Here is a 255,700-nt window from a genome sequence, read left to right as displayed (position 1 = left end):
AGGTCAAATTACTGTTTTTTGTTTTTGTTTTTGATTTTTGCTTTGTTTTGTGTCTTTAAGACAGGGTTTCAATGTGTAGCCCTGACTATCCTAGAAGTTTCTCTTTCTCTGTAGTCCAGGTTGGCCCTAAACTCACAGAGATCTGCCTGACTCTGTCTTCTGCATGCTGGGATTAAAGGCATGTGCCATCACCACCCAGCTTTTCCTTTTTCTATTATTGGCTTGTTTGCTCAATCATGAAAATAATCTTGTACAGGGGCTGGGCATGGTGGTGCATTCCTTTAATCCCAGCACCTGGGGAGAGCATGTAGGTGGATCTCTATGAATACAAGGCTAGCCGGTCATACATAGTGAGTTTCAGGCTAGCCAGAGCTACACAGTGAGACCCCGTCTCAAACAAACAAACCAATCAATTATCCAAAACAGCTCCAGAGCTGTGCTGCTGGCAAAGGCACAGATGAGTCAGGCAGAGGGCATGAGAGGAGGAGAGCTGTCCCAGGCCCTCACCTGCTGCAGCACTTGAGAGTGTGGGCCCCCTGTACCTTGACTGGGCAACACAGAGGAACTGGCTTAGGAGGCGTGGCTGCAGCTGAGCAAGCCCCAGGATACAAAGGCAGAAGGCAGGAGAGCTGGTCCTGCCTCCTGTCAAAGGCAGCATTGTATGATCTAGCCTGGGCAGTGCTGGAGAGGTTGCCCTGGTGGTGCTAAGGGTGCATTGAGCCCATATCTAGGGCTCTGAGATGGCCCACCCCCAAAATCTATATCATCTGTGAATGGTTGGGACAGGTAAGGGGCAGTCCTGCTATTCCACAGCTGCAGGATCTCCTTGTCACAGGACAACAACGGGATAACTGGGAGGAGTCCTGATGAGGATGCAGTATTGATGGTGTCACAGAAGCCAGAAGCCTGAACCAGAGGAATGACACATTGGAGGAACATTTGCAAGTAAAGATGTGGGGACAGACAGATATACTGTGGGATCACACTGTGACTTGCTACAGCTTCCACACTGAGATGTTTTTTGCTTTGGTGTGTGTGTGTGTGTGTGTTTATTTTGGGGAGTGAAGGGTAGATATGAGAAGATGGGGAGGTGGAATGGGACCGGGGTGCATGATGTGAAACTCACAAAGAATCAATAAAAGTTAAAGACAACCAACAAAGCTGTGACAAAAAGCCCAGACTTCCCCTAACAGGAAGTCCTTGTTGCCTGTTGCTTAGTGTTCTCATTGCTGATTGGATCTGACTTAAAACCCCAACTGTTTTCTTCAGAATACATAGAAGATAGGTTCTGAAAGAGTTTGCCACCTTGTTCTGACAAAATACTTATCGGCTGGCATATTTAGCAAGCGAGGAGAGGGGTGGAGCGTGTAGGATGATGGCTATCCACCAGTTGAAGGGGTTGGTAAGCCATGTTTGTGCCAGCACACTGCCGTGGATTCCTTTCCCTGTGCAGTGGGAGTACTGAGGGGGCGAGTTCTGGCTGGTTGCTCGATGTCTCCTCATAGAGATGATAAACTCGGCGTCATGCCCTAACCATGTGCATTTACACAGAATACCCTCGTTCCCAGCTTCCCCTCTGGCTCGTCTTAAATAAGCAATTTATTCTCAGCAGTTTTAGATTTAAAATCAATATTTCTAATAAAATAGTTCTACACTTTTCATCTTTATGTATGGTCATGCGCTGGAAGAGAATCCAAATGAGTTTAAATTTAAAGATGAAACTATTAATAGAAACAATTCCGGGGATTGGGTTTATAGACTAGTGAAACTTTCCTTTCATTGTCTAGATTTTAAGTAGCAAGCTTGCTTTCAGGGAAAGAAAGCAAACCAACTGGTCACACGAAAAAAGGCATTTGGAAGCTGAGGAGATGTCTCAGTGGGTAAAGGCAGTCGCCTCCAAGCCCAACCTTGAACTCAACAACTGGAGTCCAGAAAACAGAAAGAGAATAGACTCATAAAAGTTGTTCTCTGATCTCCACAGGAACTCTGTGGCACTTGCCCCCGTCCCCAATAAATAAAATGTTACATAAAAACATTTTTAAAAAGAATGTGGTCATTGGCAAATAGTTTGAACAGTTTGATGTTTTTAACACAAATACTGACTGCTGGTGTATATGTGTGTGCAGGTATGCATGTGTGTGTGAGTGTGTGCATGAGTGTATGTGTGCATGTGTGTGTGTGTATATACACGCCTAGGGCTCTATGCAGTCTAAACACATACTCTGCCACTGCTTAACACCCAACATGGAGCCCCAACGCTGATAGCTCTGTTCATGGCCTGCTTCAGTAGAACAGAGGCTAAGAAACTTAAGCTGTGGAGAACAGAATGCAGGCATCCACCCTCTTCACACTGCTCAAATGCTTGCAATGAGCCATCATGCAGATTATTTTCTATTGATGTGGAGAAATGGGATGGTGGATTCTTGAAAACACAAAAATTGTAACGGCTTACAGAAGTGATGGTATGGAGTTTATTGGCCTTTTCAGTGGGTTACAAAAATTTAAAGAACTGACTCAAAAGATTGTGAAACTTAGGCTACATTCACACCGGTGTCTTTATCCCGGTCCTCCCACACTCTCACTTGACTTTGTTGACCGTATTGCCTTCACTGTTCCCCTGTGCAAACACAAGCTCTAGGGTCATGTGTTCAATTTGTCTTCTCTCATGTAGCAAAGAAGAGCATGCTGTCTTGGTTCACGTGTGCTGCCTCAGAGTCTGCACTCATGTGTGTATGTGCAGGTGGCTGCAGAGGCCAGGCAAGCGAGTTCAGGGATCTTCCCAAGCGGGAGTCACAGGCACTTGTGAACTGCCTGATGTAAGTGCTGAGAAATAGCTGGCATCCTCCGGAAGAGCCTCTAGAATCCTAAATCAAGGTGCTGCTAGTGAACACCTGGGTCCTAGGCTTCTGTTCTTGAATGATGGAAAGCAGAGAGAAGTGGGGTTGTATCTGAAGTCTCTCATATAAGGCATGAATCCTACCCAGGAGAACATGGTCCTTTTGTCACAGTCTTTTCTTAAAGGCCTTGCATCTGATTGCAGTGATGCTCAAGCTTATAAGCCTTAAAGAGGATACAAGCATCCAAGCACAGCACAAACTATGACATCACTCTTTATGCACTTATTTTTTTCTCTCTGAACAGTGTATCCTGGTCAAATTTCCAAATAGGTTTGCAAGATCATCCCCACCCTTGTCTTTGTCACCTTTCCCCCCACTTTTGTATATGATTATGTAGTACACCATTTTGTGAATTTACTACTGCTTATTTAACACATTTTCTCCTAGTGGATACTAGGACTGCTTCTAAACTTTAAATATTGTAATATAAACTTATTATGTATGTGCAATTTCTCATTTTTGTAGGCTTGCCTATAACATGCATACTTGGACTAAAACCTAAAACAAATACATGATTTTTACATGAGTAATTTGGGAAATAGTAAAACATATCCTTCTGTTACAGAATAGTTGAACCTGTTTCCAGTTAGGGTGTGGTTCAGCCCTTAGCACACACCTTTAATCCCTCTGGCTGGAATATAGACACACCTTTCTTTAGGAGTCACTTTTAATCCCAAATGATGAAGGGAAAGTTAAAAGCACACATTTGAAAGTGATGTCTAGTTGAGTGGCAGACAAAGTGATGAATCAGAGAAAGATTTGACAGACTAGACTATGTCCAACTCCCACGAGAAGAGAGAGGAAAGGGAAGCTACTTAAGGGACAGACTGACAGTACAGGAGAAGCGAGGACAGAACAGGATACAGTAGAGTTCATGAAGAACAGTAGAGCTGAGACAGTGAGTAGAGCATAACAAGAGGAGAGAGGCACTTTTACTGGGACAGTTGTACAGAGCCAGGTTGCAGGGAGAGAGAGATAGAGATAGAGATAGAGATAGAGATAGAGATAGAGATAGAGATAGAGATAGAGATAGAGATAGAGAGAGAGAGAGAGAGAGAGAGAGAGAGAGAGAGAGAGAGAGAACAAGCTAGACACAGGTGAAGACCAAATGAGCTAGAGAATGAGAAGGAATCAGCAGATTAGAATAGATCAGAGTTGATATGAGACCAAGCAGAGCAATTCAGGAGAGGCTGAGAAGGGGAGAGAGAAGCAAGCTTGAATCAGTCATCATGGAGAATTTCGAGCCAGAACAGCTGAGTTGACCAGCCAGGGAGAGATTGGAAAGAACTAGGAAGGGATGAGGATGAGCTTATTAAGCAGCAGGTCTCAGAGAAAGAAAACATTCTAGGCCTGGGTAGGATTGTATGGAGCCTAGAAACTGCCAGGACTAGGCCTAGGTTAGCAGACTGAGGCAGTAAGCCTTAGAAACAACAATTAAATCAGGTGAATTGTTGGGGTCTGAGAGTCACTCAACAAACCACACATCTGTGTCAGTCAGACAGGGATAGTTTATCAAATGCACACCCTTATACTGACCGGATCAGGGATGACAAACATCTCAGGGCAGGCTTATAAAGGAAAAAAAACCACAAAACCCACAATGAACTCATACTCAGGTACAGGAAGTGTTGCCTGGTGGTCAGCTCTGACTCAAGATATTTTAACTAGCTAGTTAGAACAGTTCCAACTGACACTTATTTATTCTGACTGGCCCTAAGTGGAGCTTATGGTTGTAGATTTTTTCTTTTAAGATTATCAAACCTCAGAACTTACAGAACATAACAGGGAATGTGGTCAGCATGACCCTGCCCTGAGTCAAGTTATTTCTCTGTGCCAATGACTGGCAGGCATGTTACAGCAACAATATGAAATAGCTGACAGGTATGGAACAAAATGGCTACAGCTATGCTGGGGCGGGGTAAGCCTGGACAGAATAAAAAGTGACTTTTACACTTTACATGAAAGAAGAAGGAACAGGAAGTAATAACAAAAAATCCACAGGTTGCTATGTATTCTAGAGGTTTTCCAGATATGGCCCACAGATCCTTAGGTGTCTTAAGAGGGACTTTCAGATAGTTGGTGTGGTCAAGTTCATTTTTATAGCTGTATGAAAATATCACTGTTATTTACTGTGATGATACTTGTACCAATGATGCCAAAAGAATGATGGAAAAAACTGTGGGCAGATGGCAATAATCAGGGTTAGGCACCTTAAACTGCTTGGTGGTGTAGTGGTGAACGTGGCTGCCTTCCTCGCTGTTTGTAGGCAAAACCTCTTCCTTGCCTTGTACTCAAGATAATCAAAGAACCCAGTTACAAGAAAATGTGAAAAACAATGGATTTTGACCAAATCTGAACTCTTGAATTCACTTGACAGTGTGTGCTGTGTGGTAAAATGGGGGTCTGCAGCGAGCACCCCTGCACCAGGAAGCCGAGCGGCAGTCTGAGCTGTATGCATGCTGCGCTGATCACCTTTGTTTCCCGTTTTACTTCAAAGAATGAGGAGCAGACTGTGTGTGGCAGATGCTTCCTTCAAAATGAACAAAGTGATCTTGTCACTTCAAGAAAATCAGTTATCTTCTTTTTCTTTTGCCAGTAATAATTTGAGTTTTCAAATGAAAAAAAAATCAGAATTTTGGAAAACCGTTTTCTTTCATCTTGAGCTTGCAAGCTTCGGAGCACTTTCTGATGAGGTTGGTAGTGATGTTATTGAATGCAATTAAAAATAGCGTGTAAAGAAGCTGGTCAACATTTGAAAGAGCTGCGTAAGTTTTTGAGTCAATATTTTCAAAAGGATCAATGCTTGATGTTGTAAAAATCGTGCGTGGCTGGGCTGGGATGTAGCTCAGCGGGAGGAGTGCTTTCCTTACACACAGCACTTCCTGAGTGGGACTGAGTCCCAGGTGCCACATAAACTCAGTGTGCTGTTGGATGAATGTCTGTAATCCCAGCATTCAGGATACAGAGGTGGGAAGATTAGAAGGTCAAGCCATCCTCTACTACTTAGGAAGTTCTCATCTAGCCTGGGAGAGACCCTGTCTGAAGTAAACAAACAAACAAACAAACAAACAAACAAACAACCTATTATGCCTGGCTTAAATGCAAAGTAAACAGGAAAAGTTTACTGCTGTGGCTTCAAATTTTATTTTGCAACCAACATTTAAGAAATTATCACTCATTAAGTTTTGGGGCTGTATTGAAGGAGATGGTCAGCAGCTTTTGAAAAAGCTTTTAAATAACCCACCCTTCTCCAACTGCTAATGCTCCCTTTTCCAGCTGCCAGTACTCCCTTCTCCAGCTGCCAGTGCTCCCTTCTCCAGATGCCAGTGTCCCCTTCTCTGGCTGCCAGTGCTCCCTTCTCTGGCTGCTAGTGCTCCCTTCTCCCTTCTCCTCTAGGAGCCAGTGCTCCTGAGGCTGCATTTTCTTCACAATAATCCACCGTGAGCAATCCTTTACAGGAGTGATTTTAGACAAGTCTGGCCTTGAACTCACAGACATCCTCCTACCTCTGAAGTAGTGACTTTTATTCTTACATTTAGGATCCACCAGGAAGCATTTTTTTTTTGGCAGTTCCTTAGGAGTGCTCTTCCAGTGGGGAATGCTGCAAGTGGCAGTGCGTTACAGGTGAGAATAACTGTCCTTGTCAGTAACAGCAAGGACAGCCAGAACACTGTCCACAAGGACGTTAGCTCACCTCGCCTCTCTTTGCTTTAGATACATACAAAGGAAAAATTGCAGATGAGAAGTAGATGCGGGTGGATATGGACACGGCATTGGATTCTGTGCAGGAGGCAGATGTATGCTTCCTGTTAAGAATATGCCTTAGCATCTCTGTGAGTTTGAGGCCAGCCTGGTCTACAGAGGGAGTTCCAGGACAGCAAGGTTGTTACACGAAGAAACCTGTCTTAAAAAACAAAACAAAACAAAAACAAAACAAGCAAACAACCCTCCCCAAACAATAATAAAGACACCCTACCCCCCCCCCAAAAAAAAGCAAAAAGAAGAAAAAAAGAGAAGAAAAGAAAGGAAAAGAAAATATGACTTAATTTTATATTAGTTTTCTGTCTCAGTTAGGGTTTTACTGCTGTGAACAGACACCATGACCAAGGCAACTCTTGTTTTTTCTTTAAATTTTTTTATTAGATATTTTCTTCATTTACATTTCAAATGATATCCTAAAAGTATCCCTATACCCTCCCCCTGCCCTGCTCCCCTACCCACTCACTCCCCTTCTTGGCCCTGGTGTTCAGGGCAACTCTTCTAAGGACAACATTTAATTGAGGTGGCTTACAGGTTCAGAGGTTCAGTCCATTATAATCAAGGTGAGAACATGGCAGTTTCCAGGCAGGCATGGTGCAGGCAGTGAGGAGAGATCTACATCTTCATCTGAAAGCTGTTAGAAGGCTGGCTTCCAGGCAGCTAGGATGAGGGTCTTAAAGCCCACACCCACAGTGACACACCTACTCCAACAAGGCTACACCTCCAAATCGTGCCACTCCTTGGACCAAGCATATTCAAATCACCACATTTCCATATTGGGATTTTATTTATTTATTTATTTGTCCTTGTTTTAAAGCTATGGTTTTGGGAGGCTGACTGGACAAAGGGCTACTTTAGCTGACATCCACCGACATTTTGCAGAGCCTGTGGTATAAGTGAGACGCTCACGGTCTCCCTGAATCCATGCCAGCAGCACAACAGAAGCGTACGTTGTGCGTTGTTGAGCTGAATAGTCATTATCAAATAGAAATTTGCGTTCTCTGTGTACTGCGTAAGGAAAAGCATCTCAGTATGTTTCTAATGTTGGAAGAGGAATGCAAGCATTATAAGAATAAAATGCAACAATAATTTTTGTTTGTACGTTTGTAGCTTGCTCTACAAAGCGATTTGGCCTTTCAAATTATAAAGGAAGAAGGTAGTAAATTAAAAGTAAAGGCTAACATTCACAGAGCATATGTTAGGTAACTTACATATTATCATGTGGATATTTATACATTAAAAGTAAGACAACACACAAATGCAGAGGCATTTGCAATGATTAAGCTTAGTGCTTAGACTTACAGTGAGAACATCTAGTTACTAAAGGAAATAGCCTTTAGAACTGTACTTATAATTTCAGAGAAAATGATTTAATTCTATTTAGCTTATAAGCCACTCCCCCTCTCCCCCAGGACCCCTGTCTCAGCAGCCCTGGTTGCCTAGAACTCACTGTGTAGAGAACCGCCTGCTTCTGCCTCCCCAGTGCTAGGATTAAAGCTTTGCACCACCATGCTCAGCTAACTCATGCATTTTCACTCTAAAGGTCTCTTGGAGTTTTGTTTCTTATTTGGAAGCATGAATAAAAAGCAAACTGTCAACTTTGGCCTGTTAGACTTTCCCATGGCACTGGGCGGTGGCAGCTCAGGCCTTTAATCCTAGAACTTGAGATTGTTCAGCACACAGTACCATTCCAGTACGATGGACATTTATGTCAATCTAGCTACATAATTACTTCAATCCCTGTGAGGTTGGGGGCCAGCCTGGTCTACAGATGAAGTTCCAAGGCAGCTAGGGCTACACAGTGAAATCCTGTCTCGAAAAAAATTTTTTTCCCTATGTCAAGGAAACATCTCAAACCATGTACAACATCATCTGTGATAAATCACCTTTGATCTAGATATTAGACAGAATATAAAGAATAAGAACAGGAAAGGGAAGCAAAACTATGGCATCATACTGTATCAATCTCATGACAAAGGCTGATGTGTGTGTGTGTGTGTAAGAGAGAGAGAGAGACAGAGAGAGAATATGTGTGTGTGCATGTGTGTGTATGAGTGCGTGTGTGTATGTGTGTGAGTGTGTGTATGCACGTGTGCATGTGCGTGTGCATGTGCGTGTGTGCATTTGTGAGTATGTGTGTGTGTACATGTGCATGTGTGTATGTGTGTGTGTGTGAGTGTGTGGGTTTGTGTGTGTCTGGAGAGGGTTGGTGCCAGTTGGAGTGGGGATAGCTGTTTGTTAAAGGACACAAAATTTCAGTTAACTAAGAGGAATGAGATCAAGAGAAGTATTTTGCACTTCAATGTCTATAACTGGGAACAACATGTGTACTTGAAAATGTCTGAGTGGATTGTGTTTCCTCCATGAACAGCACATATGCTGCAGAGCTTGATGGACATCTCACAAGGCACACATGTATCCAAACTGGTGTGGTATCCTATACAGAAACACACTTGCATCTGCTAATTCAGGACAAAAAAGATGTTGGCATTTACTTGAATAATTTTCTTCTTGAAGAATTCACTAAAAAGTGTATCAACCGAGTCTTGTATGGCCTAGAATGTTGTCACTCATTCAGGCTGAGGCAGGAGGACAATGAATTGAAGGCTAGCTTGGTCCTCTAAATAGAGACAAACCCATAAATTTTGAAACAACAACAACAAAAAAACCTCTCATGATAGCCTGGAGCTAATTTGTTTTATATATTATTTCTCATAAAACATGCAATTATCTTTCAAAGATTGTAATTTAGTCACAACAAAGATACTTTGACTTTGAGGCTAACATGAAAGAAGTTCAACCAAAAAGGAATGAAATTATTAAGACAAAATTATAAAAAAGAATGTCTTCTGAATAGAGACTGGAGAATGTGGATTTCTGTTCTGCATTGAAGTCATTCTTGTCACACCTGGGAGCCAGAGGCAGCAGAGTCTCAGGTTTGGTGACAACTTGAGATATAAATTGAATTCAAGGCCAGGTTGGGCTACATAGCAAAATTCTGTGTGAAAAACAAGTCAACAAATAAACCAACAATTAATATCCCCCAAATTCTTTATTATGTATTTTATTTGCTGTTTGGAGCTATTTGCCTTGAGAAGTTAGGCATAAAATATGTGCCTAAAAAAACAAAACAAAACAACAAGAAAACCCCCACAGTCCCCCCCCCAAAACACTGACAACAAACAAAACACAAGATGTCTGAAAAAAGTATTTCTTAAAAATGACTTTTTATTTTTATTTTATGTACATATCAACACATCCCCTGAAAATGGAGTTATAAACAGTTGTGAGCTGCCATCCAGGGACTGGGAATTTAACCTGGGTCCTCTGGAAGAACAATCAATGCTCTTAATTGTGAGCCATCTCTCCAGCTCTGGAGAAAAAGTAATTTTAAATTAGTTAATTAGTTAAAAAGTTATTTTGAGAGAGGGTCTCACTGTTTAGTCCTACCTGGCCCCATTTTCTAGAAGGATTAACTGAGTGGGAAAATCCTTTCCTGAGTGGGCAGTGCCTCTAACAACAGACAGGCTCTACAAAGACCTGAGAGAAGGCACTGTTGGTTTTGCCTGCTCTCCTTCACTCCTTGCTGGTAAGCACATCTTCCCTATGGTTTCTATTGCTTCCTGGAGCACAGCTTCTTCAGCCTTCCTTCACGAATGGAAGACCAGTGACTTTCCAGGCCTCTAACACCAGATTGGGACTGCTGAGGTGGCTAGCCTAGTGGACTAAGTCGCAACCAGGTTTTCGGTGTCACCAACATGCAGACAGCCATGTTGAACTACCTAACTTGTATCATTCCCACTAATCCAATACATCTCCTTTATAATATATGTTATATTAGTTCTTGCTTTTTAGGGAACCTTAATATGCTGGATCTTCACATTTTAACATTTCTTTTCCTAGAAAATCTTACTTTCAGAGTTACGATTTGAAGTTAGGGCTGAGCACATCCTGTACCACTCCACAACTCCAGAGCCCATGGTTGTCTTTTTTCTTTTTCAAGAGCTGGGGACAGATCATGTTTGGTAAGCACTTCAACCCTGAAATCAATGCAATCTGTTTGCAGCTTGGTATGTCCTCTGCTGGCTTGGATTTGAAGTGCTTCCCAAAAGCCTGTAGACTAAATGATTAAGCTTAGCCTGTGATAACATTGGGTGTCCTTGTGACCACCCACCTTCTTTGAGGTAGGCTCTCTCCAATGGGTCAGTAAGCTATGCTATCTGGCCTGGGGATCCTTCTGTTTCTGGCTCTCTAATGTTGGGAATACAAGCACATAACACCATGCCTGTTTATTTTCACATGGGTTCTGGGAACTGAATTCAGGTTGGATCACTAGCTGAGCTATCCCACTAGCCTTAAACCAGGAAGAAGGAATGAGGTGTTTGTAATGTAAATTATTATTAAAAAGCTTTATAAAAAGGTAGAATTCTTTGTTTTTTAAAATAACTTTTGTTATGTATTATTTACAAATATACACACATATTGGCATGCATGCAGAAAAATTTTTAAAAATACAAATATATAACCAAATAAATTTCTAGAGATATGCAAAGTTCATAATTGGATTTGGGTCATTAAAAACCTCTTTTTAGAATAAGTATGGTGGTGGACACCTTTAATCTCAGGGAGGCAGAGGCAAGAGAATCTCTGTGAGACTGAAGCCATTTTGGTCCACATAATAAGTTCCAGGCCAGCCTGAGCACACAGCAAGAGCCTGCTTCAAAAACAAGAAAATATTTAAAAGCTGTTATTTAATTTATTGTTATCACTGCCACCATGACGGTCATCACCACCATCATCAGTGTGTGCACATGTGCACATGCATGTGTGATTGCAGGTGTGCATGGGCCACAGTATATCTGACCACTGGTTCTTTCCTGCCATAGTGTGGTCCAGGAATCATACTCAGGACCTCTGCTTCACACAGCAAATGCTTCTATGGTACTGAAGCATCTTGCTGGCCCTCAGAATCTTTTTGTTGCCTTAATACGTGTAAACGTTTATGAATAAATAAATAAATAAATAAATAAATAACCACAAACACAAATCTATATTTGGTATCCATTGGACTGAGCTGAACCTACCCTGCGGTCACACACCCAGTTTTGCTTTATTTTAAAGTCAGGTTTTCTGACTTATAATTTGCATAGTAAAAGACACCCTCTTGCATCTGCGTAGAATTTGATCAGACTTGACAAATGTCCAGGCCTGGTAGCCGCCATTCTGCCTGTCCTGCCCTCCACCCCTCCTCTGCTAGCTACAGGTCTCATGGATTTGCGTTTCATAGTTTGTCCTTTCTAGAAGACTTTAGAAGTAAACACTTTTGTGACTGGCTTCTATTACTTGGCTTGGAGCTTTGGGGTTCATCCTGTTTTGTTCATCTGTGGCTTCTTTCATTTTTACTGTGGTTTTGGTTTTATTTTGTTTTATGAATGTATACCAATGTGATTTCTTGTAAGCTGGACAGTTAGTTTCAGATTTTAGTTATTATGAATAAAACACTACAGATATTCACATAGAGGTCTTGGTTGTAGGTGTGTGTGTCTCCATTCCTTTTGTGGAAATATCTTGAGTGGGGCTTGCTGGGCCACAGACACGTGCTTAGGCTGTAAGGAATCACTGGAGAGTTTTCAATGGGAATGGGTCATTCTGCTTCTGACCCTCTACTTTGCGAGCAGCCCGGTCTGCTACAGGCCCTGGTCAGCACTTGGTGGCTAGCTGTTTGTTTAGCCTTTTAAAGGGATCTTGAGCAACGGCTCACTGTGGACACTTACCTAGTGCCTAAGAGTGATGCTGCATAGGTCTCCATGGGCTTGGTTGCCATAGAGGTATGTTCTGCACTGAAATGGTACTCAGACTTTTCCCTTGTCCCTTAGGTTATGGCTTTTCTTATTGTTGGATTATAAGAAGTCATTATATATTCTCAATTCTAGTTCTTTATCCAATGGATGCTACAAATGACTTTTTTAAAAAAAAATCAACGTCACCATGTCTTTTTCTTCATTTTTTTCATTTTATCTTTTCTGTGTTGTTTTTCTCTTCCTTTCTTTCCCTCACTTCCCCGTCTCTCTTTTACCTTATCCTTCCTTCTTTCCCCTTCTCTCACCCTCCCTTTCTTCTTCCTTCTCTTCCCTCTCTCTTTTCTCTCTTTCCTCTCTCATCCCTTTATTTTAATTCCTTTGAATATATAGATGTGGATTTTTGGATCACATGACAATCACACACACACACACACACACACACACACACACACACACACACACAGGAGTACCTGCCATACTGTTTTCTCTTGATGTCTCTGTCCCATGTCACTAGCCACACACAGGTGGCTAGCTTGGCTCCTGTTTCCTGTGAGTTTTACCAACTGTATTTTCTTTCTTCTTTGAGTCATGCCTATTCATTGTCTTTTTTCCTATTAGATTATATTTCTTGTCATTTCTTTTGTTATCTTTATTAAATTATAATTATTGTAAATATTTGTGTTTTTATACACATAATCCCTTTGCTGTTGTAACCTTGTCTCCCACTCTGTTGTTGGTCTTTTAATTTTATTTTTTTAAAGTTATTTGTTTATGACTTTGAAAACAGGGCCTCACACTAAGCATTTTAGTGCAGACACCGACTGGTCTGCACCCCACGGTTGCTGAATCCACCCCTCTGGGCTGATGGTAGCACTTTGCACACCCAAACACTCTCTGAACACTACAGTGTCCCAGGGTTAGTCTCTGCTCTGCAATTGCAGAAATGAAATGAAAATAACCTGGCTGCATTGAAAAGGAAGAAAGTCTTTATTCTTGGTAATGTACTACCCTTATGGATTCACGGGAGGAGTTCCAGAGGTTTCAGAGGGAAGCTGCGGTCTTTCAGTTGCAAGCAAACCAGCAAAGGTTCCTGAGACTGAAGGATTTCCCCCCTGCCTCGAGGCACGTGGGTATGTTAGGCTGTGTCCTGTCAGCTAAGCGTGCCATGAATTTAAGTTTCTACACATAAAGCAAATTTAGCAGTGCTTAGCAATACAAGCACAGACTGCTCATGGCCCTTTGTGTCTGCTGAGGTTTCCCTGAGATTTTAGCAGATTATCATGCAGTGTGAAAGATGTCTTTAACTCGTAAACATTTTGCAATCAGAAACAGTTCAGATTTAAACTCCTGGAGTTCTTGTGGAGTAGCATGTAGGAGGGGACATTCTAAAGTTTATCTTATGAGTAAGTGCTGATCGTTCTAACCATCTAAGCTGTACTTCATCTTCATAAGCTTGCCATAGTTACGGCAGCACAAAATTCAATAAAGACAACTGTAATCTTCTTTTTACAACTCCCTATCAGCTGTTACGTGCTCCTGTCTAATGAGGTCTAAGGCTATGTGCTAAGTTTCTTCCTGCTTTGACGTTGAGCCACTTCAGTTCCGTGTTATTGATTTTCTGGAGACCTGAAATAAAATAAGCAATAACATTGACGTTTGCATTGTGATAGAAAGTATAAAACAACTCGCTTTGAAAGAGATGTTTACATCCTGTGTTTATAAACATTCCTTAAAGATGAAAATTTCTTAAAGTATATATTTAGAGCGAGTCTGGTGGCTTAGGAGCAGTGCTTCAGCGCTAGCTTAGCGAGCACTAAGTAACGTGTAATTGTTGTTAGGAATAGACTGTGTCTGCGGACAGGGCAAGTGGCTCAGCCGTTGAGAACATTATAGAAGACCTAGGCTTGGTTCTGCGCACCCACATGCTGGCTTACAATTGCATATTACTCCAGTTCTAGAGGATATGATGCCTTCCTTAGGCCTGCTAGGGCATCAGGCATACTCGTGGTGTACAAACATACATCCAGACAAAACATTGACACACACAGAAACAAAACAATATATATATATATATATATATATATATATATATATATATATATATAAAGATAATGTTCAGTATCCTGCAAAAGTTGGAACTTCATAGAAATTACCTTCTTGTTTCTTCCTCAGCATCTGGGAGTTGATATATGTTATCTTCTGTGGCTCTTCTAGACTCTCCTAAAGGAAAAAGAAAACAGATTCAAAGCTCTATCCTGAAGAGTTTCTAATTATTGCGAGCTGGTGCTAATCCCACCGAAGGAGAGTGAAGGCTACTGACTCAAGTATTTCGGTCAAATTCAGCTTTGTTTTCTTTCAGACAGGGCTATGTTCCTAGAGTGGGCTTTGAGAGAACAGTCCTGAACTCGGGAGAAGTGGTATTTTTAATGTCCACAAAAACACAAAGCTAGGGGGTTTCTAAAGGTTTTTGTTATGTAGGAACTTTTTTGAGATGTCAGAACATCTCAAAATTATTTGGCAGAAAATCTGAAGGTGGAGGGCAGGTTACAGAATGTGGGGCATGTCAAACTTCAGAAAATGGGTCAAGACATGGTGAAACAAGCTTTACAGAAAACATGAATGAACTTATTTTGACCTTGTAACAAGAAGGCTTCTAAACTTAAGATGCAGGCAGGGTGGTCCTTCACTGGAAATGTCTTTTCAGTGAATATAATCCTTAGCACTTAAATAATAAGGGTGTAGGTATCACTGGCTAGATGGGCCAATGATACCCATAGCCCCCATTCAACAATCCTACAGCGTGACCTTGTCAATACCCCTCCAAGAAACACAATTTCTTTTCTCTTCTTCTGAAATCAAACTATTCTTTATTCATATATAATATAAAATTATACATATATGTATATGAATAACTTTATGTGAGTGTACTGTTGGGAGTCTTCAGCCACACCAGAAGAGGGCATCAGATCTCATTATAGATGGTTGTGAGCCACCATGTGGTTGCTGGGAATTGAACTCAGGACCTCTAGAAGAGCAGTTAGTGTTCTAAATGCTGAGCCACCTCCCCAGCACCCCTTCGGGTTTTTAAAAACCAACAGTTTTTAGGAGAGGCTGTGTGCACGGCTTCCAAGGCTAGCTCAGGAGAGGCCTTGCAGCTTTAACCTGCCTGTCTTAGAATGCTGCTTTCAGAGAAAGCAAATTTAACATATGAGATGTTCTTTCACCTTGAGACCGCTTTGGTGGGCATGGTGGGTGAGTTCTCTAGCAAAGAGTCCCAGATAGGCCCAGTCTCCTTGCTGACCACACAGTTCAGGTATACGAACAACCAATCCTTGTTTGACCCTTCAAATCCACCCGTTTCTCATTGTGGGATACAATAACACTGGCTGGGCTACTGTTGTTGGTAAGATGACTTGTCAAAATGATACTAAAATACTATTAATTTAGAGAAAAATGTAAATTACTCAAATAATGAGGTCAAATATGGCACGTCTGCCTGTGTTTCAGCCTGCCTATCTATGTCAGTTGCCTACCTTACTTCCATACTTTTTCCTTTTCTTTTGACTTGAATCCATTGGGATAAACTCAGAAAGATGCCCCATCCTTGCCTGTGAGTGTTTTCAGGAGGCCCCCGTTTCCTATAATCTATTTTCGAATGTGGGGAATGTGAAGCTTGGTACCCCACTTTCTGTCTTCCCCCTGCTGCCTGAAGTCCCCTTTGGGTTTTGTCTGCAAAGTCCAGAGACTGTTTTTTTTTTGTCCCCCAGTTCTTGCTGCTGACCCTGGAGATGAATGTACGTCTCCATGGCTCACCTTTCCTTTACACACTTGTCCTCTTTCTTTTCCTTCTTCACCTTCTTGTTGTTATATTGCACAGCACCATGACCACTCATGCTCCTCTCCGCCTGTGAGTAGGATGGTTTGCACTCGTGGGTTACTGCACTCTGGGTGGGAGCTCTTCAGTTTCCTGATCGCTTGGCTCCCACCCTTTCTTCACCGCAGCCATTGTCTCCCTTGTTCATATGTAGAACAAGCTCTTCCGGGTCTCAATTTCTTGCATCAGTGACTTAGCTTCCATCTTTATCTTTCCAGGCTTTCTTTCACACTCTTTTGTAAGTTGTATTACTTGCTTCTTTCCCTACAGCTCTTCATTCCTTGTCCACACAAAACGTGGCTCCCACAATCCCTTCTGCTTCCTACCCTGAAGGCTACTTTTTGTATACGGTCTGATACCTGACAATCTTACGAAAGAATACAGCTTGCCATGGGGTTGAAGGCAGGGAGGGGAGGTGAATTGTAGTCAGGAAGCAAAGCAGACCGGAAGTGGGGCTGGGTTATTATTCCTGAAGGCCCGCCCACAGGAAGTGGGGCTGGGTTATTACACCTGAAGGCCCGCCCTTAGTGACTCACTTCCCCCAGCAAGGCTCCCATTCCTAAAGGTTCAATTACCTTCCCAAACAGCACAAGCCACCCATAGGAGCAAGTGTGCCAACCAGAGCCTAACAGGGACACATCATACTCAGATCACGATGCTCAGCTTTCTCATAGGTCTTTTCTATCGGCGGATAAATATGCAATAGAGTTTAGGTCTCTAGGCTTGCAGGCACAGACATAGACAGAGTTGTATGGACGTACCTGGGCCTGGTGTTAGACCTTGAGGATCTATTTCTTGCATTTCTCCTCTTCCTTGGTCTTTCTATTTTTAAGTGATAGATCCTTGGCTGTCCTAGAACTTGCCCTTGAGCTCATAGAGATCCACCCGCCTCTGCCTCCCAAGTGCTGGGATTAAAGGTGTGCCACCTTTTCCTCAGTCTGGAGCCTGAAATAGTTACTCTATCGTTCAAATTCAGTTATGCAAAGATTCGCAAGACTTTGATGCCATAGTTCTTCACGGAGGAAGGGTGACTTTGTCCTCACATAGGACATTTGGAAATGCCTGGAGATGCTTCTCTTGTTATAACTGATAGAAGGAAGTACGACTGGAATTTAGCAAGTAGAGGAATTGATGTCTTTTCCTCCACAGGATCCAGTGATGCATGGGACAGGCAAGCCCTACATCTTCCACTAAGACAACCCTTTGAGGATACCCCAGACTCAAACAATATGTAACCATAGAGTGTTTTATTCTGCACAGGTCCAGCATGTTACACTCTCCCATTACCAAGATAGAGAGATACCCAAGTGAGCTTGCAGGCCTGATTTAAAGCACATTAGGGAATTCCACAGTAGGTGACCTCCATGTTAATCTGTTGGATCCAACTCTATGGACATTCCATTACTGGGGTGTGGGGGCTGGAAACTTGCTGGGGAGGTCTGGAGACTGTTACTGAGGAAGTAGCTGAGGAAGTCTGCAAACTACTGCTGACCCATCATCCTTGCCTCAGGCCAGGTGGCCAGGCAGCTTCTGAGGCCTGGATTTGCCTGGAATTGCCCAGTTCTTGGAAACAGAGATTTAGGCCTAGTCTCCTTAACTGCCTATTTGAAGCCTGTCATAGAATCAGCCTAGCTGTCTCACAATGATATAAGGTTTGAGAAACCCTGTCCTGATAGCTCGTGGGGTGCACAGAGCAAGTGATATTGAAAACCACCACTTTCATGTGCCCATGTGGTTTTATTATATGTAAAGAATACTCATGCAGAATGTTCACTGCAGGCCTGGAGGAAAACTGAATGCTTATAATGTTAAGCTACTGTACTTTTAGGCTCCCTATAATAGCATAGTCATTCTCATAGCTAATATGCCCTGCTATTCTCTTTGAGGCTGTGTCTCACTGTGTACCCCTGGCTGGCCTTGAACTTTCCTATGTAGATTAGGCTGGGCTTGAACTCAGAGATATACCTGTCTCTGTCTCCTGAGGCCTGGGGTTAAAGGTATGTACCACTATTCCTGGCTGCCTTCTTTTAGATGTTTTCCTTGCTCCACAATATAAGGAAACATCCAAATATCCTTAAGCCTATCTCATGCTAAGTCTAATTTTCTAAGATAGGGTTTTAAGCAAGGTGAGCTGCACAGGACCGGCATCTCAGGCCTCCATCACTACTGAAGCTCTTATTTTTAGTCTTAATCTAGGACTACTCTCAACCTTGTTATGTAGCCAAGGATGCCCTTTAATTTCTGATCTTCCTGCTCTGACTTCCCAAGTGCTGGGATCTCAGGTGTGTACCTCCACAATGGATGGGTTCTGACGGTGCTGGAGTTGGAACCCAGGGCTTTGTGCATTCTAGGGAAGCACCTCACTAACTGAGTTACATCTCCAGCTTAGGTCTTAGATTTCGGCATTCCTTTCAGTGCGGCGAATGCAATGGTGTGTGCGTGGGCTGCAGAAGTCGTCCTTGGAGTGGTCCAGTTTGGTTTCAGTTATGTGGTATGGACTTCCCAGAGGCTGAAGGAAGGTGATGTTTACTCTGGGATACTGTCCTTGAAGGTTATCTGAGAAGAATAGTTACACACGCTGCTGCTAATATTCTACTCCACTTGGCTACAACTACTACTGGAGCACAAAGACGTTCCATGCTGTCTGTGTTAGGCAGTCTTGGCAATGGTTAATTCACATATGAACACACGTATCCTTCAAGTTTTCTGATCGTCTGTCCGCCTGGACCATGGTGAATGCCGTAAGACCGGGGAGTCCATCGATGCTGAAGCACTCTGCTTCAGTCCTAGGCTAGGTTGTGGGCTGTGGGTCTGACCTGCGGGGTTTTGGAGATGGAAGACTGAACAAACCGTCGACAAGAGTATCACAGGAAGCAACAGAAAGCACAGCGGTGGCATTGGTGCCTGTCTTGTTCCATTTCTGGAGAAATGAGCACTTCTCTTCTGCTAGCAGTGAAGGCATCCTTACGGGGTGGATTCTCTCAAGGGGGTAATGGGCAGGGGTGACTTACAGCATCTTCTGGTGTATTCTGTGATACACCAAGGCAGACGGTGTTAGCTGCAGGCATCGTATTGTCTAATCCCTTTGTTTGAAAGCAGAGGTGTGTAACCTTCATGCTGTGCAGGGCTGGGTATAGATGAGACCTTGAGGACCTGCTCTGTGCATAAGTTTGGACTGAAATGGAACAGACACTCCCTGGCAGTTTGGTGACTAGATAGGCGAATGAATTTTTAAAATTTTGTCATGCAAAACATTTTTAGTGGCCATATTCTAGAAAAGGGTAAATCATAACTCATACGTAAAGGTTGTGTCAGGGTTTATAGACTAGACCCCTGATAATGGATTCAACCTTTCCACAACAAATCAAAGGTATTGTTGTATGCTCACATGAATATACAGTAGTCATTACCTGAAATTTAAAACTCACTGTAGGCGGCAAACCCAGAGAGCAGGATGTGAAGGCTGTATTGTATCAGTGTGCTCTGCAGAGAATTTCTTTGTGCGGGTTTTGCCCAGTTGAAATATAGGCTGCAGTTCAGAGCTAAAGGGATTACTTTTGAATAGTCATTGCCGAGGTTGATTACGTTCGTCTATCATATTTAGCCGGACCCTGCAGGCTATTATTCCATTAGCTGGGCTGGCCCTGCCATTGTCAAAAAGTTGATCACCTAATGTTAAAAGACCATGCTTTCTGTTGACCTTATCAAAATGCTTCATCAAAAACGTTTTGTTAAAAGAAACATAGATTGTGTGTTACGTAGCAGATTAAGAACATATACTGTGTATAAAAATGCTCCCATCTCTGGGAGGAACATGTCCTTCTGTCATTGCTGAAGATAAGATTTTTGTTTTTGTCTTTCAGCACATTTTATTTGAAAGCACAGACTTAACTCAGGAGACATGACACTGCATTTTCACTGATAGTAAAGTCTCAGAAATGGGTTTCTCAGAAAAGAGTCCTTTTCTTTCCCAGCATGCACTTGTCTCACACAAAATTAACACAGGAAAAGTAAACTCGTTTATCAGTGGCAACAGTGAATTCACGATGCTGTGAGGTCAACATGATTTTGCAACACAGTTTCCCTGGAGAACAGACTTGCCTTGTATTTTGAGAAATAGATGTAGAAACTTAAAATTTGCCACTCATATTTGGTAACCAGAAAATAACTTTGAATAAATATATAGATTTCTGCTGGGTGTGGTGGCGTATGCCTTTAATCCCAGCACTTGGGAGGCAGAGGCAGGCAGATTTTTGAGTTCAAGGCCACCCTGGTCTACAGAGTGAGTTCCAGGACAGCCAGGGATACACAGAGAAACCCTGTCTCAAAAATATATATTATCTGTATATTCTATATATCTATTTTATTTCTTCTTCTTCTTCTTCTTCTTCTTCTTCTTCTTCTTCTTCTTCTTCTTCTTCTTCTTCTTCTTCTTCGATTTACTTATTATTGTATGTGAGTACACTGTAGTTGTCTTCAGACACAGCAGAACAGGGCATCAGATCTCATTACAGATGGTTGTGAGCCATCATGTGGTTGCCGGGATTTGAACTCAGGACCTTCGGAGGAGCAGTCAGTGCTCTTAACCGCTGAGCCATCTCTCCAGCCTCTGTTTATTCCTTCTTCAATGCATGAATATCTTCAGTTATTTAATCATCATAGTTAAATGACTTTAATGAAATAAATATATATTTTATTAAATTAGAATACCATTATCAGTATAAGGCACATTTTGATAAACGTGACTTTCAGCATATTTTATTATGAATTATCCACTCGTCAGTAATAAAGTACGAGTATATTTTTAGAAAAACACTGAGAAGTACAGTTTCAGTATTTAGAATAGTGTAAGTACAATTTTCAATTGGGATCATATTACAAAAGGTGACTCCTAGGAACAGAGACAGCTGGAAGACACTACATGAACAACTACGCCTTGAACTATGATCTCAGAGCTGCTGCTGGCTTGGCACACTCTTGCAGGTCTCCCTTGTAACTGACAGTGTGTGAAATGGCTGGTCAGGGATACATGCTGTGATCCTGGAACATAACTGCGTGCTAATTTTGGCCCCTTAACATTGTTCTCCAACCAAAAGAACTTCTCAGCACATAGAAGTTCCAAACACTTCGTACTCTTGTGGTTTTGTTTTGTTATGTTTTGTTTTGTTTTTTGCTTCTAACTTGACTTTCATGGTAGAGAAGTGGCAGTCAGTCAGAAAGGAAGAGATGGCATGTCCAATTGGGATCCTGATGACCACTTAATAAACTGTTATTAAGAGATAAAGGCAGGATGCAGGATCTACCAAGGGATACCAAGGTGCCCTATGTATAATGCAAAGAAAGACACAACCTTATTATCACACCTAGGTTTGACAGGAGCGATTGAGAGACAAAGGATCACCCAAGAATGCAGAAGGAACAGTTAGGAATGAGCAGAGGTGTAGCATCTGGGCAACAGCAGCCAGTCACCCTCTCTCCCAAGTCCCCTCCCCTGAAAAAAAAAACAACACATCAAAATAAGAAGCAAAATAACTGATTTCTGAAGACATTGGTTATCAAGAACAAAACCAGTGATCATTGACTGGCAGAACACAAGTCACATGAGCCTTTAGTTGTCTCGGATTCTTTCTTTGAGTAAGTTTTCAGACTTCAAGTTGAGAGAAGGAAAATCCAGGAGGCCAGCATAGATCCTAAGTTAAAGAGATATATGGCTCTGAGATTCAGAGGATACCAAGTCAACTGGAGTTTGTAAGCACTGCTACAGTGTACTGAAAGCTGGTGTGTCCTCAGATGTCTGAGAAGGAGCCTATTCTAGATGGAGGACTTAACGGGTTGGATCTTTGGGAGGTAATTATACCATGAGGGTAGAACCTGCAAGGAGAGATGAGTGCATTTGTAACTAAAGACAGGAGACAGATGGGAAGTTACAGCCAAGCCATTTGCAAAGCAGTGAAGGATGCTCAACAGAAATTGAGTATGCTAGCACTCTGAGCTTAGATTTCCTAACTTTCAAATTGTAAGAAAAAACTATATTATATCGTATCATATTGTATCATATCATATCATATTATATGCTTATGAGACTAAGGCCCTCAGTAACATGACAGCCAAAAGCATACTGAGACAAGGGTACCAGGGAGGGAAGAGCCAGGGATGAGAAGTCTGGATATCTGTACAGGTAAATGAAATCTCAAGTATTTACCCAAGTACAAATCACAGCCTTTAATCTGAGGCCAGAGAAAGTAAACACTGTGTGGATACAGAATAAAGCACAGGGTGTTCACAGAGAGCTGGGACTATTCTCTGCTGTCAGCAGTCATATAGGGAAACTTCAAGTTTCACAGGATGTTGGATGGGTCATGCTTCATTGTGGATAGTAGTTACCCAACACTAGACCTCACTCTGACCCTATGGAACAGATCGTAAAAGTAAGATCTTTAGGACCAAACTGCTTCCAGGTAACTTTATTGTATCAGACAAAAGCTCAGAAATATTTATGGGAATGGAAAACTACACTACACCAAAAAGGGGCTAAATGTTTGCAATGCCTGGGATCCAGGAAAAACAAGATGGACAGATAAAATTACCCATATTGATTCAGTCTTAGGGGGAGAGGCATTTAAGATGGTTACTGTAATTATATTTTAAGCACTTAGAGTGCTTAGAAATACAGAATGCATAAAAGAAAACATTAATGAATGGGAAGACAGAATTTGAGAAACTACTCAGAGAGTTAAAATAGTAACTTATTTTTATAAGCTGTAGGATAAGCCTAATAGAGTTGCCTCTGCCTGTCCAGATGAATTTATTCTGTGATCTCCAGTGTTAGAGCCTGGGTAAAAGACCCAGGTAACTGTTACCTGTCTAGGCTGCCATTTTGTGCTGTTACTAGGAAATTTTTTCATGCTCTAGTTGATTGCAGATTCTGTTATGTTCTGTGCTTTGGTGTTCTTGAAAACCAATCACAATAGAGGACAGTTAGAGCTGCCTTGTATAGTTAGCCACAGTAAGTTTGGACTCAGGCCAACTGCCAGGCAGCACTTCCTGCACCTATGCATGACCATGCTTTTATGGTTTTTGCTTTTATAAGCTGCTCCTGAGATGGACCCCAACCTAAGAGAGACAGCTGCAGCGATATAAGAAGCTATTTGGAATAAGACTTCCATTTTGAATAGTGGTTGAATAAAATTTAAGTTCCCAAGACCTCCCTGGGAATTGACATCTGCTTGACATGGCCTTAAACAAGATGGCGTGGAGCAGCACCAAACTTCACCCCATCACCCAGAAGACTGCCACGCAAAACAGAAGAGTTCTTCATGTCCAAGGTCTTTTCTTTTAATATTTTTAAACTGTAGTTCATCACTGACAACTGAAACAATACAGAAACAATAAGGTCCCCAGGCAGACGGAGCATGGTTAACCAGTGGGAATCTCATTCTGGACAGAGGACTGATGAGTGCCTGAAAGGCCAAGCACAAGAGAAATTATAACAGGAGTTTTAAAAAATGTTTTAAACAGTTAAGAGCAGGAGCTGGGGAAATGGCTCAGTTGGTAAATTAAGGGAACTGAATTTGTATGCCCAGCACCCATATAAAAAGCTGTTTTTAGTGTTGTGCCCCAGTAATCACGGAGATGGAAAGACAGAGATCCCTGGAGCTGTTTGGCCAGATAACCATAGTGAGCGTGCTAGCTCTAGGGTCAGTTTATGCATGGCATGCATATGCACGCATGTGTGTGCACACTCACACACAAACACACGCACACAAACACATGCATGCACACACACAATGCATGCACACAGACATGCACACATGCACACATGCACACAGACACACATGTACACATACAAATAAGTATACACATATATTGCACACAATATGATGTGAGATTTGTAACAGACATAAACATTGAAAGCCCAAGAACAGGACTGCCAAGGTGGGGGCTGGGGTGTGGTGGGGTGGAGTTGGGGGTGGGGTGGGGGGAGAAGAAACACAAGTTTGATGGCACAAGCCCGGATCAACAGAAAATATCACATGTGTGGCTGTCATGACTATTGTTTTTACACTTTAGCTTATGTATTTCAATTCTGTTGGTTAAAAAGATTTGCAAATTAATATTCTTCAGATCTGAAAATGAGAAGATCTGTCTCTAATTGAAACATTGATTTGAACATTTATGTGTTTTCTATATTTCCCCAGAGTTCAAGAATGAATGAATGAATTCAGAGCATGGGCTGTTTCATTTTTATTCATAATTTTCCCTGGACAAGTTGTGGGACGTGTGGTCCACGTGAGGTCAAGAATCACGAGTTACATTTACAATTTCATTATGAAACAACACAAGTTGGAAAACACATAAATCCCATGGTTGTGCTTTCACAAATAAGCTATTTTAGAATAAAATATTATTTAGGAGATTTTTTTTTCAATAGTCACTTATTAGAGTTACGAATGACTATAATGCGTTAAATTTACACAGCTTGATGAGTTTGGAAACAACTGGGTAGCTGAAACCATTAACACAGTTTATGCATAAACACATCCATCAAACAGATGTCTTAAATGAATAATCTAGAAATGTGAAATGAAGTTTTTGTAAAAACTGAACATGCCAGTGGGCAGCAAGATCTTCAATGAGAAGCTACGGTACATGCGCAGTCTTCAGTCTCAGTAGAAGAAGGCGAGCAAGTGTGGCTCTCAGGAGCAGCAAAGTTCTTCTTGGAAATAGCTTTTTCTTTGAAAACCAAAATGATTTTTCTACCAAAAACTAAGAGTAAAAAACCTTATGGGTTCCTATTTATTCATTCATTCATTCATTCATTTATTTATTAGATTAATTAATTAATTAATTTAATGTATCTGAGTTCACTGTAGCTGTCCTTCAGCTATGTGTTTGCTGAGAATTGAACTCAGGACCTCTGGAAGAGCAGTCAGTGTTCCTAACCAATAAGCCACCTCTCCAGCCCCATCTCTTTATTTTTTTATAAGAACGAATGAGTCCATGTAAAGCAATGCCTGTGATAAGAAATTATAATTTAAATTATAAAAAAACATTGTCCAGGCAATGCATATTATCTTCACTCTAAAGCAGCGGTTCTCAGCCTTCCTAATGCTGTGACTCTTTAATACAGTTCTCATGTTGTGGTGACCCCCAACCACAAAACATTCTTGTTGCTCCTCATAACTGTAATTTTGTTATGAATCCTAATGTAAATATCTGTTTTCTGATGGCCTTAGGCGACTCCTAGGAGATGGCTGTCCGACCTCCAAAAGGGTCACAGCAGGTTGAGAACGGCTGATCTAAAGTGCGGCCTCCAAACAGGCAGCCTCATTTTATCTGGAGCTTTTTAGGGAGCTTTTTAGCTGCAGCAGTTCAGGCCAGGAGATGTAGCTCAGTTGACAGAATGCCTGCCTAGGGTACATGAAGCCCCACAGTAATCACGCACCGAGGGGCACACCTGCAGTCCCAGCACTTGGGAGGTGGGCTCAAAAGGCACGGGAGTTGAAAGTCGTCTTGTTGACATTCAAGGTTAGCTGGGGATCTACTAGACCTCATTGAAAACAAACAAACAAACAAACAAACAAACAGCAAATTCTCAGAGCCCAATTTTGATGCAGCAATCAGGACAGGATCCTAAGACAGTCAGTGGGCAACTTCATGCTTGGGAATCATTATTTTGCACAACCTTGCTCTCAACTGCTTAACACTGGGGGAGAACAGTGTGTTCAGGAAAAGGCACGGCAGTATATGTAGGAGTCCCACGATGCTTTGAGAATGTAGGCGATAATGAAGTGTTTCCCCGCACCAAGAACATATGTTGTTGTAGGAATGCAGCTAGCATTTTCTTTAAACCTCTCAGCCCCTACAGGGGTCATTTGTTTATAGACGAGGAACACAGGAAGGCCAGTGGTAACACTAACTTCTTCAAGCCTCACATGGCTGATGAAAGACTTGTTGGAGATTCACACCTATGTTCACAGCTATTCTTCATGTCACACCGATGAACCCTCCAAAGGAGAGTGAGACGTCATAGCTAAGGTGAGTTGGGTTTAGCCAGGTTGATTTATTTGACTTTGTGGCACGAAGAGCTGCCAACAAGCTTATTTGGGTCCTAACTGTTCCTTAATTGTTGAATTCCTTGTGTTTTAGAGGCTACTACAGCACTTACAACAATAACAACAAAAGCCAGATACTCAAGGCAGCTCTTCTAAAACCACCAGTCAGTTTGAGGTGACAGCCAAGCTGGGGGACAGCTAATCCGGAGTTGCATCCTGTAACTCACCTTTATTTCATTGAATTTTAACTCAGCTCTGGATGGATTCAGTGTCATGAAGTCAGAGGAGGAGGGAATACGGCAATTTATTCATGCTTTCCACTGGAGTTCCATTGCAGACAGGAAATTTCTCTAAAAATGCAAATCACTTGGTGCCACATAGTGTGACTTGCCAGCTGAAGCACTCAGAGGAAAGGCCCGTCCCAGGGCTAATGTTTTTATGCTCTGTGATTGAATAAATCGACCCACTTATTACACCATCTTCACCTAAATTTTTATTTTTAAGCCCTAGCCCTAGATGAATGTGTCTAGGGGTAGTGGGGGGGGGGGCTTTTCTCTAACACTCAGAAAATGAATTACACTTGTTAATTTGACTTTGAATCCTAGATATATCAAAATAAATACCATAAACAAGTGTTGAAGAAATCAATCTAGATCTGCTCAATATAAGAATGATCAAAAAGGGATTTGGGAGGACTCAGATGTAAAGCACTAAGCCCTTATGTAATATGACTTTCTGACATGATTGGTTTAAGGAAGGAGGAAACAATTTCTGAAGGCAGAGACGGCACACTCTTGTTGCATTAAGGAAAAAAAATCCCTCAAAGGCCCACCTACACAAGGCATTAAAGTGAACAGGTGTCCGTGAAAACACCTCTTGTTTTTCATCTTGACCTTCTTCTTCTTAATTCATGGGGCATTGTATCACAGAGTTTTCTTATGTTGCACAGAGCAGCAATTACACACAACAAGTGTAGGGTTAGTCTTTAAATATAGATGAAACAACACTCTTAAAGCCAGGATACCGTGAGGGAGGGCGGTCTTCTAATTCTGTTTCAGAGAAAGTAAAGTTAGGAGAAATAAAAACCATATACAAAATCTTCCAAAATGCCATTATTGTCATTTCAGACTTGAGGCCCAAGTAGCCAAAGCCAACTTTTTTTTTTTTTTTTTTTTTTTGGCCTGACCTTTTTTTTTTTTTTTTAAATTTTAATTTCACTTGTATCAGGATGAGTAAGACAGGAGCTTTCTCACAACAGCCCTATTGAGAGATGGAAGTCATCTTTTCAGCTGTGACGTGGGTTGTGTTGACCAGGTTGTCGTGGTCACTAGCTGGTCTCAAGTGGTATTTCTCCATTTACTCCTCATCCACCCAACAGTTGTTCCCTTAGAGAGGAAACACACTCGTGGCACAGAGGACCACTCAGAGCACAGCTCAGATGGGTGGATGCAGAGGCATGGCTGATGTGTGAGGAGACAGACTCAAGTCTGTCGGCTTAGATCAGGGCACGAGCTTCAGGGAAGAAATGAAACATTCAGTAGGAGGCCCAGATTTCTAAAACAATGATTGACTTTCCCTGAGTCAATCTCATCTCAGCAACACACCGGGGTTTTTCCACTGGTATTCAAATGCTTTGATAGCATGGATGGGTTTAAAAGTTTAAAAAAAAAAAACCACAGAAGTATTTATTGATTAGAACATCCAACACCCATTTTATGTATGTTTATGACTTTATTTATGGATAGATAAGTAGCGGTTATTTAATAAACTATTTTACATAATCTTTAACGCTGTATATATGTGTGTATCAATGTGTTGGTATGTGCCTGTGAGTTCAGATGTAGGCATGTGCATGAGAGTACATATCTATGCTAGTGCCTGTGCCTGTGAGTGCAGAGGCGTGTGTATGTGTGTGCCTGTGCCTGTGAGTGCATATCTATGTATGTGCCTGTGCATAAGAGGGCATATCTATGCGTGGGCATGTGCCTGTGAGTTCAGATGTGTGCAGAGACCATGAGTATTGGGTTCAATCCCACACCCTGAGCTTCAGTTACAGGTGTTTCTAAGTCACCCAAAATGGATGCTACAAACTGAACTTGGGAAAAGCAGTACAGGCTTTAAATTACTAAGCCATCTCTCTAGCTCCACTAGAGGTCACTTAAAAGATGGTTTTGGGCTTGAACACCAGCTTATAATCACCATTTCAAAGAAAAACTTCCAGATTATAGATGTTTCTAACCTATATATTGACTTTTCTACCTATAGTACCCTGTATAAGGTTTTAAACACCATATAAACTTGTTGGTTTGTTTGTTTTTTGTTTTTTGTTTTTTTGAGACAGAGTCTGCCTATATAACTCTGACTGGTCTGGAACATGCTATGTATACCAGACGGGCCTCAAACTCACAGTATATATTTAATTAAAAAATTAATGTGCTTTGTAGTTTATGACTTGCTTTAAAATGTATTAAAATATTGAACAGTACATATAAAATGTAAATAAATGTCTGTTGAAAGACAGAATAAATATGTCTATTAAAATTTTTAGACAAGAATACAAAGTTGTATGAGAAAAGCAATGCTCTCTCTATACTTCATATACAATCTAGTAAGTGTGTAAGAAGTAGATTTAGCAGTGTGTGCGTTTATTTCTCTTCTTGTTCTGGTTGCAGATTCTCAGTGTGTGGCTCAGGTTGACCTCAGCATTGGGATCCTTCTGCTGCAGCCTCTGACTGTCAGGATGACAAACAGCCTCCAAGCTTGGCAGATGGAGGTTTGAAGAATTTGTTTTTCTGTTGAATACTTTATCTAGTCATTTTACAAATAGGTAAGAAAATATCTAGTCCGAATTTCTGAAGTGTTTCAAAGAAGAAATGGTATGTTTTAGTGTTCAACTTCTTCAAATAACTTAAAACAAGCCTTTGCCTTCTGTCATAATGAAAGAAGGTTCCAAATACACAAACACATCTGTTTTCACGGCTCAGTCTCTTTAAAGTGTTAGGAGGTATTGAGACGCCCATCACAATAACTAGGGGTACTGCGGTGTTGGTGACCACACACAGGAGGAGGAAGGGACAGAGGAGTTGGAAGTTTGCCGACCCTTCCGTCTATGAACATAACTGGCCTTCTTTGCCCAACCTTCTAAGGGTTTGTTACATCATGGTTAAGAAAGAAAAGCATCATCTCTTAAAAGCAAAAATACTTTGTGTAGGAAGACATTATACAAATTACAGTGTCAAGAGTGGGATGGAATTGCCAATTATAACACACTGCATTCAACGATGACAGCTAAGGGAAGATGACTTTATGGATAATCTCATGTCAATTAACTAAGTTGAGAAAAAATTGATAATATTTTAAACCCCAAGAATGCCACTGTATTTATATTTCTATCCTTTCACCATCTTTCATTAAGATGATGGCCTGTGTCATTTTTAGCATCTTTTAATCTGAAACACTGGGAATGAAGACCTGAACACCAGGGGCCGGAGAGGTGACTTAGTAGCCAAGAGCACTGGCTGCTCTGTCAGGGGGACTTGGGTTCCCAGCACACACCTGGCAGCACACAACCACATGTAATTCCAGTTAGAGGATCCAATATCCTCTTCTGGCCACCACTGGCTCCTGCACATATGTGGTGCACACAACCACATTCACACACACACACACATACACACATACACACACACACACACACACACACATACACAAATAACTTAAACAACAAACTTTAATCCCTGATTTAAAAAGCCATGTACTATATGTAGCTTAAATTTTGGTTCATATGCCCCCAAATTTGGTTCATAACACATATATTAGGGCAGAAAGTAAACTGAGTGTTAACTTCAATGAAAACCCTTTTATTTTAATATCCAAATTATCCTTAAAAGTCTTTCCCCTACACAGTCTCTGATCAGTTATATTTCTTACTCAGATTGGCCTGTTCTTTCAAAAATATTTATTATATTTAAGTATATTTCTGTGAACATTTTTCACATTTAAATACCACCATAAGATTTTTCCTTCCTCTTTGGCATTTGTTATCTTGCTCAGGCTTGGGTGGTATTTTTCACTACGATAGCTTACAAATTTATTTGGAATAATGTTAAGTGCCTACTGCTTTATCCATACCACTGGGGACTCTGTGAGACCACTTTTGCTAAACTATATGTCATATAAACAGTAAAGGGCTTTGAACTATGGGGAGAAAATGAATAGAATAGTCCCTATGTATTGAAATTATGGAAAAATTTTATAAGACCTTTTATGAAACAGTAAACAGTGGGTCCCTAGAAATCAGTAATTATCCCTCGTACATCATATGCCTTACTTTCAAGCTAGTTATCACTTGTGTGGATGAGGTATGCGTATGGGACACTGTTCTTAAAGGATGGCGATTGAAGAATCGGAACGTTTCTACCCTCAGCTTCCTGTTGTTTCTCCCCTAGAGGCATGCACCGCTGCTGCTTGAGCACATTCTTTTCAGAAACAGTCTGTGCATTTTAAAAGGATAAAGAATCTATATTCATATACAAAAGAGTGCATATTTATGCTTTCTATTTGTACAAATGTCAGCACACTATATTCATATTTCTGTACAGATGCAGTATACACTGGGCATTGTGCTCTCTCTTCTTAAATACACCAATTTTCTTTAGAGCCATTTAGGCTCACAGCAAAACTGAGCAGAAAGAATTCCTTATGCCATATCATACAGATGTGTCCTATCCTATACAGCTGTTACCACTACCGAGAGTGGTCCATTGTTCTGACCCATGGACCCACACTGATACATCATCGTCCCAGTTTAGAGTACAATTTTAGAGTACACTTTTGTGTGCTCTCACAATCTTGCCTTCAAGGATAAATCTGTTATAAACATCAGTGTGTAGACATGGCGGTATGCCTGAATGTGGTGTGGGCATATGTTTTCAACCTACACGTGTGCATCTCCATGCCTAGCAGATCATAGGAATTTTATCTAAAGAAAGAAGTAGGTTATCTATGTGGTAAGTTCTTTAATGTGAATACTACCAGGTTGTGTTGCTGGAGCTCAGGGCGGTGTGCATATTTGCTATTGACCATAGTTCCTTGCAAATTTTACTAAGTGCAATATTTCTTCAGATATCCATTTTTTAACTTATTGGCCTTAATAAACAATATGTGGAGAATATGAACACTTAATACTTTAAGAGTAACATGGTTTTCAGAATTCTTGTATCTACAGATTCTACTTTTCATTCCCAGGAACCTAAAATAGTTTCCTGGGAACTTGGACAAAGTAGAAATGTTGGTATCAGAGAACAGAAGGGAACTGGAAAGGAGACAGGGTCAGCTGACTAGGGTCAGGTAGGAGCCCATGCACTGTTTGAGCGACCTGAGGGGGACAGTGTTGAAGGATGCTGGAGACAGTTTGGGGCACCGTGCAGTTGTAGATACTAGAAAGACTTAGGGTTAACTCTGGGAATAATTAAATGGTATGACAGAAGACCAGATCATGGAGGCGAGACAAGAGAAAGTGAAGAATAACCGTGTAGATATTGAAGGTGTCCAAACACACCAGGCTTTCTGATGGAGTGGCTTCGAGCAAACAGTTAAGAGCTTCACGGGATGAAGAGGAGGCTCAGTGAGGTTGCAGGGTACAATCAGAAACAACAGGATTATACAGACTTATTGAGAGTTACAGATCATGTCCTAGCCAGCCACAACTGGGAAGTAAAGTTAAAGTTATGTCCCCGAGGACTTGAGAACACAGACAGAAGATGCTTTTGTGGGAAATACAGAGGAACGAAGATTCCAGGAGCCAGCCAGCTTCCCATGCCACAAGAGCGTTGGGAGTAGGGGGAGGATAGCACTTTGTCTGGCTGTGGGCGGCTGACAACTCACAGGAAGTGTCTCCAGAGGTGGAGATTTGGGAGAAGAGATGAGTAGAAAGGATATGCAGATGAGGTTACGGTCAGAAGAGTCCAGGAAGATTAGAGTTTGTTGTCCGTGTCACAGCAGGCAATGCTTATAGGGACCATGGATCAGTGAGGGCACGGGTAGCACGGACCTATATTCTGAACAGTCTACTTCAGTATGGATTTGACATGCAAGGGAATTTACCATCATATTTTGATTAATACTTGACCATTTTGATAAAATATGTGTTTTGAATACTTCTGTAAAGCTGACATATAGGAGCTTGTGTAAAATAATGGCATCCATGGACCTGTTCATTTCCACCTGTTTTCCTTGAAAATATAGTAGGCTAACAGTTACATGGGACTTCAGTAGGTGTATTTTAAATATGATTAGGTCTATTACTTAAAAGTTCTGCTTACTTTAAAGATTTTAAAGTTAGTTAGTTTGTTTGTTTATTTATTTATTTATCTATTTGTTTATTTATTTATTTATTTTTGTGACATGAAGAGACTATTATAGAGATCCACAACTGGTCAAAATGGAGAAGTGATGTGACGTTGGGGCTCTCAGCCATGAATGATACATCTATGATACAAGCCCTTAACTAAGGCTCAGGGCAAATAGAAGAGGAAAGAGTGGGAAGATTCAAGGAACCAGAAGCTCAGGATACCTGGTGATAAATCGTGTCCATTCGACATCACTTGAAAAATGCACCCACTAACTCTCAACAATGTAGTTGCCTGGCCAAGGCCACCACAATGACAACACCAGCTGACATGCCAATTCTGACAGAGACAATGTCACATGGTCATACTCCTAGATGAAGAGCCATAGGAGGTCAATCAATATGCAGAATTTCCAGTCACTACCCATGACATAGCTGCTAAGTGCTGGGGTCACAATCTCACCCAAACCAGCAGTTAGCACTTTGAATCATTTCATTTGCCGAATGACCACTCCCTCCACAAGTTCTCTCCCCACACTTCCACCTGTCTGTCTTGCTCAAACTCTCCTCGGGGGACTCTGAGCATCCAGCCGAATGGAATACTTTTTCTTCTCTCAGTGAAACAACATTGTGTTTCACATTTGTTTTAGAAACTGCTAAGAACTGAAGGCCAGTTAGTCACTCTGCCTGTCCTTTCTCAGGCCGAGGAGCCAGTGGGGGTTCCAGGATAGCCTTTGAATATTAGTGGGTAGACACATTGCACTCAGCTGGTCAGAGTCTGACCTTGGGACACTGGCTGCTTCGACTCAACTTCCTGCATTTCTTTGTGGCATCAGAAAAGCAACAGTGGGGTAGGGGAGAGTCTAGAACTCAGAACATACATGCACACACGGAGGCACATGCAAACTCTGGGGAAGAGGGTCCTTAGCATTCTTCTCTTTCTTTGAGGGAAACCGACTTCCTGAACATGTTAGAGCTGTGTGTGTTGTGTGTGTGTGTTGTGTGTTGTGTGTGTGTGTGTAGTATATACATTTACAAAAGTGAAAGGCATACTTTAAAACATTGAAACAAATCTTTTAGCAGTATGACCTCATCCTCTACCCTCCCTCCTTCCCTCCTTCCCTCCCTCCCTCCCTCCCTCCCTCCCTCCCTCCCTCCCTCCCTCCCTCCCTCCCTCCCTCCCTGTTTCATTCTTTCCTTTTCCTCTTCCCCTTCCTCTTCTTTTTCTCCCTTTAACATAAACAAGTTGACTGCAATAGAGCGAAGTGTCAGAATTATTAGATGAGGCTGCACCCGCACAGTGTCTCTTAACGATATCATTTCCCTTTTTGGGGGAATTTTAATGGAAGCATAAAACCAGCTAAGATGACTGGGATCACAACTAGTTTGCCTAAAACCTGAGCTAGCTTCTACCCTGACCTCACAGATAGCTCCCGCCTCAGCTCCCACCACCCTTCACTCTTCACTGACATTAGTCACAGACTGTCCCCGGCAGGAAGGACCAGGCAGCATCTCTAAATATCATGTGGAAAACATGCCCAGAGACACAGTTTAAAAAAATATATAAACAACATGAGATTTGTGTCTTCTAGAAATAATAGGAAGCTCCGCCCATGAAACCCCAGCAGTTACATGGCTGCTTAAACAAGATCTCTTTAAACAAGTACAACACCAACAGACATGCTAGCACGGAAAGGGGAGATCTCACCGGGCCCCACCCCTAGACACAGAACTAGAGGCAAGTCAGGAATGATGGTCGAGGATAGATAGTCCACCCCAGGGACGAGCCCCTAAACTGTTATCTGATACCAAGTGGTCAGCCCTGAAGTCATGTACGTGCAAGCACAACTAAATGGACTGAGCAGTTTGCATTTATATATCTAAACATTTATACACAAATATATGACAAGTAAAGAAAAAGAAGCCATGAATTTGAGAGGGAGGATCGTGGTGGTAGGGGAGCTGGAGAGAGGAAAGGAGGAAACATATACAATTATATTTTAGTTAAAACAACACAAGCAACTTTTGAAGACATGACCTAACTGGGCTTTGTGAAGTGAAGGCTGGAAGTGCACAGTTAATTTCACGAAGACTGATGTTTTATTAGAATGTTTCAAATGTTTCAAACCCGCTGCAAGGGAAGATTTCTTTCACCTCCTTTACAGATCACTGAAAATAAGAGGCAAGCCTGGCGCCACCCAGGGTTCAGCCATGCCGTTTTCAAGCTCCAAACAGGTATTGATTTTCATTTCAAACTCTAATGCCAGAATTAGCAGTGTCAGGTTGAATTAGAGGTGGATGGTTGGGAGAGCTCAAAAGCAAATCGTGGGCCCAGCCAGGCTGCTTTTTCTGGCACTTTCCTCCCTTTTCATGCTTTAAAGGAAATGAAGCACAGGATACAAGACCCCCTTCAGATTTATTGTGCCCAAAGAGGTATTTAGCTCGGCTCTACTCCTAGGTCTGTATGGGAGAATCTCTTCTCCAAGTTCACCAACGGGTGAGTGCACCTAGTGTGGGTCAGCCTATCGATGGTAACCATGTTTTATATTCCATAAGAAGAAGCTTGCCTGTATCGTTACTGATAGGAGCAATCTTGTGTCTTTGGAAACTTGAGGTCTTCTGATACACAAAGATGGCTTTTCTACCTGTCCTACACTGCCTCTCTTGTTGTACTAATGGTTTCCATAATTTATACGAGAGCACAGTCAAGCATCCACAGCATGGAGTGGGTGTAAACTGCATGGTGTTTTAAAGTACAGTGTACAAGATTTACTACTAAAATGTTAATTTAAGATCTGTTATGGTCACAAAACAGAACTTCCTGCTCCGTACCTTCAGTACTAGGCTCTATTGACAGTACCTCAGATAGGACAATGTCATCGCACCCTGGATTCCTCCTTTTATGTAAGGAATGGCACAACAGGAAAAGCCATTTGCAAAGAGATTCTTTGCTTTCTGTACTGCAGCTGGGAAGCACAGCTAATTCCCTCTGTCAAACTCCCAGCTCAGCGATTGATGTTGGAGAAAGTTCAGTCTCCTAGAGTGAGAGGAGTTTACAGACTAGCCTTCAGCTTGCAGATCCTCCGTGCCAGCCTTAGGGGAGGACAGATTTTATAAATAAAATATCGGTGAACAGCAGTAGTCACAATATTATTACAAACCTAAAGGAAAAAAAAAGATATCAAAGGGTTTGGCTACATGAGCCAGCAACAAGTCAGTACTGGCGTCTCTGAATCAGTCAGGGCTGGAACAGAATGCAAGACTAAATATCCTCAAAGAGGGAGTTCTGTATCAAGAATGAGGGGCGTGGAAGGTGTCAGAGTCTGAATAGACTTAGGACTAATTTTCTACTGGGCTCAACATTATGCTGTTAGGTATTTGTATTTGTGAAGCAATTACACATTTTAGGTAAGCACTAGATTCTGAAAACTGATTTGTGATCCCGTTTTCAATATCCAGATATTAAAATACTGGCTGATCCATTAGTTCTGGGCGATTGTAGTTGAGGTGACAATATTCATTTGAAGTAACTTTTCCTGTAGTGAATGTGTGTGGGGCGAGGAGGGGTGGGGTGGGGCAGGGTGTGTGCAGTTATCCTCTCTCCCAATCCTGGAGGAAAGGGTGGTTATGCTAACGGGGAAGACGCATCACATCTCCAATTTCACAGCTCAGTATAAACACAGCATCTCCCAGGAATGACCTGAAATTTAATTTAGTCTTGTATCACAGGTTGGAAATCCAGTTCAAAGACTGACCAGAACCACACGTCCACTATCCCAGAAGTGAGTTTTCTTCTGGGAGCTGTCATCCAAAGGGCCTTTGATCTGAAAATGAGCAGCGATCTCTGGACTCACCTCATTGGAGTTGACTGAATTTCAACTTGTGTTTAAATAGAGTCAGAACCTGTGGTTTTCTTTAGCAAAGACTTTAGTCTGGTTTTTATGTCTATTCTACTATTTTCATGTGTGAGAAACCCTATTACCCATGAAGTTCAAAAGATACTACGTGCCAAAAACCAGAATAAAAATTGTGTATCTGGAGTTTGCCATGGTTTTGTGCAGAGTGACTGGGGTAAGACCAACCAAAGATTCATTGCTTGTGGAGGCAGAATAAAGGCTGAAGGGACAACTCCATTTCCATTAGGATTAAGAAAGGTAGGCTCAGGTGGAGAGATGGCTCAGTGGTTTAGAACACTAGTTGCTCTTCCAGAGGACATAGGTTCTATTCCCAGCACCCACATGACAGCTCACGACCACCTGTAATTCAAGACCAGGGGATCTGATACCTTTTTCTGGCCTCTGATGGCCTTGCATGCACATGACAGCAGATGCATATGCAGTCAAAACACTGATATACATGAAAAAAAAGAGAGTAACATTGTTTCTGACTAAGCTCCTGTAAAAGCCGAACCGAGCCATCTCCTACAACAGCCAACTGCAAACATACTTTTAGGTGGTAGGCATCTGCAGAATGTTTTTTATCACTTTTTATGGTATTGGAAATACCGCTCAATTAAAAAAAATTAGAGTAAGTCAATTAACCAAAGGGCATAAGGTTTCGGATGGTTATTCTCTGTGTCACATCACATTCTTCAGCAACTGGCAAGCACTCTTGAGCAAATGCATTCACGCCCTCCGTCCGTTTTGTATGCTGCATGTATATTTAGTGTGAGATAAGACTTGGATGTCAGCGTGGGATGCTGAGCTGGGAGGTCAATGCTGCCTTGTACTCCTCTGGGTACGGGGTGAGCTTTGCAGGTAGTAGCTGTGCACTGTCTCTAACCAGATTTTATTTTTATAGGTTTGTCTCCACTGCTCTCTTTGCTTAGTCTTTCTTGAGTGTGGTGTAATATACATAATTTCAATAACCAGGGACTGTCTCTGCACTCAAAACCACCTGCTGGCTTATATTAGTTAATTAATGATGGTTTATTTGAGTTACTAATTTGATTGGAGCTGATTGTTTTTAGGGCAGTTTCCTTAAAAGAGTTTTTTTTTGGGGGGGGGCCTAGAGGGGGAGCTCAGATCAATATTTTTTCTTTTCCTTTTCTTTTGACTATTTACATTTTTTCTCCTTTTCTCTCACCTGGGGCCTTGCATTAGAATATTCTAAGCCTCCTTTTATAGAATGTTGACTGTTTGACAAACAGTACTGATCGTGAATCTACAGACCACAGTCATTTTCTCAAGTGCTAATACAGAAGATTGTTTTAAACTCATTTCTGTCCCATTGTCTGACTGTGTGAATTTAATGGTGGCACAACGTATGTAGCAGGAGCAGCTCGGCCGCGTCTACTCTTGTTGGTGGGATTTCTTTCTTTCTCTTTTTAAACAACGTTTTTAAACCTTTACTTTTATTTATTTATGTGAATGGATACTTTGCCCATGTGTGTGTCTGTACACTCTGTGTGTGTTGGATCCCCTGGGCCTGGAGTTACAGATGGTCCTGATCTGCTAAGTAGGTGCTGGGAACTGGACCCAGGTCTTTTCTGGATAAGCAGCCAGTGCTCTTAACCCCTTAGTCATCTCCCTAGCACTTGGTCTCTGTTGCCCTCTCTCCATGTCTCTGTCTCTCGTTGTCTGTCTTTCTCTGTCTCTATCTCTGGTTCTCTGCTGGTCTTGGTGTCTGTAACGTAGAAAAATCTATGTTCTGTGAAAACTGACTATCTTTTTCACTGTGATTTAGTTTCTGCTGCTGTTACAGCACAGAGAGAAGCCCCTCTTCAGGCAAAGTGTGTGTGTGTGTGTGTGTGTGTGTGTACAATTGTTAGATACACAATTTGGGTCTGCAAGAACAGTGGCTTCATAATTTGTAGCATGGTTTACGTAGATTTCAAGAAATCTTGAAGTAATTAACTTGTGTGCCTGCCAAGACTTGGATTCAAGAGTATTTTCCTGAGCCCACACCCCTCCCAGCAAAGACTGTTCAAGTGATAGCAAAACGTATATTTTCAATTTCTGCTCATAATTCACATATACCATTTTTGGGAACAAGGCACAATTCATATGTGTGTGTGTGTGTGTGTGTGTGTGTGTGTGTGTGTGTGTGTGTGTGTTTCCCAGTGGCCACAGACTTAAAGGTTGACTGGCTGGTCTAATATTGAGGCATACAACTAAAGAATAATTTGCCATGTTTTTCTGATATGCTTTCAAAATATAGAAAACACACACACACACACACTTTATGGTCACAGACATGACTCGAAAGCAGTGAGCTTGCTTGGAAGGCATGGGGCTCTGTTATCAGCACCACATGTGTTATATATTTATATACATATATAAATATTTCTATGCGTATAGGCACAAGTGTAATACAGGCACAGAATCCACACCGGCTATCAGAGTTGACAACCACAGCCAAGTTTTGCTATTGTCACTGAGCTGAGCTGTGCCTGTTTAGATGGAGTTACTTTTGTCTCTTGTAACTGAGGCTGGCATGACGTTTTCATAGTGACGACCCATCTTTGCATCCTCAACAGTTCAGCTCACGTCCTTGGTTATTCAGAATTAGGACATCCGGCACACTGGTTCCGCTCACCGCTTTTGTCTTATCTGTGTGACTTTCAGCTTCACATGACAGAGAGGCCCCTTAGCTCTGCTGCTCTGCTTTTGATGTCTACCCCTTCCAACAATGCATGAGCTACGTTAAGCCGCGAGACCTTCTAAATCTCTTTATGTTGAAATTAGTAAAGCCATGTTCGTGATCTCCTCTTGGATGAAGATTTTCCCGAACACACCCATCCCTCCGTTTGTTTTCTCCTGTTTCAGATCTTAATAAATACAAGGCATTCTCATTGCTGATACTCTGTCTTTGAGTCCAGCTCATTATCTCATAGAGGTTGTAGACCCCAGCTTCTGTTATTCCTTCAAAATGTGTAACAGGGGAGAGTAATTGTTTAATGCTTTTCAGATAGATTTAGTTAAATGACATGTTTTAAAAATATATAGTCTCTTTTAAATATATATTTATATATACTAATTTTACGTGTACATTTGCCTGCATGTCTGCATGTGCATCATATGTGTGCCTGATACCATGAAAGACCAGTAGAGGGCGCTGGAGGTCCATCACATTGGAGTTATAGATGGTTGTGAGCTGCCATGTGGGTGCTGGGACCCAAACCTGGGTCCTCTACAAGAGCAGCAAGTACTCTTACCACTGAGCAACCTTTCAGCTCCTAAAATGTCTTTTTAGAGACTAGGTGAAAGAGGACAGAGAGCACATGGCAAGACAACAGTGAGGCAGCATCAATCAGATTATCTTGGTTATCATCTAAAGTGAGCCCCAAGAGAGGAATTGGAACTTGAACAGCAGGCACTGTGACTACCCAGCGTGCACTCTCAGACCACCAGGATGTGTCTGACTGTCATCTGCACATGTTTCATACTCACATATAGGGTCTTCAGTTTTTATAGGTTGAGTCCATACAACTACTAAGCTTTGTTCTTGAGAAAAGACACCACTCATTAAAAGAGCTGGTTATTTCTAAAGCCACAGGGAAGACAATAGCGATGTCCAGAGAACTTCGGTCTCTGCTTGTGGCCCATCTGCTACGACGAAGCAATCCACTGACATTTCAAGAACACAGAGCAGAGAAGACTCCCAAATAGGTACCTATATTGACACATATGGATGTGAACTTCCTCATGATTTCCAACACTCAGAATGAGGTTCTGCAGTAAGTATTCAATCACATTATGATTGGTTCCATCTCATGAGTGATTGGGGGAGAAAATAGACTCCGATTTGTAGCTGCTGTCTTGTGCCAGATTCTTATTAAAAACAGTACATTCCTGTAGCCCAGAGGGCTGACAGTTTCTTCCTAAGCAGGAGTGCTGCTGGAAGCTAACCTCGAGGGGCTACTGAGAGAGTCAGAGATGCAGCCTGCCCCTCTAAGGGGGCCTGGGAGGGGCAGAGAACATGGGAATCTTATTGTGTTGCCAAGCCTCCGTCACCCTGATAAATAATATTTCTTAGGGCTCTGCTAACTTCTAACTCTATGATTAATTGGTTTCTAAGTGCACAACTAAGAATAATTGATCTGAAAGGGAAACACCTTTGAATCAGTGTGGGAGGTGCGTACAACCCTAGCCACGTTAGCTAGCGTTTTTCCTGTTTTGTTTTTTATCATGTTCAAACATAGGTGTCGTTTACTTCTATTTCATCACTTGGGCTTGACATTCTATCTAAAGATGATCAAAATACAATAAAAGGATTGCTGCCAGATGAGGCTCTTAACAACCTTGAGTGAGGTAAGGCTTGGAGACACTGCAGAGGAGCAGAAAGGCGCTGAATAAATTCAGTTCAAACAAGACACTCCTGTCCTGAGGTACCACTAATGTGCCTGCTTTTTTATTATTGTCTGAAGAAAGTGACAGCGAGTGTGAAGACAGGGTTTTGTTCTTTGCTTTCCCACGAAGATCGTCGGTTTCTAGTTTACTGCCTTCACCTTTCATGGACGAGACGGTAACTCTAACATCAGCATTCTGTACGTGTTCCTATGTGACAGAACTTCCCTCTCAAAGCCTTGACTAATGTTGTACATCTATTTTGTGCACTATCTCATCACATAATAGGCCTAGAAAATACAGTGAAGCTGGCTGTAAGGATTCCAGGGTTCTGGATGTGGAGGCAGGAGGATTAGGAGTTGAAGGTCATTGGCTGCACTGTCAGGTCGAGGCCAGCATCAACTGAGCCTTTGGACATGCTATCTAAAAAAATTAAAAAAAAAAAAACCAAACAACCAAATAAAGACAAAAATGTAGTTCAAATTTGGAAGAATTTTGGGCTTATTTAAGATATTTTGGGAGCTGTAGAGAGGACTCCTGGTTAGGAACACTGGTTCCAGAGGACCCAGGTTCAATTCCAGTACCTACATGGCAGATCATAGCTTCTGTGACAACAGTTCTAGGGGAGCTGACACCCTCACACAGACATGCATACAAGCAAAACATCAACACACATAAAAGGAAAATAAATCAATCGATAAAAAACATAAAAATTGTTTTCATCTTGCATTGGTGATGAGAGAGAGAGAGAGAGAGAGAGAGAGAGAGAGAGAGAGAACACTGGTAGGCTCTGGTATAATGGAATTCTGAAGATTAAATCTGGGTTACCAGACAAGTGACCTACCACTGAGCTATGCCAGTAGCTCTTCATTTTCTCAGGATAGTCTTGCTATGAAACTCAGGCTAGCCTTGAACTTTAGCTTCCTCCTGCCTTAACTTCCTGTATATTTTAAAGGCATATGTATGTTGTTTTATATATATATATATTTTAAATACAATGGTCTACTGTCTTATAAATTTAGAACATTATGTTCTCAAGGTAAAAAGGAAATGAGGTGTGGTGGTGCACATCTTTAATCCCAGGACTCAGTAGTCAGAAGCAAGTGGATCTTGCAAGTTCAAGACCAGCCTGCACAACACACACAGTGGTTCCAGGAAAGCCAGGGCTACATAGGGAGCACCTGTCTTAAAGAAGAAGAAGAACCAGGTGTGGCACATGCCTTTACTATTTGGAAGGTAGAGGCTGCCCAATCTACATAACAAGCTCCAGGCCAGTCAAGGCCACATAGTGAGACCCTGCCTCAAAACAGCCACAACAACGAAAGAAAGTTGGCAATACAATTTACACAGAGATAAATTATTAAAACAATCAAACTATAATTTAAGTGCCCAATTATTTCTTTAAAAGAAACAAGAAATCACAAGGAAGTGTGTGTACAGAATGCAGTAGGCTTTTCACTTACCACTATACAAATCAATTAATGGGGTGAGTTTGGAAACAAAGCTCTAGTTTTTATCTTATGGGAAATAAGTACATGCTTGTTCAGGGATGGCAAAGGATGCTCATGCCAACATACTTGCTAGCTCGCACTTCCAGTCAATTCTGTGTGTCATGTGGCCCTAAATCAAGAGCACCTGAGACAGACAATGCTCAGAAGATGGGCAGACCTGGGCTTCAGCCCAGACTCACCATTTCAGATGATGATAATGCTTTGTGGCAGTATTGGGAAAGAGATGCTTGGTCTAGGAGGGCAAATTTAAAGGAGACAAAGCAACTGTCAATAATTCTGACACTAATTCTCCACACCTCTAGAGGGCTCTGCTGCTCAGAGATGCCACATACTGCATTCTTGGGGTGCACAGAACACTCAGGGCAAGGTAGGAATCCTAGGGAGTGAATCTGAGGACCAAAGAGGTCTGAGTTGTAGTCTTACTTACTCACACTCAGTCTCTTTGCATATCTCTGGGCAAGAAGAGGGAGAAGGAGGAAGGAGAGGGGAGAGGGAGGGAAGGGGACAGAAGAAGAGAGAGGGAAGGAAGAAGAGAAAAAGAAAGCTATAAAGCAAGCAAGCAAGCAGATGGTCATACAAATGTTTGTATTTAGAAACCGACACCAGTAAATGTAAAGAAATGACCAGTTGGCAAATCTCAAACAGACGACGATGGTTGTGTAAGTGAACAGTTTTGACACAGGTAGAAATGAATTTGGTCAGGATCACCATGTACAATCTGGGTCTCCTTATTTTTTTATTTTTTATTTATTTTTATTTTGTAGACTTAATTTTTACTCATCTCTCTTGTGAGTCTGCATGTATGTATGTGCACATACATGTAGGTGTCTTTGGAGGCCAGAAGAGGGTGTCAGAGCTCTTGGAGCTGGACTTACTGGCATTTGTGGGCCGCCTGATGCAGGTGTTGGAAACCCAACCCTTAGACTCTGCAAGAACAGGAAGAACTCTTAACTGCTGAGCCATCTCTCCAGCTCCTTGAAGCTATTTGGTTTTTTTTTTTGTTTGTTTGTTTGTTTTTCTTTTTCTTTTTTTTTTTTTTTTTTGTGGTCACTTCTCTTGATTTCTGCACCAATACATATTGCTAAGCAGAAGATTTCTAATACCTCCATCATTTCCCTGGTATTAACGGGTATGTAAGGGTAGCTTCATTTTGTAGGGCATGGGAAGGACCAAGTATTCATAGATGACTATATATTGTATAGATTTCCTGTCTGATAGAAAGAAGGAATGAGGAAAACTGAATCGGTTGTGATGAAACCATTCATTTTTAATATTTGCTAATATTTGTTGTAATTGTTAAACCCCAGTGCAGTGATTTTCAGAGCTGGTGTTAATGACTTACTTGGTGGATAGGTAGACCTCAGCATTACATTTTGTGGGATCTTTGTTAAGTGTATGAAATCATACTCTTGCCAGATACAAATGGCAAATATTTTTTTCCCTCGCTTTCTCTAGAGAAAACCTCTGGTTAGATTAGAAGAGATCTTGCAAGGGTGGTGAACTGGGAAGAAGTCAGGCAGCGGGCAGAAGTGTGCCTTTACAGCTAGACATTCAGCAGCGACTAGGGCAAAGGTCAGTGACGAAAGCCAGCAGGAGCTTCTTTAGAATCACACTGCCCAGTAAGCCCCAGAGACTGTGATGGCCAGCCAGCCATTGTTAGCAAGGTGACCCACAGAGCAACTCTGCAGACTCCCAGGGGTGTACTGGCTAGTTCTGTGCCAACTTGACACAGCTGGGGTTATCACAGAGAAAGGAACTTCAGTTGAGGAAATGCCTCCATGAGATCCAACTCTAAGGCATTTTCTCAATTAGTGATCAAGGGGGAAAGGCCCCTTGTGGGTGGGACCATCTCTGGGCTGGTAGTCTTGACTTCTATAAGAGAGCAGGCTGAGCAAGCCAGGGGAGGCAAGCCAGTAAAGAACACCCCTCCATGGCCTCTGCATCGGCTCCTGCTTTCTGACCTGCTTGAGTTCCAGTCCTGACTTCCTTGGTGATGAACAGCAGTATGGAAGTGTAAGCTGAATAAACCCTTTCCTCCCCAACTTGCTTCTTGGTCATGATGTTTGTGCAGGAATAGAAACCCTGACTAAGACACAGGGGAGTCTAGCTCCAGCTCCAACTCCTGCTAGTCTAGATTGGTGAGCCTTGGTTTTAGTTCTCTGCGTGTGTGTGTATGTTCATGTGTGCATGTGTAGAGGCTAGAGGCTTATGTCACGTGACCTCATCATGCTCCCACCTCACCTTTTAGGCAGTCTCTTGCTGACCTCAAGGCTCCCTGGCTGGCTAGAGTGGATGGTCAGTGAGCCTCCGCTTGGGACCCCTTTGCTTCCATCTCTATCCCAGGATTACAGGAGTGTGGAGCCAAACTTAGCATTTTATTTGGGTCCTGGGGATCTGAACTCAAGTTTTACACATGTGGAGAAGCACTTTGCCCTCAGAGCCTCTCTCTGGCTTCATGAAGGGGTGTGTCTTGTGCCCTATCACCCTCTGGCTGGGACACTGGGGGAAGATTACTTAACACCTCCAAACCTTCACTCTCTTACTGAGAAAGAGAGCTTCCACACCCTTCATGTTCTTTGTTCTGTTTTGACAACTGCCCTGGATCCTTAGTAGTTCTGTTCTGATGGCCAATTCCTTATCTTTGTCTGACTTTCTACTTACCCAAATGAAAACTGAACACTTTGTCCCATGGCTTCAGGCCTGGTAAATATGACTGCTCACTAATAATTCACCTCTCAGACAATAATATGCCTTAATTTAGTGGAAGGAGGCACCCCTTCTTCATCACAACCCACATTTATATAAAGAACTGTAGTTTACACAGTGAAATCTTGGTTAATCCACACAGCCCATGCCAAGTAGGACCCCACTGCCTACACTTTATGGGTGAGGGGTGGGAATAAGCAGTCAAATGATGGTTTTTTTCAAGGATACATGCATAACTTGGGACTCAAGTTCAAGATCAGCTACCGCTAAGTCCAGTATTCATTGACTGTTGTAGTCAGTATGAAGGAGAGGGAACACTGAGAAATATAAGAATTTCCTACTGGGTGATTGATACCACTAAAACAGCAATGGAGAGATGCCTCCTGCCATTCACAGATAAGTGTGCCGAAGGCAAGCTATTTAACTTGCCCAGGTCTCAGTTTCTTTGTCTTTAAAATGGAAGTGTTGGACAAGGTAACACCCTGGACACATCACAGTTCTATGATGCTGTGACTCAGTGAACACACAAACACCATCCTTGTGGGTTTTAATGCCAATTTCCATTTTCTTATCATTTTGTATCAGGTGTACATGGAGTTTGTAGTTACCAGAGAAACCTGATAAGAGTTTCAAAAGTGCTTTATGACATTTCAAGAAAGAAGCAAAGATACAGAAAATTGAAGATTTGACTGTGAGTCTTTAAACAGGCAGTGTCACGTTGACACAGCAGCGCCTCCTGAGGAATTGTGCCATGTCTCACAGTGCTCAGTTTTAGGATGGATATACAAAGGGGAAGTGGTATCAACATTCAACCATCCCAGCAGCTGAGTTAGCTTGAGTTTTCATAGGGTCACCAGTATGGAAACACAAACATACTCATGGATTAAACTGGATTAAAAAGTCAGATGTGAAGCAAGATCAAGCCATGCAGCCTATATTGGCCTTGCCCAAGTTTAAGTACTACCCTCTATTTATTATTATAAACAGTTGGATAAGATGCAGCTCAGTATTAGACAACAGGCTAAGGGCAGAGTTAAAGGAAAAGATGTTTCAAACTAACTGCCCCCCTTCCTTAACACGACGACGCTGGCCAAGCTATGAAATTGTGATGGAAATATTTGGGCTGGTGTGTCTGAAAAAAAAATATACTGATCATTTCACTCTTCCTGGCTTTTAATGCTCCAGGGTTTTGGAGACGAATAGGAGTAATAAGTTCACTTTGCAGGATTAATGCAGTAATTCTTTATCATAAGGGCAGAGCATTACCTCAATCTGATTTTGCTACAAAATGGTTCAAAGTCTATTTTTAATGATGGCCCTAATTTGTTAACACCTTTTACATTATTAATCCCCTTTATATCCAAGTAGTTATTGCATGTCATAACAATGTATCTATGCAGGGAATTTAATAGTGTTTTCTAGATGTCAAGAAAAGGCTTGTTCCGCAAAATGCTATTAAACTGATAATGAGCTAAATATTTGCCATAGCAAACCCTGAAATTACTATATCAATCAGCATTGGGCCCTCTTATTCAATAAACAGAAATTAACCTATTAACTACAACTTTCAGCCACAAAATGCTGCTTCCAGCCCCTGCTCTCCATCCCTAGTCTTTATTTTCTTAAAACCACGTATTGTCCTAAAGTCTCAGAGTTTTGGGTAAAATTTCAGTGTTAACGCTGGTGATGCAGACCCTGAACAAGATGTGAAATCATGGGTGCTTTCTCAGCTACAGTGACTGTTGAGTAGTTTTAACCTTCCTTTAAGGTAGGCACCCACTTATACACAAAAAATTAGATTCTACCAGATAAAATAATGAAACTTGCTTTCAGATTTTTCCAGATTTCCATTTCTTAAAATGAAGGTTTCTCTAGTAATTATAGAACGTGACTACAGTATCTCTATAAAAGATATAGGAAAGGTGGCTGAGGACCAGCCATTGGTCAAATACGGCATTCAGATATTAAAACAGAGATGAAGCATCTATTTTTCATAGCCCCAGAAGAAAGCTGTATATTCAAGGATACATTATATATAATCAAAGCCAAAAGAAAGCCTCATTCCTACTGGGTTTTAAGCAGTCCTGGGTGAGTGTATTGGGCAGCTTCATGGGTTGCCCAGATCCAATTATCCTCTTAGTGACACACAGTGGCATTTGGCTAAAGATCAATGCTGTATGGCAGTGTATGGGAACTGGGTTTAGTTCTAACAGCACTCTGCTGGTACTTACATAGTTAAAAGAGTTTGCATGCCTTTGGTTGTCTTCATGATTTCTGATTTTCTGGGCAACATGGCACTGCACATTTTATGCCATTTAAAGTCAGGTGATGTTGATGTTTAAATGGTGAATTTAGAGATTACAGGGGTGGCTGTGTGTATCAAAAATAATATTTGGTGGCTGTGTTTCATAGTTTGCAGAGCTTTTGGTATCTGTTTCTACAGGTCCTTTGGAGCAGGCAGAACAGCACAGTGTTTCTATTGAGGAGTTACAAGGTAGCTCTAGAGCAATTAACTGATTGGTTAAGTCAGTGTGGGCACTAGGGAGAGGGCTCACTTCTGGTTACCTCCCTGACTCACTAGGGGAAGCTGATAGATTGTTGAAATGCCACTCACTTTGAAGCCCAAATTCTTTGGTGTGAAGTCTCTCCATCTTTTTTTTTTTTTTTTTTTTTTTTTAGCATAAAGTTATAGGGCACCCCTGATATTTTTGACACATGCACAGATTTTATAATACTCGAGTTAGGGTAAGCACCTGTTTCCTCCAATTTGTGCCTTTTGTTTGTAATGAAAGCATTCAGATTTCTTTCTTCTAGTTTTAAAAAATGTATCCACTATATTATTGTCCTCGGTAGTCAGGCTCTTGCATCCAGGAGTTGTAGAGGGTTTAAAAAGTGCAGCCAGGGCAGAGGGCCCAGGGATCTTGTGAAAAAGCAGACTGTGGTCAGCAGATCTGGAGGAACCTGAGAGTCTACGTTTCAAAAAGGCTCCTGGACTCAGGCAGGCAGAGCTCAAGCGGAGGATCAGATAGCTCTCCCTTAACACCAGGACTCCATGGAGACCTTGATGGGCAAATGCCATATCTCCAGGGGCTCTTTCAGATGGGAGGACTTACTTCCTTGAGCGGCCCTGTAATTTCTTTGATTTCATTGGCTCCTGTATGGCGTTCACTCCTAAGCTTCAGTTTGTTCCAAGTTAAATAGTCTTGTGAAAGCATAGTCTCTAGTTAGAGCCTTTGGGAATAAGGATCGAGTAGGGCCTCAATGGTAGTTCTAAGAATAGATTTACAAATTAGCTTAGGGCCAGATACCTGCTCAGTCAGACTCCAGTACATGGCCTCATGTGGCTGAGCCTTGGATCTTTAGATTGCAAGGTGGGCGCAGTGTGCAGAAGCTGTGCTTAGTCGCTAAGTACATCCAAACCCTGTACATTGGAGAAGAGCAGGCACCCCACCTATAGCCAGCACCACATCTTTGTAGGAAGAGACAATGACGCCTGCAAATTGCCAAGCATCCGGCTGAGCCTGGCGTTGCAAGGGCTCCACAAATCTTAGTCATTACTTTGCATTAGTGCTAAAGTCTTATCTGTTATTATGTCCAATTAGTACATGGAGCCCTGATTTGTTGATACCCTAATGAGGACAGGAACCATTGATTAAATAGACTAATCATAATCTTGGATGAGGGAACAGGCCTTACAGGCACGCTATGTGAATATGCCTAACAGCAGAGAGCAAAGCTTTCTTGATTAAGAAACGCACGGACTTCGGTTGTCAGTTTTATGTTATTATCACAGAGACCTGTGGCTCTCAACCCTCCTAATGCTGCAACCCTTTACTGCCACTGGGGGCAGATAAAGGGAACTTGTCTTAAGCACTGCCATTTTGACTTCAGACTCCACTTTACCTATGCTGACCAACCTCCTCTCTAAGCACCGATAGTTATGCAAAACATAATGACTGTACCTAAGAACAGAAAGAGCAAATGAATTTGATTGGTTGGGCAAAAAACACATTGAATGTCAGTTGACAATGATGGAACCCTGGGGAAAGTCCCTAATCCCCAAGGTCTGATTGGTGAAAAATTATAACTGTAACTTGGCCCAGAGGCTTGGGGGGTTTTGTGGTTACAAACCCTGCTTCAGCCCCTACTCAGGGCTGCCAGAAGAAACAAGGCTGTGGAGTTCTTGTCTGGTGGTCTGGATCCATCAGCTACTCTGTGTATGTGGGGGGAATAATAAAAGATTTTGTTGTTTTGGGAGCCAGCTGGTGTTTTCTCACCCCTTTCCTTGTGGCCCACAGCAGACATAGTGTAACAAATATAGTTCTTCATGATGTGGTAACCCCAACCCTGAGACTATTTTTGTTGCTCCTTCATATCTGTAATTTTGTTACTGTTATGATTGTAATGTAAACATCTGTGTTTTCCAACTGTCTTAGGCAACCCCCATGAAAGTTTGACTTCCAAAGGGCTTGTTTGAGACAAGTTGAGAACCACTGACCTAGACGGTCCCTACTGTTTTATACATACTATTACTGCATCATTTCCCTCCCAGCCCCTCTGATGCACTCCCCTTGCTTTCTCAAATCCATGGCCTTTAAAAATATTGTTCACACTCGCGCACACACGCACATACGCACGAAAGGATGGATTTCTTTTGTTGTACCTGATCTTGGCACTCTCTCTCCCTACATGCGGTGCCTTTGAAATTTCTAGGTGACCTTGAGGTATCTAAAATTTTACCAAAATTTATAATAATATGCTAGTGGGATTTCTGCACTCTGTGTAAACACAAGCTGCTCAGCTTGTATAATGTTCCCTGAATGTATATGACCTCAGGGCTGACCTCTTGTTACTGCGTAAACAAATCGGTTTCCACCATTTTAAAAAGCCCATCAGATTAGATCTCACAGCTTCTTTGTATGGGAGCATTCATGGACGGTCCAGATTTACTTTAGATTTGGCTTTTCCTTTTTCTCCCCACCCCTAATTTCATCCATGATTCCTTTGTCCCCCAGTAAGCATGCTAGAATCTGCTTCAGTGAGGCTCACACAGTGAGCCAGCTTGTTTTTCTGCAAATGTCTTTATCCCGCCCATGGTCATAAGGTTTTCTGTGTTTACCATTCTGGGTGGATGGTGACTTCTCTTGTTAGAGCAAGGTCCATGTCCTGACTTCCATTACTCTCATCAGATAGTGTGTCATCTTGTCCTGTCTAGTAAAGTCTTCGCCTTCTGGCTGCTATTCAGATCTTTGCTCTCTTTGAAGTTCTGCAGTTTTACTCTGAGGTTTCCAAACTGTGGATCTTTTTTTCTCTTTTATTTGACCGTGCTGTGAACCTCATTTCTTGGCCCTTCTCATTCTTAACCACTGGGCTACTGGGTGGTGCTTTTCTCCTATTTTCTCGTGATGTAGCTCTCCAAGTTTTGTATCACAGGTATTTCTAATTGTTTCTTAAAAAAGACTTTTTTATTTGTATTTGCATTTTGCCCATATGTATGTATGTATGTATACATGCATGTATGTATTTGTGCGTATGTATGTACATATGTATGTATATGTATGTATGTATGTGTGTGTGTATGTATGTATGCATGCATGTATGTATACATGCATGCATGTATACATGTATGTATGTATGTATACATGCATGCATGTATTTGTGTGTATGTATGTACATATGTATGTATGTATGTATATGTATGTACGTAAGTATGTGCAACATGTGTGTGCCTGGTGCCCACAGAGCTAGAAGAATCTGTTAGATTCCTTATTACTGGACTTAACAATGGTTGTGAGCTGCCATATAGGTGCTGAAAACTAAACCTGGGTCCTCTGCAGAAGCAGCAAGTGCTCTTAGTCACGGAGCCCTCTCTCCACCCTGTAGTGTGTGTTCCCTCTCTGACGATAATTTAGTCGATGGCATCTCTCCCTTTGCCCATTCACATTTTTAAAGGCTTGCTTTTTCACTTTATCAGCTTTCCATTTAACTGGATCCCATCAGACGTTTAGCATATCTGTGAGGGTTTTATTAAAATTCCTTCTACATTTCATTGTTTATCATATTATTTTCTCTTTGGTATGAGCTCTTAATTCATTCTTTTGGTTTTTGAATATTAACTTAATAAACCCAAGCCTACTTTGGTCTGGATATCTTCACTTGGTAGAGAGGAGCCACAGTATGGTGACCGATCTTTCTTTCAATCAATGGACACTATCTCAAGTGGTCCCTTAGCTTGCCTTTGGAACAGCCATCTACTGACCCAGCACACATACCCTTTCATTCTAGAAAAATATTATGTGTCTGCCACAGTTTGGACCTTGCGTGTCATCTAAAGGGGAAGTCCTTGGGTGATTTACACTGTCTGTCTCTTCTTTAAGGAGATCGTAGGATTCTGGACCCTTCCTCTCTGCCCATCTGCTTCCTGGCCATGAGATGAATGCATTTTCCTACCTTGAGCTCCTGCCACAAAGTGCTCCCCTCCCCCACCCTTCATACCTGGCTGGGCCCTAACAGCAGCACATCCGCCTAATTGTGGATGGAGCCTTCAAAACTGTGAGCACAAACAAGGTTTTCTCTTCATACGATGATTGTCTCGAGCGCTTGACGTAGTAGCAGAAAGCAGACTAACACACCCTTTTTGTCTCTCTGGTCTCTAAGGTGATGTTTTTCCTACTGCACTGCAGCAGCTCAAGCATTTAAAGGATGACTTTGAGAAACTTGCAGTATGTCAGCTCCCCCAGCTTACCTTGTGCCTGCATTTCTGTGTGAAGGGGTTTGTGTCCATCATCAAACCTAAAGCCAACGCGGCTTCTCTTAGGTGCGTTCCATCTGTCACACCTCAACAGGAACATTTCACCTGTGAATCTCTTCTCTGTTGGCTCCCTTGGCTCTTTTGCAGACCACCAGCCATCAACTCTGGGACCTTTTCTCTGACTTCTTTGCTGGTTTGTAAGCATGCAGACACACTCTGGGTATTTTTCAGTGAAGCTCTGCATTTTAGAAGTTTTGGAAAACACTCAGCAGATTTCAGTGGGAATAAAATGTTCTCCAGTGGCAATGGTTTCCATGGTGAGCCACCATGCTCTCCTGCCCACCTCCATTATGGCCTCCTCAGAAACACAACATAGAACACCATTTATCTTTCTTTTCTAGTTGTACTCTCTCAGGCTTATTTCATAAAGTATCATGGATTCCAGTACTATGCATAAATAAATTATACCCCACCCCACCTTGAACGTAATCTATCAAAAGGTCTTGGTCCTGAACACAAACATGTCTCAAATCTCTCTGTTTCTCTCTACCCCACACTACGTTGGTGCCACTACCCTGTTGCTAGCAAAATTTTCAGAGGGACAATTTCAGTATGCTATTTAACTTTTTTTTTCTATTCATTTTCCTTTTGGTAGGAATTAAGCTGAAATGTCTCCTTTTCACTTTATACTTGGGGTTCAGCGTGCTTCTGTTCTGACAGACTGCAGTGAAGAAGCATCCGCATGTGCAAGTAGGCCAAACAGCAGCTCCCAGGGTGGAGGCGGCACTCTGTGGCAGAAGCAGCTACTTCCATGCTGCCATTTCAAGCTTAATCATGCCTGGTGTTTGTACCCTGTATATATACGGATATACATTTCTACATCTGGGAGACAATGAATTATATGTACTGAGTTCATTTTCAGAAGTGATGAGAAACTGAGTAGCCACCCAGAGGCATCTGGACACTCTGCTTCAGACTCTCTCATGGGCAACTGCTCTGAACAGTGAGGGAGGAGCTTGGTCCCACGACAACCTGCTGAGAGTTAGTTTAAAGGTAGTATACAAAAACGAAAAATGTTGTGAACATATAGTTTCACAATTATTGTGTGAACATACAGTTTCACAATTATTGTGTGAACAGCTTAGAAAAGGACTTGGTAATGATTCATTTGGCACCATCAGTAGGCATTACTATCTAGTTACAGGCTGTGCTCTTTCCTCTGCACCGTGCTTCCTTCCAACTAATTTCCAATTTTTTTCTGAATCGTTTTTACTTTTCCTAATGTTTAGGTATAGTTCAAGAACATAATTCAAACTGATAAATTTTAAAAGACATTTGCATAAGCTTACAGACAGCTTTCGAAGTATTTTACTAGCTGAATTCAAGCAAGGTATCTTCTTAAATTGGCTCCACTGCTGAAAATCTCAGAGCTGTAGCACTGGTTTTAATATTTAGCCAATTGCCTAGATGATTTTTAAATAAAAGTAGAGGACTAGATTATCTGCTTCATCTCTGTCACAATGGGCTGATGTAGTCTGGATTTTCAGACCAGGTTCTAATTAGGGAGATTAGGCCCTGCGTGGCTGAGTCTGGCCATCACTTCGTTCATTCCATGGTCGCTGGCTCCCAGCTATGGGGAGGCTGCCAAGGGCTCATTTTACTTCCGTTACATTGGTTCTGAATCTCTACTTAATGGAAGACTAACCTGGAAGCTAGTCAAAAATCAGACTGAATTTATAGGTTTTCGTGTAGACTGGAACCACCTGCTATTTCTACTGCCTTTAAACTAGATGGCTAGAGCTAGAAAGTGGATCTTAAATTCAAACACTCTTTTTGGCTGATAAAATGTTATAATTCACCCTCACCTGGGCTTAGTAATGACATTTATAGCTACTTGGGATTCTGGACCTGTGCAGATTCTCAAAAATTGGAATGTTTTACAATTTGAAACTATTATGCATATTTTTATGTCCTTGTGAAGTGTCAGAGATAGTACACACAATCCTAACAAAAATTTTTAGCCCTAAAAGAAAGCAAAGACCATTTAAGTAAGATAAAAATAGTATCAATTTTCAGTAAAGAAGATAAAAGGAAAATACTGTTTAAAAGCACAGTTATCCTCTGTCTTCTAAACCCCCTACTTGAAACAAGTGTGGCCTTACAGTTTGTGGTACATCTTTGCAAATATTTCAATTAAATTTTAACAGTTGTGAAGGGTAGTTTTAGAATTATAAAATTCCCACATGTTTTTCACCTCTGCTAAAACCTATGTTTTTCCCCAGCTGAGTGTAGTGGAATCCTTTTCCCAGGGCTTCCGGGAAGCCTGTGTAGGGTAAGGCCACAAGCACTATAGAGGAGTCCTGGAGGATCGGGGCAATGCACCAGGCTGTTCATCTCCAGGACAGAGTGTGAGCAAGTGAACGGCACTTTCTGAGTTTCATGTAGTGCTTGTGTGCATGTGTGTGAATGGCACTTTCTGAGTTTCATGTAGTGCTTGTGTGCATGTGTGTGTATGGCACTTTCTGAGTTTCCTGTAGTGTTTGTGTGCATGTGTGTGTGTATGGCACTTTCTGAGTTTCATGTAGTGCTTGTGTGCATGTGTGTGTATGGCACTTTCTGAGTTTCATGTAGTGCTTGTGTGCATGTGTGTGCATGGCACTTTCTGAGTTTCATATAGTGCTTGTGTGCATGTGTGTGTATGGCACTTTCTGAGTTTTATGTAGTGCTTGTGTGCATGTGTGTGCATGGCACTTTCTGAGTTTCATGTAGTGCTTGTGTGCATGTGTGTGTATGGCACTTTCTGAGTTTCATGTAGTGCTTGTGTGCATGTGTGTTACAAGGACCTTCAGGTTGTTCGTTACATCTTGAGTGGCTAAAACACTTCACAAACACAAACTGCAAAGTAGCTCTTTCCATTTGCCTTTTCGAGGAACTATCTCTTAAACTTGTGAAAAAATACTTACTTAACATGTGTATCAATTATCATACTTCCTAGGTTCTCATACTTACTTGTTTGTGTTTTTCTCTATTAGTGTGTTTTCTGTCGCTATCATGGTCAATCAACCATATGAAATGAACCACAGGCAGTTAGGGAACACTGAGAGCAGGAGAAACCGTCCTCCTCAGAGCAGGAGAAACTGTCCTCCCCAGAGCAGGAGAAACCGTCCTCCCTAGAGCAGGAGAAACTGTCCTCCCCAGAGCAGGAGAAACCGTCCTCCCCAGAGCAGGAGAAACCGTCCTCCTCAGGGAAGAGCACACCAACTGGTCAGCTCTGAAAACACATATGGAAGTAACAGTCTAAGACTGAACTACTTGTATTTTCATATTTAGGAATGTATTTATGTATATATATATGTATGTATGTATATATGTATGTATGTATATATGTATGTATGTATATATGTATGTATGTATGTATATATATGTAACAACAATTAGTGAAAAAAGAGACTTTGACCTTTAAAGAGAGGAAGGAGGGGTATGTGGGAAGGGTTGGAGGGAGCAAAGGGAAGGGGGAAATGATATAACTAGTTATAGTAGAATCTTCAAAAATAAAAGAAATAATTAAAAGTTACCAAAGGGTGGGTTCTTTATAAGAAATAATATTTTGGGATTGTTCAGCTTCTAATAAGGACCCATCTGGGCTGCATCAGATTGTGGCAAATGGTGTCTCGGTGGGAACACACGTGAGAGGGAAAGATGTCCCAGTGAGACAGGAAACCAGAGACACAGCAGCCAAGTTTGCTTTTTTTTTCTTTTTTAAATGGAAGCTCACTCTTCATGGAACTAATTGTGGCCTAAGAGAACCATGTTAATTTTCTTGGAGGTCACTCTCCTCGATCTAACTAGGGCCTCCCCAACTCTCTTCCTAACTGTCCCACCACCCTGAACCGCAGCACACTCAGGAGCTGAGTCTTTGTCAGACTCCCTCCATGTCCACACAGTTACTAGGATTTGCTCAGGTGACGAATCAGGAAATAAAAATCAGATGGTCAAGGTGGGATTGCGACTGGAATCCGTGGCTCTGCACCTCCTTATAGATAACTTCTTGTTTCCTTCCCAATTGATTGGAGTTTGTGAATTTGTGGGTGTCTCACAAGCATCAAAATGCCCTAGTGACTTTGTTCAGAAATACACCTGCCACTATAACTTCAGTAGAAAGTGTGACAGAATAAAAACGGAAAGTCATGTATGACCGGAACTACTAGCTCAGATACAGCAGCAGTACAGGGCTTGGCCCCACCCCAGGCAAGGCATGCAGACAATATGAATAGTTTGCTAACCTCATCTGGAAGTGAGCTAACTTGAGAATCAAGCATACACATAAGAAAATTAAGTTAGTCACTGAAAGTTCCTTTTTAAAAAGACTTCCGAAGCCGAGATTTGGAAACCACAATAAAATATATGGCCTAGCCTCATACTCCAAAAACACACGATGGTTGGAAAAATAGATTTGGAGTTTAAGATTAAAATCCTGAATTGCATGTGCCAATATGGTAGAGTAAAATTAATGTGTGGACTGTGACATGAAAGATTTATTCCATACAAGTGAGCACTATATAAGACAAATTCTCTATATTTGGGGTTTGGTAGAACTTCATTACATGTGAAGTCAGAAGCATGCTATTCCAATACTGCATTAGCTCAACTTATTCACCTGTAGTGTAGGACTACCAGAAAATGAAATTTTGTCACAGCAGCACTTGGAAATGTTTTACCTTTGGTATCTCGAGGAAATGAAATCTACGCAGCTGTGTGCCAGGAAATGCTGCAAAAGTCATTTTATGCATGCGGAGACTGCTTAAGGAACTCTCCAAGACTCACAGAAAGTAGATTTGGTGGTAAAAGTGAACTCGATAAAGATTCCAGCAGTGAAGGGAAAACCTTGAGTTTTAATTTTCAGAGAACAAAAATACAAAACAAAAGCCACAGGCAAAACTCAAGGCCAGCAGGCGAGCGAGTGCATCCAGGACAGGGCCACTCACTCAGGAGGCTGCACACACTGTGGAGACACGGGCCACACAGTGACAGCATCTTGGGCTCAGCACCTCTACCCATGAGCCTCATGGGATGGTAGTGTGCTACACGTCTAACTTTACATTTATTGTATGAGCCGGATGGCTGAGAGTTACTCAACGTACAAGGAAGATGCTTGACTGTCCTTGCTTTCCTCCTTTTCCTCAACACTATTTCTCTTTCTTACGTTTCTCCTTTCTATGGTATCTTTATGCAGAGAGTACAATCTGTACACTGTATTTTGACATAACCACCCTAGCATGTGTTCCCAAGTTGGGCAGCTCCATGGAACATCCCTGAGTATCAGGATTTGATGTTTGAATCATTCTTCCTGGTTGGATTTCTGAAATGTGCTAGACTCTGAAGCTCAGGTGAAGCTCACCCAGGGACTCCAGGCAGGGAGAGAAGCGCCCTCGTAGTTTTATTAACGTACGAGCCTGTGATATTTGTCCTCTACACTCGCAAAAAGAGTACTATGTCTTAGGCTATAACCTGGTAAGTTTAACAAATTCCTTCATCTTTTTTTTTTTAAGAGAAAAAGAGAAAGATGGGACACAGATCAGTGAAAAATTCAGAAAGCGATTAACTTTGGTCCTTACCTTTATACAATGCATATAACTGGCAACTTACGGTGTATAACCCTTAACCTTCCTCAAGACTTGAAGAAAAGAGATTCAGCCACTAACACAGGCGCTTACGTCAGTTTTCTCCACTGAGAAAGGACGGAAACCTCGGCTATAGTATAGCATAACATGACACAGTATGTAAACAGATATTCAATATAATATACATGATACCATACACTATGTAAGTCCCATATTTACTCTACTATTTGCTATATAATAGAGGAACACTGTATTAAACTACATCATATATACAAAGATAACACACAGTCCCTGCCTTCATACACAAAGTTGAAATCCCAACTCTCAAGCTGGTGTTAAGAGTGGGTTCTCACTGGGCAGTGGTGGCGCACGCCTTTAAACCCAGCACTCGGGAGGCAGAGGCAGGGAGATTTCTGAGTTCGAGGCCAGACTGGTCTACAGAGTGAGTTCCAGGACAGCCAGGGCTATACAGAGAAAGCCTGTCTTGAAAAACCAAAAACAACCAAAACCAAAACCAAAACCAAAACCAAAACCAAAACCAAAACCAAAACCAATACCAATACCAAAACCAAAACCAAAACCAAAACACAAAACAAAACAAAACAAAACAAAACAGAACAAGAGAGTGGGTTCTCAGGAAGGAGCTAGGTCACTGCCTCAGCAGACAAGGGCACTAGAACACCTCTTCCTTGACGAGTTGGTACTTCCGTCTTTCCAATGAAAGGCAGATTGGAAATCAGGGCCTTTTGTATTACTAGAGTTCTACATGAGTGTTTCCTTATATTTTCTCTTAAATGGATGAACTAAATTAAAATTTTCCCATGTGGTTGAGTAAGAGATACCAATAGAAAACCTGTGTGATGTAACACGAGGCCATTGAATTTGTAAGGATTCAATCATGAGATGAGTCAAGAATTCTATATGCTTGGATGGGCAGATGGGAGAACAAAGAGAGCAAGGAGAGACACTATTATTTTCAGCCACTTACTGACTTTGTCAGTGAGTTTACAACTCATTGTGGGGCAAATATATACATCTATGAAAGACGGCAACAACAGAAAGAACAGGTGGGGCTGGTTGAAACTGGCTGAAGCTGGTTGAAGCCACCAGCATCTGACGGATGGACATGGAGGGATTTTTACACTCTAATAAACAAGAGATCTAAAAAAGAAAAAAGCAAGAGCCTGTTGTGCTGTAATTGCCAGTCTGCTAGCCTCTGCCGCATCCTAGAGGAGATGGAGAGCAGCTGTTGAAGTCTCCTTTGCTCAATGAGGCCTCTCTGGACACGTTATTGGGTCATTAGAGAACCTTCCTTTCCCACAGTCTGACCTTTGCTAATGTGTCGCATTTTCCAAATGATCAAACTTCTTTATTATATTCTCAAAATCATTTCCAGTGATTTTTGTTTATCTTTTGAGCTGTCTGTTTGCAAAATGAAAATTGTGGTCAAATAATAAATCATTACCATTTAATTTCACGTAAAGTAATAGTAGTAATTTTTTTTAAAATGAAAAATCTAAAGTCAGAGTTGAAGCACTTCGCTGAAGGTCAATAAATGGGTATAACTGAGAAAAATCACATTCTTTCCAACATCATTATTAAAGAACAGATGTGTGTGTGCAATATATACCTCCACAGATGCATGTGTGCACATATATACCTCTCATACACTTTTGAGGCTAACAAACTATTTGGGATACAAGGAGAGCTTTTTTTTGTGAGTTGCTTTCAAGCCTTAATGCTGCTTAAGATTAGCTGAGGAGACACCAGCCCATGATGTTAAAGCAAGATGGTTCCCCTCTGCCCCTCTGCTCTGCTGTGTCTATGAGCTGCACTCCTTTGCAGGTATGTGTGAGGTGTAATGAATGCAGAAGGGCTTGGTATCTGTTTCCCTAGAAAAGCATGGAACTGCCAGGCGATGCTCTATGTAATAAGCCTATGTTTGAAATATGTGATTTAAATGAATACCAAGTCAATTTGTAGAACCAAATCCATTCCACTCACAGTAGTTAAAAAAGAACACTTAGAGCAATGTTTCTCAATCTGTGGGTCACGGCCCCTTTAGAGGACAAATAACCCTTCCAATGTGGTTGTCTAAGGCCATGGAAAATGCAGATACTACATTGTGATTTGTAACAGTAGTAAAATTACAGTTATGAAGTAGCAAAGGAAACAGTTTTATGGTTGGGAGTCATCATATGAGGAAGTGTATTACAGAGTCACAGTGTTAGGAAGGCTGAGAACCACAAGATAGAGGGACCAGGGAGATGGCCCAAGCAGTATAGTTTTGCCATACAAGCATGAGGACCTCTGCATAATGGAAAAGGTTGGGCATGGTGGCATGTACTTGTAATTACTGTGCTGGGTAGGTAGATATGCGATGGTATCTGTTGTCCAATGACAAGCCCCAAGTCCCAAGTCCCAGTGACAAACTGTCTCAAAACTAAACCAAACCAAACCAAACCAAACAAACATACAAACAAAAGAGAAAAACAAAAAAACCACTGTAACACTCAAGACACTCAAATGTACATACATCTATGTATGTACATTTACACACAAATCTGAAAAATATGGCGGCTTATGCCAACCTCCCTTGTTTTGCAGACAGGGATGGAACCATAGCAAAACGTTCTGCTCCTCTAACCAGCTTCATTTCCAAAAATGTTCTCATTGTCAGTGGTCCCCTGCGCCCTCCAGCAACCTCCCATAGCAACTATCCCACAGTGACCCCTGTCTTCAGCATCTGAGATTCTATAGGTTCCCCAACTCTTCTGTTCACTGATTTATCTTCAGAGGAAAACAACCTTTTGCTTCTATTGCTTATTCTAATACCTGTAGACATTTGACCAGTACTATGATATGAGCTCTTTTCTGGAAATAGTGCAAAACAAGTGCAAAAGAATCAATCAGTCATCTGAAAAATCTGCATAAAATGTAGAAGCTGATATGTAAACTCGGGAAAACAAGCCGTCTTTTGCAAGGAAAAAAAAAAATCAAAGAACTGAGAATTTCACACTAACGGGAGACAGGTACCGTGTTTGCCAATGAAGACCTGGGACTCCGCACGAGTAAGCATCTCCGAGCTTATCTATCCGGGATGAGGAGCTTTAACACTATGTGAAGACCCGTGTGTGTGAATGGGGTCATACCGCATCCAGACACAGCTTAGCAGTTCCATTGAGTTGTTTGAAATTTATTCCCCCAAAGCTTAAAAATGGGACTAAAATAATTTTACTCAAAATACTTACTGCTCAAGATATTGTGAAATAGTTGATCATTCACCTATTATAATTTTCACATTGTCTTAAAAATTGTGTGTGTGTGTGTATTTAGAAGTAGCATATGGATAAGATATTTAAGCCAAATATTTGAGTCCTATTCACCAAACTGGAGAAATTGGTTTACACAATTGTTTGCTTGGGCTCAAAATACAGAGGTTTTCTCCTGTGCCTGCTGGTTTTTGACAGCTGTCAGTTTGCAGGTCTGACTGCTTTATCTGGGCCTTGCCAAGGCCACATTAGTATCTTCTGAAAATGGGCCGTGAAAGCTGCAGTTCCAGTGTCCCAAATCAATTACTGCATTCTTAAACTGGCAGTGTGTTCATCTGTGGGCACAGAGGCAGCCGGTGGCGGCGGGGCAATGCTCGGAGTATAATGTCATGTGTAGCAGGGGAGAGAGAGGAGAGTGTTTCCTGCTTAATGGGTTGGTATTAAGTAGGTGGGAATGGCTTCTAATTAGCCAACAATTGCTGTGTTTTCTAGTTCCCCTCCTCCTGCCGGTCACCAGCTGCCAATCGGCCCTCAGTTCTGGATTATTTATTTATTTATTTTTTTGAGTTCACTGCTCATTGCGGTGGAAGCCTTTGTTTAAGAGAGGGCTCCCAGGGTCTCAGCTGCCTGGGTGCAGCTTGCCGCCTACCTCGAGTAGCAACTGTCAGTTTATTTTATCTCAACCTTTTCATCATCCTGCTGAAACTGATCGACTGAACCCACCTGAGAGACCTGAGGATTCAGTACCTACAAGTCATTAGCTGGGACGAGGCAGCCTTTTGCCGCGGTGGAGTGAGTCAACACACTTCCTAAAATGCAGTCCACCTTAACCCCATGTTGCCCCTGGAAAACTCGAGAAAGCCAGCCCCTTTGTGGTTCAAAGCTGAATGGAAAGGGAATGCTTCTTCTCACGTACATATATTTTGCTTTGGCCAAGGGACACTGTGCCTCCGTCACATGCTGTGCTAGAGTGATCTCCGTATGGGGAGAACACATATGACAGTACACAGCAGTATTCCAGCCACAGGTAAAGCAAATATAAAATTGGATGACATTCTACAGAATGTCTTTATACCATGAGGGAATTAAACCCCATTCTTTACAAACATCCAATGAGTGGGACTGGAGCCTTATTTTGTAAGCTTGTGATGTATGATGTTGGGTTTTAAAATATTTATTTAGTGTATAGTGTGTGCGGTGTGTGCAGTGTGTGCAGTGTGTGTGTGTGTGTGTGTGTGTATGTAGTTTGTTTGCATGTGCATGCCACAGCACACATGTGGAGATCAGAGGACAACTCTCAGGCGTAGTCTCCTTTCAATCTATGGGTTCCAGGGATTGAACTCAGGAAGTCAGGCTTGGCAGCAAGCACCTTACTGTTAACACAAGCCATCTCACTGGCTCTAATATGGCTTCTCTGTGGGGCTCTCTGTGTTTCATTTTACAATCAACAGGGGACAATTTTCCTGCATGAATCACTGGTATTTGGAAAATTGTTTCCTAAAGGAGCCATGGAACCTGTTGTGTCCAGAATGCATCTAAAGGATAAATGCCATGACAAGGAAACCCTGCTTATAGAGCACAGTGGAACCCGGCGGCTGGCCAGGCTACTGGAACTGGTATGTCTTTTTACCACTCAGAAGTGTGGAGTGACAGACAGATCCTATTCAGCTACAGTCAGATGGGCAGAGCAGCTTCTTAGTGGGATAAAACTGTGTAGGAGCAAGCAGATCATGCTAGGTACTTCCCACTACACGGCAGGCAGGCAGTGGCTCAGGGCTGGACATAGAGGTGGTGAGTGTTCAGGGAAGTCTACCCCACACTCAGATCGGCTCTGAGTGCAAAACAGAGATGCTTGAACATCTGAGACAGGCATGTGAGAACAAAGGCATCGACCAGAAGGCCTTGCCGCATCTCACACGTGAACTACAATCACTTCCCACAGAACCCATCTGCTAAGGAAAGCTATCCTTTTAAGGGAAACACAGCATAAAGATATCACCACCATGCAAAGAGCTGTATACATTTAACTGAGGGAATGAGTTTGGAGATGAGAAAGCCTTGTTCTAATAACTAGTACATGGGTTTCTATATTTTAGTGAAGTGGCTTATAGTCATGAGAAAAAAATTAACTATATGATCAGCTAGCATAGTAAAGAAACTTAAGAACAGTTCTCATATATAAGAATCAAGCTTGAACAGAAAGGAACAGAAAAGCAGGCAGATACATCTCGCCATTAGAAGCCTATATCTGTTAACTCCCAGGGCCCTCCAACACTCATTTTCAGAAACTATGCCAGCCTTAGTGCCTTGGTACAAGCAACCCTTGCATTCTACCTTGAGACACTGCCCAGAGCTAACTTGAAGTTTAAATTTCCATAGGTCATCTTAAAATACCCGTGTACAATAGAAAATCAACAGATCGTCCTGGTTCACCCAGGGACACCTCTGACTTCAATGCTGTTTGTTTCTTTTCATTGTTAGGAACCTCCTACTTGAAATGAGAAGACTGGACAGGGACCTACCCAACAGAAGAATGGCACACTGCTTCCCAGGTGGCACACACTGTGTTTGTCTAAGGTTTGGTTCAGTTCCGGGTTCCAGTCACAGCTGCTCTTCTGCAGAGCAGTGGAACCAATCTGTTTGAAAAGTGAACCAGTGTGGTGACCTCCGACCTCTGGGTAGTTCCTGTCATATTTGTAACAAAATTAAAAGCACTCACTGTGGTTTACAAGAACTATTAACTAGATGCCCCATCCCCCCTCCCTCTCCCTCTGTCTCTTTCCCCCCCCTCTCTCCCTCTCCCCCTCTCTTCTCTCCTCTTTCTCCCTCTCCTCTTTTTCTCTCTCCTCTTTCTCCCTCTCCTCTTTCTCCCTCTCCTCTTTCTTCCTCTCCTCTTTCTCCCTCTCCTCTTCCTTTCTCCCTCTCCTCTTCCTTTCTCCCTCTCCTCTTCCTTTCTCCCTCTCCTCTCTTCTCCCTCTCCTCTCTTCTCCCTCTCCTCTCTTCTCCCTCTCCTCTCTCTCCCCTCTCCTCTCTCTCCCCTCTCCTCCTTTTCTCCTCTTCTCCTTTTCTCCTCTTCTCTCCTCTTTCTCTTCTCTCCTCTTTCTCTTCTCTCCTCTTTCTCTTCTCTCCTCTTTCTCCCTCTCCTCTTTTTCTCTCTCATCTTTCTCCCTCTCCTCTTTCTCCCTCTCCTCTTTCTTCCTCTCCTCTTTCTCCCTCTCCTCTTCCTTTCTCCCTCTCCTCTTCCTTTCTCCCTCTCCTCTTCCTTTCTCCCTCTCCTCTGTTCTCCCTCTCCTCTCTTCTCCCTCTCGTCTCTTCTCCCTCTCCTCTCTCTCCCCTCTCCTCTCTCTCCCCTCTCCTCTTTCTCTCCTCTCCTCTCTCTCCCTCTCCTCTTTCTACCTCTCCTCCTCTCCTCTTATCCTCCTCCCCTCCTCCCCTCCTCTCCTCCCTCTCCTCTTTCTCCCTCTCCTCTTTCTCCCTCTCCTCTTTCTCCCCCTCCCCTCCCCTCCCCTCTCCCCCTCACTCCCTCTCCTCCCCCTCTCCCCCTCACTCCCTCTCCTCCCCCTCTCCCCTCTCCCCCTCCCCTCCCTCTCCCCTCCCCCCTCTCCCCCCTCCCCTCTCCCTGGCTCCATACTGTAAAACTTCCTTAGCATTTCTCATGACAATAAATAACCCACCAAAATATATACATTGTTAAAAACTTTTCCCTATGGATTTCTTACTGTTACATAATCTTGGATTTGATATATGCAAACCTGAAAGATTTGCTACCTGCTGCAATGTTATTTAGCAGTCACTCTCATATCTCTGCTGCTAAGTCTGTATACATATTTATGCAGTCCTAGGTTCCCCTAAGTGTGATTATAATTCTATCTAATTGTTGAGTTATCTCTTCAGTTTGATTTATTCATGAATCCAGGTTTCCACTCACAAGTATATTTAATTTCTGTAGATAGCATTATTTTATTTTCTTTTTCTTTTTTTTTTCAAATAGGTTTGCAAAAGAGTCAACAGGAAATCTGGAGGATAACCTTATCTTATCTTCCACGAATTACATTTTACTGAGAAGGCTACTCGGTAGAAAGTGAAAGTTTGAAAAAGATTCTGTGTTGGATATAGAAAGTGACAAGATTATGTATAATTATCTATGAAATTACACTTGCTTGAGCTTGAAGATTTTCAGCCAGGAATGCTTAATAACATTTGCATGGTTAAATGAGACAGCAGAAACAATAGGAAAGGCCTCAGGGCATGGTCATCTATTTAAGCATCCACTTGGATTTTCAACATAATTAGTCATATAATTATGTGCCTAAACTTAGTGGATCCATGTAAGTAATTATCAATTATTAAAAAGTAGTACTTGTAATGTTTTTCTCTGCTTCTTGCCAATCAAATTACCAAGGAACATACTACGTTCATGTTTCATCACATAAATTTTCAAGTAAAATGAACTCTGAAGCTTTGGGTGATGGTGAGTGAGTGACGCATTTGTTAATTCTCTCAGACGAAGGGAAGCTAATTCAGCCACTTGGACATCTGTGTTTTCAGGGAGTGTTCATGTTAGCCAACCCTAGCATCACTGGAAGATCTGACAATGGTACACAGTACCACAGCACTTCTGAGGGTTCAGGAAGCAGCCACGTTCAAGTTCAAGTATGTTCATAGCAACTTCAAGATGCATTTCAGAAGCACTGACACTGTCCAGGATGGACTGGGGCTAAAAGGAAGGTACCCACATGCATTTCCTTCTATTATGTTCTGGCTCAGGGTTTCCTTTATGTTCACACTGTGCTCAGCCCAGGAGAGCCATCCTCCATGAGGAAGTGGGTGGCAGTCTACGCCAAAGAGTCCAAGTTATAGAACATTCACTCCTGTCTGAGAGATAAAATACTCCTGCCTAGGAAAGAGCATGCCAAACCGCCAGTCCTAGACATATACATCATATAGACTGGACAGGTTGTTCTTATGAATTTAGAAACACACACACACACACACACACACACACACACACACACACACACACACATGTAATAACAGTTAATGAGAAAAGATCACAAATTTGAAAGAGAGCAAAAAAAGGGATGTGGAACGCTTTGGAGGAGGAGAGGGGCGATGATGTCATCAGACTCTAATGCCAAAAATTAAAAAAATCATGCCCAAGGGGGATGGATGATGCAATTATATTATGATTTAAAAATAAAAATATTGTAAAAAAATTAAAAGCTAAGTTAAAAAATATAAGGACATTAGAGAAAGAAAATTTAAAGAAAAGTAAATTCAGGAATTAGGTTATAATTCTAAAGGTGAATTCCCAGCTACAAAAGGTTTGGAAAGAATTAGAAGCCAAGCAGCAATGGTGGATTATTTCTGCTTTTCAGAAGAAATTCTGAAATGAGACAGTAACATTAACAGAGCTTTACCAAAGATGGGTGACGTGTTCCTAGGAGAGAGGCCCCATGATCCCAAATCCTGCCCATGGAAGAAGGATTCAGCTACATTCACAGTATGCCAGACATGGCCACAGGCCAAAGGACACGGCTAGACAGAGGAGACAAGCATTTCTCCAGCAACTGAACAAATATGACCAGGAGACAGTCAAATGCAGACTTTTTGTTCCGGTGTTAGCCTTGGTTTTGTATGGCTGAAACCACCTGAAGACAGGCCATAAGTTTCTCAAATTACCCAAAACAACAACAAAGCCCCAAAACAAAACAAAAGCCGAGCCTAGGAGAGGTGCACTCGGGGTGCTCTGGAAGTTAAGCCTGGTCACACCAACAGCTCCCGAGTCCGTGAGTGGAATCTAAAAGAGGGAGAGTTTTTGTCTGAGCCATCAAGAATTCTCTTTTATTGAACCAAGGCAGCAATAGAGAAGTAGATTCTCAGAGTGGGGGAAAAAAACCCCAACAAAACTCCCACCTCTGAACCCTGGGGAGCAGCAGCCACATTAGTATTTCCCAATGAAGTGAGGTTTTGCTTCTGAGGAAACGCTTTATTCGTTAGTAAGGGACTTGTTACTTGTGTTAGAGGAAATGGACGAACGAAGGCTGGTGATGTGTATTTGAATGAGGAAGTTGAAAATCCACACTCAAATGCTTCCTTTTCCCTTTGGAATTTGGCTACAATTAAGTCTTGGTTTCTCTTTTTTTCCAGACATTCCTCATTTTGGCATTATGCTTGTTTCGTTTAAGTGGCAGAAGGCACTGAACTCACAGAGCTTTTCCTGAAGCTTGTGGGAACCAGATTCATGTGATTAGGTAAGGTCAACAGAAAGAGGGCATGTCCTGGTTGTCCTCTTTGATGATCATTGGACACACACGGATGGATTTTAACGCTCTACTCAGCTTGCCTCATCCAGCTTGTTCGCTGTCATTACAAATGATAGGAAAACAGTATTTTAAGGGTCCTTACCTTAAAAAAAAATGACAGGTAGACCCACAGACTATAAATGCACACTTTACAAATTGTCCTGCACAGGGATGTCTGCCCCAAGTCTTGGAAGCTACTGAAAAGGATCCCAAGATTTCTGTAGTCAGAGAGGGCTAAACAATATGGAAACATATATAGGGAGTGGACATCAGATCCTATCCATCTTCTCCTAAAAGCCATGTGTTATTAAAATCCCAGGGCCAGGTACATGGGACCTCCCCATGAGCACTGGTGAGGAAAATCCAAGAGATCACATCAGCAAAGCCCGCCACTCCTTCTTACTCACCAGAACTAGATGACAAGGCCCCTTTGCTGAAGGTCCCATACCCCTTGACTACAAGACAGGTCAAGCTAGAGCTGACTGGAAGCCTCCCTGCTGCTGACCAGCTTTCACAGTGCTGAAAGGCACTAACTATGCAGGCTGCTTTGGGAGAAAAGGCACCAGCTGTGGATCCTCTAAACCACAATATCACCTTGTCAAACAAGGCGTGCAGGCTGAACAACAATAATAAGTATGACTGTTACAGGAGTAACTAAATAGTCATTGAGTAGATAGATATTGAAGGGGCTGAGGTAGCAGAATGAACCTTGTTTTGTTTTTTCGAGACAGGGTTTCTCTGTGTAGCCCTGGCTGTCCTGGAACTCACTTTGTAGACCAGGCTGGCCTCGAACTCAGAAATCTGCCTGCCTCTGTCTCCCAAGTGTTGGGATTAAAGGCATGTACCACCACGCCCAGCTCCTATTTTGTTTTTAAGCCTTCATTCTAAGTTAACTTTCCCTTAGAGAGATGTGGCCAATGAAGAGGAAAAAAAAAAAAAGCAGGACAGATTCCATCTTGTCCTCCAAACTCTATTTTGAGCTGCTGTCCTTGGAAAAATCCACTGTCTGCTGTCCTTGAAGTGATATAGCCCCCAGTCTTGGGCTCTGGGAAAGAGACCAACATTCCTTTATCCTTTCATGTAATGCCAAAGGTTAGAAACCCCTGCTTGAAGGTTTTTTTCCTTTATAAGCCCCCTTCACTAAGAGCTGGGGGTGGGTCACTCTCCTTCCTGTTCCATCAGGAAGGTTTGTAGCCCAAACTCAAGCTTGAATAAAGACTCGCATGTACTTGCATCAGAGTTGGGGTCCCTAGTGGTCTCTTGGAGTCCTGTGAACTGGACATAACAATATGAGGCTGGCCACCACTTGTGGGGAATCCTTGCTCGGTAATGTAAATGTGGTTAAAAACTCATGGTTGATGAGTGTAGTGGGGAGATTATGACTATTTATTTGTCATAGCACCAAATAGCCTTCCAAGTATTTACATTTATAGCATATACAAGTGCTAATCTCAGCCTTAATCAGAGACGCTTCTCTTTGTAATGAACGGTGTATCTGCCTGCCTGCTCAGGGTGCTTAGAATAGATGACAGTTGAGTGCTTAGCCCTAAACAAGACATACCACTCCCTCAAAGGATTAGGGAACAGGGCAGAAGAGGATGCAGAAAGGTTATCAGAACATGAAATAACGAAAAAGGGCTGTGACATGCTAGCCACTCGAATGATACCAACAACACAACCACAATTTCATAGGAGTGTTGGCTGTCTGTAACCAGCCTGTCAGCAGTGAGGAGGGTTCGGTCAGGCTTGGGGAGGTCCTACTTCTTCTTCCCAAACTGTTGTTTCCTGACGGACTCTGGGGGGGGGGGGGATCCTTTGCAGTGGTTAGTTCAAAACCCATCATCATAGAGACTGCCTGGTTAAACTCAGTGATCACAAAATAAAAGACATGGAAGGGGAGAAGGGACTTGTTGGGCACAGGAGATGTAGGGGCTGGGAGGAAATTCAGAAAAGTCAGGGGTAACAACAGCATATATATATCTGTCAAAGAACAAATTAAAGATTTTTCTTTTTCATTTTTTAAATTTTAGTTTAATTTTATTTTTACACTCCGTATTCCATTCCCCATCCCCCCATCCACCCTCTGACTGCTCCACATCCCACACCTCCTCTCCACCCCATCTTGTCTCCACGTGGATGCCCCACCCCCCACCCTACCTGGCCTCTAAACTCCCTGGGGCCTCCAGTCTCTTGAGGGTTAGGTGCATCATCTCTGAATGAACACAGACCCAGAAGTTCTCTACTATATGTGTGTTGGGGGCCTCATATCAGCTGGTGTATGCTGTCTGTTTGGTGGTCCAGTGTTTAAGAGATCTCGAGGGTCCAAATTCATTGAGACTGCTGGCCCTCCTACAGGATCACCCTTCTCCTCAGCTTCTTTCAGCCTTCCTAATTCAACAACAGGGGTCAGCTGCTTCTGTCCATTGGTTGGGTGCAAATATGACTCTTTCAGCTGCTTGTTGGGTCTTCTGGAGAGCAGTCATGATAGGTCCCTTTTTGTGAGTGTTCCATAGCCTCAGTAATATTGTCAGGCTATAACCATGTTTGCTACCCTGTTGGATAATTCCATGATTGTCGCTTCATATTTATGGTTATTAAGCTATAGAAAAAGTATCCAATCACAGTAGCATATGAAGGCTTGGTTATGAATGTGACCTTTTCATATTCCTTAAAAGGGTGAGGTAAGCTTGTGAATGAGAAATGCAAATGAAACTTACAAGAAAATGACTTGATACCAAATCTGGGTGCAAGGTGAAGCCAACGTGAAGTGAGATCCGAGAGGCCGGGGCACAGCATTGCTTGTTTTTCTTGAAGAATATTGCATGAGTCATAAAACCAAGATGATAATGTTTCCATCCATGTAAACCTTGACCTGACATCAAACGGAAGACCATGTGCTTGTGTTCCAACTAGCTCGTGCACTCATGTGTTTCATTGCTCAGGGTTCGAATCTTATTTCTCTGATGTAATTTATGTTTGGCCTAATGAGAAGGTGCATGGAAATCCAGTTACTGACATAATTCTCATCAATGACGTAGCTCACAACACTGGCATTTGAACAGCTCCAGCTGCACACTGGGGTTGATGCTGCTGCTAAGCTGAATGAGGAAAGCTTTTGTTGCTACATTGCAGTGTCTGTGACTGCAACATGAATCACTTTTCCCACTAAAACAAACATTTATTTGACTGATACCTTTCCCCCCCCCCCCCCATGGAATACAGTTTATTCAGGGCATGGGGAGGGGAGTTAAGAGAGTGTAGAGGCAGAGAAAGGCAGAGAGAAGGAGAGAGTAGAGGCCCCGGCCATGACCACCTGGAGAGATGGGGGAAGACAGAATAGGGAGAGAGGGGGAGAAAGAGGCAAGAGAGTAAGAGAGCAAGAGCTGGATTGCTATCTTAGAAGATATCTTAGGTATGGGAATGGAGGGATACTCTGGAGAATTCAGTAGAACTTTGTAGGCCTTTGAGCCTTGCAGAACCAAATAATTAGAGTTGCCTCAGGATTGAGTGATTTTACTGAGTTGTAATAAAGTTGACTTTTTTACCCCCTCAATTGTTAAATTTGTGAGATCCTTAATGTCAGAAGGGGAGGGCAGGCTGTGTGAAATCATTTTGACCAGCTCTCGGTATTTGAAGAGACTGATCTTGCCGGCCGTGTTCTGTTGGAGAGGCACGAGATGACAGTAGTTTCTGGTGAGTCACCATCACATTTCATGTGCAGACCTGGGGCTCTCACGCTCAATTCCCTTAGGGGGTCATGTTCTCTCTTAAGAGAATATTGGCAGTTCTTTGAGCTAATGATTTGTTTGGAGGATGGAAGTCTCCGAGGTGCCAATAGCTGCACAGCTTTCATAATGCATCTTTCAGATCTTTGATCTGGGTTTCTTTTCTGAATATACAGGACTTTCAATAGAAAGATTAAAGGTAAAGATGCCTCTTCCTACAAGGAAGGCGAAAGTTGAAAACTTAAAAGCTGCTCAGATTTCCAAATAATATTTTTGTACTTTTTCATTTTGTCAACATCATGTTTAAGGAGCACCTTCCTTCATTCATGTGGTAATTGTATGGGAGTCCAAATACTGTGGCGTCCAAGGCTTCCCCAGGAAGCACTGCACATGTGTTTAAATGGTGCTGTGTAGACCAGCATGTGGTCAGGCTTATGGATGCACCCTGAATACTATCTTATTCAAATAGTTACTCGGGACCTTGTAGGTGTCAAATATATCTCCTTCCTAGAAAGTATCAAGAATTTGGAATGTGTGTTTGAAAAACCCATGCTCCTACTTGAGCAGTTAATGAGAGAGAGAGAGAGAGAGAGAGAGAGAGAGAGAGAGAGAGAGAGAGAGAGAGAGAGAGAGAAGGCCATGGTATAAAGTGAAATGAAATGGCTTGGAAAGAAATAAATGCCATTCGTTGAGATCAGAGAAGAGAACATGTTCAAGTGGGAGGGGCTTTGGGCGTCTTCATCTAAGGATATGGCTGCACCTGGAATGACATTCTCCTGGCTGAACTGAGCTAGAAGGAAGATGATCAGTAGGAGTATGCGTAGCGTGGAGTGTGTGTAGGGTGGAGTGTGTATAGGGTGGAGTGTGTAGGGTACAGTGTGTGTAGGGTGGAGTGTGTGTAGGGTGAAGTGTGTAGGGTGGAGTGTGTGTGGGGTGAAGTGTGCAGGGTGGAGTGTGTGTAGGGTGGAGTGTGTGTAGGGTGGAGTGTGTGTAGGGTGGAGTGTGTAGGGTGGAGTGTGTATAGGGTGGAGTGTGTAGGGTGGAGTGTGTGTAGGGTGGAGTGTGTAGGGTGGAGTGTGTATAGGGTGGAGTGTGTAGGGTGGAGTGTATAGGGTGGAGTGTGTGTAGGGTGGAGTGTGTAGGGTGGAGTGTGTGTAGGGTGAAGTGTGCAGGGTGGAGTGTGTGTAGGGTAGAGTGTGTAGGGTGGAGTGTGCAGGGTGGAGTGTACAGGGTAGAGTGTGTAGGGTGGAGTGTGCAAAGTGGAGTATGTGTAGGGAAGTGGTCAGGAATGAACTAGGCTCAGAAAGATCAAGAGATCTTAAATCAGAACCCAGTGAAGACTCAGTGAGGAGTTTTAAGCAGAATAAAAATGAAGAATATTCTCAAAGAATTTTAAGGCAGATTTTAGTGTACTCTGAACTAAAATACACATATGCAAAAGGCATGTTTAATAATTTCCTATCAGTTTTATCTCCAAGCAGAGAAGCTCCCCTTGACAATGTGAAATGTGTCCGTGTGATGAGAACCCAGTGCTTGAGTATGTATGTTTGAACAATGATTATGTCTCCCTTCTGAAGGGACATAGCTCATCCCTGCACAGAGCTCTGAGCCGTGTGAGATGACGCACAGATGGACAGGATTTCTACAGTACTCTGAGGAAGGCCACATCCTCCACCACACAGACCTCATGGAGATTTAGTATCTGAACCACACTGGGGAATGCACAATTTGCTTCTGCTCCCAAGTCCTTCAGAAGAAAATAGTTCCTCTCAAACAAACAAAATCCTAAAGAGCTACAAATTTAAGAGGTATGGATGAACAAAAGCAGAAGGGTTTTCAAAAGCAGAAAACAAGGCACTGACAGACAGGCCTGGATCTTATCAAAGGACCGCTCCCCTCGCCTGCCCATCCTCTACCTGGGAGAATATTTTTTCAGTGTCATCAGGATGGTGAGAGTTTATTCAAGACACACCTGAGACCCTGAGCTGCTCAACATATCCTCTGCAGACTGAGCCCTTGCCAGCTAACAGGGTCACTCCCCAGGACTAGTTCCTGATGTTCCAGTCATAAGATGCCAACGTCTAGGATTTAGGTAACTCAAGGCTGTGTGGAATGAACTCTCAAGTATCTGACAATGAGCTGACATCTGCAAGTGGCCAACTCATGGTTGCTTTTGGATATTTTGGGGCAGTTGAGGACACGGAACTTCACACGCCAAGTGTTTACAAGTTTTGTCATCATCTTATTGTGTGACTTGGGAGGAAGTTTGTCCCCATTTCACGAGGCCCCAGCATTAACTGGGGATTACTAACACACAGTTGTAAGGTCTTTCCTGCTGAATTTACTGTTTTATTCTATGGTGGAAACAAACAGACAAACCCTTGCCCCCTCTCAATCTAAGTTTGGTATTCAGGGTAGACAAGATAGCTCAGTGGGCAGAGGCGCTGGCCACTCTGCCTGAGGGCCTAAGTTTTACCCCTCAGGTCTAATGATGCTAACTTTCCAAACTGATCCCTACGCACACCCTGGTTGTTTATAATAAAATAATTATTCCCAAGACAAAGCAGTATGAAGAGACACTGCCCTAAAATATTTCCCAGATATGCAAATTCAAGATAATAAAAATAGTATGAAGTATTATCAGTAGAGTACATCGTGTGTACTAGTGTCTCTTTATAGATGCTCTCATCTATATGCTGGATGGCTGGATATTATTAAAAACCATAAGCTGGTTGCACACGCCTTACTTCTTGTTGTAAATTATTCCTAACAACTGTTTGGTGCATAGCGTGACCTCTAAGATTACTGGGAGAACAGTGGGGACTGATGGGTCTGTAGGGCAGACCGCTCCCGCCGTTTTACGCTTCTCTTAACCTCGCCAGTACGATAGGAGAGGAGAGTATGCCCAACCTCCAAGCAGCAATGAGTGAACAGAGACAAAATTACCAAGCAAGTTCAAGTCACCAACGTGTGAATAAATCTTTCCGACAAATGCCCTAGCCACTAAGAATGACACAAAATCTAAAGCGTTTCCGGAAGCCGAAGCCTTACCTAGAATCGGGTCGTACTCGATTTGAGTTCTAGTCTCCTTCCAGGACAGCAGGCAGTTGAGGCCATTCGAGTCGGCAGATTCGATGTAACCCTTCATCGCCAGCATCATCTGGTGCGCTCTGGCTATCCCATAGTGGACTTTGGTTTCATCCATGAGCGCCGTTTTCATGAGCTCCATCGCGGTGCTGAAAGCTTGTTGGAAGTACTCGGAAGCCTTGCTGTATTGCCCCTAGTGAGAAAGAGAATAAAAGTCACTTTTCTAATTTCTTAACATCACAGATTTGCTCCTTCACCTCGGCACACGCATTTCTGAGGAGCATGAGCTGGCAAGCTGGCTTTTTTACCAGGAAAGGCTGCTTTCTGTGAGAAGGGGCCACTTGTTGGGCTGAATCTTGAAATTAATTTAGTCATTACGCTGATCGACAGCTGAAACACAGGAAGGGCGGAGGCAGGTGGAGGTAGCAGGAAAGTGAACTGAATGCCACTGATTTCAACGGAATTTGGCTGATTCCATCACTGTACTTATCCAGTGGAATATATTTGTCTGACTTCTGTTTTCATTTGTAGCAAGAGGGCATTTGTTGCAAAGCCAGTGGCAGAAACTGATGCCCGCATGCATATCTTTGCTGCTTCGGGTCACTGCTTAGCTTTGCTAAACGCATCTGCCATTGTTTAGCTGAGAACGTGGGAGAATCTACATTTAAAACATGTGATCATGATATATGGCTGAAACGAAGGAAAAGATTGTTGAAACATCTATGCCTTTGCTAACTTCACTCTAGGGTTTCGAATTTTAGAAATTTAAGATTTTTTTCTTTTGTGGTTCTCCATATCTACCCTAAAAGTTACTGTTCAAACAATAGCATTTGCCTTGTGCACAGAAGCATCAAGGCTAGTATCAAGTGCTTCATATATGTCATTAGTTGTCACATGTCACCTCTGAGGACAACGAAACAGCATCTCCTATCTCCTCCAAGCCTCCTAAAAATCCACACACAGGATTCCCCTTAAAGGAGGAAATTGGTTCCAGTGTGACCTATACACAGAGATTATTGAGGACAGAACTTCTATTTTTCATGGACTTAAGGCACTTTGGGGTTCCTATCTCTTCTTCTTCATCAGTTTTCCAAGCTTTGACTTCCACAGCTGTGTGAACCCCAGGTCTAGCTGTCCACGGGTTCAGTCTGTGGTTCCACATCACAGCAGGAGCCTGCTTCTCACACCACCCTGTTCTGTACCTGGGGAATCAGTAGGAAACACAAAAGCTCCACACACAAATCCAAAGACATGATAAAAAAGAATGTTAATCTCCCTGATTTGTTCATTCAACAGTTTCTATGTACTAAAAACCCCACACTGTAAATAAATATAAAACCAAATAAACAGGGGAGCTGGGGAAGGCTCAATGGATAAACTACTTGTGTTGCAAACAGGAGTCCTGGAGTCTGAGTTCCCAGCAGTTAAAGGAAAGCTACAGCCTGCCTGAAATCCCGGGATTCTAGAGGTGGAGGCAGGCATCCCCAAAAAAGGCTGGTTAGCTAGACTAGTCAGATTGTCAAGCTCCAGGTTCTGGCAGAGAGTACACCTCAGTAAACCATGTGAGAGATTGAGAAAGACACATGCCTTCAAGTCCTGGCCTCCATATGTATGTGAAGATGCACACATATGTACCCAGACAGCTACACACACACACACACACACACAGGAGATGTTTGAAACATAATTGAACACTCGTTTCAAAAGAATCATTTATGAATAAACCGTTTTGCAATAAAGATTTTAAGCCATATTCCCATACCTTGTAAAAGAAATGGGAATTAGAACCACCATGAATGTGTTTTCATGCCACACACCAGCACAGACAGAAGCAGCTTCAACTCCATAGCCCTCTCTCTGCAATTTTGATGAGCAGTCATAAGAAAGTCCTTGCCAAAGCCAGGAGTGGCTACTCTAACGTGCAGCACATGTACCACTGTATGTCCTGTGTCCACAGGGCAGACTAGGTGGACTCCCTATTTAAAATGTCCCTTCTGCAGGGATTGCTGATTGATGTGCAGTCCTGTTATAGTGTGTAAGTAATAACTGTTTGTTGCTGTAAGGGATTCAGTCTCTTATTATTATCATAAAACAGGATTTATAATGAGCAAAGATTTGATTAAAACCATGTCAAAGGTTGCATCTGTGTGCCAATTATATATGATTGAGAACCATGACAAATATTAAGGATGATGAAGACACAGATTATCTTGATAGATAAGGACAAACTACAGAAAAAAAAATCCCAATTTGGCAAAAGATAGCCTTAAAAAACAAAATAAAATTGCAGTGTCTAATTGCTCCAGTTATATTTCTGAGCTGTTTATTGATTTCAGATGAGAGTTTGAATCTGAAAACCAAGGCTATAAATAAATGGCCAAACTTCCAGGATTTTTCAAGACATGTTAAAATGAACTCATGGGTTCATTTGCTCAGTCATGGAACAGTCACTGTATGTGAGGTTGTGTGGCAGCCAGTGATACTCAGCAACAAGAGGCGAAGGGACAGGTAGCTTGCATTTTGAGGGAGCAGTAAAGCTTGAAATGGTGACGGGGACATATTCAACCCAAGTGCCTTTCCTCCCTAAAACAGGATTGCTGTTAGGTAATTGTTCTCCCTTCAAACTGTGCCTGTATCCAACTTTGGATATACAACCAGCTGTTATAAACCAATGAAGAAGCCTCTAGAACGCTGTCAAGTACATGCAATATTCATTCTTTTCAAATGTTATCATTTTAAAAAAACATACCTTTGGGAATGAGTTTTCCTTAATGTCTACTGTATTTCCAGATTCTTAATTCTTTGAAAAAGCTTACTATGTAAATTTAGTCTCCTCTAAAACTCCGTACAGCCGTCTAAAGTTCATCTTTGTTTTCAAGTCATCTCTATTATAAATTTCTAATGATTCTAGAAATCAGTTATGACAGTCTTAAATATAAGCTTAGGACTGTGCTGCAAATTATAGATGTAGCAGTGCATTCATGAGAAGACAACTTTAACCAATGTTCTGAAAAATCCCTGACAATTCCAGAGTTAGGACCTCAGTGACATCATAGACCTGGGAACAATGCTTTTAACAGAATTTTCATGCATTTTTCTGTTTTCTATCAGGTCCTCCTCCTCATTTAAAAGGTCACTTATCCAATAAACAAACTCAAAATAAATGGGTGTTTTCTCAGCACTCAGTGCAAATCTCTCTCTCTCTCTCTCTCTCTGTGTGTGTGTGTGTGTGTGTGTGTGTGTGTGCGTGTGTTTCTCGGTGACTGTGGGCTTGCATGTGCCATGGAATACATGTGGAGTTGAACAGGTTGTTTCGAGGATCAGTTGTTTTCTCCCACCGGGTTTTGGAGGACTGAACCCAGGCTCTCAGCTTGTGCAGAAGTGCTGTGGCCCATTGACCCATTTCACTGGCTCTTTCTTGTTGCTAGTTTAACATAGGAACTACCATTCTTTTAACTGTGATTTTTAGATCTTATGAATGAGTGGGAAATTTCATAAGGGCAGATACTTGATTAGGTCGCCTAAAACACTCTCATTTGGCCACTTTATATTAATTATAGATTTTCAATTAACATTCCACCAAAAGATCACATGTTGGCATCCTGGAGTGGTATGGGAAGCCCATTCTCCCTGATTTTATAATAAAATGTTTACTAAGATAAAGATTAATATTAGTATTTATTGTTATTATTATATTATGTATATTATATAAGTATATAAAATATACAGGGATTGCCTGTGTAGATCTGACTGTCCTGGAACTTACTCTGTAGACCAGGCTGCCCTCCTCAAACTCACAGAGACCCACCCGTCTTTGCCTCCTGAATGCTGGGATTAAAAGCATGCACCACCATGATAAAGACTATTTTTTCTTTTTTATTATGTATTTTTAATTTACATTTCAAACATTATCCCCTTTTTTAGTTTTCCTTCCGAAATCCCCTACCCCCTTCATTCTCCTCCCTGCTCCCCAACCTACTTACTTCTGGTTCTTGATCCAGGCATTCCCCTATACTGGGGCATAGAGCCTTCACAGGACCAAGGGCCTCTCCTCCCATTGATGACCAACTAGGCCATCCTCTGCTGCATATGCAGTTAGGGCCTTGAGTCCCACCATGTGTTTTCTTTGATTTGTGGTTTAGTCCCAGGGAGCTCTGGAGGTACTGGTTAGTTCATATTGTTGTTCCTCCTATGGGGTTGTAAACCCCTTCAACTCCTTGGGTACTTTCTCTAGCTCCTTCATTGGGGACCCTGTGCTCTGTACAATGGATGACTGTAAGCATCCACTTCTGTATTTGCCAGGCACTTGTGGATCCTCTTAGGAGACGCTTTATCAGGCTCCTGTGGGCAAGTTCTTGTTGGCATCCACAATAGTGTCTGGGTTTGGTGGTTGTTTATGAATGGATCCCCAGGTGGGGCAGTCTCTGGATGGTCATTCCTTCAGTCTCTGCTCCAAACTTTGCCTCTGTACCTCCTTCTGTGGTTATTTTATTCCCCCTTCTAAGAAGAATAGAAGTATCCACACTTTGTTCTTCCTTCTTCTTGTGTTTCATGTGTTTTACAAATTGTATCTTGGGTATTCTGAGATTCTGGGCTAATATCCACTTATCAGTGAGTGCATATCATGTGTGTTCTTTTGTGATTGGGTTACCTCACTTAGGATGATATTCTCCAGATCCATCCGTTTGTCTAAGAATTTTATAAATCCATTGTTTTTAATAGCTGAGTAGTACTCCACTGTGTAAATGTTTGCTGAGTAGTACTCCACTGTGTAAATGTTGTACATTTTCTATATTCATTCTTCTATAAAGACTATTTTTAAGATGTGCAAATTTAAATTATAAAAGCACAACCATTATCACAGAATATGCCAATTACAGTGCTTTTCAAATAACAGTTTTGCTCCCCAGCTTCTGTCTTAGAACATTATACTTTGGAGCTCGTTGCTAACACCACTGTTAAGACCAGTGGCAGGAACAGCAGGGCATCAGAAAAGACAAGGCACAGGAGCTGGTCGATGTCCTACTTCACTCTTTATTGCTGAGATTAAACATCAGGACAAAAATCAACCTGGCGAGGAAAGTATTTCTTTCCCCTTGCAGCTTCCTGTCCGCAGGACCTGAAGCTGGAGCCATGGGACAATGCTGCCTACTGGCTTTCTCCTCAAGTCTCAGCCTTCTTATAGAAGCCAGGACCCCGACTCAGGTGGCCCCATCCACAGAGGGCTGGGCCCTCTCACACTGAGCACACTGATGGATGAGTCTTACAGGAAGATGGATCTTGGCAGTGATGTTTGATTTATTTTTAAGGATTCAGGACAAGTTTTCTGAGTGATTTGATATTGTGGAGAAATGAGAGAAGTGTGGGGTTTCAGAAGCGAGGGAACGCTTTCCCAAGTGGTCTGATCTTAGGTTGGGCAATAAAACAATAACTACAGACAGGGTCTCACCTCTCATGATATGTCAGGAATGTTCAGAATCCTTCAAGTATTATAATGAGGACAAATTGATAAAAGTTAGCTTTTAGTAGTTGATGTTGTCTTTGGGTAAAAAAAACTCTTCCTCAAGCATCAAACAGCTGTGTCATTAAAACCACCTGGCAAAACTTGAGGAAATAAAAACATGAAGCTATTATTCCTGTTTGTCTCATTGTCCTTGTCTTTCTGACACTTGGTATTCATGCCATACTGCGTCTCAGTGTCCATGGTGTTTGGTGGATGGTAAAGCCATAGATAGCATTGCAATACTTTTACAGAGTCTGTTGGTGTCTTTTGAGTCACTGTGTCAATTCAGCTATGTGGTGGGAGCAGTCCCCTTGGCGAGTCTTGACATCTTTGCCCACTACCTTGTCCTGAAAAATAGACTAAAGCCCAGTATGGGGACCAACAGAGAAGTGGTCCATGTGTTGGGGGCAGCAGCTGAGGCATGAGGCAGAACATTCTGGGGTATGGGCATGGAGGGCAGACAGAGGCAAAGCAAAGTGGGAGACAGAGGGAGCAGAGCCAGGCACGGATTACTGTCCCTCAAGGAGGAGGCAGGACAGCAGGGGAGAGATGAGGGGGGTGGGGACCAAGAGGACGGGAGGCCTTAAAAGCTCCTTCCAGAAGTCTCTGGGCAATGAAAGAAATGGTGTGATGGTCTGCACATTGGCTACTTCTGGTGTCTTTGTGCTGTGAACAACCCATTCTAAATCCTTTAGAATTGCTGCTGGGATCACTTCTTGGCTTTTTGGCTAAGATCAGGTGTAGAATTGCTGCTGGGATGGTGGCTTCTTCACCTGGGGAAGGCAGAGGAACTAGAGGAGCAACAGGGAGCTGAGAGAAACGAGAGGACATGACCGATAGCAAGAATTATTCCCAAAACAGAGAAAACAAAACTGACTGTCATTCATTTGTATGAATTTCAAACTCATTTTCTTAAAATACATTGCAGTGGTTACACGTGTGGGTTGGAATGTTATGAGTGCTTTTATTCTGGGGGACTTGAAGTGAGTTGAACTCTTGGGGTGTCTGGAACAGAGAACCTGTATGACTAAGAGCACAGCCACAGCAGCACCCCCACTCCTCCTGCTAGACTCCTGTGTTCCAACTTGCTGCCCCTACTAACTCAATCCCTCTTCCCCTCAGTATTTATATTGTGTGTAGTGTATACATGTGTTCACATGGACTGTGCACATGTTCATGGATGTGTATGAACATATGTATGTAGGCCAGAGGTCAACATCTAGTTTCTCCCTTGACCACTTCCCACATTATTGTTTTGTGGTAGGGTCTTTCTCACTGATTTCACTAGGATGGCTGGCCAAGGAGCTCCAGTGACCTACCTGTCCTGTCCTCCCATTACTGGGGTTATAGTCCCGTGCTATCTACTTGTTTTGAACATGGCACTGGGGATCTGAAATCAGGTCTCTATGCTTGCAAAACACACACTTTAATGACGTAGCCAGTCATTTATTTGTTTGTTTGTTTATCCTATGTGTGTATGTGTGTGTTTGTGTGTATGTTTGTATGTGTGTGTGTATGTTTGTATGTGTGTGTGCCTATGTGAGTTTATGTGTATCACCTGTATTCAGGTGCCTGCAAAGGCCGGAAGATGGTGTCAGATCCCATGGAGCTGGAATTAGAAATACTTGTGAACTACCTGGTATGTGTGCTGGAAAGCAAGCCTCTTCTGCAAGAGCAGCAAGGACTCAACCTTTGAGCTATCTTTCAAGCCCCCTAGTGCTGATTTTTTTAAAATTAACATTTTAGTTGCTATATAAAATAATGGCTTTCATCATGACACACGTGCGTGCGCACACACACACACACACACACACACACCATCGCACCTTGTCATGTTTACTGCCCTCCACTATTCCTCCCATCCTGTGAGATGAAAAAAACTTTGCAAGATGAAAAAAAAAAATCAAAGCCCCCAGAAGTGTAAATAACTTGTCCCAGGTCCCAGATCTCATGAGTGAGGGAGCTGGGCTTGTCACCCAAGCGGTGGGATACCACAGTGTGCTTTTAATCACCAGGCACTCAGATTAACACAGAGTGCATGAACACAGTTGGAGAATACAATTACCCTAAAAAATGATGGATCTGACTCATGATCAAAATAGCAATTATAACCAGAGAAACTGGCTTCTTCCATACCGTTTCGAAAGGAGACCCTGGGCAACTGAAGATAATAAAACTGACATTACAACTGGTGTGTTTACTAATCATGGTTCCTGGGATGCTGTAAACCCCCCAGTCTAAATTCCCTTTGTAATCATTCTTAGGATTTTCCTTCTCCTGTTGAGGCTTACTAAGGAGCATCCCAACTGGGTTAATAAAGACTAAGAATTTGAACCAAGAGAGGAGTGTCAGAGCAAGCTGATAAGAGCCAACAGTTTTCACTAAGTGCCTTTGGATTTGACTCTTTTCATTGTTCCTCACAGTCAGTTACTGAATGGCAGTGGTTGCCATTGGTGGTGCCTGTACCCCAGACAGCTCTGTAGGCCAGATGAGGAGAAAAGAGGTCTTTTCAGTTCCACTCCTCGCCCTGGGCCTGTGCTACATCCTACAGTCTCAGCCATTTTCCACGCTGACCTGTGGGATGGCGGGTATAAGCAGAGGACAGACTTCAGCCTCGGCAAGCTTTTCCACACAGAGGGCACGGAGCTCACCTTTTCATTGTAGATGTCGCCGAGCATCGTGCATGCTCGAATCATATCGAGGCTTTGCAAGTTGTTTCTTGCAATTGTCACGAACTTCTCCAGGTAATTAATTGCTTCTGTTGTCTCCCCTTGGCTAGAATAAAACGAGGAACTGTTAGTGTACCATCTCATCATTGTGAAAGAAGGGATTTTGTGTTTTCTCTGTAGAGAATGTGGGGTGATGGTCAGGATGGTTAGACTTAAAATACACACATTTCGTTAGACCTGGCATAAGCTGGTGGGGTATGCAATGAGCTAAAGCTCAAAACCTTTTAAGTTAATTCTTTGAATTCTATACAAGTACGCCAGTTCCCCTCATCCTCTCCTCACTCCAACTTCTCCCATGTCCCCTCCGCTCCCTCTGAAAAGTAACATTCTCTTCCTCTTTATCATTTCACACACACGCACACGCACACGCACACGCACACGCACACGCACACGCAAATGCATACACATGCATACATAGCCTGCTGTGCCATTTAATGTTGCTCATGTGTATTTTTTTTTTTTAGGGCTGACCACTTGAGATTGGATAACCTATATAGGGACTTGTCCCTGGAGAAGGCTGATTCTCCCTCTCTCAGCAGCCTGTAGCTCTTCGTCTAGAGTGGGGCCTTGGGAGATTCCTCTCCCATCCACGTCAGCATGTCAGCTGGTCCTGCCACTCTTCAGATCCTATTTAAGTGGCCATATTGTCACGATTAGATGGGTGAGGCTTCCTTGTCATTTGTTGAAGACGCGACCTTACAGTAGACATCCTGGCCTTCTGGCTCGTACAGCCTTTCCATCCTCTCTTCCCTGATGTTCCCTGAGACCTAGGTACAGATGTGTTGAGAATTCAGACTTGTAAAGCCTCGAGGATGGTCGGTGTGAGTGTGAATTGGCACCACTGCTTTAGAAAACAGACGGTTCCTCAAAAGCTATAGCACAGATGGTTATATGCATGGTTTAGAAATTTGACTGCAAGGTATGCAACTAAGAGAAACAGTGGCATGCCCACACAAAAAATCTACACATTGATGTCAGAGCAGCATTTGGAATAATAATCAGTGAGTGGACACTACTGAAAAGTTCATCAGTTAGTTGATGACTTAGAATGTGGTGTGTCCCTACAGTGGAATATTACTTTGTCATGAAAATGAAGTGCTGATACATGATAAACCAACTAAAATGTGAAAATATTAGGTGAAAAGAGTCAGACACCAAAGATTCTGTATTGTGTATTCGTTTTATACAGTGTGAAGAATGGACAAATCGACCAAGACAGAGGCAGTAGGCTAGTGGCAGCCAGAGTATGCAGGAGGGAGATGAAGGGTAACTAACGACCCATACAGGATTTTCTTAAAGCGTAACAGAGAGTTCCTGAAACAGAAGGGAGTCCTGACTACCCAATTCTGTGCATGCAATACAATCTCCGAGTTGTGGGATTTAAAAGGAGAATTAGTATAGTTTTATGAATTGTCTCAATAAATCTCTTTTAAAAACTTCTAAAAAGTGTATAAAAAGTGAAAATGTTAGATGTACTCTCCTTTAATCCCAGAACTTGGGAAGAGCTCCATGATTTGAGGCTAACTTTGTCTACGCAGTAAGTTATAAGTAAGACAGTGATATGACAGTGATATGAGTCAGCCTCTCTTTCTCTTTCTTTCTCTTTCTCTTTCTCTCTCTCTCTTTCACACACACACACACACACACACACACACACACACACACACACACACACACACAGTGCATACTGTTTTGTAAGAGTTTCTCAGCAGTAACATTTCAGGCATCACTAAAGTCACACTCAGTAAGTGGTATATATTCTAGCAAAATACTCAAGAAGACCTGCACCTTCCAGCTGAGTCCACGGCATATGCTAGTCACTCAAATAGTTTTGGAGGCAGCCATGGCTGAAAGTCGGATAGAGGAAAGACAGAGTCCACATGAGAGCTAAGCATCAAGGAAAAGCGAGGCAGCCTCAGTCATGGGAACACTTGGAGTTCCTAGACAAATTGCAGTCAGGGGACTTAATGAGGTGGGAGTGCAGCTCAACTGGTAGGGAGGCTGTCTGTGATATCAAAGCCCTGAGTTCTATCTCCAGCCCCACACCAACCATGTGCCATCCTAGTATGGGGAGGTAGAGACAGGGGTCAGGGTGGGGGGGGGGGCATCAGAAGTTCAAGGCCATCCTTGTGAGTTACAGGTTAGCTTGAGATACAGGAAACAGTGTCTTACAAGCAGGCAAGCAAACTCTAAACTTCAAAAGTCTAGTGGATGTCTTATAACCAAAGGGTTTCTCTGTCAGCTTGGTGGGGTGGATGTAAAACCATATGGGACCTGAACTGTGACTGCCCCTGTGAATGACACAAAGTAGCTAAAATCCTGCAGTGCCTTGATTTGACAGTCCCCGTAAGAGCAAGACTGGTATGGGAAGGGTAAATTTGCTCTTAAAGGGCAATTAGAAGGAATTTAAAGTCAAATCTCATGAGTACAATACCGATCAAGTATTCATATAAATCTTAAAGTGGAATGCACACTGTGGAATGCATGTTGAACTGTAGATAGCAGACACTCAGTACACTGTTACACCCACAGGCCATTGCCTCCTCCTCCACCCTCACCTAGGCCTGGCACACACAGGCCAGGGGGGCTCCACAGTGAACCATCGCAGATTCTTTCTCCAGATGTTTTTTCCTCCTCACTCATTGACCTGCACATCCTGACCATCTCTGCTCTCTCTGCGTTGCTTCTGATCTCACCCTGACCCTGAGCCCAGGCAGGGTCCCCCCCCCCCGCCCCGCCCCAGAGGTGCAGGCAGCATCTTGCTCTCCCTACAATGCATGGCTCTCCTGGGTGCGTCTCAAACACCACATGGCGCGACCTGTTCTGCACCAGTGTTTGGCAAATCTCTATCTTGGGGTGCTCTGGGTTGCCTGGACTTCAGATCTGCCTTTCCTGTTGCCAGCTGCTCTCACACACAGGAGGTGGCCCCCTCCACGTGCTCAGTCCCAGGAAACACCCGCTGAGAAGACAGATGATGCATGTGGTAGTTCTTTAGGGGATTCTGTCGCAACATAGTGGGAAAAGTGTTCATTAAACAAATTAGTCAATTTTGCCCCACAGTAGCATTATATGTAGACATTTTTCCTTCCTTTTCTTCTTCTTTTTTTTTTCTGTTTTTCTTTACTTTTTAAATTCTCTCTCTCTGTCTCTGTCTGTCTCTTTTTTTAGAAAAGCTGTTTTCTAAGTATGGCTCCATTTTTTTTCTCTCTATAAAATGACTACATATACTCCCAACTCTGTAACAATGCACTGCTATTGGGGTGATTCATAAGGCTATGAAATGAGATGACGTAGAAGTCATGTCTGGGCACCTGCTTGCAACAGGCCGCGGAGGGAAACATTTCCTTTCTGCCAGTCAGTTTGTTCCTAGAGCAGCCAGATGACGTCAAAGTCAGCGGATGGACATTAGGAGCCAGGCCACACACACACTTGGTACCTCCTCTTGTTGTCCTCTTTTGATAATATTAAAGTTCTAGAACTAGAGAAAACTCCAGCTTCTTCATTTTTCACATGATTTTGAATAGCTCAGTCCTGAAAGCTGTGTTAATGAGCAGTTCGGTACGTGGCAGGGCTCCAACAGTGACCGTCAGTGAAGTAACAGGTGACCGTCTATGGCTCTGCTGGAGACTGTCTACCACGAGACACAAACCCTGTGTAGCTAAGCATCCACAGTGAAACCCTCCACTACGCAATACGCTAGTGAATGCTCAGCCCAACAGGCACATGGAGTCCTGGCTATTAGATCCTATCAAATACATCCTTCCTTGCTTGTTGGTAAACCAACGCTCTACAGAGCAGAAATAAAATGGAATTTCATGTTTCCCAGAGTTGTGACTACTGCCTTTCTTGATTCTGTATGCATCATTTTTTCACACCAGAATCACGAATCATCTTCCAGACCGGGGGATGGTGGATTGTCTAGAAAACCTGTGCTGTTTGTGGCTCATACGTCAAACTATAAAGAGAGGCTAGGCTCACTGTCTATTGTAACTCAGGCTCACTGTCTATTGTAACTCGAGTATCTGTCTGAATGTGTATGTTTTCAGGGAAGGCCGTTTGGTATTAGATAATCAACCAGTCAGTGTGCTTTTCCCTGGGGGAGAATATTTCTTCGGATCTCGGCATTTCTTAGTTGCTTGTAGTTCTTTGTTTGGGATTGCTAACACTATACAAACTGAGCACGTTGTATTTATGTATTTAGGAGTATGTATCTACACACACACGTGCACACGCACATGTATGTAGCAACAATTAAAGAAAAAGAGGCTATGATATGAAAGAAAGCAGCGGGTGGATAGTATATGGGAGGGTTTAGAAAGAGGAAGGAGAAAGAGAAAATGATGTAATTATGATTTCAAAAAAATTTAAAAATGTATTTTAGAAATTAACTGTCTACAAAACTAAGATGAATTGGAAAAAGAAGAACATAAACTATTGATAAATTCAATGACCATAAATAAAGCATATAAGCCAAAATGATAGTAAAATATAGAGCATAATGATATTTCTAGGGCTAAGAATATTTTAGCAAACTGATGTTAACTTTTCAAGCTCTTTTCCGGTATATAACATTGACATAAAGAAGGCAACATCTTTACATACCACTTTAAAACCATAGGAAAAATCCACTGTTGTTGTTTATCTAAAACACACTTGGCAAAACTTACCTTTTCTTCCTTGAAAGCTGGGTATGATTTTGGATGGAAGTACAGTTTTGGTTAGGCTTGGCCTCTTGAGGATAGTTAAATCATATTGTTCTTAAACAGCACTTCAAAAAGAAGTTTAGTGGGAAAATGCAAACCAGTGTAAACACAATGATTACTGGGTACTTAGAACTTCTCTCCAGACCCTCAGGAGCAAGGATTTCATCCTGTGTTTTGTTCTAAGGCCATGGCAGAAGGTCCTCTTGTTCTAAGTTATGTTCTCCATTCAGGGGTTGTGGAGCCCCACATCAAGGTCACCCATCCAGCTACTGGGACATAAACAACATGGGCAGAAAGGAAGCCTGCAAGCATGGGCTTTAGCAGTGTATTCAGAAGCTACTCAGTCCTTGGTGGGAGGAAGGATTCAATTTTTTCTCTAGAGAAAGGCTACAGATTATTTATATAAGTTCAAAGACAAGGTTAAAATGTTAGACAAATATTAATGCCAGTTTTCCTATATGCAGTGCACAGGTGCAACTTCAGCAGCAGATTATATGGTATAATCATTAAATTCATTCAAGCAGACCTCAGAGAGTTAAAAACATATATTCCGAGGACCTGGACTCCTCGATCCAAAGAATGAGAATGAAACAGGGCAGAATATTTGTGTATCAAGGTGATTCTAGTTTCCAACTGGGAAAATAGGACCGTTAACACCCACGTCCCCTGACAACTGTCCAATTATGTATATCACACTTGGCCTAGTGTTTGCTGAAGAAGTAATCAATAAAGGATGTGGTTGACTGAGCATAGATTTTGGTTGAACCAATGCATGAAAACTTAATCATTTACTCAGAGAGAAGAAATCAAGGCGAGCAGAGATGAACGGCCACGGAGGGGTTTGTTGATTGTGCCACCAAGTTTGTGGGCTACAGACGAAAGTAATAAGGCAAATGGGATCTGCGGTAGGAGAAAATGTAAAATGCCATTCTTAATTCCGAGAATTAATAGAAATGTTTCTGGCGGTCTTTTTTTTTTTCCCCGTGTCATTTTTAGCAAATTTCACTTCGAAGCCTGGATGTTCCATTTTCGAGAATATATGAAAATTACTAGGGCGTGTCGTTTCTCTCAAGCAAAGAGAAATTAATCTTTGGCTATAACAGAGAGAGTAATTTTCACACTGGAAACTTTGTTGAAATTGATTTGAAGATCTCTACTGTGGAAAGTTTTCCAGGAAATCATTTAAGTCAAGTGTGTGAGAAAATTTACAATGGGCATGAAATAAACCCGGAAACAGGGTAGCTGTGCCTAAGGTGGATGCAGGACTCTTTTTTTCTACGTTCTCTTGGGGAGCTATCCTGACTCTGTTGAAGAGCTGTGGCATTTCAACAAATGGATTAGTTAAGTGAGAATATACAAGCATACACATTCCGGAAGGAAAATTAAGGGCTTTCCTGCTTTTGTGCACTTGTACCACCTCTCGCTAAAATAATAACGATGACAAATAGTAATGTTTACTTGGTAATTTCTTGTGTCACCTTTCCTTTATGAGTCACAACTGACTTTCAGAGTAGTGTCACAAGGCTCTTTGAAAATGGACTATTTTCTTCACTACTCTGGCAAGTAAGGAAGAAATGACATTGTAAATGTTTTTTTTTTTTACACTGCTTAAGCCCTTGTTCAGTGTATATTATTTACATTAATAGCAAAAAAAAAAAAAAAGATGTTCACTATTGAAGCTCACTATTGAAGCTTTCCTTTGTAAGTCACACCAGGTCTGACTTGACAAGAAAGGGTGACTTCATATCACCAAATCCTATCTTGAGAGAATGTAGTAGTAGGTTTCCCAACTAAAGACTTAGTATAAATTCTTGTAACCATTTTAGAAGCTTCCAGCTTATACACCCTTCACGCACACTCAGCTGATGGACTTGGACACCCACTTATCCTGGACATGGCTCTCCCCCTCCATTTCCTTTAAAGAGATAAAATATGTTTATAGAGCTAGGACTGCCATTAGCGAAACTGTTCCAATCACTTGCAGGTTAGGAAAGAAGGCTAGATTTAGGGGAATGCTAAGCTGCACACACAACCTGATTTATTTCTCAGCCATCTCAGCCATAATTTCTTCTATTTTCCCTGTGTTACTTCCTGTGTGATGCTGCTAAGCACAGAAGGACAGTTCAGTACTGTGAATGGAATCAGCATGTACCAGCACACGTGTGTAGACATGTTTATCAAAGTTATTTTCAATGCTTCAAAGCAGCATTTTCCTAAAAATGACCACAAAACACATAACGGTTTTGACTTTAACAGACTGATTTAAACCAAAGATTTCCAAATATCCAGGCTGCTACTGTCGTCCAGATCGTTTGTTTGAATGAAGATTGAAGAGATGTTAACAGGACACGCTGTCCTTGACCAGGGCCACGCTCCTCTGAAGGTTCCCATGAGTCAAGGCTGCAAAATGGCAGCTCTGGCTTGGGAAGATCATGGCCTGGGACATTTTCTCCTGTGACTTCAGAAGAAACGTGCCTGTGCCCTCCTGCATTCTACAGGGATGCTTATCTGTCTGTGCACAAATCATCGAAAGCTTTCCTATACTTTAGTAGAGAGCAATTTCTATAAGTGGGATTAGTTTTATTTGGCATAAAATAAGATGTGAATCTGTTTTTGCCTCTTTCAGTTTCTGTCTCTGTTTCTCTCTCTCCCCTGCCCTTTCTCTCTCCTCCCCAATCCCCTCTCTCTCCTTTCCCCCTCTCTGTATTTGTGTGTGTAAGTTTGTGTGTGTGTGTGTGTGTGTGTGTGTGTGTGTATGCCAGAGGACAGTGTTAGGAGTCTCCCCTGATTGCTTACCACATTTTTTTGAGACAGGGTCTCTTATGGAACCTGGGGCTCATCTGTTAGACTAGCTCTCCAGCCAGCCCCAAGGATCTGCCTGTCTTGACAGTGCTGGGATTATAGCATGCAGCACCATGCCTGGCCTTTATGTGGATGCTGGAGGCCTGAACACAGGTCTTTATGTACAACAAGTACTTTCTTAACTGGCTCATCCCCAGAGCTGTTTTCCATGCTGCTGAAAATATAAAGAAGGATCGTCCTCATTCCTAGGAAAAGCTTCCCACTTCATGGCCTGTCATGGACAGTTACAGCCTTGCCCATCTCTAACACATTCGATTATCTGTGTTTTCAAAGTTACCAGGTTAGCAGGATTTTTACACTGATAATCTATCCCCTCAGCTTTGACTGGACAGATGAGGAATTCAAATTCTGAAGCACAGACTGAAATATCCCAGATGAGACATTCAATGAACCTTTGCAGATAACTTGAAGCCAACCTTTAGCATCTAGACATTTCAAAAATAAATACAAGAGCCACCAGTAACCAAAGGCCATCACAACATTTATCCCGTGACATAGCAAATGCTGAGAGAAGGCTTTTGAAGGAAAACATTCCCTCGGGGATTTCGTCTCTTTAGCTGTGTGGGGTGCAATGGCTATTTTGTTTTGTAAGAATTATTTTATAAGCATGTGAAGGAAGACATTAGGATCATTGTGCAAACCTAGGTCAGGCTTGTCATCACAAAGATGACGAATCTAATGACTTTCTGGGGAAGAGAGAGAGAGCACAACAGGTAGAGCACGTGACTTCTGCTTCCGCGTTCAATTTTCAGTACCCACATGGTTGCTGACAATTATATATAACTCTAGTCCTAGAGGACTCTCCTATTCTGGTTTCTGTGAGCACCAGGCACACATGCAATGCACACACACGCCCACACACACACACACACACACACACACACACACACACTATACATACAAATAAGATCTACTAGTTTGGGACAGTGATGAGACCAAAAGCAAGTAATTTAGCAGCTGAAATGAACTGAATAAAGAAGCGCACAGAATCACTAAGTCAGTCCAAACAGGTATTAAGCTGGAGACTAACCGATCTCACCTCAGCTGTTATTTGGAAAGTGGAACTTTCAAGACAACTGGGCTGGTCTTTGGGGACTGGTCACTATGTGTATTATGAGGGCCCACTTACAGGCTGCTTGCTTCCCTCACATGTGGCTGGCCCTGTCTCTCTCCAGTGAACATCCATACTCTCATTAGTATGCCTTCTCCTGAGACATTTGTCTAGCGATGACCATGTTTAACTGATATTATATAGTACTCCTTCCATTTCATTGGTACTGGCATTTTAAGTAGTGATTCTTATCTTTGTAGTATTTATGTACTTAGTATTGTATATATAGTATTTAATATTATGATTCTACTTTTAGTTCATCAAGCATCTAGGCACAATGCCTTTCAATAACACCTCACCTTTTCAGACTGTCCTGTATGTATTAACAATGAAAGATTAATGTGTAGTTACAATGTAGCACAGTTACATCTGCTACTAGTCCTATTATTTTGAACAGGCTACATTTTGGATCTAAGGTAACTATTGAAAACCAAGACTCTACGTTTGGTGACTTTTGGTATTGTGAGTGGCTTGCATGCAGTTATGTTTTATGATGAATGATGGCTGCCTTGCAGGAAGTGAGGTGCAATCATGAAGTTTTCCACCAAAGGATATATATATATATATCAGAAGCTGATCCCAGAGACTGTTGGTAACTTTTCTGTTTCATATGAAATGTTGGGCATGTTTGTTCCCAGCTGTTAATCCAGGTTTGCTTAATGGATGGAGCCTGGTGGAAGTTTAAATGGAACTCTTCCCAAAATGCTCAGGAAAGGTTAGGCAAGTCACGGCACTGAAAGGCGCTGCCTGACACCAGGCTCTCTGAGTTCCTGGCCTGTGAGATGTGACCTGATTTTTTTTCTTTCTTTCTCTGGTTCATTCAAGGTCATCACTAAGCTTACAGAAAACCAAAAGGGAGCTTACACATAGGAGGGACAGACAGAGAAAGACTTTGAATACATCTTTCTACAATACCACACTGGATTAAAGTAACTTACGACCAAAGGGTCACTTAAGAAGGACACTGCTTAAAATTTAAGCAGGCAGTGATGGAAAGCGACAGACCTCAAACAATTTAAGTCTTTCACAGCTGGGTGACTCCACCGAGACAGCAGGACCGCTGTGCTAGCTTACCTCTGCAGGGCCTTGGCGATAGCCTCATAGGCTCTCCCCAGGCCATGATCGTCATCCAGACTTGTGGAGATCTCACTGTACCGATTCAGCACCTGTGGGGAGAGGAACATGCTGAGTGGATCGCCTGTCCACATCTGAGGATGACACAGCATAACAGAGAAGACGAACATTAATGATTTCCAAAATGTCTCTTTCTGTTGACTTGGTTTATTTGGGGCTGTGCTGTGGCTTGTTTCATGGACATGTCTTTGAGCCATGACAGTGAAGTCTTCCTTTTGTAAAAATAACCCCCTCCCCATCCCAACTCTCCAAACCATCCCGTTTATATAATGTAGCTGTGAATAAATAATTGACTGCTTTACAGCATTATTTTAAAATACGGAGACTATTACCTAAGGTAATGTAAGTCCTATCAGAATGTCCTACTATGGAAGTTCAAATATCATGGTTCTTCCTATAAATAGCTCTTTGAGAAGAATGGATTTAGGCAATAGGCCTTTTCTTAATCTGTCATTTTAGGAGAGCCTTGTCTTGCAGTGTTATGTGTATATAGCTCACACTAAAAATATTTCTTACAAATGTACTTCATTACCAGCAATTTCCCTGATAATCAAAAGATTGCAGCTGCCACAGCCAAACATATGATCTTAATTTAATTCAACACTGACATCACTATGCGCTGTCATTTTCTTCTTTTTAATTCCTACCCCCTGCCCCTCCATTCCCTGGTCAGGGGAGGAAAATATAGAAACCAACATCTCCCCCGCCCTCTCTTCTTTCTTATTGTTACATGACCCAACCTATTACACACATGAGGACACAGGAAATCTCCAAGGACCTTCATGGAAATCCTTTTTGCACATTTTCTAAGAAAGAATTAGTGAAAGTCACTTTCTGGCATTTGGGAGGGTGAGGGGTGGGGGTGGGGCGTGCATCTGCCTGGTGTGCTCTGTCTGAGTTAGACAGCAGGAGGGGTGAGCTCTAAGGCAGGGCTCATGGTCCTCGCTGTCCGTTTCCCTCCAGTTTCTTTGATTCATGCACACACTCTTCTCCCCATTTGCTTGTCTTCTTCCTTCCCTTACCCCCATCTGTTTTTATGTCACATTTATCTTTATTTCTTCAGAGTTAACATGTGGGAAATGATTTCAATGACATCACAATGATCCCTCTGCAGAAGCAGATCTGTGGTTTAGAAGCTCGAGCTAAGACCTACCCATGGGTTCACACCAACCCTGGTTTTGATTTTTTTTAAATTAATTAATTAATTTTATTTATTTATTAAGTATTTTCCTCAATTACATTTCCAATGGTATCCCAAAAGTCCCCCATTCCCTCCCCCCCACTTCCCTACCCACCCATTCCCATTTTTTTTTGGCCCTGGCGTTTTTGAGCCCCCAGAGTTCTAAATTTTGAAAACACTTTCAACAATTTTAATTCACCTGTAGCAATTGCATTCATTTATAAGATATAGTTTAACTGGGTCTCCACTAACAACTTTCCAACTTGTTATTGTTTTATGGTAATAATGTTAAAAAAAAAACAAGAAAAAAGAATGCATATATTATGTTTTTATCATTTTTGCCTTTGTGTGTGTATGTATGTGTGTTCATGTGGACACACACGCACCATGGCACGTGTATGAAGGCCAGAGGCCAGCTGCAGGTCTCAGAGCTCTCCGTCCACGTGATTCTCGCTGTGTAAAGAGAGAGTTTGCACCATGCCTTCCTTGGACTTGCTGCCTCTCATCTTGCTGCAGAGATGTTGCACTTAAAGATGCACACTACCACATCTGGTGTGTGTGTGGGTGCTAGAGGTCTAAACTCAGGTTCTCACGCTTGCACGGTAAGCACTTCACCTATGGAGCTGCTTCGATAGCCCTCCCTTAGCAATTTAAAAATATACAAGGCGTGCTCATTACCCTTCATCCTTGTTTTTAGGCCTGTTAATGGAGCTCCGTAGAAACCTGAGGATACCCTTTTCATTCCGCCCCACAGCCGACAGTTCTCTGGCTTAACCTGAGGTGCCCTCACTGAAGCTGCTCTGAGGTATGAGATGGAACCACTGAATTTTTTAAATTTGTAAGAAACCTTGTTGAGTTGGTATATAAAAATACCTAGGAAGAGACTTTGTAGGACTTTATTTTGGTCCACATATTTTTAGGTGACATTTTAAAACCTTAAATTGAAAGCTAATTATTAAAATATTTTATACCCAAAATAGTTCATTGCTTTCTTTCCATAAAAACTGTCATCCTGGCCCTGACATTATTTTAAAGCTTACAAAATCTTATAATGGTGACTTGTTTTCAACACTGAGAGCATCTATGCATTAGTGCAGACTTTGGCCCAATGTAACTACATGAATCAGCAGTGACCTGAGGCAGGTTTCTCCAGGGCATGAGCTGGGCTTGCACAGCGAAACTCTCTCATGTTCCCAGTTATCCTGTGGCTTCTTCATTGTGATGGATATTGTCTCCCAGGTGAACACTAACCTGAGTGTCCTCCTATCTCTTGCTCATGCTCCCTCTCTCTCTTTTTGTAAGATGGAATCTTACTCCATTTCCAAGCTGGCCCCATACCCTGGGCTCAATCAACCCTTCCTTGGCCTCTTGAATAGTTGGAGCTACAGATATAATACCCAGCAACTGCTTTGCTCTTCCATACCTGTCCCATATTCCAACATGCAGGCCAGGAGAATTCTTTGTATTTAATTTCCTCCTTAAAGGAGAAAGCCTCCCACTAAAAGCTGTCATATGGGTACTGTGATTTCATACATCATAGTACATAGTCTATACACTAAACAACCAGAACTCTTCATTTCTTCCTCAGCCTCCAGGAGCAGCCCCGTGCAAGAGTTTCCCTCCCCAAAGTAAAGACAACAAATTTATTTTGTGGCTTGAGATGAATCTAGTATTTCTTTAAACAGTTGCCTGAGAACCAGGAGGTACAAAGGCGGTTGAAAAGGCATGATTCTTTTCTTTTCTTTTCTTCTTCTTCTTTTTTTTTTTTTTTTTGCCAAACAGAGAAGCATTCATGTACATGAGAGTTACACTGGGTATCTTGTTGAAGATTTGGTCTAAGATGGTCTACCTACCTACCTACCTACCTACCAGGAACATGAGCTCAAGAGAAGAGATATGTAAGTTGGAGAAATCTAAGGACAGAGGAAATAAGTTTTATAAAAGTAAAAGGAAAAAAAATTGACTTTAAGTAGAAAAATATGATGAAATTATGAATTTTGTGGAACATAGAAGTGTTTTATACTAATTTGTAGAAAGCTAATGAGATGATTAATCTCATCACCTTAATACTATTAAGGGGTGTTGCAATGTATTTGATCACACACCATGAACCCAGAGATTGTATTTTTTTACTGAAAAACAAAACAAAACAAAACAAAACAAAATAAAACCCTGTTTCTAGTTAGGGTGTGACTCAGCCTTAGCACTCACCTTTAATCCCTCTGGTTGGAATAGAGACATACCCTTAGTACAATCCTTTAATCCCAAACAATGAAGGTAAAGTTAGTTTGTAGAAGAAAGCACTCATATTTGAAAGTGATACTTAATTGAGTGGCAGACAAAGTGATGAATCAGAGAAAGATTTGACAGAATAGGATATTCTCTATCATGAGAAGAGAGAGGAAAGGAAAGCTACTTAAAGGGGAAAGACAGACAGCACAAGAGAAGGGAGTACAGTCCAGGAATATAGTAGAGTTTAGAGAGTGTACAGTAGAGTGGAGAGGGAGAAAATTGAAGAAGGCAGTTTCACCAGGAGAGTTTTACAGAGACAGACTGAAGAGAGAACAAGCTAGACACAGGTAAACAAGCTAGACACAGAATGAGCAAGAGAATGAGAACAAGCCAGAAAATTAGAACAAACTGCTAGAGTTAGGATGAAATGAGGCAGAACAATTCAGTCAGAGGCTGAGAGAAATCACATTGAGTCAGGCAGCTTGTGGAAGAGTTTGAGCCAGAACAGCTGAGTTTAACCAGCCAGAAACAGCTCAGTAAGAAAAAGAAATAGTGACCTTATCTATCAGTAAGTCTCAGAGTTCAAAACATTCTAGGACTAAGTAAGATTGTACAGAGGCTAGAAGCTTCCAGGACTAGGTCTACATTAGCAAATGGAGGCAGTAAGCCTTGGAGACAACAATTATGTCAGGTGAATAAAGGAAACTTTTATGGAGGGGATGTCTAGGAGATTGGTAAGTGTATCTCTGGGTATGTACAAAGGGCCATCTCTAGAGAGAATGGACTAGCAGGGGTTGACCTACCTTGGGCATGTTTAGCACCAGTCCACCGACCAAGTAGGCTTGTGGAGGAATAAAAGAGGAGAAAGAGTGCAGACATTCCTCTGCTCTTTTCTGGCCTCCATGATGTGGACTGCTCGGCTTCTGTACAAAAGTTTAATGTGACCCCCTATCTGCTTTTGAAAGCTGATGAACTGTGATCAACAAATTGACAGGGAGTGAGCAAGTCCTGGTCAGCTGAAATCAGTGACGGAAGCCAGACAAAGACTGGGACTGTTTTTACAAGACACACCATGGAGGGAGATGCACAAGAGTCTACCAGCATCTGTGGATATCTGAAGGACACTTGGTTGAACAGACTTGAGTTGTGAATATGTTAGACACATATCTGTAGCCTGGATGGTTAAAATCTGCCAGTGTAACTCAGAGAAATGGGAACAAAGAACTCTCAGTGTGCAGTGTTCTAATGGATTAAGAAGTCTTACCTTTCAAATTTATACTCAGTGAAGCTCATGAGGCTGGAAGGAAGAAACACTAATCTGGTATGCAGCCATATCAACTCAATACCAAGTGTTCAGACTGCCCCCAAATTCCACAGGCAATGGCAGGTCTACTAGTAAACTGAGTGTTGTGTGTCAAGTGACTCCATCTCTCTGAGCCTATATCCTCATGAGTGAATGGAAATTAACAAAGCCTCTGGTGGAGGACTCTTACAGGTTCCTATGTAACATGGTACTGAGCATGCTCACTAAGAACTGAGTGAAGTGACACCCTGGCTTTTCCTTCATGCTCACCTAACATAGCTGTTCTCAAACGAAGGGGCATCTGCCAACATCTGAAAACACTTTGTTATAATCAGGGGAGGGCTGCTAGCCCTATGGTACCCATCATAGCCTCCATAACAAAGAATTATCATGTGGCTTAAAATGTAAGTAAAGCCACTGTTGAGAAACCCCCAACCTGGCCTCTGCTTAAGCAATCTTTCTGACTAGACACACAATCACCAGAAAACTCCATAAACAAACTATAGGTCGAGTTGAGGTAAGATCTGCAACTCTCATGTGCTTAGACAAAACTCTGTCTCTCGAGGCTGCAAGAGACTCTGTCCACCTCTATATAATGACTTCCAATCCTAAGACATGGCTGTTTTCTTCATCCAGTCCTCAGCAGGCACATAGTCATCAAGGATGTTTGGAGATAAGAAAAAGCAAAACCTCTACTGTTTAGCACATTTAAATGCTTTCCCTCTACTTTTGTCCACAAATCTAAGTGAACTGGAAGAGTCAAAATGAACCCACTTAGATCGACCACCACCTGTGAAGCCATAAGGGATACCCGGCAGATATGTCTGTAAACAAGAAATTAGGATTCCACTGCCCGGGGTATGGTTTTTACTTCTTTCTCCACTGACCACCATAAAAAGGCAGCGTGCCTGGCATTTTGTTATATACACCCCAGAGAAGGCCTAGATCGTCTATTTCATAACAAGAGTTAGGCACTAGTCTCAGTTCACAGCTTTTCTTTGGGAAAGAGAAAACAATACCGATTTTTACTTGCATAATAATAAATGTAGATAATTTAAAAAGTCAGGTTTGCCAACGTGAGCTTGAGATCATTTGTCAAATCTCATTGGAAATTCATTTACTCTGATTTCTGGCATGCCAGCCCGCTTCAGCCACCTCACAGTTGGCAAGCAGAGAAGGCACTTCTGCGTCATTTACAGTGTCTGAACCCGATGCAGACAATCAGCTGCAACATTAGTCAAAGAAACCCGTGGCTAATGACTTCTGACAGGCACTGTAGTAACAGGCTGAGACCAGCCAGGGCATCACCAGCATCCAGGGGGAGCTTCCTGGAGACGGAGAATCACTGTAGGCAATGCTAGGAATGGGGGTCTCACACCACTTAAGGTTCATATACACTTTCTGCAAAGGCATAGCTTCTGACATGTTTATTAACAGTGACACCTTCATACAGCCATGCTATTCTGAGTGACCCATTAGGCCATCTGAGTGTGTAACTTTGTGAACTTAGTAAATGTAACTTCACTTTTCTGTATTTCATTGTGCATTGAACATTCTGAAATCTCCTTCCTCAATTAGAGGTAGCTTACTACTTTTCTGCTTCTAATATTGGCCATTGAGAGGGTGCCTTTTTAGTCCTCAAAACCCATTATTCATCATCAGGTCCATTGCCGCACAGTGACTGCTTGTACTGTCTAGCACACACTCCAGAGGCTGTGGTGTGGTGCAGGAAAGACTAAGTATGTGCTGGTCTTTGTAAGAGCAGCTCACTGAGGAACCTTAGACAAGAAACTTTGTTCCTCTGGGATTCTGGTATATGAAGGAGTTGAAACAAATGGCCTAGAACTCTCCCTTCCAAAAGTATGGTTTGGAGTTTAGGATACAAGAATGATGTGTTTAGTCATTTAAGATATGCTCTACTTGCTTTCAACAACTTAGCTTTAGGTTAAGAATTCCAGATCAGAGGAGTTTGAACAGGCCTGTGCGTGCAGGTCGGACCACCACTGCTGCTCAGAGGATGGATTCCCTGGTGGGGCAGTCTCTGGATGGCCTTTTCTTCATCCTGAGTGAGGTAACCCAATTACAAAAGAACACAGATGGCATTCACTCACTGATAAGTGGATATTAGCCCAGAAGCTCGGAATACCCAAGATACTATTCACAGACCACATGAAGCTCAAGAAGAAGGAACACCAAAATGTGGATACTTCTATCCTTCTTAGAAGGGAGAACAAAATCCCCATGGGAGGAGTTATAGAGACAAAGTGTGGAGCAGAGACTGAATGAAAGGCCAGCCAGAGACAGGATCTCACCTGGGGATCCATCCCACATACAGTCACCAAACCCAGTCACTATTGTGGATGCCAACAAGTGCTTGCTGAGAGAAGCCTATAGCTGTCTCCTGAGGGGCTTTATCAGTGACTGACAAATACAGAGGTGGATGCTCTCAGACAACCATTGGACTGAGCACAGGGTCCCCAATGGAGGAACTAGAGAAAGGACCCAAGGAGCTGAAGGGGTTTGCAGCCCCATAGGAGGAACAACAATATGAGCCAACCAATACCCCCAGAGCTCCCTGGGACTAAACCACCAACCAAGGAGTACACATGGAGGACCCATGGCTCCAGTTGCATATGTAGCAGAGAATGGGCTTGTTGGTCATCAATGGGAGGAGAGGCCCTGGGTCTTGTGAAGGTTCTATGCCCCAGTATAGGGGAATGCCAGGGCCAGGAATATGGAGTGGGTGGGTTGGGGAGCAGGGGGAGGGGAGAAGGGATGAGGGGATGAGGATTTTCAGAGGAGAAACCAGGAAAGTGGATAACATTTGGAATGTAAATTCTAGATCCAAGGGCAAGTGAGATGGCTCAGAGGTTGAAAGTGAGTACAACTCTTCAGAGGACCCAAGTTTAGTTCTCAGCATCCACTACAGGTGGCCTGAAAGGTCAGCTTGGAGAAATGCAACATCATCTGGCTTCTGCAGGTCCCTGTATACAAATGTGCACACACATATGCATGCATGCTTGCACTCACATACACACAGGCATACATTTAAAAAATAAAATGAATCATTTAAAAAAAAATTCTTCATCAGGGGATGGAGAGATGGCTCACTGGCTAAGAGCGCCTGTTGAGAAGATGCTCAGCCTCAAGACAATGAGATAAATTTCCATATGCAAGTGGAAAGCAAAGTTTTCCCCAGGCATGAATTGAAGCGCATTGCTCCCAACAGTTTCCAACACTGCTCGTTACAGTTTGTACTATGACAATACTACTACTGCATCCGAACAGCCCCACTGTGCTTCTCTGTTGTGATTTTATATCGGAAGTCAGAAGGCACAGGGATCTCTACCGTGGGCAGCCCAATCATAGCGTGAGTTATGTTATATTTGCAGTTCCTCGGAAGAAAAATCTCTCCCTGCCCTTGACCTCTCACAAAGAAAACCATCGGAGGCTTGGTTTTATATTTTGTTCAGAGGCCCTTGACCAAAGGGTAGTTAATTTACGGGCAGTCTGGCTCTCGGTGAGGTGGCCTGATATAAAACTTTCTGCTTGGTGGAAGATAAGAAGTGATAACTTAGTTCAATCACAGCCTCATAGGCCATTCAGACTGTGGAGCAGTGAGGACTGGGGGAGGGGTGATTCAAAGCGGAATCCACCAAGAGGGGAGGCCAGTGAGTCATTCAGTGGAGTGCTCTGTGACTGCCAGCTGCAGGGGAGAGGAAAACTCAGTTTCTCCACAGGGCCCACTGTTGGCCTCTCCTGGGATTCCTAGGGCTGCGGTCTGTGCAGCACCTCCAGCATTATACATTCACCTCTCCTTCTTGGTAGAATGAATCAACCTCTTTCTAGAGACAGAATGGAGAAATTCTTTGAGAGAAAATAAGCAACTAGAGCTGAAGTGACAGGTTAGTCATTTTAGCTTCCCCCCTTTTTGTGTGTCAGTGACAAACTCTGTGAGAACATTCTTGCCCCAGCGAGAAGCACAGAGTGGAAGGCACCGGGAATTTCATGATCAGAGTGAGCTGAAGATGTAAAGTGTTGGAGGGTTTGTTCCATGTGTTGCTTTAAGGAAAAAGCTGCAAACTCTATTAGGAAGAAGAGCGAGTGTGACAGACGATCAAGCTGCTCGTGTGATGACGTCAGACACAATGCCAGTTCTCGGTTACTTACAAACGTTGGAGATGGCTATGGCACTCGGCATCATGTTTAGTGCCAGTCAGATCTAATCAGATTAGATGCTGGCTGCTACGCACTTTGCTCATGCAGGAATGGCAGCATTTACAAACTGCTGGGGTCTGCTGGGCTGCAGGTCCTTTACTCCAGCTGAGCAGACACCAGGTCAATCAGGATCCTGCTTCCCTCAGCCTCTGGGCCCGGGAACCTTCAAGGCCTCAAGTACAGCCCTCAAGCCTGCACTGTCCAGCCTTCAAGCCTGCACTGTTCTTTCCTGCTTTTCTCTTGTTTTCCTAGAGTGTTCTCACAGGGAACTACAAGTCTTTGCCCTAGCCTAGCTCCACTCACACTGTTCTGTGTATCTAATTATTAGTCTTTGTGAGTTGGTGTGAGGTGGACAGAAACCCTACCTGTCTTGTTCTCCATTGTACCCTTAACCCCTAGTCCTGTTAGCACTGGGTGTTGTCACATGGGTATGGTTGAATCTGAGTGAGACATCAAGAGTGAAGTGTCTGTTGAGACACTGATGTCGTGGGGATAAGACACACTACGGACTGACATTTACTTTAGCTCCCCTGCAAGGAAGAGTAAGCATGACACTCCATGCCTGTGGCCAGTGGAAAGTGGGTGGACATTTTCAATTGGCAGTCAGTCTGGAAAGCCGGATCATCAGCGAGTAAATTTAAAAGGATATAAATGAATTTTGAGATGACCCAAGGCCTCCTTCTCGAAATGTCTGAGAACAACTGCACCAATTTTGCCCTATCTGTGAAATGAGGGTAAGGTGTTTCCTTCTTCATTTTACTTAAGGATAATGAGAGACAAGCGCAGCCCCTCTCTTAGGTAACAGAGCACGGCTGAGGGGGTGGGCTGCAGAGAACACGTGACAAGTGAGGCGCTCACTGTCCCTCAGATGCCTTGAAGGAAAGCACGGCTAACTCACAGGAAGGATTCTGGAATGTTCTACACTTGTCAGAGATTTTAAACAAGCACTAATACTACAAAGGTTTCCACATTCTTGAATGAAAAGATTACCAGGAGATTTCTCTCTTTCCCTGGCGGAAGCCGTCACCTATCCGTAATCCCTTACACTGGATTTCCCTCTCATGGAAGGCAAGATTCAATAAAAATTCATTCTCATTTCCCCTTCTGAGAAATCCACTGGAGTTTTGAGAAGCGTTTTGAGCATATGCTCTGTGGACAGCGCCATGTCCTTTCTGCCTCAAGCCGTTATTCTGGAAAAGTCAGGCAACCCTAATTAATGTTTGCAATGTCTTGTTTTCCTGTCAGTATGTGAGAACTGTATCCTTTCAAATAAAACATGGTAGGAAAGGTTTCCTCTGATCGCTTCCACACCAGGGAGGCTTTGTCCATGACCCTTCCTCAGTGACAGGAGAGACAAGGAAACAATTTATGAGCCATTTCCATTCTGATGGGACAGGCGGTGGCACCGAGAGTTTTTATCAAGTAGGTTATGACAACTTGTGATAAATGTAAATAATAAATGGTTGGACTCCGAGGATATGGTGGTGATAGGAAGCCATTTGGGGTACTGCTGATGGGGTGCTAGTTGTCTTGGAATTCCCTGGCTCCCCAGTAGAGTTTGGCCTGACAATAAACACCAGTTTAGTACTTTATCTAATCTCAGCCAGGAGGGAAGTGCGCCAGCAAGCTTTTGCAGATGTTCACATCCAATAATCTATCCATAATTGATGAAACAGGGAGGTCAGATGTAATGGCTGCTGCTATCCCAGCAACAAATAAATGGTTATTGACAAAACAAGCCAGTGTGGCACAGAGCGCTGGGCGGTGACAGGAGGAGAGGGCATGGAGGCAGAGGCAGGGGGACCACAGGCGAAGAGGCGGTGGAATTGGAAATCCTCAGCAAGCCCATGGTGGAAGGACTGCACTGGCACACAAGCAGATGGGGCCGCTTGTCGAGGGGAATGGAGGAGGCACGGAGTACAACAGAAGATGAAGGTGAGCAGAGATAGAGAAAGAGGAGGAGGGAGAGGGGACAAGGTGGGGGCTGGGCAAGTGCAGATGCACGAAGGGCTGGGAATGCTCGTGCGAGCGCGCTGTGATCCAGATGTCTCGGTTCCCTTGACTGCACAGCATCTCCTCTCATCGGCCTGGCTGCCCCTCTGTTTAGGGTCAGAGCAGATGATACATGGGACATTTGGGGGACCCAACACCCACTTGATGCTCAGGCATTCATGGATAGATGTTTCATTTATGCTGTGCTCCTCCACCATGTCCTATAAAAAGCACTTTTGCTATTTTAGGATATTTCCAGATAAACTCAAGGTACCAAATCAAGAAGTTAGAAAATTGGCTCGAACTGGAAGGAACCAGTTTCAATGCGTGCTGCTTAAAATTGAATTAACTGCAAAGGAATGAGTGCGAGGGAAGGATTTCTTAAAAATGATACAAGCCTGACACTGTACTTTATTCACCTCGACTTATGCAAAGAGAACAATAAAGCCTTAATCGAGGGTACTTTTATTGACTGAATAAAATTCAAGAAATCTAAGCATAAACAAGCAGCTGTACTCCTAGACTTCCATTCTAAAGTGAAGGCATAAGTTTGTACCCAGTTTATTGCATAATATTATACAATGAAGGATGGTGGGATGAAACTATGTTTATTATTGCTATAGTTGGTCATAAAGATGCATCGGACACAGATGTTTTAAATATTAATACTACCTCAAATAACTTAAATCAATTTAACACTCTTTAGCGGTTTGTTTAGACGTGCAATTTATTTTATTCTTTGCCACCGATGCCTTTGATCAGTTTGGAATACCATCTGAGCTGGAAACAAATGAGGAAACAAATAGCTTCCAAGCATCTTTATACTTTACGTTCTACTGCCTACACTAAGAATCTCACTGCAGTTAGCATTTCCAAACTGCTTATCAATACATAGGCGCCGAGAGTCCGAAAGGTCAGAGGGCTCCTGTGATCTTTACTGCAGTGCTTGACAATAGCCCCTCCTCCGTTTTCCCCAGCTGAGCCCCCGTCTCTTGACTATAAACCTTACATAGGCTCAGCATCTCCATACCTCGCCACAGATTACATTCTGAACTTTGGCCTTTGTTCACATGACTGGACCTTTGTTCATTCCCAGCCCCTGGGATTTCCTTCTTTTCTGTCATTGCTTTTTGCTAAAACTGCTTTGGATCCTTGGCTAAATCCTGCCTTCCTGAGATCTACATGCCTGTGTGTCAAGGAGTCTCACGTTTGGGCTCCGGGCAGGGTGCTTAATGCTGCCGCTAGCCCACGGCAGTTACTACCACTGACTAAAGCCTACATGTACAGTGATTCTCTGCTCATTGTATGTTTGATCTTCGTGAAACCTTTGAGATAAATATTAATATTCCCAGTGTGTAATCAAGAGAAACAAAGCACAGAGAGGCCGAGTGGCTAAGAAGCACAGTGGGCAGGAGGGAGGCAGAGGGTTTGAACTTGGTTTACCGGTTGTCAGCCTTTTAAGCTTGGCCATCATATTTGCTGTTGCGCTATCCTGGACAGATCTGTGCTGACCCCCGCTTCACTTACAACTGCCATACTGCACTTCGGTTGCCTTAAGCTATTCCCTCTCTCCTGTCAGCGACAGCCGCAGCAGCCTCCGATCTTCTGGTGTTCTAAATGTTAGCTTCCTGCTTTCTGGTCATTGGTTTGCCTACCACCTGCAGCCATTTGATCAAGATTGTTCAATTATAATCACTAAGAATAGCCAACCATGAGAACTTTTATGTCATTCCTTTGCCTATAGCCAACATCGTTTATTTTTATTAATTACTATTATTATATTGTCTTTTTTTTTGAGACTGGATATCATGTATCCCAGGCTAGAATTGGACTCTGTGTAGCTGAGGATAACCTTGAATTTCTGATTACCCTGCCCCCACCTCCCAAGTGTGTATACCACTACATACATCACCACACTGGTTTTGTGTGGTGCTGATGCGTCGATCCCAGAGCTTCATAACTCGGACATAAGCTCTTTACCAACCGAACTGGATTGCCAGCCCTAAGCAATCTCTTTTTAATCAGGAAAAGGCCTTGTTTTTATCATGGCTTACCAGGTCCTGTCTGTCTATCTTTAACCTTTCTAACCACCTCCGACTGCCCCTCCTTCGGCTTGCCGGGCCCCATTAGCACCCACTAGCACTATAACCTGTTCAGTGACCTGAAATCACCAGGCACAGCATTACCCAATCCTTTAAAGCGGGGACCCTGAGGCACACAGAGCGAAGCTACTGGGCCACGGTTACACAATTGGGAAATGGTCATATGGAAGGAGGGGGCTTCTCTCTCACAGTGGAAACAAGCTGAGGCAGGGGAGAAACTCAACAGCCAAGGTTTAGATTTCAGCCATGGATGCAGAGAGCCAGCACGGGTTAAGAGAGAGCACAGGACTGGGAGGCAGCTCGTCTGGTGAGATGCCAGCTGCACAAGCTGAGAACTGAGTTTGGATCGTCCACTACTACGGAGAAGCCCAGCACACAGCAAGCACCTGCAATCCTGCTAGGGTGGTGATGCAGGTGGGCATCCAGAGTGTGCTGGCCTACGTCTCAAAGAGTAAGATGGAAAGTCATTGAGGAAGTCACCTGAAGCTGACTTCTGGAACTCTACCAGAGGCAAAAGCACACCCTACCCCCGACCCCGCGCCACACACACCAAGGAAAGAGGGAGGAGATATTAGGCCTCTCCACAAACAGTAATTGAAGTGACCGTTTATCCAGTCACTTTGGTAGGCTTGCCTCTAGAAATTTCCCAGTGGTCACTTAAATGTGACATTTTCCAAGACATCGCTTCCTAGTACAAGACACGAAGCAGTAAGCTGTTCGTTCTTGGAGACTTTATGACGTCACCCTATACGTTAAGGTGCACTTGGGCCTAATGACAGGAGAAATGGGTAAAGAAAGATTCAGTTCACGCCCCTTTAACGGGTAGCCGGCTGTGGGTTAAAGTCCAGTCACCTCTTGTTCCCACGGTGGTCACTCATCATGGAGGAGGTGACCACATTCAACAGCTCTCCTGTCTCACGCTCCCTCCCACCTCCCTGCCAAGATGGTGCCTGATGCTACTCCTGTGGAGGCCAGACTCAGGCTTCTGAATCTCTCTGAGACAATCTGTCTTGCTGTCACTCATTCAAGATTATAACAATGGTGTCACACAACAGTGCCATTTAGGGACTGAACAGAATCCAGGCCAAAGAGCGTCGTGACAAACCAGAACCACAATCCCCGATGCCTGAGCCACAATTTGAAAGTATTTCTGATCCTTTAAAAGCCAATTTTGAAGCCTGCACTAGCTGCAGAGATAGTAGAATCCTATTCCCATGTATCTATTACTGTAAACAATTAAAAAGTAATTTTAGCTTTGAAATCTTGTGACAAATATTAATGTTTATTTACATAGTGTTTTAAAGGAAAACATTGATTTTTAATATCTATGATATTATAAACATATAAAATGTACATAATAAACACTTGCTCTGCTGTAAGCTAATATAAGCTCATAGGGAAAATGAATATGTTTAATTAAATTTGGGAAAAACATATAGCTAAATCACTTGTGGTACCAATAATAAGGACCAATAAACCATTATCTCCTTACTGTTCTGATGGAATTTCATCAACACGCTATGTTAATAAATATCATCTTCATTTTACAAAGCAGGGAGTGGGGCTGGGAGAGTTGTCTGGGAGCGTCATCCAGGATCTCAAGAGTTAGCAGAAACAGGAATCCTACCATCTACCAGCAAGATCATTCCTGAACTGTTGCATAGCGCTGGGGGCACCAAGCACCGCACTGGACCCCAGTGCTTTCATTTGCTATGTCACTTCCTCTTCGCCACCACTTCGAGGGGAATCAGGAACTCATCTAACATCCATGCTGCTGGAGAGGAAACTGAGGCAAGAGGGGGAGGTTGGTGGGCTCCAAGGCCACAGGATTTACAACTGGTGGGACCAACATGTCAGTATGACCTCCAGATTGACAGCTCACTCTGTGATGACCACTGAGATGGCAAGGAAGCAAGCTAGATGTACATGAAGCACCTGACCCTCTCGTCCCACTTTTTTTTCATTTGAAAACATTGTCTCCTCTGAGAGAGTTTTTCAACTGAAAAATATAACACCTGGCACTTTTTAGGAACCCCATCCCTTGTACATAATAAGTAGCTCGTGGGTACCAGATCTGTATCTGAAGCAAGGAGAACCAGTGGGGGTCAAAGCCATATCCTGAAGACAGTACTTGTCTGTTTTGGATTTGTTCTAACTCTAATGTACACAGAGGTATTGGCAGAACAATGAAGAGAAAACGAGGCAGATGGGCTGAAAGAAGCTGCCACTGGAACACAGTTTATTCCATGGTAGAGACGAAGAGAGAGGCAAACCTGAGACATAGGAAGTGGGTGTGCCTGATGTTCCTCTCCAGAGAGGCTACAAAGTAGGGATCCATCGAGAGCCTGCTGTGACACCTGCTCTGCTTCCGGTGTTCTTTCCCATGCATTGCTAAACTGTATATTGCTTTTCAGCTGGTCCACCCAGCAACACACTGCTTTCTGCTCTAAGTTTCAAGTGCTATTGGGTAATATTTCTTTCTGGGCAATAATAACAAGATGTTATTCACACCAGTAAATTGTTCAGTAAGGAGAGCAGTTGGAGATTCTATTAAAAATTTATATGGGGATCCAGAGAGAAGACTCAGTGGTTAAGAGCATTGGCTTCTGTTCCAGAGGACTGGGGTTTGATTGCCAGCACTCACAGGGCAGCTCACAACCATCTGTAACTCCAATCTCAGGGGATCTGATGCCCTCTTCAGTCAGCAGGCATGCCCGTGGTACACAAACATTCATAATGCAGGCTCAAAACTAACACACACAAATAAAATAAAATAAAATAAAATAAAATAAAATAAAATAAAATAAAATAAAATAAAAAAAGAGAAAAGAAAAGAAAATAAAAGAATGAAGTAAATCTGAACAACTGTATTTCGATTTATGAGGAGACAATGAGTTTAGAAACCACGGTAGTACTACCTCTGTCAGTAGGACAGGAGCAGTTTACATCAGTTAGAGACGGAAGCTGCAGGAGGGGCTGGATACTGGTGGGCTTGGTTAGCATGGACAGGGATCTTAGCTGTCCTCTCCTTGGCCCCTCTCCAGCAGCCCCTTTCCCCGAGCAGGCCCACTTCCCTGACATGCCAGCTCCCACCTGAAATCATTTTCAGATTCTTTTATTACTGGCTAAGTACTTAATAATTCTCTTTAATGTTTTGGACTGAGTTGAGCTGTTACAATGACTAAATGCTGTGACCAGTGGTACCCTGAAGAATTTTACTATAGGCAGTCTACATAACCCTATTGAAAGCATCAATTAAGACCATTACATTTCAGTGGAAAGCAAAGGAATAATAGCCTAGTTTTTGCATAGCCTTTTTCTCTTTTAAAATATAAAATCAATATGTTAATTGTGTGAAATGTGGCGAATATGCGTCCCATTGTCTTTACCCCAATAGAAAATTAAAGTCATTTGTTATTTCTATTTCCACCGATTATCGCAGAAAACAACTTGATGTTTCTAGTATTTTCTATATATTTATGTAGTATGTGTATATATGTTTGCATATATACATATGCAAATAGAGTCATAATGTACAGTGTTTTGTAACCCAATTCTTTACCTCAATATATCAATAATGTTTCTATTGTTATGAATGTTTATTGTTTAATTTCTGTTGTCTGTGCAGGGTGCTGAGCATTGCTTTAAACAATTTGTTGTTGTTTTACATTTACTTTGCTTATGGATTTTTCACCATGATAAACAGTGCTTATAAAACTGTATATAAAGGTCACAGCTAGATATCTGTATATATAAGTTATGCAGATTACATCATGGCTAAATATTTGTGTGCTTTAATATGTATTCTCTTCAGAAAAATTCTGAAATGATTACCCCTGAATCAAAAATGTACAAATTTGTACACATCCTTTAAAAAAGGTAATATTTATTGATTATTTACTAGATAATAGAAACACGATGTCTTTAGCTTGGTTAGTCTCATGGTAACTTTATCTCTCTGTTTTACAGGTATCAAGAATGTAGCTTAAAACTCAAAGGAGTTATATAAGCTTAGCTGTCTGCCTGTGCCCCTCTCAGAATCTCAGTAGCTGTGGGCTGTCCTGGCCAATCCTGACCTCTCGCCTGGGGTCAAAGCAATCTAGGATAGGGGCAGCTCCTACCCAGTGAGCACTGGGAAGAAAGCTTGCTTCCTCATTTCTCAGGGGTTCATTTGTGCATGGTGGCAGTGTGTGGCAAAATCTTTGTGTAGGCTTCTTTCTTCTGCCTATGTGTCTTAAGGTTGGCTCCCAGAGAAACTCACTTAGTTCTATAGTCATTAGTTTTATAGTGTGAAATTGCCCGCCTTCCATGGCTCACACTTACTCAGAAGCTCAAAGCATGCCCTGGAACATTTCACAGAATATCTCAAAATACATATTTGAGCAAGACTAATCAAAGACCCTCAGGCTGCATTTCAAAGTAGTCCTGATTGCGTTGTCTCGTGTTCTTTATTGTGAAGAGTCGAGTTGAGTTCACCACAGTTCCTAGAGCGAGCCACGGTTCACACCACCAATCTCTGCCTTCCCTTAATTTTATCTCATCTTTCCTCCTTGTACTTATTCCTCTCCCTGGCCCACAGGCACTCATGTACCAGGCATCTTTCTGGATAGATAAAGCCAAGGACCGGTGGCAGCAGCAGAGTAGGAGCAGCACATAGCATATCCCTTTTGTCATTTTCAGAATGGCACTAAGTGGACTTTCCATTCTCTCAGATCCTCACAACCTTCGTTTCTACTTGAGTTGCCAATTTTGTGCCTCTAAGTCATGATTTTATGCAAAAGAGTACTACAGTCCTCCTTGGAATGCTCACACTGGAAAGCTACAGTACACATGTCTGCACATTCAACTCGCTGTCATTCAGGAACAGGACACTGCTTTGTGATTGAGAGTATTCATTCCTTTCTTCTCCTTTTCTGATTATCCTTGACTGCTATCATCAAAGCACATGCGTGTGCGTGCGCATGCGTGCACATGCACACACACACACACACACACACACACACACAGAGAGAGAGAGAGAGAGAGAGAGAGAGAGAGAGAGAGAGAGAGAGAACCAAAAAGATGTTTGGGAGAAAAATGAAAGCTGTCTTAAACAAGAACATTTTACTAGTTATTATTTAAAATTATGGGTTTATGAATGTAGAAAGTTTAAGTTATTGTATAAAATAAAATTTTACAAACCTATGAATTAAGTATTATGAGTATAGAATGGATGCTCCATTCAAATATTAATATAAATTATTTTTATTGAGCACTAATTATTCTGAACATCTAAACTCCATATTGCTATTGAGTGAAAAGCAGCTTACTTGCTATGTTCAGATGCATTTGAAAATATTTGACATATTTTCTTAGTGTTGTGAATCAAACTTAGGTCCCATGAGGAGGGCTAGGCTTTATCTTTGAGCTGTCCTCTAACTCTGGATGATGGTTGACATTGGAGGACTGAGCTCTCGAGGCCAGTCCTCCAGTTCCAAGGTAGCCCCTGCTACACAGAAAGACCCTTATTAAAATGAATATTCTGTTACTTTCCCCTGTTATAAATCCTCGAGGAACTTGATCTGTCCAGCTTTATAAAGGCAACGCCTGAGCCATATACTATTTCTTCTCACCCACCCAGTCTCATAAGTTTACTCCAGGTTTGGTGCCTCTTGTTTTGCAGCCTTTAAAGCAATGTGCACTGACAGCTGTGCTTTTGTGCCTTTGCCTCCAGGTCTGTCATACAATTTGTCGGGTCTCCTTCTTGCTGCTTAGAACATCTTCATATGCAAGCCCTTGAACTTTAATGTACGTGCCTTGTGCCGCTCTTCAGAACAGGCTGTTAGAGACTTGATGTTCTTTTCTTTCTTTCTTTCTTTCTTTCTTCCTTTCTTCCTTCCTTTCTTTCTTTCTTTCTTTCTTTCTTTCTTTCTTTCTTTCTTTCTTTCTTTCTTTCTTTCTTTCTTTCTTTCTTTCTCTCTCTTTCTCTCTCTCTCTCTCTCTCTCTCTCTCTCTCTCTCTTAAAGAAACAAATAAAAACTCTTATCCTTCTATTTCTATTTATCTGCTCTCAAAATTAATATCAGGATCTTTCTCTACTATTTTATAAAATGGGAATGACTAGAAGCTAAAAATTCAGCATCTCTGTAAAGAGCCTATAGCAGTAATCTTTAAAAAATGAATATGTAAGACAATCAAAGTATTGGCTAATTGATATTTTCTATCTCAAGGGAATCTAAAACTATTCAAATTTAAAACACAAAGTAATGGTGATATGGGTTCATGAGAGCTGGCAGGCTGACCAACTCAGCTCTAAGCCAGGGATTTGAGTTGGCCTGCCCCAACATTTACCTCCTCTATGAACTTCTAGAGCTTGTGAAGGAGTCGATCCTGCACATCCAAAGTTGCAGGATCTCCATGACACAGGGAAATAACAGGGTATCTGAGAGAAGTGCAGGTGAGAATCCAGTATTGATAATGAGATGGAAGCCAGAGGCCTCGAACCAGACCAGTGACTCATTTGCTGTAGCTGTTTGGGCAGAAGTGTATGCTGTGTAGCACACCACAGCTTGCAAGAAGACATAGGCTTCTTTGGATTTGTTTTGGGGTGTAGGGAGGTTGCAAAGGTGGGTAGTGGATGACAGGGACAGGGAAGTGAGTGGGATTGGGGTGCATGATGTAAAATTCACAAAGGATCAATAAAAAGTTTTTTAAAAAATCAAATTGTATGTTGTTACCAGGAAATTACTTTTTACTGTAACTTAGGCCATGAACTTTTTTCTGACATAAACCATTTCAGAGTTTTGATGAAAATTTGAGTTTTTAGCTTACAGATTCATATTCAAAAGTTCAGTTTCTCGGAATCGTCAGAAATGGTCCAATGGGGAAAATGCTCACTGTACAAGTGTGCTGAGACACCTGACTTGGGATCCTCAGTGTTGGCATTCTGTCTAAACGTCACCCCATAGTTGCCTGGCAACAGTCTGACTCATTATAAAAGGGATTGCTCGCCCCTCCTCCCTCTCATGCTCTCTTGCCTCTTGCTTCTCTCCTGCTCTTGCTCCCCCCTTCCCATCCTCCACCACACGTGCTCATGGCCAGCCTCTACTCCACTCCTCTTCTTCTCTACACTCTCCCTCTCTCTGCCTTCCTCTGCCTCTACTATCCTCTTATCTTCCCTCCCCATGTCCTGAATAAACTCTATTCTATACTATACTGTCCTGTGGCTGGTCCCTCAGGGTAAGGGATGCCTCCACGTGGGCCCACTGAGACTTCCCCTTCCCTCATACCTCACCACACCTCCATAGAACGTATTTCCTATCTCTTTATCTTTTTATAAACACATTACTCAGTAAAAAGAAAAAGCCAGACATTGAAGAATTGCCTGTAACCTCAGTGCTTCAGGGCAGATCCATGGGCTTGCTGGATGGTCCAGTCTAGTGGAATTAGGAAGAGCCATGTTCAGTGAGAGACCATGTCTCAAAAAAGTAAGGTGGTGAGCTATAGAGAAAGATGCTGAACACTAGCTTCTGCCTCCACGTGCACACTCACAGGTACGTGCATAGTATACACCAGCTAGCTGTGCCCTACATGGGGGCCAGCTGTGGTATTCATAATGGGGAGGGCAGCTGTGGCTCCATGTCTTCTGTTTCCTCCTCTTGGGGTATCCAGATGCCACTGCACACCAAGGCTAGAAGGATGAAGCAGAGTCCAGAATGGGTGGGGTTCTGTCTGTCTGGATCTCAGTCTGTCTGGCAGTGAGTGCTGGGAAAGAGAGAGAAGGCCTTCTCTGAGGAGCTAGCTTAGTGTTACAGCTCTGTTAGTTGAAGGCCCTTCTCTGAGGATCTTCAAGGAAACAGTTCTCTTAGATGGTCTTCGCTTGTGTGCATACCTTTATTGGGGTGAACCAGGGCTATATGTGAACTTTGAAGAGTGGGAAGGAGTTTTCAGGGTAAATTTAAAGTTCTGCAAATGCCTCATTTTTGTGGAGAGGCATTCCAGGAACCCCAGATACTTGCTGGGCGGGAAAAGAGGAAGTTTGTAGGTCTGCTAAGGACTACTGAACCTACCGCAGGTGGAGGGTGTAGGGAGTAAGAATCCCCAGACAACGCCAGAGAAGAGGAAGACCTACTGGTAAAGGGAGTCCTCCCCATCTGTGTTGAGCTCAGATGAGCTATTTGGTCCGCCTCTTTAGCTGATTCTCCCCTCCATCTGCTCTGCTCTAACCATCTGCCTTTCCTCACCTACTTGGTAAGTGACCGCTCTTGTGCTCTTGGAGCCTGCTATGCTTTCCAAGGATTCTTTCCACCGAGGAACCTCTCTCTCTGGCTCCAGAAGTCTGTTGTATGCCCCCACCCCGGAGCATCCACCACTTGGTATAAGACACCCACTCTGTCCTCCTCATCGCCCCAGGAACTTCCTGCTAACTGAAAAAGCTTTTCTATAACCCCCCCCCTCCCCCGTGGCCTCCATGTCCCTCAAGGCCACACTGTTCCCTGCATCAGCTCCCGCTTGGAGCTTATTGAAACCCTCCCTGTGGCTGAGTTCATTTTGTGACTTTTCTTCCTTTTCTTCTCGGACTAAATTCTTCCATGAATTCAGAAATTTTATTAAAGCCTTGTTTTTCTTTAAACAGCTTGGCTTCAGTACAGCTCAAAGGCCAATGATGGAACACTCAAGTTTCAAATTCTCATAGATTATAACAACTTCTGCCACCATATGAGAAAACGATCCCAGCGTCTCTTATCGCTAAGGTTTTAAAAAAATCCACCTTAAAAAATCTTTTATATCTATGATTTCTCTATGCTCTATTTTCAAGAAATCTTTTAAGACTCTGAACAGTTTTTATCTCAGGATTTTTAAGTTCATTGGGTGTGGTAAAAAAAATCTGTATCAAAATTTGGCTTAAAACTTATAACAAAAACTATACTTAGGTAATTTTAATTATATATATATATATATATATATATATATATATATGATATAGTATGCTACAACATGCTACATGTGTGATTCATCTTTTGCTTAAAACATACTATATGTATAACTTGGATCCAACTCTTGTTTTAAAACTAAATATACTAAGAAAATATTTGTTTTGAATAGCAACTGTGTGACTCGCTTTTACATTGTGTGATGACCTCATCAAGGTGGAAACAAACATGTGACTGGTGGCCATCTTCACTGAGGTTAAGGGGTATATGGTATGTAACTTTATCACCATCTTGGTTAAGATGGTCGCATATAGTATGAAGCAACTAACGCAGCAATTATAAAACTTCTCAGTACTATTGAGCCCTTGTTTATCATTGTTATTTCTTTTTAGACTAAGGGATGCCTCTAAAATATTTTAGATTAGGATGGGTTTTTGTATGATGATAAATTCTTAAGGTTATAAAGGTCTACTCAGATTAACAAAAACTGGCATGATATTTATATCTAACCATGATGTCTTTGCTAACTGCTCAACACCAGACTTCCAGAAAAATTTAAATAAAGAACAATGTATGTTTAGTATGTATATATTTACTTTTTAAAAACGGGTTTATATATCCCTACGGTCTACTTAGGTTCACAAAGCATTTGTCTTTGCTCACTTTGTTAAGCTCTTGGGTAGCCTGAGTCATACAAGAAACTGTAATATTCCATAATGGTACACTCTAAAAAAAAAAATCAGGAAAGTTTCCTGTTTCTCTAAGGACTGCATTTATAGCTTAAAGTTTACAGTGATAAAGTTGTAAAATCCTAATTTTATAAAAACTACTAACTTGTAAACTGTTATGTAATTCATTTCGTGACAAGCTTCATTTATTTAGCCTCCTGTATGTGTTTTCAAGGTTAAGCCTGCCTGATGAGACTAACTAAAGACAGGTAAAGTTTGTTTAAATCATGTATACTTAATAGATAATGGCCCTCAAATTCTTTAGATATCTGCTGAGTAATATGACACTTAAAGTATTTAATGGAATAGCTTCTGTGACTGTCAGAAATGCCACCTCCTAGAGGCGATGCTAAGGTCTCCAAGGAAGATGATGGGCACAGATGCTTCCATGCAGAGCACAGTAATGCTGACCACTGGGATGAACAGCCCCATGCCTTGCCACCAGGGTCCTGCCCAAACTGTGGACACTTTTGTGTTGGTTGCCCTACTTAGCCTGGCCAACATGGTCAATTTCCCCAAGTTCCTACTCTACAGAGGAATTTCTGAGACCTTCTGGGTCTGTCAGTCAAAGGTGGATATTGCCCCACGTAGCAGCTGAAGGCAGACTACTTCTACCCCCCAACAAAACCATTGAGATTCCTATCTAGGAGCCTTGGGTGACTCTTGCCTGTCATTTCACTGGATACAGAGGCCATTTGGATTGTTCTTGGTGCTATAATGTATCTTTCTTCGATTTCTCATGATTTTGATGGCCAAATGTAGCCTTATGTTAACAATAGCCAGTAAATTAGTTCCTTCCCTGAAGACCACAGATACCTGTTCAGTTCATTTTATAGAACCCAGTCTTCAATGTCTAGAGTTGCTAAGTCTCCTGTGGAGAAAGGCAGACACCATTTACCTTGCTAACAGGCTTCACAAAACAGATAAACTCACAAAAGAGGTTTTAAAAAATGGTTCCAATTTCTTTTCTCTCTATGCTTTTGATATATTGAGACTTTAAAAGTTCAAAGTTTTAACATTAATCAGTGGAGTTCGGGTAAGCCCTTTAATCAACCTTTTGAATTTCCTTTGGTTGTTTTCTAAGTATAGACAAATAGTGTTTCTCATTGTCCTGAAACACAAAACAAAACAAAACAAAACAAAACAAAACAAAACAAAACAAAACAAAACAACCTCTGTCCAATCTAATTGTCCAATTCTTTGGACAGAAAAAAAATGTTCTTGCTTTTTACTCTAAATCATTTTGGGGGCCTTCAGCTTTTAGTATGACTCAAAGGTGCGAGTCTACTGTTTTTTTTCTACAATGTGGATTTCAGTACAGATTACAAACAGTGGTAATGCTAACATCTAAAACTTTTATCATTTTGTGTAAACGTTTAAAAGTCACATAAGCTTCTTGCATGTCAAAAGGACTCTACAAGAACTCCTAAACCTCCCCACCTGCCAATCCCAGGTGGGGTTGCTCCTCTTCCCTTGGACTTGGGATTCCCTTACCCCAACGACCAGGACAGTGAGCCTGGAAGTTTCAAATGCACATCCGAGATAAAAAATTTTCCCTAAACTCCCTAGCTTTGCCTTCTGTCCCTAGTCTGTGTTGGGGTCTGAGAGTCGCTCCACAAGCCACACGAGCATCGATCTCAGTCAGACAGGGGTGGTTTATTGAATGCACACCCTAATACTGATCAGATCAGGGACATGGCTCAGAATTAGGTCTGGGGCCATGGTAACAAAAATCTTTTTCTGACAGCTTATAAAGGGAAAAAAATACAAAAACCACAATGAGCTCATATGCAGATGCAGGAAGTGCCGCCCAATGGTCAGCTCTGACTCCAGTCATTTTAGACATAATAGTTCATATTGCCCTTTAACTTGATGAGTCCTCTGTAAAGCTTTGTGGAATTCCTTAAGATTAACAAACCTCAGGACATACAGAACTTAACAGCGGATGTGGTCAGCATGACCCTGCTCTAAGTCAAATTATTTCTCTGTGTCAGTGACTGGTAGGTATGTTACAGCATTAATATAAAATAGCTGGCACGCATGAAACAAAACGGCTATGATTATGCTGCAGGGTGTGTGTGTGTGTGTGTGTGTGTGTGTGTGTGTGTGTGTGTCGGCCACAGCAGTCTATGTCTATCCCAAGAGACTACCAATCTACTGAAGACAGGAATTTGTTCCCAACACACCAGGCCTAGATGCTTCTGGTGGAATTTCTGACCAGCCTGAGCCTCTGTGTCCTAGACTGCTTCAAGTTTGCTTGCACTTTCCTAGTCCCAGGTCTCACGGAACCTGAGCAGTGGGTGAAACAGATGACTTCTAGCCTGTCCTGTCTATCATTTCCGCCTCTCCGACCCCCTCCCCTGGCGATGACGCCCTGTTTCAGTAGAAAGAAGCTGCACAAGAGATTATGTTGCCCCTTTATCATCGACGAAATGCTGGAATATTAGGTCTCAATCCCAGAACACGTCTCACTCAGTACCTGTGGCTCCTCCCAGCACCTTTTACCCCGCCCCCTACACTAACCCTATCTCCCAGGGGCTGGGCTTCACCTCCCTCCCCCAGCCTGATCCCTGTAACTCAGCCATTTTGGCTACACCAGTCTCTTGGGCTTGGTCCAGGCCACCTCTTGGTAGGCAGTTCCTTTCTGGATGTGCCTCCCCCTCCCCCTCTTTCATGGTCCAGTTTAGTGTGCCGGCTATGTTTAGCCTGGACTCTGCTTTCTCCCCTACAGCTACAATAAAAATCTTCCCACACTTTAGAATAGCTCAAGTCCTCCCCTTTTTCATTTTTTCCTTCGCTTCCAAAGACATAAAGTCAAGAAAAATAAAACGAAAAATGCAAACATTATTTTCTAAGTGTATTGACAGTATTGAAAACCACTGTAGAGTTTCATTCAAGTAAGAAATTTTCTGAGGGTTACACACCTCATTAGTGAGGAAACTAAAAATCTTATGATTTGATATGCTCTATTCTTCTCTGCTATAGAAACTTCAGTCATTATTATAAAGTTACCCGGTTTAATGTTTCAGGAAGGTTATATCTTTAAATACAAAGACAAGACCAAAATTAACCATAAATCAGTTGCCTTCCCATTCTCTAAATTATTAAGACAGATTTTCTTATAATTTTTAAAAAGTCATTTTGCACATAAGGCTACCGATCCGGAAGGTATGTGCTCATACACTGAGCTTATGTCTGAGGTCACTACTAAGTAACTTTGAACCATGTTATTTCCATGCAGGTCAGAAAGGAGCCCACTTTTCAAATGAGGAAGTTTCACTACTTTCTTTTTACACTGCTTTCTGCAAGTCCTCCCTAAGTTTGTCGGATACTGGGTATTCCAGACATTTCTCTATTCAGCATCACATTTGGAGTGAAAGTGCTGTTTGCCTGGTGGCAGGTGGGTGGGTGCGCGAGTGTGTGGGGTGTGTGTGCAGTACACTGCCAGTCAAAACGGACTGAACAAAAAAGGCTTGTGGAGCTAGGGTCTGTGAGAGCTGCTTCCTGTAGAGTTCTCGATGCTGTCAGAGGGCGGAGCAGAGGGAGGACAATTCTCCATACAGTAATGAACGCTCCTGTGTCAGGTAGGAGAAAGGCTGCTAGGACCTCATTCATACAGGCGCAGAGCAGGCTGCAAGGTGAGCCAGAGGTCTCATTTCTCAGGTTTTAAGGAAGGATTCCTAACTATAAGTGAAGACACATCCTGTTTCATGGAAAGTGAAGGATGTCACATTTAATTAAAGACATGGCTCAAATCCTTTTTGGGGGGGATGCTTTTTTTTTCCTCAAAGAAAAGTTATATAAACAGTTTTACACAAAATGTTGCCTTATTTTCATTATAAAAATGGATGTCAATTAAAAGATAAATTTACGTGTTATGTCAATTCATAATTGAGGAGATTAGTAAATGATAGTTAAGAGAAAAACAAGACCAGAGTTGGTACACTGGCTCAGTGTGTAAGGACACTTGACACCAAGTGATTATCTGCGCGCGCACGCGCGCGCACACACACACACACACACACACACACACACACAGAGTATGTTTTAAAAGGGCGTTTCCGTGACATAGAATGGCACTTGTTAAAGAGTCTCAAAAGGAGCTGTGTTCTGTGTATGTTGGTCCAGAACATGTATGCCAACTAGAGTGGCAAAAGCGCTCTACTCTAGGGAGCTGTGTACAGAAAGAAACTAAACAGGAACAATTACTAAGACTTATTTCCTCCTCCCAAATTTTTATCCGTGAAGTGTTACAGAAAGAATAAGCCATTCTTTGTGCCGAATGACTTTTATATATATCTTCATCTGTTAGGTTTGAAGGATAAATAAAATTTCACTACAGTTACTTAATGAAATCTTAAGAATGCTTTATAAATATGATTAATACCCTCTAGTATTAATGGATATATATCAAGCAAGTTGTCGGTTGCCAGAATATTAATGCCACTATTTTTCGGACATATAGTATGTACTTGCATTCTTTTTATGTAATGCTACTGGGTGATGGTGGAATTATAGGTCAGTCATGCATACAAGGTAATAGCTTTCTATGTCATCATAAAGTCGCTAACATGCTAACCATAGAGATGGCCGCATTGGCAATGTGGAATAATTAAATAAGAGTACATGCGATGAATTTTGCTCTATAAAAGCAAATGAAATGCCAATGTAATGAATTTTTATTTCCTTGTACACATTTTTAAAATGACTTTATTATATTTATCCCTCTCTCTCTTCTCTCTCTCTCTCTCTCTCTCTCTCTCTCTCTCTCTCTCACTCTCTCGTCTGCAAAGGCCAGAAGATGGTGTCTAAATCCCTGGAGCTGGTTACACATGGATGTGAGCCACCCAGCATGGGTGCTGGGAACCAAATTCAGGTCCCCTACAGGGTACATTCTCAACCGCTGAGCTATCTCCTTTATAAGCTTTCTATAAGGCCCAGTGTGAATTTGTAATAGGTTGTATTATTACTGAATACTGGAAACCAGATTGTTCACAGAATGAATAATTGAATGAAGTTGGTTTCCAGGCACTGTTAAGGTGACTGAGGTTTTAGGAGGGAAGGAGCTCACCAGACAAAAGGCTGAGGGGGTCACTTCTTTTTCCCAGGGTTGCAATATGATTGGTTCAATTTTGCAGAAAGTCTTAATTGTGACTTTTAGTAAAACCCATTTATCTTTCAAAGAAATACCATCTAAAACTCAGAATTGCATTTCTTAAAATCCCTGAGACGTCAAAAGATGTGGGCCAAAGGGAATCTCAATTCCTTTTCTTAGCGCCAGGCACCAAGGTCATATTCTCTTGATAGTCAGGGTCTCCGTGGCCTTTTGCTTGGTGTTAGTAAAGCGATCTCAGCCTCTCTTTACCAAATACCCTTCTGGCATTAGTATATACTTCAGCCTTGATAATGGCAGCTCAGCTCTATTCTGCCATTCTGGAAGGAATGAGAAGTACCCAGGATTTAGTTTGTCCTCTGTTGTTATATTTGAACACCATGGAAGGTTTTTGACTGACTGTTTTTAAAGAGAATGAAGATTTGTTTGTCTAAAGGCTCTGGTGCTGCCTCTGGTCAGGACTCCTTTCTTAATTAAAACATGGTGGAGGGCCTCAGACAGCAAGGCAGAACAAACATGCTACCTAGGGCATCTCCCTTAAACTACCATTCTTACCATCATGGAGTCCATGACTTCATGTGAGTCTCACCTCCTCCTGATGCTTTCTCGCTAGCAAACACTAAATAGCGGATGGTTTGGGGGCTTAAATCACTAACGAATGCGTTTCAGGGACACCCCTAAACCACAGCAGCCAGCAAGGAGTCATTCTCTAAACTGTTATTCGCATTCTTGTCAATCCATTGTTTAGTTAGATATACTAATAATTTATAAATAAAAGTCTCGAAATAAAGACACATTAGCAAAGACATGAGATGCCTCCTTCTGGTCAGCAGAATTATTGAGTAGGAATATTTCCTTGAAAGAGACACACAGAATCATTAAACAGGTTAGTGTAAGGGAGAAATGTGTGAGAGGCTGAGTCCAGAGGAAAAAATACTAAAAATCTGAAGATATTTCAGCTTAGAAGATAAAGCACAAGTGTATGAATAAATACCTATAGTTTTAATAATACCAACTGTGTTCACACTAGGATGTCTCTCGGGGGTTCCAAGACAACACAGCTGATAATGGGGGCACCCTTACTCCTGTCCCCCAGTAACAGAGGATGAGACACAGTCATTGCTTTAAAGCATAAAGATAATACTGAGAGGTTATTGATGAGATTGTCAGAGTACAATTTACGAAGGACCAAAGAGAGGCCAGAGACAAACGCTGCTCGTTCTCTATGTAGCTGTCAATCATCTATCACCTACCTACCTACCTACCTACGTACCTACCTACCTACCTGCCTGCCTGCCTGCCTACCATAATCATCTATTATCAACCATCTACGAGTCTGTCTGTGAATGGCATGAAAGAATCAGGGGACAACTTCAGAGGGAGGAGACAAGTAAGAGTGAGGAGAGCAGCAAAGTTCAGTGATGCACATTACAACAAGGCCATCATTTAACGTAGACTCAACTGGGAAGAGATTCTTAATGAGGAAGTGTCCAGATCAGACTGGCTTGTGATTATGTCTGTGAGGATGAGGGCTGATGTGCTAACAATGCACACCTGAGTCAAGAAATGCCATCAGAGGGTGGAAGAGGCAGGTCAGCATCTCCTCCCAACGCCATCAATGGGGTCCTGATGCTGCCCTTTCCAACTCCTGCCCTTCACATGGCCCTTTTCTCTCTGTGCTGTCCTCTGTTCCTCTGTTTCACATCCTCTTCCATCCTTTTCTTATAAGACAAAGGACTTTGGAATTAGAGCCCCAGCCCAGTCAATCCAGGACAATCATCTTATCTCAAGAACCTTAAGCTAATTATGTTTGAATTCACTGGTTCCAGGGATTAGGGGATGGCTGGGAGCTGGCACCATTTAACCTATTATACTCAATAGAGTGAGCCTACTTATTACTCCCACAGGGTACATGAAGTAATTGAGATAGAGAGAGCTCCAGGGACTTGCCCAAGGTCACCCAGATAATAGGCTGTGAACATGAGATTCATATTTACTTCTAGAAAAAAAAAACCCACTTTCCTAAAAATAGTTTCAAGAGTTCTCCACTTGGATGTCAAATATAATTTTTGTGATCCATTATTTACTGGACTATCTTACATCACTGAGAACATAGGATGCACCAGAATTCCCCACTGAAAGCAGTAATTCTACTGTTAAATTAGTCACAGCTTATAAGGCTGTTTATTGCACGCTGCATTAATTATCTTTATTCAGGGCTGTGACAAAATGCTTGACAAAGGGGGAAGAAAGATTGTGGATGATGGTTTCTGAGATCTTGATCCAGGGCGCTTACCTCGACTGTTCCTAAGATTGTGCACAGAGAGGTGGAGCATCACAGTAGAGGGCAGTGGTGAGCAAAGAGACTCCCCTCACCTCATGATGAGCAGGAGGCAGAGAGAGACAAAGATGGAGCCCAGAACAAGGCAGAGCAGAAAATGGAGGCCAAGAACACACTCCCAAGTCCAGAGACACCTACTTCTTGGTTTTACTTTTTTTTTTGTTACATATTTATTTAATGTGTGTCTGTATGTGTGGATATATGTGCCACAACACACGTGAAATTCAAAGGACAATCTTGTTATTAAGTAGTTAATGTGTTCTGGTATCTGACTTGGGTCTTCAGGCTTAGCAGCAAGTGCCTTTGTCAGCTGGGCTATCTCATTGGTCCCTACTATTAATTTTATATATATTTACTTTTGTTAAGGTTTCTTCTTTGTTTTTCCTGTGTTGTTTTGAAGCAAGGTCTTACTCTGTAGCCCAGGCTGGCCTGGAACACCTGGTAACCTTCCAGCCTTTGAATTTCAAGTATTAGCATTACAAAGGTGAGTCTCTTTGTTAGGGTTACTATTGCTGCGATGAAAGACCATGACTAAGCAAGTTAGGGAAAAAAGTTTTATTTGGCTCACACTTCCATGTCACAATCCCTCACTGAAGGGAGTCAGGACAGGAACTCAAGCAGGAGGCAGGAGCTGATGCAGAGACCGTGGAGGAGTGCTGCTTACTGGCTTGCTCCCTCTGGCTCACTCAGCCTACTTTCTTTATAGAACCCAGGACCACCAGCCAAGGGATAGCACCACCCATGATGGGCTGGGCCTTCCTACACTGATCATTAATTAAGGAAATATCCCACAGACTTGTCTATAGCTTGATTTCATGGAGGCATTTTCTCAATTGAAGTTTCTTCTTCTGAAATGACATTTGTTCGTGTCAAGTTGATATAAAACTGTGCAGCACAATAAGGCACCATGACTGGTTCAGTCTATTTCTTCAAAGTTCTTGCCTATATAGTTTCCACTACTTCCCAAATGTAGCATTGGGTCACCAAACCTTAGCTAGGGGTAGTCAATTAGTGATGAGAGTACATCCACTATCCTATTGCATCTCTGAACACTGTCCTGGGTACCAAAACATAGGAGGCTTTAAAGGGGTCATTTCATAGTCAAGCAATAACAAATATATTTTACAATAAACTTTATTTAAAATAACCTTAATGTCCTTCTATAGGAGGCTAAATCCTCCATGGTCCAATCATACATACCCTTTTAAAATGAAACATCTATAATTACACTTGATATTTTCTAAGAAAGTAGATCTTGAGTATCCTCAGAAAAATAAGGTGAGTTATGGAATAGATAGTCTAATGATAGTTTGGTTGTGACAATCCCTTTCTAGTCTACATGCATTTCAAAATAGCACATAGTATGTTTTGCACATTATCTCAATGAACCTGTAAAGATGAAGACTAAAAGTGAAGCATGCCTGAATTGGTGTGAAGAAGTTCACTCAGGGTCCAGAGCTGAGTGTGTAAACTGTGAGTGTTTCATATATAACAAAAGAACACATATTCACATGCACTTATATGTGGTGCATATACGGGGTTTTAAAAAAGAAAAGGCATACATTTGTAACTAAATTTGTCTTTGAGAAAAAGAATTGTGGAGCCAACTATGAGGATGGAAGGGAGATTCCCTGTTGTAAATGCTACTGTGTTGTTTGAAGTTACCTTGCTATAGATATGTAGAAGGGGGATGGGAACAGAAAGGGAGAGAAAGAGAAAAGGTGGCTGGTGAGAATCTATGAGCTCTTCTTCTTCTTCTTCTTCTTCTTCTTCTTCTTCTTCTTCTTCTTCTTCTTCTTCATCTTCTTCTTCTTCCTCCTCCTCCTCCCCCTCCTCCTCCTCCTCTCCTTCCTCCTCCTCCTCATCCTTCTCTACCACCTCCTCCTTCTTTTGAGACAGTCTTGCTATGTAACTCAGGCTGGCCTCTTACTCAAACAATCCTCCTACTTCAGTTTCCAGAGGCTAGCATACACCACACTGCTTTACAATTTTTTTATCATCTTCTCTTAATACATTTTGTCTTAGACAATTCATTGCTTCCAAAAAGTATGTTCACATGTGTGTGCACACACATGTTCATGTATGTGCATGTATGTGTATGTGTTCATGTGTACCATTCAATCATCATCTTTGTATGGTTTCTGTATGCATACCATACATCCCACTGCTCTACCATATTCCCATATTTTTGATGTTGGAGCCCACCCCCTCTTCCCTTCCTTCACCAGCTTCTTGTCTACACTACTCTGAATTATGGTCATGTTTCTCAGTTGGTCATGTGCATTAGAAAGTGGGCATCTTTCTCTTGCAGGAAAGTGTGCATCTTGGGAGTTTGAATGCTCTTCAAGCAGCAGAACAGAGCTTTGCTGGACACATATCACTGACCAAGAAATTTAAACAGAAAAGCTATCTAGGAAAATCTAAGTATTCTATGATGTCCAGTTTCAAAGAAGCTAGAAAATGACATGTGATTCAAATATTTGAATCTTACTTAGCATAAACATCTAAAGAAGCCAACGAGGTCTCAGAGCTAAGCGTTAAACCTGTACTATGTACCACGCAAGGCGAGTACATGAGATGTAAATGTTTAGGGAGCTACATTTTATAACCAATACAGACGGCATAAGGGAAGGAAACTGATTTCATTTATAATGAAAGCACAGCTCTTGCTGTCTTTACTTGTGTAGACAAGTAGAGTGGCCCCAATCACACACTGTATAAGCACAAGTTTTGTCATGGAGTACTGTGTGTCAAAGATGGGGACTATGAGTCGCTCACTGCTTCTGCTGCACATGCCCTCTCCACATCAATGCAACTCATACTGTAGTTTAACAGATGCCTCCTCTCAAAGGGAAACGTTCCAAATCACATTATAAAATCACCACCCTCTCACTGCATATCCTTTTTTCATTTAAAACTATTTTCCCTTGTTCTTGGTGAATGGGAGTAAAGGATCATATCACTCTATGTGTGTAACATCCATATATCTTAAAGCCTTTCATAGTAATTGACTATATCTCAGCTTCAAGAGCCAATGGAACTTGCTTTTTCATGCTTCTAGAATACTGTTGTTCAGTTTTGATCTCCACGAATAGGTACACGGAGGGCAGGCACAAGCCATCTCTCCTGATCTTACGATATCATCAAATATTTACAATGACGAAGTAGCAAGGATTAAAAGTTCACTTCGACTTACTGTTAGTGCGGTTTCATATTCTCCAGAAGCCAAGTGGGCCAAGCCCAGGTAGTAAGAAGCCTCCCCTTCCATGCTTCTGTCATTGCCTGAAGTGAGGATGTAGAGAGGTCACCATGGCATTTTGGGGATGAGCTCATCAATTAAGACAATAGGTAGTCACTTTTAAAAAACATACACAAATAAAAATGATCCTTTAACGATTAAAAGAAAAGCACGCTCTCTCTCTCTCTGTATATATATATGCATGTATTTTTGTGTGCATACACACATGCATGCATGAGACTTCACTAAAATTTATCCTAATCTCAAATGCTAGGTTAAGATACTTTAGCAATATAATTATAGGGAGTTTCCTCTATACACACAGCACAGTGTATATGTTCCACAAGTCATAGAATGTTTACATTAGTCTGGCACATGTAGATCTACAGTTATCTAACATGTCTGTAACAGTTTACATGAAACAATGAGCAACAGGTAATAGCTTAACTGCATGTACACACTTGCCACCACCCGTGTTTCTGACAGGACATATGATTAACAAATTAAGACTGCTTGAGTCTTACTTTAAGTGCATATATATATATATATATATATATATATATATATATATATATATCCTCATACAATAATGCTATCAAAGACCCAGTGTGCAACAGTATGGTCAGTTGTACCTCATTATACAGGAGTGGCCACTCACCAAAGAGGAGGCAAGAAAGGTAAATCTACCCATGATGTCACACTGTGAAGCAGCTTGAACAGGCAGGGAGCACAAATATCAGTCCTAAGAACTTGTAAGCTGATGTTCTCAGCAGTGGGATGCTCCCGTGGGAGTCATCCCTCAACAGTGGGGTGCTCCCGTGGGAGTCATCCCTGGCACACTGCTAAATAATTGAATGAGTCAGTCAGCATCAGCTGGCCTTTAGACATGGCAACTTCTGCTTGTTCACTGGGACTGAGTTGTGACAAAGTGAAAACAATGGAGCAACAAGAAAACATCACTAACAACAAAAATGGACATTATACCGAACTGCTGGTATGGTTAGAATGGAATGGTGAATGGGTCAATGGGATAGAGTCAGAAAGTGGGCTAGCTTGGTGAGACATGGCGAGAAGTGTTCTGGAGGACACAGCAAGGTAAAGGGAGCATGGGGCAGCGAGGGCAAGAGGGCATGGCAGGTTTTGGTTGCTAATGGGTTTGTTAGGAAGATGCCACTGAGAAGAAGCAGCCACGATCAAGTGGAATTAGCAGTGTGGAGCAGAAACAACAGGGAACCTCACTGCTATGTGAAAATTAAGCACACTGCTGAGTAACCACCACGGGGGGGGGGGGGGGGGAGGAAAGAAACCACGAGGTAAAAACAAAGTAAGAGGAACAAACTTGAAAAACAAAACCAACAGAAGAGGATAAAGTAATAGATAAAGAAACACAAACACACACACAGGTTACTTATGGATGCTATAGGTGTCAAATGCTGTGATAAAACACTGTGACCAAAAACAACGTGGGAGGGGTTTGTTTCAGTTTGTACTTTAGAGTTCATCATGAAGGGAAGTCAGGGAACTCAAGGCAGCAAGTCAAGGCAGGAACCAGAGGCAAGACTGATGCAGAGACCATGGAAGAGTGCTGCTTCCTGGCTTATTCCAGTGACCTCATTGGTTTTCCTTCTTACACCATCCAGGACAACCTGTCCATAGTGAGCTGGACCCTCCCACACCTATCATCAATCAAGAAACTGCCCCACAGAATTGTCTCCAGGCAAATATGATGGAAGGATTTTTTCAGGTGATGGTCTCTCTTCCAAAACATCCCATGTTAACAAAAGCATCAGAACCGAGCCAGCATAATGGCTGCATGCATTTATATCAAAACACAAGGAAGATGTTTTCCTGACTAGCCAAACAAGATTGACAGAAACAACGAAAAGAGAGGACAGAATGGAAATTTGACAGAGGAAAGAAAGGCAATAGAGGAAATCAATCAATGAAATCACCAATTATAAAGTTGACAAAACTTTAGCCACACTGACCAATGGATGAAAAGCAGAAACACTCAAATGCTTACATTGGAATCAGGAATGAAAGTGGAAATGACTACAGACCTTGATTGTAAGATTGTGAATATGTTTATACTATCAAATTACATAAACTAAAATTAAAATATCCCAGGAAGATACAAGCACTGACCTTAACTGAAGAAGGAAGAGAAAGAGGAAAGAGGAGAGAGGAGGAAGAGGAGGAGGAAGAGGACAGAGGACAGAGGAGGAGGAGGAAGAGAGAGGGGGAGGAGGAAGAGACAGAGGACAGAGAAGGAGGAGGAGGAGGAAGAAGAGGAGAAGGAATCTCTGATATGATAAGCAAAGCATCTGAATGCGATTATGACTGAAAACATCTTACAAAGAAAAGTTCAGTTCTACCTGACTTCATTGAAAAATGGATACCAAACATGTAAGGAAGACTTAGCACCAATCATGCACAACTTCTTAAAAGCAGACCACAGAAAACATTTCCCAGAGCATTTGGTGAGGTCAATCTTATTCTGAGGCAAAGACACCACTAGAGACCAAATCAAGAAGCCCCAACAACAGCATTCCCTATTGATATAGGGGAAATTACACACACACAAAAAATCTAGCAACGACAATCTAGTGACATAAAAAGGATTGTAAATCATGATCAAGAGGGATTTATTCTAGGAGCCCGAGGTTGGTTTAGCATAAACAAATCAGTCCTATCACATTAATAAAACAAAGGACAAAAATGCACGATCATCTCAAATGATGCCAAAAATTATCCCTTAGCAACATCCAGTCTCTTTTCATCCTAAAACTCTCAGCACACTTGGAATAACAGGAAACCTCCCAATGTGTGAGTGGACATCTAAAAAGCCCTCATGGCCAATATCATGTTTAATGTGAGAGACTGAAAACGTTGGTCCTAAGAGCAGAAAAAGAACAAGAAGATCCCATCATTACTTCCATATTTTAGTCAGAGAAACTAGTACAGTGAAGCCACTAGATCAGAAAGGGAGAAAAAAAGGTGTGTTTAGGTCTATGGTCTATTTGTGTGTGCATGCATGTATGCTGAAAGTTTCAAAATATAAAGCTAGATCCTCTTCATGAAACAGAAACAGACCATGGAACTAGATGTGTTCAAACTACTAAAGCTCTTAGATCAACTATAGTAAATTACTGCGGTCTTGGATTAGTCAAAGACATTTTAGTTATAATACTGAAATCTCTTTCTCTCTTTCTCTCTCTCTCTCTCTCTCTCTCTCTCTCTCTCTCTCTCTCTCTCTCACACACACACACACACACACACAATACATGTTGGATTCATCAAAAGTAAAAACTTGTGCTTAGTTGACTACCACCAGGAGGTAGAAGTAACCACAGTACAAGGGATAAAATATTTTCAAATTAGATAGCTGATGAAAGGTTCATGTTACAAATATATAAGGGATTTTTAACAACCCAACGATAGATGAAGAACACAACTGAAATGTGCAAAGCTGGCGGAAGTGGCCGGAGAGACCAGCCTTCTGCAAGCTAGTGATGCTCAGAAAGTAAACAGGGAGTGATCACATGACTCAGCAATTCTCTTGGGTGTGCACCCAAGAGAATTCAAAATGTACAAATAGCTCCACTAGGGCAATGGAGCAGCTCAGATGTCCACCAGATGATGAGCATATGATGAAGGCGTGTGAAAACCATACGGTGAAGTGGTATTTGGTATTTGGTGGATGTATGAAAGACAGAAGCCATGATTTATGCTTCAAGTTGTGTGTGTGTGTGTGTGTAAGGGGGGGGTATATTTTTTTTGCAATCTGAGAAGCCCTTTATTATTTAATTTATTATTTATTATAAATTCCCTATAGTCAGATACTTGGGAAATTGTGATAAATGTTTAGTTAGAAATAACAAGGAAATAGCACAGCAACAGATCTTAAATATCTTCAAGTGCCATAGTCCACAGATGCTGTTCTGTAGGTGCTCAACTGGCACCTTACACCCTGGAGAAGGATCTGGGCCTCAGTGGATGTGCGTGTCTCTTGAATGCTATCTAAAGCCAACATGGGAGGCACATACTTCTTGACTTCCATTCCTTTCTCAACTACGCTTCCACACAGAAAGTGTGGGGCTAAAGTAAGCTATCTTCTCCTACTGCACATGCTGTTTACTGAGATTTTTGTCTAAATCTTCTGTGTGGTCGAATCTTGTGCTGACGCTGGCACCCTGGCTGTGGATCTGTGCTCACATTCGCTGCCCTAGAGAAGACGTGGGCCACTTTTATGCAGAAACAGTTTATTTGATGAAATTCATCTTTTGGTGATGGAAATTTTCTTTAAACATCTCAACTAAAGTTTTTGTGAATAACAGAATAAAAAAAAGCTCAAATGCTTACTTTCCTCTAAACTAAATTAAAATCATAGCCCAAGGTCAGTCCTATTCACCCCAAATAAGCCAACAGCTACTTATCAAATGAATTCACTAAATATATCCATGAGTCAACCCTGCAACTTTCTTACCCCTTCCATGGGAAAACTTCTCTATTAGAAAATTACTGTGGTGATGTGGTAATGCAAGGGGTATTTTTCTTTGCATGTTATAAATTAAAAGTTCATAAGTTTATGCTCCATTTTCATTATGTTTTATACAGCAAAAGATGCTGTAAGATATTAAGGATATGAGCCGCTTTCCCCAAAGCATTTTTTACTGCTGAGAGTGTGAATGAGAGTCATATGGGCATCTTGCCAGCCTGCAGACTCTGATGCTGCCAGTCTGGGGTGGGGCAGACTATGACTTCCATAGCATGCCGCCTCTCCTAGTGATGCTGATAGTGCAGGACCAATAGCTGAGCTTTGAGAGGCAAAGGCCTAAAGTATATTGCAGTGCTAATTTCCTGGTTACTCCTAACTAAACATTTATAACAATTTCCCAAGTATCTGACAATAGGAAATTTATAATTAAAGGGTTTCTCAGATTGCAGAAAATCTCTCTCTCTCTCTCTCTCTCTCTCTCTCTCTCTCTCTCTCTCTCTCTCTCTCACACACACACACACACACACACACACACACACACACACACACACACATACACACACGAGAGAGAGAGAGAGAGAGAGAGAGAGAGAGAGAGAGAGAGAGAGAGAGAGATGACCTTATCTCCTCTTTGTGGGTTCCCTGTTTACAAGAGTACCCCCAGTGGATTGTAATTTTGGAAATAAAGCTTTCAAGAAACTAATGGATTTCTCGTTGTCAGCACCGAGGCCTCCTTCTGCCTCACAGCGGACTCTGAAAGCTTGTTGATGGCTTTTGTCTTTGCATTTCACATGAAATAATTACCTAAGACGTGCCAAGTTTTACTTCTCCCCTGGGAGAGCTAGAGTCTGTCCACTGAGGAGAGCCCCGTGAGAGCGGCTTCACCACTCACCTTCTCTGGCTATTTCAGAAGCTTTTATTAGGATTTTGATGGCCTGTTTGTAGTCTTTGTTTTCCAGCATCCTGTCTGAGAGCAATCTGTAGGTCCTCACGAGACTTTCACAGGCCACCAAGTTGAGAAGCTGGCCCGTACCATCCTTCCAGAGCCGTCCGTGTGTCAGTTCATGGAATGCTTCATAGTGCTCTGCAGCCTTCAGGAGCTCACCTGAAGAGTAAAAGCCATTCGTAAATACAAAAGTGCTGTCCAAAACTTGTTCTTAAGAATTTGTGTAGTGCCAGTGCTCCTCCCAATGGGGAGAGTTCTAGGCGGTGGGATATGTGTGTTGTCAATGCTCTCAGCGCTGCTCTTAAAGGGCAGGGACAGAAGCAGAACCACGCAGTGCAAAGCCCTTGGAAGTGAAGAGCATCGGCCTCGAATGGGACCTCAGATTCTTGTTAGACATGTTCAAGAGTGGTAACCTCAGCAATGGAGATGCCTGCTATTGTGCATGCTTAGAGACAGCGTGAAGGCCTGCGAACAGTTACTGGCTTCATTACATTGGCTAGTGTCTCCAGAACACCGTGCATTCCCCTACTGCACCACCGAACAATCTGGTGGAGCGAAATTCACATGGTTCCATTTTACAGAAGTCAGGGTGGAGGCTCAGCACCTCCTTGCGTGCTTAGGGGGCAGTGCAAGCGAAGGTTTTCCAGAGCCCATGCCAGCCTCCATTATCCTCATTGCTTTCCCAAGATGGCAACTGCCTCACTCTTAGAGAGCATTTAGATATCATTGCCCTGACTGTATAATCTGTCCCTAATTGTTACTCTGATTCTGCTCTTGAGACGACTATTATTGACTTCCCAGACCAACTGAGAGTGTTGGCACACCCCTGCATAACACCAGCACTTGGGAGCTGCCATGAGAGAACCAGGATTATAAGTAGGAGACTCTCTTAGGTAAGACAGTGTTTAAAAAAAATACATCAAAATAAGAATAACATGTCCAAAGAAAGGTAAAGGATGTGGAGAATCCATAGCAGCTAGGTGGTAGAAAAACACGGTAAAATCCTGGGCGGCGTGGGTGCTTCCCATCTGTGCTGGGGTGGGAAGGAAACGAAAGGTACAGAACCCAAGGCAAAGGGTCCTGCAGAGCTGCTTAGAAACTTATCAGACAGCCTTGGAAGAGAGGAGAGAGCACAGCCATAAATTGATATTACCAAAGAATGTTTCACTTCATAGGTTCTTACAATAAATGAAAATATCAGAAAACAACTATAGGTAAAATCAGTCTGTCTGGGAGCAAATGGTATGGGAGCAAAAGGTATGGAAGGAAAAGATATGGGTGGTGGGTGGTTTGGGTTTTGATTTTCTTTTTTCTTGTATTTTTTTCCCCCTTTCTACTTATTGGTATTTTGTAGAATTGCTATTACTATAATGTTTATTTTGCAATACGAAATAAACAACAGAAGTCATTTAAAAATAATTCCCAATCTCCTCTCTGCTACAGGTGCAGATGGCGGACGCTCGCTGTTCCAGCTGTCTTTCCTTGCAGTGGATCCTTTCTGTACCTCCTGAGAGGCCGACAGAGTTCTCCATCTTTGCCTTGGAGCACCTCTCACTGGAAACACCTTCCTGAAATACCCATGGCCCTCATTTTTTTGGGGTGGGGAGAGTGGGGTGGGGGTGGAATATGTGTGTGTTATGTTTCCTTTGCCAACTATATTTCTGCTCACAAAGTGTAGCTTCATAGCTCTGGAGACCTGTGTACAAAAGCTCCTCTTTCTTCTCCAGTACCCAACTATTCATGAAGTAGAGACACATTTTTCTCTTGGGCCATGTGATTAGAGAGTAGTAGATACAAGAAACTGAAAAAAAAATCGGGAGTTCCATCAGAGGTATGGATGGGGGGAAGAACAATAAAAGAGAGGGCTCTCTAGATTTCGCAGTTTATTTAAATGAGATGCAAACGAGGAGTGGTGGTTTAAATAAGTGGGAGGTGATAGCCTTAACCAAATTTGAGAGTGGAAGTTGAAGGCGGGGAGAGGTGGAGGTGAACCAGAGAACAGGAAGGTGGGAAAGAGCAAAGATAGACGGCCCTTTGCTGTGAGTCTCAGGGGCTGTTAGGTTTTCTGGACAAACCCCATGTGTGAGGAAGAATAAAACTTGCAAGGTTTTGGGGACCCTGGTCACTCTGAAGGGCCACCTTAGGGTAATCAGAAATGGTGTTTTTGTATGAATTGGGGGTTTTTTGAACCTTTGGGGTTAGTATACTGATACTGCCAAGTTCAAGACTGTCTGGGATTCATGTCTCCATAAGGAAGGGGCCTAAAAAGCTGGATGGAAAACAGGAACCTCCTTTCCTGGGTGAGTAAGACATTGGTCAAAACAAAGGTGTTCTTCCCCACACATTATCTTTTAAATGTCTCCCCAGACTGTTGAAGTAGAGATAATTTCCATTTTCTCACAAATGGGGAAATGGAGGTTCGCAAAGATGACTGCGATCTGTAAGCCACATTTAAATTTGTTATGACTGGTGGTTGAACTCCTGATCCTTAAAGCTCCATATAACTGGTTCTACCACATCAGATTCGGCACCACGGACTAGGTCAGGAACTTACGCCGCCTCACTTACAATTGCAGACATACATCTCTTATGTTAAAAGCAATGCTGGAGTTAATGCGTACTAGTCTCTTCCAGGCCTAAAATAGTGCCACTCAACTCAGGCTGCTCCTGCAACAATTAAGAAAAAAAAAAAAAAAGGATGCACCAACCCACTATGAACTTCTGGCTCTTCCTGAATACCCTGAAATAGAATCAGTTCTCCCAAAGCCCGATTTTCTCCTCAGCCTCGTGGGAACATCTCAAGGACACCTGGAGTTCTTTGCATGTCTCAGATGTAGTGGCTTCTGCCATCCAGTCATGGCTTCAACCCTAGTTTCTGTTCAGAAGGGCTTTTACAGAAGTAGAGTCTCCTAGCCTTTCTCCATTGTAAGGTTTCATTTCTTAAATTATGTCATACAATTAAATAAGACAGTAATGATTTGATTCCAATGACTGTCTAAAGGCTGGCATGAACTCGAAAGCACACATTATAATACAGAATAACACTTGACTGAAAATATTAAAAGAGATACCTCTGCTGTGAAAAGGGTATAGTAATTTAAATGCAGTCACTCCCTTGAAGCAGGATCAACAATGTTATGATTTCTGTCCAATCTCTGTCCAACAACAGCAAGATCCATAGTAATCATTTTGCTTTATGGGTGTCTGTTTCTAGTTAAATAGGCATTGATTGAAATACAATGCAGATTGCTTTTATCTGGAAACTTTCACAACATTACTGAAGTATTGGGAGAGGTCATAAATAACAATCACTTTGACAAAGCTAAGCATAAACACCAGGGTATCAGTTACTTTTGATGCTGTGATAGAACACCATGACGAACTTTGAGAAGGGGGAGTTTATTTGGGATTATGGTTCCAGAAGGCAAGAGTCCATGATGATGGAATAAAGGAAGCCAGTGGTGGGCATGGCGGTTGGAGCAGCAGCTCTGAGTTCACATCTTTACACTCTAGCATGAAGCAGGGAGAACAAACCAGAAATAGCTCATCCTCCAGCAACACACTTTCTTCAACAACCCTTCACCATGAAAACTTCCCAAACTGCACCATTACCTGGGAATCAAGTGTTCAAATACCAAACACTATGGGGCTAGCTCATTGAAACTATTACAGCTAGATTTTCAAATCTGGCTCATAGGATTCTTTATAACGGCCTTGAACTGTTCATATGCAATCTACCCTTCATTTCTAAATACAATTTAACACATCAGGACCTACAGAGATCTTTCTAGATCCCACTGGCAGTCTTTTAGAAGAACTAGAGTGAGTAGGTGTTTTGTTTTGTTTTGACCCATGTCTGAATTCTCAAGTGTGGACATTATTTTCCACTGAGGAACAGTAAGAGAGGGTGGTGAAATGATTGAACCAGGTACCACAAAAATAAAACTTAGTAGAAGCCTCATATCCATTAAACGTCTCTGAGGGGAGGGGATTTCGATCACACGGCAGCAGGATCATTAGCAAACCCTCAGCACTGTAATATCAGGGTACCAGTGAGAGACATGCCAAGTACTGCTGAGCTGAGAGCCGGGGGTGCATGGTGGAAATGCACAGTGCTACTTCCTGTGAGCCAGGGAAGAAAACAGGACCCAAACGCCCCCGAGGGATGGAAGGGGGTCCTCCATAGACACGACCAGTGCTCAGTTTCCTTCAAAACTATGAAATAACATTGTAAAACACATCTTAGGTGGACCTTGTGAACACCTGGCCAGGACAGGCTTATAGACAGAGGGGGTCCAGCCTCGGCTTTATTTTGTTTGCTTTTAATAATTATATGACATCTACATAAGCAATAAAGACTTCCGTGTGCTTTTATAGTTTTCCACCCCAAGCAAAGTGTGCTCCTAAAATAAATGCACTCTAAGGGTGCTTCCTTGTATCCAGGGCCCACACGAACAAGAAACCCATGCACTTATTTAAAAACACCAACAAAAGCCAGACAAAGCTGCTCTAAACTGCACAGTGCTTGGTAGGATGTTATTGGTAGAATGTTAAGATGAACACATTGTGGGAAAAATACAATTTTATATATTTGGACATTACCCAAATTGTGGCTTCTCCTTTTCTGCACGCCATCTCTGAAAGTTTATAGATATTTGTTGTCTCACAGCAGATGTCTAGAACAAATATTAAGCAAAGGGAAATGTATATGATCTCTCCCGTTTTAGTTTTTTTTTTTAAAGTAGGAAGATTGACTAGATATTAACACAAATGGGTTTAAATGTGAAGCTGCCATAAAGGCAGGAACATAAATGTAATTCTCCCAGCCGCTATTTTGATGCACATTTTTGATTCCATGAATATTTTATGAAATGGCCCAAACTAAAGCCATATAACATTCCTGCATTACTGATGCCTGCGCCCGTAAGCTACGAACATTAGAGGCATGATTGAATGCATTAAAATGAACTCATTCAGCATTGCATTGATTACTTGAAGGGGGAGGGGAACGGGAAAAAGAGAGAAGGAAAAAGAGGGAAAGGAAAAGAAGTTGTTCCACTTCAGGAAACCGGCACCTGCTGAGAGACTGGGGTGAAGGCACGTCCGAATACAGCAACGCTTCATAAAATGTGACTCATGCCAGCCCTGACATTAATTAGGCAAGGTGTTAATTATGTCCAAAGATGGCTGCTGAGATTGTTCAGGTAATTTAAAATGTCACAGTCCCTAAGATGCAGAAACCTGGCCTGCTTTAGCTCCATACATCAGCAAGTCTGAGAGTAACTAATTATTTCTTTTTCTCTCAACTTGTACATTTGCCAGTAAAAACAACACTGCAGAACAATTGCTTGGAAATAATTTGACAGGTCCACGAGGCCCACTTCCTCTGCGGCTCAGGCGTGCATGGGAAGCATATTTAATTCTAAACTGTGCACGCTTGTTGAAGACTTTAGGGAAATATTCCACTTTAGTTTAAAACAACAACCCAAGGAACAATAAAGCTTTATGTATATTATGTTGTGTTTTAATCTGGGACAACTGGCCATCTTTGGCATAAATTACTATCCTGTGCGATGTAGACACAGAATGTGCTAAAAGCAATACTGAGTAGTAGCAAAAAGAGAAAAATGTTACTGCTCTGGTGTAAAAACAAAAGACTTTGGTTTCCATTTTGGCTTAACTGCAGAAGCAATTTACATCATCTTTCCATATTTACATTCAATTACAATCATTACAACAGCACTATACATGCTGACATAGCTGAGCCTCACCACCCTGCCAACACGAAGGATAGATTTCCATCATTTGTCTCTTGTTGGGGGGAGATTTGCTGTGTACTCCAATCCACTGTAAACCATGGCAAAACGGAGTGCTAGAAGACACAGGTTTACGTCCATACTCAGTAACATCCCTAGTAAACAGGGCAGAAAACGGGCCTGTAAGTTTCAGGAAGCTACTGTGAGATACACAGCGGGGACTTTGACAACTGGTTCTTTCCAACAGATTTCATGGGGGCTCTGGGAATGCCACAATCCACTAGGTAAAGAATGATTCTCACTAAAGGAGAGAGTGAAGAGTGTTCTCAGAAGGCAGGCGTGTGTGGAAGTATCTGTGTGTGTATGCCTGTTTGTGCTTGCCTGTGCACTATATGTGTGTGTGTCTGTATGTCTCTGTGCATGTGTGTGTATATGCATGTCTGTGTGTGTCTGTGGGTCCTCTGGATGTTGCATGTGTGCACTGTACGTGTGTGTCTGTGAGTCTGTGTGTGTGTGGTAGGTGTGTGTTGTCTGTATGTGTCTGTGTGGGGGCATGTTGGAGTGTGAGATCAGGAGCCGCACAAAGGCCTCTACTATGAGGCCTGGATCAGGGTAAAGCCTGCCTTGATCTTCAGAGCCCCTGGAGGAAGTGCTGTTAACAGTTGCTGTTTGGATATTTGTGTAGCCCAACTGTAGTCTGTGTGCAAGCATAACTGCTAAATGCCAACGGTTGGTGTCTGGGTTTGGGGATTTTAGGTGACCGGTTAAATGTGAATGAAGTTTTTTTCTTCTCCCCTAAGCCTTGCTTATTAGCTCTTGGCTTTGGAGAAGAGAGTCTTTGGAATCTGCCCTAGTCAAAGGATGGGCCCTTTGGTGCAGTCAGGATAGGATAATATTATTTGGAGCTAGGTCCCTGGGGCTCACCATAAAATTACATCTTGCCCTTGGTTCCTGCTGTCTTTCCTCTGCTTCCTGTCTTTCTTGAAGCGAGCAACTCTGCTCCTCTCCTCCTTCTCTAGCATGAGGTCCAATCTCACCTCAGGTCCAAAGTAGAGAAACTTCTTCAGCCATGACAGGAGACAAATCCATACCTCTTTGAACTGCTTGTCACAGCTATAAGAAGTCTGAGTGATAAATTTTCTTTGCTCTTAATCATATATAAAGCTGCAGATATCAGATTGTCTCAAAAATTAAAAAAAAATATGTAAAACACTAGGTTCAAAAACCCTGATGTAGTGGAGCAAGCTGGAACCCTAGCCCTTGAGAGGTAGAAGTGGGAGGATGGAGTTCAAGGTCATCCTTAGCTATATAGTGCGTTTGAGGCCAGCCTGGGTTACATGAGACTCCATCTCAAAAACAAAGGTAAGCCTTTGTTGAATTTATACACATAAAAGTCATGTTCCTCATTAATAAAACTTGTAGGATTTCAAATTTTCTTCATATAATTATTTTACTTTCATGCTTTTACTTTATTTAAAAGTTCCTACTGTAATATTTAAGTTTAAAAAAACTAGGAATTTAACCCAATAATTTGTGAATACTGGGCTAGCACTGTATCAGTCGCTGCCCTACATGTGCAAGTACCCAAACATCCCAAGTAAAAATCCTGCTGGGTGCAGATCAAGGCCCAGTCCTGACCTTGGCACGAATGAGAAGCATTTCACAGTTAGCACAGCATCACCCTTACGCAATCCACAGCCATCCACGTCACTCATGATTTTAAATGAAGCGCATTCTGCCTCATTTGAGTATGCTCATATGAGCAAAGAGAAAGATGCGGACGACTGTCTGCAAGACTCACTATCGACAATCAACACGTGGGTGAGGAGAGAGGGCGCCTTTTCTCCTCCACATCTTCACTTAGGTGGACAGTGAACATGGTATTTGGGATCTTACACAGGGAGAGCCCCTAACCGGCTGAAAGTGTTCTGCTTAGGGGAGCAGGAGGGACATGAACCACATTGGTTGAACACTTAGTAGTTGCCAGACAGGATTCTCATGACATGTTCTCTTCTTACCTGCTTCCTGCCCTTCTCTCCCTCCTTCTCTCCTTCCCTCCCCCTCTCTCTCTGTCTGTCTCCATCTCTCCCTCTCCTCCCCTCTCTCCCCATGTCCTCATCTGACCCTGAAGCATTAGCAGCGGTGTGCCCACACCTTAGGGCTACAGTACCAGCCTTTGGGACTGTCCTGCTTGCAGCTCCTGGGCAAGGCCCTTGTGGAAGGCGCCACAGGCTTCATTTCTTTTTCCTTTCCTTTCCTTTCCTTTCCTTTCCTTTCCTTTCCTTTCCTTTTCCTTTTCCTTTTCCTTTTCCTTTTCCTTTCCTTTTTTCCTTTTTTCCTTTTTCCCTTTTCCCCCTTTCTTTTCCTTTCCTTTCCTTTCCTTTCCTTTCCTTTTCCTTTTCCTTTTCCTTTTCCTTTCCCTTCCCTTTTTTCCCTTTCCCCCCTTTTCCCTTTCCTTTCCTTTCCTTTCCTTTCCTTTCCTTTCCTTTCCTTTCCTTTCCTTTCCTTTCCTTTCCTTTCCTTTCCTTTCCTTTCCTTTCCTTTCTTTCTTTCTTTCTTTCTTTCTTCCTTTCTTTCTTTTTAAAATTTAACCAATAGTTTTATTGTTTTATTGGGTATTTCCTTTATTTACATTTCAAATGTTATCCCCTTTCCTAGCTTCCCCTCCGAAACCCCTCCCCATCCCTTTGCCCCTCCCCCTGCTCACCAATCCACCATTCCTGCTTCCTGGCCTGGCATTCCCCTAGGCCATCCTCTGCTACATATGTAAGCTAGAGCCATTGATTTCTTGACCTCAGGTTACAATCCCCCCTTTCGCAGGTGCCTGCTGAGCTCTGTTAGGCAACACCAGCCTGACTCAGTTTAGCTGCAGCTCTTGCTGAGGAGAGGGTCTCAGCCCCGCGCTGACAGCTGCACTTCCAGGAGCTCAGTAACTTTGGGGCTTGGTGTCTGCCTTTTAATTTATTTGCCTATTGTTAGGTTCCCCCTCCTTTTCCTCCCCTTTCCTCTGCTCTACTCCCCTCCCTCCCCTTCCCTCTTTTCCTTCCTTTGATATGGAACGGAGTCCCTTGTCCCATTGAAGGCTGTTGACACAGTAATTGGAAAGCATTTGCGCTCCTCCGCAGACACAGTTTGGGGGCAGTGTTTCTCAGCAGCAGAGGTAATACCGGCCCAGAGCAGTTATCCACTGCACAGGTGGCTGCAGGCTTGGTGCAGCCAGCCAAGGCCTCCTTGCAAAGCTTTCAAACAGAAAACCCTGCTGCAGAGCCAGCACCTCTGAACCAGGCGGGGCTTCCTCTCTGCATTAAACAGTAAATAATTAAAACCCCCTGAAAAAGGCAGGTAAAATACAAGCTACAATGTCAGTAACACAGACATGAAAGAGAAAGGGGAAGAAAATGAATTTAAAAAAAGAGAGAGAGCAGTGAAATAATTCATTTGAAGCTTTAATAAAGTTCCATTTGCAGACTTGTTTAAAGATATATCAGACTTCAGGGATGTAACCCAATTACATTTTTATTCTAAGTTCCATTCAAAGATCCTGGACTTTGATTCTTTAACACAGATCAAACATGGTATAATTTTCTCCTGGTTATCAATACTTAAAAAGAAGCTCTTCATTAAATACTGTAAGGTCTTACGAGTGTGTACACAGAGTAGGTGGATAATACACTGAGACGACCCAGAAAGGGGACAGTCACAATCTGTCCAGAAGCAGCAGTAGAACCCACTTGGTTTCTTTAGAAACGTTTGAGTGACTGAGCGTGGCTTACAGACCTGAGAGTGCCCGAGTTTCCACAGTATTTGGTCAGGAGGCACATCTCCAATTAGTTCCTGGGGTTGATGGCAGAAATGAAGTGTGGGATGAAAGAGCTTGAGTCAGGTAAAGTCAGAGCCATACCAGAGAGGGGCCTCAGACCATCCTGCCTCAGTCTGGCCTGCCCCTGCAAGGTCTCTTGTAGTTTTGGAGCCCCAACTCCAGCCCCCAGGGCTCATTTCAAATGCTTGTCTGCAGAGCTTTATGCCTTGTAAGGCCTCTTCCTATTGGAAACGGAGGCTCTTCCTGGACAACTTTCCTCAAGAAGATATTTAAGACACACCTTTAAACGTGATTTAGAAGCAGACATGTGGACTTACCCAGTTGTTTACGTCTTTGGAGGCTGGGATTGAACCCAGGGCTGCGTACGTGCTAAGCACGAACTCTGACAACCGAACGATATCTCAAGTCCTTTCGTTGTTTTTTTTTTTAACCAACAAAAAACCAAAACTATAATGAAGGGAGAGAAATTCTCCAGGAACTGGCTTAGTTGTGCAACAGGTTTGGCTAGGACTCAGCTACAGTAATGGAAAAACCTAAATGGAGCTTTGCAAGGGGTTCTGAGAGGGTTGGGGTTGTTTGTTTGTTTGTTTGTTTGTTTGTTTGTTTTTGCTTTTGCTCCTCCTCCAGAAGCCTGCAGCGCCCTCGGGCATCTTCATGCTTTCCTGACTACTGCTTTGGTAAAAGGCCTTTGCACTTTGGTAAAAGTGCACTTTCTCTTGCAGCAGCTGTGTGTAGGGGAGGCGTCACTGTAAAGGACTGAAAGCTGACTCAAGGCAATGTAGATGGAGACATCGTTCAAAGCCCCCAGTCCTCCTACAGTGCTTGTCAACAACCTATTAACAGCAAATAACAAACACAGCTGTTCTCACCAGTGTTAACACGTGAGTAAAATCCCAGGACAGGAAAATGTAACACTGGACATAGGGTGACCAGTATAGAAAAAACAGATGAGTTCAAAAACATATCAGCAGAACTGAAACTCTTGGGGGAAATCTCAGAATTTTACTGACAGTGACATCATCCATCACTTGAAATCTGTTTCTTTTGCTTTGTTCTTTTCTCTACCTGTTGGTGTTTTTATGCAGCTGTAAGAATGGATGTAAGTTTCGTCTGATTCACTTCATTTCATACGGGTTACCTCCAAGCTGTGTGTTTTCATAACAGCCTTGTAAAAGCCTGTATATTGTTATATTACATTCCAAAATCATTTCAGTCCTATTGAAGCTAGGGTCCAATTCTTCTTGGGCGTCATTTGTAAACATAACTTTTAAGTGGATTTAGCAATTATTTTTACGCAGCATCACCATCAATACACACAAGCAGTGTTTCAAAGAATCACGATTGCTTTTTCTTTTTTTCTTTTTCTTTTTTTTTTTTTTTTTACATAAATAAGTGCTGAATGGCTCTTCACAATTACTCAAATTACTGTTTAAGCCACTGATTCTCCTGTGAAGTCAGTCTATTAGGTCTTGGGCTAATTGTTTGAGCTTTTCCTAAGTCAAACCATCAGAACACTTTCTCGAGTGATATACCTTTTTACGTGGAATCCATGTACCCTTTCTCTCTCTCTCTCACAAATATGGAACATATGACTTTCTTGGACTTCCCCGACCCTGCCCCAGCATCTGAGACTAATTTGCTCCTCCTTTGTGGTGCACACGTGGTGTCCTCCCTTCACATTTATTCAGTCAACACACCTACACTTTAGTGCCTTATAAATCCACGCACACAGACTAGTTTCCCTGTTCTGAATTACTCCATCCACAATGAGTAAATGGCCCAATTTTCACTCAAGTTTTGGGACAGGACAGGAAACCTTGTTTTCCAGAGCAGGAAGCCATCCAAGACCCCGTGCTCCCACTAACCTGCTTTCCCAATCTTTTCTCTTCCACTTTGCTCTCTGTCTCTGGAAGGGCTCTGTGTTCTACTAATTTTCAGAGAGCTAGCTTTCTTTCATGAAGAACGACTTTTAATTTTTTTTTAGATTTATCTTATTTTATGTGTGCAAGTGTTTTGCCTGCGTGTATGCATCTGCACCACCTAAATGCAGTGCCTGCAGGGGTCAAAAGAGAGCATCACCACCTTGGAAGTGGAGTTAATAAATGGTTGTGAACCATCTTGTGGGTGCTGCGACCCAAACCCAGGTCCTCTGCAAGAGCAAGTGTTCCTACACTGAGCTCTCGCTCTGTTTCTTTAAAAACAAAACAAAACAAAACAAAACAAAACAAAACAAAACAAACAAACAAACAAACTACTTTTGTAGAGTGCCGTCAGGATAGCCCGGGGGTGGGGGGTGGGGGCAGTGTGGCTTGAGGAATGAGAGGGTTTGCCCTAGTGCCTCCAGTGGCCTGGCAGATTTACCAATATACACAGGATTCCGGGGCTGGGTTAGAGTTGAGCACAGAGGCAAGAAGACTGTTTGACCAGCCAGCAAATGAAAGAGGATTTGGAGAGTGGGATAAACCATTTACATTCTTAGCTTTACCTGGGCCTCTCCTCTTTCAGACACCTTTTCTTCCTATAATTTTTATAATCATAAACCAAAGACAAAGTAAACTTGAGGGAGCCTTGCAAAGGCTCTGTTGAACATGTGCACAGGGAGGCAGTGGAGGCAAGGGAGGAACTGAGCCTGATAGCTGAAGACACAGGTCTCTACCCTGGTTCTCACAGCTCTAGTTGCCTGTTAATGGTATTCAAGCTTAAAGAGAAGGCAACCCAGAGTCTGTAGCGTGGTGAACCCTGAGGACCTCACACCACGAGAGGATACCAGTCACGGAGGACCAGAAGCTGCACTTCTGTTTACATAAGGAATCAAACCAGACAAACTTCCAGAAGCAAAAAGCAGAACAGGGCTGGGGGAAGTGGGGACTCAGTGGATGAACAACCAACAGGGACAAATCTTCACCCATGTGCGACCAAGAGTCCTAGCTACTCTATAGAACATTATGCCTATAGTTTACAATGCTGTTGTATGAACTTATCAGTTAAGAAACTAGATCTCATATTAACATTAACTGCAGTAAGATAAAACCACACCAAAATAACAACAACAAACCTTTGAAAAGAAAGTGTCAACTTCTCATTTTCCAGCTATGCCTTGTTTATAATGGGAATGGTATTGCCTACCTTGTAAGCGAAGGAAAGCAGGCATGTTTACATACCAGCATCTGTGCTTCCTTCTGCGTGCTGCAGATATAGCTGGCTTATTCTGTTAACCCAAATTCTATCCTTAAACCACTTGGAATAAGCAATGTATGTTCATTTATGTTGAGTGTGACAGAGAAAGGAATAGAAGGAATTCTGGATTCAAGTCAGTGGCCAGCTGCTTTCACACCACATAGGGGATATGAACTGTTCAGTTAGTCCTATGTGTCAGAGTGGCCTTAGAGCTAAATTGCTCTCAAGATTTGATATGGCACTAAAATTCATTCCTCTAACAGAGTTAAGGCCATTATTCTCCAGCTCGGTTTTAAGCACCATTTACACACAGTACATTCATCTCGTTCTTCTCTAGAAAGCAGGTCTCCTAACCCCGCCATTAACATCACACCTCTTCTTGAGAATGCCAACTCATGACAATTAGCTATCATAAACAATTCCTGCTTCTCTCACCCCAGCTTCCACCTGTCGGCTCATTTGTAAGCAACTGTCTAATACAACATGGGGCAAGAAGAACATACAGGAAAGCCAGCAAGCTCCTGAGGCAGGGACAACTGCTCCAAACATAGGTCATTCACACTGCAAGATTACCCTGTTCTACATGCATGTGATGTTACCAGGAAAAGAAGATCTTCTTGAATATAAAGTGGAGCATCTTCGTGGAAGATGTAGCTCACAGAGATATTCCAACATCTCTCCATGTGGGTGAACACAGCTATGTAGACCCATGGAGCACCTTGGAGCACTTGAAATCAGAGCAGAAGATTCGAGGATAGAAATGGAGTGTCAGGAGATGTCATGGTAGATGTTCAGGGCAAGAACAGCAGGTGCCCAAGCAGGAGAGCAAGGTCCTGCAGGTGCCTTCACCAGCTGTTGCCATCGGCCTCTACTGTTTCTCTGAAGACTTTCTCAAAATTCAAATGCTCATGCTGATGCTGATGCTGGGGCTGGGGCTGCGGTGGTAGGTCTGATTCGGGGTTACTCTGATACCCTGCGTCCTGCAGAGGCAGATTTTAAGTGGCAGGCTCACCAGAGGACAGGCACAGAGCCGACCTTAGAAAGGGTGACATGATGAGCAGGGCCAGAGCAGCACTGGTGCTGCTTACTCTCAAGGGAAGTTGACAATCAAGAGAGGCATAAGGAGGGCTGGAGAGATGGCTGTACAATTAAGAGCGCTTACTGCTCTTCTAGGAGAGCCAAGTTCAGTTCCAAGAACCATTGTCAGGTGGTCAACAATAGCCTTTAACTCCAGCTCCACAGATCCAGTGCCCACTTCACCCTCCATGGGTACACGCAAGCTCACACATATATGTAACAAGCAATAATAAATCTTTAAAAGCTCACTTACAGCAAACGTCACTGGCGATGCTGGCCACTCTCACAGTTACGTTGCTACAGAATAACTTCTCTATGCACTGATGATATTTTCATCATTTTACAAGACTTGAAAAGTCATATTTGTTTTAGGTCTGTGTTAGATTTTTGTCACTGTGATGAAATATCTGAGGAAGTTCTTCTAGCTTTCTGTTTCATTTGGTTCTTTGCTTTGGGTTCGGTGACTTGACAGAACATCAAGGCGAGGGGACTTCTGTAGGCAAACTATTTATCTCATGTACGGGAAGCAGAGATACAGAGGAAGAGGCCAGAGTTGCAACATTCCCAGACAACCTCCTCTGCTAGGCTCACTTCCTAAAGGTTCCACCAGGACCCACTAGCACTCCACAGGCTGGTAACCAAGCCTCCAACACGTGCTTTTTAAGAACACTTCCATTGTGCTGAGTGCTTAACCTGTGTCTATGATTACAGTGATGACTATGGCCTTTGTCCAGTTCTGATGGGACATACCACAGTAGCCTGAATTGTATTTAGAAGGTGGGGATTTGGACACAAAGACAGCCACACGGGGGGGAGGGGGGGCGGGGGGTGATTGAAGACAGAGCAAGGACACAAACCAAGGAATGCCCAGAGCTTCGGGAGGCTCCAGAGGGCCTGACACAGGCCTTTTCTTAAGATCCTGAAAAAACAAAATGCTGTGTTTATCTTCATTTTGGACTCTAAATCTCTAAAACCATGAGTTCACTCGGTTCTGTCATTTGGGCCACCTAGTTAGCAGTACTTTGCTATGGAAGCCCCAGAAAACCAATATAACACAGTTACAAGGACTTCTGTATGTAACAGAAGATATTACTTCAGGGAAAAGCGATATGTCAGGGATCTACTCAGTGTGTATGAAGGATGTGGGGCTCATTTTAGAAATGCCGAACGATACGCCTATGTGGAGAGTGATCAATTGAATATTATCTAGAACACAAAATGACGTCTAGAAACTCCTTAGTGTCTCATATAAATAATCTCTTCCTAACACTTTGGCTTTTTATTTTAGTACATATTCTGTTATAAATGTAATTTTATTTTTATTCTTTAGCATTTGAAGTGAAGTTGATTATCATGGTATTCAGCTCTTTAAAAATGGTAAAAATATAAGCATTTAATATAACCAAAGACGTCACATCAAAATTGATAGAAATTTCATTGTAATTCCTTACTTGTCATGGGATAGCATTTGCCAGTTTATTAGAAAAACAGCCTTAATAACTAAAAGACATGCAAAGGATATATCAGTTTTTAGTGTGGTATTTTATTTTCTCTTTCATTTTATTAAAAATTAATAGAGATGTAAGCGCTGTTGAGAGGATTTAAAACCCTTCAGATATACAAGATCTCAACTGGGGCAGCCTCTAGAGAAGGGCACTGAAGCAGAGTGATGGGGAGCTCACTTAGTGGGCTCTGCCCTTTCCTAGTATTAGAACTGGTGCTGTGTGCGTGCTTGTGTGTGTGTGTGTGTGTGAGTATAACGTCCACTCCCAAATCCTGAAGTGGGAAAGTGTGAGGCTGAAGTATCAGAAACATGAATTCCAAGTGTAAATTGAATGGTCATCACATAGCAGAGAAAGACTGGCTTTGAGAAGATTTGGAGAGCAGATGTGAATTTGAAATTCAAACAATTAGAAGGACTGGAAAGCTGGTTCACCGAGTAAAGGCAGTTGCCACTCTGATGACTAGAGGTCCACCCCCAGGCCCCACATGTGGGAAGGGAAGAACCAACTCTTCTAAGCTGCCCTCAACTTCCACACATGGGCCATGGCATGTGTATATTCACAAAAACACACAAAATAGATGTTTTTTAGACAATGAAACCCTGAAAATCCATACAAGGAGGTTTAAACTGGCGATAGGTGACAGATAGTGAGTGAATAACCAGGTTGTACTCTTACGTAGCATCAAACTCAACAGTGAAGCAGTTGATCCAAGTCTTAAGTTGAGCAGCACCTTGAAATTCTCTCCTGACACGCCACTTACTTACTAACTTTGGAAAGTAGGCAAGTTATATGTCATCACCACATGCGCTGACATCCTTGTCTCTTGAGTAAGGGGTTGGAGCACTCACTTTCTGATTTCTATGGATACGGAAAGACCTGCTATTACAAAGTCCATGTGCCACCTCATTTACTCATTTGGATAAAAAAGAACGTTTTTGTGAGAAGTGGAGATGGAGTTTTACATTAACTTTTTTATGCTTCTCTTGTTTTTGACATTTTAGAATTTATATTTTTTTATGTGTTTCTGTGGACATGTACCATATGTGTGCAGGTGTCAGTAGAGGGCACATCCTTAAACACTCATTTCTTTCCACAGTCCCACAAATTACTTTTAAAAAATAACATGGAAGTAAAGTCTTTGAGTGGTTTACTTTTTAAAACACATAAAGTTGGGGCTGGACAGATGGCTCAGTGGTTAAGTGTGGACGACTCTTACAAAGGACCCAACTGTTGTTCCCAGTGCCCATATCAATGTGAATGCTGTGACTCTAGCTTCAGGGTGTTTGTCACAACATACCTAGGCATGCACCTTCATGGTGCAAACAAACTCAAACAAAGACCTACACATACAAACAGGTTACAAAACTAAAAAATAGCATCGGCCTTTCCCCATTTATTATTTGGTAAAATTCAATGATTTTTCTTTTAATTGGTTTCTTAGTTCTAGTTCCCGTTTAGTGGTGTTTCTCACAAGTTTGTAAATGCCCTTTACTTACTTGCAGTAACTCATGGTTATGCTTGTTTAAAATATGTCCTACTTTGTTTAGTGCATTTGAGTTGGGCTTTTAAAAAGCCATTTTAAAAACTGCATATCAAATCTCTCAGTGTTGTTTCTGCTAGAGAGATTTCGATTCCCTCCTCCAGCCTCATGGGAGAGGGACTTTTTCCTTCTCTCTTCACTTCTAGAATGAGAGACAATGACAGACCTGGTTGGTGGAGTTTTGAACTCTTGTCATCTCTGCATTCAGTCTGTAGGAGGTGTGACCTCTGAACTCTGTGCTGAAGCACAGGAAGTGGCTTTGAGCAGGACAGCCGGGGTATGCTCTCTGCAGGGCTGCAGGGCTGGAGGTTAAGATTAATTCCTGGACACTCGAGAGATGCCTCACCAGTTAAGGACACTTGCTGGTCTTGTTTAGGACCCAATCCCCATATGGTGGCTCACAACCATCTTTAATTCAGGTTCCATGGAATCTGATGTACTTTTCTAGATGCCATTGGCACCAGGCATGCGTGTGGTACACATACATGCACGAAGACAAACATATGTACACATAAAATCAATTTTTAAAAGTTAAAAAAAAATCTCACAAAATGAATCCCCAGGATGACAGAGAAGTTGACATGTCGAACCTATCTCTTTCAGCAGTCTTAGCAAGTGCACTCTCTCAGGTCTGTTTCCTTTGCATCCATCTTATACCTGGCACAAGGAGGGGAGCAGGGCGTAGTCACCATTCAGGATTTCTTTCATCACCCTTTCGCAGTGTGTGTGTGTTTCAAAGGTTTTTCTCATGGAAGACAAATAAATATGTAGCGATATATCCTACCTGTTCTTTATAGTTCATTTAAAAACATTTTTCATACAATTTCATTTTAAAATAAGATAGACCTGACATAATCTAAGGATATGTGTCAAAGATTGCATCTCATGACTTGTGTTCCTTTGGTCTGTGATATTTGGGGTGTGTGTATGTGTGGGGGCGGGTATATGCCCATGTGTGCATGTAGAGGTCAAAGGTTGACACTGAGTGAACTGGTTGATCCTTTAACTAATCAACACCTTAGTTTTTGAGAGCGTCTCTCACTGAAGCTCGTCAATTCAGCTGTGCCAACTGGCCAGTGCATTCCAGATATCCCCCAGTCTACCTCCCCCAGTGCTGGCCTTACAACATCTGTGTAAGCCAGCTTTTGCGTGGGTGCTGGTGCTCTGACCTCAGGCCCTCACGCTAGTACTGCAGGCACTTTAGCCACCGAGCCACCCTCTCAGCCCCAGTTTGAGCCATGATCTTAACACCGTTGCTGGCCACGTGATTCTGCTTAAGGGAGGGACTTATGAGGCTCCACCCCTATCTGAGGACCTCTAGTCAGCTGACAGCTTCTGAAAGAGGAGAGTTACTTTTCTTTGAGGGTGTGGGTGCTGGCCAACTGGCTCACACCCACCCACACACACAGGTAACACTAGGTGGACTCAGAGCGTTCTTTAAAGAGGAAGAGAAGGCTATGAAGTGGTGAGGAAGACACACTGGTGGTAATTTGGGTGAGTAAAGGGAGGGGTGTGATCTAAACTGGACGTGTTTGAAATTCTCAAAGAACAGTTACAACCATATTCAAATGATTCCGTTCATTTTAGTAACATTCAAGGTCTTCTGTTTTATTTTCTAGACTTAATACAGGGTTAGAATGTGTACACTTCCCATTTGTACTTTATTTATATTCTCTTTTTCATAAATACTTGTTCAGAAAGATTTAAAAACCATTTGGCACTTTGGTATGCCTTCTAAGTGTTAAAAATTAAATAAGCTCATGGAGCAATCAGTTCTGCCTCCAGACATTTGGCAAATATGGAAAATCATAAAGAGAAAATTAAAATTATTTTATTTTATTATACTTAATTTTTATGCATCATCCACTAGAACCATTTAACTTCTTTTTGGTAAATGTAGTTTTAAAGTTGCTTGGTTTGAATGTTTACAGCTAGTTTGTATGCATGAGGCTTGCCCTTGTCTTGAATTTTTCATTTTGACCTGTTTGGTTCTAGACCACAGCGTACATGGAAGCTATGTTCCTAGTGCCTTTAAACCGGGATCTCTAGACGTGTTTTTCCCTGGGTGTGTGAGAAAGCCCGGAAATAATCTGTATGCTCTGCCCTTGAACACACTTCTCAGGCCTACAGCATCTGGATCTCCTTTCCTTCCCACTAAGCTACCCAGTCTGTTCTTTGGTCTTCTGGTATTTGTTGCTGAAGTAGAAAACTGAGCCTGGTTTACTTTCTGTCTAAAGGCAGTCTGTTCTCTCTTTTTATATAGGTAGATCTCTCTCTCTCTCTCTCTCTCTCTCTCTCTCTCTCTCGTATTCAAAAAACTTCCAAGGAGTTACCAAAATATGAATCTTTTTATTAATTTTGACTGGAGCAGGAAGGCTATTTTAATTTCAGTTTTAAGATACTTTTATGGTCAATAAAGCTTTCTTGAGATAATTCTGGTTTTTGCTTTAGTTCCAGTTATGGAATGCTTTTCCCTAGACACTATTTTTATCATAGTTCTTGATGCCTTCATCTCTGTCTTCTTGTAGTTTGAGGGATTTATGTGAGTTTGCTGTAGACCTCACAGATGCATAGTTACACTAAGTCAATCACTCTCTTTAAGGAGAATAGTCCTTATGCAGAATCCCCAGATCTAGGGTACGAAGATTTAACCCTGTAGCCTGGCTTCTCAGAAAGGCATGGTCCTTTGGAAACTCCTTGAAAAGCTATTAGGTGGGTCTGGGGGGTAATTGCTCTTCAAAAATTACCCTGTCATTCTCTCATGGCAAGGAGAGGCTGATGTTTTCCAACCTCTGAAAGCCTCCATGGTGAAGTCTTGCTATCTAGATGTATTCCCCAGGACTGAAAGCACAATCTCTGCCCCAGCCCCCGTCCCCAGTTCTCCTGCCACCTCCAGTCATGCAGGAAGTAGGGGTAGGGTTGCATAAATCCCGAATTCTAGGCTGGCTGGCAAGGATCTGCTATGTCCAGTTGCTGTTGTGTTGGGTCCTGATCATATCAGGAAGGTAATGACACTTCCTGAATCTATAAAATAGACACTTCCTAGCCTATAAAATAGAGGGGCCTGAGCATGCGCTGTTCTTCCTGACTCAATGAAGCCCCTCTCTGAGGGATGTAGCAGTATTAAGCTGTTGCCAGAATAGTTTACCCACTGTCTCCTGCTAGCATGACAACTGTCCTAGCAATCTAATCATCTACTCAGGAACACACAACACTCCTTTGCAGGAAGTCCAAAGTAGCATTAGCTAAATTATCCAATTTGGAGTGACAAGTGGCCATGTATAATGTTGTGACTAGCCTTCAGATGTCTATGACTCTTAGCACTAATGAGCAGGAGGTTAGGCTCACAATGGAGTTTTTTGTGTGTGTGAGAGAAAAGGGAAGAGAGGGAGTGGAGAAAGAGTGGAAGAGGAGGAGAGAGAGAGAATGGGGAGGGAGAGAAGAGAAGAGAGGCGAGGAGGGATGGAAGGTGAGAAAGAAGCAGGGAGAGAGGGAAGAAGATAAAGGAAGGGAAGAAGGAAGGAAGGAAGGAAGGAAGGAAGGAAGGAAGGAAGGAAGGAAGGAAGGAAGGAAGGAAGGGATGAAGGAAGGAAGATGGACGTTACCTAGGACTGATTGGCAGACTGCCTGACTGACAGAAGTTACCTAGGGTGTGATAGGTACTTTAATGACAGGAAGTGGAGCCACACTGCCCCTAATAAAATTCATGATAAAAAAGTTACAGTTGGGGATATTCCCCATGCTCATTAAGGAATGGGAAGCTGAGAGGTGGCTCAGTCAGTGCAGTGTTTGTCAGACCAGCTTGAGGATCTGACTTTGATCCCATGTAAAAAATGTCGGCCCTGGGTTCTGGGGAGATAGCTCAATGAGTAAACTCACTGCCACTCAAGTCAAAAAAATGAAAATTTAGATTCCCAGCACTCATGTAAATGTCTGGCAGCCATGCGGGCCCCTCTCTAAACCCAGTGTTTGGGAGTCAGAGGCAGGGTATCCTTGGGGTTAGACAGCTGACTAGACTCACTGGATTGATAAGTTCTGGGTTCAAGAATAGTCCACGTGAATACTTGACATCCAGCTCAGACACAAATGCATGTGCACATACACAAGCCTCCCTCCCCAACACACACACACACACACACACACACACACACACACACACACACACACACACACAAAGCTGAGTAGAGTGGTACAATCTTGTAATCTTAGCATGGTGGAACCAGAGACAGGCAGATCCCAGTTTTTGTGGCTGGTCATTGGTGCCTAAAGTTCCAAGTCAATGAGAGACACTGTCTTCAAAACCCAGTGGAAGGAACCTGAGGAACACCACTGAGGGTTGACCTCTGGCCTCCACATGCATGTGCACACACATATGTATATCCCCCAAACACACACACACACATTTAAGAAAAATAGATAGAGGATGAGGTAGGGGAAGATGACAGATCCCTCAGCATCAGCAGACAAGGATAAGTTAGAATGAAATTCTACTTCTTCTCCATGAAAATAAAATGGTAAAAATACAATCTCTTAGCAGCAAGCCCTTCCCTACCACTACTGACAGATCTTCCTTCTGTTCCTGGATGAGACAGGAACAAGCTGGTGGTCATCCTAGTGTGTTGTCATGATGGTCCTGGAAATGTCTGGTTTTCAGATAACTGGCACTGAGACACTATCCATCCATCAGAATGACAGTTAGCGATCAATTCTAGGACTTGAACTGAAGTGAGCCATGATGGTGTGTCTCTCTTTCTTCCAAAGTCTCCCAGTCACTGGAAGAATTGAGGGCTAAAGATGGCAGTGTCTTGGCCTCAGCTCAGCTGGCACTTCCCTCTGGTCATGTGTTCTCCCAGGTCTGACTCAGGGTTCACCTAGCCCTCCAAGATCCACTCCAGAATCAACGAGCACATCTCCTGTTGCTCCGGGATCTGGGTTCTTTCTGCAATGCCCAGATGCAATGTGAATGCTCCTTGCCCCTGCACACTGGCTGCATAAGACCCTTATAAATAAGATCATAATTCTAAAAGAAGCTGTGGCCAGTGACTTGCTATAGGAATTAGTGCCTGATCCCTCCATGCCAACTGATACTGTCATAACACTGCAGATACTTAACACTGAAGAATGAGCCTGTCTGCCCTTGAGCCAAAGGAACCCAGGGCACACTATAGACTTCAGCCACCCTTAGCAGAGTGGGGACTTGAGACTCTCTGCTTGACTTGGCCAAGAGTCTCTAGGTGAGAACTGGTCACATTTGTGCCTGTGGGCTGCATATTACCCTTCACCGCAACCATGTGCCCAGTCTCTGACAATGGCATCTGCTTTTGTTCCTCATTTGCTCTATGGTTCCCTGAGGGAGCTGGAGCCCTGCCCTGAGCCACAGCCTGCTTGGTTGGGCCCTGACAAGCTGCCCATTGCCATCTGCCGGCTAACATCCTCTTTAAACCTGAATGGGGCACCCATGGAATCAGGAAGCTGCCACCTGCCCCGGAGCCCAGCTGCTGCCTAGATGTTGCTGTGGGGCCTCCATTTGCCTGTCGGGACCAATCAGATCAGATGAGTGGAAGGGACCCTAGAGCTGGGTGAGCCCCTCCATTCTAGCTGTGTGTAAAACAGCTAGAAAACTAAACTCACCATGTGAGTTTGCTTTTCTGGTGAAAATTCTATCCCAGGCTGCAGAAGCCGCAGATAGTTCTCTCGGTCACCAAGCGCGCAGTCACTAGAATTAGCACCGAGGCTGGCTTGCTCGTTTACTCCTGCTACAACTGAAATGTGATTCTGGGGGTCAAGCAGTGTTCAAGGGTATGAAGGAAACAGATCCCATGCTTTTAGATCTGGGAACAGGTAGTTCTGAAACAAACCAACACACTCCAGCTTCAACATGGCTTCAACGGCAGCAAAGACCTTAAACTATTTCAAAGACAGACATTAACTTTACTGCAGACATAGTATGTTTTACGGTGATCTAGGCTGAGAGATCTGAGTGCAAGCGACCCAGAGACCTGAAAATGTTACCTTGCAGCAGTTCTGCTGAGCTCACATGCCCCACACTCACCTTGGCCCAGCCCTATGTCTGTCATCAATGAGATGACCAACCACAGTGCTATGGCTGCTTTATATAGGGTTTGGAACATTCCCAAGACTTGTGGTATGAATGAATGAATGAATGACCGAATAAAACAATAAAGTTCGTAATGCATACACATGGTGAACAGAGATTCTGTAACCCGGGAGGAGGGAGTATGGGTGAGCACAGAGCTTCTATTCAGCAAGACAAAGGGCTGGGGACTGGTCACTCAATGATGTGAATTACTCTACACACTGGACTGTACACCTAGAACAGTTGGGCTTCATGATTACCAGGACTTGATCTCCTTCACTGTGTTGCCCTGGGCATGAGGCTCTAGATCAGTATTGATAAGTGTACTGATACATTGATTTCTGAATGGATTTTGCTCAGTTGCAAGTTCGTGACCGCATGGTAGTCTGTGGCAGAGAGTTGCTTATTTAACTAGCCCTCTAGTTTTGAGATACTATAAACTGTAATTGTAATGGATTTTACATTCTCTTAAGTACCTTTATCTGCTTCTTCTGAGCTATATCACCATGGCAGCTTTTTAGCCACACCCCTCCCTCCCACAGTTGGCATCTCAGGTGGACTTGAATGCCTTTCCTTGTCTGGATGTACAGAGGCTCGCCTTCTGACTATGAGGGCTGCCATTTCTGCCTCTCCTTTCCACTGCGATTTCCACTCAGAGCAAGACGTCCCTCCTGCTTCTCATGTGGCTGCGGCTCCTCTTTCAGAGCATGGTGCTGTTATTTTTACACGTCTAAATGCCAGCAATATCTAAATCCTAGCAATACCTCTCAACTTCATCGTGCATCCCTTGAATATAGTCCTCAGGATCTCCCAGCACAAGCCGACATTGTCCAGCATCCCTGTGCTGTTGGCATTTCATGGCCCCTGATCACACTGTAGTATCTTCCATGTCTTAGGATACAACCCAACTTTGCTGTAGCTTTCCGGAATACAAAAACTAATTCTTAATTTAATTTTGTTCCAAAGTCACACGTCATCCTAGTCACAAAGTTTATATGTATCAATTATATATGTATATATCATTATATATTGATCTATATCAAATATATAGATATATATGTATCGACAATCACAATCACTCACTGGCCATCACGCAGTGGTCACCAGACAGTGGCCATTAGACAGTGGGTATATACGTGTGTGTGTGTGTGTGTGTGTGTGTGTGTGTGTATATGTGTGTATATATATATATACACATTTCTTTTTTCAGTTTGACCACCTTCCCACAGAACCTGAGCCTGAGTTCTGAAATAGCAGGTTCATAAAATATTTTCATCTTCCCCTACACACTTTTTGATTTTATCTGCACACACTGTTTCATGCACCTCCTTGCTCTCCATGTGAAGCCCTTGATCAGCCATCATACTAAATGTTCTTGACTATTTTGCTTTTGGGGTTTGATTTGGGGTTGTCTTATTATAACATTAAATACAAAGTTTTGTTTAAAGAAGCATTCCCTTCAGTACTTATTGTAAAACCATAGCAAGGCAGAATCGGATATGTGCAGTTTTTATCCTTTCATTTGAGGGAGGGAGGGAGGGAGGGAGGGAGGGAGGGAGGGACAGAGGGAGGAGCAGCAGCAGCAGCAGCACTAGGAAACTCACAAAGGGAGCTTTCATTTTTCTAAACAGTTCTGTGAGTGAAAATTCTATTATAAAATAGACAAAGAGGGCTGGTATGAAAATAACAACAACGACGACGATGACAACAACAACAACAACAACAACAACAATAACAACGCACCACAAATATAAACGTGATACAGCATGCGACCTGAGAAAGGAGATAGAGGGTGCGGATCAGATGTGGGCATGATTAAGGAAGATAGCTGACTTCTTCAGGGGCCAGCAAAGACTTGTGTGCGGAGGATTCGTCATCATGGAACACTGAAGCAGACTCTGGCTACTCCCTCTGGCTTTCTGACTGCAGTAAAGCCTCCTTACATTCAGGGCCTTTTCTTAACTTTCACCTTGGTTTGGTCTTGGGAGCCCCCCAAACATCCCCAGAGAAGGCTGACTCACCCTCTTCCTCGAAAAGAAGTCCCATGTGTGACTCGGCCTCTGCCTCTTTCTTCCCGCCGTCAGCTTTGATCAGCTGAGCAATATTAAAACACCGTTCGTAGAAGTGATTCCTCACCCACTTGTCTTCAGAATTATCGAAATAACAGGCCAGAGCATACAGGTTGTTATATACCTCCTCATAGTATCCTTTACAAAGAAGAAAAATCATAGTGCATCAGAGACACGGCTTGGTTTATATGAACTTGATACTGCAAATTGCTTCTATATTTTTCTTAAATACATGGCCAATGTCTTGAAAATGAAATCTAATGCTCAATGCCATTTATTTTAACTATTAAAATAATTAATCAAAGGATATGTGCATAAGACAGGCAACAAACATCTTTCCAAAAGATGCAGACACACTAGAAACTGAGACATAGTTGGTTGAAATAGGACTTCTTTATACAACAGAAGTAGAGAATCTGTTAGCCAGGTTCCCTTTTCCTTGGAACAGGAGGATAGTGGTTTCACTGAGGGAGACGAGGGGAGGGGAGGGGAGGGGAGGAGATGGGCGAGGGGAGGGGAGGAAAGGAGAGGACAGGAGAGGGACTATTCAATGTCCCAGTGGTGGGTCTAAGGGCATGTAACATAAAAGCCTGGTAAACCCAGTGTTTCTAAACCATGACAAAATAAATGAAAAGAGAAAGGAGGGGATGGGGGATGGGGGATGGGAGCTCCAGGACTCCTTTACTAACAGAGGATAATGCAGCTGATATGTACAGGAGACTCAGGTCAGGATGGTCTCCGTGCTTCATTCGTTTTCTACCAAAGAAATACCATTGTATTTCTAGAGATACAAGTATGAAGTGATGCTAAAAAGATAGACTGCCATGCTTCTGTTTTGAGATTTTTAAGTTGAGAATGTGTACATACTAGCCATTCTTTTCACTCAAACTTCTGGTAATTTGTTACATGCATCTTTGTACTTTGAACATATATATGTCACACCAAGAGTATGCCACTAAACTGTGAGCCCCTATTGTGAAAGATGCTGCAATAGTGTACTTGAGCAAAGATGTCTCTGTGGTAAAAACTGCCTTGATCCTGTAGATCAAATGACCTACACAAGCCTCAAACATGACATTCTTCCTGCCTCTGCCCCCCAAGACCTGACATTACAGCAGTGAGTCACTATAGTCATGACTAAATTGCTTTTATTATGAACAGAGGTCACTGATACCAACTTCTCGCTATTACTAGGAGGGTCAGCTCCTAAAATGACCATAATTGTGGACAATATTGTCTATTAGTATGTTGTATGAAATTAAATGAAAAATCCTAGAAGAACTATCCTGAACATTCAAAAGGTAGCAACCAAGAGCTATAAATAAGTCACTTCATTATTTCAAAATCACTTCTTTGTGTGTATATGTGTGAATAGAGTGGAGTACACGTGTGTGTGTGTGTGTGTGTGTGTGTGTGTGTGTGTGTGTGTCCATGCACACGTTTGTAGAGGTGTCGTCCTCAGTTGCCTTCTGCCTTATTTCCTTGAGGTTGGGTCTCTGTCTCCAGGTTCAGAAACCTGGAGCTAGGTTTGCCTGCTTTGTTAAGACTGGGGTGGCTAACCATCACAGTGATCCCCTCGTCTCTGCCCCCATCTCCACTGGTGTTATAGTGACATTCAGCCATATTCAGTATTAGTCAGGGTTTTTATTGCTGCAACCAAAGACCATGACCAAAACCTAGTTGGAGTGGAAAGGGTTATTTGGCTCACACTTCCAGATCATAGTTCATCATTGAAGGAAGTCGAGGCAAGAACTCAAGCAGGGCAGAAACCTGGAGGCAGAAGCTGATGCAGATGCCATGGAGGGGTGCTGCTTAGTGGCTTGTTCCCCATGGCTTGCTCAGCCTGCTTTCTAATAGAACCAGGACCACCAGCCTAGATGTGGTACCACCACTATAGCTGAACCCTCCACCATCAATCACTAATTATGAAAATGCCTTATATCCAGATCTTATGGAGATGTTTTCTCAATTAAGGTTTCCTCTCTTCAGATAACTTGCTTCTGTCAAGTTGACATAAGATGAGCCGGGACATCCAGCTTTTCCTCCGGTGCTGGGAATCTAACTTACATCTGTACACTTGCACAGGCAAGAACTCTCCATAGAGACATTTTCTCAGCTCCTCAAGACACTTCTAAATAACACACCCGTTTTCTTAACAGAAACTCCCCACAGAAACTTCTCACCTACTGTGAATAAACTAGTAAAGTATAGCTTATCCTACAGAAACTTCTCACCTAGTGTGAATAGACTAGTACCGTTTATCAAATGTTTCATTTTTCCTGATTGGAGTTTCTGTTTACAGACTCAAGTTGATAAGGTATGTCAACTTTCTATTTTTACAAATGTGTATCTAAACATTTTCTGTTTTTTAGTAAATTGAACTGTAATTTAAAATATTCTCAACATACATACAGAGTATTTTTTAAAGTAATGGGTTGTAAGTATGTAAGTTCCCAGGATTCTGTAGTTAAAACATGCCAATAAGGTGAGCTATTTTTCTGTAACCACATCCGTACTCTTCACAGTCTAAGTAGCCTGATCTCCTCGAGAGCCGCAGCAGGCATCATCTGAAGATGGAAGTTCACTATGGGCTTGCTATTCAGACTCTCTGACCTATACTCTAAAAACGGGATTCTCTGCTGTAGTAAGTTTGAGAAATACTCTTGCTAATTTTCTCCACTCAGTGAAATAACACAATACACAAAGGTGTAAACAATGGTTGGGTAAATGGTGCAGAATCAGGATGCTTAAGCCCAGAGCTAATTAACCCGGAGTCTTCCAAACTTACTTTACTCCATGATGTTTTCCCCATTTTTCTACTTTGCATAAAACTTACATTGTGTGAGAGTCCACTCGAGTCCAACAGACTTTGTGTGTATTAAACGAATGTTGTCAGAAGACAATGTAGCTTCAACCTTCAACCACAATTTGCAAGTCAAGTGTAAGAGACTTTAGAGTTATCTCTGCCTTCAGTTTGTTCTCACTTTTAGTGCCATTTTTTTTTCCTCAAGACACTTAAGAATAACATTCCAGGTGTCATGGAAAAGTCTCACAGCAGGGACTGTGAGATGTGTCTGAGATAGGTATGTTAACCTTTGGAAGATAACACCAAAAGGAAGGACTAGGTTGCTTTAAATAGTTTGATATAAAGCGACAAGTGGTTTTGGTGAGTTAAATAGCACTAATGCTGCTGCTGTGCACATCTGCTGAGGCTGAACTGGTGCAGGCCACCACTGTTCCTGCCACAGATGAGACAGTACTGATGCAGATGACCACTGATACTGCCACAGCTAGTATGAAATGAGCTTCACCATGGCCCTCGATGAGTGGATGGGTTTGAGGATGGGTGGATGGGTGGATGGATAGGTGGGTAGGTGAATGGATGGGTGGGTGGGTGGGTGGACGGGTGGATGGGTGGGTGAGTGGGTGGGTGGATGGGTGGATGGATAGGTGGGTAGGTGGATGGATGGATGGATAGATGGATGGATGGATGGATGGATGGATGGATGGATGGATAGGTGGGTAGGTGGATGGATGGATAGATGAGGAAGCAGTGAGGACTCTCAGCATTATTCAGCATTTCCTTCTCAAAACCCGACACCACACACTGTGGACCCTGAGACACTCCTGACAGAACTTTGCACTCTAGCTGCATACACCTTAAAACATACACAGGTGTTTTCAGATTTAGGAGTCATTCAACCTAACAAAAGCAAACATGTAGATGTCATTTTCTGGAGTAATTTTTATTCAGATCTCAATTTTACTCTGATAAATTTTAGATGTGGAGGGTCAAAAATAATGCACAAAGTTCTAAAAACTGATTATACTTTCTGTAATAATTCTAATTTTCTATATTTCAGGAAGGCAAAAGTCATGGCACCTCATAGGAGATAAGCCTATGGGTAAACTATTTTGAGCAAAGGTAATTTTGCCTATTTAAGAAGTATAACCTTATTTCTCAGACATGGACAATAAACCACACAATGCCACTCGAATGGGACCTCACTGGGACCTGGTCTTCCAAGTGCTACTTTCCTTTAACTTGAGCATCCTGTGGTTTGTCAAATGTGGTTTACCTTCTTTACAACAGACAGACACAGCAATGACACATCACAGCACGACAGGCACTTGGCTCGAGTTTATGCTACTCAAATCAAAGTCCCCAAACTAAGCTGATGATAAAATTGAACCTTATAAAATAAATAGTAGGCAAAGTTTATCCTGGACAGCTCTATTTCCAGTGTAAGTATCAATTTAGGATTTTGCTCTGACAGTAGAATTTGGGACTTAGCTTTTGTTTGTTTTGTAATAACATAGCATATTTTAAAAATAATAGTCAATTTCTCATGTTTAAATTGTATTTTGAAAATTCACCAAAAGACTTCATTTTATATCAATTCTGCAGTTTAAAATGCTTCCCACACTATCGAAGTCCCCCCCCCCCCCCAGTACTGTACCCTTAGGTTTGTGTTCACATTATGTCCTTCCTTATGGTCTGAAGCCGCTGAGCTCACGCTGGGGCTAGGATTTGGGCTGCCCCTCTGCTCTGTGTACCTGTCTTCCCAACTGCAGCAGTGAGCAGTTGGGCAGGAAGAATTGCCTACTGACCCTGTGAAAGCCCCAAATGAAAGGTCATATTGCCACGTATAGCATGAGTCTTTCTTGTCTTTCTTTTGTGTCCTCTTGTCTTTTCAGTCAGAATGATGCAGGAAAAATTTGAAATGCCAAATTCCATAATTTTTTTTCCTTTTTTCGAGTGAAAACAACAAATACCTAATACAGACCTAAAAATGTTAAATGGCAAAGCCCATATAATTTTATCATATTTTCTTAATACTTAATTTTCTTAAATACTTTAGAGTATTAAGTACATAACACTTTAAATATAAAACACCAACTTTATAAAAAAAGTGTTAAAATATGGCAAAAGAATGCCTTAAAATGATTTTGTGAAACATAGGAAATTAACTTTTGAAGCCACAATCATGGGTTGCATATTATTTTCCCCTTTCTTCTGAAAAAGTGTCTCACAATGTAGCTGAGGCTAACCCCAAACTCAGAATAAGCTGTCTCTTTGTCCCAAGTGCTGGGATTACAGCCTTAACAATACCCTAGAAATTACAGGCTTTTCATGTCTTTTTAAATACTACCATTTTCTAATCCAAGCTGACAGGATCTCATGACAAAACTTTGAACGCTCGTTACATAGATGCTAAAACAAACTATGTCTGTGTGGTTTTTATGTGACAGTGCCTTGAAAACTGGTCAATATTCATACAACACAAAGACAAATCAGGATGTGTTCTCAATGATAGGACAGGTTTACACCTGTTGGAAACTTATGGAAATGTTTGGTAGAACACTGTCTTCCCAGGCTTGCAATGACATCTGCAGAATGTCTTTGTAGCTGGTCATTTAGCCTTAAAGCCACTCAGTGGAATAGGTTGAACTGTGTGATTTGTCTTAATGTATCAAATTCATAGGGTGACATTTTGGAATCTTCCCTGGGGTGCAACCCCACATCCCAGCACCTACCTTTCCTCTCGGCAGCCTCGGCCCTGGTCAGGTAGTGGTAGAAATTGTCTAGCTTGTCCGGCTGGTCCTCCAGAGGCCTCTGCTGCCAGAAGAGGGACTGTGCCTTCGCAGCTTCCCGGAGCTTATCCCACTGTTCCATCAGTGCAAAGAGCTCGGTGAAGGACTTGTGGAACCCATCTCGCAGCATGTCCACGCAGATGCTCTTCTTGTATGAGTTCCTGTGGCTGGGAACACGAGCAGAACACCAGCCATTTTAGACCAGAGAGGGGTTCTCAATCTCTAAACACCAGACAGGCTTTCTTACTCATCTTCCTCAGCGAAAGCATGAAAACTATCAAGAGATCTTTGTGACAAATCAAGCAACTTCCATTTTAGAAGGATGCAGAGAGCTTACCTAACACAGTTGTGTTAATGTAACCGCACCTCTGAAAAGGACAAATGTGTTACTTTAACTATTCAAAGTTTTTTTTTCATACACACAGACAAATACAAACACGTCCACTCCCTACCCTACCCTCTACACACACCCCTGCTCAAACCAACCAACCTATCAGCAGACCAAACAGACCTGCCAGCCAAGTAAGAAGACCAACAAGAAAAAAAACTTGTTGAATATTAAAAGTCCATTAATTTCTGTATTATGTAGTTCTACAATCTGTTATTGGAATTTGGCCATTTCCAGTCAATCATGCTTCTGCATTTAATGTTTTAAACAATTACTGAAATACCATAGTGTGTGTGTGTATGTGTGTGTGTGTGTATAGATACATATATATAATATACATATATATATATATACACACACACATATATATATGTATGTATATGTACATATGTGTATATATATACAGGTAGGATCAAATGAATGGTTTGATAACTCAATTATTAAGTAAGTAGATAAACAAATAGAAATTCACTTCCTAGTAAATTTGGAAATTTGGAAAGCCGAGACAGGAGGATTGTTCATTTGAATTCAGCCTGGGCTACATAGTATGAGCCTGTCTCAAAAGATAAAACCAAATAAAAACCTCCTAACACATACTTTATTGTTCATAAGCACGGATAAAGAAACAGATGACTCTCTGTTGTATTTATCCCACAAATCCCTACCGGCTTTCTCATGATGAAATACCTACTTTTTCCATTTTCTTATGTGTGTTGGGTGCATATGTGTGTTGTGCATTGTTTGCATATGTGTGAAAGTACAAATGCATGTGTGTGTGCCTGCGGGTGGGGGCCTGCGGTTGATGTGAGGGACATCCATGATCACTTTCGAGCCTTATTCTTGGGGGCAGGGTCTCTAAGTCTGACCCAGATCTTACAGATGCAGCTAGTTTTACTAGCCAGTTTGTTCTGGAGACACTCTGTCTCCACTCCCTGAGTTAACGGCAGTTAAAGGCAGGTGGATACACTCTCTGGCATATGTGTGAGGTCTGGGGATCTGAACTCCAGTTCTTATGCTCGAGTGGCAAGTGATTTAACTTTTGAGCCCCCAAACTCAGCCATCTCTGCAGCTCCTCCCCCCCCCCCCCCCACCGCCCGCCAAGATGTACTGTTCTAGGCCAAAAAGAGTCAGTGCCCTTGTAAAATCTGTATGCCTGTTCAAGGGAAGACACAGACAACAACTAAACAGACACATAATAAACAATGATTGAAAATGTTTATTTAAGAGTTACATGTGCTGCCAGGTGTGGTGGCACCGGTCTTAATCCCAGCACTCAGAAGGCAGAGGCAAGCAGATCTCTGTGATTTTACATGCTGAGTTCCAAGCCAGCTAGAGTTTTGTAGAAGGATCCTGTCTGAAAACAAACAAACAAAAAACAAAAGGAAAGAAACAAAAGGAAAAAGAATACACATGCTTATGGAGAACATATGGGGTAGTCACTGTTTAACCAAAAGAACAAGTAGATATTAAAAGATAGTTTCAAGTAAATTACTGTATGTTCTTTCTTTAAAAGAAGACAGTTCGATGTTTAGGACAATTGATCTGATGGGGAACTGACTACTGGCAATACAGGCTTGAGGGTCGGTGGAATCTACCTGATCACTCAAAATCAGGAGTTCTGATGTGGAGCCCGACATGCCCTGACATCCCTACCTGAACATCCCTGAATCCCATTCCTTTCCCTGTGTAAAAGCCTGTATTAGCATCAGTCCTAACCACATTGCAGAACTCTTCTAGGAACCCATGAAATACCGTGTGTGCAAACTCTCTGGGAAATACTAACCCTGTGGTGGTTGGTTCTCACCTTCTAGCTATGCATTGGATTCACTGGAGGTTTGAAAACAAAACCTACCCGCCTACCAAGAATGTCTCATGCAGTGGCCCTGCTTAGGTATGGAGGGAAGCTAAGTGTGGTGAGACACTGAGGTTGCTAAGGCCAAGAGTGGCAGAGCTAGCTGCCGAGGAGGCTGGATCGGGGCTACATTAACAGGATGCACCTGTGGATAGTTATTATTATTGTGAAGCTAGGAGTGGAACATGGATGGAGTCTTTGAGCATGCTAGGGACCATTCCTCCCGAGCTCCACCCCATCCACATGGCTGCATTTGAGAAGTGTCTGGAAGGATCGTCCTACATGAACTTGAACTTTAGCTCTCTCCCACCTGATAACCAGATTATTTACAGAAATAACTGATAGAGAGTAAAGAAACTATCTTCCTATACCAAAAAATTAAGAGCCATCATGTGATTCTAAGATTAAAAGAGAAGACTAATGCATGATTTCTGTTTCCTGCCATGTCCTCTGATCCAGTGAAAAGGGCCCAGAATAGAAGGGTCAGGAGTGAACCTGTGAATGGGCCACACCCCCTTTCTCCCACCCCCCTCCCTCAAATACTAGGCGAGGTAGAAATGGAACTCGGTTTCTTGTAATATCCAGAAGAATTGGGAGGGAGGGGGCAACTGTGCCCATCTCTTGTGGGATGCATGAAGGTATGAGGACAACCACCATCTATCTCCTTGTCCATCTCCCTGAGCACAGGGCATATGGAAACAACCAACTCTCAGGTTCTAAGCAGAAGACAGCTGGCCCTTTAATTTCTCAAGGACCTAGGACAACACGAGAGGGACACCATAACATCCCAGGTGCTCTGTGTGCCACACTGAAGGTTTTGGACAGAGAGGGCCACAATTCCTGCCACCATAGTTTCAAACAGCAGCAAGGTTTGTATGCTAAAAGGCTATGTATAGGCTGCACATGGGGACAGACCCAAGACACAAGCTGTGCTGGAGAGATGTGGCAGCTCAGGCTAGCTCATCTGCAGAGCTGATGGCGAAGCTCAGCCAGAGATGCACCTGGCCACCTCTGTGGGACTGCATAGCTCAGGAATACACTCAGTAAGAGAGCTTGCCTTCCAGAAGCTTAGAAAACCAAAGCTTCTAGATACCTGCTAATGGCGCATAGGGGAAGGTCTGGCTGAGTGGCCTGGTGGATTCAAGGCTGATATCTCTGGGATTATCTTGTTCTCTGTGCTTTGCTGATCACTATCAAGCTGCTACAGATCACTTTTAAAATGAGAAGAAAGGAGACTCGGTGGCATGGTTTTCCTTATCTGTGGGGGAAAGCGAAACCATTTCTGTAAGTAGCAGCTCCTCGTTTATGCCTTACTGGTCAGAACTGGGTCAAACGCCACCCTGCTATATTGCAAACCAACACTGCCTTTGGTTGCCATCTTGTTCAGGAAAGGAAGATACTGCATCAGAGATATGGACACTAAAAGATAAGTTTCTGACTTTTTAGGACTAAAGCTGAACTTTCGTATATATTTTCGTTTGTGGGACCCAGTAATTCTATTGCCTTTTGGCTCCCACACTGAGTGCAATGTTGTTTAGTTTTGTTTTGTTTTTCTGTTGTAGGAGGAGAGGTGATGGTAAGTGGCTTTTGAATGTTGAGAAAGATCACCACACTGGTCTGGCTTTATCTGAGTGACAAGATAAGATTTTGACACTAGGGAGGATTAATGCTGAGGGCCAGGAATTAAAATGAAGTTATATATATACATACATATATATATTAGACTTAGAGTCCGTGACTCTGAACTTCACACCTGATCCTACAGAAGGAGTGGAGGAGGACAAGCCCGGAAGCTTCGAGGAGAGATAGTGGGCTTTGCTGGCCACTCATGAGAAAGGCTGTAGGTCTGGATCCAGGGCACAGGAGGTAGAGAAGCTGTTGGCTCCAAAATGTATTTAGGTGATGGCATGTGGTGGTGGCATGACTTGGTGACTGGTGTTACCAACGTGAAGAAGCAGATTGACAATGGGTCATATTCTAAAGAGGGGAAACAAATGGTTGATTGGACTTTGAAAATGATTAACTGGAGTTTGTGGAATCTGAGGATATATGTGATTGGCAGTCCAGAAGGCCTCAGAGGATGGAGGCTGTAACGCCAACCTTTCTTAAAATAAGAGATGCTATCTCTGTGTGTTGGAGGCTCTCACCATGTATGTGAGAAGACCTCCTGGGTCAAACATAAAGAAAAGTGAAATGCTGGCTTTAAACACTAAGTTGGAGCATCATAAGAGCCACTCCTGCAAGATCAGGTGAGAAACAAATGCAGACAAGCACCCCAGGCCTCCTTTGTTGGCCTAGAGAGATGGAAAAGGGTCATTTGCTGCAGGTGACCTGCCCAGCATTGAGGCCCCCCCCCCACAGCTAGCAGCATTCTAGAATAGATGAAAATAACCAGTCCCACTGGAGATAAGTTATTTGTGGGTCAAGAATTTTAGTAATTTAATCAGGGCCTTTTTACCAAAAGGATGAGTACTGAGGTAAAGTGTTGATCCACAGACACTGTCTGGGAAACAGGATGAAAGCAGGACTACAGCTCATTCAAGGAGGCAATGGCTTCTTAGGAACACTGTTGGGGCTGTTCTTGCTATCCACCGTCTGTTAAGGGTGCTATGACTTGGCCTTTCCTTCTGGACCAAGTTCTCTCCTAATTTCCACCTAATTAGTTACTAAATAATACCCTTCCAATAAGGCCACTTCCACTTAATTTAGTCATGATCAGTTGCTGCTCCCTATGGCCCTAAATTCCCAAAGCCCCACCAAAGGCTGGACTGAGATTATGTCTGAGATAGCTTTCAGCTTCCAAACATCCACGAGATGCAATTGGCATCCATTTCAAAAATATCTAGTGAATGTTCAAATGGCCATTCTTCACGAAGATGCTCTAACAGTCAATATTTCAATATGTATCTATAACTATGCTGACGTTTTGATTTGGCACATAGGTTTGCACATGTGTAAACTTATGTATCATCAAATAAGCCCTGTTATTCAAACCCAGGATGAAGAAAAATCAGTGATGTCAACCTACTCAATAAATTCCCATTCAGACCTTCATAGTTAATGTAAATCTTTATTTACTAAGATCCCTTGATTATTTGGAAGTAACAGTGTGCGTCAGTTCTTGCTAGTATATTTGAACTCTTCAAATTTCTGTTTCTTAATAGACAACTGTAGTCAAAGTTCTCTTGCTTTGTGCAAATGTTTGTTTATTTTAAATATAAAGACAATAGAATTTTGTCACCTTTTTAATCATTTTTCCTTGGGACCTGATTGTTTTACTCCTCAGTTTTAGTGACACACCAAAACATTTATGAATATTGGTCTAAACTAAAATATGTTGCTTTTAGGCATCAGAATAAAAATTTATACAAGGGGGAAAAGAGAACTCTGGGAACCCCCTGAAAGGATTTCATATTACGGAATTTGACGCCAGTGCTCACAGAGAACAAGGGGTATGCAGATAAATGTGAGGCCATTACTGGCCACATCAACCACCTATAAGTGTGTTCCAGGAAGTGATCACAGAGGCACATCAGACTTCGGTGCCATGTCAGCTACATCAACCCAACATAAGCTAGAGGGCCACTAGAGAGGAAGGTGTTTTCTTAATTAGTGATTGATGTGGGAGAGCCCAGCACATTGTGGGTGATCTCACCCCTGGGTGGCCTTGGAAAGCAAGCTAAGCAAGCCATGAAGAGCAGGCCAGTAAGCAGCACCCCTCCGTGGCCTCTGCATCGGCTCCTGCCTTCAGATCCCCCCAACTCCCTTTTAAGGCCCTGGTTCCACTGCCTTCAGTGATAAACTGTGATGTGGAAGGGGAAGCCAAGTGGACCCTTTCTACTTAAGTTGCTTTTGGTCATGATGTTTCCTCATCGCAGTAGAAGTCCTAACTAAGACACCGGGATGGGATCTGCAGCTGGGGAATGGATTTTCAAACTAGATGTAGTTCTATCTACATGGTGTCTATTGCTATTTAAAGGCACCACTCAATGGCGATCTGGTTATTTCAATTTGCATCAAAACTCCTCTAAAAATATTTGTGTTGCCCAAAGCCATAGAAGCTTGCAGGGGACAGAACTCTTTCTGCCCCTGATTCATAATTTTTCCACTCTCCCATAGTTACATAGACAACCTCGCCCTTCTTCATCTTCTCTACAGTGTTCTGCTTAATTGCACTGTTTGTTTAAAAATTTGATACATTCTGACAACTATGATGCAATACCCTGTTTGAATCACGTAGTCTTTATCTGAGCTAATCTGTGTTCAAACTGGGCCAGGAAAGGTGACCAGAGTCATTCTGAGACCGTCCCAGAGGAGCCTTCTTCTTAAAACGAGGGGCTGGCAGGTGATGGCATCCACGACAAATGGATTCGATAGCGGAGTCTTATTGGAGGGTATGAAGGAAGCACACTGGCAAACATTTAATAAGAATGAAAACCAAACCCTTCTACAAACAGAGCTGGTAAAGGGGAAGCAGACGGGCATGGTCCGCTTATTCTCTTTGCACGTGAACGTGAGTTAGCTAGAGATGGACTTTTAAAACCCAAGCACTATTACCTCTCCAAATATGTGGGGAATAAATTTATCGCATTTCTTTACGGGCTAAACTGGAATCAGACTATCAGAGTGAACCTTCACATTCAGAGACTTCAAGCACAGTTCAATAAGGAAAAAACATACTTTAAAACAAGATCATAAAAATTTTATTTAATTCGACAAAGATAAACTTGAAAGATCTGTAAGAGCTCATCAAAAGTCAGGCTAATACTTTTATTCCATTAAGTTAATATTTATAAGCCACTAGTGGGATATCTGTCGGTTTTAACAGTCTTACGCTCATATTGGAGGGATAAATGTTATTGGAATCACCTGCGGGATAATTACACTGACTTAATGAATACCGAAACAGCCTCAGTTAATATAATTTCCACGAAATAAAGTGAACTGCTATTCTTACCTCTGCTTTCCAGTGTAGGTAGATATTACACACGATCAAAATGAAACAAAAAGTTATTTTCATGCACACACTCACACGGATTGCATAAGTGCCTAGCTCTGGTTCAATACTTTTCACTCTTGCAATTTTTTTTTCTCCAAAAGCTGAACAACAACAACAACAGCAACAACAAACATTGGCAAGCATTTCTCTATAAATACATAAAGCTAGAGGAAAGAGATAAAATAAAAACTATCATAGCACTTAGAATGACTTTACTTCAAAAATAAATGGAATTTCAGTGAACAACGACAGCATTCATTATCTAAATGTCTGCTTTAAACTAATTAAAAATTAGTTACAGTGATGACGAATACTGATTGAGAATCGTCCTATATGTACACTACATACTGGAAAGTAACAAATGAATGGGGGTTTGCACTTTTAAGGGCTTTTATTTTATTTTCCATGTACTTCCAAATAGAGTCAGGTACAAAGTTTTAAACATTAAACAAAAACAAACAAACAAACAAACAAGCCAACAAGCAAACAAACCAAACATCCCTTCCTTTAAAAAGCGCCAAGGTTTCCAGTGAGTTGACTGGTCTCTGGGGGCATCTACTGGAAATTTAGCAAACTGCAGTCACATCATGTAAATCTGATAACTTTGAGTTTTCATCTTAATACAGATATTATTTTAACTGATATGCAAGCAAGGTGGCACCCAAATAATATACATGTAAAGTTATGCATGGCATCCTAGCTGATCCACGTGACAAGGGCAAAGGAGGAAGCTGTCTATGAGTCCAGTGAGCCATACCCCGTTGCTTTAAGTAGCATGTTAGGCCAACGTTTTCAAATCATTTAGTTCTCATTTATGGAAGAATTGGGGCGCACTATCAGTAGTAAGCACTCATACCTAGTAAGGAAAATGCAAACACTTTGCAACTGTGACGGTTTCTCAGAAACCCACATTGCTTATCTGTACAGCCACTAACTACAAATTAACAGTGCAATTGATTTTCTATATGGTTAAGTTTAGCTCTTCCATGTTAATATCTTGAAAAGCAGAATTTTGGTATATTTAAATTTAAAACTCTCTTTAATTATGACTAGTCACTATAATTTGGATTATTCATTAGGATTAGCATGACTGATTCTTCTAGATATTTCAAAACGTGAAGAATAATGCACATATTTTTAAATATACATTCCAATAAAGAACTTCTCATGCTATTTTATTTATGACTAATTATGTGGTAAGAATTTTAATGGCATAATTAGAATCACAACTTTCATTCTTTATGAAGGTTATGGGTATATATTTAAAATAAAGTTTTAAAAATAATTTTATATGTTTAAGTATCGTGCTATGCCTTCTATCATTACATATTTTACATGTTATCATAATTTTAGGTAAAATTCTCTTTACAACGATTAAAATAATTAACACCTAGCATGTATTAATTTATGTTTTCTGAAAAATTTTCTTCAGAATAACCACTTAAATAAGTGTGGTATAATCCATTATGTAAGCTTTTAAAAATGAAAATAAAAATATTGCAATTAGATATTAATACAATAGAATATTTTGTTTCAGTTTAGATTTAGATCCAATTAGGTATCTAGGTTAACCTACTAATTTAAAAAAAAATAAAATCTAGCACATTGACAGTGAATAGAATTGATATGTAATACCAATACCAGTTGTAAGTTTACATATTTGAATCTTTGGAAAACCTGTTACTCATGCAAGTTTTTATCTATATTTTAGGAAAATACAAATTCATATCTATTAATAAAGTAGAAAGCATAAAATTTTGACATTTTCACAGCACAGGTACAGAATACAAAATATTATTTGAAAAATTCTACTTAATTCAAGCACATCTTTTTTTTTCTTTTAAATTTTTTTTAAAGAAACCTAGTAATAAGGTAGAATTATTACTAATATAGTTCTTTTGGGTAATACAACATTTAAAGACATAGTTAACAAAAAAAATCCTCCCAACAAGAATTTCTTTCTAGACGGGTAACTTCATTTTAGAATACATGAAATATTTCTGTAGCAATAAGCGAATGTTAGGTCACACATTCCATTATTAGCACTGACATTTGGCATTCAGTGCAGTGACTCTGGTGAGACCAGGGGTTGTTTATCAACCCAGCAATGTCTTGCTGGCCATGATTACTGGACATCACAAGAGGATGGATTTGATTCAGCAAGCAGCACAGGACCGCAGCCCTTCGAATGACTTTAAATAGTTCTCTTAATAATATAAAGGCATTTAAAAATGTATTGATCACACTAAAAATGATTTACCCAAATGATTTCCATTCATTCAAATCTTTGAATCACAGTGGCCACCATTAGTTGAGCACGAATCAACAATGCACCCAGCAATGGCACAGAACTAGTTATCCACAAAAGCTGTCATGCAGAGAACTAGCTATCCACAAAAGCTGTCACGCAGTATTTTAGCAGTAGACATCTTTTTGTTGAGAAATAAAATCTCAAATTGTATCCACATTTTTACAAAGTTTCTTTGAGAGTTTCGTATAAAAGCCTGGAAGAGAGCCCTTATATAAGTATCCAGGTTTGTATAGCATCTAACTACTTGCAAACCTTTGTAAGAGGGTCAGGGTGAAACTGCCTTAGAGTAGAGCAGCAACTGCGGAACCAGGCAGAGTGAGTGCGCTGTGCACCGAGTGCCCTTTTAAGAGTTTTTCCAGGGAATGAATATTAAGCCAGAATGAACACCTTTGGGTAAAAGGAGCAGACACAGAGATTTATGGTGTTTGGTTTGTTTGTTTGTTTGTTTGTTTATTAGTTTTGTTTGTTGTGGTTCAAACGACACTGTAATTTTCAACCCTTGGAGAGCCAACAAAGAAGTACAGTTTCTAAAGTGACTTTTAGTGAGAAAAAGGAACTCAGTAGGTAATATAATTTTATTATATTGTGTCCTGATAAACACTGAATGTGAAGTAAAAATTAATTTCACATATCATGACTACAAACACACCAAAGTATTAATGTTGCTACAGCAACTGAATACTTTCGTGTAAATTAATATGATAATTTATGGTAGCATAAAACTCCACCCACAGAATATTGTATCTACTATTTTTTATATGTAATTTGTTGTGTCCTACACAATTTTTGAAATCATAAGATTTGAGGTTGTTTTTCTCAAAAAAGCCCCTCCCAAAACAAAAACCCACTTTCTTTATTTCGGCTTTCATCTCTATAAATAAAGCAATTGGTTCTCCATGTAAGGTGAGTGAAATGGGAAAATAGGAGAAGAGAAAGCCGGAGAGCTAATCTTAGGGAACAACCTGTGCCTTACAACAAAGGCAAGGCCGTGTGGCAACCCGACCAACATGTTTTCTGGGTCCGGCCTGGCTGTTTTCAGGGAACGCCTCACACTTTGCCTGTGCCAGAGTTCCTGAGTTTTGCAAGTAAAATTCCGTTTCTTGCACTCTTGCTGGGAGTCGTGAGAGTCTGTGGTTTGCACCTTCCCATTAAAAATGTATTGTATTTTTTGAAATTATTCACCCCGCCTTTTATCCAGATCGCGCCTTTGAAAGGAGGAAGTGGATGATGAATGGAATAATTCATGACTTCCCATTAAATATGAAACTTTCTTTTGCAGAGTTTAGAAAATGAAGTTCTACATAATGTACAGAAGTTGATTAGAACTTTTTCTACATCTTTTTTTTTTGAAATCTCTCACATAAAACAACTACATGAAGAGGCTTCTCTGTAAAAGGAAAAGCAGTTGATTCTTTGCACCTATGGTTTCCAGCTTTCTGTTCTTGTGTTTTTGCCTCTAAACACACGCACATACACTAGCACATGCACTCCCAGTCATGCACACACTCAAACATACACTTCTTAGGATTACTTAAAAGCATTAAAATGATGACAGGAAACATGTACATGAGGCTCTTCGGTTGACAAGTACTTAGGAGAAATGTGACACCCTTAAAACACAAAAGGAAAAAGTACATAATTTAAAAAATGACAGCCAAACATTATTCATGCTCTTTAGTATGAAAATAAATAGAAAAACTTGCATTTTGATTTTTTTTATAGTGTGACATTTCTTCAGTGAGGTGATGACATTTGCTGTGAAAACTGAACAAGACCTCACCTCTTCAGAACCTCCTCGCTCCCTCAGCCGCCTCTCTGTCCCCTTTCCCAGGGGCTCTGCTAAACCTACTTCTTCCTTTTCCTTTTGAAAAATTAAGTTCATTACGAGCGTAGGCTCATTTTACCACTGTCATTTTGTATTTTTTAGATGGAAAAAAAAAAAACCAAACCTATGGTAAATTGAGTAAAAAGACAGGTTACATCTCAATGCTCAAGGGCAACTCCAGAACTGATTTTTGTGGTTCTAAGGTGACTGCCTCACCAATGACACAGTTTTCATTAGCATCCTTTAACTTTCTTCCACATGAAAGGTAAGTTCAGGGTGTGCTTTCCCTTGTCAGACTTAAGGACAGAGTTATAAGGCATTTGGAGTAAACCTTCTTTGATTATCATTATAAAGAGATGAGTATCACACACACACACACACACACACACACACAGAGAGAGAGAGAGAGAGAGAGAGAGAGAGAGAGAGGGAGAGAGAGAAAGAGAGAGAGAGAGAGAGAGAGAGAGATAGATGAATGCTCCTCGCAGGCCCCGTGCATGAGGGATCAAACTTCCAGAAAGCGGTGAGAAGCGCAATAATGAAAAGCACAGACACTGATCATTCTGACCCTCTGCCAAGACAGAGTCTGGGAGAGATAACTTGCCATAAATAGCATGTTGACCTTATGGCAGCTATCATGAATATCTAGAAAATTACTAGTCAGGACTAACAATATTTAAAATCAAGTTTTGTAATTAGCAAGAGTGTTGTAAAACAAGGAGAAGGTATTTTTGAGAATACAAAACAATGTTGAATTCAAACTTAAAAAAAATTGTACATAAAATAGAGAGCAGGCAGGGAGTGCGTTGTCTCTTTCTAGTTCCTGAACAACACTGAAAATGCTAACAGGAGGCGAGCAGGCAGCCTTCGCAGCACGATCAACAGCACACAGAACAGAATTCAAGCAGAAAAACAATCAGAAGAGCAGAAGGCTCAGAGGTCTATAAATGGATGGATCACTGAGAAATACGGCAGGCAGAAAAAAATGCACCAGATGCAACGGCTTCAACATGTAGAGAATCAACAGGACAATGAAGACAAAGTGATTGAAATGAATTTTCTCTCAGAAACTTACAGATACAGTAAAAGAAAAATTACATGGCTAACACATACCCGGCTGAAGGGAATAACAGACTCAAGCAAGCTGGTGACTGGATCCCAAAAGCTATGTCTGCCAACTGTTCAGCAAATTAATGTACAACATGGATTAATTTCTAAAACGTACAAGACTGTTTTTATAAAAGTTGGCTGTACTAGCTACACTGGAAATTTCATGAGCTTATATCATGCACGGTGTATCATCTGAGCCAAGGTTCCCTCCTCAAACCCTCATTTCCACTGAATGAAAGCAGCAGAGAGCAAGCACACACAAAAACCATTCGTCTGCAAATGCATAAACAAATCTCTAATTTATTCATTGCTTCAAAGTGAAGCCTTTTATGGACTCTTGACATATTTGGGGTTTTAAAGATGCCCAAACATCACATCCCTGAGAAGCAAGCGTCCTCAGGTCAGAAGGAAGCTTCCCACAGGAGTGTTGTGAAAACAGGGAGCAGCCGTTCCGAGCGAGCGAGGAAGGCACTTCCAACTCAGGGTGACAGAAAGAAATAACGAAACAGACACAATGAAATTAGACCAAAGACAGAGCAGAAGAGAACACATCAAGGGTAAACTGAAAGATAATAAAATAGAAGGAGGTGGGGGGCATCTCACAAAACAAACAGCTACTTATATAAAAGACAGAGAAGTCGCTTCGAACCTTATCAAGAATGAGGCAGGAGCACAAAAGCAGATGCAGCTGTGCACAGCAGCCGCACAGCCCTAATTACAGCAACAGCCATAGTCTTTCATGTACAGATGCTGATCGCAACGCTTGGCATATAATTATCTGATTTAAACCTCCCAATGTTTTCTATAAAATTGTAGGGCAGGAAAAGAAAGATTACAGGTTAACCCTATGATTTAGATGAAAATGTACACATACATACAAACACACACACACACACACACACACACACACACAGAGAGAGAGAGAGAGAGAGAGAGAGAGAGAGAGAGAACAAATCAAAGCTACACCATGTAAGTAGGTTTTACCCCAGAATTGAGGGATATAGTCCAATTTTAGAAAATTTAGTAATTTTATTATCATCTTAGCAAACTTTATGATCACCTCAGAAAAAATTAGAAAATTATTTTAAAATGTTAAAAGCCCATAATGTCTAAGAAACGTAGAAACTGAGGAAACTTTTTGTTGGCAATATGTACCTATTAAAAACACATGGGAAAACCCCCTTCACGTTTTGCAGTACACTGGAGAATAACATTGGAATTTGGTGCAATCCTCACTGAAGACCCAGTGACAATTTTAAAATCCCTACTAAACAGCAATATGCAAGAAAAGCATTTGGAACAAAGAGGGGCACCACATACAACTGAATCCATGAAGAGGGCTGTGGCACCAACTCCAGGACAGGCAAAAAAGTCAGTCACCCAGAACACCATGCTTGTGTGTGTGTGGGCGGGGGGAGCACCAGAAAGCACACCCGAGAATAAGAGGTACCGCAGTTTGGGGAAAGACTTGGGAACAGTGGATTTAATCACAGATTTTAAAGATTATTTCTTAACATTGGTGTCTTGCACACACATGTAAGATACATTGCATACACTATAGTACCCCTCTGCACTTAAAAATGTACTTCAGATACTTAAATCGGGTTCTAATCACTTTCCTGTCTTGGTAGGTTTATGGTAATGTCACCACTAAAATCTTCCAGTGCTTAAGCCTATCTCTTGGTATAGTGACTTTGTAGGCACATATTTTGGACTTCTGCATTAGTAATTGTTTATTGGCTTGAATAGTGACTTTTCTCTTAAATTCTGTATCCTCCTATTCCACTTGTGTGGTCATTTATGAGGGAAGCATAGGAGGGTCCAGAGAGGCTGCATGTGTGCACATGTGTGCATAGGTGTTTATTCATATGTATATGTGTGCATATATGTATGTGTTTGGGTGTGCATGCATGCATGTGTGTACATGTGTATGTGCATGTATTGAGTGTATGTACATGTGTATGTGTGAGTGTATGTAAGTGCGCTTATGTATTTGTGTGTGTGGGGGAACGTGTGTATATGTGGGCATGTGTATGTGAGTGCGTATGTGTTAGTGTGTGGGCATGTAAGTGTGTGTGCATATGAGTGGTGAGTGCATATGTGTGTGTGTGTGTGTGTGTGTGTGTGTGTGTGTGTGTGTGTAGGTTTGTCAGCTTTTGCTTCAGCTGTAAATGACTTTCGGTTGATGGTCTCTTTGACTGTTCCATCTTGCAGATTCTTGTTCTTCTTCACTTATTGTAACATTTCTTGTAATTGTAGTATTTCTTTCTCTGTGCTAATTTGGAATTTAATTTTGTTATTTTATTTAGTTTTATAAAAAGGAAACTCAGAGCATCAGTTTGTCACAGAACAGAACAAAAATCAAGTGGCAAATCAGAAAACACTTGCCACAAACAAAAGAGAGGCAAAATCAGGCATTTCAAAGTGTATGTGATACAGCTGAGGGGTGTTTAAAGGGACACTCACAGAGCTGCAATGCTCGTATGTCAGAAGGATAAATATCTACAGGAAGAGTAGCCTAGGGAGGGAGAGAGGGATGGAGGTGGGGGGAGGGGAATAGACAGGTAGGTAGGTGGTGGGTGAAGAATCTAGTACCATCTTGGGAATTGTGGAGGAGTCTGGAGCCTGGCCTCTAATGCAAGCCATCACATTCTCTCCAGCTTAGCTCCCTTTCTTCTTGATGAACCACTTTTCCTACCTCAAAACTTCTTTTCCTTTATCACAATTTCTTGGTCTCATTGCTAAGTGTCTCCCTGTACAAGTACATCCAGTGCATATAAATATGTAAGACAAAAGTTTAGCAACCCTGCTACACAGCGTTCCACTGCCTTTTGTTACCAATTAACATAATCCTTTGAGCACTCTGGGCCCAGCCTTCCCATCACTGCATCTGCTTGTCCAGATGAAGAGGCTGAGTTATGGAAGGTTAAAAGGAAGTGATCCACAGCCAGCCAGCTGTCTGTGAATACAGAGCTGGGAATCAAGCACAGAGGGTCTTGCTTGAAATCTGTGCTCTTCCACTAAGACTCATAACCTCCGCTGCTGAGCCTTACTGAGTGCAGTACTCTTGTTTCTATTCTATTTTATGATTCCCCTCTTTTTATTTTTAAAATGCTGGCTGTGCTCCCCAAACTAATGGGTCATAATCACTACTCTCTAATGGGTCACAATCTATAGTTTATTAAATATTAATGCTTGGGGAAATAAAGCTTATGTTTATGATGGTCCACAGTTACTCCGAGAGCAGCAATGGGGGCTTGCAATTCTACTGTATTGGTGAGAGTAGGTCAAAGGCCTCACACATCGAGAAACTGGTAAACCAAGGCCAGAGGAGGATAAAAGGCTTATCTGGTACCCCAGGCATGAGAGGGGATGGAAGGTATGCTAGGTGCCAGGCTAGGAAGTTGATGGGCGGTCATTCACTGATTCATCCAACACCTGTGAGCTGTGGTTCTCATCAATACCAAAGATGCAAACAAGATCAATACCAAAGATATAAACAAGACATCCTTCTCCAGCCCGCCAGAGCAGGACGCAGGGAGCGGGATGCAGGGAGAGGGACAGTAGCAGTGGTGGTAGCTGCAGTCCACTAAGGGAGGGGTTACACAACAGTGAAAAGTTTACCTGATAGAACTGAGCCACTTAAGAACCAAGAGGGACCAGGATACAGTCTAGGTAAGAGCCGCAGTGCCCTTGGGATGGGGGATGAGAAAGACTTAGTAAAGACCCCGGGAACTCTGGAGTCAAGATGGCATTGGGAACAAAGGTGGGCGGCCCAGCTGGAATGTCATGATCCAAGGTCAGTTCATGTACCTTACCTGGGAAACCTTGGTCAAATAACTTAATATATCTGTACTTTCATTCATAGTTATAAATGAAACTGACAGATATTTTTTTAGGAGTAAAAGAATTAATAGAGATAACACATGTGAAAATATCTGGAACATTTTAAGTGGTCATTATAGTTCTTATTTTAGAAAAGATTCAGAGTGGAAATGAGGGGATTTTACTGGAAAGGGTAGGCATATGCTTAGATAAACCCACCCTAAGTTAAGGGAATACTTATTGAGCACCTACTATATGCTTCGTATTGTTGAAGGAACTGGGGACTCACTCAGCTGGGAATAAGGCTTTGCCCCAGCTGCTTAGGTTGGTCAGAAGAGTCATCATCTAATTCTTCCTTTATTCATCCCCACATCCATTCTGTCACCATCTTCAATCATCCCATCCCCTTACATTTAATCATTTAAATTTAGAATTTAATGTCCTAAATCCAAGCACTTTTTTTTATAATGTGCTGTATAATTCTTTGTATAATTACCCACCTATCAGGTCACTCTCAGCTCTTACTTGGTACTGCTCTGGAGTGGGGGACACACAGTGCAGAGCAGCCGTGAGCTCAAATTAAAACGAAGCCACCTCATGTCATTTCCTTGTACAGAAATACTCCAAAAATGTTTCTAACATTTTTAGAATAAGGGTTAGGCTCCTCAGGAATTATGCTGACCAGGTCATATCTGCTCCCTCAAAAACAGAACACATGGAATGAGAAAAAAAACCCACACAAAAGAAACTGGGAAAGATTCTTTCTCATTGATCACCTAAGAATTTTGGAAGATACTATAGTGATTAATTAGTTAATTAATTAATGACTAAATGCATATATAATTAATTCATTTTAATTAATTCAAGGACATTTTATTAGGTTTAATTAATTTAAGGGCCGAAGGCATCAACATTGGTGAATTTTTGAACAATAAAAGTCTTCTATACCAAAAGCTAAAGTGAAGCAAATCCTGGTAAGTGAAAATCATTATTGCAGGTTTCCTATGACTCTGTGACTCTTCTGTCTCAGGACCAGAAGGTGCGCAAGAGCAGAGCCCTGTCACTAAGTCTTTACTCCTTGATGATGTAATGCAAGCACATTGGAAATGGCGTCTTCAGTGCCCAGTCATTTCTCACCCTGCCAGTGAATCCTAGATACATTGACCTTGCAGTGGTGGCTTCTCCCTCTGGGGTAGGCTCTGGGAACTGATACTTCATTATCTAGTTTCTTATTGGTTTTGATAATCTAAATAGGAAAAGCAGGTTTCTGTGGAAAATAACATAATCAAGCTTATTCAATTTAAACCTTTCTAGTTTCATATAATTTCTAACTTGGCTGTTTGGCTCTGCAATGTATTTGCGTTCTTCCATCTTCCTGTCAGTAACATGCACATGGTGTTTCTTGAGCATTTTAAAGGCATGTAACCTATATGTAGATGTTGCTTAGCCTAACGCTGACACCTGAGTTAGTGGACTGTTGAGTTTTGCCCGAGTTTGTGGATCATGATGAAGAAAAGGATGTGATTAGCTTCTTTTGAGTTTTCTGAGTGTGTTTAAGATACTTGTTAATCTGAAGAAGATGGTCAAAATGTATGACTTTTGCCTAGTAGTATATAGAAAATTAATATTATTGGTTAAAGCACAAGTCTGAGGATACATATTTACACACATATCAACATACCATATACACACATTTACAAACATGTAAATACCTGAGTGTGTATCTTGGTAATTAACCTCAAGATCATAAGAAATTGGAGTGTTTCTAAATAATGTAATTAAAAACTGAAGAACAATGTTGCCTTAAATTTTATTTTCTTTATCATTTCTCATGGTTAGACATAAAATATTCTTGCTTCAAAAAAAGAGAGAGAGAGAGAATAATGTTGTATTTTTTAACCTACAGGTGGAGAATTCCCCCATTGCACTGACCAGGAAAGACCTTGATCTAGACATTTCTGTGGACACTCTGTGTATGACAGAGCATCCTCGTGAGCCTATAGTTTAGGTTGCTTGAAGCACTGAGAAGTTCCACAGTTAATATGACAGCACACCCACTTTCCCATATAAAACACAGCGAATGTGTGGGCCAGGAGAATGGTAGTGCTACAATATCAATATTTTAGGGATTGGTTTTTAACCATAATGGAAGTCTAAAAGGTTCTTAATAGTTTCAAGTCTTCCCCGTTCTAATGCCGTCAGAATACAATATCAAAGACGAACCTTACTTTACCATGATAACACCATCATACAACCATTCACTGGGTAACTGACTACTTCCGAAGTTTTAATTTGCCAGCTCCCTTAGAGAGTTTATTATTTTACAGCGGCGAACAGCGTTTTAAAGAGAAACAAGATGATCTCACACTGGCAGACAACAAGGAGCAGAGCAGAGGATGAACACACCTGAAGGAGTCTGAATTCCCACAGCATGCTCTGAACGGTTAGATCCAGAGTCGCATCTGCTCTCTATGCCTGTCTAGAGCGCATGGCCACTGTGCAAATCCAAGCACCGGATTGGTTACCTGATTGGTGGGCAACTGGCAAACGTGAAAGGCACGTCTCGTAGAAGGTTCTGAGATTACAGAAGAAAACTTACTCCTCAGTGCAATGGTAATTTATTTTAATCCAGTAGGAGTTACACAACGCAGAATGAAGAAGAAAGGGGCTGTAAAATCATTTCTATTTTATGCTGTTTCCTCGGCGAACCGGAACTTTATCAGCTATCCGGACTCTGTGGTCAGTGAGCTCTGGGCACTCTCTTGTTTCTGCCCCCGCTGGGATTGCAGCTGCTTGGTGACACATCAGGCCTTTACCTGGGTGCTGGGTTTGGAACTCCTCTCCTCCTGCTTATGCACCAAAGCACTTTACCAACTGAGCCATGCTCACCGCCCTGGTTCTTGGTTTTGTTACAGCCCAAAGTTGCTGGATGTGATAGCTGACAATTCTCACCACCCAACTCACCCTTCTTGCTGAGGCTCAAAGAAAGACATGCACAGGGAGAGCAGTGTGTCAGAGGACTACATAGGGCCAAACCCACCTTCTTTGTTCACATACTGGGGTTGGGGATTTGAAACAGAAACTATTATGGGGCAGATTAACATTGTCTGTCCCCAAATGATTTTGCTCATTTGTATCGCCACACACATTGTTACAAAAACTTCAGCCAGAAAATTTTATTTAATTCTATAAATGATATCTTTATTACTTAGCTTCTTAGAGCAATTAAGATATGATAATAAGTGATATTTTAAGTGCTTTTAGAAAAACAATATTACATTTCGGTAATATGCAGAATTAAAAACCCAAAGTGTACCAAGAGCTGTGATTCAACAATTTTCAGCAGTTAGATATTAGTTAAAACAACATCAGTAAGCCTATCACGTAGACCTATGCAATAAAGTTGAATCACTGTCAAATGCAAATGTAATGTTATCTTATTTTGATAATGTAATAGTTAAGATATAGCAAAAAGGCACACTTAAAAATGAATGAGTTAGGGACTGGGACAACAGCTTAGCAGTAAGAGTACTTGCTGCTCTTGCAGAGAACCCACGTTCTCTCAGCACTGGCAATGGGCTCACAGCCACCTGTAACCCCAGGTTCAGGGAATTCAAAGTTGCAATGCCCTCTTTCGGTCTCCACAGCTAACTGCAAATGCCTGCTCATCCACAGTCATACACAGAACTACGTCCGTTAAAAAAAAAAAAAAGCTGGGTGTGGTGGTGTGTGCCTTGAGAAACAGAGGCAAGTCAGTCAAGAGTTCCAAGTCACCCTCATCTTCAGAGGTGAGTTCAAGGCCATCCTGGACTGTAAATGGTTCTGTCTCAAGAGCTAGGTGTTAAGACCCTGTCTCTGAAGACACCACACATCTTGCTTTCAAGGTATAAAGAAACCCAGGGGAATTGATCTGGACGCTTCCTTCCTGCCTTCAAAATGTGAGGTGGTGCCACGCAGGCTGCTGGGGAGAAGGCCATTGATGGTCTCACCCAGCTGGCAACCCTGTGGTTTAACAGCATCAACCTATCGTGACGGTAACACGAGTGTGACGGTAACAGCCGGTCCCTGATGGGGAGGTAGTATGGTCTGCCCTACAAGCACGAATGTATTCCTGGTACTGCAAACTTAGCTAAAAACCCATGGCTGAGGTTGTCTTAGGCCTAAGGGTAAACGTAATACTGTTGATGAGCTAAATTGTCACGGTCCCAAGCTACCTTCTAAATAGTTATGTTTATCCCTATAGACAAGTGCTACTTTAATCAGAAAAGCTCTGATTATTGCAGTGAGTATTAGTGGATGCAGAGGCAAATAGCTGTTCAAGGTGCTGTGGATAAGTAATAGTTGAATGTTCAACCTTAAAGAAGACATTTATAAGTTCTCTAGTTAATGCATGATGCTAACATGGCAGAAGATGGGGTGGAAAGAATATAAGAGTTGGAGAAGAAAGAGGAGGAGGAGGGAGGAGCAAGAGGAAGAGGAGGAGGAGGAGGAGGAGAAAGAGGAGGAGGAGGAGGAGAGCTGTAGATTCAGTCACTCATCACCTCACAGCAGCTATGGCTGCTTGCAATAGGTCAACACAAGCCTAGCAACAATCATGAGAGAGTTTAAAGTGCTACCCTTTCCCAATGAACTATTGGTGAATTCTGGGGGAGGGACAGTCATTGTCTTCAATTGTATACCCACTGAGAAGCCACCAGGCTCCAGTGATAGTTCCAAATCCATGGTCACATAGATGATCCTGATTAAACTCAGCAACGCTCAAACAAAACAGTGGCAGCGGCAGGGGCAGGGGCAGGGGCAGGGGCAGGGGCAGGGGCAGCACAGACAACAAAGAGGCCATGAATGTGAGAAGGATGGAGAGGATGAGAAGAAAGTGGGAGTAGTGAGGGATAATGATAATTAGAATGCACATGTGCACATGCATACATGTATGTATGATATTGTCAGAGAATAAACTCAATAAAGGCTAAGCAGATAGATACTCCAATTCTTTCTGCATATAGAGTTAGATAAAGCCTGGGTCTTTGCCTTTGGGCTATCTTACTCACCCCAAAGCAAATCAGGTAGCATGTAACCTACTTCTGGAGTTCCACAGTAACAACTGCACTCACTTCTCCTGCTTGAGTATTATTTAAGTTGTGCTGGGGAATGAGAAAGGGCTCCCAAGGAGGGGCACACTCAAAGTGACAAACTGAAAGACAAGAAGGAGCTTGAGCAATGAGGGCACACTGCAGGTACAGAGGGACTGACACAGGCCCTGTGGTTGGAGAAGTCAGCAGAGCTACAGCCACAGCCAGCTCCAGGCCTGCTGCGTTCACATGCACCACAGAAGCAATGAGTCCTCTTCAGAAAGCTGTACAGAGAAGAGTGTCTTGATCCTTTTATCATTCTCATTACTATTTTTGAGTTTCACTCTGCAGCTAGATTTGGCAGAGACAGAATACCCAGGAGTGCCCCATATTGGAGGAGCAACGCGATGGTGCTGGCTGGGCGAGGCCACCGAGAGCAGTGCTGGGGTTCAGGATCTATTTTCACCTTGCATCTGATGGGACATACGGATGGAGTATGTGGGCCAGGGTCAAGGGAAAGGCTGCCTCGGGGAAAGACTATAGGGAGACTCCTGGAGTGGGATGTGGGAGAGGAGAATCACAGAAGTAAGATCCTGTTTCACGTTGCTGCAGCCTTGTGATGTATGTTTTGTATTTTAAGTAGACACATCGAGGAAGCAGTTCAATGTAAAAGACTTGGAGTCTGGTGAGCTTGGTACTGGATTTACCATCGTGCCAGCCATGAGATCACTGCTAGACTTTACAGCTGAGAGTGGATCCAGTTGAGACCACAGCTGGAGAGGGCTGCCTAGGATGGCACCCTCATCATCATCATCATCATCATCATCATCACCATCATCATCATCATCATCATCATCATCACCATCATCGCTGTTGTGCCGTGGCCTGGAAGGCAACCATCCAAGACCCACCAGAAGCCACAAGACTGCAACAAGAGTGCCCCACTCTGCCAAATGCAACGGGAGTGGTACTCAAGGTGAGAGCAGAAGGAGAATTGGCAGATATGTCACAGAGGAAGCATGCTGGAGGAGGAGAGATGTCTGGAAACACAGCCACTACAAATGCACTGGGAGAATGTGAGCCAGCACGTGCAGGGCATAAGAAGACCAGAAATACTAATGGAGGTTTAAACCCTAGTGCCACGTGTTGATTCAGTGGAGAGGGGAACTTGATGATGCACACCTGAAGGAGGGAGGTGAGAGGGAAGGAGGTGGAAGGAGGGAGCAAGAGAGAAGTACTTAGACCAGAAGTGAGACCTCCCTCCCCACCCACCATGATCTGGAAAACCACAGTGTATTCAAGGATAATTCAATTCAACTTGTATTATGTGCAAGTTGGCTGCTATTGGAAGCAGGACCAAATATCACAGGCTATTTGGAGACCTGTGGTAAGAGAAAAGAACATGAGCCTATTGTGAGATGCTAAATGTAGTGTATATTAAGCATCTTAGTGAGTACGGACAAATATTTTAGCATCCTAATGAAGAATACAGCAGCAGACAGGAGGATTTGAGGTATATCTTCATCTACCCGCTTGAAAATTAGATTTTTTGAGCCACTGCACAGTAAACCCTGTATGCCTGTTATTGGTGACTTACTCGTCAGATCCCTTTACTATGCTAACCGTGTGTGTGTGTGTGTGTGTGTGTGTGTGTGTGTGTGTGTGTGTGTGGTGTGTGGTGTGTGGTGTGTGGTGTGTGGTGTGTGGTGTGTGGTGTGTGGTGTGTGGTGTGTGGTGTGTGGTGTGTGTGTGTGTGTGGTGTGTGTGCGCACGCGTGTGTATGTGCACGTGTGCACGTGCATGCATGCATGCATGTATATTCCTTGAGTTTTTCACCCAGCCATCTCTGTCTTTTCTGCTTTAGCCCTGGTCTCTGGCCTGCACTTCACAGCGCTCAGCATTCATCCATTCCATACCTGTCTGTTGCATATAGGTCTTAATATTTCAAACACATGTTAAGGCTTTAGGATAGGATCAAGTACCTCATAGTAAAATATCACTGTCTCCCTCAGTGTGGAAAAATCTCATATCAGATACAAGGTAAGTACTTGGTACCTACTTGTTGACCAATTTATCTTTTTAGAGTTGAATGGCTAATAAAACGCTTTATGTAGCAATTCCTCTGCTAATAGAATATGCACAATTCCTCTTGGCACCTGCTGGGCATTTCTGGGAGATGCTGAAGTCATTCATCAATTTTCTCCTTTATGTGTTATTCAATTAGTTTGTCTACGGTGCAATCTAGAATAAGCATCAATCAAAAGCATAATAGCAAGTTGTGTGTGAGCTCTCTCTATGCTAATGGTTTGCATCTGGGTCTCACAGAAAGGGCTCCTGTCCAGAGAAGTATTAGACTCTTGAACCACACTCATCGTCTGCTTTAAGAATGCAATATGAAAGGAATTACTCGGTGCAGTTACTGTTTTCTGTAACACAGAGATGAACTTGAAATCAATTTGTTAGAAAAAAATCATATTGCTACTATAATTAGCATAGTCTATCTTGTGCAGTCTTGGATTGAATAGTCTGCACCGAGCATTTTGGTGCCCAGAGTTTCTAGTTTATTGACCTTTACAAAGTGTACATTTAATTCTTAACACTTAAGTGCAACTAAGGTATTTGCATATTTAAATCATAAAGCAAATACCACTTACATATATTTCTTATAATTAATAACTATGCTATTATACAATAATGATCATTAGTTATATACAACAGGTTACCATGGCAAGTTAATGAGTTATCAATCCAAATAACATTTGATCATACATCCCAACTGCTTTGTGGAAATAAGTAACATAATTATATTTTTTAAGGTTTAGGGTCTCAAAGTAGCCCAGGCAATCCTCCAATTATTTATGTAGCAAAGAATGAATTCTAAATTCTTAACTCTCTTGCCTTTGCCTTCTGGGTACTGGGGTTAACAGGCACTATACCCCCAGTCCACCTGTTATAAATGCTATCGTTCTGTTCTGGAGCTAGTGAAAAGATTAACTATTTTGTTTGCCTATACAATATACGCATTGAAAAAGATCAAATCAGACACAATGAAGTGTATTGAGACTTAAGTTTTTATACAGTATTATGCAACCTGTGATAAAAAACATCACTAGGTATATTTCTTGACCAAATTAGCATTAAGCAATAGGCTATTGGATTTTTTTCTCTCGTTTTATGTATTTGCAGAGTCCGGTTAGTTTAGACGCCTCTTCCATGCTCAGGGTAACTCACAGTGCGTTTGTTTTCTCTACACGCAGGTATATTGTTGGCTTTTAACTGTGTTATTGGATTCTTTAAAAAATGTTTACATCAAAGATGACAGTGGGTATTTGTGAATTCTGTGTGCTGTGTGTACCCTCCAGAGCTGTCCATTTTCAGCCCTTGTACCTGAAGACTAAACCTGGACACGAACAACCTTAGGCCTCTACATCTGTTTTTTAGAAATAGCTACTCTAGATATAGAGACTAGTTATCATATGAATAATAGATATAATTTCTACCTATTCTTCTAACATACATGGAAGTTTTTCATACTGTCATTCATCCCACAGATTAGATTCTACTTAGTGATGAAATAACAGATCCAGACAACTTAGAAGTAATTTTACATTTAACAACGAACTGGAATTCACTGATACCTTTAAGCGTTCTTGGACAGAGAGAACAAAACACATCACTAACAGTTATTTTTCATTGTTTTAACTTAAAAAAATATACATATCCTTCTGTAAAAACTCTGTTTTTCCCACAGAGGCAACCTTCCCTAAAATGGAGATTAATAAGCTACTAATAGCTCAGACTTAACTCAATAATTGCAAATATGCTAGTATAATATCTTGATAAATATAAGAATTTTGAGAGCCAAAAATTTAAAGACTTTGATGTGTGTAAGATCAATAGACATGACTTATCACTATTTAATATCAGTTTTAATTTTTAAATGCCATGTTCCAGCGAAAAAGTTTACTGCACAGGAAAATTGAAATTCCAAGAAAGAATCCAGACAAAAGAAACAAACTTTATATTAAAGTGCCTTTAAGAGGCCACACTTACGCAGCCACCTCTTCTTTCGACAGCCCTTTGAAATTCTGTTCCAGGTAATAATCTATGTCCTCTTTCTCTTTGATCAACTGGGCCCTAAATGGAGTAGAAAGAAATAATTTAGTACCGTCTGACCAAGTTGAAAAGCTTCCGAACACACGAGTGCTACCAGAAGAGAAGACACATCAGGTAGACGAGGCATCCGGGGTGAGCGCTCTGCACTAGCTGTAACCTTACATTTTTGGGATCATTTCTAAATAACTTGAAAGGCAGAAGACAGGGAAGAGTAGACGTAATGAATAAAGGGTGTATTGTACTATTGTATGTATTGCCATAGGTCACAGCCTGGAGTCCTGTTGTCTTCCAGCTCACTCATGGGTGTCGTAGTATTACGCTTGCTTTTTTTTTTGGTAGAAGACCTTGAGTCAAGAACAACTGTTTGATTCAAATGTATCAAACGTTTTTATTCCTAACATTATTAAAGTTTTCCCCGGAATGCTGTTGAAAAGGTTTATTTTTCCCCAATTGTTCTATTGTTTTGCTTTTGTTTTTCAGACAAGTCTCGCTCTGCAGCTCAGGCAGGCCTTGTTACTGGCTGCCTCTGCCTCCTGAGCACTGATCAATCACGGGTGTGCCCCATCATGTCCTATTAAAAACTTGTTTGTGTTTCTTTCTCAAACCATGCATGAATCTCAAATTATTGAGATATAAGATGCAAAATTTTTAAACAGATTTTATTGAAAAATGTGTTCATGTTAACATCCTCTATATTTGTAAAAGTAAATGTCGATTAAATTCCCAGAGCCCTGTGTGCATGGCACTAAACATCCCTAAATAGTCACACTTTTACTTACAGAATACTTATTAAAGGGTGATTGTAAAAAACTTTATCCTAGATAGTAACAATAAAGATAGCTTCTTTAATAACACTCTTTAAAAAAGATCCATCTGCTCTTAGGGAAGTAACAGTCAGCTGTGTTTACTGCTCATTTTAAAAAGAATATGTAACTTAATCAGGGCAAAAAGACAGACAATCAAGCTTTTTGAATTTTGTAAATATTCCAAAAATTAAAGAACATACATATGCATGTGTGCATGCACACAAATTATGCACTTATTAAATGAGAATAAGCACTTATTCTCACCTAAGAATAGATTTGTGTTTGCATTGGTTTGGTTATACATTTGCTTTGTTCCAGGGGCTTCAGTCTTTTCAAGAAAGACTAAAAACGCAAGACAAGAACAAAGAAGTCTTGTAATCATCTGATCGTTACACTTTCCAGGAATTGACATAAATGCACACAACGAAAATAGCCAAAAGTACATATGCAAATTATTTCTAGTCATAAGCAATACGTGTATTCCTGAAAGTCAACACACTGGCAAATGGCAACTTCAAACTTTCTCAGAATCTGTAAATATTCATAAATATAAGCACATCAATTTCTTGTTCTGGATTTTGTGACAACTCCAGTAGCTTGGTAGCCTCAGCAGCAGCAGCAGCAGCATGGAGAAGAATTTACAGTTCCCATCATCATTTCACCAGCTGAATCCTGCCTGCCAATCTATTCCAGTAGGAAGCATGCATCCTACTAAGAGCATAGTTCTCCAAAACAGAAGTCAGTCAGTGTTTGCGACTTTGTGAGCTAAAAGCCACATATGTTTCCATCTTAAAATCTTCTTTATTCTCTCTGTACGTATTTTTTAAAATCTTGAAACTCTATTAAAAACATAAAATAATTTCCTAGGAAATAAAAAAAATTAAACAACCACCGTCTTGGTAAATAAATATACTGGTTATACTTGAGCGAGTCTCACGAAGCCTTTTAAAACAGTGAATTTGAATATTTGACTATAACAATGTTATTATTTCTTTTCTTTACACAACTGCAGTTTTTGAGAATGCTATTGATGCTGATGGCTGCAGGAACTGTACTCTGTTGGAAGCAGGGCTCCATACCTTGGGATTTTTTTTGAAGAGCATGGTAGCTTCTGCCTGGCTAAGATCGCAAGCCTTGTATGAGTCATGGGAAGTGGGGGAAAGGTAGCCATTGGGGGGCTGCAAAATATAAGCAGAAATGATGGTTATAAAAGGATAAATCTTCAAAGACTCCCTGAAGATAGCATTAGCATTGTCCTGTGTATTGTCTGAGGTGAGGGTGTCTCCACATTGTTCAGGTTGCGTCTGCTATCTCCGCTACTGTCTGTCTTTTAGACAACTGTCTGTATCTCTACACCAGAGTGGTTGAGGAGTGAATACATTAAATGCATTGATGGTTTTACTTTGTTAAGGGTTCTGTTAATGGCCATGGTTGCAATGCAAGAATGAAGCCTCTTTGGATAGCTGTGGGTTTCCAGATTCATGCTTTCCTTTCCTGTTACAACACTCAGAAATAAAGGATTCCCTTATAATAATAGATGCTAAGAATGATTCTTAGTAAGGAGGCCGTTTCCCTGGGGAGGCAGATAGCTAAAATATGTAATATAGCAAATTATTTTAAAAATGTGTTGGTTTTAAAAGTTGTTTAAAACAGCTTTCTTTCTCACACATTGAATGCGTCAAGAATTTAGATAGGATGTAAAAGTGGTAGCTTTTCTTTGACTCTTAATGACTTACCTCTTCTGCATGCTTAGAGGCTCAAGTATCCCCACTAGGGACAGGACTTAGCTCCACACATCTATCAGGTGGTAAGGGCTATCATCTGGGACCCAAACAGAGTTATTTTCTAGAACACATACATGTATTGTGGTCATATATCTTGGGTTTTCTCATTGTATAGCAACCTCAGGATATCTCAGGGCCAACACAGGGCTTCAAAGGCAAGTACCTTAATGAAATGTCCAGAAGTTGAGCCCCTCTTAGGTCAGGGCCTCCAGGCCACACAGTCCTGTTGTAAAAAGTCTGTCCTTATGCAAAGTATGTGAATACAGAGCCATCCACCTGAGGGAGATTGTCACAGTTACACTTGAAGAAGAGAATTCTGGATAAGAGAGAAGATGGCAACCTTTTTTTTTTTTGAAATATCACAGATGTTAACATTGAGAAAGTTATTAAAACTATGTCCCCAAAGAAAGCAAGGTGGATCTTGGTACCAGAAGGACCTACAGAGAAAGGGTATCTATGGTGACAAGGCTCTTGGTGCAAGAGTCCACCTTCTACCTAAGTATGGAGACATTAAAAAGGCCAAATGTTACTGACACCATCACTGCCATGTGTACCAGCATGGCAGTACTCCCTCCCTTCATCAGCTACCTGAAAGGCTGTTTCTAAGTTTCAAATCACTTGTCACCCACGTTTAATACATGTGTGATCTGAAGCAAAGCCATCAACTCAGGTCCCAATAGTCAACAGATTATTTATGGAACCACTACTTTGTGACACTGTCCTAGGTGCTGAAGACACCATCCAGCAAAAAAAGACAAAAATCTCTGACCTCATGACATTTCCCTTATGGGAGTGGACACTCAAAAAAGTAGACATCAGTTACATGAGCAAAATAGACAGAGCATCATATGGTGATAAAAAAAAAACTTCATAGACGAAATACAACACAAGTGCTAAGCAACAGTGGAGGACACATGAGACAAGAAGACACTGTTAAACTTAGGGAGTCTTGAAGCTACCGTAGAAACTCTCGTGTTTTCTTTATTGACGTGATACTCTTTCTACTGTAGGTCTTCCAGATACCAGGATCCACCCTGGTTCCTTTGGGGTGACACACTTTCAGCTTCACTTTGAAAGGTTTACTCTGATTCTTCTGAGATTAAGACACGGAAAGGAATGCCAGGATGCAGAAGGACTACTGTTGAGGCATCTATGAAATCTGGCAGGAGAGGTATGTGGGAGGAGATGTAGTCAGACCTGTGACAGAGCCGTCTACAGACAGTGAACTGCTAAGATACCCATGGGCCTGGGATAGGGTAGGGGGACACCAAGACTACACAGGAAGGCTTGTGAAAGTCAGTTCGATAGGTTTGATCTCATGTTTCTAAGAACAATTATCACATCAGACTAAAGTATTTCTGCATAATTAAAGAGATAATTTAAATACAGATTAGTATTTTATTTCTGATACATTAGAATCTTATTACCCTGTTTATGACATGATTAACTGCATGAATCATAAACATATTCTATGTTTTTATAACATGTGCATATAGCTATGCAAATGCTTAGCTGCACAGTTAAAGCACACAGTCTGAACAGAAAGTAGTTTTTCTGCAGAATAAGCAACAGAAGTGAATGGTAATTACAAGGGATAACTTCATAATATATTAGCTTTGTAACTCAAAAAGATCTTTTTTTTTTTCTGATCAAAAGTTATATCAAGTTGGTTTATCTGGATGCCCAGAATTTATTAAATCGAAGTCTTGAACATAACATGTGATAGAAAGTTAATTCTCATGGATGTACTTAAAGGAACACCAAAAGGCTCCCCTAGCCTTTACAGAAGCTTACACCAGAATCCATGAAACCTTTATTGCAGAGTATTCAGCATTATGAAGTACAGTGGAGTGAATTCAGTTTTAAGTCCCCAACTAATGGGTTTCTAAGGGGAATAAAGACACCAAGAGCTACCACACCCTCCATTCAGCATACTCCATGTTTCAGAGGGAATGCATACTGAGGCCCCATTCTGCTTTCCAGGGCATTACAGGATGGTCTATGGAGCCAAGGAGTCTGAGTAGATATAGAGGCCTTTAAAAGATTCACCAAGGAGTTTCTCACATACCAGACAGACTCAGTTATGTATGCGCGATGCGGCAGTGTCAAAGAGTTCTGATATGGCCCATATACTCCACCTTGCCACCCCTCAAAATGGGCCTTCCTGTATGTTATACAAAAAAACAAGTGGGCTAGCTAAAATTTTCCAGAAAATATAAGCATATAATGAAATCAAATGCAAATGATATACTCGGGAACGAATCTGTGGCTTCGTTGTCACACATATCAACTGCAATTTTTTTTTCATATTGTAAGTCAACGATTCCAGCATTAAAGTTTCAGCTGCCAGCTCCTTCATTTTGCTCTCCTCTGATCTGAGAGCAGGAGCAGCGGGAACACCTTTACTCTTAAATTTAGTTTAATGTAAGTATTGCAAGCCCTGCTGGCAAGCCTCAAGGCACAAACTCTGAATGAGGGGTGGTCAGAGCTGAATTATAACGTGGGGGGAAAAGTTATTAACTGCATGCTGGAGAAACCTCACTCGACCCATCTGCGCTGGAGAATGGAAGCTAAGCCTTGGGGTGGATGTCTGGCAGGCTCTCTCTCCTTGGTCTCAACCCACATCCTACCTTGCCTATGATTGCTAAGCAAAGGTATTTTATTTTCTGTAATCAGTGGGTGGTTGCCACTTCGTCTATTTATACAATAAAAGTGTGTAGTTTGAATTACAGGCTTCATGTGGCATTTGAAATACACTCAATATTCAGGGTGTTCCTGTACCAAATTATTTTCCTCTCTTTGATGCCTTATAAGTTTGATCTTATGTTTCTTTTTATTAAGGCAGGAAGTAGCTACATTCCCACAAGTAACAGCAGCAGAGGAGGACAGAAGAAGAGGAAGGGAATGCCAGTGTGTGGAGGAAGCTCTCATTTCAGGCTTGTTCTGTTTTAGAGTGACAAAAGCCCCTGTTCACTATTAATGCGACTTGAGTCATTTTCCCATGATTCCCAGCCCTCGCTGTCCTAACTTCAGCTCAGCAATAAGGAACTTAGTCCATTCCTGCTGTGCACTACCTGGCCTAGGTCAGCAGTAAAAATGGAAGCCGCCCTCAACCCTTGGCCATCGGGTCCACCCCAACTCATCCCTACAGAAGAAAGCTGCAGGCAGGCAATCACTCAGTGAGAGAGAGGGAGGGAACCTCTGAAGCTGGTACCAAAATGTACTCAGGCCCTGGAACCCAGGCTGAAGCAGTGCACTAGGGAGGACCCAGGGGGCATTTCCCCCTCCTCTCCAATGCCAGTGAACGGGCAGTGCTACACGTGGCTGAGGCAGAGATCAAAAGGCTGCCTGGAGCCATTCTACAGTTGGTATTCAGAAAAGATTTGGCACATCCTTTGATCTGCTGGTTGGCACTCACATCAGCTGCAGTTACAGCCTCTGAGTTTGGCCCCCATGTACAAAGACAAATGAGAATGGAGAAGCAGGGGAGAAAGGTTTGAGAGTTCTGGGTCAGGCTGTATGTGTCCCGTGGTGGGAGTTTACATTTCTGGCTCCCAAGTGAAACTCTTCAAAGTGTAACCCTTGTGCCCACTCCCCCTTGACATGTCCCCAACAGGATCCACAAAAGGAGAGCAGATGACTGTGTCCTCTGCAGTGGCAGTTCAGAGAGGGACGAGTCTTAATGACTGCATTTCCAGGTCCAGCCACTGTGACGGTGAAAGCTGAGATGAGGGAAATGGAGCCAACAGACCCAGCAGAGAAATGATTATGCATCACTGAGAAATTCAAAATAAATATGATCTCCCCCCTCTATGATACAAAGTCATTCTTATGATTCAGAACTTTTTATATAAGAATTCTTTAGCTCCAAAAACATGAAGGGAACCACAGGATACATTTAGTAGACTATTTTTACATGATTGAAAAACAAGCTCACATAAATAAGTTTGAAATTTTGGATACTCCTAGCATGTTGTGGTAGACAGCTGGATGGGTTGTGAAATAAATAGTAACCACACATTTCCCACCACCTAACATTTAGTAGTAATGCAATCAAAACATCAGGTAGGGAAAGCCTTAGACGGTAAGGCACATTTTATCCAACTTACATTTGCAGATAACCGATTGCTCTGGGCTCTTAGAGGCCTGTCTGAAAATTCTGTAAGCAAAATACTACAGCAAAGAAAAGAGAAAAAAATGTTTAAATACCTAGCAAAATAATTCCTCTGTGCTCCTCATGTCAAGAAACAAGGCTCACTCACACCAGTGGATAATTAAGTAGCAGTACTGTGCACCCAGCATATATCATATATTTAAATGAACTAAAAAGTAAAACATCCCAGTTAGACACTAGGAAACTAATCACTAATTCAACAAAATGCCCCCCACCCCACCCCAAACATCTGAAACTCCAATATGGTTCAGGATGGTTCTTTCTCTGACATTTGTGAGCCCGAGATGTTTTTAATGACAGCTGATCCTTCTGTTTCCACCCACCTCGGAACAGGTCTGCTGTGCCTAGAGAGGTTTGGTTTTTCTTGGCCCACCAAGGTCCAAGGGGCAAGAAGAGCGCCTTCTGCGAGGGAATTGATTTGGGGGGATGAGTGGAGAGGGCCTTTTCTCTCCTCTTACCCAAGCTGGGGCCCAAGTAATGGAAGAAGGGGTTCTTGGAAAGGAAGAGCCGCCCACTCTTCTGGGAGCTGACCAGGTCCTGTCCCCAGCCTTGCCCCACAAACCTTAGAAAACTAGCTCTGGGCCTGTGATTCTGTGTCCCTGACTAAGCTTCTGCAGGCGGTGGGTGCTGGGCGCGGTACTCTCATCCCAGATTGTTGGCCTGGCTTGGTGCAGACAGGGGACGCTGAAAGCGTCTCCATGGAAACAGAGGGGCTCGGCGGGCCAGATGGAGGCGTAGTTAGGCTAAAATGGGCTTTAGGATTGGTCAGCTCCAAGACTCTTCAAGTGAGGGGGCGGTGCTTGGAGAGTGGGCCTGTTAGTGAGTGGGCGTGGCCTGCAAGAGGATCTGGTTCCTCCAGTGAACCCGCCAGAGAAATTCCCACAATCCAAGGGCCTTCTGAATGCCCCTGAGTTGTTTCCTTTTTTCAGTATTTCCATGCATTCAATTATTTCTTGTGAATATGCAATTGATTATTGTGACTACCTATAGCCAGCACCATCTCTTGTCTACACCAGGAGAGCCTCATCTGTTCTCAGGAATTCATTTTGTAGCTTTAAAGTAACTCCATTTGACCCGTGTGAATTCTCTCCCGGACTCTGCTCTCTGCTGATTTTCTGCACGAGTGTTTGTGAGTTCTATTTGCTGTCATCTCACAGGTAAAGATCTCTGAGTTAGAGGTCTAGAAAACTCTCTCTCTCGCTTGTTTGTATTTATTCTCCCCGCTTGCTGTTCCTAACTCTCTGGAAAGTCTATGACTGATCTTGTGCTGAACATGAGGTTCCTTAGAGATAGATCTTTGCAAATGAAAGAAAACTCAAACAAAAATAAAGGGGAAACAGTTTCCTCCAAGTGAATGTTGCTGGCTTCAGCTAGTTTTTTTTTTTTTTTTTTTTTTCTCAAGGGACTTGGACCCTTCTGAAAGTACTGAGGACTTAAGGACATGCCGATCTTTACCCACATAAAATTAATCTCACTTTATTCTTTTCACTTATAGATGTCTTTACTATGAGCCTATCTTCCCCGAAAGTGTCAGCTAAATGTGCGTTTTTGTCTTTCCTTTCTCTTGTCCTGTAATAGCATGGGGACAGGAATGTGGTATGTATTCACACAGGATTTTTAATTAAATGAATGATTGACAGGGAAGACAGAAATTCCTCCAATTGATTCTCTCTTCCCTGTCTAGAATTCAAAGTGGAGTGGGAGAAGATACAGATGACCACTTAAAGCTGTTACTTACCTACGATATCCAGAGTATCTTCTGATCTGTGCTCTGAAGATGGGTATTTAGGATAAGTTAAAACTCTCTTCAAATGCAAATTCTAATCCTCCAGTGGATGCCACCACATCCTAACCACTTCCCATAATAGATCTCAATACAGTGTGACATCCCGCTCTCAATCCTGATAGGAAAGTTTCCCTGAGGCCTCCTGTTTTGACTCCGGTGTTTTATTGCATGTGTCCCCTTGCAACACTGAAGAAAGAATATTCTAGGCAATCTGAGTTCTTTTGGGGATGACATTGTCTGACTTTTCCCTACAAACATTGATAAAAATGTACACCTTTGGTACTTAGAAAGTATCCTTTTACATTTGCCATTCCCAGAAGTAGTGATGAGACCCTGGAAACCCATTTCCTTGTCCCTCCTGTGTTGGTGATCTACTAAGAAGATCTATGTTGTCAATGACAGTCACAAGCCTTAGTTGCCTAAAACATCAAAGCCATTTCTGAATTATGCTGTGTGCTGTCACAAGTCAGCCTTGGGTTCTACTCTTTGCTACTGTCATAGCAGACCTGGGCTGAAGGGACTGCTGCCAGGGCATGCCTAGCCTGTGGAGAGATGATGATGGAGGAAAATTGCTCATTGGCTTCAAAGGCTTCATTTAGAATAAAAGCAACAGCTTTCTCTCACATTTCATTGGCCACAACTCACATGATCCTGCTCAAGTATAAGAAACAAGGAAACTGTCTCCTTACCCCGTGTTTGAAAGAGAAACCAATCACCTGTAAATGACAGGGGAACTAGTCACAGTGGCTCTTTCCAGTGCCACCTTACGTAGCTGAGGCTTCCCTGAAATACCTGATCCTCCGAGTACAGGGGTTTTGTGGAAGAACCCTTCAGTCAACATCTTGTATATCCTTCCTCACATTTACATAACTGTAAGCTGTTACTTTACAAATAGTTTCCTTTTAAAATGTTTTCTTCTTCTACCATTCTGATTACTAGTATTGAGTCCCCTGACTTGAATTTTTAACCCCTAACAAATACATTTTCCATTTTCATTCTTTTACCATTTTGTTACATATTATTTGTAAAGTTTTTGAAAATATTACTTGTCAGCTCCTTACTAATGCTTTGTCTATGGAAAGAATCATATGTTTTGTATCTCTAAAGCCTCTCTTATGTTGCTTCATTAGATTTATTTTCAGTGTGTGTGTGTGTGTGTGTGTGTGTGTGTGTGTGTGTGTGTGCATGTAGAGGCAGGAGTTTGAGAGTGAGTTTGGTTTTTCTTCTTCTGTTCTGTGGGCCCCAAAGTTCTCTGGGCTTTGAGATAAGTGCCTTTCCCTGCTGACCATTTTGCTGGTCCAGGATCAGCTTCTAGTTGGAGGTGCTGGCCCTACAGGGCTCTGTACATGCTAAGTATACACTCTACCATTGAGCTCTGTTACCACTGTTGTTAATACATTCTTTTTCATGAACAGAACTTCTCAATTATCACTGAACATATCATATTTTTAAGGCTATAATTGTTTTCTATAAACTGTATTTGCCTACAGGAAAGTTTTTCTTTGTTTAATGTTGACATTTTTATAAAGCCAATTATACTTGACTGCTATAGTGCTTATCAGTAGGTTCAGCTGCCAGTAACAGAAATCAACAATAAGAGAAGTGGATCATCAGTCCTCTGTTCCCAGCGTCAGTTTTACAACTTAACTGTCTGTCGAGGAAGTCTTCCACAACCCAGCCACAGCATCTGCATTTTATCTGGAACTCACACACAGGGGAAAAACGTCATGCCAAGATGAACCACACATTACTGCTTTATCCCACCAGCAAGGGCTTCAGCCACTTCAAGCCTCAAGGACAGGTTGGGAAATGTCAGCTATATTTTCAATATCCATATGCCGAGCCTAAAAATTAGGGATCAATAGCTATGGCAAAGGAGAAAGAGTGGATGATGGGGGACTCTGGGTATCCAAGCTCCTGATGCTGGCCATCCTAGAAACTAGCTCTGTACAACTCACCCATTCACTGAATGGGATCATTTGGCCCAAAGTTTTCCCTGGTTGCACTGGACACTTCTTTTAGAGCATTACCTCTCAAGATGTCCCCACTGAAGGGACTCTAGTCAGCCCAAGCCTGACAAAATGGCTCTGGAAGGCCTCGTCCTTCTCTTCCACCCCTTCTACCTTGCTAAAAGCCATTAGGTTACATGCATTCCTAAAGTTAGCCACCAAGGCCCATCCTCCTTATTTGACCACTTCCTCCCCCTTAGACTGTCAAGGTCCAGCTATCAAAGTATTAATGTCAACCCACCAAAAACTCCCTTTGGTTCATCTAATTAACATGCCAAATTAAAAGTAAGCACCTCACCATAACACAGGGTGTCCCCTTTAACTTTTATAAACTGCCATTTGCCTATGGGTCACCACTGTTTCCTCTCTATCCAGAGGCAGTCTCCTTTGTGCTGAGAACTTGGTCTTTTGGGGGTCCCTGATCCCTTTCACCCACAGCACTAGAGTAAACAAAAGATCTATCCAGATGTGTCAACATCTGGGAGTGCACGTGCTTTACTAACAGTTCAGTTGGTGTTGTCTGAAACGGGTATGTGTCAAAAGGAGAGGCAGGCCAAAAGAATGCAGACTAGCTGGACTGTATTGTGCTCAGATCTTTATTTCCCCTGGGTTCAGTTCTCCTCCACCTTCTTCTTCACCTGCAGCTGCTGAGCAATGACGTCAGGGTTGTGATGGAAAGCTGTCCATCGTAGCAGCAATGCTGTGGCCTGCTTTACCCACTCCGTTCTGCTTCTGCCCGGAGGGCCTTTAAACTCTCAGAGTCATTGGCATCTTCTGCTCATTGTATGTTTTATTATATTGACTTATTTATGATATTCATAAATTTGCCACTGAATATGGAGATGGAAGGGAAATAGGCATCTTCATTTGTCATAAGCTTTTCTGGATCTTCCTAAGAAAGCAATTATAAGATAAAACAGGAGAATTATGGAGCAGATAAAAGGAAGTTAAAATATGGAATAAAAAATGGAAAATGTAGTGGAAATGACAGAAAGGAATTGATCAGTGATTCATAGTCACTAAGTCATAAACCATCTTAATGTTACAACAGTGCCGTGTGACAAGACATGCAACACGAATGTCTACTTAGCCCAGATAAGGAGCCCATGACAGACTGAGGTATGACTACCACCAAAATCCAACACAGTGAGTGAATGAATTTTATTGAGGATACCTACAGGAATGTGGGTGAGGGGTTACCTATAAGGGCAGAAAATGACTCACAGACAAATGCATCACCAAAGCCCACCCCGGCATGGGTGACAGCACTGCACAGGCTACAGCCAGCTCAGCAGGCTGATGGTGTCCTTTCCAAGTGGCTCAGTTGATATAAACCTTCTCCAGGCAGCTCAGCTGGACTTTGCTTTTTCCAGACAGCTAGCTGGTCTGGTCTCAGAGTCTTTGCAGCTTGGATCATCTGAGAGGGATGCTCGGAACTTGTCTTGTTTACTCTACGGGTTTCATGAATCTGGCCAGTTTCAAGGACTTCCTGAAGCTTTTTTTGAGTTATTTACCTTCTGGATGGAGGAAGTTTCCTACAGGATGGAATGTTTTTATCTCAGAGGAAACTTTTCCACAACAAATAACTTAGTCGACTGATTTACATTTCTAAAAACAAGTCAGATGAAGCTGTTGCATATAATTTATCTGCCACATACCTACCTCCTTCTCTAGCATTCACACCTTACAGTCTTGTGGAGAAACAAGATCATGACAGAAGTCTGGTGAGTTTTAGATATTGACCATGGAATTTGAAGTTTGAATAGCAAAGCAAAGCAAAGCAAAGCAAAACAACAACAACAACAACAAACCTAATAATATTTATCATGTATACTGCATCAGCAGAGGTCTCTTTAGGAGGTAATTCCTGCCCAAAAGTTATTGTGGTGACTCTGGCTGTCTCATTCTGAAGAGTCTACCTTAGTCCCTGCAGTTCCCTGGCCCAACTTTTCAGGTTCTTAACTCTGTCCCTTAGGCAGACTCAACTATTTGGAATTGTTCAGAGAACCACGCATTCGGTCCACAAATTGCTTTGTGGATCCTATGTATATTTAAGGTAAGTGTAATTTACTGGTCTCCTCTCTCCCTCCCTCCTCTTCTCTCTCCTCTTCTCTTCTCTCCTCTCCCTCTCTCCCTCACTCCCTCTCTATGTGTGGATGTGTGTGCTATGTGTGTGTTTGTGTGTGTTAGAGAGGTACAGTAACAATGAAGGAAAAGGTCATGGTTGTGAGAGGGAGTGGGGTCCTGGGATGTGTGGGAGGGGAGAAAAGAATTGGAAATGCTGAGTATAGTAATGATGTTGGCAGTTCTCAAAAAATTAAATGCAAAACAAAGTTTTGCTGGGGAAATTCAGACATAGTAGTGACTAACAATTCCTTGAATGTTCACATATAATCTCCAGGTTTGATGGAGAGAAACCGCTTAAACTGACAGTGACTGATGGTGAATGGGACAGACAGTGAGCCTGACGGGTGGCAATAGCCTGGCAGTGACAACCTACAGGTGATAACTTCGTGGTGACTCTAGTTGTGCTACTGTTTCTGATAGGACCTTTCTGATGGAGCAAAGTCATATGTAGCATACACTGTTTCCACTTGTATGTTAATAGGTAAGATGAAAACAGTTTGTTTCTGCATAGGCAGGGTTAACTGTATTTTTATTTTCCAGTGTAGTAGTAACCTGCGAGCTCTGGCCTTTTGGCTCTGCAAATTAGACTATAAGAGACTTTTATTTTATTTTATTTTATTTATTTATTTATTTATTTATTTTTATTAGATATTTTCTTTATTTACATTTCAAATGCTATCCCGAAAGTTCCCTATACCCTCCCCCCACCCTGCTCCCCTACCCACCCACTCCCACTTGTTGGCCCTGGTGTTCCCCTGTACTGGGGCATATAAAGTTTGCAAGACCTAGGGGCTTCTCTTCCCAATGATGGCCAACTAGGCCATCTTCTGCTACATATGCAGCTAGAGACATGAGCTCTGGGGGTACTGGTTAGTTCATATTGTTGTTCCTCCTATAGGGTTGCAGACCCCTTTAGCTCCTTGGGTACTTTCTCTAGCTCCTCCCTTGGGGGCCATATGTTCCAACCTATAGATGACTGTGAGCATCCACTTCTGTAATTGCCAGGCACTGGCATAGCCTCATATGAGACAGCTATAACAGGGTCCCTTCAGCAAAATCTTGCTGGCATATGCAATAGTGTCTGGGTTTGGTAGCTGATTATGGGATGGATCCCCTGGTGGGGTAGACTCTGGATAGTCCATCCTTTCGTCTTAGCTCCAAACTTTGTCTCTGTAACTCCTTTCATGGGTATTTTGTTCCCTATTCTAAGGAGGAATGAAGTATCCACACGTTGGTCTTCCTTCTTCTTGATTTTCTTGTGTTTTGCAAATTGTATCTTGGGTATTCTAGGTTTCTGGGTTAATATCCATTTATCAATGAGTGCATATCTAGTGACTTCTTTTGTGATTGGGTTACCTCACTAAGGATGATACCCTCCAGCACCATCCATTTGTCCAAAATTTTCATAAATTCATTGTTTTTAATAGCTGAGTAGTACTCCATTGTGTAAATGTACCATATTTTCTGTATCCATTCCTCTGTTGAGGGACATCTGGGTTCTTTCCAGCTTCTGGATATTATAAATAAGGCTGCTATGAACATATACCCAGAAGATGTTCCAAATGGTAACAAGAGACTTAATTTTCTGTCTCTGTCTCTGGTCTCTGACTGTCTGTCTCTCTCCCTGTCCCTCCTCCATAATCATGGTGGCGTACCACACTGATAGGAATTTTAAAAGGCTGAAGAGTAAGAAATAGCAGGTGTCTTCCATGCATATTATCATACCTTTTGTCTCAATGATGCTTGTTAAGTGGTGATGCTTAAAGGACTGGACATTACAGCGTAGAGGTCAATTTGTCACAATGTTGTTTCCCAACCAAAATGCTTAATTACCTACTTTTGGTTGTTGTTGGATTTGTTTTTTGCGTATTCTTTTTAAAAATCTACATTTTGTATCGTGTATATGGGGCTCAGTTCTCTTTTACTACCAGGTAGATCCTAGGACTGAACCCAGCTCATCAGACTTGGCAGCCAGCTCCTTAACCTGCAGAGTTACCTCACTGGCCCCTGCTTGCCTTTTTGTCCCTTTGGTGGCCTGATATGAACAGTGGCCTCCGACCATTTTTGTAGCTGTACTCTGTCATGAGAAAAGTATGGTTCTTGTTTGGAATCTGCTTTGCCAGCTGCCTGTGGCTGCACAATGATTTAGCAAGCAACGCCACAATATCATTCATTCACAATATCATCACTTAGGAAGAGAGTCTCAATGAGGAACTGTCTAGATAAAGTTGGCCTGTGATGAGCCTGTGAGGGATTTTCTTAATTGTGTTAATTGATGTAGGATGACCCACCCAGATGTGACTGGCTCCATTTCATGAGCTGGCCCTAGACAAAATATAAAGGAGAGAGGTCCCTGAGCACTGGCAAGCATGCACACATTTGTCCTCTCGGTGACTAGATGCTCAAATTCCTGCTGCTTCAACTTCTCTGTAGTTGAACTTTAACCTGGGACTGTGAGCAGAAAAAGAAACCCTTTCTCCCCTAAATTGCCTTTGTCAGTGTATTTTATCATAACAAAAGAAAACTAGGTAATAATAATAACTTAATAATTATTAAGTAGCTATTAAATAATACAAATATAATAGAAATTTTAATTTAAAAGAACAAACTTCTAGGCATTAATTACACGTAATATTTTTGCTCACAATAAACATCTTAGAGTATTATATTTCTCCTAAAGTAAAAGTTGAAACCATACAATTTTATTGAGAAATGGCAGAGATTTAATAGCAGCTAGTTTTAAATAGTTGAAGCTGAAGTATTTTATTTATATTGTACCAAATCTTGGAATATTATTGATCTGACTGAAGATATCGTGAAATATTTTTGAGGTTCAAACATTTTGGGTTTGTATGCTAAATCAGATGGAGAAGTCTAGTCGATACTTATTGATCTACCATAAACTGTACAATGAAATAGTTATTTGATGGTAAAACAAGTCATTTGCTTATTGATGTTTGAAAGTAATTTTTGCATTAAACTTAGAGTGTAAAGACCTTTATAGGTTTTACTGCTGTGTGCAGTACTTGTCATGAGTGCTGTGCAGCTAAAAGAACTTATAAAAGAGAATTTAAGAGCTGATTAAATGCAATCAGTGCAGGCGCTCGCAAGCTTCCTATTGCTTGGTGGGACCTTAAACAGCGAAAGGGTTGCAGAAAGATGAGCAACAGCCTGGTGCACAGTGCTGACACACCAGTCTTAGGAGGGGTACATTCAAATGTTGAGCATTTCAGACATGATTTTCTTAAAACTCTCACAACTTAAGGTGCGCTAGAAAGTCTTCAGGACTTTGGCTTGTGTGGTATCTAATCTGTACTCCTTGGTTTAAAGTCGAAACCAGCCACTTTTTGAAAATAATACCATTTGAGCTAAAATACTCAAGTATGTTTTCTCAAATTTTTATATAGTTTTCTGCCTTTCTACAATGGATGCAATTATGATAGAAACATTTTTCCATATGGAGATATGCTTGAATACATATACAAATCTCTTTAAACCTTAATTATGTGTAAACATGCAGAGTAGTCAACTTTTGTTATGATCAGTACCTGAGATAAATCAACGTATAAAGGGGAAGACTTGCTTTGGTTTGTGTGTTTTAATTCATGGATACTTAGCCCCATTGCTTTGGCCTTGTAGTGACAAGAACATCACGGTAGAGGGTGCTGTAGAGAAGGTCTTCTCGTGATATTGGAGAAGCGAAGAGAGAGAGAGGGACGTAGGAAGGCAAGCCTCAGGTATGCTCTACAAAGGCATGTCCCCAATGACCAAACTCCCTTCCATTAGGCCCCTTAGACTAAAGGTTCTACAATCTCCCAATAGTGTCACAGGCTGGAAAACAAGCTTTCAGCATTTGGGCCTCTGGAGGACACTCAAGAGCCACCCTATCATGGTATAATAATAAACAATGACATGTGTAAAATTCTATCCCTGCGACTTCCATACCAGGAATGTCATTCAGAGATATTAGGAAACTTGTTAGCATTTTCCTTATTCAATGCAGAACTGCAGCTTCTCATTTTTCCAAGGGGAAAAAATGTTACTGTGTGTGAGCAAGGGGAACTCTAAATTCAGAAAGAAGATGTAGAATATAATGGTATTTCTCAAGGACTGTTATAAGAAGTGACAAACCACATTTGGTAAAATTCTGCTGTAACTTCCAATATGCCACACAAGAAAACAATTTGTTAGGGATTTAGGTACCAGTGTAAGCTAAAATAGACATATAAAGGCAAAAATGGATGGTGGCGCTCAGCATTGAATTCCGAGCATCTTATGGTGGCTTCAACAAGTAAGGTTTTGGGTAGGATAGTGTATCAGTTACTTTTTCTGTTGCAGTAAAAAATAAAATAAAACTTGACCAAAAGCAACTTCTAGATGAAAGTGTTCATTTTGAGTTCTGGTTCCAGAGGGATAAGAGTTCATCATGGCAGGGGCAGGGCAGCAGGTGGCAGGCATGGCAGCAGGAAGCTGAGCCATCTCCTCTTACTGCACATAGGAAGCAGAGAGAGTGAACTGAAGCCAGGAGAGGTTATCAGCTCTCTAAGCCTGCAGCCAGTGATGTGTGTCCTCCAGCCAGGCTGTACCCGCCAAGGATTCCACAACCTCCCAAAGAGCACCCCTCACACCCTGAGCCTCTGGGGAACACTTCAGACTGCAAGTGGGAACGCCAGGTTAGGTTATGTCTTTCAGGAACTCTTGTCTAGGAGTGAGGATGGATAAGCACTGATTCTTTTTTTTTTTTTCTGTTTGTTTGCTCATTTACTTCTGTCACTCATCTTCATCAGCATCAGGGAGGAGGGACTTTCTTTCCTAACGCTCTTAATTATAGGCATTACCTGTTTCTCAGCCAGCTCCCAATCAGTTCCCAATTCCCTCTGCTTCAGACTAAGGGGGTCTTTAAGGTCTGCCACCAATTCAGCACCCTGATCAACCCTTAATCCCTAGGTACTCATCTCAGATTAATCAGTCATTCGAATCCCACTAGTTATCTGCTTCCCACCCCTTGTATAGCCGTTAGCCCAGAGCCTGGCACAGAACAGATCATTGCTGCAATGTAAATAAATATCTTAATCAACAAAAGAAAGAGAGAAGAAAGGACTGAGGATGTTCGGAAGGGAAGTGAAACATACTAGAGAAACGAACAACTTAATATCTTCATGAAGTTCCTGAAACTGGCCAGATTTACACTGTCTCTCCCTCTTTAGGTTTATACGTGGTGAGAACTGTTGAGAAACACACTCTGCCTGGAAGAGGCAGAGAGCAACTGAGCGGCACATTATGTAGTAAATTCCAAGTCTCTAGCTTTTGTGAGCCATCAACAATGCTGGGGTAGGCTTCAACGGTACAGCTTTGTATGAGTGGTTTCTGTTCTCTTATCTTTCTTCTGTAAAAAATCCCATAAACTCTTTGCTTCACTAAGCTGGACTTTGGTGGTATCATTACTTGATCTGTCATTGATTGACTGCCTGGGGTAAGTAGACTTTTCTTCATGTTTTCCTAGGGACAGTGCCTCACAGTAGCTGTGTGAAGCCACCTATGTGTAATGTATACACAACTCAGATGTTGCTTCAGTTCTCACAGTTGGAAACTCATAGAGCTGGGATTTGTTCAGGCATTTTTATTAGGCATCATTCTCCAAATTCTATGACCCTAGTCACTAACCTGGGCCCACAGGAGTTCATAGACACTGAACTGCCAACCAGAGAGCATGCATAGGATGGTAGGGTCTATACCACTGACTCAGTTAATCATATCACATGGGAAGAAATGTCCCAAGAAGGGAAGCAGCCTCCTCTGATATTTCCAAACCACATAAATAAGTAGGACAACACCTAGTGATAATATCAACAGATATGATTAGCAAACAATGCTTATGGTTGAAAATTTTAACATCCACCCAAACTAGCCCACACTTCTCACACAGTTAATGTGATGCTCATATCACCTCCCCCGAGGGACAGCAGTGTATCTTTACTAACACATTTTCTCTCTTCAGAAAACAAAACAAACAAGCAAACAAATGAACAAACAAACAACAAGCACTCAGCCATCTGTTCAACATGACTTCCATCACTTGGATTCTTCTTTTTTCTCCTTCCAAAGTTCCTGGGGTGCCTCTTCTTGCTCAGTGCCACTCTGGCCAATCCTGGCAACTGAACTAACAAGTCTTATAGCTTATTTAGAAACTGTTTTTGAGGCAATGAAAAAGTATGTTTGTGGGAAAAAAGAGATCCTTGAAATATATAAGACATCTTACTGGGAGAGTTTAGCCTGAGTAAGAGCTTATAAATAGATGTCCCCTTCCTGCACTTAATTCTGCATAGAATTCATAGAGAAGCATATTTTAACATTAGCAGAGTTTTGCTCCTTTGATACTGCCTTCTGATTTCCTATTAGAAAAAATAATGATTTCAATTGAAAAACATATAAATGTTAAAGATCATCAAATCATAACACCCTTTGGAAAATAGTTCAGAATGAGAGATGGGCCTGGGAGAGCCACGCTGCTGAGGATGAAATCAGCGACCATTGTAGGCATTATCAACGGATGCAGTTCATTCTGCAAGTCGTTAGAGGAGACATTCCAGGAATGCTCGTCTGTGTCATGCCTCGCTGCTCCAACAACACACTGCAAGGGGAATAAGATATTTTCAGGAAACTTGACAGACGTGCAATGTATTTATTTCTGACTTTCTATCATCCTCTCTATCACTTCTGCTCCAAAGAGAAAAGTTGAAATTATGAGTGAGAATGGTGTTTTCCAATAGCTTATTCTTCTAAATATTGATGAATTTTTATAATGAAAGTATTTTTTACCCTATTAGTGCTACCTAAACTAGGAAGTAGATGATTATTTAATAGAGCAAAAAGCAACCCAGACAGTGAGTTCATAGAGAATATATGTTTCTAAGAGGTTATGCAGAGAAAAGCAAGGAGAAGAAAAAGTTTTTTTGGTGAAACTGAAAAGCATAAAAATTGAAAAAAATAAGGGGATGGGAAGAGCAAATATTATAAGAAAGACTGTGAAAATAACAAAGTGTAAATTGTCTTGTAAATTGCCTCTGGGGGCTTATAATTATAAAGACCTGGTTGTTTGCTGGAGGAAGTAAGTTTATAATCAGATTGAATAAGTATAAATTATCTAGAAGAGATGATGTCATAGCTGGGACTGGGGGAGCAGAGGGTGGAGGTGAGCCCGTCTCTGGCAAGTACCTACTAGCAGCTTGCAGAGAAGCCAGGGCCAAATCCAAAGGCAAGTCCAGCTTCATGGCCACTTGTCACCAAGGACATGTCTAACTTCATACTCTGTCTTTCCAGGGTATCTAACTTTTTTTTTTAATATTTTTTATTAGATATTTTTCTCATTTACATTTCCAATGCTATCCCAAAAGTCCCCCATACCCTCTCCCCGACTCCCCTATCCACCCACTCCCATATTTGGCCCTGGCGTTCCCCTGTACTGGGGCATGGTATCTAACTCTTACTTCCTTGCCCACCATGCAGACTTTGTGATGCATAACTGATTTTCTTTATTGAAAAGAGAGTTAGGGCTTTGATAAGATAGTTTTTGTTGTATCTTGTTATATTTGGGATTATTGAATCTCAACCCACTTTAACTAAGAAGTCCAAGATAAAAGCAGCAACAGACTTGGTGTCTCCTGAGGACCCTCTTTCCTGGTTCACAGGTGACATTTTCCAGATCGTCACAGAGTGGAGGGGATGTAACATGCCCTCCAGCCTCTTGTAGAGAGACACTAATTCCATTCATGTCAGCTCTCCCACAAAGGCCTACCATAGTCCCTCGGGGTGGGGGTAGGCTTCAACAAGGATTCCAGAGGCACCCAAACATTTAGCCATAGTACTGTCTCATGCATCAGCTCTACTGACACCCACTCTCGGCCGTCAGTTTAACATGGATTATGGTTAAAGAGGCAAATGAATTAGTAATGGTAAATTAAGATTTTACAGAAGTGTGATTGATTGTGGTAATAGATACAAAGAGAGAGCCCCACACTGATATTCTTTGTCCTTACTGGAGGATTTCTTCTCAAGCGTGATTCTTATCTTTCTTTCATGACTGTGAAAATGCTGGAGCTTAGGATTGCCTCAGGCAAGTAAGCTTGAAGGTCTGCTTGGGATTGAGAGAAAGGTAATAACCAAAATCTAGGTCAAGATACTATTTATTCTGTTGAGAATTGTTTAAGCTAATGCTTAAAATTTAAGTTGGACCACATTTTAATCTATGATTCATACCATGTCTATCAGATATTCTTAATGACTGCACACATTGTAATCTTTTCCTGACTACTTTGAGGAATTTCCTAACATCAAGTAGAGCAGCCATTAAATTATCATTATAAAGATATCAAGCTCTCTTCATAGCATCTAACTATCTCTCAAGGCACATGGATGAGGTAGTGTCTGGAGAGCTTTGGAAACTTCAATCCATCTCTTCAGAGGGAGAATGAAAACAAAGAGTCTACGGGAGAAACGGTGAAAGAGAATAGAAAAAGAGAGAGACCATGCTCAGTGCATAACGAGGAACCGAATAACTCCACTGAAGGTACCAGCGAGAGATACAGACACGTCTAACTTTGTAATAATTGTCTTAAACATAAGTGAAAATATGCTTGAGAACGAAACAGGAAGACCTTGTAAGATGGTAAAGTTTGGGACTGAATAAAGATAGTTATTCATTACAAATAATTTTTATGGAAGAAATTAAACAACCTCACATGTGACTTAATTTCAGACAAAATCATTTTTTATTCACATTAAATACCAAATGATCATTTGATATTTAAGAGTATGAGCTTAAGTACATAGTGATCTATTCTTAAATCATTTTTTCCTCCAATTCATTCTGGCAGTGGATTATGAACTGTGCTTATATATGAAGAAACATATCTCGTACCATGAATGATCTTAGGACAAAGTAAAAAGGAAATCCTCTAATACAGAGGCAACTGCTCAGCTCATGTCCATAAAATGACAACAGAACAAAGTTGCATTTCTGGATAAAGATTTTCTATAGCAATAAATCTTTTTAAAACAATAAGGTATTAAGAAAGGTAGAAATGTGTGCTTATGTTATAATAGGATAAGAACTAAAGTTATGTGAGAATACATGTTTGAATTATATTAGAATTACAGTTAATACTGGCATACTTTGAAGTCTAGAGATGCTAAGATAGAGTCTTGTTAGCCAATGTCTGAACAATGTGGATATATATTCACAATAAAAGCCATCTATCCATCAGCATCAAGGACAGGAAAGAAGGCCATGTAAGATCACACAGTGTGAGGCATGGGAACAGTGACTGGCTGGAGGTTTGTATGGAAAGAGAGAATGGGAGGAACAAGGAACAAATGAGAAACAAGGCAGATTTCTGGCTCTGTTTTATACCCCACAACTTCCTCTACCTTCCAGCTATTATCCTTACAGAATACAGATTCATGGTCACAAGGAGACTAGACAGGTGTGAGGACTTATAGCTGAACCGGCAGTGGCCAAATCACAAGGCATTTTTCTCCTAGGCAACTGTAGAACAGTTAGTCAAATTATAACTGAAGAAATAGAGATCCAAAGAGAGAAATGATCACCCAGCTGAGGAAAGGAAGAAGAAACCATGACAGTCAACACTTACAAAGGCAAATCTCTCTCCAACACACTGGAAGGGCAGCGTGCTCTCTCCTTGACAGACAAGCTAGATCATTGAAATTCACAAATAAGCTCCAATCTGCCTTTATAGTCAAAATGTCCAACTTTCCCCCTAGCAAAATCAGAGAGAAGTAATCTGGCATAATTGATGTGAGTTTTATCTTCCTGTATCTCCTCTTTTATTTCTTGTGATGTTGCTAATAAGGAATGAAATAGCGAAAAAAATCAGAAAGAAAGAAAACAACGGAGGCTGAGGAGCCAGAATGACTAATCAGCCCAGTGTAACCGAGCTGCGGCGCTGGGGCATCCGTCTGAAGATCAGTGGCTTCCTCCATGTTCTAAACTCAAGGACCACAAGTGGAGAAGGCCCTGGTAAACAATTTATGTACAATATTCTAGAATATCCTTCCAGAGTGGGCTGAAATTTTATTATCTGAAACTGTTGTCCTCATCACAAAAGGTATAGTTGGAAAGGAAAATAAAAGTGGGGCTCCCTCCCCGCCCCCACGACTTAGTGAGGCCGCAGTGGTCCTCCACACTACTCTCTGAGCTTTGCCATTCCCCCCGCCCCCCACCTCCGGATGATAAGAAGAAGAAAGATGCCAAAAAAGACAAAGACCCAGTAAATAAATCTGGTGGCAAAGCCAAAAAGAAGTGGTCCAAAGGCAAGGTTTGTGACAAGCTGAACAATCTGGTCCTGTTTGACAAAGCTACACATATACATACATACATACATACATACATACATACATACATACATAGCTGTGGTGTCTGAGAACCTGAAGAGTCGCCATTCCTTGGCCAGGGCAGTCCTTCAGAAGCTGGTTTCAAAGGACAGAGCCCAAGTAATTTACGCCAGAATCACAAAGGGTGGAGACGCCCCAGCTGCTGCTGAAGAGGCGTGAACAGATTCAATCAGCTGTAGATTTTGGAACATAAAACTTTATTGAATGAAAAATAAAATAGATAAAAGTGGTACGACAGCTGAGGTTTCTCTTCTCATGATTCCATGTCTTTCTCTTTTGTCCTCTAGACAAGTGTCTATACATGAAGGAGAAGGGAACAGAGGGTGAGATGTCCTCCCCACCCCACCCCAGCTTCTTAATGCCCTCTGTACATCTGCAACCCCTCCCCTTTCTGTCTCCAGAAGCAATCTGGAGTGCTGTGATTCAGTTCACACCAATATAGCCAAATTCCAAGGACAGGGACAGTTAAAGGTGATTTTCTGTCAGGCGTGGTTGGAGCATGCTTGTGATTACAGGACTTGGGAGGAAAGGGCAGAAGCTTAAGGACTTTAAGGCCGGGGTCAGCCACATAGCAAGCTTGATTCCAGCCTTGGCTACATTAACCTTACCTCAAAGAAATGAACAACAAAAAAGATTCTTAGCTTGTCAACCCACAGTCCTGCTCTTTCCAGGCCCGCGGTCACACCATCAATCCTGACATGCTAAGGCGCGTCTATGGCCACCACTGGGCTCGTCTTCCTGAGATGCTCTCTTGGCTCCTATCCCAACTTTCCTAACTCTATTCTGTCCCAGTCCTGAGATCTCAAGAATCATTTCCGCCTATCCAAGAATTTTTAGATTACTTATCTCCTCCATAATTGTGATGGCTGCCCTCGGTTTTCTTCTCAACTGTGTATGGAACAAAACAAACTCACAAAATAGAGGCACAGGGTGCGGCCCAGGCTGGGCTTCCCACACACACCTGTGAGGGAGCTCTGCTTAATGTGAAGTGAGTCGCTTTTAATCAAGAGCTTCGAAATGTGAAGACAAATCTTTAGTCCAGATATTTTGCGGTGAGATGACACATCTCTAATGTGGGCCATGCCTTTTACGGAAGTGTATACAAGGGCATGGGGGAAGGAGGAGGGGAATTTTGTTCTTTGCCTGCTCACTCCCATCTCGATGGCAAGTTCGTTCCTTCACTGACATTAGAACCTACTTTTGGGGATTTCTGTGTATACTGAAAACCAACTGAGACACCCAGGCTCATGGACTGAGCAACTACTAGATTCTTGGACCTTTCCTTAGGTAGCCATTGTTGGATTAGCTGGACTACAGCCTGTATGTCACTCTAATAAATCCCCTTTCTATGTATAGGGATTTAGTCTATATGTTTTGTTACTCTAGAGAACCCTTACTAATACAGATTTTGGTACCAGAAATAGTTCTATAGCAACAGAAGTATAAGGATTAATCTTGTAAGTATCTGGAGTCGGTTTTCCACCTTATCAACACCCATAGATACTGAAGTCTCCTCTGGAGCTCACTACTGAAAGCCCACAATGTAAACTATTTTACACACTTAAGGAGACAAATGAATTTGCGCATCTCGATTCGCCAATTGTGAGTATTTCAGCCCCTGAAATACTCTCCCTTTCACCGTTGACTTAGGAAATCCATCCTTCATTGTCTCCCAAACCAGCAATGACTTTCACTGAAGGAAAGGCCAGGCAGACAGTACTGACCCTCAGAGTCCACCAATAGTTACTACCTCTAGACCTGTGACCAGACTTAAAGCTCAGAAGGCTCCTAGAGGGAGGTAGAAAGTGTGGTCATGAGGAGGTGCACTGCACCACCAAAGAGCTTAGTGAGTTTGCTAATTCATCCAAGTAAAAATACAACTATAAATCTGAGAGGTCTACTCCAACTTTCTTCTTGTGTTGCCAAATAGTTGTCTGTTCTCCAAGTGCACAGGGCATAACTCATGCTCCTCGTCCTCCCTGGAGAGGAGAGCCCCCCAAATCAGTCCGACATGAAATGTGGGCAGCAGACTGAGGACTCAAAGTCCTCATCTTTTTTTTTGTTGTTTGTTTGGTTTTTTTGAGACAGACAGGGTTTCTCTGTGTAGCCCTGGCTGTCCTGGAACTCACTCTGTAGACCAGGCTGGCCTCGAACTCAGAAATCCACCTGCCTCTGTCTCCCAAGTGTTGGGATTAAAGGCGTGTGCCACCACTGCCCAGCTATTTTTTAAAATAAGTTATTGGAAAATGACACTCATGGTTTTGTGTGTCTTTAAAAATTGCTCTTTCTCTTAGCTTCAGTGTTAGGTTTCCTCAGTGACAACTGTGGATGTTCTAGCTGTCAGAAGTACATGTCCATATCTAAAACCAAGGCTGCAGTGCAGAAGGCTCCATTCAGGGTCATTACTAAGTTTACCTTTGTATACAATCAAATTTGTCCCCTGAATTCTATGCAGAAAGTGCCACACTAATGGGAGAGACTTTATCTACTAAATGTTTATTATTTTAACTTCTAGAATATTCATCTAGTCACCCCCACTCTTGTTTTGTTTTGGTTTTGTTTGTTTTATTAAAATACTCATTTCTTTTCTTTTCAAAGGTACACATTATTTCTCTTTGACTTATGTATTAAATTGGGTAAGTCATAGTACCCATATAATTGGCCAAATATCAGTCTAGAAGTTGCCATGAAGGCATGCTAAATGTAGCTGAGATCAACATTTAAATCAATACCCTTTTCAGGGAAGAGTATCTGATATGTGTTACAGGAGACAGCCCAAGGTGTTTTCTGTGGGTATACTCTCAGCACATTTATGGCCAACAAAATTTCCATGGTGGGTGGTTTTGCTAACAAGCAATTCTTGGCAGAAATCACTTGGGCACCCTATAATTAAATTCAATTTCCATACTATCTACCCACAGTTATAGTTAAACCTCCAGACTAAGGGTTCAGTTCTTTCCCCATGTCAAATGCCAATTAAAAGTCAAAAATGTCTGACCAATCAGGTATCAGCTGGAGGCCCCTACCACACTCATTCAGGTTCAGTCCTTTGCTACCATGGCTAAGAAAGCTCAGAGAAATAGTTCTTCAAATTCACTAGATTATGACAAAGGAATGACAGACAGGCATAGTGGTACACAAGTACAATCTCTGTTTGTTAGTCTGAGACAAGAGAATTGCAAGTTCAGAACCCACCTGGGCTATGGAGTAGGTTCAAAGCCAACCTGGAAAACTTAGCAAGACCATGCCTCAAAATAAATATATGAAACGAACTGGAGATGTGACTCAATCAATGAAAGAGTACTTGCTTAGTGGATGAAATATTCAACAGTGCTAAGAACGAAGAAACAAGCAACAGCAAAAAGGCAATACGTGCTCTCTCTCTCTCTCTCTCTCTCTCTCTCTCTCTCACACACACACACACACACACATACACCACTCACATAAATGAAGAGAGGGAGAGGGAATTACAAAAGGAGTTGGAGAACAGGCCAACGGGAGTGACACCGAGGTTAAGTTAAGCAGGAAGAGCTGTGTACCACCATGCTCTTAGAGACCTGAAAGGAAGCTCTGCAAGCCAATGGTTGTGGAGTTTCTATGCAGGCATCATCAGAGCAGCCACAGACAAGCATTATTCAGTCTTCAGCTTTCCTCTTCCTGAGGCACGGGACCTGAAAATCCCAAGCTTCCGATCGACGGTGGCTCTTTCTGGTGGCCCGAGACTGCCTTCATTGCAGCAAGGATGCTTCTGCCTCCCATAATTGTGAGGAGTTAGAAGCTCTGCGTCATGAATGATGATGAAATATGTCTAACAAATATTTTCCCTTCTTCCCTTTCACCCCCAAATTACAGGAGTCTAAGGAGCTCTGCACCAGGAACCAGGATGAGTAGAAACCAAATCAGAGATGAGAACAAAACTACAGATTTGTTTCACAGAGCGTACCACGCTCCTGTACTCACTCCAACAGCCCACGGATTCTGCTCCCCTGGAGAAGCCTAAGTCAAGCACACTTCTCAGTTGTGCCTGGGCCTTCCCTCTTCCATGACATTGCTTACGTTTTCTTTCATATAAACAACCAATGGAGGCCATGCTAACATTCCTAATACATTGTATGAATATAAGAATCTCTTATTAATTACTGCTGATTAGCCAAAAGGCAAATATTTAATTAAACCTTGAGAGATAATGAAATTGCACATGAATTATCTATCTAAGAGCACACAGGTCTGTACGTTTCATTAAAATGCTTTAACTAATAATCTCATCTCCCATACCTAGGCTTTGTTAGCATAAGGAGATTTTTTTCAAGCATGTTTCCCTAGAGGGATGCCCCTAGACCGCTCCCATCCCTACCTCCACTAAAGCCGTGTGTTTGTTGACTTGTTACTTTGTAACTCATTCATGTCCCATTGGAGCCACTGCTAATCACACCATCACAGACAGACATTTTGTTCATTATCTTTAAATGAATATCCTCAGGAGTAGTGACTGACCTGTTTGAATAACAGTGAAGCTTCTAGAAAGATTTGTCTGGAAGATGAACAGTGCTCAGGCTTGGGTCAGTTTTCCTATGTCTCTGTTTTCTAATATTATGTTCGATGCTTCTGGCGGAGGATTTATTTCAGGCGAGACAACATTGTGATGTTTGCTGAAAGGGTTTCTAGTGCTTATCCCAAGTATGCACATGGATTTTTATTTGGTTTATTAAGGATTGTGTCAGACTTTTCACTGCTCTAACTCGTGGGGAAATGTATTTTAGAGATGATTTATTTTAATTCACATTTTCTGAGGTTTCAGTCTGTAGTTACTAGAACCACTGATTTTATGCTTCTGGTGAGGCAGAGTGGTGCGGCAGCAAGAGCGGATGACAAGATGCTGCACTTCAAAACAGACAGAAAGCAAAGTGTAGGGACTTGGGTAAGATACCGTCCCAAAGCACCTGTCCTCAGACTTCTTTCCTATAGTGAGGCCCAATTTCTAAAGCTTCTAGGACATCCCCAAATTATAACATAAGCCATAAAGCAAACCCTTAACTAGGAGTCCAGAGTAGGGAAGTGCATAGTCAACTCATAACAAAGATGCAGCAAAAAAACCAAACACTTCCATTGTGCTCAAGCACAAACAGAGCTGACTGAGTTCCAGAACTCCAATTGATGCCTCAAGATATTGTTACTAAAGAGGATGAGTCAGAAAGCTTCCATGGGGAAAGCCCAGGACAGAGCAACCAGCCTCAGGGGTTAAAAAAGAGAAGCAATGACTATTCACTTTTGTCACTGATGAAATGCCACCTTTTCTACCACTTCTTGGTTTTTACCCTAATCTATCCTTTTCATGATGCCAAAGGGGGATGGGGCACATTCATAGTCGTATCCTTTTTATTAGAGCTCCACAGCCGTATATTGACTCTTTTTGTCCTTCTTTGAGTATTCTGTCTTAGGAATTTCTAATGCCTGGGACATGCTGGCCTACATGTAGGTTTCCTTCCTGCATTTGATGCTGCTCTTTCCAAATTCTGGCCACTCTTCCTCTGCTGCTGCTCAAATGTATATCTATGCAATGGAGATTTGTGGATTATCATCTTCATAAGTAGCTGTCCATCTCTGCGGCCAGATGGCATTTCTGGAGTGCTTGGCACAAGGATGATCTTTGGCCACAGAGCCCAGGTAGCATGGACACTGCATATGGTACTCTGCTGTAAAACTCGTTTCTCCTCTAAACAAACTGATGGGATAAACTAGATGATGGCCTATAGGTCGGCTATCAGGATTGTTCATGCAGCTTGGGCCAGTGCTGGCACTCTACAGGATTAGAAGCATTAAACCATTAATTGGGCTGGAAACAAAACCTCAGCAAGGCTCAGAGTTAGACATATTCCAACTCATTTAATCTAACCAGAAGTCACATGACATATACTCATGTGCTGGGCCACAATAAACTACATATGCCACATTGGTCCCTTAATGATAAAGCTAGTGATGTCTTAGGTCATGCAAGCACTTTAAACTAAGATAGCTATAGCTGTCTGAGTTTATGTAAGCACACTATTATATTTGCACAATAATAGAATTGCCAAGCTGAACCTTCAGATTGTGAGCCTATCTTTAAGCAAAGCACAACTATCTTTAATATTGTAGGTCTTTAATTATGCATGTTATTTTAATTGTATAAATAGCTCTGATGCCTTCTAATATAAAGCTGGCATCAACATATTGAAAATATTTTGAGTACACAACTGAAATGATTTTTGTACGAATAATGCTTGCGATAAAGGTCCCTAAATTTGTGCTTATTCAATGCCCAATGTTCATGTCAGTTATTCTATTGTGTACCTTAGATTTAACTCACCAGTCTGCACTGCATAGTTAGAAGGCACAGAATAATGATTCCTCTTTATGCTGACTAGATAAAGAGATTGACCTCAACTCATGATCCTATTCCTCAACCTTTGGCATGAGTCACACCTCCCACCAATCACAATTCGTTTTATTGTCTCTGTCATTACACATCTGTTTATTTACTCCAAATGTCTTTTATGGGGCAGACATAGAAAGTTCCAGTCTGTGGGGAACTGAGAGTTGAGTCCTTACATACAGTCTTGGCCAGAGCAAACAGACATTTCCAAGAAGGAGACCAACCTTGTCACCTACCAACATACCTGTAACACTAGCAGAGATAACGTTTCCAACGTTCTCTTCCTGTCTTCTCAGAAATGTGATGTTAGAAATCCCGAGAAGTGTCCACTGGTTCCAACTGTGGGCTTGACAGAGGAGTGACACTTTAACAGCTTTGCTGTGACATTTCTCTTTGATCTGCAACTTCGGAAACTGAGCTGCTGAGTTAAATGATTCTTGTTGGAGTGGAAGCTCACAACTACCACATTGGGAACAAATACACAAATGTGAAATAACAGTTCATCTAGAATATTTGGAGGTGAAGACTGAAAAGACCCAAAAGTAAAAACGTGATCATTTCCATAACAAGGTAAATGCAGAGTGGAGCTGCTTCCTGGGTGACCCCAACCCGCTTCAGGAGGGAGTGCCAAGGGAGCCCAAATGAGCCTCTGACCAGCAGGACTCCCTCAAGTTAAATGCAGAGACTTTTATTCTGAGTGCACTTATTTAGACTGAAAATGGAAACGTGTGACTGCAAGGCAGATCTCATTCATGCATAATTGAAGCACCCAAGGGTAAAATACCGAGGCACAATAGCTGACATCTGATAAAAAGAGAGTAGGGAAAAAGGAGAAGTTAAAAACAAGATACAAGACCCTGGGGACTGTGAAGAGGAATGCCTGACACAGGCCAAGTAATCTCAAATAAAAATATCCAAATTATCAGACAATGCAAACACAAAGACAAATGCATGGAAGAGACGTGAGGGCTGGAGAGACAGAAAGTGCTTAGACTATCAAACGCTCCAGGAACATGTCACTAGTTAATGAAACTCTTACTCTAACAGAATGCCGCTGTAATCATCTTCTGGAAGCTTGGTCATGCAGAGTCACACCTTGTTTAATAACAGGGATGCATTCTCTGGAGTGTGTTGTCTACTGATTTCTTATTGTGCAAATACTGGACGATGTGCTCATACAAATGAAGACAGCTACAGCATCACTGGGTCATATGATCTCATGGGTCCACAAGAATTTTCATGGACCGTTGTTCACTCAGATATAATGGTATAGCATATGACTCTATGTAGGAACTAAACAGAATCAAGCAAAATTAAATTAAACCCTCAAATCATTGTCTTTGAATAAGTTATAGCCAAAATGGCAGTACACTATATATTATAAAGTCCATGTTTAGCCCATGGGACATACATATGCATAAATATTATAATTTTCTTAATTTACTTTGAGAATACACATGCTATATTCTATGTGCTTCTACTATACAGGAGAACATTTATTTTTCTGTATTATAACTGTTTAAAACTATCCTTTTCATCTGGGAATCAAATGAAGGAGACCAAGTTGAGAAAATTAGGTTACTTTGGTTCTAGTATCATTAATAAATTTTATATTCAGGGGGCTGGAGAGATGGCTCAGTGGTTAAGGGCAGTGACTGTTCTTCCAGAGGTCCTGAGTTCAATTCCCAGCAACCACATGTTGGCTCACAACTATCTCTAATAGGATCTGAAGCCCTCTTCTGGTTGTTTAAAGACAGTGACAGTGTACTCACATACATCAAACAAATAAACAAATAAATACATCTTTAAAAATTTTTTATATTCAATTCAACCTCACTGGTGGGCAACCTTCCCATCTGTATGGGAAGAGACAGTGACTTTCAACCTTGACAGCCTTTTTAACAAGGGAATACCACGACTTAAGAGATACTATGCTCACACTCAACAGTTTCTTTCTACCAGTTTCATAAGGTCTTCTTTTTTCCCCCTTGGTTTATTTTGCTAGTGTCCATGAACACCAAGTGCCCAGGCCCATCTGTGTCTGTGCCCATCTGGTACCCATGCTCACTCTGTACCCATGCCTGTCTAGCATCCATGTTCCTCAGTGCCCATGTCTGTGTTGTGACCATGCCTGCCCAGGGCCCATACCTGTTTAGTGTCCATGCCTGTGAATTTACATCAGAAACAAGAAGAGAAGAATCAGTGCAATGACTCATCGCCTCTCTACCTCTGCAGGACCCTTAAGCAAACAGAGAGCAGTGCCTAGATTAGAACCAAGATGCTTAAATATCTCTCTGAACTCCCCTTTCCCTGGCAAACATATTCCTTCTAGTTTTGCCTGACTTGTATTCAAAGTTACTCTGAGGACTCATACATTTTCCTACTCTGTTCCCTGCCTAAGAGACCTGAAAAAACAGTTTTGACTTCCCAAGAATAAAGTCTTCACATTGACATCTGCGTTTGCAAAAGATTTTAATGGCAACAAATCCAGGTGAGGAGAGAGAGAGAGAGGGTATTCACCTTATATCCTAATTTTCCAGTTTCCAAAATGAAATTAAGAATGCTCTGTTCAGCCAGGCAATGGTGGTACACCTCTAATCCCAGCACTGGGGAGGCAGATGCAAGTGGATCTCTGAGTTTGAGGCCAGCCTGGTTTGACTGAATTCCAGGACAGCTAGAGCTACCCAGAGAAACCCTGTCTCAAAAAGAAAACAAAACAAAGCAAAACAAAACACAAACAACACCCCCCAAACAAACAAACAAACAAACAAAAACCCAAAATCAACAACAAAGAATGAGCTTTTGTGCAATATACATGGAACTTGTAATAAAGTAAATCAAGGCAAGTTTTAATCCTCCCCTACCTCTCAGAGCACACTCAATGAAAACATCTCCAATTCAAAGAAGATAAAAACTCTTTTGTTCCACTCTTCCAGTGACAAACCTAAACCTGGAAGAAAAGATTATGCATAGCTCTAGCAACTAGAAAAACCCAAGAAAATGTGTAAGTTTACCTAGCCCCAAACATAGCACTTATAGGTTATGTTAGACCTAGTGACTGTGGTATTCTCTTGGTCTCCTGGCCAAGAGATGATGATGTGTCCTTTCTTGTATGAAGCTGCATCACTGCTCAAGTGGTGAGTAGCCAGACCTTCAGCAGTTACTCTCAGTGTATAAGTAGCTGTGGGTTCATCCCTAGCTCACACTTTTGGCAATACAAGAGAGGAAAGGGAAAAGCAGACAGGGAATATCTTTGGTAGAAAGAGCCTGAGACATACATAAGTAATCTCTTTTCTCCTGGTGAGGACTTTTACTTCACTATCTTCAGTGAAAGGCCACTTTTGCTTAAAACATTTTTAAAGACAAAATGTATCTCTTGGGAATTGGTCCCTAGGATTTCAGGACTTCTGAACCCAGAACACAGTGTGAATGTGTGTGTGTGTGTGTGTGTGTGTGTGTGTGTGTAATCAGCTTAGTTTTACCTATGAGTTGTTTTATTATTCATGTGGAAAATCAAGCCCTATTTCAGAACTACTGAGCCAGAATTTGTAGGTTTGAGTACAGATATTTGTTAACACTTTGACTATCTGCTCAAAAATGAAAGTATCTTTAAATACCTACTGTATTCATTTGGAGCTATGACATTTAATATGGTTAGTATAACATGAATATTTGTGAATGTATTTATCTTAATATTATTGTAATATAGTATTTTTATGGAAAATGAACTATTTTTAATGTAAATGTTTACATTTTTGCTTCTTTCAATTTTCTAAAATCCTATGGAAAATCTTTTTTAAATTTAAATCAATGAACTACTAAATTAAAATACTATCCATTGATTGTCCACTGAAACCATTAGAGCATGCTTCTGTCAGAAATCCTATGTAGCATTAAGAATGTAAGCAGATGCCTAGGTCCAGTAAGCACACAATGTCATAAAGTAATAGATTGTTTGCCAACAGCTTGTGAAATCCCATAGTGGTGGCTCTTAGACCTATTGCCTAATCCAACTGAGATTTCCCAAAATAAATATACTGGAGTCTAAAAATTGTTCCCAAGGCCAAGAAAGCACTAGGCTGCTTCTTTGTTAATAAATGCATTTGTTTAAAATCATGTAATATAACACAATGAAACATCCACACTGAGAACTCAACCTGTAGTGGAAAGGAAGAGGGGGATGGGACGATATGGAGAAGACGACCAGGGATGAAAATGAGCATAAGCAACTGACAAAGACAGAACGGTTGAGTCCAGAAGACCACGCTCATGGCCATGGATGATCTGGAAGACCATGTTCATGGCCATGGATGATCTGGAAGACCATGTTCATGGCCATGGATGAACTGGATTGGAGAAACAAACAGAACTGTATTAGTTATCAGGACTTCCCTGAGAAGCAAACCACCAAAGTACATGAAGACATTTATTAGAGTATCTGAAATCACACAAGACTAAGACTGTCACAGTGCCTCCTGAATGCTGCAGAGCCAGGTGCATCGGTGGGTTCTTAAAAGAAGCAGCTGCAAATCTTAGATGAAGGGAAAATGCAATGACATAACATCTATCCAAGAATGAAGGCCCGAACACTCCTGCAGACTTTTGGACTCAGTCCACGTTAAACGTTAAAGAATCTGGAGTCTGATATACTTAGGCACCAGAAAAAAAAAAAACCAAAACCAAACAAACAAACAAACAAACAACAACAACAACAACAACAACAACAACAAAAAAACATACCCACTCAACAAGCATAGACACGGGAGCTCCTGATCACTGCTTTCTTGGTACTCCAAGTCCCCAGTTCATTGGAAAGCACAGGTTATATTTGGAATACATCTTCCTTACCCAGTTTGCTTTAACACACACCTGTTTTCTCTAGAAATACCATTACAGTAGCCACCGTGTGTGTTTCCACAGTTCTAGGCAGTCTACAATCCAGTCAAGTTGGCAGCCAAAACCAACCATCAAAACCATAATCTATAGCTCATTTATAGCTATTATATCGCAATGCTAGGTGTTGATAATCTTCAAAATTCTGTCAATAAAATGGAGAGATATTTTAAGAAGGGGGAGAGAAAGATGGTCACAGGTCTCTAGCTAAAGCTTTTCCAACTCCAATTAGCCTTCTAGCCTTCCTCTTCTAATTCATCTGCTCTTGGGCAAGACGACGAAATTTTCTAAATCTCAGTCTGTTTACTGACATTTTGAGGTTGCTAGGAGTTGGTATGTAACAATGGAAGAAGGATTCAATAGAATGATTTGTATTAAGTACTGTCTGCATAGTCATTGTTAAGTCAAGGGTGGAGCTTAGGTCTAAGAATAATATAGATTAATAAAAGGAAATATTTTATTCAAGTTAATTAAATCTTATTACAAAAATAAGTCAGATGCTGATGTTAGAGAATGACCCCATTTCCCTTAGGTGGATAGTATTGGGTCTTTTAAAGAAACCTTGGAATGAAAGGGAAAATTTTCAGAACGAGAGAAGAGTTTAAAATCTAACATTTATTGAATGGAATGTTAATACTCCATGAATTTATTGTTAAGTAGGATAGAAATTGTATCATCCATAGAATAAAAGAGATGCATTTACAATAGGGACAGAAGAAACTAAACCTCTTTTCTATTTGACTGTAACTCTGGCTGCCAAGAGAGTTCCTTCCCAAAGTAAGTGCTGTCTAGGCCATTACCCAGGCAACCCCAGCTCTGCCCTCCTTCTTCTTCATCCTGGGGATCAAATCCAGGGTCTCACACTAGGCATAGACCATTAGGGAGCCATATTTTTTAACCTGAGAAGAACTATGCTAACAACACTCTGCAAGATACAGGTATATAGATTTATATTAATATCAGTGTGTAACCCAGAGTGGCAAGTGGAAATGCTCTCATAATGAAATAAAATATATGTGGGTTTGAGTCCCTTTAAAGCACCACAGCGGCCATATCCAGAGTGTCCCTAAGAATGTCTGGGAATATTAGCACACAGTATTTATTTGTTTATTGCATGCCAACATTGCCACAAAGGGCACAACAACATCCAATCAGAATTGGAGGGTGTAGACAGCATGGAACGGGAAGAAGCTGAAGGCCTAGTGGTAGAGTTCATGTTTAAAAGGTACTTAAACCCTAGCAATATCCAGCCCCAGGCATGCATATGCACGCCTGTGTGCATGTAAGTCATTACAGCATGACAGAAGGACCATGGGAGTACACTATACACCAAAGTATGTAGAAGACAGACTAGAAATGATGCAGCAACAGCTAGCATAGCGGTGAAGTGATGCACACACGTGAAGAGTCCAACACACCCATGTGTAAGGCCTGCTAGTGTGAACAAATCCTTATCTCATGGATATGACCCTTACATGTAATAATGGGTTAATCTGGGTTAATAAGACTTTACGACTTGGAGAACTAACAAAATATTATCAGCCTGTAGCAATAAGGTTATGTGGTTTTCAGCAGACTGTGTTTCTGAAGCCAAACAATGGCCAGGCTCAGTCCCTCTATAGAATGTCCATTCTGAGCAAAAGACAGAAAATAAAAAGATTTTGGTTGCTGTCATGTCCTTTTCTTCCTTTCAAAGGGGAGGTTGGCCAACATATACCAAGAAATTGTAAATATTTGCACAACCTTTGTGCCATAAAATGACAGAAAGTGAGATGTAAGTTAGCAAAGTTCTCCAATGCAGAGAGCAGCCTGGAGGAGCCCAAGTCTCTGTGAGCTGTGAGAGACCACGTGCTTCATCCTCCCCCCCCTTCCCCCCCTGCTCTGGCTGAGTGTGCCTTTGGAACAACTATCCTTCAGAGCCTGGATCACTGAGAACATTGCAGGCGGTGGACTGGAAGAGCAAGCTGAGTCTGGAACCTGAGTTACTGCCCACTCAACTGTCATCAACTGGCCAATTTAACTCGGCACTGCCATTTGGACTCACCCTCCCATTTCTTCTGTCTGACTTCATGACATTTCATTTATAATGCTCATATGCATTGTGCAAGCAGTATCAAACAACAGCATCAAACCAAGCCTAACCTGAGAGAGATATGTGTCTGCATTCTCCCCTTTCCATTATTGGTTAGTATTAGCCATGTGTGCACACAGTACATACACAGCACCCCACCCCACCATTGGTTTGAGGGGCAATTTGGCTTGTTATGTTCATTCAAATGTTCCAATTAGTTTGGTACTTTCATAATTATGTATAATTCAGTTTGCATTTATGCATGAAATGTTTATTCCCATAATTGTAACAAGCACTTAAATTAATTACACTATAACCTCTTGATTCTATGGGCCAACTGTTGAGTCTTTTTCTTACTATTTTAGAGTCTTGCCTTTTTATTTTTGAATCTTCCCTCAGCCTTTGATGTGTTGTTTCTTCTCCTTGTTTGTCATTCTCTGTGGAATAGTCTCAGAATCATTTGCAGTTTTCTTTTATGATGGAATCTTTGCATTTTAACCGTTGTCTGGAGATAGTTTCTTCCTTGTGAAATATCAGTTTTAATAACAGGAAAAGAAAAATGCTATAAATCTGTACTAACCACGTAAAGCCGAGGTCTCTGAGAGACTGATTAACATGGAGACTCTACACAGGTTTCTCAATAATTAGAGATGTGCTTGCCTGGGACTGTGACTGCTCTGGCCTTGAAGCTGTGTCCCAGGGCAGCCAGCAATTATTACAGCCTGCGGTACATCTCTTATATTCTACGCCTCTAGCTATTGAAGCGCTTCTAAGCTAAAGCTCTCTTAATTTCACAACAAGTTAACATCACCCTAGATAAGCCACACTTTTCTGCTAATACCTTTGGTCCTTGGTTGGGAGAGGACCCTTGGAGAGAAGGCAATTAGAAAGTCCTAATCTGTGGCTCCTCCACCCATAAAAGGTTAAGAACATTCTGGTCTCTGATTATATGAGCCGAGCAAAAGGCAGATCCAGCCTCCCCCAGAGCCCTAGCTAACCACCTCCCCTGTCAGCAAGTGACCGATCTCTTCTGAGTAGAGGAAAAAGTTGGCTCTTTAATTGATGGCTTAGGCATTTATTTATGTTTATATTCTTAGTATGCTACAGTAGCAAATATGGCATGGAAAAGATTGTCATTTTTTTTTCTTGTTTTAGGTACAGTCCACAGCAGCCTATGAAAAGGCAATGATTGCTGAACACTATGATTTTATAAGAAAACCATGAGATTTCTGATCATCGGCAATAGCAACAGAACTCTTTTGGATGTCCGATTGACAATTGGCCTTGGTATAATAAAGCAGTTTATGCAAATGAGATGTCCATACACTGTGGGCATACTTTGCAATATTTAATTACCTCATATCAATTGAGTGCTAATGAAATCTGACTCCGTGGTTAAGCTTACACACGCATGAAGCTTCTGCTTATAAGCAGGCAACACCATAATATAACTGAAAAGAGAACGTGACGCTTGTGACGTAGCTGCCCCAATGGTTGGCTATTCTCCTTTGTCTTCCAGGCTCCTCTGTCTGCTGCTTAGCCTGGCTGACAATCACGTGATACCCAAAAGTTCTTTGAACTGGAACAGGCTAGAAGACTTAGTGAAGAAACAGGAAGACTAAAGAAAGAGCTTGAGAGCACAGGAGAAGACTACTGGCGTGGGGCAAGCCTGAGCACTTCCAGCTCAGTTTGGATGGGAAAGAATCATGATTTGGGTTAAAGCTGAGCGAGTTGCACCGATCAGTTAAGCTTGCCCTACTGTCCCATGTAGAAGGAAGTGAGAAACATTAATTTTCGTCACTTGGAGAAATTAAAATCATCCACTGCAAATTGCGTTCGATACATTGGCTGTGAATAAAATCCAAATTATTACATTTAAACATTAGTATGTAAAGCCATTGGATTTATCATGCACTTCATACATATGTAACATTATCCAGCTCTTACCTCTCCCCACTGGTTTTCTTTTTTTTTCCAGCTAGCCCCGATATCTGCCTTCATGTCACATGTATTCTGTTAACCTCTCTTCCCACCACTTGGCTTTAGGTCACACACTGGCTCCTCATGTCATAGGCCCCAACAACCAAATAAGTTTAAGAAAGGCTACTTCCTCTTTGTGTCCCATCTGAAAACTTGAATTCAGCTCACCACATCTTTGAAAGATAATTATGATCATCTATGTTTAAGCTCACGTGCAGCTGTATGTCCACTGAGATTAATTACTAATATTGATAGATATTTCTATGAACATAGAATACATGAGATTCCTCTCTGTATGAGCTAAGCTGACGAGAGAGCACCTCTGTCAGGAAACAGGGGTGCTCATCCCAACACCACGTGACCCTGGGAAAGTTACATAAGCTCTACAGCTCAGTTTCCATGTTTGCAAAGTGGAGAGAGCTTCCCTTGTTTCTTTATCTGCCCAGAACTGCTAAGAGTGACTGGAACAACAGGGGTGTGGCCTGAGAACAAGACAGAATTCTGAAAATGTAACCAGTTATTATTCTCACCATTTGGAAATGCTTTGAAATACATGAAACTCAGTAGCAAGTATGAGATGGGTGAAGTGGACATTGGAAGCAAAGAGGGGCTGGATATGGGCATAGCAGTCACAGAGTGCTAGCAATGACTGTGTGGCTTATAGTTGCCATGTGTTTTCTCACATCTTTTTGGAGAATAAAGCAACCCGTCAGCTTTTGAGCTGCATCTGGGCTCTTATTTAAAAGCTGGTCTGGGCAGGGGCAGCTGCTGGTTAAATGTACTTCTGAAGTAAATAACTTTGTTTAGGGGTTAACTGGTAGGGGCCACAGCTGGGCTATAGTACCCCACTTAAACTTCAAACATGACATGTTCATCAAAGTGGTCCAGTTAAACACCATTTACCACCAGCAGAAGATAAATATCATTTGACCTGTTCAGTTCACTTCCTGAGGACCAGCAGGACTCTGCCCTCGCAGGCCACCATAGTGAATGACACCTAAACTGCATTTTAAACACTGAACTCCTCAAATGAATCTCACTCTGCTTTCTATTTCTTTTTCTTTTCTTTTTTTGTATTTATTTCATTTACATTTCCAGTGCTATCCCAAAAGTCCCCCACACGCTCCCCGCCACCACTACCCCCCCCCACTCCCACTTCTTGGCCCTGGGGTTCCCCTGTACTGGGGCATATAAAGTTTGCATGACTAATGGGCCTCTCTTTTCACTGATGGCCAACTAAGCCATTTTCTGATTCATATGCAGCTAGAGACACGAGCTCCAGGGGGGTACTGGTTAGTTCATATTGTTGTTCTACCTATAGGATTGCAGATCCCTTTAGCTCCTTGGGTACTTTCTCTAGCTCTTCCATTGGGGGCCCTGTGATCCATCCAATAGCTGACTGTGAGCATCCACTTCTGCGTTTGCTAGGCCCCAGCATAGTCTCACAAGAGACAGCTATATCTGGGTCCTTTCAGCAAATTCTTGCTAGTGTATGCAATGGTGTCAGCGTTTGGAAGCTGATTATGGGATGGATCCCCGGATATGGCAGTCTCTAGATGGTCCATCCTTTCATCTCAGCTCCAAACTTTGTCTCTGTAACTCCTTCCATGGGTGTTTTGTTCCCAATTCTAAGAAGGGGCAAAGTGTCCACACTTTGGTTTTCGTTCTTCTTGAGTTTCATGCGTTTAGCAAATTATATCATATATCTTGGGTATCTTAAGTTTCTGGGCTAATATCCACTTATCAGTGAGTACATATTGTGTGAGTTCCTTTGTGATTGGGTTACCTCACTCAGGATGATACCCTCCAGGTCCATCCATTTGCCTAGGAATTTCACAAATTCATTCTTTTTAATAGCTGAGTAGTACTCCATTGTGTAAATGTAGCACATTTTCTGTATCCATTCCTCTGTTGAGGGACATCTGTGTTCTTTCCAGCTTCTGGCTATTATAAATAAGGCTGCTATGAACATAGTGGGCATGTGTGCTTCTTACCGGTTGGAACATCTTCTGGATATATGCCCAGAAGAGGTATCATGGGATGGCTTCTATTTCTTAAAATGAAATTATTTAAAAGACAACTATTAAGCAATTATGGACTTGTATCTGCTGCTCATTAGTAGTAAAAACAGTCCAAAGAGGGGAAAGGTCACTAATATATAGAAATTCAAACACTCTTCCAGGCTCTTGCTTACAATCAGGGGAGATTGGCAATTAGAACAAAGTAGTGTGATTTAGATGGACAATACAGTTTGCTTTGCTTTTCTGTAGTCATATTCAGGGATCCTAATAAATGAAAGAAGATGAGACTAACACACACACACACACACACACACACACACACACACACACAAGTTCTTGACTTTTGTGTCTGATTAAATGATCATTTAGAACACTGACACAATAGGATCAACCTCTCAGCATCAGCTTAGTCCCGTTATAATGCAGACCCAGTGTCTCCCGAAGGCTGATGCTTTAAAGGCTTGACCATCCCCCCCCCCCAGGTTATCACGACTTGTGAGTATGGAACCTTGAAGATGAAAAACATCTTTTAAAATGAAGGCAAACTTATAACAATTTCAAATAATTGAAATTTGAGAGCTTTGATCTACATGAGACTTGAATACATGGTAAAGTCGTTCCAGACACATGAAATCACACAGAAGCGTGGATCTCCATGAAAGAGGCTCTGGAAAGTCCTGGAAATTGGGAGCACAAAGGTAAATTAGGATTTTTTGGTTTGCATCTTAATTTCTTCAAAATCATTCAACTGTTAAACAAGTAATTATATGTAATAAGGTTTGTAACAATACTACTAGTGGTGGATCTAGGCCAGTGGAAGTGTGTGTAAGAAGTTTAAATTGAAGTGATACAAGAGAATTCAAGGCTGGATAGACTGAACTGAACTGACTTAAGGCTGCCTAAAGCACTGCAATCATGAGGACCTGACTTGGATTCTGCAGACATAATTCCAAAGCTGGTGAACCAGTGACAGGCTGATCCCTGGGGTCACTGCACAGCTAACCTCAAGTTCATGTGTGCCAGGCTGCAGAGAGACCCTGCCTCAAAATTCAGGGTAGATAGCTCTTAAGAAATGACGCAGGGCCTGTATTCTGATCTCCATATGCACCCACAGATTCATGTGAAACACACCTGCCCCCAACAGCAACAACAACAACAAAAACACATCTAGAAATGCAGAAGCAAGCCATGAGAACTAAGAACATACTTGTGCATTGTAGGCTTATGATGGATGTCTGGCTACTTGTGGTGGTCCATGCATTTAATGCTAGCACCCAAGAGGCAGAGGCAAACACATCTCTGAGTATTCAAGGTCAACCTGGTTGAGATTGTGAGTTTCAGGCCAGCCAGAGCTACACAGTAAGACTCTGTCTCAAACAAACAGAAAGAAAATAGGCATATTTAGAAATGAAAACAATTCCTATAAATAATTTGTTAAAAATAAATAGCTCAATCTAAAAATTGGACCAAAGTTTTCAACACACTTCCCAAATGAAAGTATAGAAATGCCCAATTAAAAACATCAAAAACTGTTTAATGTTGCTGGTTGGTGGTCAGGAAAATGTAAATTTCAGCTGTAAAGAAGTATGGCTTCCAACTCACTAAAATCAGTAAGAAGTTTTATAAAGCAAATAACACAAATATTCATGAAGATGTCAAGCCACTGGGATGCTTATCCATTGCGAGCTGGAAAGGAAAACCATTCAACCAAGCTGGAAAAAACCCTTTTTGCTATTTCAGATAAAACTAACGACCTGTCTTACAACTCAGCAACTCTAATTGACAGCATTTACTCCAGACAAACGAAGATGTGTCCGTGAGAATATGTGTGCACTCTTTGTGGTAATGTTTATATGCATTTCAAACTGGAAACAATTCAAATATCCATCAATTTAAGGATAGATAAGTAACAGGCTATTCATATGATATTTAAATTGGCAATAAAAACAAATGAACTACTGCGCACATTCAGTAGCATCTATGAATTTCAAAGCCATATCAAACGAGAGATGCCAGAGTAAAAGAGGGCTTAGCTGTGAGACTCTGCACCTATGAGGCTTTCAAATGGGGAAGACCAATCTGTGGTGTGGGGTTAGTAATGAAGTAGCTTCCGTTGGGTGAACAGAAATTAAGTGCTTATAAACACAAGTGGGATTTCTGACAAAATGGAAAATTTGCAACTGATATTAAAGGTGTGACTGCACAGGTGTATGCATTTGTCACAAGTCACTGAAGAATTTTTATGCATATTTATTTTACTATTTGCAGATTTACATCCACAAAGCCAAGTTGATATTTCAGTTAACAAATACCAATGTTTAACTTCATGTATCTTTATATTAATATTTAGTTTTATATTATGGAAAATATTCCTATTAGTATATTTAAATTTTCTTGAGACAAATGCACTAACTTTTAGTTGTGATTATCATAGACTTACAAGTACATATAACCCAGTTATAAGGTTTTGAATCTTTGTCCTGACCCTGAGTTCCTTTCGTCCTCTGTTGGTCCTTGGCAGCCAATTTCCACCAATCCGATGCCTAAGACAGAGCTTACAGTGCTGCAGTGTTCGCTCTTCCTCCCGGGTTAACGCTTTGGTCATTGTGGTAGTCAGCAGATGCGGGTGATGAGCTACACAGGAAAGAGGGCTCCGTTCTGGCTCACAGCTTAAGGTGTTCCAGACCGTGACCTGTTGACCCTACCACTCTGTGCCTGTAACAAAGCAACAAATCATGGTGGGAGCACACAGCAGGCCCAGGAAACAAAGGGAAGAAGAATAGGAAGACCCAGATCTCATAATCTACTCTGTAGGCACTCCTTATCCCCCGCCCCCGCCCCCACCCCCCCACCCATGATCTAACTTCCTTTCTCACAGCCTCGACTCTTAAAAGTTCCATCATTTTCCAGTAGAGCCAGTTTTCGGGTCAACTCTTTAGCACACAAACCTTTGGGGGACATGAGAACCTAGAGTTATTATCACTTTGCTTTAATGGAGTACTGGCAGCTCATGCAATCAATATGACTTCATGTTTACAAAAATTAACAGTTTACTGTCATGGGGACCTTCTCCTTGTGTAGCCATGTAGGTACCTCTGTTAAGAAAACAGTTTCCAGACAGTTAGAACAAATCTGGAAGGTAACTCCAAGCTGTTTCTAAGCACTGACCAGAACACAGCTTGCTTAAGATGAGCCTAATTTCAGTTGGGCAAACTTTAGCACCTGTAATTGTCTCAAGTTAGAGATCATTTGAATGTTAGAATAAGCATAAGGTTTTAGGGCCTTTCAAAAAGGTTTTAATTTTTTTTTTTACTAACTTTTCCCTACTTGCATCTTGGTGAAATGAGTTGTTTTAAGTGAGAAACAATATTCTAGGGCAAATGCCATCCTGCCTCACCCTTAGCTGTTCAGGATAGCATGAGAGGTGCTGGTAATTATGCCAAAAGGTGACTTCTCCATCTGCTGTGCATGAGCACACCACACTTCCTGAGACACTTATAAGACCACAATATCTGGGCACCCCCATCCTCTCAAGAGAAAATGAAGTTAGTAAGAGGTACAACATGGCCACAGATTTTTGAAAGGCTTCCTGGGTGATACCCATGTACAGCAAACTTTGAAAACAAACCCATCTTTAAAAAGAAAGAGACACATACTCATAGGAGGTGGGAATTCCCTCTGTGTTGGAAACTTGAAATTGCCTGAAGAGTTTTGATGGGAACTATAACTGTGATGCTATAAGGTTCAGCTGGAAAAAAAAACTTAGAGACTTTTATGATGAATTTAAGTGGAAATGATTCTGGAATGTTAAGTGTCTTACAAATCACAAGGAAGGTTCGAATATCAGACCGTTAATTGAGTTTTAGAAACAACTTTGAAGGAACCCTCTTGGCTCCCAAGCCCAGTACCACAGAGAGGAGGGAAGGAGAGCACCCTCCCCTTTCAGCACTGGCTGTGGTTGGGAAACCTTGCAGGAACACACAGGCACTTCCAAGTCAGGCTCACGAGGTGCACAGCAGCTTTCCTTCTGAGAGGAATTTCCTAGAGGGAACCCCATGTGGGTAGAAGGTACAGTAGACAGGCTCTTCTGGAATCTTCTGGAGCAAGGGTGCCTGTTTGTACTCCATGTGTTCCATCAGTGCGGTGTTGGGATATAAGAGCACTATTTTCAGAGAGTTTCTGTCATGATTAAATGAGTTAGGACTGTAAATTCATTCCCTGGGAATCAGCCTGCCATGCCTGACAGAGAAGCAAGGAAGTCAGAAAAGCAGCAGATAGGCAGACTTCAGATCTTTCCTTCCTGCAGTGTTGGATAGGCATGGCCACTGTAGACTCATGGGTTTGAATGCTTTGCCCATAGGGAGTGGCACTATTAGGAGATGTGGCCTTGTTGGAGTAGGGGTGGCCTTAGAGGAAGTGTGTCACCATGGGGGTGAGCTCTGACATCTTCTATGCTCAAGCTTTGTCCATTGTGGCACACACTCTCCTTCTGCTGCCTGAGGATCAAGATGTAGAACTCTCAGCTCCTCTCTAGCACCATGTCTGCCTGCAGACTGCCAAGCTTCATGACAATAAAAGACTTAACCTCTGAAGCTGTAAGTCAGCCCCAATTCAATGTTTTTCTTTATAAGAGTTGCTGCGGTCATGGTGTCTTTTCAGCAATGGAAACCCCATCTCAGACACTCTCCCTCTGACCTTCAAAACTTCCATTCTCCTCCCTGTTCTGTAGCAGACTACTTGCAATGGCTACTTCTCTGCCCACATTCCCAAGGGGACCAAGCTGACCCTGGTGAAACACTCCACTATCCTGCCTCCTACGAACGCCCTTAGCTTCCTTTCTACTCCACTCCCAATTCCTAAGTGTGAGTTTCCAATACCCAGAAACAAAATGTACCAGGACACCTCAGTAACTATACCTGGCAGGATACCAGAAGCATGACCTATCATCAGACAGCACATAACCATCACACTCCTAAGAACCATAGAGGGCAACAAAAAAATCACCCACCCCACAAAATCAAGATCAGATGTCGACATCTAGAATTACAATCATCCCAAACCCAGATGACTAGATGGCAGATACAAAAATCAGTAACAGCCAGGACAACAAGTCTCCACTAGAGCCCAGCAACTCTACAGTAGGCCCTGCAAAGTTCAACATAGCCTAAGCACAAGACAATGACTGTAAACAGCTTTACAAATATGATAGAGAGACTTAAAGAGGAAAGTAATAAATCTACTAATGGAATCTATTAAAACACAAACACCACAGACACACAGTGAAAGGAGATGAATAAAACAGTTCAGAACCATAGTAGAAGAATCAATAAAGAAGTCCCTTTATTATCTGAAGGAAATCTGGAATTAAAAATTCTGGAAACTTGAACAAGAACCTCAGAGGCACCCCTCACCAACAGACTGCAAGAGAGACTCTCAAGCATTAAAGATAAGATAGAAGAAATGATACCTTGGTCAAAGAAAATGGTAAGCCGAAGCAAGCCAAGGTACAAATTAGTCAGAAAATCTTGGATAATATGAACAGACCAAGAGTATGGATAATATAAATAGATAAATAGAGGAAGGAAAAGAAATCCAGGTAAAAAGAATGTATTTTCAGCTGGACAGTGGTGGTGCATACCTTTATTCCCAGCACTTGGGAGGCAGAGGCAGGCAGATTTCTGAGTTCGAGGCCAGCCTGGTCAACAAAGTGAGTTCCAGGACAGCCAGGGCTATACAGAGAAACCCTGTCTCGAAAAACCAAAAATAAAAATAAAAATAAAAATAAATGTACTTTCAAAAGAAATCTTAAAAGAAAATGTCCCTAAGTTAATTTCGGGGATACCTATCAAGGAAAAAGAAACACACAGAAAACAAAATAGACTGGACCAGAAAAGAAATTCCCCTTAGCACATAATAATTAAGACACTAAAGGTACAGATAAAAAAGAAATTAATGCTGCAAGGGAAAAAGACATAAAGGCAGACCTATTAGAACAATATCTGACTTCTCAATCGAGACTCTAAAAGCCAGAAAGGCCTAAACAGATGTTCAAAAAACTCTAAGAGACCACAGATGCTAGCCCAGACTGCTATACCCAGCAAAACTTTCAATCACAGTAGATGAAGAGAGTCATTCCATTTCCACAATAAAACCAACTTTAAGAAGTATCTATATATGAATCCATACTATAGAAGGAGCTAGAAGGAAAACTTTAACCTTAAGTGGTTGACCACACCCAAGAAAACATAAGAAATAAATAATCACAAACCAGTACATCAAAAAGGGCTTGGGGCACCATGACAGAAAAATAATTGAAATTAACAAACACTGTTAATTTATAACTCTTGCAATCAATGGTCTCAATTCCCCAATAAAAAGACAGACTAAGAGGGAGACAAGGGAGGGAATATGAAGAGAGACAGCCACAATTAAGGGTCATTTGAGTGATGATATGGAAAATTAATACACTAGAAGTTTACATACACACATGTATTTATATACACATGTGTGTGTGTGTCTGTTTGTGTGTGTGTGTGTGTGTGTGTGTGTGTGTGTGTGTGTGATTTAAGTGAAATTGCCAAATAACAGGGCGAGACAGAGCCCCGATTGGACATCGCTTCTCACCAAATGAAGCTTCCTATACCAGCACTGGCTTGCATCTAGTTGAGATGTTAGGCAGAGGTACCATGGGAACCCCAAACAACACAGGCTATTTCCAAGGTTATAGGTTGGTCTCTATAAGCTGATGGCAAGGCCTTATTGCTGAGAACAATGCCTGCACAACTTATTGAACACAGAGAAGTCAAGCTGGTGCCTACATAGAGCCTTCACCCCTATAGCTAGTGTTCTTAGTGATGGAAGGCACCCTGCAAGCTACCAAAGAAGAAAGGTTGCTGTTTACCAGCTCAGCTACAGACCCTTTGCTGTACAATGGGCTTCAGCCTGTAAGATATGCTAGTGCAGGAGTGGCAGGAAGCTTGTGGGAGTGATCAACCAGTATCTGATTTGATTTCAGGCCCAATCCATGAGATGGAATTCACACCTGATACTGCTTGATGGCCAAGAATCTCATACTACATAGCCCAGGGACCTGGAGAAAACCGAATACTACTGCTCTACTAAAGAAACACAGCAACAAAATGACTCCTAATGACATTCTTCTACACTCATAGATCAGCGCCTTGCTCAGCCATCGTCAGAGAAGCTTCCCCCTGAACCAGATGGGAACAAATACAGAGACCTGAGAACACTCAGCCCTAAATGGGATGCCTCCATCGAATCTCTCTCCTCGGAACTCAAGGAAACCTGTGAAAGAGGAGGCAAAAAGATGCTAAAAGCCAGAGGAGTTGGAGGACACCAGGGAAAGATGACCACAGAGACAGTCTCTGAGCCAGTGTGGTCTTGGGTATAGGTGATTTGCTCAGTGTGATGATTCAAGGCTTTAAGAGCAGAGCAGGAACAATGTGGCTGGGAGAGCATAGTTTTGACACTCAGCGCATGCAGGAAGGAAAGGCAGACTGTCTGCCTTGTGCTGTCAAATCCTGTCACTTCCACGAACTTGTCACGCAGCAGCACTGACTCAGTCTCCCTTCCTAAAGCGTAGTAGGTAGTACTTGCGCTTTTTTGCCTTAAGTGTTTCTAGAAGGCTCAGCCAAGATGAACTATTTGGAAGTCTTCCTTTAAAATTAAGATTGTCTTAGCAAGCAAACCAACAAAATTAAGTCAATCTCATACTTAAGCCGAGAGAGTCTTTTGTTTTAGAGTGATGATGGTCGGGGAGATGGAGGCAGACGACAAAGTGAAGAGGAAAGAGGCCATTCTGGTCAGGAGGAGCCCGGCAGGTGGGAAGGAAAGTGGTCCCTAATTCTCCAGCAGGAATAGCATCAACAGGCAGCTTTCATCCTCCTGGCAGGCGCAACACCGACCTTCCAGCGCTGTGGTCCCACAGGCAGTTCTGCAGATAGGCTCACTGCAGCTACTTCTCTGTGAAAGTATTTCCAAAGCCACTAATAAAAAGGTAACTCGCTCTGTTCGATGAGAGATGACAGGCACACCTTGGGATGAATGATGGGTAAAGAATTGTCATTTCTCAAAACCAGGCTATTATCCACTCGTGGTGCTTGGCACCTGTGGCTTGTTAGCAATTACACAGTGAAAGCAGACCCAATCAAAGCTGCCCCCCAGAGCCGTTTCTCTTGCAGCCTCGCCTCAGCCTCTCTCGACAGGGTTTCTGGGCAATCCAATGCAGATGCAAGAAGATGGTTTAAAATCAGCTTTATTTCCCTTCTGTAAAATTTCTCCTAAGTGTGACCTCATTGGCATTTACCCCAAGTTTTAAGAAGCTAGATAGTTACAGTCCTTTCAGTTATGATGATAGAGTTTGGACCAAAGGATTCAATACTGATTCAAATTGAAAAAGTTGCTCAGACCAAAATAGTGCTTTTTTTTTTAAAAAAAAGCAAAGTTAACAATAAAGCAAAGATTGTGTTTTTTTAGTTAAAACATCCCACACATCTTTCCAAGTGTCTTGTATGAATTACTTCATTTATTCTTCTACACAATGCTGATTGCCCCCATTCTACATTTGGAGAAAAAGAAAGAAAGAAAAAGAAATGAGTTACAGAATGTTAAATCAGGCCTGGAGAGAGGGCTCAGCTGTTAGGAGCACTTGCTATTCTTGCAGGGGACCTTGGATTGGTTCTCAGAACCCACATGGCAGCTCACAACCGCCTATAACTTTAGTTCCAGGAAATCTGATGCCCTCTTGTGGCCTCTGTGAGCTACTGCACACATGTGGGTCACATAAACTCATTGCAGGCTCACACACATAGATGCAAAGAAAAGTTTTAAGTGAAATGAAACAATTAAAGAGTTAAAAAATTTAGATATTTGTTATGTGACTATAAATGCTCCTATCTTATAAAATGTAAATAATTCTACAAACCTGTCCTAATTCTCCATAAATCATAATACTTCTTTTCTAATTCCTTTACCCAGAATACTCCATGCCTGTCTAGCTAGGTTCAAGTCCACATCCTAACATAAAAGTCTCCCAAACACTGGTACTCACTTCCTTCTCCAGGAGTCTTTTCCTGTCATTTCTCTACTGACCTGTCCCAAGCCAGGTTCCAGCAGTGGAAGGAGACATTTTAGACTGTCTTGATTTAGAATGCTCTGGCAGCTAATAGGGGGAAGTCAATGACACCACCAAACCTCTTAAAGCACATCCAATATATCTCTCACACAGAGAAAATGAACTGATCCTAACTTAATGGAGCAGAAAAAGATGGAGGAAACCTAAGACTACTCAGCAGAACTGGATGACAGGGTCTCACACTAGTGCTTTGGCTAAGCCTGGAGTTCATTATGCAGAGCACGGTGGTCTTGGGCTTACCCCCCCCCCCACACACACACACACTAATGCTGGGATTATAGGCATAAACCACTAGATTCAGCTCCTGTGTGACGGAGTTACTATCGATACTTGAGTACTGGTTTTCCTCCGAGGAAACACTCAAAACTCCTCAATCTTACACCTGCTGATGTTGTAGAATAACTTAAATTTTAATTCCAGTATTAAAATATTTGTATGTTTTACGATGTGAGTGATATAGCGTACATACAGATGCATGTGTGGAAACAGGAAGCCCATACAATGTATCTTTTCTCTACGGTTCTCCACTTTTATTTTTTGAGACGGGGCCTCTTACTGAACCCAAGGTTCATAGATTTGTCTAGCCTGGCTAACTAATGAGCTTTGAGGAACCTCTGTCTTTATCTTCACTGCTTCCAGTCCTGGAGTCCCAGGCACATTTCATTACACATGCCTTTTATGTGGGTGTTTGATATCTAAATTCTATGACTGAGCCATATCTTTAGTGCCTTCCTCTGTCTCTGTTTCTGTCTCTCTTTCTCTCTGTCACACACACACACACACACACACACACACACACACACACACACACACAGTGTTGGAGGTGATGGTAGTAAGCCACCAAATTTCTACTCAGCACATTGTAGCATTTGAAGAGGAGAGTGTGAAAACTCTGTAAAGGGAAAGTACCCACTAGTGGATCCTGCTACCTTTTAGCAACAAACTTTATTTTTAAAAAAATCTATCAGCGCTTATGGAGTGCCACAAAGAGCCATCCAGTGCATCTCAGATCTCAGCAGAAGAGCCTCGCGCTTCCTCCACTGAGCTCATATCAGTACTTCTAATACTTTTAAATGTTTTATTCTAAAAGTAGACAAATCTTCGGCAAGGATAAACACATTCCTATCAGGTAAACAGAGTTCTTCTTAGTCATATAGAAGAAACTTATGGAAAGAAAAACAGAAATGTGTGAATTATAACAGGACTTAGTAGTGATGGTGAATGAGAGCAAATAACCACGAATAAGTGGAAATGGCCAGCATAGTTAAGTTCTGTATTTAAAAGAGTGATTCTATATTTGATCTGCACACTCTATTATCCCTAAAATATTTCTTACTATGCCTACACCTACATGTCTTGGCATGTGTCTTAGTTAGGGTTTTACTGCTGTGAACAGACACCATGACCAAGGCAAGTCTTTTTTTTTTTTTTTTTTTTTTTTTTTTTTTTTGGTTTTTCGAGACAAGGTTTCTCTGTATAGCCCTGGCTGTCCTGGAACTCACTTTGTAGACCAGGCTGGCCTCGAACTCAGAAATCCACCTGCCTCTGCCTCCCGAGTGCTGGGATCAAAGGCGTGCGCCACCACGCCCGGCTTCAAGGCAAGTCTTATAAAAAGCAACATTTAATTGGGGCTGGCTTACAGGTTCAGAGGTTCAGTCCATTGTCATCAAGGTGGGAGCATGGCAGTATCCAGGCAGGCATGGCGCAGGAGGAGCTGAGAGTTCTATGTCTTCATCCAGCATGATACCAAGATTAGAACTGGGATATACATAGTATATAACTGCCAAGTTCTAACCCTCTTCTCTTGGTTCAGGCACCTAGATATCAAAATAGTCAGTTTTTTATAGGTAGAGTAGTGTAAATGATACACAGGTGTGCTGGCTACTTCTCTGCCAAGTTGACACAAGCTAGAGTCATTTGAAAAGAGGGAGCCTCAATTAAGAAAATGCCCCGGTAGCTTGGCCTATGGACAAGCCTGTGGTACCCTCTCTTGACTGATGATTGGTATGGGAAGCCTCAGCTCACTGTGGGCAGTGGCCTCCCTGTGGTCCTTCGTACTATAAGAAAACAGGCTGAAGGATCCGTAAGGAGCAAGCCAGTAGGCAATGTTGCCCATGGCTCCTACTTCAGTTCCTGCCTCTGGGTTCATGCCTTGAGTTCCGGCCCTGACTTTACCTTCATGATCATCTGTGATTGGGATATGGAAGCTGAAATTAATCCTTTCCTCTCCAAGGTGCTTTTGGTCATGAGTTTTATCACAGCAATAGAAACCCTAAGACAATGAGTCAAATTGCTCACCATGAATCCTAAGACAAGTTAGTGCCCTATAAACTGAGTCTCCTGTGGTTACTGCCAGCTTATCTCAGCGCCCCTGCAGTGTTTGATGCTGTCATTTGAGGTTGCTTCATTAGTGACTTGAATGAATCTCTGGAGGGAGAGGAAATCATGAAGGTGAAAAACACTTGAAAATCGACTTCTAGAACATTTTACGGATCATTTGAATGAGTACAGAGAAAGTAGCCTAGTGCTGGTAATCATGACACTTACAGGGTCCTTGTGGACAGTACCAATAGTTCTAGGTCAGAGGATCTCATATCTGAGTGTCCCTAAGAAGCATAGGGATGCTTATTATATATGCACCCATAGTATCTAAGAGTATGAGGTGTGTGAGTGTGTGCGTGCCCTCATGTATATATGTGTGCATGCCTCTGTGTGTTGTGTATCTTTGTGCATTCACATGCACATGCGTGGGTACACACGTAGAGGCAAGAGAGCAGCCTTGGATGTCATTCCTTGGGTGCCATTCACTTGTTTACTATGTTTTCTGAGCCAGGAACTCTGGATAGGATCTGGCTAGGATCCCACTGCTCTGGCCAGCCAGTGTCCAGCACTGTGGTTGCAAATGAGCATCTCTGCCATCTTGCCTTTTAAATGGAGGCCTGGCATTAACCTCTGACCTGATGCTTACATAGCAACCATTTTACTGATAGAGTTGGCTCTCCAGCCCTAGTTCTTAAATTCTCATGTTTATGTAAATTATCTGAGATTCATCCTAGAATGAGTCTGGTAACAGAGAAATTCTGCATGAGTTCTTCAGTCAAAAAGCTACTCACTCTGTTTTCAATGATAAGGGCATGTTGGTCTTTACCTTGCTGAATTACCTAAGGAATTGAAAGATTCTTGTCCAAACAACCAATTCCTTAAGATTCTTATTAAGTTGAAATGAGGATGTTAAAAAACTCCCTATGTAATGGCAGGGAACAAGTGATTTGAAAAAGAAAATGGAAAAAATGGGGGGGCAGACTTTAATTAAGGTGGTCAGATGGAGATGCATAGAGAAGGAGAGTAAAAGGATAGTATGTCTGATAAAGTCATAAGAAATCATAATATTATCAACCAAAAATTATATCTAACAATATACATCTGCTTATACATACATATATACATATGCACATAATACACTAAACTAAAATTATATAATAAATGATATTAAATTAAACTTCACTATCTGGACTGCCAATAATCCCCAAGAACCATAGAATATCTAATAAAAAGCCAACAGCAGGTGTAAGAAGAACAGTTTTGAGTCATTGGCCATGATTGTCCAAGAAATTCCTAAAACTTATAGGCTGTTGCTGTTGGCCTTGGTTGTGTCCAAGTGACTGAAGGGAAAGGAAGTCCCCGGTGCTAAAGATACAGAAATCAGAGGATCCACGCTGGATCTTACCTGAAAGCCTCCCTGCAGAGGACCAGGTTTCATGGTATCCAAAAGCACTCTACAGACTTCCAAGAGAGAGATGCAAACAACAGCTCTTCCCAGCATGTCTGTGAACTGTGACAATGACCAGCATAGTGCAATGACCATAAGGCATGGTTCAGTAATGGCCCATGCACTTTGGCTGTAGCAAACAGCTCTCTAATTAGACTTAAAGCCTGCTGAGCAATGGGGGGTTCACAACTGGTACTGGAAACCTAGCCAACTACCTCAGCCTAGACAAGTCCTGGATCTCAGAGGAGAGCCTAAAACTTCTACTTTACTAAATCAACACACTCCTTAAGTACATTCGGAATTCTTATCTTTATATCCACAGATAAGACTTATTATCACTTCTCATCAAAGAAACTTCTTTTTGTAACAGAGAGCACTGCAGAAAACCACAACCATTCAAAATGTAGAAAACAAGAGATCTTGTGATGCCCAGCATCCACTGAGACATCATAACACAATTCCTGCACCTACAGCTCAGAGATCATTAAGGAAGAAGGAGCAGAAACTTTGTGGGATTCAGAGGAGTGGGAAGTTTGTAGTGAGATTATGTCTCCTAAAAATGTCAAAGAAACCACAACCATGAAGTCTCATCAACATGGCTGCCTACACCAGGCCTGAACAATGTCAATACCGACAGAAATGGTAAGAAGGAAATGGAAAATGCTCTTGAAGCCTCAACCTTAGACAAAGAACTATAGGTAAATAAGGAATGCTAAGAATAGAAAATTAGTCTTTCTCAAGAAAGAACCAATACCCCAGATGTTTATCCAATACCAAGTGGTCAGCCCTGAAATTATACACATTCAAGTAGCATTATACAGACTGAGCAGGCTGTATTTATATATTTAAGAATGAACATATATGTTGTTATATAGGATGTATATCCTATATAACAACAATTAAGAAAAAGGAGACTATGCATTTGTAAGATATCAAGGGTATATATGGGAGGGTTAAGGAGGAAAGAGAAGACAAAGGGACCATCTCTTGGTCTCAGAGTCATCTTTCTACAAACCCACAGGACCAAAGTAATTTATATCACAATGCTTAAAACACGTGGACATGAACAGAGAAAACTGCAATGAACTGAGAGAACATATCTAAAAGGCGGGTGTTTCCACATTTACTACTGACAATGGGGCATCTGAGCAACAGATGCTGCTGTCTGAGCATCCAGATGCTGACATAGAGTGGCAGAGTCTTCCCTTTGGCAACCCAATACTCTGCTGGGCAAATGTTGTTACAGCTTACTGCAGGATCATGGAAAAGTGCTGACACAAAATTACTCTTCATATGAGCTCACTGGGAGATAGAACATCACAGTCATGGTTAGCCATGCTTAAACTTTGAGGCAGGAAAGTATTAGGAGTGCAACAGCCTAATACCAGAGACAGAATGATAGGGTATTGAAGAGGAAGCCTTCCTTCTTTCCTTGAAAAGGAACTGCACTGGGAAAGATAGCAGCTATGTGTAGCATAGTAGGTGTTCTGAAGGGAAAGAGCCTAATAATTCCAGGTTTCGGTTCATAAATCTTTGGAGGAAGCACTGCTCCATACCGTATGTCACATACCTGACTGCATGCAGGAGTCACAAGGCAGGACAGCACTAGATAAAAGTGAAATTATAGTGCAAAGTTGTGGTTGGCCTAGGGATTAGAGGCTTGGGTTGCTCACAACTGCAAGTAGGAGAGAGAAGACTGAAATCTTCACAAGCCTATGAGATCACAGCAGTTTTCCCTATCAACTCTTTAGGGAGAAAGACTGTTGGGCTGTGGACTAATTCCCGAGACAGCAGGAAGAACAGTTAAGGGTCTGAAACCTAACACTCGGGATGAGTAACACATTTGCTGTCACTAAATTGTCCCTTTAGTGTCTATGACTATTTTATAATGTTTCTTATTATACTACAGATCCATTGTTATCATTTGAATGTCTTCCCAAAACCATGTGCTAAATGCTTAATTCACAGCCCATGCAGCCATCAGACAATGGTGGAACCTTTAGTAAGCCAGCAAAGGGGAAGGAAGTTAGGTCATTGGGCCACAGCCACACAGGGGTTAACAGAACCTTGTCCCTTTCCTGTCTCTGTCTCATTTCCAGCTTCCTTGAAGTTAGCATTGACCCCCACCATGCACTGCCAGCCATGATACACTGTGTTGCCACATGCTCACAAAATAGTCACTCAACTATTGGCTGAAGCCTTTGAGATGCTGGTCCCTAAAGAGCCTTTCCTAAATGAAGTTTGATTACCTTAAGTATTTTGTTATGGTAAGAGAAATTGGACAAACATACATGTTCACTGGTTTTTGAAGTATTACAAGACAATGTTGAAAGTACATGTTAATTGCACAAAATCCAGCTAGGACCTCCAGTGGCTCCATGGTACTCTTAATCAGGGGACCATATTTGCAGACAATGCCATCTGTGGTAGCATCTTCTCTCACTTCCGTGGGTTCCCTGAAAAGCAATCATGAAAGTGGCTCCTGAAATTTAAGGCCTCAGGCGTCATGTATGGAATGAGGACATTTTCTGTTGAATTTTTAAACACAGTTCATGTGGCTCCCTATAGTCAGAATGAGATTCATGCTGAGATCTTATTTTTTTTTTCCTTCTCGAATAAGTTTAGAGCTGGCATGGCAGATAATGAGGACAGTTTAACATGCACAACAAGGAGGAAGTTAATGTCTCTGGCTGACATTATCTCCTACAGAGAGGAATATAGTAGAAATGAAAGATTCCCTTCTGTACTCCTGTATAAGTTTTATCCAGGAAGGAAAATATTACAAGAGGCAAAAAAAAAAATCAAACTTTCCTGGTGATTCTTTTAAGAATTATTGCTTCCTAAATATTATTCTAACTTTGAATATGCGGGGGAAAAATTAAGACCTTTCTGTTGTGGGAAGGTGACGTCCAACAAAGCTACTTTCTGATCATATTGTCCTACTTGCTTGTTAAGCCTCAGCAAAGGTCACCTGACACCTTGTAGTCTATTCTCTTTGAGCACGAAGGCTTGAAAGAAGAACTTGTCACAAACCACAAAGTTCCTTTCTGTACTGCCTGGTCTCAGTGAGACGCCGTAAATAAAACATGGATGAGCTAAAGCACAAGCAGATAGATCTTTGGGGATGATCTGGAAGAAATCTAGATAACAAAGAATTGCTTCTGGGAAACCTGGCAGGACACATCACTGTACCCTGCCCTAAGGATCACCCACATGAAGAAACTGTCAGGGACAGAAGCAGGGAGTTGAACAACACAGCTCCTCCTGCCCCCTGAGATTGGATGCTTACACAAATCAAAGCAAATGCACGCGTGAACAACAAACACGCATGGGGTAGGGAGGTCCTGAAGATGCTATTTGCCAGAGCCCTATTTTGTTTTTGTCGCTAAGGTTGCTCAGCATAGGGTTCACACTCCTGTCTAAAGCCTTCTATGAGTCTGGACTGCTTCTCTCTTCCTCCTTGTTCATCTCAGTGCACTTTGTTAAAACACCACCGCATGTGAAATGGTTAAGTCTCACACCACATTACATTGGCTTGAGTTTTCTTTAAGTCTTTTTCTGAAAGTAGTAAGTAAAGGGCATTTTACTATTCATTAGAGTACTGTATGTTAAAGTCACGTGACTTAATATACTTTTATTTTTTTTTTTTTTTGGTGAGTCCATGAACATGGGCATGTGTGCAATGTATGCATCTCTCTCTCTCTCTCTCTCTCTCTGTGTGTGTGTGTGTGTGTGTGTGTGTGTGTGTGTGTGGTGTGTGGATAGCCAGGTACATGCTTGCAGAGGACATGTAAAGAGTTGTATGTCCTTCTCTACCACTCCCTGTCTTGTTCCTTTGACACTGGGTCTCTCACTGAAACTGCAGCTAAGCTGGCCAGTAGATGTATCGGTCCTGTCTACTCTCTTCAGTGTTAGGGTTACAGGCTCCTACAAGACACACCCAGCTTTTTACCTGGGGGCTGGGGATCCATATTCAGGTCTCTATGCTTATAAAGCAAGCACATTTACCCACTGGGTTGTCTCTCAGGCCTCGTCCTTGGGTCTTAAATGGATCCGTTTGTATCTCTGAGTCCGACTAGCAAATGATTAACAAATATCTTAGAAAACCAGACCATCATACAGAACTCAAACCCAGTAGGTCCAGATGCCCAATAGAGTCTGAGTTTATTTAGCTGTTTTCCACATGAGAGGGATGGCACACTGGAGCATCCCCATTCCCCATTCGTGCTTCTTGCATTGTGTCTATAGACCTGTCTTGCAGGTCCTAGAAAATAGCTTATTGGTGAAAAATCTTTTTTTTTTTCTTTTGGTGGGCCACAGTGCATTATCAAAAATGAGGGTGGAAATCACCCTTTGCTCCTTCTTTCCTCCCTGTGTAAATACAATTCACAGTGAATAAAGTGAGAGCAAGTTCAAAGTCTGCAGCCACTTTGTAACCCAGGGAAGGGCAAACCCAAGTGTGGGAAACAGAGGTGGCCAGCAGGGTGGTCCCAATGGGTCTTAATGGCCCCAGGATTGGGGTTGTCAATGAGGACAACCTGCCCTCTCACTCTCTCTTTTCCCTACATCAGGGAACCAGACATTTCCTGAAGCTTACTAACTTTCCATCAGTTAATTGTGTCAGAAATAGCGTAAGAGACACTCAGTTGAGACTGGAGAATGTGGTTTGATGGCCAAGCTGTGGATCCCTAGGGTTCTAAGCTAGGTAGACTTACTCTGAAATTGAATCACCTGCAAATGCCATGCTTGAGGGCTGGACCTGCCCTTGTGTGGAGGGACATCGGCAGTATCTATTAAGTGTCTCATTTCCATGAGAGAATTTGTTTGTTTAGTGCAGCTCTGTAACTTATTTCCAAAAGTACCCAGACAGTTTAAATTTTTATAAGTTTTGCATGCACGAATAGCTTTCCTTGAATAGCTAAGGAGGAGGTAGTGTAGGGGCTAAAGGGAACTTTTCCTGTGAAAATGGTGTTTGTGGTAGATTAGCATCTTCCTGCTACACTCCTATTTCCCTAAGTTTTCAGAAGGCCCCAATTAGGTCTGGCACATTGCCACCAGCACACAGACTCCCTGTAACAACCCTATTCAGCTCTGTTGTTGTTTGGTGAAGTTTTTTGGAGTAAGTTTCTCAAGCAACAGAGTGGACAAATCCCCACTTCAGCATCCCGACTCCTTCCTGCAGCCAGCTGCAAACTCCCAAACTCCTGTACTCAAAGATCTGCTAACTTCAGGCCCAGCCTGTGGGAGCCAGCTGTCAACAGTGTTTGAACTTGATACCCAGAAAGGCACCCCAAACAGATGGGAATAAACATTCTGAAACCCCACAGACTTCAAGCAACAAGTCAGAAGTTAGGAGAAAATAGCCTCTTGTATGTATTTGGAAATATTTCAGATACTCAGAAAAGAGCTCCAAATCAGAGGAATAACATTAATGAAGTCATCAGTTAAAAAATTCTTCTAAACCTTTTTTTCCCCTTGAGTCAATACTTTATTTTTTGCATGGAGACATGCGCAAACCAACAGAAGCCCCCAGAACAGCTTTTCCTTCTTTGCCTGAATTCCCTGCTGTGCTCTCTTCACCATAATCTCATTTGCTCATTCCGAGTTCTGAGTCATCCTCTGCTGATCCATTAGTAAATACTAGCCTGCACTAGTCCCTGGAGACGTGTAAATAAGCTGTTGTTATACTTGCCTTTCAGTGAAATCAATTAGAGGGCATGGGGTATCCTTACGTTTAGTCTAACGAAGTCCTGAGTTCAATCCTCAGCACATGTAGAAAGGTAACAAGGCAAAAGCAGATCCCGTGAGAGCTGAAGGATGAAGCAGCAGAGGGATGGCCCGAGAGCACTGAGACAAGACTTCTTGCTAGAGCCGTCTGAGAGTCTCTTAAGAAGGAATGTGTTCTGGGCTTAACCACCGGAGAGGACAGGTGGTGCAAAGGTCCTGAGTGAGAGCTTGAACTGCTTGCTTTGGTCTGTCAATGGGGGACAGACTTTAAGGGGCAATAGTGGAAGCAGGCAGGGTGAGAGTGAAGCTGCAGCGTGCATCAGAGCTGGGAGCTGGCTATGGGAGCATCAGTGAACACAGAAGGAAGTGGAAAGGACTGAGACACAGTTTTATTATTGCACATTCATTGTAGAAAGTGGTAGGTTCTCTAGTGACAGTATTTTCCACTATATCACAGAACTTGACTTGTTCACTGCCCATTCCCCTCTTCTCCCCCTCTGCTATTCTCCTTTTGCTTCCCAGATAGTCCTTTTGTGCTCCTATGCCGTGTGTGTGTGCGTGTGTGTGTGTGTGCGCGCGCGCGCGCATGTGTGTGGATGTGTGTGAGCAGTGCTGGAATTCTATCTTGCTATCCTTCATCCTGGTTATTCCCACATGCACTGCACGCATCCCTTTCTTATGTCATCTAGTAAGAGTTACTAGACACTGTGTGCCAGAATCAGGGCAAGCTAAGAGTGTCACACTAAAAGAAATAAATGTCAGCCCAGTCCCCAACAGAGCAATCCACTGCGTCTTCAATATGAAAACTTTGTACCCCAAGAAACCACATCTGGGGGAACTGCTAAAATATTGCATAGTGGAGGCACCAAAACAAAAGTTTAAAGGTTAAGGCCAAGAAAACTCTCTTTGTGAGTTCTAACATTCTGCTTATAACATACCCCCATCCACCAACCTCCCTTCAATTACTTCTTATCAATGGCCTTCCAGCCATCTTTAGCTGATTGAGGACCAAATAGAAGCATCTCCCCATGTGTCTGCTGTGATGAGCCCTGCTCCAGTTTACTGGTAGTACATCCAGTGATCTATGCTCCGGAGACAGAATCTTCTATCTATCGGGAATCTTCTGCTGAGGGCTCTACTCTTACTTAGCCTCTGGTGGCACCACCTCACTAGCTCCTTTTATCATCCAACCTGTGTTTTCACAAATTGAGCTCCTATTCTTACAGTCCTAAATTGAACTTAGGATTTCAAAATAAAAATCATAGTGTTCCTCAAAGTGTAGCAGATAAGACTTAGGGAACTGTTCTAAATCCCAGGGCTATGTGGCTCAGTTGGAGAGTGCTTGGCTGGCAATCTTAAGGTCATGGGTTCAATTCCTGGGACTGCAAAGATAGACAAAGAAACACTAACAGACTGTACTGGCTAGTTTTGTGTCAACTTGACACAGCTGGAGTTATCACAGAGAAAGGAGCTTCAGTTGAGGAAATGCCTCCATGAGATCCAACTGTAAGGCATTTTCTCAATTAGTTAGTGATCAAGGGGGAAAGGCCCCTTGTGGGTGGAACCATCTGGGTGCTGGTAGTCTTGGTTCTATAAGAGAGCAGGCTGAGCAAGCCAGGGGAAGCAAGCCAGTAAAGAGCATCCCTCCATGGCTTCTGCATCAGCTCCTGCTTTCTGACCTGTTTGAGTTCCAGTCCTGACTTCCTTCGGTGATGAACAGCAGTATGGAAGTGTAAGCAGAATAAACCCTTTCCTCCCCCAACTTGCTTCTTGGTCATGATGTTTGTGCAGGAATAGAAATCCTGACTAAGACACAGACCAACTAGTCAACCAACCAACCAACAAACCCTAACACACAGGGTCCTGGAGAAGATGCTGAGCAGTTTAGAAGACTTGTTCTTCTTGCAGAGGATCTGGGTTTGGTTTCAGGACCCACATGATGGATTACAACCCCAATTCTAGGAGATCCAACACTTCCAGGGGCAACAGGCACACATAAGGTGCATATACATGTATGCAGGCAAAGTACTCAGCCACATAAAATAAATACATAAATCTAAAAACTAACCAAACACACAGACACACACACACACACACACACACACACACACACACACCTAAGAGAGAGAGAGAGAGAGAGAGAGGGAGAGGGAGAGGGAGAGAGAGCTAACAATACAAAGCTAGATACACTATAAAGAGCTTCCTAGATATGAAGAAAATTTGATTTCAAATTCCTGTATAAATTCTTCACAGAGTAAGCAGTGGCCATTTTCTTCCCATTTTACAGGGAAGTTAATCTTTTCTGTAGACATTTCTGTCTTCCTATGGATTTTTACAATAAAACCCTTCCTGTTATTTTCTGCTTTCATAATTTATAATATGGCTCATTCTTTACCCACAAGACCACAGTTCATTTGGTCACAAAATTCTGAAACGTATGCCCATGTTTTTTACAGCCATCACTAAAGAAAGGAAACAGACTGCCACGTGGCCAGGGTGCCTTTCCTTGCCTGATGCAGACACCTGATTCCAGGCCAGACCAGGGTGTGAGTCCAACATTGTTTCTTGATATTTCTCTGGAAAAGGTGTCTCTGGAAATCGTCGGCTCCTCTTTTGTTCATCTATCTGACTGGAAACATGTCAGCATTGTTAGGGTTTACCACTGTGAGACGTGTGACTAAGAAATACACTTCTGCATGATGGAACTCTGTGTTATCGACAGCTGATTAAGTACCACAGCGAGCTGGTTCTGTCGCAGAATTAAGCTTTATTGGGAAAGCAAACGTGTATTACCGTGACTCTCAAACCTATTCAACTGGCAGAGTTATTAAAAGTCAGGAAGTAAAGTGATTAACATATAAAGTTAAAAATAACCTGGTCCTTAATTTGATGGTTTTTAATTAAAGTTTTACACAGAGGAAACTTATGAAACATAAAATAGAGGGGCAGGAAAGTTTTAGTAGAGAGCATTTCATTGACAGCTTTAAATTTTGTCAATACATTTTGGACAGACCGCTATAATTAAGACAGTCATGGCCTATTATGCAGACACAGTCCTGACAACAGCCTGTAATAAAATGACCTCTGCTAGGAGCGCCTCATTTGAGCAAAGAAATAAGCCAAGACTGCCGATCTCTATCCCACTGAGCTGTAAGCACATCTGCAGCATGGGACCAGCAGTTCACAGCAGAAGTCCTTCTGTGAGATCACATGATGTGGTTGTGTTTTGATCGAGCACCTTCTGTATTAAAAGCTGTGTCAGTTTTATGAGGCCATGGTGCAAGTGCCTTGTGCCTGTCTTCATCTTTTTTTTCTCTCTCTTTCTTTTTGGGGTATATTTATTTTATCATTTCACGTGCACGATTGTTTTGCCTGTATGTTTCCATATACATACGGTGCCTGTGGGGCCAGGAGTGGGCATCAGATCTCCCTGGGGCTAGCATTTCAGACAGGTGTGAGCTACCGTGTGTGTGTGTGTGTGTGTGTGTGTGTGTGTGTGTGTGTGTGTGTGTGTAATGGAAGCCCAGTCCTCTTCGAGAGCCACAAGTGTTCTTAGTTACTGATTCATCTCTCCAGCCCACACTTTTTAAAAAAATAAGCAGCCAGAGTGAATGGGCGTCAGACACTTGGATAAACGCATCACCAGGAATTCTAGCAATGCTGAAAGGAGAGCAAAGCAGAAAGATAAGAATGGGAGAATTTTAAATTCTCAGTTCCTAAGAAAGCATTTCAGAAACAGCCATCAAAAATTTTCCATTGTTGCAAGGCAAGCAATAAATGGAGATAGAAACAGGTTTTTTCAAAAGTCTTTGAGCTGAGACAATAGGAAACTAGGTCAGGGAACCAATGTATTTGCATAATATTCGCTTTGAGGACATATACACTTTAACCTTGACCTAAAATATAAATGTAGGAACAGGTCCATTAAAATCAAGTAAAGTATCAATGTGTTTCTTAGCAGATGGTCTTCCATGCCTGACGTCATGAAATTAAGACCCTCAGTGTTTCCGTGGCGACAACTCTGGCACTATGCCTTTGCTTGTCCACCAGTAATTTCTATACTGTATGACGAAATACTTAAGGCTGGCTAAATTTTTAGAGATCACATCTAACATAGAGAGCCCGAGAAAAGTTCCCAGAGGTGAATTCCCTCATGACAAAAGAACCTCTCTCCAGGCCCTACCTCTTAAAAGAGGAACCTCTCAACATTGCTACACTGAGAACACAGAGCCCAGCACAGGAGCCTTTGGGGAACAAATGTTCAAGCCATAGTACTAGCTGGATAGGTTACTGTCTTAGGCATGTTGCCTATGTCTTCTGTGGCATGCACATTGTGGAATGGAGGCCAGTGTAGCTAGAGATGAAAGTCACACTCACAGACTAAAGAGAAACCGTAGACATGCCCAGCGCTCCAATCAAAGCTGGCTTTTCTCCCTGCTCGTCATCCTTCAAGGACAGTAGCACAGACCTTAGAGGTGCCCCACCTCACCTGTTCAGAACCTGTGTCCTATGATTAAACTTCCTCTCTAAAGAAGGACATTAGTACCACTAGTACCACATCAAATACAGACAATTGAGTCAGTCAGTTCTGATTGGTACTATGTTCGATGGGCAGTGAACTCGGTGGTGCCTTCCTTCCCTTTTGTATTCTTTCGAGATGTTTCATCATGAAACACTTGTTATCTGCCTTCCAAGGAATTCAGCATTCAAGATGGATTTCCAGTCTGCATCACTTCCCAAGACACGAATTGACAGGCCAAAGGCTGGTCTTCCACAAAAACCGGCGGAGGGCTACAAAGTTGTTTTCCTGAATCCCAAGCTTCCCATCTCTACACCCACGTCCGCACTCACAGATAATCTCCTTCCCACCAAGGCCCTTGTTGTGTTCTGCCTTCCAGCCAGACCTCCCGTTCCTTCTTCTGAGCTGCCACACAGGAGAAAAGGCTGTACGGTTGCATCTCGTAGGACTAGTAAGGTTGGGCGAGGTTGATCCTCTTCCACTAAAGCTTACTCCTGTTCCTGCCGTGAGAACGTCACCTCAAGGCCCGATTCACCCTGCCCTTTCACCCTGAAAATGCTTCTTCAGCGTCAGGTGCCATCACAGCTCTCCTAAGCTGGACCAGACTGCCATTGCCTAATATGCTCACCATGGGCATCTTGCCACATATGGCTTTCCCAGCACCCTTGTGAAAGCTCGATGCTAGACCTGGACCGAGCTTTGGCTATCAGTATTTGGGGGCTATCCCAATTTCAGGCATATATTGATTTACCTTTAAGTATAATTTCAATTTGATACTCTTACTAAATAGGGTTTTAATTACACTCTAATTTTTTTCACACAGCAAAGCATAATATATAATAAGTACTCTAGTATAATACAGTATAAATATAGATAGATATAAAACCACACATATATGTAAGATGGGGGAACTATGCTTTTTACTTTTTCCCCCTTAGTACACACATTCGAGTATACCTGGGCTAGCACTGGATTTCATGAGGGAACAGACCAGACTGGCGTATGCCACGCTCTCTGCATTGACAATAATTTTTACCTTTATTTATAGTTATGTTACTATATGCAATTAGTAACCATTTGGAATGTTTCATTTCATACCAATAGGCTATGGAAATAGATGGACTAAATAATGGTATATATTATATATATATATATATACATATATATATATATATATATGTATGTATATATATATATATAAAACTGTTCAGGTGTTTGAATGATTTATGACTGCTATATAAATAGCATCAGAATATTTCAGTTACAATTTAGGCATGCTACCTACAATTAATATCTTGAAATAAGGAAAGTATTTTGGTAGTCATGTCTCATTTTAATATGTTAATTTATATAAAATATGAATCAGGAGAAGAAATTGTTTTAGGCATGATCAAGAAAGACAATGTATCAAAAAATGACATAGAAATATTGTTTTGAAGTTCCTCAGAGGCAACTGTCAAATCTCTGACTACTATGACATAGTTATGACTGTTCCAATGAGGCTGTACCCCTCTTATCACCTGAAATATCTTTGTCAGCAATTCTTACATTTATTAATAACTTCTGTAAGTGTGTACATGACTCCAAAGGACAGGATTGGGCAGTTATATTTGGCATACATCCTTATTATTCATAGGTGGAATTTTCAAACATCTTGTAATCTTTCCAAAACCCCCTAGTCTTTGGGGACTGTGTTCATTAGCATCTTAAGAATAATATATTTCTAAGTATAATTGATTTCTAGTAGGAGCTATACTGTAATAATCAGATGTCTCAGAACATCTGATAATTATTTTTTACATTTCCAAAAGAAACAAGGTTTGTATTTTATAAGCTTCAAAAGTTAAATGCCTTAGAGCTTCAATTTCTCAACATAATTTTGAATGGGTTCTAACTTGTGCAAAAAATTCATTTACTGTCACCTCCCCGTTCCTACCCTCAAGCCCTTTCTCAAGGCAGGGTTAAATTTAAGCCTCTAGGCATAATGAGAGGATTAACCAGTTAGCTCTGTCAAAGCACACCTGGTTACCACTGTTGAAGGAGGGCACGCCTGGCAGGAACTGCTGGTGCCGAGCAGAACCCTGTGCCATTCCCAGACTCATACATAAACAATGGTCTTTGATCCTCACACTGACCTGGGACGTCAGCAGAGGGGTCATCATCTTTATGTAGCCGTGAATGGACGGAGGGTTGGCTTGTAGATTATCAGTGACTGACAAAGAAGCCCCGGACGGTTGTATAGACATACATGCTTTCATGCACTTCCGATTGCTATTGAGACTGTTAATTAAGAACCTTTAATTTATCTCTCTCCCATGATAAAGGGTCTGCTTAGTTGGACTTCCCAAGACTGTGTGTGGAGCTGGAGATTTAATCAAAAGGCCTTAAGATGAGTGCCTTGTCAGAGCACAAACATTCCGCAGTCCCAAGGAAAATACAATTTAATGCATCCAGTTAAATTGCCTGAGAGGAAATAGTGAATACAGCTTTCTTCAAGTCTTTCCCCCTCAGGCCATTCACTAAGAAACTGGTCACCAACTGCTGGTAAGAACCCATTTTGGAAGGATTATTGCTATTATTGGCACGCTGTGGTTTATGGCAACATTTTGTTAGAGACATGGGAAGTGATAATGTAGCTGGACTTGAGATTTTAGAGAAATTATTCTTTCCCTTGTGGTTAATGGCCTTGCTTTTTCATTCTTTCCTAAATGTACTCAGGCTGAGCCGTGTGAGTGGCTGGGCTCATTATCTACTGCATTTCTTGTTGCGTTAAGAAATATGTTCTACACCAGAGTCAGCATTCAAATCAATGGAGCGAAAATATAACATTTATTGTTAGTAAAATGGAATCAAGCTGAAAAGGCGGAATGGATGCCTGACTTAAACCGAATGATAGAAATCCAATCGCTTGCCACAAGCACTTTCTGGCTGACACAGGCTCATGCTAGTCCCTTCCCGTGATTAATTGTAAGCGGGAGCAGGCAAATATACATTGCCAAATGGAGAGTAATAACCAAAGTTGTAGTATTGATTTTCCATAACTGTGGCTTTTCATACCTTGAGAAGGGCCTGCTCTGGCTAGCTATAGCAAGCTGTGCTCTGGTCCTTCCGGTCTTCTGAGTTCCATTCACTGAGAGCAAAAGAAAGAAACAGCTCTGTGGAGGGACAGGCAAACAGCACACCATGAAGGAAAGTTCTGGAGACCTTCAAAAATACTTCTGTTTGTTTCCAATAGCAAAATCAAGTCATGACCCTAAAAAAATGATGAGGTAAAAAACTTGAGGCTGAATGGAGATTACACCTATTTTATTCACATAGGAGAGATGATTTTGCTTTTTTTTTTTTTTTTTTTTTGAGCGGAGGTGTGTTTCCTCCCATATTTTAATTATCAAAAAAAAGTAAAAAAGAAAAAAAGATCAGAACATATCATTAGCTCTGCTTCCTAGTGAACCTGACTTTTCTCAAGAAATTTACATCTTTCTCTCATTTTCCGTTAAGGTTTCTTACCCTGTTTTCTCACCTAAAGAATGCTAATGAGCTGGAGCGATGAGATCTGTTGGGAGAACAGTGGACCCAGAGACGAAAGGTAAAAGGATGATTGATGGTGAGGAATTACCATAAAAGTACAATCAGGATCAGCTTTTAAAATGAATTTTTAAGCAGCCTAAGAGACGCTCTTTGATTTGCAGTCTAGTGGAATGGGTAATGTCTCTTTTGGTGGATAAAGTTTCTCACTGTGTGACTTGAGCTTTTTCTGATCTTTCTGACTGGAAGTAAAACGGAACCAAAGTCTGAAGAGGCTGTTAATGCAGAAAATATCAAACACAATATTCTTAATGTCAGAACCCAGGCATAGCAGGTGAGGAGAGAAAAATAAATAGAATATCACTGTTGGTATTACTGTATCAGGTTCGCCTCTCAACAGAAAGTGGGTTAACGCACACTTCTTGTTTTGTTTTTAAAGGACAAACTTGTTTACATAATGGGAAAAACACAAAGCTTAGGCTGGCATCAGACTCTAATCTTTTTTAGGTATGTAAAAGGTTCCAACTGAAATTAAAGCAAAGATGTATTTCTTGGGCTACATATTTCCTACATAATTCTTTAGCGTAAATGCACATTAGACTCACTCTAGATTTACAGGAAAGTGGCCCAGCTCTCTGAGTGCGTTCCTGCACACTAGTGTACTTCCCTCCATTGCTAATATTAGTTATTACTGCAAGAATGAGTGAAGTTAGCTGACAAAATGCAAGTGACCCAGTTAAACTTGCATTTCAGTAGGCAACAAAAGAGCTCTCAGTATACAAAGGACCCACAATAACCCTAGGTGGTGAGGGTGTTTGCCACAGTGAAGGCGCAAGCAGGCTGACTGAAGGCTGCACTTTCTGAGGATCTCACCAAGTCTCTCCTGATGCCTTTCTTCTGTCCCTAGATCATGCAGGATATTGTATCTCGAGCAGCCATCCTGTCTCCTTTGGTGCATGGACGTCCGTAACCTTCCCATTTGCTCATGGCGATCTAATTGTGCTGATAAGCACTTGCTAAATGGACTCAGAAACGTGCTCCTGAGCACTTGCTGGAGGTTCTCAGAGGCCAAATGTCTTCATTGAGTGAGTTTCAGAAGCTGCCGTTACAGTAGTGGGTTCAGTGGAATGTTTGCCCAACTGTAGACTGCACAATAGCAGCAAACTCTCATTTCTGAGTCAAGAATTTTTATCTTACCTTTAGGAAACACACATCTCACAGGAGCTTACCCGCGTGCCCAGGTTTAATGTTGGATTGAAAATACCACATTCATTTGAACATAATAGCAATGATTTTAATATAAAAATCATTGCTGAAACCTTGAAAATCATATACTTTCCTTTTATCTCATTTAATTTTTCATCTCATCTGTCTGCCTATTTGACACTCTTGTTTTTTAAAAAGGATGCTCAAAATATATTCTTTGTTTTTTAAGAATAAACTTTGTTCATGGCCATAAGTACAAACAAGCAGCCAAACAAAAACAGAAGCAAATAAATAAAACTTCAAAGGAACCCAGGGCTAATCACACACACACACACACACACACACACACA

The 255,700-nt window shown here is 41.9% G+C and overlaps 1 protein-coding gene, 1 long non-coding RNA gene and 1 pseudogene across 6 annotated transcripts; 2 read left to right on the top strand and 1 right to left on the bottom strand.

The window, feature by feature from the left end:
• Positions 1-13,421: 13,421 nt before the first annotated feature.
• Ttc29 (tetratricopeptide repeat domain 29) lies at positions 13,422-194,466 on the bottom strand. 5 transcript variants are annotated; one of them, XM_011248517.3, is made up of 14 exons: positions 194,065-194,466; positions 193,677-193,740; positions 189,731-189,883; positions 188,863-188,961; positions 186,915-186,998; positions 161,426-161,649; positions 155,840-156,025; positions 130,793-131,005; positions 125,361-125,446; positions 91,984-92,075; positions 82,156-82,279; positions 73,966-74,194; positions 14,611-14,677; positions 13,422-14,083 (listed from the first exon to the last, which is right to left on the bottom strand). In XM_011248517.3, exons 4-14 carry the CDS (start codon positions 188,952-188,954, stop codon positions 14,065-14,067), a joined length of 1,416 nt encoding a protein of 471 aa, XP_011246819.1. In that variant the 5' UTR covers positions 188,955-188,961; positions 189,731-189,883; positions 193,677-193,740; positions 194,065-194,466; the 3' UTR covers positions 13,422-14,064. The 5 variants fall into 5 exon arrangements, with proteins under 5 accessions (XP_011246819.1, XP_011246820.1, XP_011246818.1 ...); XM_011248518.3 differs by having other exon boundaries at positions 189,731-189,843; XM_011248516.3 differs by having other exon boundaries at positions 194,304-194,466.
• On the top strand, positions 194,455-203,588 carry Gm39202. The gene is made up of 3 exons (XR_878950.3): positions 194,455-194,898; positions 199,938-200,144; positions 203,303-203,588. It is a non-coding gene; the product is annotated as a predicted gene, 39202 (long non-coding RNA).
• A 6,002-nt stretch (positions 203,589-209,590) lies between these two features.
• Gm45574 lies at positions 209,591-210,232 on the top strand (annotated as a pseudogene).
• The last annotated feature ends 45,468 nt before the right edge of the window (positions 210,233-255,700 follow it).

The sequence above is a fragment of the Mus musculus genome, chromosome 8 (genome assembly GCF_000001635.26).
Source record: "Mus musculus strain C57BL/6J chromosome 8, GRCm38.p6 C57BL/6J".
In the NCBI taxonomy this organism is placed as follows: domain Eukaryota; kingdom Metazoa; phylum Chordata; class Mammalia; order Rodentia; family Muridae; genus Mus; species Mus musculus.
This window is presented reverse-complemented; position numbering and strand designations above follow the sequence as displayed.

What these genes read in the sequence shown, in the direction of transcription:
- Ttc29 (XM_011248517.3), bottom strand. Translation starts at nt 188,954, where the DNA reads ATGGCTACCTTTCCCCCACTTCCCATGACTCATACAAGGCTTGCGATC. An exon ending in GCGACATCTACAATGAAAAG is followed by an intron (nt 74,195 to 82,155) that starts GTGAGCTCCGTG and finishes CTTTCTCACTAG; the next exon opens with GGGCAATACAGCAAGGCTTC. An exon ending in CGAGTACGACCCGATTCTAG is followed by an intron (nt 14,678 to 73,965) that starts GTAAGGCTTCGG and finishes TTTTTCCTTTAG; the next exon opens with GAGAGTCTAGAAGAGCCACA.